The sequence below is a fragment of the Rhinatrema bivittatum genome, chromosome 10 (genome assembly GCF_901001135.1).
Source record: "Rhinatrema bivittatum chromosome 10, aRhiBiv1.1, whole genome shotgun sequence".
NCBI classification, from domain to species: domain Eukaryota; kingdom Metazoa; phylum Chordata; class Amphibia; order Gymnophiona; family Rhinatrematidae; genus Rhinatrema; species Rhinatrema bivittatum.
Window position 1 is genome coordinate 32,218,162 of NC_042624.1, and position 288,358 is coordinate 32,506,519.

The 288,358-nt window shown below is 45.6% G+C and overlaps 1 protein-coding gene across 3 annotated transcripts; it reads left to right on the plus strand.

Moving 5' to 3' along the window:
• The first annotated feature begins 14,029 nt into the window (after positions 1-14,029).
• TLCD4 (TLC domain containing 4) lies at positions 14,030-182,124 on the plus strand. Of its 3 annotated transcripts, XM_029617600.1 has the most exons (8): positions 14,037-14,161; positions 18,577-18,676; positions 43,560-43,726; positions 47,250-47,339; positions 102,094-102,152; positions 102,771-102,865; positions 173,395-173,468; positions 179,927-182,124. In XM_029617600.1, the coding sequence occupies exons 3-8, from the start codon at positions 43,572-43,574 to the stop codon at positions 180,240-180,242; spliced, it is 789 nt and encodes a 262-aa protein (XP_029473460.1). In that variant the 5' UTR covers positions 14,037-14,161; positions 18,577-18,676; positions 43,560-43,571; the 3' UTR covers positions 180,243-182,124. The 3 variants fall into 3 exon arrangements, with proteins under 3 accessions (XP_029473458.1, XP_029473460.1, XP_029473459.1); XM_029617598.1 differs by lacking the exon at positions 18,577-18,676 and having other exon boundaries at positions 14,030-14,161; XM_029617599.1 differs by lacking the exon at positions 18,577-18,676 and having other exon boundaries at positions 14,050-14,161; positions 43,494-43,726.
• Positions 182,125-288,358: the final 106,234 nt, after the last annotated feature.

Below are 288,358 nucleotides of genomic sequence, written 5' to 3' on the forward strand. Positions count from 1 at the left end.
GCAGCCAAATCTATCTGGCAGGCCTAGTGAAAATGCAGGCTACACAGGGAACCTAGAAGGCTGGATGTTTGGGCAATAGCCATGCTAGTACCTATATCTATTTGGCTGATTACAAAGCTGTGTGTGTTGTCACCGTCGCTGCCCGACGTCTCCACTCCGCCCACCTTACCGCATTGGCGACTCCCTCCGGGGTTGATGGAAGGCTGGCTGCCGCGGCGTCTCTCTGTTGACCTCGTCCGGCGTCCCCGGACCGATGCTGCAATCCGCCGTGCTGACCTGATGCCTAGGGGGGCACGCGCGGCACAGCCCCGCCTCAAGAACCAGAACTGGCGCGAACCTCAGCGGCGTCCCCCTGAGATGATGTCATCCGCTTCAGATATTTAAAGGTCTCTGAATTGCTAACAAGTCGAGTTAGCAAGGATAAGGATTCGTTCTATCTACGCTATTCTGCCTCCTCGGACTTACCAGGGGTACCTGCTCCTCGTGGGCCTCGCTCTCTCTTACTTTGTAGGTTGCAGTCTGGAACCGGTACTCGCTCTTCGAGGGCCCTCGTTCCCGGACTTCTTCGGAATTCACTTCTGCCTGGAAGTCATCGCTGCCTATTCGCTCTCTCAGAGCTTTCCCTGGAACCAAGTACTAGCTCCCCGAGGGCCTACTTCATTCCAGCTCCCGGGCTTCTATGAGACATTGTGTGAGTGTTACCATTAGGTTCTCTCCATGAACGCTGCATACCCTGCCTACTCACTATATTTCAGTTTCTCTACAGCTCAGCCTCCAGGGATCGCTGTTCCAGTATCTGAGGGACTACAGACCAACTGGGCATTCCAACTCACTTCTGCCTCCTCTGGTGGTTCAGTATACGGTCTAATAAAAGAACTAGTGTGTGTCTGTCTCCTAACTCTGAGCCTGACCTGTGGTCCCTCTCAGGATCTTCCCCCGGGGGCATGGTCATCTGCCACCGATCCAAGGATCCACCCACAACTCTCCTAAATAATAACAGTGTGGTAAGACATGGGGAGAGGGTGAAGAGTGTGATCTAAGTTGGGGATCTTGTACACTCATCTGCTAAAGATGGATATAAATGAGTAAGATGACAAAATCTGACCCAGATAAAGAGAGATATCTTAAACGTCATGCTGTATGACTGGCAGCTGGGATATATCTTTAACGATGTGGACAGGAATAACTGGGTGGATGGGATGGGTCAGTTGATCTTTTTTTTTTTTTTTTTGCTGTCATTGACTATGTTACTGTATACCTATATCAAAATAACTTGTTTGTTTTCATGTTATCTGTGTGCTCAACACACCAGACAAGGTAAAATCTAGTGGTTAGAAGCAGGGATATTCACATTGGTCCTTTAAGGACTGCAACCATCTCTAGGTTTCTGTGTAATTATGCAAATTATCCTAGGATTTAGACATTCATACAAACGTGGATATTCTATGAACCAGACCAGTTTGTGACTGTACAGAACTGGAAATTAATTGCTTTAGTTACAGCATTGCTTGAGTCATCTGAAGTCCTGAGACAAGAGCTCTGACTCTTTGAGTAACCTTGGGCACATGATTTTTTTTTCCTTGGTGGTCTTTTATTATCCAGATGTGATGAAGTAAAAAAAGGTCAATAACTTTGATCCTGTTTTACCACGTTTTAAAATAATTTTTATAGAGTCTGAATCAAGAAATATATATCCAGCTGAAACTGGATGGATGCAGATATATCTCATGCATATTCATTGGGGATATGCTGAAACCAGACCTGTTAGGTGACCTCCAAGGATATGGTTGGTTGATCCAGACCATTCAGGGACATGCCTGCCTCTGAGATACGCAATTATAAGGTGTGATAGAGATGCCAGCACAGCCTGAAAGCTTCAACTGTGATGCGCTTTGTAAGTAATTTCCGTACCTTGTGGGGGTACTGGGAGAGATTTAAGCAGCATCGCTCGCTCCCACCACAGGCCTTGCAGACTGGGCCATTCCTCCCCAACCCCCGGAATCGCTAAGTCGCTTTCCGAGAGCAGCAGCCGTACAGCACCGCGCCCGCGCCCCCCCCCCCCGAAAGAGCGAGATAATCTCATCCGCAACATCCACCGGAGGCAGACGAGCATCCTCCCCGCTCCTTTGTGTGAGAGCGGCCACAGCTGGCAGGTAAACGTGTCCGCTTCGCAGAACGCTAATACGCCGTTTCTCTCTCCACCGCCTCCCACCCCCAGGCAGCGCCGCTCGTAAGCCTGGGGTGGGAGAGGTAGCCGTTGCGTTGCGTGGGGCGGGGAGCAAGAGCCGCAGTGGAGGCGCGGACACCTTTGGCCTGGGTTTCCGGAGCCGCTAGGTTGGGGGGGAGGGAGCGCTTAGGGCTTTGCAGTCTCCTCGGGGCTCGCGCGCATTCAGTTTACCGGGTGCCAGAAATCCTGCACGGCGCCGGCGCCGACCGGGCGCAAGACCCCCCCTCCCCCCGAGAACGCAACACTCGTCCCACCCCTGGCGCGAGACCCCGCGTTCGCAGCGTCAACTTGGCCTCGGGCGCGACAGCAGCTCGTGCCCACATTCCCAGCGCAATCCCTCTTTAGTCTCCCACGTGCTAATATTTTAGGTTGTTTGTTTTGTTTATTTTTTCTCCCTTAATGATCTCTGCCCCCTCTATCTCTTTCAGTTGCCGCGCGCCGGTGCTGCAGGATAACGTCTCACACGCACACACAACTGCCCTCCCGTCCCTCTCACCTGCAGAGCTGCTGCTGCGATAAAACTAAGAAACAGCCAACGTAACTTCCCGGGGTTACTTGTCGGAATTTGCGGCCCCTCCACCATCCCAAAGGGTGCAGATGCTACCATTGCTAGAGGTAAGTGCAGGGGAAGGGCGCGCTAGGCAGTGCAGGAGGGACCATTTCACAGGATAGCGAGGCACCGCTGTTTCCCGATCCTCAGGTAGCTCTCTGTAGTGAGGTTGTCAGCATTTGGCTGGAATGATTTAGAAAACGTTGCTATCAGGGACTGCTGTCGAAAATACATTTAAGAAAGATAGCCATGTTTATATTCCTATGCTTAGGCAAGTCAGTTTCCAGTGGGCAGTTCTTCCTGTGAAAGCCAAAACGTGAGCTGAGTCAAGATGAATTATACTAACGAAAATTCCTGTCCAAATGAATGAAAAACAGCTTTTTACCTACCTACCTATATATATATCTCAGATGGTCTTTCTTTTCTTCATTTGGATTCTCTCCACCTCTCTCCACATCTGTAGTCAGTCCCCCTTTCTTGTAGAATTGTAGCTATATGGTTCTCTCTCGCCTGTTTTATTTTCTCTTTTTGTCTCTACCTTTGCATAATCCTTTCCTGTCATTACAATTACGGGGTTTTTATCTCTAGACACATGATTGGAGGAAGCCTTTGGAAAATGAGGCCTTAGCTTTTGTTTTATACAGTGTATTTTTTGATGGAAGATGTATTAACATCTAGTGATACCAGTGAGAGTGGTGCCATTGAAAACTGAAGTGGCACAGTACTGTATAGGAAAGAAGGCAGTTCCTGATGAAATGGGAGGTGTACAGGTTATTGGTGCTTGTGCTTCTTAATGTATAAATAGATGTCAATTATAATGCTGCAAATTGTACCAGGTAATAAGGTATTGGTATTTGAGATTCATACACACTGTTATTGGTTGATTTTTTTTTTTTTTGACGAATGATGAGGGTCATTTACTAAGCTCAAAAAGGGTTTTCCTAGAGGAAAAGTCCATAAACCATTATTAGCCAGGTAGATCCGGAAAAGTCACTGCTTATTCTTGTTTATGAGCAAGGATTGGACCTATTCCGGACTGGCCAGAGAAAGGATGCTGGGCTTGATGGATCTCTGGTTTAACCCAGTGTGGCGTTTCTTACGTTCTTAAGCTGTGTTGTCTCCCCTCTAAAAACCCAGTGCAACCCAGGTATTAAAATGAGCCGATTTGCATGCAAATCAGCTAATTGCTAGTGAAAAAAACCCCATGCTTGTAAAACAATACAGCTTGCATCAAAATTTGTAAACTGTGTTATTTTATGGAAAGGTAGTTACACCTCTATAGAGCTCTGGAAGTCTATCAAGACCCCATTTGAGGCAGCCAAAATAGTAAAAACATAAGAAATAAAAATTTAAAGGGTCAGTGCCTCCCACCTAAATCCCTGCCCCCTTGCAGGACCAGATCTCTAAACCCCTGATGACCCCCCCCCCCCCCCCCAATCCATTATCTTAATAGCCCAGGTGGTCTGGTGGAGTCCGGAGCACATCCTAGGATTCTGGGCCTGTCTCTGCCATTTTCAAAGTGGCACCAGTCAGGCACATATAGGCCCTTGTAAGGGTGCCTCAAGAGATAACAGGGGTGTGCATTAGGGCATGAGATCTCAATAGAGCTCCTGGGGTTTTACCTCAACTCGGTGGGGCACTATGCAGACTGCTCGGGCACTTCAAAAAATGGCGGCCCAGGGTTGTGGGACCACCATCGTGTGCTGGTCACTAGGGGCACTTCACCACTGTTATTTTTGTGGGCGGTATTTTACAACCGGAAAAAATCCCATGGGATTTACAAAGCTTTAGTACTAAATACTGATGTTCAGTGAATCATGTGGTTTTTTCATATGGGAAAAATGGTGTGGCTTAGTAAATAGACCCTGGTGTTATGTACCTCTGTCATCTTTGAGGAGTCAGTTGAAAACTTATTTGGGCTAGAGATGGGCCAGGCATTTATAGTCTGATAGAGGGTTTAGTGGCTTGGGATCCAGGTTCTGAGTGCGTCAGCAGAGAGGTTGAGGCCACTCCAGACCAAATGGTTGCTATAACTGTAACATCTGGGCATATTGGGGGTAATCTTGTAGTACTGTGCATAATTTACATCAATTTTCAAAGTAGACATAAGCACACAAGTCCACTTTGAAAATAGTCTCAGCAAAACTACATACACTTAACTACACCTTCTATTTGGGTACATGTAGTTTTGCTGAGAAAATTTACATGCATATTTTTTAAAATCAAGGCATATGAGCTTTAAGACCCAACCCTGCCTAGACTTCACCTACAAGAACACCTCTGCCCCATGTACGTGTGTGCTCATAGGGCCGGATTTTAAAAAGGTTACGCATGCCGGTCCTATTTTAAAAAGGTCCGGCGACGCGCGTTAAGCCCGGGGACGCGTATAAGTCCCGGGGTTTGCAAAAAGGGGCGGGGCGGGGGCAGGGCCCGAGGCTCCAGGCACAGCGGCCATTTGCTGCTATGCTTGGGATCTTTCGCAGGCAATTGGCCGGCGCGTGCAACTTAATTCAGCCCCAGGGCTGAAGTAAGTTTGGAAACAACAAAAAGAAAACAAAAAAGGTAGGGGGAAAAGGGCGGGGTAGGGAAGGGTAGGGAAGGGAAGGTGGGGTGGGGTGGGGGGTAAGGGAAAGGGGGAAGGCAGTGCGGCTCGGCGTGCGCAAGGTGCACAATTGTGCACCCCTTGCGCACGCCGACCCCGGATTTTATAACATGCGCGCGCACATGTAAGTCCGCGCGCAACCTTTTAAAATCTACCCCACAGTCTGTATGTGTGTTTACGTGTGTATCAGCCATGCAGTTTTCTGAAGGACCATTTCAGTGAAAATTTCCTGATTTATGTGCAACCCGAGAAAGATGCAGGCTGCTCCTCTCTTTAAAGTCTATTATGGCTTTTGCTTCATCAAATTTCATAATCCAGTATTGTGGCCAAGATATCTGCAGTAGGCTGAAGGGGGCCTCTGGGCGCTCCCAGGAACCCCTTAAATTATTTATAAAAACAAACAGCATGCCGACTATGGCACCTTGATAAGATGTTTGGTAGCGTATGGCTGGATGTTTCCAGCACCCTTTTCATGATCTGTGTGACTAAACCTCATGACCAGCTACTCTTTGCTTTCTCTTTGTGTTTATAAATACTTATGTGTGCAAGCTTTATCTTTGGCACTGGAGACAATGTGGCAGTAGTTGGGTTTTCTGAGGGAACTGGAAGCCCTATGATTGCCCGCTAAAGCACCCCCCAGCAGCTTGTTCTGCAACCGTTCACCCTGGGAGAGGTTTGGAGGGAGCAGGGGAGGCTGTGGTTGACCTTTGCATTTTCTCATAGCCCAGTTCGCCTCCTGCACTGCAGCTCTGAGTGTAACATTTCCACGGCTGCCTAATTGTTTATTCACATATACTTACAAGTAGAAGAATCTGCAATCACAAAATTCTGTGCTGGTTTTGTTGTCCACCACCCCCTTCCCTTTTATACCTTTTACCTTGCAGTGTGTAGTACAAGACAACACAGAATGGTCAGGATGCAAACTAGAAGTCTTGCAAATGGTAGGACACTGGAGGAAAAAGATTTAGTGGTCATAATGGCTAACAAATAGAAACATTTTCAAAGTTAGATTGGCCACAAGTAAAGTTGCCTGTGCCCTTTGCAGCATTATGAGAAAATAGGACACAGCCCCGTCTTAGCCATTGAACAAGTGACTGGATTTGGGGTGAACTTGCATGAGGTTCTGGGGCAACATGAGGTTTGTGGTCCTGTGCCATGGAGTGTCACTATGGTGGGAGGGGTTAACAAGGAAGGAAAGCTCCTTGGTTTCTTGGAAATGAAGACTCGGAGTGCTGGAGCCACAGCAGAGGTTCTGATTGAGCAGCCTGCAGGTCTATGATATAAAGCAGAGTAAATGGGAGAGGGGTGTCTTTGCCAGGATAAAGATAGAATTATTGTGTTAGACAGGCTTTCTGTGAGGCCATGTGTGGAGTATGGAATGCAGAGTATAAACAAGGCATGAAGGAAAAGTGACTGAACCAAAGGAAAGAGGGGTTATCCTATGAAGAAGGATAAACCTTATTGGGCTTCCTCATTATACAGCACACTGTACAGAGATTCTAGGGGGCCGAACTAGAAATTATTTTCTCTCAAGACTGTAAGAGGAACTTGTGACTTTATTGGTGAGATAGACGTGGACTTATCATCAAAGCATTTTGGCAACATTGTATTTTAAAATTTTCGGATGCAAGAGGTTTTTTTAAGAAGGAATGTTGTACTTGGGGGAACAGATGGCAGGATGTACAAATCCTTTTTGCGGGGGGGGGGGGGATTTCTGAGGGAAGGGCTGCCTTCCCCCCCCCCCCCGCTCAGTCTTATTACGTGTGCTGTAATTTTAGACGAGGGTTTGATATTATGGATCACTGGGGTTTGTTTGTTTTTTTAAACCTCTTAATAGTACTATATAGACTAGGAGTTTCTCATACACATACAGTATTAACTCCCTTCTGATGAGGAATTCTTTCCAGCAGGGTATATAGGGTGGGCAGGTTTCCTGCTTTATTCAGAATAGTCCTATGGGTCTTATTCTTTCTTTTATTTTTTTTTAATGAATTGCCAGTTTAAACAAAAATATCCTGATTAATCCATATATGGAAAAAAAATTCAGTAGAATTACCTCAGCAAGAGCATACAGAGAAGCAGGAAAAAGCAAATTAATTACAGTAGAGCTAACTAAGAAACTATTATAGTAATAAAGTATTGATGGCAGAAAAGGACCAGATGGTCCATCCAGTCTGCCAGGCAAGCTTCTTATGGTAGTAGCTGCTGCTCTGTGCAGGTTACCACTTTGCAGGTTACCACTTTGCAGGGGCAGTTCTATAATGAGGCAGGGTTAGGTGGCTGCTTCAGGTGGCAAAAAATGCCCCTCTTAGAACGCCACTGTGGCGTCCGCCTCACCTTGCCTGCCCCTGCTGCAGCTGCCAACCCAGGCCAGCGGCGGCTGAAGGGAGGAAGGATACCGCCAGAGGCCAGGCTGATGGCATGGAGGAGGGATGCCGACGCCACCGGAGGCCAGGCTGGTGCACGCGGGGGGGGGGGGGGGGGGGGTGGCAGGGCAGAGTGAGAGGGAGCGGGGAGAGTGGGGCGCCATCTCATCCCTCACCTCAGGCGGCAGATTGCCTTGAGCCGCCCCTGCCCCCATGTTTCAATTAAGGGTAGTAACTGCCGCTCCGTGTAGTTAACCCCAAACCTTATGATAAGAGTAGTAATATTTACAATCAATCAAAACCAAGCAACTATCAAACACATAAATTACTGCTAGCAATATTTTTACTGGGTGAGGAGCCTTCTTGATAATTCAGATGATGCTGCTTGACATTCTTTGCTTTTTGACTTGGCTGTAGAAGCCGTCCTGTGCTTTCTTCTTTGTTTGCGCATCAGTACTCCAGACTGTAAAAGGCAGGGCCCATGTTGATTGTTGTCTGGATCCAGTTCCCATTTTTTCTCCCCACCTCCCACCATCAAAGCGGGGAGCGATGCTGTAGTTGCATCAAAAGCATCAAAGCTACTGATTGAAGGAGTAATCCCTATACCTTCTGTTAGGGGTGGTAGCTGCCGCTCCATGCTGGTTATCCCCCATGCACCCTTTTCTTAATTTCCAGCTCTAGCCTTTAGGGATCCACCGTGTTTATCCCATGCCTTTTTGTTTGTTTACTGTTTTCATCTTCACCACCTCTTCTGGAAGGGCATTCCAGGCATCCACTACCCTCTCCATGAAGAAATATTCCTGATATTGGTTTTGAGTCGTTGTCCCCCCCCCCCCCCCCCACCGGAGTTTCATTTCGTGACCCCCTAAATCTACTGTTTCCTTTCTAAAGATTTGACATGTGTGCACCTTTAAAACCTTTCAGGTATCTGAAGGTCTGTATATCTTCCCTCCTCTCTTCTCAAGCTAAATGTTGCAAGTCCATTATTATTATAAGAATCCAAAGAAATAAAGTTTGCGTAGGTCTGAGATCCTTCAATGCAGAAAAAAATAGGCATGTGATAAATAGATAAGAAAAGGGGAGACAAGTAAACAGTCCTCAGTAATTCAAGGGAGACTTAGGCTCAGGAAGAAATATCAGGAGGAGACACGGAGAGAGGCTGAGAAACATCCTGGAACTTATCACTCAAGAACAGGGCCACCTGATCAGGCTGAAAGGAAACATAATAGACATTCTTACACTTCAGTAAGGCACTTGCATGGCGAAATTTAAGAGAAACTTTGCACCCAAGTGAAGAACTCCAGACTGCACCAGTAAAAATTGTCTCCATTTTTTTTGTTGATTTTACTGCATCTGGAGAGACAGTAATCGTCATATCAAGGAAAGGATTTCCTCACGGTATCTAAAGAACTGTTCCGGGGACCCCGTCTCTCTTCAGATCAAGCGGCGAACCTCTCAGCAGAGTTTTTCAGGCTAGGTGTCGGATTCAGGCTTATCAAATGGTAATTTTGGCGCAGGCTCTTCAGCCCCCTTCAACGACTTCTTTTTGAAGGGCTGCAGGTAATAAACTTCTGATGTAGGCAAAAACCACTGGGCTGGAATTAGAAGTATTTCAGTTAAGTGCAGCTTAAACATACCTGATGAGGAGGCAGATCGAACTTGTAGAAAATAAGTTAGCCACAAAGTTGGATATCTGGTAGTGTTCTCCAAACTCTCCAAATTCTTTCATAAGTAAATTTGATCTATAGCCAAAATACACTCCATATTTTGAAATACTGTATTTCATTAAGGATAAAACAGGATTGCAAGGAAACCTGGAATTAAATGTAACACTAAATATGTTGCTTACAAAATTTCTGCTTGAAGTGGGAAACTTAAGTCCAGATAATTGTTTGCCATAATTGATATTCAGCTAAAGGGGTTAGCTAGGAAACAGAGTGCATTGTAGGCAGCATTGTACATGACAGAGGGCAGGTGATCGCTGGGCATTCAGCAGTAGGGTGAAACTGTGCCGAGGCCTTGGCGGCAGGCATGCACTGAGGTCAGATAGGGGAAGACAGTGAGAGCCAAAGGGGCAGATTTTAAAAGCGCTGCGCGCGTAAATCCAGCTGGATTTACGCGCGCAGGAGGGTTATGCGCGCCGAGCCTATTTTGCATAGGTTTGGTGACGCGCGCAAGCCCCGGGGGATCACGTGCTGGCACTCGGCCGGCACACGCAACCTACACCTGCCCAGAGGCAGGCGCAACTTAAATAATAAAGGTTAGGGGGGTTAGGTAGGGAAAGGGAAGGGAAGGTGGAGGGGGCGTAGGAACAGGAAAAGCCAATGGCTCCTCTAGGGCTTGGCGCACGCAAGGTGCACAAATGTGTACCCCGTTGCGTGCGCCAACCCCAGATTTTATAATATGCGTGCGGCTGCGTGCTCATGTTGCAAAATCGGGCATAGATTTGTGCGCGCCGGGTTGCGCGCACAAATCTACGTCTGCGCGTAGGTCTTAAAATCCGGCCCAAAGTGTATTGTAGAGGTAGGGAATGGGGGAAAGCCCTTCTATTCCCATGTGAACACACTCTGTCATCTTCTGCAGCCTTCAGTCCCTTGCTGCGAGAATGAAACCGAATTAAAAGTAGAACACTGCTGAAAAACTACTTGGCAAGCGTCCAATCATCATTTGAGCTTCCTCCTGCCTGGGTTTGAGTCAGAACATCAGTCAATCAATGATTCCATAATTATATGTGAGCTGATGACAGCAGTTTATAACCACCCCTTATCAGAGCACATCTCTTTTTTACCTGGTTCTGTGCTTAGATAAAACTCAATTCAGCGAGGGTCTCTCTTTCAAGGTGATCCAAGACAGTGCGCTTGGTTGAGTGCATGACTTTACCGGCACTTGGATGTGTGTTTTCGATGCGCGTCCAAAACCCCTCATGTAATAAGGGGATTAGCGTGTTCAAAACACGAGTCCAAATAAGCACAAAGCTAATAACGCTTATCACATGTAAATTCATGTTGATGGGACTATTAGCTATTAACCTCCAATGCAAAATTAAAAATGTGCGCCTGATGAGCACATTTTTACTCTCAAATTAACGCCTATCCCGGAGCCGGCGTTAATTCTTGAAGAGCCCCAAAATTTTACAGACAAGCAGAAAATATTGCTTTTCTGTAACTCCAACTTAATATCATGGAGGAACCTAAAAAAGAACAGAAAAAAAACATTTAAAAAAAAGTGTCTCCAGCGGTCAGGTTAGGAAAATGGATGCTCAGTATTATGACTGTCCATTTTCCTAACCTGCACAGCCACAGCTGACAGCCACCTCTCCTGGGTGCCCAAAACTTTCCCTAGTGCTTCCTTTCTACCACGGTAGCCCATTTAAATATTAAATCACGCATGTTAAGAGAGCGGGCACCGATTGAACACCTGTTTAACTTGTGCCAATATTATATCAATGTGTTGGAGCTCGGATCAGGGGTTCCCCCTCATAAGAACATAAGAATTGCCATACTGAGTCAGACCAAGGGTCCATCAAGCCCAGTTTCCTGTTTCCAAGTCACAAGTACCCAAACATTAAATACATCTCAAGCTACTATTGCTTATTAATTAATAGCAGTTTATGGATTTTTCTCTAGGAACTTATTCAAACCTTTTTTAAACCCAGTTACACTAACTGATTTTACCACATCCTCTGGCAATGAATTCCAGAGCTTAACTATGTGCTGAGTGAAAAAGATTTTTCTTTGATTTGTTTTAAATGAGCTGCTTGCTATCTGCATGGATTAACCCCTAGACCTTCTCTTATCTGAGAGAATAAATAACCAATTTACATTAACTTGTTCGAGTCATTTCATGATTTTGTAGAACTCTCCCTCCTCAGTAATCGCCTCTCCTAATTGAACAGCCCTAACTTCTTTAGCCTTACCTCATAGGGTAGCCGTTACACGCCTCAAAGCTCTGATCAAGGAGTGAGACAGGGGTGTCACCTTCAAAAGAATGAGTTCTCCCTTGAAAGTCTAATCAAGGGACACTACCATGGTAAAAATATTCTTTAGAAACCATTTCCAGCTTTTTTGGAAATATATATATTTTTTAAGAAACACAATATTTGTAAACTGACTCTTAGAAATGGATTTTCTTTAGATTTCTATATGATAAATTAAAATCAGCCTTTCAATCAACTGAACTTTCTCACTATTTTATGATGCACAAATCAGACTTCTCAGCAAAGCGGATTACCAGTTATATGTGCTGAAGTGGATCAGCCTCGCACATCTTTAGTTTGCTCTTTCATTCTGCCCTAGCATTTTGTGGTCCACTGGCCTGAATAAATTCCAGCAGATGCCACTGTGGGAGGGAAGGTCATGCAGGCTGACAGTTGTTCCCAGGTGATGGCAGATAGTTGAGTGAGAAATATCTTAGTGCCCTACTGGAGCACAGCATAGCAGCTGGCAGCAGGCCTGGCCTGGGAGGAGCTGCCTCTGCTGTGGTGGCCAGGTGAAGAGCTGCTTCAGTTGCAGTGGGCCCGGGGCTGGAAAGAAGGCTGCCAGATTGAACCATGAGCCAGTCACTGATCCCCCCAAGGAAAGGAGCTGCTACCACCTCTGGCCAGTGCAATGCCAGCGCAGAAATATGACATCAGGGAGCGTGAAGGAGTGCATCACATCTGGGATGCAGCTGTGGGCTCTTGCCTGCAGACTGGAAGAAGATGCATTTTGGGTGATGTGCACAACATGAGGCCGGTGTAGGAGATTGAGGATGGGTGGTGGACTGGGTAAAGGAACTTAGCAGGCTGTATGTTCGACACCACTGGGTTAGATTATCAGGTGAGAGAAAAAGCGATTACAAAAGAAATGATAGTCTTAATCAGTAAAGAATTTCTCACAGGTACAGAATGGGGTAAAGCCCTTTTCTGAATAAGGCCCAAAGGTTAAATATCATGAGGTCCGTTCCCACTACTGTCCAGCCAGCAAAGTAAGCCAGATAAACTTATCTGGCTAACTTTGGCATGATATTCAGAGGTGCAGCCACACCCCTGAATATACCCAACTATCTTAAAGATAGCCGGACAACTTTATCCATCTAACTTTAGGATTGCTCTATGGCACAACCAGAATTTTCCAGATAAGTTATCCAGTTAACTCTGAATATTGGAGTTAGCCGGATAATTTATCCCCTCTACTTAACTCCACCCCGGAACGTCTCTAAGTTGTCCAGTTAAATTTTAGCCTGATGATGAGTTGCTCGGCTAAAATTTATCTGGATAAATGTCAGAAATATTCAGATGTCAGCATTTAGCTGGATAACTTGTGAGTTATCCAAGTAAATGCTCTTGAATATGGACCCACATATGTTACCCTTAAATCTGTTTTATTATATTGAATATATATTCTTTATAGAATTATTAATTGTCCCTCATAAGAATGCATCAAGCATGTGCAGCCCCATCCTGGGAAGCTTACCACATGCTCATAAGTGCCTTTATCCCTTTTAATTCTATTTTCTCCTGCCTTATATTTTGAATACTAACTTATATTAATGCACTTGACTTCCTGTATTATTTAATCCCATTGTCTTTATTCACTGTTTGATCCCTCCCTTACTCCACCTTGCTTTGTCTTATTTCTGCAATCTGCCCCAGTTGACCAGCCCCTCACTCCTCTTCCTCTCTTGTTCTCCCTTTTACTGATTACTTATTGTTCTCTGTAAAGCTAGTTATATTTAATTGTTTGTTCTGTTAAGCTAGTTACCTATTATTGATTGTTCATTGTTCTCTGTAAAGCTTGTTAGCTGCATTTTTGTTTACTGTGAACCGATGAGATGTTCCCAACGTTCATCTGTATATAAAAGCTTCTGATAAATACATAAATGCTGGTGGGGGCATAAAAGAATTTGTCAGTCTTTTAGGGGGTGATATACCTCCGGTTGGTTCTCTTGTCTCTGTCTCTTTCCCCAGAGCCGGGGGGGGGGGGAGAGAGTCAACTTTTAGTGCAAAGGGTGGGGGGGGGGTCTCACTTTTCTCTTTCTCTGTGTTCCCTGGGAGAGGGGTACATGCCCTCACTGTGTGCTATAAGTGCTAAAGAAACATTGGGGGTCCCTGGTTTAATGTCCCAAAGTTTAAAAGTCTTTACTGTTGAAAACACTGGTGAAGCATGGCACAAAAAACTTAATTCTTATCGTCACAGAATTCCTTTTGCATTACAATCTTTCTTCCCTCTTATCTCTGCAGGAGTATCTGGCACCAGGGCAGTGAAATATCCACCCTCCAGGGCATGGAAGAGTGAAGTTCCCAGGTGGAGAGGGGTTTCTTGTGTGGGCAGGAAAACCCCTCCAGAACTGGCGAGAGAGGTTAAGCACGGTCTCTGCAGAGGGGGTGAAGACACCGGATGGGCGTCCTCGGTGATTGCTGATTTCTCTTACTCACGGTTAGCAGCTCTTCTGATATTTCTCTTGTTTCTCACTCCTTGATAGAAGGGATCCCATGAAGCAGGCAGCTCTCCCTGCTCCAAACAGGATGGAAGAGGCAGTCAAAGCCTTCCTCCTGGATCTCAAACTTGTTTTTTTCCCCTTCAACCGAAGCTAACAGCAGAGTTCCTGCTTGCTGGGGGTATGGAAGGGCAGGGCTTCCCTAACCTATGCAGCCCCAGAAACCGGGTCTCTGTTCCCTGTGCCCAGGTGGTGTGCAGGGTCTTGCAAAGATCCTAACGCTAAAAATCGTAAAGCCTGCAAAACAACCCAGAGTGAAAAATCCTGAGCAACCATGAAAATCCTCCCGACCCAGATCGGTCTCCCCAGGCAGGGTTTGCTTGGCTCCTCTGATCGGGCCTGTAAAACTCAACACAAGGAAGCTCCTCCCCATTAGCAAACCATAAGGGACTGCCTCTGGACTTTCTGGAGAGGGCTACTTGAAAAACCTCTCGGGGGGGGGGGGGGAGGGTAGCTATTCCAGACCCCTCAAAGGGAAGGGCTGCATTTGAATGGCAACCTCCCCCATTCACTAATCTATAATTTTACTAAGGGTTCACCCAGGCCTTAATGGTAACAGAAACTGGGTGTCTGTTACACATTAAAACTTTAAAATGGAGTTTATTATGCCTAAAATCTGCCGGGTATGGGGGTCATTCTTCAAACCATCCGTGCTGGGACAGAGATTGTATTTTCAAATCTTTGCACGTATTTTTCAGCAACATTCTACTTCTACAAAAAGCAGGAATAAGCGACCTTGAATACTTTGTACTTGCAGGCAGTTTTCATGGTGAAACAGGTACCAAGTGCACGGGTAAAAAGTACTGGATTCCAGACACAGGCACAGCCGGCAATCCCTGCACCTAGACAGAGGCACTCAAATAGTGCACCTATTGCTGACAATCCGTGCTGGGCACCTAACTTCTTTCACCTGACCAAATACCGCTCCTAGGGCTGCCCACATTTAGAAGGACTCAGTGTAGCCTCTCAGCCTTGTTCACTTTTCCCCGTCTTTGACCTGGTTGCCTAACTCTCTGTACTTGGGAAGCTGCATAACTTTGAAAATTTAGTCCACTGTCTCTCCATGTACACAAAACCTGGCAGAGACGACGTGCTTGTTTGCTTTATAGGCAGCCTAGTTCTGCATCTGGGATGCTTGTGTTCAGCTCTGTGTGTTTTAAGGAATAAATGCCTCTTGACCTGTGTCCTTGCCATCCAGATGAAGTGGAGCAAATATGTTTTCATTTCCTTCCAAGAGCTCTGGTGGTGTGCAGACCTGAAGTATGTAAAGAGATGTTGAAGCTTAAGTATTTTCCCCACTCACCACCCTTTTTGTCCACCTCCCTTATCCAGCACCATAAGTAGTGGGTGGAGGATCATGTGGAGTATCTGCTCTCCATTCCTTTCCTTCTGGAGAAATGAGGAGTCTGTATATGATCCTCCTCCTCTAGTGTCAATGTCTCAGTGAGTTGTGTCTGAGCTCTCACCTCCTCTGATGCATGCTTATAGAAACATAGAAATGACAGCAGAAGAAGACCAAATGGCCCATCCAGTCTGCCCAGCAAGCTTTCACACTTTTTATTTTCCTCATACTTATCTGTTACTCTTGGCCCTTAGTAACCTTTTGGTTCTATTTCCCTTCCATCCCCGCCATTAATGTAGAGAGCAGTGCTGGACCTGCATCTAAGTGAAGTATCTAGCTTAATTGGTTAGGGGTAGTAACGGCCGCAATAAGCAAGCTTCTCCCATGCTTATTTGTTTACCCAGCCTGTGCAATTCAGTTCTTGTTGATTGTTGTCTGGATATAAATCCACTTTTCTTCATCCCCCCCTTGTCATTGAAGCAGAGAGCTACACTGGATATGCATTGAAAGTGAAGTATCAAGCTTAATTGGTTTGGGGTAGTAACCGCCATAACAAGCAAGCTACTCCTCGCTTTTTTGTGAATGCAAATCCTTTTTTTTACATTTCCTCTTGCTGTTGAAGCATAGAGGAATGTTGGGGTCGCATTAACCGTGTGTATATTTATTGAATAAGGATATTATCTCCAGGTAGTAGCTGTCATTCCCGCAAGCCACCCTCTCTTCATTCACATCCTCTAGACTTTATGGATCCACAGTGTTAATCCCACGCCCATTTGAAATCCTTCACAGTTTTAGTCTTCACCACTTCCTCCGGAAGGGCATTCCAGGCATCCACTATTCTCTCCGTGAAGAAATACTTCCTGACATTTGTTCTGAGTCTTCCTCCCGGGAGTTTTAAATCGTGACCTCTGGTTCTGCTGATTTTTTTTTTGCAATGAAAAAGGTTTGTCGTTGACTTTGGATCATTAAAACCTTTCAAGTATCTGAAGGTCTGTATCATATCACCCCTGCTCCTCCTTTCCTCCAGGGTATACATATTTAGATTCTTCAATCTCTCCTCATAAGGCATTCGATGAAGACCATACACCTTTTTGGTCGCCCTTCTCTGTACCGCCTCCATTCTGTCTCTGTCCCTTTGGAGATATGGTCTCCAGAACTGAGCACAGGGGTAATAGAATATTATCCTCAAGGGCCATAATTTCTTATCGTTCTGCCATCATCTCCTAGGGTTATACTCTGACAGCTGAGAGAGCCCACCTCAGCTAGAATAATACATTCAGTTCTCTTCTTGGTGAGGAGTTGAATGATTCCAGGTCAAGGTATAGACAGTGTGGTGGAAGGCTTTTAGATTAGGGTCTCACATTTGGCATGGGTGCCTAAAGATGTTAACATGCAAAAATTGGGTGATGTGGGGAAACTATTGGAAAGTACCGGGGAGCACAGCAAAATTTCTGGCTACCCAAAGAAAGGAATATATCTGGGGCTCACAGCTGTTTATCAGTCTGCAAAGGAAAGCTCATTGCCCCTTTTTGTGCTGTACATGACCAGAAGATGTAATGGCTGTTTAGTTTTTTGGTTATCCAGGCAAGTTCTCTGCGGTTCCCTCTGCGTGTCAGCAAGAGTCACAACTTACCCTGGGGTTTGGGGGTGATGAGAGTTCTGATCTGTCTGTATCACCTAGATCAAGAATTACCTTGTGCAGAGTGTTCAGAACTATTCTGACCCCAGTCTGCAGACGGTAACTGTGACACTGTTACCTAGAAACATAGACATGACGGCAGAAAAGGACCAAATGATCTACCCAGCCTGCCCATGCTGGTATCTGCTGCACTGTGCAGGTTACCCCCGGCTTATCAGTTACCCAGTCTGTAAAAGCCAGGGCCCTTGGATGCTGTTTGAATTAAATTTCCCTTGACTGTTGCCATGAAAGCAGAGAGCAATGGTGGAGCTGCACCAAAAGTATCAGGCTTAGTGATTAAGGGTAGTAAGCGCTGCATCAGCTAGTTACCCCCATGTTTATTTGTTCCCCAAACTGTAAAGGTCGGGGCCCTTGTTGGTTGCTGTCTGAATCTGAGTCCCCCCTTTTCTCACTCACTGCTATTGAAAAGAGAGCAATGATGGAGTTGCATTAACAGTATCAAGGCTTATTTGTTAAGGATAGCAACTGCCTCACCAGCAAGTTACCCTCATGCATTCTTTTCTTTATTTCCAACCTCTAGCCTTTAGGGATACACAGTGTTTATCCCATGCCCCTTTGAAATCTTTCACTGTTTTCATCTTCATCACCTCTTCCGGAAGGGCATTCTAGGCATCCTGTGAAGAAATATTTCCTGACATTGGTTCTGAGCTGTCTTCCCTGGAGTTTCATTTCATGACCCCTAGTTCTAGTGATTTCTTTCCAACGGAAAAGATTTCACTATCGTGCATCATTAAAACCTTTTAGACATCTGAAGGTCTGTTCCAAGCCTATCTGTTCCAAGCCTATCGTTTCCAGAATGATAGGCGCTGGTGGGTGGGGGGGAGGGCTGGGGGAGACTCGGGGCAACTGTAGGAAAGAGCTGGAAAGTTTCAGATGTAGTCACTTAGGAGGTGAGCTGAGCGGTAAAGTTGCCTGGATATTCAGTGGCACTTAGCTGGATAAGGCTGGCGCAGGATGTTCCCACCTAAAGTTACCCAGTTACCTTGAGGACAGTGATTTTCCCGGAGCAGATTTACCTGGCTAAATTTACCTGGGTGATGTTAAATATTGGGGCCACCCGGATACATTTTAGCCATACCCCTGGAATGCCACCTCTCCCCCACCTGTTTTTATCTGTCTTAATTATACCTTGGTGGTGAACTAACCCACAAATGTTATACCTCGGAGCTTGTTCGAGGAACTCGAGGGTCAGCCAGACAAATTCTTTGGACTATCAGCCTCTTCATTTTTAAATGATCAGTTATGGGGTTTTACTAGACTGCTATGTGTAATTTTGAAATATCGCTTGATCCCTTTCTTTCTTTTTAATATAGAGAAGGGGAAAAAATGTTTGACAGTCAGTGCCTGGCTATAGAAGCCTCCTGGAATTCCTAGATGAAAAGAAATATGAACAAGTAGGCAAAACATGCAGAGGTATGACCCGGGGAATGCTTTCCAAAGTAGGTGCGGCTGTGGGGAGGATGGTGGTAGGGGTGTGGGTATATGAGGGGGTTTAGATTATGTGTGGGTGAGGGGTGGGTGTTTGCACTGGGCAGCATTTGAAGAGTTCGAACAGCTTCTAACAGTTTCCCATAGAAAACAATGGGGATATATATATATATATATATATATATATATATATATATATATACACACACACATACATACACACACACACACACACATATATGTATATCTATATGTGTGTGTATATTCTTTTGGATACTCAGTTCTCTGAAAATCCTGACCTGATGTTTCTGATTTTCAAATTCATCCAAGATATTCACGTTTTCTTCCTGTATACTAAATTTGGTGACTTTCTGTCCCTTTTTTGAAGTGTTGTTGTGCCTATAGATGGATGGACAGACATCCCCTTTTCTGTAATTCTTTCCAACATTCCAGATGTTGGAAAGCATCCAAAGAAGCACTGTTATGGCAGTTCCTGTCATGAAGAGCACTGTAACCTACGCAACTACTCTTGAAGGCATGAGATATTCGCCCCCTTCGGCTTGTGAGGTCTAATCTGGGTAATAGGCTGCTATCTAGCACAGGGGTCCTCAAACTACAGTCCGCAGGGTGACTTTTTCTGGCCTCCCAAACTTTCCCTACCTGCAGCTGAATTGGCCAGCAAGAGCAAGGTTTACTCATACAGTGTTGTGGTAAAGCTTGAAATCTGGTGGGATCCCCACCCCCAGCCAACTGAAGAAAAAGTCCTGCACGGTAGTGCAGTGAAGGTTGCAATGCCGGTGGGGGTCCTCAATTCTTGCCAGAAGAAGGAGAAGTCTGGCAAGAGCTGCAGTGCTGGCGGGGATTCCATTCCCTGCCAGCAAAAGAGGAGGCCCCCATGTGCTAAGGGGACAGGAAGGGGGTGTGGGTGGGGAGGGAAGGGAAGTGAGCATGAGAGAGAGGGAGGATGGGAGTGGAGGGAGAGGGGAGGGTAAGTGGAAGAGAATGAAGCCTGAAAGAGGGAATGATGAGGAAGGGAGTGCGAGTGAGGGAGGGGATGGTGGACAGAGTGCAAGTGAAGGAAAGGGGGTGAGGAAAAGAGAAGAGGGATTGAGGAAGGGGAGGGAAATAGAACAAGAATATATGGGGCAGTCAAGTGGGGGAGAATGTGCCAAAAACACCTTCCTGCCCTTCACTCCCACCACTTCCCCAGGCGGTAGATGCTGAGAAAGGGCTGAGGCCAGTGGTAGGTTCCCAAGGGTGTGGCAAGGTTGCCAACTTGCTATGAATATTTTTACTGACCCCCTATCTGCCTCCGCGTCTCCCCACCTTTGCAGCATTTCAAACTGCTGGAAGGGCCAGACTACAAAGGGGGATGCCGTAAACCCCTGCTCCTTCCCTTCCCTCCTATCGCCATTCATCAGAATACCAACGGGGGCGCCCCGGTCTTCTCGGTGACTTGAAATGTCGAATGCAGTCTGTTGCTTAAAAAATGTGGGGACCCCTGATCTAGTGGCTATCCTGTGCAGTTCAGGGAGGACAGCCACCAACCATCACTTAAATCAGGGGTCTGCAAAGATGAAGAGCCATTTTTAAATTTTATCTTCAACCAAAACATTTTGAGAGCCATATCACACACTTGACTATTAATACATCCCCCACACATGTACGTAATAATAATAATAATAAAATGTTTCTTTCACATTCCTCCATTTGTGGTGAGTTACAAAAAACATCAATACCTATGGAGGTTCATTTTCAAAGTCATTTACCAGGGTAAAACACTAAAACACTCTTCTGCATGTAAATGGCTTCTTAGAAAGTTTGCCGACTTGCATGCAGAAAGCATGCATATAATTCAATTTTGTGCATCCCCTTTGAGCACACGTTCTGGGGGGGTGGGGAGCGAGTTTGGATTTATTCACACTTGATTTTAAAAGGTTTAACTTTGTGCAGGGGAGTTTGTGTGCATGCTTTCCGAGATGTTTCAGAATGAAAGTGCGAAAATATTTCACTTTGAAAATGTCTGGGAAGGTTGCGGGTAAAATGTATTCTCACGGGACAAGCAGGATGGTAGTCCTCATATATGGGTGACATCACAGGATGGAGCCCAATCACGGAACACTTTTGTCAAAGTTTCTAGAACTTTGACTGGCCCCTACTGGGCATGCCCAGCATGGCACTAACCTGCAGCCAGCAGGGGTTCCCCTTCAGTCTTCTTTTTTCCGCGCAGCAGTAGCCACGTGGGTTAAGGAGCTCTTAGAGATTCCTGACAGGAATTTTCCTCATGGAATTACTGCAAACTTTCATACCCCACAGGGGTCCCCCTCTCCAATTTTTGCTTCCGCGGTACTCCGGTAAGATTTTTACCCGATTCCCGTCGAGTTTGGCCTTCGAGGCCTACTGGCCGTCGACCTCACCGTGGCTCAATTTTTCAAACGCTATGGCATTAGGGTTCTGTCGGTGCCCTGACTGCGCTCGCACCATGTCCATAACAGACCCCCATAAAGTCTGTGCAAAGTACCTCGGGTGTGAGCATAATGTCCTGACTTGCACCAAATGTGCCTTAATGACACCAAAAGGTCGCAAAGCAAGAATGGAGAAAATGGAACTTCTCTTCCGTTCTCAAACTCCAACGCCGTCTATTGCTTCAACGTTGTCGGAACCGGCGCCATCCACTTTGCTCCAGCATCGGGCACCGGCCGGTGACTGTCCGGCGTCGACGACCTCCTGGCCATCGACTACCTCTACTCCCACTCAGGACCGAGGGGATCATAGAGAGAAGCATCAGCATCGACACCGAAAGCCTCGGACCATCGATGAAGGAAAATCATCGACCTTGCCATCGTCCGAGCCGTCATTGAAGAAACCCCGTCCAGAAAAGGCATAGACCCATTCTGAGACCGGGTCACCAAGACAACCCTCACCCGGATGGGTATTGAGAGCCGCGACTCCGCCTTTAACGGTGGTCCCTCCGGCTACGCCTCTGCCTCCTTCTTCCCTTCCGGAGCCGGGACTGGTTGCTCCAGGTCTCCGTGAAGAGCTGGACCGGATGGTTCAGGATGCCATGGACAAGGCGATGCAAAAGTTCCAGGTTCCTCCGATCCCGGCACCGATTGCGGAACTGAACACCGATCCCATTCCGGCAGCGCTAGCACTGCTGCCCTCTAGAATGGAAGTGCTTATAGCCGCTTTTCCACCGATGGATCCCGGGTCACCGATGGCTCCGGTGCCTTCTCCACTTGCTCTGTCATCGGGAGGAGAAACACCGTTCCATCTTCCTCCCTTGGGAGTCCTGCCGATGCCTCAATCATCGATGCCGGTGCGGCCATCGGCGACGCTGATCCGCCATGGATGCCCTCGATGTCTGTATCGGTGCCCTCAATACCTTCATCGGTGCCTCCAGTAGCTCTCTTGATGCCTTCAGAGCCTAGACCGGGACCTTCTGGAATACCTTCGTCCTGCCCTTTTCAGATTCCTAGAGAGACAGGTGCTGATCCCTATGATACCTGGACCGACGATTCTTCTCCAGACACAGATGATTTACCATCACCACCCTCTCCTACTGAAAGCAGGAAGCGTTCTCCTCCAGAAGACTTATCCTTCATCAGTTTTGTGAAGGAAATGTCTGAGTTGGTTCCCTTCCAATTACAGACTGAGGAAAATGATAGACATCAAATGATGGAGCTGTTACAATTTCTGGATGCTCCCAAAGAAATCACCTCCATCCCTGTCCATCAAGTTCTTTTGGATCTTCTCAAAAAGAATTGGGAACACCCTGGTTCGGTAGGAGCAGTCAACCAGAAAGCAGATACCACATACTTGGTCCAGTCAGCTCTAGGGTTCCAAAAACCTCAACTGGATCACCAATCTGTGGTGGAATCTGCCCAAAAGAGGGCACGACGCTCAAAGCCCCATTCTTCCTTCCCTCCAGGCAAGGAGCAGAAATTCCTGGATGTGATTGGTCGGCGGGTCTTCCAGGGATCAATGTTTATTTCTCAGATCGCATCTTACCAGCTTTATATGACCCAGTACAACAGGGTCCTATTTAAGCAAATACAGGACTTTGCAGAGTCTCTCTCACAGCAATTCCAGGAACAGCTGCAAGCCCTAGTTCAAAGGTTTTGAAGCGGGGAAACATGAAATAAGGTCCTCTTATGACATCTTCAACCCCCGCTTCAAGGGTTTCTGCAGCTTCTATTTCTGCAAGAAGATGGGCCTGGCTTAAGTCTTCGGACTTACGCCCTGAAGTCCAGGACAGATTGTCCGATCTGCCTTGCATCGGAGACAATCTGTTTGGTGAACAGATCCAGCAAACGGTGGCACAACTCAAGGAGCATCATGAGACCCTTCGCCAACTCTCTCTGATGCCTTCTGAATATTCGACCAAACAACCATTTAGGAAGGACTCCAAAAAGTTGTTCTATCGTCCAAAGTAGTCCTATCCACCACCGTCTAGAGCTTGCTCTACGAGGCCTTTCCAAAAGGCCCAGTCCAGACAGCCTCGTAAGCAAAAACCACAAGCAGCTCCTCAGCCAGGCCCTACTTCCGGTTTTTGACTGCTGTATAGAGAGCAGCAGCCAGCTTCCACTGCTGCATGTACCAGTGGGAGGTCGATTGTGTCATTTCAACAACATATGGCTCACAATCACCTCGGACCAGTGGATCCTAGCCATAATCTCTCAAGGGTATTACCTGAACTTTCTCTGATGTTCCCCACCTCAGTTGACGTGGGGAATATCAGACCATTCACAACTCCTGGATCAGGAAGTCTCCCTCCTCCTTCAATCCAGAGCAATCGAACCAATGCCCTATTCCCAACAGGGCCTCTGGTTCTATTCCCAGTACTTTCTAATCCCCAAAAAGTCAAGCGGCGTTCGTCCAATTCTGGACCTGCGTGCCCTCAACAAGTACCTCCAACGAGAAAAGTTCAAGATGGTAACCTTGGGTTCCCTCCTTCCTCTTCTGCAAAGAGAAGACTGGCTCTGCTCTCTAGACCTCCAGGACGCTTACACACATATCGCAATAACTCCGTCTCATCGCAAATTTCTGCAATTCCTGGTAGGCCCACAGCACTATCAATACCGAGTGCTTCCATTCGGCCTGGCATCTGCTCCACGAGTCTTCACCAAGTGCCTCGTAGTAGTAGCAGCATTCCTCAGGACTCAAGGTGACCACGTCTACCCCTATCTCGATGATTGGCTCTTAGGTAGAAAGATTAAATCCAGAACCTCCAGGGTAGCATTCTCTGAAATGCTCCCTGTTCCACGCGCAGGTCACCAGAGGCAGGCAGAGCTCCGGAGTCTCAATGCGTGGATGAGACGATGGTGCAAGGAAGAGGGATTCAGTTTTGTTAGGAACTGGGGAACCTTTTGGGGAAGGGGGAGTCTCTTCCGAAGGGATGGGCTCCACCTTAACCAGGGTGGAACCAGACTGCTGGCGCTAACCTTTAAAAAGGAGATAGAGCAGCTTTTAAACTAGAACAAAGGGGAAAGCCGACAGTCGCTCAGCAGCGCATGGTTCGGAGAGAGGTATCTTTAAAGGATACTAATGATGCTTTAGAATTAGGGCATCCCGACAGTGAGGTTCCAATAATTAGAAAAGTAGTCCAAGTGCCTGTAACTAAAAACTCACCTGAGCTAAAAAATTCTAACTTATCCCTATCAATTAAAAAGCAGAATAAAAATACAAACAAAAAACAAACTTTGAAATGTTTGTATGCTAATGCCAGAAGTCTAAGAAGTAAGATGGGAGAATTAGAATGTATAGCAGTAAATGATGACATAGACTTAATTGGCATCTCAGAGACATGGTGGAAAGAGGATAACCAATGGGACAGTGCTATACCGAGGTACAAATTATATCGCAATGACAGAGAGGAGCAGTCGGGAGGAGGTGTGGCGCTTTATGTCCGGGATGGCATAGAGTCCAACAGGATAAACATCCTGCATGAGACTAAATATAAAATTGAATCTTTATGGGTAGAAATCCCTTGTGTGTCAGGGAAGACTACAGTGATAGGGGTATACTACCGTCCACCTGGTCAAGATGGTGAGATGGACAGTGAAATGCTAAGAGAAATTAGGGAAGCTAACCAAATTGGTAGTGCAGTAATAATGGGAGACTTCAATTACCCCAATATAGACTGGGTAAATGTATCATCGGGTCACGCTAGAGAGATAACGTTCCTGGATGGAATAAATGATAGCTTTATGGAGCAATTGGTTCAGGAACCGACGAGAGAGAGAGCAATTTTAGAACTAATTCTCAGTGGAGCACAGGACTTGGTCAGAGAGGTAACGGTGGTGGGGCCGCTTGGCAATAGTGATCATAATATGATCAAATTTGATTTAATGACTGGAAAAGGAACAGTGTGCCAATCCAAGGCTCTCGTGCTAAACTTTCAAAAGGGAAACTTTGAGAAAATGAGAAAAATTGTTAGAAAAAAACTGAAAGGAGCAGCTACAAAAGTAAAAAATGTCCAAGAGGAGTGGTCATTGTTAAAAAATACCATTCTAGAAGCACAGTCCAGATGTATTCCACACATTAAGAAAGGTGGAAAGAAGGCAAAACGATTACCGGCATGGTTAAAAGGGGAGGTGAAAGAAGCTATTTTAGCCAAAAGATCTTCATTCAAAAATTGGAAGAAGGATCCAACAGAAGAAAATAGGATAAAGCATAAACATTGGCAAGTTAAATGTAAGACATTGATAAGACAGGCTAAGAGAGAATTTGAAAAGAAGTTGGCTGTAGAGGCAAAAACACACAATAAAAACTTTTTTAAATATATCCGAAGCAGAAAGCCTGTGAGGGAGTCAGTTGGACCGTTAGATGATCGAGGGGTTAAAGGGGCACTTAGAGAAGATAAGGCCATCGCGGAAAGATTAAATGATTTCTTTGCTTCGGTGTTTACTGAAGAGGATTTTGGGGAGGTACCCGTAATGGAGAAGGTTTTCATGGGTAATGATTCAGATGGTCTGAATCAAATCACGGTGAACCTAGAAGATGTGGTAGGCCTGATTGACAAACTGAAGAGTAGTAAATCACCTGGACCGGATGGTATACACCCCAGAGTTCTGAAGGAACTAAAAAATGAAATTTCAGACCTATTAGTAAAAATTTGTAACTTATCATTAAAATCATCCATTGTACCTGAAGACTGGAGGATAGCAAATGTAACCCCAATATTTTAAAAGGGCTCCAGGGGCGATCCGGGAAACTACAGACCGGTTAGCCTGACTTCAGTGCCAGGAAAAATAGTGGAAAGTGTTCTAAACATCAAAATCACAGAACATATAGAAAGACATGGTTTAATGGAACAAAGTCAGCATGGCTTTACCCAGGGCAAGTCTTGCCTCACAAATCTGCTTCACTTTTTTGAAGGAGTTAATAAACATGTGGATAAAGGTGAACCGGTAGATATAGTATACTTGGACTTTCAGAAGGCGTTTGACAAAGTTCCTCATGAGAGGCTTTTAGGAAAAGTAAAAAGTCATGGGATAGGTGGTGATGTCCTTTCGTGGATTGCAAACTGGCTAAAAGACAGGAAACAGAGAGTAGGATTAAATGGGCAATTTTCTCAGTGGAAGGGAGTGGACAGTGGAGTGCCTCAGGGATCTGTATTGGGACCCTTACTTTTCAATATATTTATAAATGATCTGGAAAGAAATACGACGAGTGAGATAATCAAATTTGCAGATGACACAAAATTGTTCAGAGTAGTTAAATCACAAGCAGATTGTGATAAATTGCAGGAAGTCCTTGTGAGACTGGAAAATTGGGCATCCAAATGGCAGATGAAATTTAATGTGGATAAGTGGAAGGTGATGCATATAGGGAAAAATAACCCATGCTATAATTACACAATGTTGGGTTCCATATTAGGTGCTACAACCCAAGAAAGAGATCTAGGTGTCATAGTGGATAACACATTGAAATCGTTGGTGCAGTGTGCTGCGGCAGTCAAAAAAGCAAACAGAATGTTGGGAATTATTAGAAAAGGAATGATGAATAAAACGGAAAATGTCATAATGCCTCTGTATCGCTCCATGGTGAGAACGCACCTTGAATACTGTGTACAATTCTGGTCGCCGCATCTAAAAAAAGATATAATTGCGATGGAGAAGGTACAGAGAAGGGCTACCAAGATGATAAAGGGAATGGAACAACTCCCCTATGAGGAAAGACTAAAGAGGTTAGGACTTTTCAGCTTGGAGAAGAGACGACTGAGGGGGGATATGATAGAGGTGTTTAAAATCATGAGAGGTCTAGAACGGGTAGATGTGAATCGGTTATTTACTCTTTCGGATAGTAGAAAGACTAGGGGGCACTCCATGAAGTTAGCATGGGGCACATTTAAAACTAATCGGAGAAAGTTCTTTTTTACTCAACGCACAATTAAACTCTGGAATTTGTTGCCAGAGAATGTGGTTCGTGTAGTTAGTATAGCTGTGTTTAAAAAAGGATTGGATAAGTTCTTGGAGGAGAAGTCCATTACCTGCTATTAAGTTCACTAAGGGGCGGATGTTAAAAGGAGCGCGAATAGCCTACTTTTGTTTGCGCTCCAGGCGCAAACAAAAGTACGCTGGATTTTAGTAGATACGCGCGGAGCCGCGCGTATCTGCTAAAAACCTGGATCGGCGCGCACAAGGCTATGGATTTTGTATAGCCGGCGCGCGCCGAGCCGCGCAGCCTACCCCTGTTCCCTCCAAGGCCGCTCCAAAATCGGAGCGGCCTCGGAGGGAACTTTCCTTTGCCCTTCCCTCACCTTCCCCTCCCTTCCCCTACCTAACCCACCCGCCCGGCCCTGTCTAAACCCCCCCCTTACCTTTGTCGGGGGATTTACGCCTCCCAGAGGGAGGCGTAAATCCCCGCGCGCCAGCGGGCCTCCTGCGCGCCGGGCCGCGACCTGGGGGCGGGTACGGAGGGCGCGGCCACGCCCCCGGGCCGCCCCGGGCCGTAGCCACGCCCCCATACCCGCCCCCAAAACGCTGCAGACACGCCCCCGAAACGCCGCGACGACCGGGCCCGCCCCGACACGCCCCCGACACGCCCCCCTCTGAGAACCCCGGGACTTACGCGAGTCCCGGGGCTCTGCGCGCGCCGGTAGGCCTATGTAAAATAGGCTTCCCGGCGCGCAGGGCCCTGCTCGCCTAAATCCGCCCGGTTTTGGGCGGATTTACGCGAGCAGGGCTCTGAAAATCCGCCCCTTAGAGAATAGCCACTGCCATTAGCAATGGTTACATGGAATAGACTTAGGGGCGGATTTTAAAAGGAGCGCGAATAGCCTACTTTTGTTTGCGCTCCAGGCGCAAACAAAAGTATGCTGGATTTTAGTAGATATGCGCGGAGCCGCGCGTATCTGCTAAAAACCTGGATCGGCGCGCGCAAGGCTATGGATTTTGTATAGCCGGCGCGCGCCAAGCCGCGCAGCCTACCCCCGTTCCCTCCAAGGCCGCTCCGAAATCGGAGCGGCCTCGGAGGGAACTTTCCTTTGCCCTCCCCTCACCTTCCCCTCCCTTCCCCTACCTAACCCACCCGCCCGGCCCTGTCTAAACCCCCCCCTTACCTTTGTCGGGGGATTTACGCCTCCCTCTGGGAGGCGTAAGTCCCCGCGCGTCAGCAGGCCTCCTGCGCGCCGGGACGCGACCTGGGGGCGGGTCCGGAGGGCGCGGCCACGCCCCCGGGCCCGCCCCCGGAACGCTCCCGACACGCCCCGAAAACGCCGCACGGTTCGGGCACGCCCCCGACACGCCCCCGACACGCCCCCTCCGAAAACCCCGGGACTTACGCGAGTCCCGGGGCTCTGCGCGCACCGGTAGGCCTATGTAAAATAGGCTTACCGGCGCGCAGGGCCCTGCTCGCGTAAATCCGCCCGGTTTTGGGCGGATTTAGGCGAGCAGGGCTCTGAAAATCCGCCCCTTAGTTTTTGGGTACTTGCCAGGTTCTTATGGCCTGGATTGGCCACTGTTGGAAACAGGATGCTGGGCTTGATGGACCCTTGGTCTGACCCAGTATGGCATTTTCTTATGTTCTTATTGGTTGATCAGGGCTCCCATTCAGCAAGCTGCTCTGTCGTCCCTACGTCTTACTTTACACACACTGATTTCGCTAGGATTTCTCGTCAATTATGTGAAATCCTGCTTAGTCCCATCTCAAACTTTATCGTTCATAGGGGCAGACTTGGATAGCTTGCAAGCAAAGGCATTTCTGCCTCAACAACGAGCTCTTGCACTCATTTCTCTCGCACACCAGCTACAGTCTCAACATCGCTCAACTGCACGCCATTTCCTCATTTTGCTAGGACACATGGTATCCTCGGTACATGTTACCCCAGTGGCCCGCTTGGCCATGAGAGTCATGCAGTGGACTCTAAGGTCACAATGCACTCAGTCCGTTCAACCACTATCAACCATTGTCCACATTACCAACCCACTTCGCCAGTTTCTAGCTTGGTGGAAAAATCAGATCAATCTCCTCCAAGGTCTGCCCTTCCAGGCCCCAAATCCTCAAATAACTCTTACCACCGATGCTTCCAACCTCGGTTGGGGAGCGCATGTTGCCAATTTGCAAACCCAAGGAGCTTGGTCTCCAGAGGAAGCCAAACACCAAATACATTTCCTGGAGCTACGAGCAATAAGATATGCTCTCAGGGTGTTTTGGGATCGCCTTTCTAACCAGTTCATCCTGATACAGACAGACAACCAGGTGGCTATGTGGTACATCAACAAGCAGGGAGGAACGGGCTCCTACCTACTGTATCAGGAAGCGGCACAGATATGGGCGGAGGCTTTTCCCATTTGATGTACCTCAGGGCCACCTACTTGCTGGGAGTGGACAATGTGTTGGCAGACAAGCTGAGTCGCACCTTTCAGCCGCACAAGTGGTCTCTCAACCCCACAGTAGCGAACTCAATATTCCAACGTTGAGGTTATCCTCAAGTAGACCTCTTTGCGTCACCCCAAAACCGCAAAGTAGAGAACTTTTGCTCTCTCACTCGCAGCCAACACTCACAACCAAGAGACGCATTCTCCCTCTCATGGGCCACCGGTCTCCTATATGCATTCCCTCCACTTACACTTCTCTCGAAGACTCTCGTGAAGTTACGTCAGGACAAGGGAACCATGATCTTCATAGCTCCTCACTGGCCATGCTAAGTGTGGTTTCTGATTCTTCAGGACCTCTCCATTCGCAGGCACATTCCCCTGGGGAAGGATCCGCTTCTGATCACCCAGAACGATGGGTGCCTTCGACACCCCAATCTTCAGGCCTTGTCCCTGACTGCCTGGATGTTGAAAGGCTAATTCTTCAGCCACTCAACTTTTCGGAGCCAGTTTCCCATGCCCTGATTGCTTCGTGGAAGCCTTCCACGAGAAAATCTTATTTTTACAAATGGAACAGGTTTAAGTCATGGTGTTCCTCACTGTCACTTGATCCTTTTACCTGTTCCACCACGAAGTTTCTAGACTATCTCTGGCACTTATCAGAGTCAGGTCTAAAAACCTCTTCCATCAGGATGCATGTCATTGCGGTAGCCGCCTTCCATAAAGGTGTTGGGGATGTACCCATTTCAGTACAACCCCTTGTGACATGCTTTTTGAAGGGCTTGCTCCACCTCAAGCCTCCACTGCACCCTCCGGCCCCTTCTTGGGACCTCAGCCTGGTTTTGGGTCGGCTCATGAAACCATCATTCGAGCCTCTCCGATCCTGTGATCTTCGATATCTCACATGGAAAGTGATTTTTCTTTTGGCAATCACATCCGCTTGCAGAGTTAGTGAGTTACAGGCCCTAGTTACCTATCCGCCTTACACTAAACTTCTGCACGACCGGGTAGTACTCCGCACTCACCCTACGTTTTTGCCTAAGGTAGTATCGGAGTTTCACATTAATCAATCCATTATACTACCAACCTTATTTCCCAGGCCCCATTCAACTCCAGGAGAACAGGCTCTACATACCCTTGACTGTAAACGGGCTCTAGCATTCTATCTAGACCGTACAGCTGCCCACAGGAAAAGTACTCAATTGTTTGTTTCTTTCCATTCCACCAAATTGGAACAGCCTGTGGGTAAGCAGACTCTCTCCTCCTGGTTATCGGACTGCATATCCTTTTGCTATCAGCAAGCAGGCATTCCACTTCAAGACCGTGTTAAAGCACACTCTGTCATGGCCATGGCGACTTCAGTAGCGTGCCTATGTTCGGTTCCGCTTCCTGACATTTGCAGGGCTGCTACCTGAAGTTCTCTCCATACCTTTACAGCCCATTATTGCTTAGACAAAGCTGGAAGACAAGATTCCATCTTCGGCCAGTTTGTCTTGCACAACCTTTTTGCAACTTGACATACCAACACCCTTCCGCCTGCCCGTTAGGGTTCAGGATGCCCTCTACCAAATTCCACCCCAGTTGTTGTGCCGGTTGCACGTCTTGAGTATATTTGGTGCATATCTCGGACATCCTCAGCTAGGTACTCACCCATATGTAAGGACTATCGTCCTGCTTGTCCTGTGAGAAAGCAAATGTTGCTTACCTGTAACAGGTGTTCTCACAGGACAGCAGGATGTTAGTCCTCACGAAACCCGCCTGCCACCCTGTGGTGTTGGATTCGTTACGCTTTATTTTTTGGCACTTCCTGTAGCTTTAAACAAGACTGAAGGGGGATCCCTGCTGGCTGCAGGTTTAGTGCCATGCTGAGCATGCCCAGTAGGTGCCAGTCAAAGTTCTAGAAACTTTGACAAAAGTGTTCCGTGATTGGGCTCCATCCTGTGATGTCACCCATATGTGAGAACTAACATCCTGCTGTCCTGTCATAAAACACCTGTTACAGGTAAGCAACATTTGCTTTCTCAGACTTTTCCGTCCTGGAAAACTACTCTCCATGTGGGCAATTTTCAGTCATTTTTTTGGGTAAAACGGTTTTGCCCGTGAACATGGGCATTTTGAAAATTGCTCGCCCTCTGTGTGTGGATAAAAATCTGCTTGTTGCCCCACAGTGCATTCACCCACATAGTGCAGAGCTATTCCTAGGGACAGTATTAGTCTGGGTTAGGCAACAACACTTAGTCTGGCCTGAAAAAAAAACAATACCCACAGAATAAGTAAATCTCAGTGGGTACTTCATCCGCAGCAATAATCAAAGCAAAACTGCATCCATAGTTTTGTTTTATTGGCATAAACCCAGCTGTGGAGTCAAAACTACCTGTGATAGTTACACCATGATGGGGAGTTTAATGTAGATATATAAATCCTAATAGATATATAACGTATATCAAAGTAAGAGAAGGGGGAATAAAATTCTTTTCACAATAATGTCTGTTCTCGTCTAGGTTTTCACACAGCCCCAGACCTGACCTCTCAGCCCTCTTCTCCGTCCACCACCTCCTGCATAGCCCCAGTACTCTTCACCCGCAGGTCCAGCCCTTACAGCCCCATTCTCAGCACTCTTGCCTGCCCTCCGCTCTAGCCCTTATGATCTCCTCTCCCCCTCTTCTCCCCACTGTCCCTGCTCCTGCACCCATCCTGAGCCAAGATCCCGCAGTTTTCCCCTCCCCGTCCATCACCTCCAGGTAGGATCTGTTGTGCACCCCCTTCCCTGCCTACCCCCCACACCCACACTGGCCCCAGCTGACAGAGCCATTCTTAGGGGCTGATGCAATAATTATGCACCCACTTTCTTAATGCACCATGCAATATTTAAATTAGGGGGTCGCATTTCCTGCACCCAACTGCTGGCATTTTTTTTTTTAAGTTTATTTAATTTTGTTTTTCCTCCTAGATGCACATTTTTTTTTTTGCATCAGGAGTGAATAGCTAATAGCCTCATTCACATGCATTTGCATGTGATAAGCGCTATTAGATTCACGCCACGCTGAATGCGTGTTGTAGAGTCGCTAATCCCCTTATTGCATAAGGGATTAGTTAGCGCCTATATAACATACGTCCAAATGCGAGTTATATAGAGCACTCAGCTAAGCGCATTGCATTGCATTGTATCGGCCTCTTAGTGTTGTTATTAACTCTTCTTCAGATTGGCAGCAGAAATAAGTTTCTTTTCGCGGACAGGCTAGCAGCCGCACCTCCAATTGCTGCTCGGCCTGAAGCAGTTGTTCCTGAATAAACAGGAGCTGCAGGTGGATGCCCGGTGATGTCCCATTAAACTGTGGGAAATTAATGTGGGAAACTGTGGCAATTAATATTTTACAGGAGAGCAGCATCAAAGGTGCAGCTGATGGAATAAGATAATGGGTCTTCTGTTCTGCCAGGGTTGGAAGAGAAGGGGGTAACAAAGAGCCACATGTACGCAGACCTCTGGCTTAAATAGTGTCCATAAATCTCGGGGATGGAATAGAGGCAGAAGAATGTTAAAATCTTGCTAGTCTAGTTTCTGTTCCGCCAGTTTTATTTAAATTTCTGCCGCAGATTGTAGAGCACCTATTGATCCCTGCTCACACTTTCTAAATAAATGCCTTCTGTGCCCCCCAATGCTTAGAAATTTTTATTTATTTAAGTGCATTTTTACCTGCCTGTGTACAAACAGGTGGCTTGTATAAGCAGAGAGACCTACAACCATAATGCATGCTGACTTTTCAAAACCTCAGGGCTCAATAAAACATACGTGCTGTTGGCCACATATTGCATGACACTTATACACTAAAACCCTGCTCGAATAAAATCTCTTCAGATTCTTTCTGAACGATTTAACACTTATCTCAGTTCTTAAATTATCAGGCAATGAGTTCCAAAGAGTTGGACTGACAACAGCAAAATCACAGTCCCTTGACCCACATAACCTGAGATGCTGGAAGGATGGCATCCCTAAAAGATTTCTGCCTTGTGACCGAAGATCCTGGGTTGGAACATAGTCTTAAAAGCTGAACAAATACTTGGGGGTTATCTCATCATAAAGTACCTTAAAAAAAAACCCAAAACAGTACCAGAATTTTATTTCCTAGAGGGAAGCAGGCCAGTATAGTTCAGTTGAAATCTCTGGGGAAATCGGGGCTCTTTATGATGTCACCAGGCATTTTGAAAGCTCCCATGCCATTGGTCAGTAGTCATAATCATATGAAAAGACAGAAACTAGAGCTTAGGAAATGTTCACACATCTCCTTGTTTTAAACTGCGTACCTTGTGAGGCCCTTCAAAAACTTTTGTGCATATTTGCTAGCTAATTTATTCATGATGTTACAAAATTGCTTCTTTTGAGGGTAAGTTTCAAAGCATTGTTTGGTTATGTGTGTAAAGATCAGCATATACTCGTGAAAACGGCATGCACTGTGTGTGTGCTGTTTTGGAAACACCACGAGTACATGCATATTTGTGGTGTCGCCTGTAAATGTTAGCAGGGGAAAAAACTGGCAATTACAAATATTTTCAGAAGCTGAGTAAGGCGCATTCTTCATAAAATCCTGCCTCTGCAGTTAACAGGGTTATTGCACCTACATTTTACAATTACTGCGCATGTAAAATATATGTATGTACTTTTATAAAATGGATAGAGAAAAGTATGCGTTTTCAAATATACCTCCGTATTTTGGGGGCAGAAATATGTGGTATTTTATAAGCTCTGCATCTCCCTCCATGCAGTGTATTAAAAACACAAGCATAAATCTCCATGAGTCTACTTACACATGCATTTGGTGACTTTTATGCAGACTATTGAAAATTGGGCTCTTAATGTTTATCATTTTTAGAGTGGAAGGGTTTATTGATAACTTTCATGAACCCAAAGCAGCTATTCCACACAGTAGTTTTTACTATAATTTTAATTAAAAATATATTTTCTTTCATTTTGAATAGTGCACCTCTCTATAGTTTATAGTTTTACTTTGTTTCTGGAGGAACAGGTGTAGTTTGTAATTCCATGCTTATACACTGTTGGCGTACAGGGACAGAGTCAGTAGGTCCTTTTACAGCAGATCTCAGTAATGTTTGTTAGCCTGGAGGGAACATTAAGTTGAAGAAAATGTCCAGTAAGCCAAAAATGAAGCCTCCTGGCATTTTGATGTTAGGTCTTGCAGTCAGTTGCTGCTGGAGCAGGAGAATCTGCAGTTGCTGATTTAATGTGGACAAGTGCATGGTGCTAAATATAGGGAAAAATAACCCTTGCTGTAGTTATACGGTTAGGTTCTACATTAGGAGTTACCACCCAGAAAAGAGATCTAGGCATCATAGTGGATAATACATTGAAATCGTGAGCTAGGTGTGCTGTGGTGATCAAAAAGCAATCAGGATGTTAGGCATTATTAGGAAGGGAATGGCAAATAAAACGGAGGATGTCATAATGCCTCTGTATTGCTCCATGGTGAGACCACACCTTGAATACTGTGTGCATTTCTGGTCACCGCATCTCAAAAAGGATATAGCTGCACTGGAGAAAGTGCAGAAAAGGGCGACCAAAATAAGGGACATGGAACGACTGCCCTACGAGGAAAGGCTAAAGACATTAAGGCTATTCAGTTTGGAGAAGAGACAACTGAAGGGGGATATGATAGAAGTCTACAAAATTATGAAAGGAGTTGAACAAATAATGTAAATCAGTTATTTATTCTCCCAGCTAATAAAATGACCAAGGAGCACTCCATGAAGTTAGCAAGTGGCTCATTTAAAACAAATCAAAGAAATCACTCAGTGCATTTTTAAGGTCTGGAATTCGCTGCCAGAGGATGTAGTTACAACAGTTAGTGTAATTGGGTTTAAAAAAGGTTTGGATAAGTTCCTAGTGGAAAAATCCATAAACTGCTATTAATTAATAAGGAGTAGTAGCTTGAGATCTATTAATGTTTGGGTACTTGCCAGGTACTTGTGACTTGGGTTGGCCAGTGTTGGAAACAGGATACTGGGCTTGATGGACCCTTGGTGTTGCGGCCCTGGTCGCGGCACTCGCGACTGGGACCTTACCTTGTTCCCCCGGGGTTCGGGGCCGGGAGCCCCACGATAGTCCACCAGGTCTCGGGCCGGGGTTCTGGCGGCAGTTGCGGTGTTTGGGCAGGCTGGCACGGCCTGTTCTGCAGCGGCGTCTCCACGAGGGAGACGCTGCCAGGTCGCTGAAGGCAGCTCCTCCCCTCTTAGGTGCGCGCGCGAGGAAGCTGAATTTAAAGGGCCTTTCCCGCCTTTCGGCGGCCCGGCCCTTTCCCTGACGTCAGACGCCGGCAGATATTTAAGGTCGGCGTCTGCCCCGGATATCCGCTTGGCTCCCTGCTGGTCTCTGTCTTCAGTTCCAGTCCTGGTTCCTGGATTCCTGACTTCAGTTCCTGCTTCAGTTCCAGCCCTGGTTCCTGGACTCCGTAGTCCGGTTCCGTCCTTGTTCCAGTTCAGGTCTTTCCTGCCTGTCCAGGTATTGCTCCTCCGGTCCTGACTTTCGCTTGTTCTTGACGCCTCTTGCTTGCTGCCTGCCTCGACCCCGGATCACCTCTACTGGCATCGTCGTTCGCCTAAGTCCCAGCGGCCCGGGCTCCTACAGGCTCCTCCCTGGGGAGCCTCGGGCTTCCAGGGTGAAGTCGTCTCCTCCGATCTCCTAAGTCCCAGCGACCCGACTCCTACAGGCTTCTCCTGGGGGAGTGTGGGCTTCCAGGGTGAAGATCTTGTACTTCGCTCCGCCCAGTATCCGCCTCCCGGCCTGAACCTCACTCATGGAGACTCACATCCATTCTCTCCGTCAGGCTGGCCCAAGGGTCCACCATAACACTTGGTCTGACCCAGTATGGCATATCTTATGTTCTTATGCCAGAAGTGAGTTGACAAAAAAAACAAACAAACCCCTGGCCCTTGAAAGCAGTGATGTGTAAAGTAGGATTAAATGTACTGGGTATAGAGTTCAGGTGAGCCAATAGGAGAGCAAAAGTCACATAATCTCTGTTTAAATATTTTAACGCACGTGTGGATGTGTTTTCAGAGACAAAAGAACAGAATAAAGATGACAAGAGCAGGTTTAGAAGGATAGGGTAAAGTGTTAAAAACCTGTCTACTTTTGTTTTTTTTCAGTATTTATGTAGTGCCTTAAACCGAGGCGTTTTTATAAAGAATTACTTAAGGAACAAGCTTCTGCCACCAGAGAGTTAAGTAGGTACCTGAAAACAATATTATTTATTATTATTTACTTCTTTTTACTATACCGATACTCAAGACACAGGTCTTATCGTAACGGTTTACCTCAAACCAGGGGGAAAACCAGAGAGAAAGAGAATAAATAAGTTACATAAAACAAGGGTGATGAATTCGGGACAACTTAGAAGGTAAATTTAGATTAGCATAGGAATAGAAACAAAGGAATTTAGTATAAACGAGGAATAAAATTTAGCTTTAACAATCAAATGGTACTAACAATGAATTAAATCACATAGATAACTTAGCGTGCATACTGAGTTGAAATTAAATCTTAGGGGATTTAATAAAACAGTTCAAATAACTTAGTGTGACAGCTGAGTGGAAACCAAACTAAATGGAGAAAGGGGTCCAGGGTGGGGGAAAACTGTGTCTTGTCTGATCAAGGGAAGGCTTGTTCGAAAAGCCAGGTTTTCAGTTTCTTTCTAAAGGTGAGAGTACATTGTTTCTGGCGAAGCTCTGGTGGTAGTGAGTTCCATTGCGAAGCTCCGGCTGTGGAGAATGCACGTTTCCTTATGGAGGGATTTGGTGGGGGGGACGTGAAGGGACCCTTTGTAGACCGTTCTGATCGGTTTCATGGAGGAGTGAAGTCTGAGTGGAATTTTTAGCTGGAGAGTTGATTGATGGTGGATAGTTTTATGTATAATGGTTAGGGACTTAAACAAGATTCTGAAGTTGATGGGGAGCCAATGTAAGTTTTTGAGGATGGGAGTGATATGGTCTCTTTGCCTAGAATTGGTTAGTATCCTCGTGGCGGCGTTTTGGAGCATTTGCAGAGGTTTAGTAGTAGAAGTTGGGAGGCCGAGGAGTAATGAGTTACAGTAGTCGATTTTGGAGAAAAGGATGGCTTGGATGACTGAGCGGTAATCTTGAAAGTGGAGGAGGGGTCTGAGCTGTATTAGCACATGTAGCTTATAGAAGCAATCCTTTGTGGTGGTGTTTATGAATTTTTTAAAGTTCAATCTGTTGTCTAGGATGGCACCTAGATCTCTCACTTGAGTCACTGATGGTATATTGAAGTTGCTGGAGAGGGGGCTGCAGTCATTGGATGAGATGATGAGAAGTTCTGTTTTAGAGATGTTGAGGACTAGATTGAGGCTAGCAAGGAGAAGGTTGATGGAGTGGAGGCAGCTGTTCCAGAAACTGAGAGTTGTTGATATGGGATCTGTTATGGGGATCAAGATCTGCACATCATCGGTGTAAATGAAATGTGTCAAGTTTAGATTTATAAGGAGCTTGCAGAGTGGTAGCAGATATATGTTAAACAGTGTTGGAGAGAGAGATGATCCCTGTGGTACTCCATGAGAGGAGCAGATGGGGTGAGATTCCTTATTGCTTATTCTGACCTTGTAGTATCTATTGCTGAGGAAGGACTTGAACCAATTGAGGGCGGTACCTGAGATGCCAATGTCTGCAAGTCGGTTGATCAGGATGGGATGATTCACAGTATCAAAAGCTGCTGAGATATCGAGTAAGGCCAGAAGGTAAGATTGTCCTTTGTCTAGGCCCATTAAGATGTCGGTGAGAGAGATCAGGAGGGATTCCGTGTTTAGAAATTTACGGAATCCGAACTGGGAAGGATATAGAATCTTGTGCGTGTCTAGGTATTCCAAAAGTTGGTTATTGACCAGTTTTTCCATTAGCTTAGCGATGAATGGTAAGTTGGCGATAGGGCGAAAGTTAGCGGGGTTAGCTGGATCCAGGTTGGGTTTTTTTAGTAGTGGTTTGATTGAGGCGAGTTTCAGGAGGTCGGGGACAGATCCTTGGGAAAGGGAGCAGTTTATAATATCCGTCAGATGTTTGGATATGGTATTAGGGATGGTAAGTAGGAGTTTAGTGGGTATTTGGTCAGAAGGGTGAGATAAGTAAATAATAATCAATAGGAAAGAAAGTGACATGCAGGATTTGTATCCTAGTTTCCTGGCTCCCAGCCCATTACTGCAGCTGTGGGGAGGGGGTCTGCCTGTGACCATGCGAGCTGGAATGGGGAAAGAGACACCGATAACAACCCTTGCCCATGATATCATTTTGTCCAGCAACTGCGCTGCTGCCAGCTCTTAGGGGTCTTAGCCCTTCTACTCCTAGATAGCTCCATTGATTCATTCGTGTAAATGATGTTGTCCTCTTTCTTCGTCTGTGTGCTCTAGTCCCATTCAGACTTAGGTCTCTGCTCAGAAGAGCCAGCTAAGATGTGGCTTCCTCTTGAGAGCTGGCTGGCATGGAACCATTCATTTCCTGCAGGGCTCACTGTCGGGCAGCCTGCAGATGATGAATGTGTACTTACTACAGACTTATCTTTTATTTTTTTTTTCTGAACTTCAATGAAGTATTTTTAAGGGCAGATGAAAGAATATTTGATCCTGAGCATGTCCTGGAATATGAATTCCCCTTTGCTGTTTTTTGAAATATCAGTTGGACAGCAGTTTTTCCTCAGAATTGTTTCTTAATTCATTTATTTTTTATGAACTGCTTTTTTCAGACTTGGACATTATTTTGTGGGGTGTGGGGGTTTTTTTTTTGTGTTTTATTTTTACTCTTTTAAAATTTTGTTCACCAGAGAGTATTTTTTTTTTTTATTGTCCTGGTGAATAGTTTTGAGCAGATGTCAACAACCAGCCCAATTAATTAGCCCCAGGCTGTAGAACTAACATTTAACTGCTTGCTCCTGTTACTGCTCCTGTTACTTTCTAATCGTTGTTATTTAATTGGAGCCAAAGAAAACTTTCTTGCTGATTGTTTCTTTTATAAAGGAGCCTTAGGGGCAGCGACATCCAATCACAAAACATTCATCCATGATTTCTTCCTTTCGCCATCAGGACTGACAGAGAAATAGCTTCCTAGTGCCAGCGGCTGCTTGCAAGGGCAGTAAGCTCCCAATGTCTTCCCAGCTTCACTGGTTTCATGCCATCATGGTTACAAATCTTGCAGTTGAGTAAGAGTTTGACCTTACCCAGTCAGTTAATGTGCCAGCATTATTTATACTGTCATTACAACCTGAGGAAGAGTTTAAATTCCTAAGGAAACCTGCACTCTGTTCCCCCGAGGTATTACCATATCATTTATCAACCACAAAAAAAGCTCCTGTCCTCTAACACAGGCTAAGCAAAAGGCAGACTTATTATGCCATACAGTTGGGTGTTTAAAAGTATTTCCAGTATTTAATTTCATGAGCATCTCTTTAAGCAGCTCTGGGGAGCTAAGACAGGTGCGGCAGGCCATTAAGGCAAGTTCTAGGCTGTGTTTCAGAATTGCTTGTGAGTGTGATCCTGCAGTGCATCTACATACAGGATTTTACATGCACTTCCCATTTTGGTTTACTAAGCCACTGCAACGCGGACCATTGTCTGGGGCAGGCACAATGTGTGCATGCAGCTGATGATGGCTGGGCAGGGGAAGAAGGAAGAGTGTATGGGTGTGTGTGTGTGAACTTCGGGGATGGGGAGGGATAAGATAATGGGAGGGAGACGCAGGGTGCACAGGGAGGGGCAAGGGAGCGACGCTGTGGACCAGCCTGGATTTAAAGTACGGAGGGGAGGGAATCGCCCTTTTTTTGGCTCGGGTTTGCTGATGACAGTTCCTGCCCACCCATCCCAGCAACAGAACAGTTTGGAGCAGAACTAGGTAGTCGCAGCTCAAGCAGGGCGGGGTAGCCAGAAGATAATGAGAAGGGGGAGAAGCAAAGAGCCCACAATGGGAGTCTCTTCCGATCGGCGATGGGGCACGGCTAATTATGTGCATCGGAAACTTTCACACTTCAGCGATTGGGGGAGGGAAAACTAGAAGACAGCAAGTGCCAAGTTGGGGCCCCGGACTTTTATGTAATGGGGACCCCGGCCACAGCATGTCCTATCCAGCATCAACATTTGGGGCTTCAACGAACCGGAGAAAAAGCTTTGAGCAGAGTCTTGTAGCTGATGAACTCAAGAGAACCTGGCCACCCTGCACGTTGATACCCAGGCACAATTTTATTTATTTATTTATTTAACGCTTTTTATATACCGGCATTCGTAGGACACATCATGTCGGTTTACAGGTAACTGAGAAAGGAAATTACAATGAACGATGAAAGAAGGCTAAATAGATAGGGGCGGATTTTCATACGCCGCGAATAGGCCTACTTTTGTTTGCGCTCCAGGCGCAAACAAAAGTACGCTGGATTTTAGTAGATACGCGCGGAACCGCACGTATCTGCTAAAAACCTGGATCGGCGCGCGCAAGGCTATCGATTTTGTATAGCCGGCGCGTGCCGAGCCGCGCAGCCTACCCCCGTTCCCTCCGAGGCGCTCCGAAATCGGAGCGGCCTCGGAGGGAACTTCCTTTTGCCCTCCCCTCACCTTCCCCTCCCTTCCCCTACCTAACCCACCCACCCGGCCCTGTCTAAGCCCCCCCCCTTACCTTTGTCGGGGGATTTACGCCTCCCTCCGGGAGGCGTAAATCCCCGCGCGTCAGCGGGCCTCCTGCGCGCCGGGACGCGACCTGGGGCAGGTCCGGAGGGCGCGGCCACGCCCCCGGGCCCGCCCCTGGAACGCTCCCGACACGCCCCGAAAACGCAGCGCGGTTCGGGCCCGCCCCCGACACGCCCCCTCCGAAAACCCCAGGACTTACGCGAGTCCCGGGGCTCTGCGCGCGCTGGTTGGCCTATGTAAAATAGGCTTACCGGCGCGCAGGGCCCTGCTCGCCTAAATCTGCCCGGTTTTGGGCGGATTTAGGCGAGCAGGGCTCTGAAAATCCGCCCCATAATATATGACAGTGCATAGAAAGAGAGTCAGCGAACAGAAATACAAATTGGTAGAATGTAATGGATTTTGATTATCCATATTAAAATTAGATGTACAAGTGAACTTATATACAATGTTAGGGAGGCGTGTACACTCATAAGCTTAGCATATGAACTATGAACAATATAACTAAATTATGTGCACTACTGTACAATTGAATAAGGGGAGGGGGGCAGAAAGGGAGGGAGCGAAGAGGAAAAAGGGCGGAAGGGGTGGGGAAGAGAGAGGGGGATGAGGGTGGTACATCCTGCTACATCTAACACCTTATAACTCAATGAGTTATAAGGTGTTAGATGTAGCAGGATGTAGCAGGATGTCTGTGTTCTAATCCTGTACATTATTCGATGTAATAGTACCGTTATTGATATGCTGTATAAATGGATGATTGTTGAAAGCTTGTGCTGCGGCCATAATTATCTACATAAAGGTGTTTTTGGTGATGGAATGAGTTCGGTGTCTTTTCTTACGAGTTGAGCAATGGGACAAAAGGCATGTGTGGTTGGGGAGGGAGGAAGCTCGCACCTAGCTGATTGATGTAACCATGTCCTGATTGGTCATCCCATAGTCCCTCACTATTCTAATTGGCCAAACGCCTCTACCTCAGGTGTACGCTACTGGGGAACACAGGTTTTCTTTCTAGAAATCTCTAGCAGCAGGAAAGGATGTTCCATTCATAGGCACTCTTATTTTGTGAGGAGCTTAATCTTTGGTATTGACAAATGCCGGTGGATCTCATTGAGTATGCATAATAACCGCTGTAAGGCTTTGTGAATATTGGAGAAAAAGTGTGTGCGTGTGGACTCATGGTAATGGACACATAAAGGGGTTGAATTAATACAAGTTGAAACGTGAGTAGCAGTGCCATTCATCAAGGCTTCATCCCATAGCAAGGCTGCTTCCAAATTTCAGGCTTGTGCTAATTCAATGAAAACAATAATATGCATGGCATTTGTTGGCCTTTATTTTTAGATGCATACTCCATAGAGAGAAATTTGAATGCTTGAAATCTCAAATAAGTCATTGTTTATTTTTTAACTCTGCCTCTTGAGAAAACAGAGGACCAGAAGGAAGCTGGTTAAAAAAAAAACCCAAAAAACTCCTCTGCTCTTAACAGATGAATAGAGAATTGGATAAGGTTTTTTGAAAAATTTTCTCCTGAAAAAGGAGTACAGTATCCACAGTATCTGTTATTGGTAACTCTAGAAACTACTGTTGGGGAAGCGTTGTGAACTGTGAAATTTTTTTTGTTGCAGTTGAATTTTGGCTAGCTACCAAGTTTTCTACTCATTCCTAGACAACCACCATGGATATTCTGAGTCATTCCCAATTGTCAGCCTTTCACCAGATAAAGGAAAGGGGTTGCCATTTTAGCCCACTTAGATAAGTAGAAATAGCACAACTTGTTTGTTGACGTTTATTTCCTAGAATCTCCCATCTGTGAGTATTCTGAGATTTGTATTAACACAAGCAGTTCATGCCCAGAACATCTAATCCTAGGAATCCACAAGACCAGAGATCCCCCGAATCAGTCTGAAAGGGCCTAAAACTAAACTAGTTTTCAGGATTTCAACACTGAATATGCTTCCATTGCATGCAAATCTCATGCATATTCATTGTGCAAATCCTGAAAACTAGATTGTGCATATGACTGATTAAAAATGTTCCCAGTGGAGCCAGCTGGCTCCAAGTCATCAAGGACAAGCTTCAGTCTTGGTTTAGTCTCATTGATTTTAGGAATTTAAAACCAGAACTAACTCATTTTGTCTGCAATGAGCGGGGGCCATCTGGTAAAGAAATTAGGTTAAGTGCTCAAGCTGAAACCAACAGAGCTGTAACGGTAACCAGCAAATATATTTACTATAGTGAGGCCTGTATTGTGCTGCATGTAACAGAATAACTGCAAACATGTCCAATCTTTCTTTTTAGAAAAAAAAAATAAGGAATGATGAAATTACTGGATTGAAGACAAGTGGCACATTTTTGCTTTTGCAGGTTTTGTGAGCCATGCCTACCTTCGACAAGCTGACTATTGGAATTTCTGTAACCAGTTTTGCCACTTTTCAGTTTTTGTTTCACTTTGTAAGTTCTTGGCTCTCAGAACAACTAACTCCTGGTTTCAACAAACTCGGTGCAAGACAGAAGATAGAATGGAACTCAAGGTAAAGCAGTTTCTGTCCACTTATCCCCACCCCCTGCCCCTCCAGTGAAATCTTGTGCAGTGCAATTAAGTAAATTAACTTCACAGCTCTTATGTAATTAGAATATTGATTTGTGTTTGAGAGAGAGTAGAATTCACAAAATATTGATTATAATTGAGTAAGGAAGGATTTGGCTGCATAATGTTCTGGAGGTGGATGTCCTCAGTTGACCAGAGACTGGCTGAGCCAATGTCTCCTACTTCAGGAAGGGAGTTGCGTGAGCGATGCCTGACTTCATGTTTTTTGTGTGTTTTATAAATGTTTTCTGCCATGTTGTCCTTTTGATAAAATTTTCTGCAGAATGGGGTCTATGGGGTAGATTTTCAAAAAACGCGAATAGGCGTACTTTTGCTGGCGCATCAGGCGCCAGCAAAAGTACGCTGGATTTTAGTAGATACGCACGGAGCCGCGCGTATCCACTAAAATCCTGGATCGGCGCGCGCAAGGCTATGAATTCTGTATAGCCGGCGCGTGCCGAGCCGCGCTGCCTACCCCCATTCCCTCCAAGGCCGCTCCGAAATCGGAGCGGCCTTGGAGGGAATCCTCTAACGCCCTCCCCTCATCTTCCCCTCCCTTCCTCTATCTAACCCACCCGCCCGGCCCTGTCTACACCCCCCCTTACCTTTCTCCGGGGATTTACGCCTCCCGGAGGGAGAAGTAAATCCCCGCGCGCCAGCGGGCCTCCTGCGCGCCGGGCCGCGACCTGGGGGCGGGTACGGAGGGCGCGGCCACGCCCCCGGACCGCCCCGGGCCGTAGCCACGCCCCCGTACCCGCCCCCAAAATGCTGCCGACACGCCCCCGAAACGCCGCGACGACCGGGCCCGCCCCCGACACGCCCCCCTCGGAGAACCCCGGGACTTACGCGAGTCCCGGGGCTCTGCGCGCGCCGGTAGGCCTATGTAAAATAGGCTCACCGGCGCGCAGGGCCCTGCTCACCTAAATCCGCCCGGTTTTGGGCGGATTTAGGCGAGCAGGGCTCTGAAAATCCGCCCCTATGTGTTTATTATGAGGGCAATTTTCTGAATTATTTACCCTGATAAAATGGCCTGACTGAAAACTGCCCCCCTCAGATGTGGGGGGAAAAAAAGAGGCATTTCTTTGGACATGGTGTAGGTCGGGAAGAGGAAAACCAGGGCGAGTACATTCAGTCTCCAAAAGCCTGCTTGGTGTTTTTGCCTTCTTTTCCATATTCCCTTTCCTCTGCCCGCTCACACTAACAGCCGGTATGGAGTGTACAGATATTTTTAGTGGGTGGTTTCTCTTTTGCAAATGCGTAAAGCGCATGCGCATTAAAACCATCCGCATAGTTTGCAGCTTCAATAATTGTCCTGCTATGTTGCACAGTGAGAAGTCCCTGTGACGCACGAAAGCTTTAACAGCAAATATGTTTCCAGAGCTTCTTATTGCCAACAGTAGAAAAAGTCCAGGAACCCAAATGCCGAAATGTTTTTGCTCCCCACCCCCAATCTTCCATGCGCTGATCTTACCTCTCTGATTACCACAGCCTGCGCCACTCTCCCACCTCCTTTGCTTGTCAGTTAGTATGGGATGTAATGTCTTTTTTTTTTTTTTTTTTTTATAAAGGGCTTCAGAGTGACCCAGGAAACTATAGACTGGCTGAGCCTGATGTTGGTGTCGGGCAAAATGGAAGAAGCTATTCTAAAGAACAAAATTCTGACCATCTGCATAGATATAGACTAATGGGACAAGATGGATTTAGTAAAGGGTTAATAAATGTGGACAGTGGCAAGTCAGTTGATCTGGTGTATCTGGATTTTTAGAAGCCATTGCACAAAAAGCCCCTCATGAGAGACAAATCAGGAAATTAAAAAGGCAACATCCTACTGTGAATTGTTAACTAGCTAAAGGATAAGGAACAGAGTAGGAACGAATGGTCATTTCTCTTGATTGGGAAAGGTAAATAGTAGCGTGCCCCAGGGATCTGTACTGGGAGTAGTGCTATTTAATATATTTTTAAATGATCTGGAAAAGGGAGTGATGAGTGAGGTGATCAAATTCGCAGATGAGACAAAATATTATTCAAAGTTGTCAGATCACAAGCTGATTGTGAGGAATTGCAGGGAGGACCTTGCGAGGCTGGGAGATTGGGCATCTAAATGGCAGATGAAATGTAATGTAAACCAGTGTAAAGTGATGCATATAGGGAAGAATAAATTATAGGTATACTATGCTGGGTCCCATATTAGATCCTGGAATCATTGTGGTTGGCAGTGGTCAAAAAATCAAATAGAATGCTAAGTATTGAATATAGTGGAACTAGAAAACATATAGAGAAGGATAACCAAAATGATAAAGGAGAGATGGAATGAGAAGAGATATGATTGAGACCTATAAAATCTTGAGTGGGGTGGAATGGGTAAACAGGGAACAGTTATTTACCATTTTAAATATTAGTAGGACTAGGAGATATGCCATGAAGCTAATAGGTAGCACATTTAAAACAACCTGGAGAAAGTATTTTTTCACTCAGAGCACAATTAAACGTTGGAATTTGTTGACAGAGAATGTGATGAAAGCAGTTTGCATAGTTGGATTTAGAAAGGGTTTAGACAAGTTTCTGGAGGAAAAGTCACTGCTTATCCTTTGTTAGCAGCAAGGAGGTTTGGATCTGTTCTTTGAGATCTTACTGGGTACTTGTGGTCTACATTGGCCCCATGCTGGGCTTAATGGACCTTTGGTCTGATCCAATATGGCATTTTATATCCTTTTTTTTTTTAATGACTCTGTGCCCAAAAATTATTTTTCAGCCATGGCACTTTGATGCTGTCACACTGTTTCTTGAGTCTCCACTGGTTACCTACCTCTCTCTATGTATAACTGAAATCCCTCATACTCACTTGAGGCCCTCCACCTCACCACCCCTCAATGAGGAGGAAGGGGGCACAGATTGGTGGAAAGGAGAGGCATGGGGAGAGGGTGAATAGATCCGATCCTTATTCTATCACTCCTAATTGTGACCTAAATTGCTATGAATACTTCATTTTTTATTGAGATTTTTTTTCATTGAGTCTCTCAGACTTTTTCATACAAACTGAGGCTATAACAAACTACATGATAACATCACCTTCAGAGGCTGTTTTCTAAAATAGCTATTGATTTTGTTTAATGGTTATAATTGAAAACTTGTTTATATTGATATTTTATAGATAAATTTGGCATGTACAAAGATAAAACACTGCATATTTAGCACATTAACAGAATAATTTCAGTAAAAACCTTTGTGCTATGTGTACAGTATATTTGTCCTTTCCAAATAATTTTGCTGTCACATGAATTACCCTCCATATTGTGTAAAATTATCCCATAAGCGATCTTATTAAATGCATGAGGGATAAAATTTATTAAATAGAAATTTTATTGCAGAGCTTTGAATTTATTTGAAGACTGGGTGAAGCACACAAAATGGGATAAATGAATTGGTTAGAATAAATTGCATCTGGCATTAACTTTCTTGTTTTTCAGGATAGTGTCTACTTTCCATGCCTTGTTGGTTGGGTGCTTTTGTTTATACATTTTATGGTACGATGAAGCTGTAAATGCAGACCCCATCTGGTAAGACATGTCTTGTTAAGCATTCTAATTCTGAGAATGTCTCTGTACAGAGACTTCCTGTGTGATGCCTCTGTTTTTCCTTTAGCAATATTACCTTTCATTTTCAAATGGATATTGAATGTCTTCTGCCTGTACTGTAGAAGCAGTCGGATAGGAGAGGTCATCATGTAGAGGGGAGTTCATGGGGTAAATGACTTTTTCTTTATGGATAGTTGAATTTCTGCTTTTGCATATATGTTGTAATTGTTCTTCCTGAAATTGTTTAATTCTTACATTATGCATTTTTGTAAACTGCTCTTTTTGTGACCTTGTTCACATTTGCTGATTACAGTAAACATTTCTTGCACTGCCTCTTGCCAGTGCTGATCATTTTTGGCATGCTGCCTACTATTGCTTTGTAAGACTTTCAGTGGCCATATTCTAGTGGCGTTGCAGTGGCAATGACTTTAGAAAGCTAAGCTCTGGTTCTTCATGTTAATGCCATTATCAGATAATTACTGATCGCTCAGTGAGGTCATGTGTGGATAAGCAGTGCTTGGCTTCATTAACCTTTGTGTATAGACCAAGGTTAAAAAGTGAATTCTAATCAGATGAAAAAATCAATCATATTAGAGAGACATACTCGTGCACTTGATAAGATGACTTTACAAAAGCATATTTTTCTATGTTGGGCATAAATCAGATGTTGCTGTGAGTGAGAGAGGGAAATGTCTGTACTCTGTGATATTTCAAATGGTCCATATTTTCCAAACAGGCGATGGTAAGAACTGAGCTTTAGTTAGTGGATGCAGTCCTCGTCCTCCCCCAGCCCCCCTCCCTCAGTTAGAGCTTGAGCCACCAATAAACCAGGTTTGCTTCCCAAGCTTAGGATTGGTTACTCAGCCTGTGGCCTGTGACTGGGTTGCTGTCGGGAGGGTGGGGGATACACCGTGGACAACTGGCTTTTTGCTGCAGCCCTGTTAAGTCATTAACCGCAGCCTCACTTCTAGTCTCACCAATCAGTTTGCATAGAGGAGGCTAGGAGAAATATCATTTCCTGTTCTCGCATCATTCACCTCCTTGTGACAGCATCAGATATTTCTTTGAGTAGGAGGCAGGTCTTTTAAATCTCCACGTTTTTTACTTTTTCAGATAAATGACTTAGAAGGCAAGTGCTTTATGCCAGATAATATCCAAGATGGAATAATTGGTGGCATATTGTTGATAATGGATGCAACATTAGCATCCAGCACTATTCAGAATTTGGCAGTTTCCAGAAATGCATGGGCTTTCTTATATTTTTTTCAGGAACTTCCCTTTCAATTCATTGAAGCTTGACAACATTGGAATCTGAAATCCTTTCTTTGGAGAACAAGCGCATAAAAGCAGCCAGTTGCAATGTGAGCTTCCCCGCATTATTCTGTCCTTGTGCCTCAGCTTTACCCTGGAACAATTAACTCTAGTGTTGCTGAAGTGGCTCACCATCCATGCCCATTCAGTCTGCTGCTTTTCTGCTGTTACTGCCAAGTAAAGCACTGGTTAGTGAGAAGTGGGTTAGTGTTTTCTCTGATGCCGTTATCCACCATGTAGGCCACACGCTTAATTGCATTGGAAGTGAGCTAGTGACGTGGAGGAGAAATGCTCTTTTAGCTGAAGCTTCCCTCTCTTTATCCCCTGCTCTTTCTCTTTCTCCAAAAAAGTGCTGGCTTTCCCAAAAGTGCTTCTTTTCCTGGAAAGTGCAATGGACTTGCTTATTGCAAAAGATCTCTTTTCTGCTTGGAAAGACTGAAATCTGCCTTTAGATCATGAGTTCAGAAAACAAGACAAATCCATTTACTCTAATAGCTATGGAAACAGTAATCTGTAGTTGAGGGCAATTTTGGGTGCTAAAGTTCTCAGATTCAGCACATACAATGGCAGATGGAAGGAAGTGAACAAACAGATCTAATTGATTTTTTAAAATCAATTAAAGGTCTGATGCATCAAAGGCTTTTTACCTTTGGCACAGAATGGGAGAAAACCTTTTGATGGATCAGGCTTCTAGAAACATACACCAGAAGCACATTTCTACAACAGGCATCACCAAGACTGAAAATGTTCCTTCAGAAGAATTTTTCTTACTTGATATGTATGACTGCCAGATTTAAAGATGTAAAAGCAGCATCTCACTATGATGACCTCAGTAGACTGAAGAGATTTCCAAAGGATGCAGACTGCTAATAGTATAGCAGGATATACACTTAGAGGATAACTTTCAAACAATTATGTGCAGCGGCATATACACACATATAATATTTTATAGCCCACGCCTGTCACATACGCATATATTATAAAATATGCATATTTTTATCGCACAACATATGCGCAAATACAATGCATTGAAATCACGTTTATAAGTGCATTGAACATGCGTACTTTTCCTATCTATTTTAAAAATATACTTACATGTATTTTACATATGAAAGTAAAATGGGACTTACACAAGCAAGTCATGTGTAAATAGGCCAATTTTAAAACACTTGCGTATAAATTAAATTAACCAGTTTACCAGTTTAGTCCACCAGTTTACCCAGGTCACTGAGACCTTCCTAATTCTTTAGCCCGAACCCCCCCCCCCCCAGTTCACCTGGACCTCCCACCCAGTCAGTACTACACAATAATCATGTTTAATATCACGTATGCCAGATAATTAGCAGATGCAAAATTATTTGAGTAGGTTGGCAAATGTACGTGTGTAAGTCTCTTATAAAATAGCAACTTAGCATGCACGTGTTGGCCCCTAGACCTTCCTTTGTTTTCACGCATATATCTACACACATATATGAGCAGTTCTGAAAATTAAAATTTTGTGTGCATGCTTGACATATGTGCATACATGCTTTTATTTACATGCGTACCATAATGAAAATTCACCCCTTAGAAAGGAGAGTACTAAATTGTGAATAAAAGGTGAAATTACCACGTACCTGATAATTTCCTTTCCTCTAAGTAAGGCAGGCCACGCCACACCAAGGAGTTATGCACTCCTACCAGCAGATGGAGACGGAGTAAAGCTGACTTGCTGACCTCGCTAACAAATAGCCCTGCCCTGACATCAGCCTACTAGTATCTCTAGAAAAGCCAAACTGTGGACAAACTGATTATACTTGAACAAGATTATTAACAACCACTCCTCTGCTTCCAGTCAACTGGAAGCAGAGGAGTGGTTGTTAATAACCAGCCCCTAAGATCAGTTGACATCAACTGAACTTAGGGGCTGGTTATTTCACTTACCAGCCCCTCAAAAGAAGCAAAAGAAATTACACACTGCATCATCCACAAATAAAGGACGAACTAAAACCAATTAGGCAGCCCGAGGTGGGTTGTGGATTGGTCGGTCTTCCTTAGAGGAAAGGAAATTATCACCTAAGTTGTAATTTCACCTACTTCTGCACTCAGGCTGGCCAATCCACACCAGTGGGATGTACCAAAGCTACTCCTGAAAAGTGTGGGAGGCTGCGCAAAAGCCATGTCCTCTTGAGCCTTAATGTCCAAGCAGTAATGCTTGGGAAATAATATGTTAGGAGGACCATGTCGCTGCCCGGCAAATCTCGACAGGAGACAACAACTGAATCTCCACATATGAGACTGCCTGAGCTCTAGTGGAATGCGCTCTGAACTGACTAGGTAACTGCACATCTACATCCACATAGGCAGCAGTGATGACCTCTTTAACCCAATGGGCTACTGTTGCCTGTGACTCTGGTTCCCCTTGTTTAACTCCACCTTAGAGCACAAACAGTGGATCAGTCTTCCTTAAAGAGTGAGTAACCTTGAAGAACCACACCAGATGCCACTTAACATCCAAGGCATGTAACAACTGATAATCCTACTCATCTCTTTCCCTGTCCAGAATGGGCAGGGAAATAGACTGATTCAAATGAAACTCCAAAACCACTTTCAATAATAGTCCTAAGCTGTATCGCCCCTGGAGTTATCCGTAGAAATGGCTCACGGCAAGAAAGAGCCTGTAGCTCAGAGATCTGCTATGACGAATAGATCACAGTTTAACCACTAAGACTATTACATAGAATGTCCTTACGTTTTTGGATTGTTTCGGATAATATTACTGATCATTTCCCTGCCCGTCCACCCCATAGTCATAGCCGCGACCGGGGCCGACTGTCATGGCCGTCGGCTGCGGCGGATCGCGGCCATGATCGCGGCCATGACAGCAACTCACCAGAGACATCAGGGGAACCCGGAGGCTCCTGCAAGAGCAGGGAGCCTCCTCCGACGATCTTCTCGCGGCCTTGGCCACTGTCCTGGCCAGCCGCGGAGCCCAGTGGGGCTGCGATGACTCCTCCCCCTTCCTGGCTTCTTAGAGCCGTGCACGCGGCTGAAGAATAGACCTTGCCTTGGTATTGAGGTTCCTGCCTGCATGTGTTCCTGGCTCTTGGTTCTTGGTTCTTCGTCCCGCTCTTCTTCCCCCGCTCCGTGGATTGATTCTTGGCTTCTGACCTCTGGACTGGTGGATATGTCTTCTCCTGGCTTGATCCTGGTACGGCGTTGGACCTTTCTCCTGGCTTGATCCTGGTACGGCGTTGGACCCTTCTCCCAGCTTGACCCCGGTACGGCTCTGGACCCTTCTTCGGCTTTGACCCTGGACTGGACTCGGACCCCGCTGGTATATTGATTCTCGGACCGGCTTTGGACTCTTCTTCGACTCCGTTCTCAGACTGTCACGACCTGCTGGAGGCGCCAGCCGTCTGGAACCCATGACCTGCAGGAGGCGCCTGCATCCAGACCTTCTACAGTCTTCAGAGGAGTCGCCTAAGTCCCAGCGGCCAGACCCCTATGGGCTCCACCTGGGGGGGTCGCGTGCTTCCAGGGTGAAGTCTTCTAGCAAGCCTCTACAGTCCAAGAGGCCTCGCCCTTCGACGGTAGCCATCTACCTCGAAACAAGGGTCCACTAACATAACAGAATACCAAGGCCATGGACCCGGCAGAGGCCTCAGCTCGGCAAGCCATTCCAGGACTGGCCCAGAAGGTCATGGAACAACAACGTATTCTAGAATCCATGGCTTCATCCCTAGAACGACTTAATGCACGCCTGGACTCCATGGCAGCGGCTCAAGCTGCCTCTGCTGCCGTGCCCGCGTTGATGTCAAACCCCCTCGAACTACAATTCCACTACCCATACCTCCATGCTATGCAGGGGATCCTCAGTTGTGTCAAGGATTCATCGACCAGTGCAGCATGCATTTTCAACTCCAAGCCTCTTTGTTCCCAGATGACCTCAGCAAGACTACCTACATCCTGTCACTCTTGGAGGGGAAGGCCCTGGCATGGGCTTCTCCCTATTGGCGACGATCAGACCCAATTCTACAAGATCTTCAAAAGTTTTTGGAACTTTTCCTCGCAGTTTTCGATGACACTGGGAAGCAGGTAGTAGCCGGTTCTAAACTTTTGCAACTTCGACAAGGGAACCGAGCTCTCGCAGATTATACCATTGAGTTCAGAACACTGGCTTCAGAACTTCACTGGGAGGAGAATTGTTTGCGTTCCATATACCTGGAGGGTCTGTTGTCGAAGATCAAGGATGAGATGGCAGCTTGTGAACTACTAAGGTCCTTGGACTCTATTATTGAATTAGTAACTCGGATTGACCGTCTCCTGCAAGAAAGAGCCCGTGAAGGAGCTAACTCCAGAAGAACCACCTCCTGGAACTCCTCTCGTCCAGTACAGACTGTCTCTCAAACTACTCCGGCTTCCGGAGGAAATATAGAAGAACCTATGCAACTGGGGCGTGGTCCTCTTTCCCCAGAAGAACGGCAAAGACGCCGTCGTGCTGGCCTCTGCCTGTACTGTGGAGGAACGGGTCACCTCATAGCCCGTTGCCCGATCCGTCCGGGAAACCTCAAAGCTTAGGCTCCGGCAGGGGAGTAACCCTAGGCATTACCTCTCCAGCTCCCCCACTCACTCTTCGGATCTCTTTGGCACTGAAGGACCTCCAATTCTCTACCATGGCCTTAGTAGACTCCGATGCCGGCGGGAGTTTCATCCTTCAAGATATCGTGGAGAAACTCCATATTCCTCTTCAACTTTGTCCTACGCCGTTGATCATATCCTCTATTCATGGAGATCCTCTACCAGGAAGAATAACCCACCAAACTGTTCCTCTGGCGTGTCACATCGCCCCCAAACATTACGAACAAATTTCGTTTTATGTCATCCAGAAAGCCATACATCCCGTGGTATTGGGTTACAACGGCATAACCCTCAGTTTGATTGGACAACATTGAAGCTTCTGCAATGGGGATCTACCTGTCAAGAAACCTGTCTACGGGAATCCATACCAACCGACAGCTACATCTGCATTGCACGGCTAGAAGGTCTGCCCGCACAGTATAATCAATTTGCAGATGTCTTCTCTAAAAAGGCTGCTGATATCTTGCCTCCGCATCGAGAGTTTGACTGTGCCATTAACCTAGTCCCAGGAGCCTCGCCTCCCCGAGGGAAGGTCTATGCATTATCCGCTTCAGAGACTCAGGTGATGACCAGCTATATTCAGGAAAATCTACAAAAAGGGTTCATTCGACGCTCTACCTCGCCAGCCGGAGCTGGTTTCTTCTTTGTAGGGAAAAAGGATAGAACCCTGAGGCCATGTATTGATTTCCGCGGACTCAATGCCATCACCATAAAGGACCGCTACCCACTACCCTTAATTGCTGAACTTTTTGATCGTTTACAAGGAGCCTGGATATTTTCTAAATTGGATCTCAGAGGAGCCTATAACTTAATCAGGATTCATGAAGGTGACGAATGGAAAACAGCATTTAACACAAGAGATGGTCATTACGAGTATCTCGTTATGCCATTCGGACTGACTAATGCTCCTGCTGTGTTTCAACACTTCATCAATGAAGTATTTCGAGATTTACTTTACGTTTGTGTAGTGGTCTACTTGGACGATATTCTTATTTTTTCTTCCAGTCTTACAACGTCTAAGAGAGAACAGACTGTATGCCAAGATTGAGAAATGCATTTTTGAAAGAGAATCTTTACCCTTCCTGGGGTACATTATTTCGAAACAGGGGTTTCAAATGGATCCCGCCAAGCTGAAATGCATTAAAGAATGGCCCCAGCCTAATGGATTACGCGTGCTTCAACGCTTCATTGGATTTGCGAATTATTATCGAAGTTTTATTCAGAACTTTTCTAAAGTAACAGCTCCTCTCACGACTTTGACGCGTAAGGGAGCTAACATCAAAGCTTGGTCAGTTGAGGCTGAAGAGGCTTTCCAGGCCCTTAAGAACGCCTTCCTACAACAACCATGTCTTCGACATCCCGACCCTAATCGGCCATTTATTGTGGAGGTGGACGCTTCTGCTGAAGGAGTAGGAGCTGTTTTAAGCCAGAATGACATTTCGGGGACCTCCCATCCTTGCTCCTATTTTTCAAAGAAGTTTTCTCCAGCGGAACGTAATTACTCCATCGGGGACAAGGAATTGCTGGCCATAAAACTGGCGTTTGAGGAGAGGCGTCAATGGCTGGAGGGAGCGCAACACCGTATAACGGTATACACGGATCATAAGAATTTGGTATACCTTCAACAGGCTCAACGGCTGAACCTGCGCCAAGCTCGTTGGGCACTCTTTTTTACACGTTTCCATTTTGAACTAAGGTATCGCCCAGCTAGCAAAAATATCAAAGCTGACGCCTTGTCCCGATCATTTTTAACAGAGGACATAGAGGAACCCATTCAGCATATTATAGATCCGGCCTGTATCACCCTAGCTGCTACTTTTACTGTTCCACCTGGTAAAACGGTGGTTCCCAAAAGATTGCGGAATAAAGTATTGGCCTGGGGGCACGATTCACAACTAGCAGGACACCCTGGACGAGCCCGGACTCAGACACTCTTACAGCAATACTATTGGTGGCCTGGAATGTGTAAGGACATAAAAGCTTATGTGGCCTCTTGTCCAACCTGTGCCCAACATAAGATTCCTACAGGGAGAATACAAGGGCTGTTACAACCATTACCAGCACCCTCCAAACCGTGGACACACATTTCCACAGATTTCATCGTGGAACTTCCGCCCTCAGAGGGCAATACTGTTATATGGGTGGTAGTGGACCGGTTTTCAAAAATGGCCCACTTTATTCCCTTACCCTCCCTCCTCAGTTGGCTCCTCAGTTGGCTCAATTATTTATGCGACATATCTTCCGACTTCATGGCCTGCCACAGCACATTGTTTCTGACTGTGGTCCCCAGTTCACAGCACGTTATTGGCGCAATCTCTGTAAAAAATTTCACATTTCTTTGGACTTCACGACTGCGTTTCACCCACAAGCCAATGGACAGGCTGAACGTACAAATCATAACTTAAAACAATTTCTGCGAATATATGTCAATTCTCGCCAAGATGATTGGGCGACTCTTCTTTCTTGGGCTGAATTTTCTCATAATTCTCATGCCTGTACTGCTACGGGGGCTTCGCCTTTTCAGATCATATTTGGACGTCAACCCAGACCACCATTGCCTTTACCGTTACCAGTTCCGTCCCCAGCAGCCCAGCTCACGGCTGCACAATTAAAAAGGCTTTGGATTCATACTCAACAGATGTTGCATAAAGCAGCACTCTCCGCCAAGAAATTTGCCGATCGACATCGTCAACCAGGTCCTCGGTTCCGCCCAGGTGAAAAAGTATGGCTGAGCACCCGACACATCCATCTGAGGGTTCCGTCTATGCGACTGGCTCCCCGTTATATCGGGCCCTTTCCAGTGCTTCGACAGCTAGGGCCCGTGACCTATCAACTTCGTCTGCCAGCAACGTTACGGATCCACAATTCCTTTCACACGTCTCTGTTGAAGCCGTTGGTCCTCACTTGGCCCACTCGCAAGATTCCTGAAGCCTTACCGCCTAGGGCAGAAGATGAGACGATTTATCAGGTGCATGAGGTACTTGATGTCCGTAAACGAGGTCGCACATGGGAGTACTTGCTGTCTTGGGAAGGATTCGGACCAGAAGAGAATTCCTGGGAACCGACAAAGAACATCCTGGATAAAACAATCCTCCAGAACTTTCACAATGAGCATCCAGATAAGCCCAAGCCTTCTAGAGGGAGGCCTAAAGGAGGGGGTACTGTTATGGCCGCCGGTCGCGGCGGATCATGGCCGGGAGCAGCAACTTACCAGAAACATTGGGGGAACCCGGAGGCTCCTGCAGGAGCAGGGAGCCTCCTCCGATGATCTTCTCGTGGCCTTGGCCGCTGTCCTGGCCAGCCGCGGAGCCCAGCGGGGCTGCGATGACTCCTCCCCCTTCCTGGCTTCTTAGAGCCGCACGCGTGGCTGAAGAATAGATTTAAAGGGGCCACAACAGGAAATGTCGTGGCTCCCTTCTGATGCTGCTTCCTCTTCCAGGGGTTTAAAGGCAAGGTCTGCCTCTCAGACCTTGCCTTGGTATTGAGGTTCCTGCCTGCGTGTGTTCCTGGCTCTTGGTTCTTGGTTCTTCGGCCCGCTCTTCTTCCCCTGCTCCGTGGATTGATTCTTGGCTTCTGATCTCTGGACTGGTGGACGTGTCTTCTCCTGGCTTGATCCTGGTACGGCGTTGGACCCTTAAGAACATAAGAACATAAGAAAATGCCATACTGGGTCAGACCAAGGGTCCATCAAGCCCAGCATCCTGTTTCCAACAGTGGCCAATCCAGGCCATAAGAACCTGGCAAGTACTCCTGGCTTGACCTCGGTACGGCTCTGGACCCTTCTTCGGCTTTGACCCTGGACTGGACTCTGACCCCGCTGGTATATTGATTCTCGGACCGGCTTTGGACTCTTCTTCGACTCCGTTCTCAGATTGTCACGACCTGCTGGAGGCGCCAGCCGTCTGGAACCCACGACCTGCAGGAGGCGCCTGCATCCAGACCTTCTACAGTCTTCAGAGGAGTCGCCTAAGTCCCAGCGGCCGGACCCCTATGGGCTCCACCTGGGGGGGTCGCGTGCTTCCAGGGTGAAGTCTTCTAGCAAGCCTCTACAGTCCAAGAGGCCTCGCCCTTCGACGGTAGCCATCTACCTCGAAACAAGGGTCCACTAACATAACAGCTTAAGCACAGATTTATCCTGTTTAAAAAAGTTGATGTCAAATATAACAAATAGTTTACAAAGTTGATATGTAAATTAGGTTTTTTTTGGATATGATTCTGTTAATTGTACGAAGTTGTTGTACTTGTAAACCGGAGTGAAGGCAGCTAGCTATACTTCGGTATAAAAAAAACTCTTGGGAGGACTTGCTGGCTGGAGTGCTCTCGAGGGAGAGAAGGGCTTTGGGGACCGAATCGCTGCATTTTCCTGACTCTGTGTGCGTTACCACCTGCATCGGGTCGAAACCACGCCCCCGGAAGTGACATCAGCGCCGGGTCGAACGCTGGTATAAATTCAGGAACGGTATATCCTGACTTGGAGGACTTACTGGCTGGAGTACTCTCGAAAGAGAGAAAGGCTTTGGGGACCGAATCGCTGCATTTTCCTGACTCTGTGTGCGTTACTACCTGCATCGGGTCGAAACCACGCCCCCGGAAGTGACATCAGCGCCGGGTCGAACGCTGGTATAAATTTAGGATAAGAGCGGCGCGCAGCCGCCGGTGCGCTGCCGAAGCCGCGCGCCAAAGGGGCGCGCCCCTGGGGAAAAATTTTTTTCCTAGAGTTTTGTGACTGCTTCCTACCTTATGGGTAGGAAGAGGAAGCCCAAAGTTTGGTCATCATCCCCGGCGCCAACAGAGGCGAGAGGCCCGATGGATCAGCACGTAAGGCGGGTAAGTCAAACAGCCCGCAATATAATTCCGGATATCTCCTTTTCATCGGGCTCAGATAGCCCGGGCCAACAACTACTATCCCAGTCTTCTTTGCCGAATGTACCTATTGAAGCTCAACTGGAGATGGCTGAAATAAATAATGTAAATGTAGCACCCTCAATGCAGGGAGCTGAGAATTTGGGGAGAATGGTAGATGTGGCAGACCAAATTTGTGTCAGCACATCAACTATAGACCCCCAGACAGTGACTCTAATTGACGTTTGGAAAGCAATCAATGACCTGCAGAAAATAATGACTGGCTTCATGGAACAAACGAATAAAGGAAATGTGGAGATGAAAAATGAATTGCAGATATATGAGAATCGATTAAAACAAGTGGAAGAAATGGGAAAGGCAAATTCTCTACAGATAACATCTTTACAGACTGTAAATGTTTCCTTTATTAAGGATAGTTTAGCACATCTTAGACAGGTGGAGAACCTGGAAAATGAGAATAGGCTCAAAAACCTGAGGTTTTTGAACTTTCCCATGACTAGGCTTCTCTCCGCCACTGAATTGTTGAAAAAATATTTAACTGAAAACTTGTCTATATCAAATATTGATGATCAATCTATATCCAAGATATATTATGTCTTGAGTTCAAGAATTAAAAGGCAGGAAGGAGAGGAAGGTATGGACAGTGTACAGCAAGTGTCCCCTAATTTAACCTCCTTCCTAGAATCATCAGTGGATGATATACCGCAAAGAACCACGTTATTAGTTACTTTCTGCAGAGAGAAAGACAAAATAAATATTCTTCAGAAATTTTTCAGGAATAGGGAACATTTATTTTGTGGTTATAAGGTCCAAGTGTTTCCAGATGTTTCTAGATCCACTCAATACAGGAGGAAGCAATTCCTTGCATTAAAGCCTAGAGTTTTGTCCTTAGGGGCTACATACTTTTTGCGTTTCCCCTGTAAATGCCTTATTGTGTATCAGAAGAACAGATTCATTTTTCAGGAACCGACTCATCTGGAAACATTCTTGGCAGATAAGGAAGCAGGCTGAGAGTAATGTAGTTGTATAAAAATAAAGATTCAGCTAAAGTAATAATTAATTACAATTTCTTTGTTAGATTTACTAATTTTCTTTTTTGGTAGTATCCTCCCAATTTGAGGACTATAATATTGACATATAGTAATTGAATGATGGTGTAAAATTAGTTCCTCATAGAATTGTGGTATATGCAATTGTATTTCTTGATTTTTTGCATTTTTTATAATTTGTAAAAACTCTAATAAACTTTAAATTAAAAAAAAAAAAAAAAAAACTCTTAAATAAATCGCCACCAGAAAAAATGGTTTCAAGGTGAGCAACCACAAGGAGAGATCACATAGCAGGCAAAATGTAGGACCCGCCGAAAAATGCAAAACCAGATTAAGGTCCCAAAGGGGCATCGGTAGACGCAAGGGAGGATGTAGATGTTTGACTTCTTTCAAGAACCTGGGCACATCTGGATGAGAAGACAAGAGTGTACCATTAATCAGCCCCCTATAGCCAGCGAGAGCTGTGATCTTGTACTTCAGGGTGTTTAAGACCAAGCCTTTAACCAAATCTTCTGCAAAATCTCCAATAATAATAAAATTTCTACTTTAAGAGGGTGAGAACCTTGCATCGCACACCAACTCTTGAACACTCTCCAGTCCCTAATATAAGTCAGAGAGGTAGAAAAATTCCTGTTATGCAATGTGCAAATCACCGCTGAAAAATCACGCTTCAGCAACTGAGTCCTTTCAAGGGCCAAACTGTAAGACAAAATGGACCAGATCGTCATGCAGTATTGACCCTGATGCAACAGATCCTTTCTAAGTGGCAGTCTGAGAGGACTGCCCACAGGAGCCGCTGAAGATTGGTATACCATGGCCTCTGGGCCCAATCCGGAGCCACTAGAAGTACGGTCTTGGTCTGATTCACAATCTACTGAATTACCCTGCCGATCATTGGCCAGGGCGGGAAGGCATATAAAATCCCATTCCTTGACCACACCTGGACAAGAGCATCAATTTACATTGCTTTTGGATCCCTTCTGCAACTGTAGAACTGTGGTATCTTTGCATAGTTGGATCATTAAGTCCAGATAGGGCCGACCCCACTGAGCAATTATGAGCTGAAAGTCTTTGTCTGCCTGCTCCCACTCTCCTGGGTCTAAGACCTGTCTGCTGAGAAAGTTGGGCCACACATTGTCCTCTTCAGCAGTGTGAGAGGTGGATATCTCTTGAAGATGTTGCTGTGCCCACACCATGAGCTCATCTATCTCCACTGACACCTGTTGACTTCTGGTTCTACCCTGATGATTTATGTAGGCAATTGTCATACATTGTTTGACATTATTCTTGCCGCTCGATTTTTCTAGACACGCTGCGAACCGTAAGCATGCCAGCCAAACTGCACACATTTCAAATCGATTGATAGTCCACTGCCGTTCCTCGGCATTCCACTTTGCACTTTGCAAGATGAAAATTGACTCTCTTCCACACTCCTGGCCCGAATCAAACCATCGTCCAGATATGGATGGACTAGAATGCTCTTCTTGCACAGAGATGCTGCTACCACCACCATGACCTGGGAGAAGGTCCTGGGTGCAGTAATCATTCTCACAGGACAAGCAGGATGGTAGTCCTCACATATGGGTGACATCATCAGGATGGAGCCCAATCAGTGAACACTTTTGTCAAAGTTTCTAGAACTTTGACTGGCACCTACTAGGCATGCCCAGCATGGCACTAACCCTGCATCCAGCAGTGGTCCCCCTTCAGTCTCTTTTTTTCCACACAGCAGTAGCCACGCAGGTTAAGTAGCTCTAGAGATTCCTGACAGGAATTTTCCTCACGGAACTTCTTTAAAAATTTTCAAAAAATTCTACCCCATGGGGTCCCCGTATCGATATCCATATTCCGCGGTCAAAAGGTAAGACTTTACCCTCGTTTGTGGTCGATTCCTGTCGAGTTTTCCCTTCAGGGCCTACCGGCCATCGACCACACCGCAGCTAAATTTTTGTCGAAGCCATGGCGTTGGGTTTTCGTCGGTGCCCCGATTGTCCTCAGACAATGTCCATCACAGACCCGCATAGAGTGTGTGTATTGTGCTTTAGGTCCCACCATGATACCCTAACTTGCACCAAATGTGCCCAAATGACACCGAAGGGCCGTAAGGCCCGCTTAGAGAAGATGGAGTTTCTTTTTCATTCAAAACCCCCGACTCCATTGACTGCTTCGACTTCGTCTGAGCCGGTGCCATTGACCTCTCGCCAGCAGCGGGACACTGGTGCTGCCTGACCGGCATCGACTACTCCAAAGGTGTCGACTTCTTTCTCATCGCCTCAGGAAAAGGACCGAGGAGAACATCGTGAAAAGCGTCGACACCGGCATTGGAAGGCTCAGTCCGCTGATCCAGGCAAGCCCTCGGCATCGGCGTCAACAGAGCCACAAAGAAATCCCGTCCAGAGAAGGCCCCATCCTCCTCTGTGACCGGGTCACCAAAGCATTCCCCACCTTCATCGGTGCAGGGAGCCGCGACTCCACTTTTACCGGTGGACCCTCCGGCTATGCCTCTATTGCCTCCTACTCCGGAGCTGGGGTTACATGCCCCAGGCTTCCACGAGGAATTGGATCGGATGATCCAAGAGGCCATTGGTAAGGCACTTCAGGCACTGATACCCATACTGCCAACTGGAATCTTGCCACCGACTCACCCGTCGATGTCGCCGGTTCCATTGGTGCCTTTACTGCCATCGGTACCCCATCGATGCTGTCGGTGCCGCCATCGGTGCTGCCGTCGAGGCCTCCTCCGGTACTATCGATGCCTAGGCCTGATCCTTCAGGATTAACACCATTTTCTTCCCTCTGGTGATCCTATAGGATCTGGGGATCAACCTTACAATCCTTGGACCGATGACTCTTCCCAGGATTCTAATTATTTGCCTTCAGAGCCCTCTCCCCCTGAGGAAAGATGACGCTCTCCTCCAGAGGATCTCTCCTTTATTAATTTCATAAAGGAAATGTATGAAACGATTCCATTTCAGCTTCAGACAGAAGAGTGCTCCAGTTTCTTGATGCCCCAAAGGAAATCATGTCTATTCCTATTTATGAAATCCTAATTGACCTGCTGAAAAGAAATTGAGAGCACCCAGGCTTGGTACCATCTGTCATATGAAAGACAGATGCCACCCACCTTGTCCAGACAGCCCCTGCTTTCAAAGAACACAGCTGGATCACCATTCTGTGGTTGTGGAGTCAGCCCAGAAAAAGGCACGACACTCTAAACCTCATTCCTCCATACCTCCAGGGAAAGAACAGAGGTCTCTGGATGCTTTTGGTAGGCGTGTCTTCCATGGCTCAATGCTCATTTCTCGCATTGCTTCCTACCAGTTATACATGACCCAGTATAACAGGGACCTGTTCAAGAAAGAGATTGAATCCCTCTACCAAAGAGATTGAATCCCTTCTAAAAAATCAGAAACCATCCAGCCATCCGGCTGATAACATCCCATCAAGACTCCTGCTTCTCATCCCAAACGCGATCTCAGGACCTCTGACCAGTATCATAAACAGCCTCCTAACCCTTGGAAGCTACCCAGACAGTCTAAAAACCGCCTCACTCAAGCCCCTCCTCAAGAAACACAACTTAGACCCTAATGTACTAGCTAATTTCAGACCCATCTCAAACCTCCCTTTTGTTGCCAAACTAACGGAGAAACTGGTAAACACCCAGCTTTCTGAATACCTAGAAGACCATAAGATCCTATACCCTTCACAATATGGTTTCCGAAAATCACGCAACACGGAAACCCTCCTCATCTCACTCACAGACCATATTATTATGGGGTTAGACAAAGGACACTCCTTTCTATTAGTCCTGTTAGACATCTCAGCGGCATTTGACACCGTCAACCATTCCATATTGCTGGATCGCCTAACAGATATCGGCATCTCCGGATCTGCCCACAACTGGTTCAAGTCCTTCCTCAGCAATAGGACTTTTAAAGTCAAAATCAACAATAAAGAGTCACCCCTAACAAAATCAACTCTTGGTGTACCACAAGGATCCTCCTTATCTCCAACCCTCTTTAACATATACCTCCTCCCCCTCTGCCAACTGTTAACAGACCTCAACCTTATTCATTATCTGTACGCAGACGACGTACAGATCCTAATCCCCATAACAGAATCCATCTCAAAAGCGCTCACCCATTGGAATAAATGCCTTCTATCCATCACTAATCTACTCAACAGCTTAAACCTGGTACTCAACGCCTCTAAGACAGAGCTTCTCCACATCTCCTCAAATGAAAACAATATCTCCCCTCCATCACCACACAATTCTCTCATTACCTGTAAGCAGGTTAGAGACCTTGGGGTAATTCTAGACAATTGTCTAAATCTAAAGAAAACGGTCAATACTACCTCTAAAGACTGCTACTACAGATCCTAAAACGTCTTAAACCACTCTTATTCTTCCATGACTTCAGGACAGTCCTCCAAGCGCTTCTGTTCGCCAAAATAGACTACTGCAGTGCCCTCTTCCTAGGCCTCCCCAAATCCACTACCAAACCACTGCAGATGATACAAAATGCGGCAGTGAGATTGCTGACCAGTACCAGCCGCGGCGAACACATCTCACCCATCCTCAGGAACCTACATTGGTTACCAGTGAACTTCAGAATTCTATACAAATCAATCACCATAATTCACAAAACCATCCATCACCAACTTCAACTCGACCTGGAAATCCCACTCAAACTCCATTCCTCTAACAGACCAACTAGAGATATTCACAAAGGCACTCTGAAATATCCCCCCACTAAAGCCTCACGCCTCTCTATGACCAAAGACAGAGCTTTTTCGATAGCGGGCCCATCTATCTGGAATAGCATCCCTTCAAATCTCAGACTGGAGCCATGCCTTTTAACCTTCAGAAAAAGACTTAAAACCTGGCTCTTTCACCAAGCCTTCGCCGATCCACCAGACAATCACTAGTTGTCCTTCACTCTGACCCGGTCTGGCATGTATTCTCACGAACATTGGACTCCGACACTTCCAGGCTAAAGCACCTTTTAAGCTTTTAACCCGTACGCTCCATGGTGACACTTTATATTTATTTCCTGCCTTATCTTCTTTCCAGCTTGTTGCAAGCTTCCAAGTTCTCTTTCCCTGTTGATTGTAACTTTGACTTATTCCTGCCCATTGTTATCTTTCGTTTACTTGAATTGTTACTTCAGTTATACCATTGTTAAATGTAAACCGATCCGATATGGTTATTTACTATGAAGGTCGGTATAAAAAACTGTTAAATAAATACATAAATAAAAGAAGATCCAAGATTTCTCTGAATCTTTACCAGAACAATTCCAGGATCCACTCAATGCTCTGGCTCAAAAAGGCCTAGATGCTGGCAAGCACGAGGTCTGCGCTGCCTATGATATCTTTGACACTGCCTCCAGAGTGTCTGCAGCAGGAATTAGTGCAAGAAGGTGGGCCTGGCTGAAGTACTCAGACCTACGACCAGAAGTGCAAGACTGGTTAGCAGACCTACCCTGCGCTGGAGATAATCTCTTCGGGGACAAAATCCAGGAAACAGTGGCACAGCTAAAAGACCGCCATGAAACACTGCGCCAGCTTTCCTCAGTACCCTCTGATTTCCCGACCACTTCTAAGAGGACTTTCCGAAGGGACTCTAAGTGACCGTCTTTCATGCCACGGAGATATTATCCTCCTGCCGCTCGAGGTCGTCCTTCCAGGCCTTACCAGAAGGGTCAGACCAGGCAAGCCCGACCTCAGAAGACCCAGCCAGCCCCTCAACCGGGCCCAGCTGCTGGATTTTGACTCCTCGCTGGAGAGCATAAGCCAACCTCCTTTACTGTCCGTACCAGTCGGCGGTCGACTGTGCCATTTCACCAACATATGGCACATGATCACTTCAGACCAGTGGGTACTTGCTTTACTGACCCAAGGCTACCACCTCAACTTCCTATCGGTACCTGCAGACTCCCCATCTCTGCCGATGTGGGGTTCATCCGACCACTCCTCTTTTCTGGAAGAGGAGGTATCAACCCTCCTGAAATCCCGGGCAATAGAACCAGTGCCCCTCTCGCAGCAAGGGCAGGGGTTCTATTCCAGGTATTTCCTCATCCCAAAAAAGTCAGGCGGCATTCGTCCAATATTGGACCTGCGTGCCTTAAACAAATATCTACAAAGGGAGAAGTTCAGGATGGTGACCTTGGCTTCTCTACTGCCTCTTCTACAAAGAGGAGATTGGCTTTGCTCTCTAGATCTTCAGGATGCGTATACACACATCTCGATTACTCCATTCCACCGAAAATTCCTTCGGTTCCTAGTCGGCCCCAGGCACTTTCAGTACTGGGTACTGCCGTTCAGCCTATCATCCGCTCCTCGAGTCTTCACCAAGTGCCTCGTAGTCGTAGCGGCCTACCTGAGATGTCAGGGCGTCCATGTCTACCCTTATCTCAATGATTAGCTGATAAGGGCTCCGACTCAGACGGATGCATTAGCCTCCTTACATCTCACTATCCATACGTTTCTGTCTCTCGGGTTCCTGATCAACTACCATAAGTCCAGCCTAGTTCCATCTCAAACCCTATCCTACATAGGAGCTGACCTGGACACCATGCAGGCAAGAGCATTCCTCCCTCCGGACCGAGCTCGTACTCTTATATCCCTCGCACAATGCCTTCAGAATCGGCATTATTCGACAGCTCATCATTTTCTCATTTTGCTAGGTTACATGGTGTCCGCTGTACATGTCATTCCAATGACATGGCTCGCCATGAGAGTCATGCAGTGGACTCTAAAGTCACACTGGACTCAGGCTTACCAGCCAATGTCCAGCATTGTCCATGTTACCAAGCAGCTCCGCCTGTTGCTGGCCTGGTGGATGTAGCTCTCCAACCTCCTTCAGGTTCCAGAGCCTCAAACTGTTCTAACGACAGATGCCTCCAATCTAGGTTGGGGTGCTCATGTCAACAACTTACAGACTCAGGGACCCTGGTCTCCAGTGGAAGTCAAACATCAGATAAATTTTTTGGAACTTCGAGCGATCAAATATGCCCTCAGAGTCTTTTAGGATTGCCTCTCAAACAAGACCCTCCTGATTCAAACTGACAACCAGGTAGCGATGTGGTACATCAACAAGCAAGGAGGAATGGGCTCCTACCTTCTGTGTCAGGAAGCTGCACAGATATGGGCGTGGGCTCTTTCCCACTCGATGTACCTCAGAGCGACCTACTTGGGTATGGACAATGTTCTGGCAGACAGGTTGAGTCGGACCATCCATCCGCACGAATGGTCTCTCAACCCTGCGGTAGCGGACACAATCTTCCAACGTTGGGGGTATCCACACATAGACCTCTTTGCGACCATCCACAACCGCAAAGTAGAGAACTTCTGCTCCCTCACTCGCAGCTGCCACTCACAGCCGAGGGACGCTTTCGCCCTCTCGTGGTCCAGTGGTCTTCTCTATGCGTAACCCCCACTTCCACTCATATCAAAGACTCTCGTGAAGTTACGAAGGGACAAGGGCTTAATTATTCTGATAGTCCCTCACTGGCCACGCCAAGTCTGGTTCCCAATTCCCGAGGATCTATCAGTTCGCCAGCTCATCCCTCTAGGGAAAGATCCACTTCTGATAACTCAGAACAACGGGTGCCTGCACCACCCCAATCTCCAGGCCTTGTTGCTGATGGCCTGGATGTTGAAAAGGTTAATAATTCAACCCCTTAACCTTTCAGAGTCAGTATCCCGAGTCCTGGTAGCTTCACAAAAGCCTTCCACGAGACGCTGTTATCGTTCCAAGTGGGAAAAGGTTTACGGTCTGGTGCACGTCTGTGTCCATAGACCCCTTCACTTGTTTCACTGCAAAGTTTCTGGACTATCTCTGGCATCTGTCAGAATCAGGTCTGAAAACTTCCTCTATAAGAGTGCATGTCAGTGCGGTAGCCGCCTTCCACAACGGAATAGGAGATGTCTCTATTTCAACACAGACTTAGTCACACGCTTCATGAGAGGTTAGCTCCACCTGAAACCTCCATTGCGCCCTCCGGCTCCCGCTTGTGACCTTAACGTGGTCTTAGGGTGGCTCATGAAACCTCCGTTTGAGCCTCTCCACTCCTGTGAGCTCCGCTATCTCACCTGGAAAGTAATTTTTCTTCTCACTATAACATCCGCTCGTAGAGTTAGTAAGTTACAGGCATTAGTCACCTACCCGCCTTACACTAAAATTCTACATGACAGAGTGGTCCTCCATACGCACCCTAAGTTTTTACCAAAGGTAGTGTCGGAATTTCATCTTAATGAATCCATCATCTTATCTACTTTCTTCCCAAGGCCCCATTCAAACCCAGGAGAAAAGGCTCTACGTTCCCTGGACTGCAAACGTGCCCTAGCCTTTTATCTAGGGCGCACGTCAGCCCACAGAAAGTCCACTCAATTATTTGTTTCTTTCGATAACATCAAATTGGGAAATCCAGTGGGAAAACAGACCCTTTCCTCCTGGTTGGCAGACTGTATCTGCTTTTGCTACCAGGAAGCAGGCATTCCCCTACAAGACCGTGTGAAAACACACTCTGTTAGGGCCGTGGCAACCTCAGTAGATATTTGTAAGGCTGCGACCTGGAGCTCTTGTCATACCTTCGCAGCTCATTATTGCTCGGATAAGGCCTGCCGGCTAGATTCCGTTTTTGGCCAGTCTGTTCTATGCAACTTATTCTCAGCTTAACTACCCAACATCATACCAACAACCTGTTCAGGGTTTCCAGGATGCCTTCCAACCCAAATTCACCCCTGTTGTTGTGCCTGTTGCACGTCATTTGGTGCATTGCTCGGGCATCCTCAGCTCGCTGCTCACCCATATGTGAGGACTACCATCCTGCTTGTCCTGTGAGAAAGCAGAGTTGCTTACCTGTAACAGGTGTTCTCACAGGACAGCAGGATGTTCGTCCTCATGAAACCCGCCCACCACCCCGCGGAGTTCCCGCGGAGTTGGGTTCGCTTACGATTTGTTATTTTATTTTTCACATGTACTTTTTGCTATACACGAGACTGAAGGGGGACCCCCTGCTGGATGCAGGGTTAGTGCCATGCTGGGCATGCCCAGTAGGTGCCAGTCAAAGCTCTAGAAACTTTGACAAAAGTGTTCCATGATTGGGCTCCATCCTGATGATGTCACCCATATGAGAGGACTAACATCCTTTTGTCCTATGAGAATACCTGTTACAGGTAAGCAACTCTGCTTTCCGAAGGGTAGGTCCTGAAACTGATTATGCTCTAGAAGGGCAAAACGAAGGAAACGTTGATATTCTCATAGAATGGGGATATGCAAATAGATCTCTGTCAGATCGAGAGACAAAGAAATTCCCCTTTCTATACTGCCATAATTATATAGCGCAATTCCATCCTGAATTGTCACATGCAAATGACATGCTCAAATCTAGGCTGTGGCTTTTCATGCGCATGTGCGTGCCTAAGTTAAGACACCGCCGCACTGTGAGTACTCGTGCACGCGCCTGAGTACACGGGGGTGGGGGTGGGGGGGGGAAACGCCCGCAATGGCCTACCATGTGGTTGACTGAACAAGTCTGCAATGCAAGGCCTAGCGAAAGCTGCTCAACCAGTCAACCTGTGCCACCTCCACTCATCATTAACTCCTCAGAGAAGTGAGAGGGGAAAGGTAGGAAACACTGAGTGAGAGAAAAACCTGGTAAGGAAAAGATGAGTACCTATCACTTTTCTCATATCTTTTTTTTTTTTTTTTTTTCACTTGAGCTCAGCCCTTCCCTGGCTGAGAGTACAATCAGGTCACCAGCTATGGGAGTAAAGGACAGCTTAGTTGGAACTGGGCCTCCATTAGGCTATGGGGCCATGAGCCTCCCTTTACACCCATCTGTGGAGGTCCCCCCCCCATTTTATATTCCCCCTATCAATTTGCTTAGTCCAGTCATTGCAGCAATAATCCATGGTCAGGAGCTATGCACCAGGGCTCCCCTTGGAACCCTTGCCTCTGTGGACCTGAAATATAGCCACTAGGTGTCACCAGTGGATGCCTGAGACTCCCTACCCTCAGGGGCCTTTGCAGCATCCCAGGCTTGCCTGGGCACCTGGCTGGGAGTTGAAGCCAGATCCTTCATGCACAGCACTGACCCTGAACCACTGGGTTGGCCAGTACTATTGGACTATAATGTTCACAGTACACAGTATTATGATTATTTGTAATGTAAAGGAAAATATGTTTTCTTAATTTTGTGGTGTCTCTGTTGTCCATGTGATAGACCTGAGAATATCCTAAGAACAGCGACAGGGAATCATGCACATATACAGCAAAACTTTTATTATAAATTTTACAAATTTCAAATATCAATTTTCTAAAAGTATTAATACATATTTATATATACCATTAAACCCTGAAATGTGCTCCAAAACACCTTTATATCTATTAATTTATATTAGCAATGGCATAAAAACAACACTCAACTGTGTTTCAAAACTCACATCAATCATATCTCATACAAAAATCATACATCCCGTAACATACATCCACACCAATTAAAATCGCAGTAATTAAATACTTATCAATGAGCTGGCATACATTTTACACTCTGAAATTGTGCAACAGAAGTATTTTTTAATTCTCACACAACAAATGTACAATTTTTTCTGAAAAAATATTACAGGTAAATACTAGGCTTTGACCCCAACAAGGGCCCCTGTTTCACTGGGATTCAACTTCTTTCAGGGGATTTTTCTTTTTTGAAACTTTTTATTTAACAGAGCAACATGAAATAAACAAGAATATTAGTATGCTCACCAAATTACAAAGACTAGTAGTCAGAATCATTACAAACATTCCTACCCCCCCCCCCAACCACCAAGGAAACGAGAAAAAAAACCAAGACACCATTAACCATGACAACCCTTCTGAATCATTTTTTAAGATAATCCCCAAATTGTTTCCAAATAGGATCATATTTATCTGGTTTGTTTCTCAGAGAATACGTAATCTTTTCAATACTCGCAGTCTCAATCATTTGGGAATAACACTGAGACATACTGGGAGCACCCTTCCACATCAACGCGATTGTATGTTTGGCTGCATGCACAAAATGATTAATAAGAATTTTATCCATAGCCGGAACTGTTTCTGTGGTATCTTTCCAGTTTCACAACAACTCCACACAAATAGTCATGGAGAAAGAAATATTACACATTAATCGTACTTCCCACTAAATGACCTGCCAGAAAGATAGCACGTGAGGACAAGACCGCCAAACATACAAATATGTGCCATTCATCCCACAGCCGCACCAACACAATGGAGAGGCAGATCTGGAGAAGGCAGAAAAAAACATAGGGTATCTATATACTTGATGTAGTTTAACTATTGTCTACATTTTTTGCACAAATCGATATGGCATGTGCTTCCTGTCATATCTCGTCCCGGTCTGTCATCTTATGCGAGTTGTAAATCATCATTCCATTGCTTTATCACAGAAGAAATTCTGTCCGGAATATCATCCATATCAGTGTTAGAGGTGTAAATGCGAGAAATTGCCCTTCCCTCAATACAAATACACAGGAACATCTTAGAAACCTTTTAACAGATGTCTGATGTTTGAAAACAATGGCTTAAGAAATTGCCATGCTAGGTCAGACCAAGGGGCGGGCCATCAAGCCCAGCATCCTGTTTCCAACAGAGGCCAAAACCAGGCCACAAGAACCTGGCAATTACCCAAACTCTAAGAAGATCCCATGCTACTGATGCAGTTAATAGCAGTGGCTATTCCCTAAGTAAAATTGATTAATAGCCATTAATGGACTTCTCCTCCAAGAACTTATCCAAACCTTTTTTGAACCCAGCTACACTAACTGCACTAACCACATCCTCTGGCAACAAATTCCAGAGCTTTATTGTGCGTTGAGTGAAAAAGAATTTTCTCCGATTAGTCTTAAATGTGCTACTTGCTAACTTCATGGAGTGCCCCCTAGTCCTTCTATTATTCGAAAGTGTAAATAACCAAGTCAGATCTACTCGTTCAAGACCTCTCATGATCTTAAAGACCTCTATCATATCCCCCCTCAGCCGTCTCTTCTCCAAGCTGAACAGCCATAACCTCTTCAGCCTTTCCTCATAGGGGAGCTGTTCCATCCCCTTTATCATTTTGGTTGCCCTTCTCTGTACCTTCTCCATTGCAACTATATCTTTTTTGAGATGCGGCGACCAGAACTGTACACAGTATTCAAGGTGTGGTCTCACCATGGAGCGATACAGAGGCATTATGACATTTTCCGTTCTATTAACCATTCCCTTCCTAATAATTCTTAACATTCTATTTGCTTTTTTGACTGCTGCAGCACACTGAGCCAACGATTTTAAAGTATTATCCACTATGATGCCTAGATCTTTTTCCTGGGTGGTAGCTCCCAATATGGAACCTAACATTGTGTAACTACAGCAAGGGTTATTTTTCCCTATATGCAACACCTTGCACTTGTCCACATTAAATTTCATCTGCCATTTGGATGCCCAATCTTCCAGTCTTGCAAGGTCCTCCTGTAATGTATCACAGTCTGCTTGTGATTTAACTACTCTGAATAATTTTGTATCATCCACAAATTTGATAACCTCACTCATTGTATTCCTTTCCAGATCATTTATATATATATTGAAAAGCACCGGTCCAAGTATAGATCCCTGAGGCACTCCACTGTTTACCCTTTTCCACTGAGAAAATTGACCATTTAATCCTACTCTCTGTTTCCTGTCTTTTAACCAGTTTGTAATCCACGAAAGGACATCTCCTCCTATCCCATGACTTTTTAGTTTTTGTGAAGCCTCTCATGAGGGACTTTGTCAAACGCCTTCTGAAAATCCAAATACATTATATATACCGGTTCATCTTTATCCACATGTTTATTAACCCCTTCAAAAAAATGAAGCATATTTGTTAGGCAAGACTTCCCTTGGGTAAATCCATGTTGACTGTGTCCCATTAAATCATGTCTTTCTATATGCTCTATGATTTTGATCTTGAGAATAGTTTCCACTATTTTTCCCGGCACTGAAGTCAGGCTCACTGGTCTATAGTTACCTGGATCGCCCCTGGAGCCTTTTTTAAATATTGAGGTTACATTGGCCACCCTCCAGTCTTCAGGTACAATGGATGATTTTAATGATAAGTTACAAATTTTAACTAATAGATCAGAAATTTCATTTTTTAGTTCCTTCAGAACCCTAGGATGCATACCATCCGGTCCAGGTGATTTGCTACTCTTTAGTTTGTCAATCTGGCCTACTATATCTTCCAGGTTCACAGTGATTTTATTCAGTTTGTCTGACTCATCACCCCTGAAAACCATCTCCGGAACTGGTATCTCCCTAACATCCTCATTAGTAAACACGGAGGCAAAGAATTCACTTAGTCTTTCTGCAATGGCCTTATCTTCCCTAAGAGCCCCTTTAACCCTTCTGTCATCTAATGGTCCAACCGACTCCCTCACAGGTTTCTTACTTTGGATATATTTTAAAAAGTTTTTATTATGAGTTTTTGCCTCTATGGCCAACTTCATTTCAAATTCTCTCTTCGCCTGTCTTATTAATGTTTTACACTTACCTTGACAATGCTTATGCTTTATCCTATTTTCTTCAGATGGATCCTTCTTCCAATTTTTGAAGGATGTTTTTTTTAGCTAAAATAGCCTCTTTCACCTCACCTTTTAACCATGACGGTAATCGTTTTGCCTTCCTTCCACCTTTCTTAATGTGCGGAATACATGCTTCAACGGCAGGGGAGAAAGTCTGATACTTCACTTTCAACGCATAGCCAGCATAGCTCTCTGCTTCAACGGCAGGGGAGAAAGTCTGTTACTTCACTTTCAACGCATAGCCAGCATAGCTCTCTGCTTCAATGGCAGGGGCAATGTAGAAAAGAGGATCTATATATAGACAACAACCAACAAGGACTGAATTACATAGTCGAGTAAACAAAAGCATGGGTGTAGCTTGCTTTTTGAGGCGGTTACTACCCCTAACTAAGCTACATATTCAATTAGATGCAGTTCCAACACTGCTCTCTACATTAATGGTGGGGTGGAAGGGAAATAGAACTACATAAGAACATAAGAAAATGCCATACTGGGTCAGACCAAGGGTCCATCAAGCCCAGCATCCTGTTTCCAACAGTGGCCTATCCAGGCCAAAAGAACCTGGCAAGTACCCAAAAACTAAGTCTATTCCATGTTACCATAGCTAATGGCAGTGGCTATTCTCTAAGTGAACTTAATAGCAGGTACTAAGAGCCAAGCCAAGCCAATAGCAGGTACTAATAGCAGGTACTAAAAGGTACTACGAGCCAAGCGTAACAAGTAAGAGGAAAAATTTTAAAAAAAAGAGTGCATAGCTTGCTGGGCAGACTGGATGGGCCGTTTGGTCTTCTTCTGCCGTCATTTCTATGTTTCTATGTGGACTGCGCCTCTAGGATTGTATTTTTAAACAATGTCCAAGCCTGTTGAACACTTTTAACCTTTCCAGCTGCACCTTTCAGGTTTTTTCTGACTATTTTCTTCATTTTATCAAAGTTTCTCTTTTTAAAATTTAGTGTTAGAGCTGCAGATTTACTTATTGTCCCCCTTCCAGTTATTAGTTTAAATTTGATCATGTTATGATCACTGTTGCCAAGTGGCCCCACCACCGTTACTTCTCTCACCAAATCTTGCATTCCACTAAGAATTAAATCTAAAATAGCTCCCTCTCTTGTTGGTTCCTGAACCAATTGCTCCATGAAGCAATCATTTATTAAATCCAGGAACTTTGTCTCTAGCAAGTCCTGATGTTACATTTACCCAGTCAATATTGGGGTAATTGAAATCTCCCATTATTATTGCACTGCCAAATTGGTTTGCTTCCCTGATTTCTCGTAGCATTTCATCATCTGTCTGACCATTTTGTCCAGGTGGGCGGTAGTATACTCCTATCACTATACTCTTACCCAACACACATGGGATTTCTACCCATATAGATTCTACTGAGCATTTACTCTCTTGTATGATCTTTATCCTGTTGGACTCTATACCCTCCCGGACATAAAGTGCCACACCCCCACCAAGTTGATCCTCCCTATCATTGTGATATAATTTGTACCCTGATATAGCACTATCCCATTGGTTATCCTCCTTCCACCAAGTCTCTGTGATGCCAATTATGTCAATCTCATCATTTGCTGCTATACACTCTAACTCTCCCATCTTACTTCTTAGACTTCTGGCATTGGCATACAGACATTTCAAAGTGTGGTTTTTGCTTGTTTTAACAACCTGCTTTTCAGTTGTTTGGGATAATTCGGAAATCATTAGCTTTGGTGATTTTTTACATATAGGCATATGAACTATGTTTGCTTTTATTGGAACCTCTCTGTTGTGATGCCCTAACTCTCCTGTTTCATTAGTATCCTTCAAGGATACATTTCTCCGAACCATGCACTGCTGAGTGACTGTCGACTTTCCCCCTTGTTCTAGTTTAAAAGCTGCTCTATCTCCTTTTTGAAAGTTAGTGCCAGCAGCTTGGTTCCACTCTGGTTAAGGTGGAGCCCATCCTTTCGGAAAAGTCTCCCCTTTCCCCAAATGTTTCCCCAGTTCCTTACAAAGCTGAATCCCTCTTCCCTGCACCATCGTCTCATCCACGCATTGAAACTCTGGAGCTCTGTCTGCCTCTGGGGACCTGCACATGGAACAGGAAGCATTTCAGAGAATGCCACTCTGGAGGTTCTGGATTTCAGCTTCCTACCTAAAATCCTAAATTTGGCTTCCAGAGCCTCTCTCCCACATTTTCCTATGTCGTTGGTGCCCACATGTACCATGACAGCCGGCTCCTCCCCAGCAATGTCTATAATCCTATCTAGGTGACGCGTGAGGTCTGCCACCTTCGCACCAGGCAGGCAAGTTACCAGGCGGTTCTCACGTCCACCAGCCACCCTGCTAGCTACATGTCTAATAATCGAATCACCAACTATGATGGCCAGCCTAACCCTTCCCTCCTGGGCAGTAGCCCTGGGAGATTTGTCCTCAGTGCGAGAGGACAATACATCACCTGGAGAGCAGGTCCTTGCTACAGGATCACGTCCTGCTACACCAGGGTGATGTTCTCCTACTGGCAGACCTTTCTGATCCAAGGCAGCTCTGGGGCTGCCAGAATGGATTTGGGACTTGGCTACTATGTCCCTGAAGGTCTCATCAATGTACCTCTCTGTCTCCCTCAGCTCCTCCAAGTCTGCTACTCTAGCCTCCAGAGATCGGACTTGTTCCCTGAGAGCCAGGAGCTCTTTGCACTGAGTGCACACATACAATTTCTCACTGGCGGGTAAAAAATCATACATGTGACACTCAATGCAAAAGACTGGAAAGCCCCCTCTTGCTGCTGGACTGCTGCCTTCATCTTAGTTTTATTGAGTTCCTAGTTAAGTTTAGGATACTAAGGAAGTTGGAATGAGAGTACTTTAAATTTTCAGATGAATTTAATAATTAATCAGCTAGTGTCCTACAAGGGGATGATTAAACTTTCAATAAGCGTTGGTACAATATTATGTTTTAGATAATACCCTGATTGATTTTTAATGAGAAAGTGTCTTGTGCCTAAAAATCAGGGGTTGAGTGGATGGGAAAGACAGACACTAGAATTAACTATCTCTAGCTTGCTTATTACCTCAGACACACACAAACTCTAAAGAATATATCCCTTAATTTCACCTTTCACCAAACTTTTACAAGCCCCAAAATTTCTGAAAACTATACTTACCAATCCTCTTAAACCACGGTTAAATTAATCTTCAGTCAATGGAAGGATTTGAGATTCGTGTGCCTAACGGCGCGCGCTTCCGGTCCTCCTCTACTGCAAACCGTGCGGGGCCTCTGGAAGCTGGGGCTGTGAAAGTCAATCCCTGGATCACTTGTGGTGACCTCTGGACTCCTCTCCCGGGGGATGCTGGGAGCAGTATGCAGATGAGCCTTCCGGTCCTTTCGGTCCTCCTCTACTGCAAACCGTGCGGGGCCTTTGTTATCTCGCCCTAGCTTGATGGTTCCTTGTTATAGAGTCCATCAAGCTAGGGTGAGAGAACATAGTAGAAATGTCATCTTTGTGAGATTTTCCTCACTCCAAATGAAGTCAAATCTTCACCAAGGTGTACTGTGCTGTTCGTACGCCTCACTCTGCATGATAAAATGGCCCCTAAACCACCACCAACACCTCATCTCGAACTATTAGATGCCCCTCCTATAGGCATATAAATACTTGACTACTATGAAAGCCTTATAGATAGTCAGTCTCTCTCATTCTCTCTGAAATAGGAAGTATCGCAGGGTGTGAAAAGTTTACCACACCACGTGATAATACCTATGCAAAGCACTATACTACTGTGTGATGTGGTAATTCTAAAATTACCCTAAACATTCCTCTTTTTCTTGTCGCGGGTGTTATCATGTGTTGTTGTATTTTGATGAATCTAGGGCTTAAATAGCAGATTTTTGCAGCTCAGTGCACACTGAAAGGATTAACACAGGCATCTAAGAAAGCTGAGATATCTTCCACAGCCTAACTGTGCAGAAAAGTTCCCAATTTAGAGTGTTTTCACTCTGTGCTCTAATATAGGGGCTTATTTACTAAGCATTTTTCCTATAGACACAGAATGGGAGAATGGGAGAAAACCTTTGATGAATAGGGCCCATAACTGCTAACATTCCTGCAAAGCATATAAACGTTTTGAAGATCATGTTTCGTAATGAAGAGAAACTGGGGATCAAAATAAGCCAGAGCAGTGTTTCTCTCCAACTAAATTTGAGTGGCACTAACAATCCAAATAATGCATGAGGGCCTGACAAGCCACACACAGTGAAATCACTTTGAAAGTAGCATTGCTGGAATAACACATCAGTTAGAAGCCATTGTTTCAAACATCAGATACCTGTTGAAAGTTTTCTAAGATGTTCCTGTATATGCCGTTGAAAATATTAATTTACAGAAGATAATTTGTTGAACATCCTCACAGTATTTGTGTCGTAAAAAATTCCCTTGAAGAAGCTAATTCCAACGAAACAGGGGCCTTTGTTGAAGTCAAAAACTAATTTTCCTAGCGTGTAGACAGATGAACTCAGGACCAGTGGGTTTATGCTCCCCTGCCAGCAGATGGAGCAAGCCAACGTCACAGTATATATAACCCTGCAGTGACCCTAGCCTGCCAGTATTCTCCGTCTCCAGCAGATGGTGGATGTGCATCTCCCTATGGGGATTAGAGATGTGCATTCGTCTGGGATGAATTAGACAATCTGAACAAAATTGTCTAATTCGTCCCGTTTCGGCAACCCCGAAAAACGAAGCTAATTTCCCCGTCAGCTCGCACTAACCCGAAAATCAGGGCAGCCGAAATAAAAAAAAAAAAAAAGGCCCGAACCGCAGGAAACCGAAATTTCCCAAGGCAGGCCAATAACAAAGTCCAAAAACCGAAAGGTTTGGCCGAATCACATCTCTAATGGGGATTGCTTTGAGCTTTTTGAAAGGAGAAATTTGAAATTCTAAATTCAGGAAAAGAAAGTCCCACTCTCCTGCGGTGATATCTAAAGATCCCTCCCCCCAGTTGAGAATTCCTGAGGTGATTTTCATGGTCCCTCAGAGGTGTGCTTTGGTCTGGTAGCTGCTAGTTCAGCTGAAAGGCCATGGGTGTAGGAGGCCAATCACGGCATTGACCGTAGATTCCTTCTCCTCCCACAGCCGGAGACCATCTCTGTACTCAGCTGGTAAGCGCTGAGCTCAGGTAAGGTTAAAAATATATTTTTTTATCTGAATTGGAAACAGAGGTTTCAGGACTTCCTCCAGTCTCTGTTCTTGGCGCACCATGCTGATGTTCATTCCCGCTCCCGATGGGTTTGGGGAACTGGGCAGCCCGGCGGGTTGAGCAGTTCCCAGTAGGCTAGGCCCCACACTTATTTATTTTATTTTTATTTTTTATTTTATTTTATTTAGATTTATATTCCACTTTTCACACTTTTTTCAGCGCTTCAAAGTGGATTACATTCAGGTACTGTCTTTTTTTTTAGGTTTTTTTCTTGCACATTGCATGGTAGGCCACGGCGGCCATGTTCATGCACTCTTTTGTGTGTTCTGCTGCCCTCTATAGGTTGTTGGTGTGCGCAGTGGGTTGGCTATGCGCATGCGTTGTGCGCAACCTTTTCTATGGGCTTAACTTGGTGCACAGGTTGTGCATGCCCCTTGCATGCTTTCTTCTAGGTGCTTATTTTTTTAGGTGCATTTCATTTTTGAGCGTGAGCTGTTCCAACGCATGTATACTGCAGTGATGGCGCTAGTAAGCAAGAAGCCTAAGCGTCTTCTTATTTGTATTGTCTATCATATTAGGGCTTCTCAGCCTGACCTGGCTTCTAACCTGTGTCAGCGCTGCTCAGACACTCAAGGAGAGTTGTCTTCCTTGGATTTTGCTAAGCCTGGTTCTTCCCATTCTGTTGATGGGTTGGTCATGGCCTTGACTGGGGGGGGTCGCCTGATCTTGGCTTTCCCTTGACGGGCTCCTCCACTGGCGAGAGCATTTATATGGGACCAATTCCAGTTCCTTCTGGGCTTGGTCTGGACTCCGCTGCTTTTTCTTGGGTGGAATTTTTTCAAGGCTTACAAGCCTTTCTTCAGGTGCAGTCCTCCGCTTTCCCCATTTCTTTCCAGTTGGACCCTCAGCCGGTGGTCCCTCCCTCTTTCAGTCCTATGCTTAAGTGCTGGGTATCGTCCCGGCTCCCTGCGGGTGTTCTCGACAGGAATCCAGATGGCACTGATGATGAGGTTGAGCCTGATTCCTTGGACGTTGGGGAAATTCCTCCAGGGCTGGAACGTATCTAACCGTGTTGCAGTTCTTTCATAGAGATGAACTGCCAGCTCTGATTTCCCAGACCTTGAAACAACTGGGTAATCCTGGTTCGGATGCTATGTCAGAGCCAAGGAAGAATCCCATTTTGGTTTCCTTACGTAAAGCCTCTTGTTTTTTCCCTGTGATGGATGCCATTCAGGAATTCATTGATCTGGAATGGGATGACCCAGAGGCAAATTTTTAGAGGTGGTCGGACATTGGAAGGCCTGTACCCCTTGATCTGGCTGTGAGAGAGCATTTGCATTTTCCCAAAGTGAATGCTGTTACGACTGTCGCTGCCCGACGTCTCCACTCCGCCCACCTTACCTTTTTTGCTACTCCTCCCGTGGTTGATGGACGTCTGGCTGCCGTGGTGTCTGTTGCCGTCCTCTCCAGCGTCCCCGGTCAGGCTTGGGTGCTGCATCCTGCCATGTTGTCCAGGTACCATAGGGCGTGCGCGCCGCGTGGCCCTGCTTCTTCTTCTCTCTTTGGCGCAAACCTCAGGGGCGCCCCCCTTGATGACGTCACGCATCCCGGATACAAAAGCCTACACTTTTTGCTAGCTAATCGAGTTAGCAAGGGATCTCCTTATGGATGGGATTCACTCTCCGTACCTAGCTAACTCTGCCACTCCTACTTTTGGACTTTATCCTAACGGGGTACCCGCTCCTCGGGGTCTCTCTCATTTCTTTCAGGACGCTATCAGGAACCGGTACTCGCTCCTTGAGGGCCCATGTTCCCTGACTCGCTGCCTGAACTTATCGCTTCTGCTTGGAAGAAACTGCTGCCTACATCATCAGGGAGTTACCAACTTTATTTCCTCAGAGCTGTTCCCTGGAACCAGGTAATCGCTGCTCGAGAGCCTGCCTCTATTCCAGCTTCTGTGTCACCTTCTGGGAGAAACCGCTGTGAGAGTAAATTTACCAACGAGGCTCTATACCAGAACTCTGTGTATGCTCCACTGTACTCACTATCTCAGTTTTCTCCACTACAGCACAGTCATAGAGGGAATCGCTGTTCCAGTATCATGAGGAACCCTAGCCCAGCCGGGCTTCATCTCTACTCACTACTGCCACCTCTGGTGGCTTCTCAAATCTGTCTAATAAAACATGTGTTGTGTGTCCCAAAGCTGAGCCTGACCTGTGGCCCCTTACGGGACTTCCCCCCGTGGGCGTGGTCAGCTGCCAATAGTGTCCAAGGGTCCACCCAAAACCTTACAAACAATAACAGATGCTCTGGTATGTGCCATGTCTAAGCGGACAACTATCCCCATAGAGGGAGGTGCAGCCTTGAAAAATGTACAGGATAGAAGAATTGAGGTTGCTTCTATATTGCTCCATGGTGAGACCGCACCTTGAATTCTGTGTACAATTCTGGTCGCAACATCTCAAAAAAGATATAGTTGCGATGGAGAAGGTATAGAGAAGGGCAACCAAAATGATAAAGGGGATGGAACAGCTCCCCTATGAGGAAAGGCTGAAGAGGTTAGGGCTGTTCAGCTTGGAGAAGAGACGGCTGAGTGGGGATATGATAGAGGTCTTTAAAATCATGAGAGGTCTTGAACGAGTAGATGTGAATCGGTTATTTACACTTTTGAATAATAGAAGGACTAGGGGGCATTCCATGAAGTTAGCAAGTAGCACATTTAAGACTAATTGGAGAAAATTCTTTTTCACTCAATGCACAACTAAGCTCTGGAATTTGTTGCCAGAGGATGTGGTTAGTGCAATTAGTGTAGCTGGGTTCAAAAAAGGTTTGGATAAGTTCTTGGAGGAGAAGCCCATTAACTGCTATTAATCATGTTTACTGAGGAAATAGCCACTGCTATTAATTGCATCAGTAGCATGGTGTTGTGCGAGTAACAGTGGGCCCTTGAGCTGGCCTGATGGAGAGAGAGGATGATGGGAGAAGGAGTCTCCGTGGAGAGAACACAGGCTGGGAGGCGGGTGCTGGTTGAGCGAGCAGGAGCTCTTTGCCCTGGAAGCCCGGATCCCCCCGGGAGGAGTCCTTGAGGATCCGAGCCACTGGGACTTAGGTGATCGAAGAAGATGACTTCACCCTGGAAGTCTGAGGCTCCCCCGGGAGGAGCCCGGACAGCTGGGACTTAGGCGAGCAGCAATCTGAAGAGATGGTCCGAGGTCAAGGCAGGCGGCTGGCGAGCAGAGTTGGAGACATGCGGAAGTCAGCACCGGAGAAGCAAGCCGGAATGAGCGGGAAGGTCCGGAACTGGAACCAAGGCAGGAACTGGAGCAGGAGGAGAAGAACTGGAACTGAGATGGAGGTCTGAACCTGGAACTGGAACTGAAGACGAAGGTCCGAACCTGGAACTGGAACTGAAGACAGGATCCCAAGAGAACACAGACAACGTCCACAGCACACAGCAACAGGAAAGCAGGTAACCTTGTTGCAAGGCACCGATTGAGGGCAGACGCCGGCCTTAAATATCTGACGTCACAAAAGGGGCGTCCGGCGGGAAAAGTCCTTTAAATTGCGTCCCCTCGTGTGCGCGTGCCTAGGATGGGAGGGGCCATGTTCAGAGACTCGGCAGCGTCTCCCTCGTGGTACTGAAATGTCCATTATTTAAACTCACCAACACATCTAAAAAAGGGACTTGATTGAAAGACCGTTGTTTGGTAAACTGAAGATTAGGGTCTTGCGAGTTAAGCCACTCAAAAAACGATGACAATTTATCTTCAGTGCTTTTCCATACAAACAGTATATCATCAATATACCGCACCCAGATGACGATCTCTCGCCACCATTCAGACTCATAAACGATATTATTTTCAAAGTGAGACACATAAATGTTAGCGGTGGTAGGAGCTAAGGGAGAACCCATTGGAATGCCATGTATTTGAGCATACAGTTGATCATTGTACATGAAATAATTGTTATATAACACAACCTCCAAAAGCTGCAAAATAACTGAGTTAGGAATTCTTTGATGAGATAACCTTTGTGTTAAACATTGTTGAATGACTTGAAAAGCTTGTAATTGAGGAATATTAGTGTATAATGCACTAATATCCATGGTTACCAATATATATTGTGTGTGGTCATCCAAAACTGTGTTTTGTAATTTTTGTAGCAGATGGATAGTGTCTTTGATGTATGAAGCTGTAGATGTAGCATAAGATTGTAGAAGTTTGTCCAACAGTATCGCAGGGGCTTCCAATACCGAATCATTGAGAGAAACAATCGGACGTATGGGCGGATTCTTGAGATCTTTGTGAATTTTTGGGAGGGAGTATATTACAGGTAGCCGAGGATGTTCAGCAATCAAGAATTTTTTCTCCTTTACAGTGAAACATGTAGACCTGTCAACAATACCCTGTAATGATTTTAATAATGCAGGAGTGGGATCAATCATCAACGTTTTATAATATATGGGATTGTTTAGATGTTGATACATGACATGGTCATAAGCTGTTCTGTCTTGTAAGACTACCCCTCCCCCTTTGTCCGCTGGCTTAATAATTAAATCAGAATTTTGAGCGAGCGACTGTAAAGCAGATCTCAACGGAGCGGAGAGATTGTATTGCCAGCGATGTTCTTGATTCTCATAGTTAATCATATCGCATAAAACCAACTGTTCGAAGGTCTTAACATGAGAGTCAATAGCTCCTGGTGGATTCCAAGTTGAACGTGGATAAACAATCGACATATCTTGTGCACTTTGATGTTCAATTTGAGAAAAAAACAATTTTAAATTCAATTTACGAATGAAGCATTGAAACATGATGCGAGCCTCAAATGGAGAGTGTTTAGTAGTGGGCACGAACGATAAACCGTGATCGAGTACAGATATTTGTTCAACAGATAATGCAGTGGAGGATAAATTAACAACAGCTGATGTTATTTGTGTCTTGTTCGGGTGTTGATCCCTGACTGTGGCGGAGCTTCTGCAGTGTTGTCTTGACGTGAGCGTCCTTTTGAGTCGCGTAGGTGCTTTGCTGCGAGCTGGCAAAAAAATCTGACTGTGCTTGTGATTTTGACGCCGGAGCGGAGCTCTCTGCCTCATCTGAACTGCTAGAATTCTCATCAGATGAGAAATTGAATCTAACACGTCTGTGTTCAGCTTTATTGCCCAGCCAATTATATACTCGGACTAATCAATAATCTGTTTGGTCTCGACGAAATTTACTAATTTTCGTCTCTTTGATGTTCTCCCTAAATTTTTCTAGAGTAGCCTGATGTTCTTGCAATTTCTCCTCAAATTGCTCAGGAACTGAATCTTGTTTCAAATGGTCTATTTGTTCTTGAATAGGACCCGCCATCTCTTCAGTAAATTTTTTGAATTGACCAACTATTAATAGCATCAGATCGAGGGCACATTTGTTAAGAATAGCCGTCCACGTCTGCATAAACAATTTATCATCAGTGAACAATAAAGGTTCCTTTTGAACCCGTAATCCACGAGGGATTAACTGGTGTTTTATATACTCCACAAGGGTCGTGCCATGCAATTCAGCACGAATGCTCTTCTTACTCAAACGGATATATTCGTCCCATGATGTGTTAATAATTTGTTTATCATTTATGAGTCTGAATGGTGGCGAGAGATCGTCATCTGGGTGCGGTATATTGATGATATACTGTTTGTATGGAAAAGCACTGAAGATAAATTGTCATCGTTTTTTGAGTGGCTTAACTCGCAAGACCCTAATCTTCAGTTTACCAAACAACAGTCTTTCAATCAAGTCCCTTTTTTAGATGTGTTGGTGAGTTTAAATAATGGACATTTCAGTACCACCGTGTACCGCAAACCCACTGATAAAAACAACCTTTTAAAATTTCACAGTCACCATCCACCATCCTTTAAGCGTGGCCTACCTGTCAGTCAATTCTTTAGAATTAAACGAATTTGTTCTGACCAGAATCAATTTGAAACACAATTTCAAATTTTATGTGAAAGATTTTTAGAACGGGGCTATCCAAAGTCTGTTGTTAAACGGGCATATAAACGGGCTAAATATTCGGATAGATCGTGTTGCTAACTTATAAGCCCACCAAACAAGATCCTGCACTTGTTTGTGTACTTAATCAATCGGTTGCTACTTCTGCCATAGCTTCCTCAATCCGCCTACATTGGCCTGTTTTAGCCTTACATGAGGCTTTTAAAGATCCTCCGCTAATTGTTACAACACGGGGCCGTAACATCCGTGATATGTTGATTCATGCGGTTACTTGTGGGCGTAGTGACAAATCGAGCGGTAGCCATCATCAGTGCGGCCATTGTGCTCATTGTCAACACAGCATTGATGGAGAAATATGGATTGAACCTGTGACAGAATACAAAGTTGTCCGAAAATCACATACCACGTGCGATTCAGACCATGTCGTTTATGCTATCTTATGTACCTGTCCCAAGGTATATATTGGCAGAACTACTAGGAAAATCAGAATTTGTCTGAATGAGCACAAATCTAAATTAAACACCGAGACTTTGACAGCCCCCATTGTTTCACATTGTGTCCAGCAAAGCCACGCTTTTACAGATTTAAAATGGAAGATTTTGGATCAAGTGTTGACATCTCCCCGAGGGGGTGATCGGATTAGACTCTTAAATAAGTGGGAGGCCTTTTGGATTTTTACGTTGAAATCACAAGCTCCGTCTGGCTTGAATGAATCATTGGATTGGAATTCTATATTATAGTCTGCATCGATTCGAGAGCGTCTCTTTCGATTTGTTGCTTTGACGTTACGTCACGTTCTTAGAGCTTGTTTGGGATTGGTTACGCAGGTATTCTACTATCAAGTTTAAAAAACGGTGCATCCGGTAACTGAAGCGTTGTCAGATCCAGATAGAGTCTAAGGACTCACGCTTGAGACCTAGCAGGCAACGGCTCAACATTCACCGACGAGACATCCAAGGAGGACGACATCCCTGATGAAAGGTCCTTGAATGGACCTGAAACGTGGCTACGTCAGTCACCCATCAGACCATAAGATAAGTCGGGTTGTTGAATGAGCTTAGCCATTAAGCCTTCAGAAAAAATCTTCCATGCCTATCTAGGTTGTTTTACAAGCGCTTCAAACATCCATCTATACCCTTTTGTTGGGATCATCACAAGCTTGCCGGACTTGTTCACATTATAAATCATTATTGTTGGAGTGATTTGATTCACCACTATTAACAAGATATTTTTATACATGTCACAAAAAAGTTTTTGAAAAATTGTCACTTGGTGTCATCACACGTTTGTTTCAACACTGGATGGAGGAGGTTCGTTTATGATTATAACCACAATCATATCACCCTGGTGGGGATTTATGATAATTATATATGAAATGTTCCTCTCTTTCCAAAAAAATTTTTTTTTTTTTTTTATAACATATATCAGTTAACAATTGTTTGAATCATTCTACTCATTTCGAGATTTGGAATTCATATATTCATGTGATAAATTGATCACGAAGAAACAATATCCAAGCATCGGAGCTGCAAGGAAGATGGGGCAATGAAGAAGCACTATGGGCCAACCTAAAAAAAGATGGGACATCCATTTTTATTGGAGTGGTTTACAGGCCTCCAAACCAAAAGGAAGAGCTGGACAGAGATCTGGTTGAAGACATCCAAAGATGGGAAAGAAGGGAGAAGTGGTAATCGTTGGAGACTTTAATATGCCAGATGTAGACTGGAGAATCCCATCTGCAGAATCTAATAATAGTAGAGAAATAGTGGATGCCCTGCAAGTAGCTTTGTTCAAACAAATGGTTATGGAACCCACGAGAGAAGGAGCAATACTTGACTTAGTGCTCACTAATGGAGATAACATCTCTGATGTCCAGGTGGGCGCCCACCTCAGCACCAGTGATCACCAAACGGTATGGTTTAATATCACAAAAAAGATACGGAAAAGAAGCACAAAAACCCGAGTTCTGCAGTTCAAAAACACAAACTTTGATGAAATGGGGAAGTACCTGGAGGAAGAACTAAAAGGCTGGGAGAATGTGAGAGATATGGATCAACAGTAGACCAATCTAAAAGGAGCAATTGCCAAGTCAACTAATCTATATGTTAGAAAAGTAAAGAAACCTACAAAGAGACAAGGACAAGATGGAAGCGGTACAGAGAAGGGCGACCAGGAAGGTGGAGGGTCTTCATCGGATGACATACGAGGAGAGATTGAAGAATCTAAGTATGTACTCCCTGGAGGAAAGGAGGAGCAGGGGTGATATGATTCAGACTTTCAGATACTTGAAAAACTTTAATGATCCAAAGACAACGACAAACCTTTTCCGTCAGAAAAAAATCAGCAGAACCAGAGGTCACGAGCTGAGGCTCCAGGGAGGAAGACTAAGAACCAATGTCAGGAAGTATTTCTTCACGGAAAGGGTGGTGGATGCCTGGAATGCCCTTCCGGAGGAAGTGGTGAAGTCTAAAACTGTGAACGACTTCAAAGGGTTGTGGGATAAACACTGTGGATCCATCAAGTCTAGAGGGCGTGAATAAAGAGGAGGCATTCAAACACTGCACGGAGCGGCAGTAGCCACAGAGGCATTCACGGAGCGGGATGCCAGTGGCCAGTAGTTGGTGTTCCACCTTCACGGAGCGGAAGGATGGAGGGCTGCTATCTCCAAAAAAAACAAAAAAATAAAAACAGGGGTGGGTAAGAGTATGGGGTAAGGGTGTGGCCTGCTTGTTACAGCGGTTGCTACCCCTAATTGAGCTGGATGTTCACTTGGATGCAGATATGGCGCTGCTCTCTAAATTGGTGGTGGGGTGGAGGGGAATTAGGGCTGGAGGGTACTGGAAGCCAATAGTAACAGGTGGGAGAGGAAAAAAGGGGAAAAAAATGGATAAAGTGCGTAGCTTGCTGGGCAGACTAGATGGGCCGTTTGGTCTTCTTCTGCCGTCATTTCTATGTTTCTATGACACTGATCCCACATGCTCAGCAATTCGGAATGGCCCACAATATCTTGGAGCCAATCTTCGGGATGAAAGTCGAAGCTGAATGTTTCTGGTGCTGAGCCAGACTCGGTCTCCAGGGAGGAAGATGGGTGCTGGTTGGCGATGCCGGACTGCCCATCTCTTCGTGGCTTTGGCTGCTCTGGCAAGTTTACGTTGAATGGATGTCCACAGAGAACGTAGCTGTTGAGCCGAGAGTTGAACTGCTGGCAAGGCGGTAGGCAGCGACAGGGGCAGTGGTGGTTTTAACTGTTTACCAAAAACAGTTAAAAAGGGTGAACTCCCTGGGACCGAATGGGTATGATTGTTGTACGAGAACTCGGCCCATGGTAGTAACCTCACCCAATTATCTTGTCTCTCATTGGCGAAAGAACGGAGAAAGATTTTCAGGGAACAATTGGTGCATTCTGTTTGTCCATTGCTCTGGGGGTGAAAAGCAGTAGACAGATTGAGTTGCACATTGAACTTCCTGCACAACGCCCTCCAGTAACGGGCGGTGAACTGGGGTCCCCAATCAGAAACGATGTCTTGTGGAAGACCGTGGATTCTGAAGATGTGTTGCGCGAACAGTTGAGCCAACTCAGGTGCAGATGGTAATTTAGGAAGCGGGATGAAGTGGGCCATTTTGGAGAACCGGTCTACGGTCACCCAGATGACCGTGTTCCCCTCCGAGGCCGGAAGGTCCACCGCAAAGTCGGTGGCGATATGGGTCCAAGGCTCCACCGTTATGGGCAATGGCTGAAGTAGGCCCCAGGGCTTCCCAACTCGCGGCTTCTATGTTGTGCAGGTGGGGCAAGAGTCAACAAATGTATGGACGTCCCGTCTGTCGGCCACCAGTAGAATCGATTTATCAAGTCAAGAGTTCTTTTGCGACCCGCGTGTCCCCCTGTGAGAGAGTCGTGGGCCCAGACCAAAACTCCTCTCGTGGGCATCGAGGAACCACCATCCTCCCTTGAGAGCTGACAGAGGTGCTGGATAGATTGATTCTTGCAGGATCTAGAATATACTGTGGTTGATCCCCATTCTCATCCAGGTCTGCGGTGCGGGATAGTGCGTCTGCTCGCAGGTTCTTGGAGGCAGGCCAGTAGCGCAGCACAAAGTTGAAACGATTGAAGAACAGGGACCAACGAGCCTGCCTAGGATTTAAGCGCTGAGCTTGGCATTAGAACTCCAGATTCTTATGATCCGTGTATACAGTAATAGGGTGGACGGCTCCCTCTAGCCATTGTCTCCACTTCTCGAAAGCAAGCTTGATGGCCAGGAGTTCTTTGTCACCAATGCTGTAATTGCTTCCGGCTGCAGAGAATTTCCTAGAGAAGTATGAACACGGCAGTAGCTTCCCGGAGCTAGTGCTTTGACTAAGTACTGGCCCGACAGCAACATTGGATGCGTCCACCTCTACTACAAATGGGCGAAGAGGGTCAGGGTGACGAAGGCAAATATTTTGTAGGAAGGCTTCCTTGAGTGTCTCAAATGCCTGGCAGGCTGATTCCGGCCAATCTGCAGCGTCGGCTCCCCTCCGGGTGAGGGCGGTGAGCAGAGCCACCTTGCGGGATTAGTGTGGAATAAAATGTCTATAAAAATTTGCAAAGCCGAGGAAGCGTTGTAAGGCTTTTAGCCCTCTCGGGCGCGTCCAATCCCTGATTGCGGCTACCTTCTCGGGGTCCATCTGAAATCCGGTGGCGGACACTATGTAACCCAAAAAAGGGAGAGAATCTTTTTCAAAGTAGCACTTCTCTAGCTTTGGGTACAAGCAGTTGTCTCTGAGGATTTGTAAAATCTGTCATACATGCTGATGATGGGATGAGAGATCACATGAGTAGATTAAGACGTCGTCCAAATATACGATGACGGAGGTATGCAATAAGTCGCGTAGTATCTCGTTCATGAGATGTTGGAATACTGCCGGGGCATTGCACACTCCAAAGGGCATAACGAGGTACTCATAGTGCCCATCCCGGGTATTAAAGGCAGTCTTCCACTCGTCACCTGGGCGGATACAGACTAGGTTATAGGCACCTCGTAAGTCCAATTTTGTGAAGATCTTGGCTCCTTGCAATCTATCCAGGAGTTCCGGAATCAGCGGAAGCGGGTAGCAATCCCGTTTCGTAATTGCATTGAGACCCCGATAATCAATGCATGGCCTTAAGGATCCATCCTTCTTACCCACGAAAAAGAAACCTGCCCCTGCAGGTGACTTGGACGGACGGATGAATCCTCTTGCCAGATTCTCTGCAATATACTTGGACATGAAGACTCAGGTAATGATAGCGGGTATACTCTCCCATGAGGTGGAGTTGTCCCGAGTAGAAGATCAATGGCGCAGTCGAATGGGCGATGCTGGGGTAAGATCTCTGGAGAAAACATCAGCAAACTCTGCATATGGCGCAGGAGGAACCACTGTAGTGTGTAGAAGGGGCAGGCCTGGTGCCCTTGGAACCAGGCCTGCCCTGTAACGTCTCCCACTGAATAACAGGAGAATGCTTTTGTAACCATGGCAACCCTAGCACCACGGGGTGGACGGCCTTCTCCAGGACCAAGAAGGCAATCTCTTCCTAATGGATCGCCCCGGTGCGTAAGGTTATAGGTTCCGTGGAAGCGGAGATACTCCCTGGAAGGAGTGTTCCCCGAATTGATGTAATCCGCAGCAGAACCTCCCGGGGAACCGTGGGAATCTGCAGCTGGTGTACCAGATCCTCCAGAATGAAGTTACCTCCTGCCCTTGAATCCAGGAAGGAGAGAGTCTCAAAAGACCCGCCAGGGTGTTCCAAGGAGACTGGTACGGTACATTGAGGAGCAGCATTGGCACAACCTAGGAGTAGCTCCTCATGACCTCCTAGGCTCTGACGTTTTCCAAGCGCTCTTTACAGCGAGCCAAAAAGTGGCCCTTCTGGCCGCAATAGAGGCATAAGCCCAGGGTTCGACGGCGTTGCCTCTCCTCCGCTGAGAGTGGCGTACGTCCCAACTGCATGGGCTCTTCGGTGGCTACCTCTTGACGTGCGGCCCCTGGAGCAGGGACCGAGGCTAACAGTCTGGCGAATGCAGGAGCCAGTGGCACGGTACGCTGCACCGGTCAGCCCTCCTTAGCCCTCTGCTGGATATGACGGTTGATTCGCCCCGCTAAATCTATGAGAGCGTAATATCTTCTGGGATGTCGCGGGCGGCCAGTTAAGAATCCTTGATGCGCCCTGCCAGCCCTTCCAGGAACACTCCTCGAAGGCTATCGTCCCGCCATCCTACTTCGAGGGCTAGAGTGCGAAAGTCCATGGCGTAGTCGGCCAGAGAGCGGGACCCTTGGCGTAGTTGTAGCAACTCGGAGGTGGCCGTGGTCAGACGGCCCGGCTCATCGAAGGTCTGTTTAAAACTGGAGATGAACTGCAGCAAGTTGTTTAGCAGAGGGTCGTTTTGCTCCCAGAGCGGAGAGGCCCAAATTAAAGCCTTCCCATCCAACAAGGACAGGATATAAACCACTTTTACAGAGTCCGTCGGGAACTGACTGGGCAACAGAGAGAACCTGATGAAACATTGGTTCAGAAACCCGCGGCAGGTCTTGGCCTCCCCGGAGTAGCATGATGGTGTGGGTAATTGAGTGGGTGGGCGATTGTTCACCACAGGAGCAGGCGGCGGAGCTTGAGGCGGATCCAGAGGCGTGGCATCCAGGCGATTGGCAAGACGCTCCACTGTAGCTGCAAGCACATCCAAGCAGTGCTTTTGCTGTTGTATCCGTTGGGCCATTCCGGGAATGGCTTGAAGACCAGCCTGATCCACCGGGTCCATGGCCTTGCAACAGTGGACCCTTGAGCCGGCCTGACGGAGAGAGAGGATGATGGGAGAAGGAGTCTCCGTGGAGAGAACACAGCCCGGAAAGGCGGATGCTGGCTGAACGAGCAGGAGCTCTTCGCCCTGGAAGCCCGGATCCCCCCGGGAGGAGCCCTTGAGGATCCAAGCCGCTGGGACTTAGGTGATCGAAGAAGATGACTTCACCCTGGAAGTCCAAGGCTCCCCCGGGAGGAGCCCATAGGAGCCCGGACCGCTGGGACTTAGACGAGCAGCAATCTGAAGAGACGGTCCGAGATCAAGGCAGGCGGCTGGCAAGCAGAGTCGGAGACAGGCGGAAGTCAGCACCGGAGAAGCAAGCCGGAATGAGCGGGAAGGTCCGGAACTGGAACCAAGGCAGGAACTGGAGCAGGAGGAGAAGAACTGGAACTGAGATGGAGGTCCGAACCTGGAACTGGAACTGAAGACGAAGTCCCGAACCTGGAACTGGAACTGAAGACGAAGGTCCGAACCTGGAACTGGAACTGAAGACAGGATCCCAAGAGAACACAGACAACGTCCGCAGCACACAGCAACAGGAAAGCAGGTAACCTTGTTGCAAGGCACCGATTGAGGGCAGACACTGGCCTTAAATATCTGCCGGCGTCTGACGTTATGAAAGGGGCGGCCCGCGGTTCTGCGGGAAAAGTCCTTTAAATTGCCTCCCCTCGCGCGTGCCTAGGAGAGGAGGGACCAGGGAGATGCCACCGAACAGGCCACGCAGGCCCGCCCGGACGCGGCGCACCGGCTGGCGGACCCCGGACCCGGAGCCCCGGAAGACGAGGTAAGGTCCCGGTTGCCAGCGCTGCGTCCGGGACTGCAACACATGGGATCTTCTTGGTGTTTGGGTAATTGCCAGGTTCTTGTGGCCTGGTTTGGCCTCTGTTGGAAACGGGATGCTGAGCTTGATGGACCCTTGGTCTGACCCAGCATAGCAATTTCTTATGTTCTTAGGTTATTCTTAAGCAAGCCTTTGAGGCAGTGGTGATGAATTTACAGATTGCCTCCTGTTGTGCCCTAGTGGTGAGATCTTGTCTGCTTCTCTCTCAGGAGGTTGATGAGTCTGGGGGAGCCTAAGAAGGAGGTGAGAGGCCCAAGTGTACCTGCACTCAGCGTGGTTCCCCCGGAACATCTTTGTTTGGACCACCAAATTAGCCTGAGAGACCTGGCTAACCGGAGGACGGGGAAAGAGGGCGGAGCCGAGTGACGTGAGTAGCGGAAGGGCGGCCCTTGCCCTATAAGAAGGTAGGCGGCGCCCCGCCTAAGCCGCGCGCTCCGGCTTAGGCCGGCGAAGGCTGGGAGGCTGCCCACTACGCTCGCTTGGTTCCTGCTCACGTTTCCTTAAGGATTATTGAGATTTTATAGAAGTTGAAGGAAGTCGCAGCTTGTTTCGGTCAAGATTTCTATCTGACTGTTTTTCCTCATGCCGCATACAAAACGGAAGGGCAAAGTAAGGCAGGAAGCCTCAACCCTTGCCAGACCGAGCCCTAAACAAACAACGCTGATGACTTTCTATCCACCAACGGAGGTATCGACCCCGGAGAATCCCGCTACAGATGGGGAAGGTGAGCAAACTTCCTTTCTGTTGGGAGATGTGACTCTTAGTCCCAGGGCCCCAATTACACCTACACCACCTGTGAGTGCTACCATTGCCACTGTAACAGGCTTGGCAGAGGAATGTACATCGTTTCTCCAGTCAAGCCCGATTGAGGAGAGCAGTGACATTAAGGATGCGCATGAAAGGGGAAGAAGAGGAGGAATTCCCCAGGTCCAGGAGGTGTCTTCAGTCAGAGAAAATGTGTTTGGACCCGACCGAAGTATTGAAACACCTGGTCTTAGTGCCTCTCCCCCTTTAGAGTCTGCCTCTAACCCAAAACAGTTTAATTCTCAAGCACTGCTATTTACACCAATGCCAGATAAAGGAATTGTGACATTAGAAATGTTATGGCAAGCGATGTCTATACTTCAGAATAATATAATGAAATTAAATGTGAATATCAAAGATATGCAAGAAGTCCTGCTGAATATAAATCCTATTGTTATAAATTATGGGGTGACTCTGAAAAAAGTTGAGGATGAGATAAACACTATTAAGAAAGTTCAATCTACCATAATTCAAGGGGAAATGTTAGTTTTTTATTTATTTTATTTATTTATTTAAGGTTTTTATATACCGGCAATCATGAGCACATATCTTGCTGGTTTACATGAAACGGGAGTGCATTAAATACATCAACTAGAACTGTGGTGATCGAAGGAGCAGTTACAAATAACAAGGGTAGCAGAACTTGGATAAGAAGGAAGAGATAGGAAAGAATAAACAGTTGAACGGTATACAAATAAATTAAATGCTATGTAAAAATGGCATGATTAATGGCTGAATATTTGAAGTCCTTGGTTTGTATCTATGACGTGATATTAGATTGTGTCTGGGAAAGCTTGCTTGAATAACCAAGTCTTAAGTCCTTTCCTGAAAGTTAAGAGGCAAGGTTCCAGTCTGAGATCTGTGGGAATGGAATTCCACAGAGAAGGGCCAGCAGTGGAGGTGGCACGATCTCTTAGAGTGATGTGTTTGGTCATTTTCGCAGGGGGAACTTTGAGGGCGCCTCGGTAGGCATTTCTGGTAGGTCTTGTCGAGTTGTATACTTGGAGGGGGATTTGTAGATCGAGGGAGATGCGTTGATGAATAGTTTTGAAGATGACAGAAATGGCTTTGTACATGATACGGAAGTGGACGGGTAGCCAATGTAACTCTTTCAGAATGGGGGATATGTGGTCTCTCTTTCTTGCGCCTGTTAGTAATCGAGCTGCTGAATTTTGAACCATCTGTAGTGGTTTGGAGTAGGAAGAGGGCAGACCTAGCAATAGGGAATTGCAGTAGTCTAATTTTGCAAAAATGACTGCTTGGATGATCGTTCTGAAGTCTTGGGCATGGAAAAGAGGTCTTATCCTCTTCAGAACCTGAAGTTTATAGAAGCAGTCTTTGGTTGTTTTGTTGATATGGGCCTTGAAGTTTAGCCGGTTGTCTATTATCACTCCTAAGTCTCGAACTTGTGTGGTAGGTAGGTTGGTGGGAAGAGTAGTGTTGGAGATGTTGGTTTCCGGAGAAATGAGAAGGATTTCTGTCTTAGAAGAGTTTAAGATGAGGTGTAGGTTGTTTAGTAGTTGTTTGATTTTCAGGTGGCATGATTCCCAGTAGTCAAGTGTTTCAGAATATGTATCTTTGATGGGGATGATGATTTGGATATCGTCTGCATAAAGGAAGTACTTTAGATTGAGGTTGGTGAGAAGTTGGCAGAGAGGAAGAAGATAGATATTAAATAGGGTCGGAGATAATGAAGAACCTTGAGGGACTCCTATGACAGAGTCAAATCTAGAGGATTCCTTGTTTTGGATTTTAATTTTGTAACCTCTGTTATTGAGAGAGGTTTTGAACCAGGATAGGACGGTGCCGCTGATTCCTATAGACGAGAGTTGGTTTAGGAGGATGGCGTGGTTGACCGTGTCGAACGCTGCTGAGAGGTCTAACAAGATCAATAGGAATGAGTTTCCTTTGTCAAGGCCCATTAAGATATAATCTGTCAACGAGGAGAGGAGGGATTCTGTGCCTCGATTTTTTCTGAAGCCGTGTTGTGGGGTGAAGAGAAGATTGTTGTCTTCGATGAAATCTGAGAGTTGAGAGTTCACTAGTTTTTCCATGATCTTGGCGATGAATGGGAGGTTAGCTATGGGGCGGAAGTTGTTGGGTTCCTTCGGGTCAAGGTTAGGTTTCTTTAAGAGCGGTGAGATTGAGGCCATTTTGAGGTCATCAGGGCAGATTCCTTGGGCTAGAGAGCAGTTGATGATATTTGTCAAAGATGTGGCTATTGTGTCTGGAATAGATAGAAGTAATTCTGAGATATTCTAACCTGAGAATGGTAAATTTACCTGAGAATGGTAAATTTTCCAAAATGCAAGATGATATCATTGAAAGAACAATTGAAAAATTATTTTGTTGAAATTTTACAAATCTCCCCAGATAATTTACCTATGGTTGCAAATGTTTATTTCATTAATAAAGATCAGGGTAAGGTATCTTCCCCAGAAATACAGGAAACATCTTTAAATGTAACCGAATTAATTGAGACGTCATATAGTTCCCAGGTAGAGAAAAGAGGGACTCTCTTAGTGAAATTTGCTCTAGCAATAGATAGAGATAAAGTGTTAAAATTGTTTATGTTAAACAGAGCCATTCCATACCTAGGACAAAAAATATAGGTTTACCCTGACGTTTCCAAAGAAACACAGCAGAGACGGAAAAAGTTTATAACGTTAGCCAATTTGGCAAGAACATATGGTATTAATATAATTATTAGATTTCCCATGTAAATGTGTCAATCATAGAGAAGGTAAAAGATTTATTATGACCCAGAACATCTAGAAAAATTTTTGGAAGAGTGTAAGAAACAGAAGGAGTGTAGTAGCACTTGATGTTATCTTGAAGTCCAGGTAATTGGTTAAATAGAAGAATTTATGGGGGCCTGACCTGCGAGGAAGGAGGGAGCCGACCTAGCCTGCCCGGCACAGTGGAGCGGTGAGGAGTGGAGATCGCCTGCACCTGCGGGACTCCTGCCCCCTGACGTCATCGGCCGGAGACCGCAAGCTGAAAAGCCCGCGGGACAGAGTGGAGTTCGGGGCCTGACCTGCGAGGAAGGAGGGAGCCGACCTAGCCTGCCCGGCACAGTGGAGCGGTGAGGAGTGGAGATCACCTGCACCTGCGGGACTCCTGCCCCCTGACGTCATCGGCCGGAGCTGAAAAGCCCGTGAGACAGCGGTGCACCGTAGCCGCCGGCGCAGCGTCTAAGCCGCGCACGTCCAAGGGGCATGCGCGACTTAGATCGACTTGGATCGGCTGGGATTGCTTTTGAGAATTATTAGGTTTTATGGGGCGTAAAAGGAAGGCGAAATTCGTCACCTCGTCTCCAGCCTCACATGGAGTAGGACCGATGGATGCCCACGTACGTAGGATTTCGCCACAAAGGGACTGCATTAGAGACTCTTATGAGGTCTCGCTGAGTCCCGGCACAGGCCCAACACCTCTACAACCCCCACCCGGAACATCAGGAGGAGAAACCAATTTACAAGATCAAGCAAGAGTAAGTGATTTGGATAATTTTTCTCAATCGCTGAATGTTGCAGAAACCTCCCAGTCTGAATTAGACAGACAGGGTATGGGTGAGGATTCTCCAGTATTTAACATTGAAAGTGCAAGGTTAGATACCGTTGACACAAACAATGTGACGTTGGGGGATATATGGAGGATGATGATCAAATTGGACTCTAACATGCAAAAGATGAATGTATCTTTAGGTGCAACTGTAAATCGTAATAAGATCTTAATACAAGAACAGGGGAAGAAGTTAAATGGAATTGAAACAACTATGTCTAATTTATCTATAGAAGTAGATAATGTTAAAAAAATGGAAGATTTACACACGGTAGATAATGTTATATTGCATGCAAACATGGAGAATTTGGAAAATTTTATGAGAATAAAAAATCTCCGTATTGTGAACTTCCCTATCACCAGATTATTGTCACCTTTAGAAATGTTTTCGAAATATGTAAGAGAAATTTTAGTATGTGAAGAGGTTCCAGCTATTTCGAAAATTTATTATTTCCCACGCCAATTAGATACTGCACCAGGGAAAGAGGTAGAAGACTCCCCAGGTGTATCTACCTTCTTGGAGGAATCAATAGATTTAATAACCAAGAGAACAACCCTGTTCGTTTCTTTTGCCTTAGAGAGAGATAAGGAGATGATTATGGAAAAATTCTTTAAAAATAAAGACATACTGTTTTGTGGACAGAAGGTTTTTATTTTTCCTGATGTCTCCAAACCAACACAGGTTAGGAGAAGGAAGTTTTTAGCCCTAAAAAATGCAGCATTGGAACTGGGGGCTACTTTCTTTTTAAAGTACCCCAGTAAATGCTGCATTAATTATCAGGGGAAAAAATTTATTTTTTCACAACCTTCACATTTGGAGAATTTTTTGACAGATAAAACTCAAGCAAAGGTAGAGAACAAAGTATCACCAACGTTGAGCCAATAATAATAATTAGTGCTCCTGCTTCCTTGATAAATTGTTATTTGAAAATGTAAGATGTATCTTTAACAGGCCTCCAAGTTATAAGGCTTGAATATAGCAGAATCTTTTATATTTGAAATTGTTTCTTTTGTTTTCTGCTGTTATATTCAATTTACTTGATTTATGTATGTATAATGTAAGAATTGCTGTTAAGCTTTTTTGAAAATCCAATAAAGAAAGAATTATAAAAAAAAAAAATAGAAGAATTTATATATTACTCCGTTTTCTGTAAGTTATGTTAATATTATGATACTCTATTGCTCAATTTAAGCTCCCCAATTTGTTTTGTAACAGGAGTTAGGGGAATGTATTGTTTGATTATTTTATGTATTGAAGATTGAAGTAACCCTGTTTCCTAAAGAATATTCAATTGTAATTGAATATATGTAATAATTGCATTTTATTTGTATTGTGCAAAAATCATAAATAAAGAATTAAAAAAAAAAAAAAAGGAGGTTGATGAGTCTGGAGGGAAGTCCAGAGAGGCTATGGAGCCTGCTGCCACCTTTTTAGCAGATGCAGACTGTGATTTGGTGCGGACCTCGGCCAGAGGAGTGACTTCAGTGATAGCGGCCAGGTGTCAACTCTGGTTGCGAAATTAGCTGACACAGCTTCCAAAGCCAATCTTACCAATATGCTCTTTAAATGCTTGCTCTTGTTTGGGAGCGAGTTGGAGAAACTGGCCAGTAAATGGGGCGAGTCTCTGGTGCCTCGGTTGCTGGAGAATAAGAAACAGTTACAGCGCCCCTTTGGTATGAGGGGTCATTTCTGGGGTTCCAGGCATTTTTGTCCCTACAGAGGGATGACTTTTCAGCAGACTCAGCCTTTCGGTAGGTCTCAGTCCTTTCGCTCCAGCAGCCCAAGAGAGGAGCGTGCTCGGGTGGTGGACCTTCCCAAGCTTCCCAATGAAGGTTTGCCGACCCACCTTCTGGAACAGGAAATAGGGGGACATCTCTCTCTCTTATATTGGAGTTGGGTCGAGATCTTGTCGGATCAGTGGGTCCTGGAGGTGGTAGGCGAAGGATATGCACTCAAATTTCACAATATTCCTTGGGACATGTTCATGGTTTCTCCTTGCCACTCCCCACAGAAGAAGCAGGCAGTGGAGTTCACACTTCAAAGGCTGGAGCTGGTTGTAGTTCTGGTGCCACGTCTCAAGAAAGTGTGGGGTGATATTCCATTTATTTTGCTGTGCCCAAGAAGGGGGGCTCCTTTTATCCCATCTTAGATCTCAAGATGGTCAACCATCACTTGAAGATGACTCTTTTTCGAATGGAAACATTATGCTCTGTAATAATAGCGGTGCAGTTGGGGGAATTTCTGACCTCCTTGGATCTGTCAGAAGCTTACCTGAATATTCCCATCCTATTTGAACTCCAACACTTTCTAAGCTTTGTGGTGTTGGGGTGCCATTGTCAGTTTTGGGTGCTGCCTTTTGGTCTAGCCACCACTCTCAGAACATTTTCCAAGATTATGGTGGTGGTAGCGGCAGCCTTGCGAAAAGAAAGAATCCTGGTGCACGCATATTTGGACGACTGGCTGATTCGAGCTGAGTCTCAGGAAGATAGCTGCCTGGTGAGACACAGGGTGATCTCTTTATTGCAGGATCTTGGTTGGGAGGTGAACCTGACCAAGAGCAATCTTCAACCATCCCAATCATTGGAGTATCTGGGGGTCCAGTTTGACACGAGACAGGACAGTTGTTCTGATCCAGGGATTGATGTCTCAAGTGCGTCGATGGATGAACACCATATGCCTGACTGTGCTGTCTTACCTACAGGTACTCTGTTAGATGGCAGCTACCCTGGAAGTGGTGCAGTGGACAAGGGGGCATATGCATCCTCTTCAGCATTCTCTGCTATCTCGTGGGAACCTGCAGCCTCAGGATTATGCGGTTCGGCTCCACTTGCCAATGGAAATCTGCTCCCACCTCCAGTGGTGGTTGCAGGAGGATCAGATGAAAAAAGGGAGTATCCTTGTCCTCCCTGGCCTGATCGGTACTCATGACAGATGTGAGTCTCCATGGTTGGGGGCCTCACTGTCTGGAGTTAATTGTCCAGGGGTGCTGGAATGCTGAAGAGTCCCACTGGAACATCAGTCACCTGGAGGCCCGGGGGGTACAGCTAGCATGCTTGCAGTTCAGCCACAGGCTGTGGAATCAAGCAGTTTGTGTGGTGTTGGACGATGGTGGTCTATATCAATTGCCAGGGAGGAACCAAGAGCCAGCAAGTGTCGCAGGAAATAGACCAGCTGATGGAATGGGCGGAAGGTTATCTACAGATGATCTCGGCCTCTCACATTGCAGGAAAAGACCATAAGAGTGAGCTTACTCAGCAGGGAGAGTCTGGACCCAGGAGAGTGGGTGTTGTCCTCTGAGGTATTTCAGCTGATTGTGGATCATTGGGGCCTTCTGTTCCTAGACCTGCTGGTGTCTTCTCGAAATGGGAAGGTTCCTCACTTCTACAGTTGCAGGAGAGATCCGTAGTCCCTGGGAATAGAAGCTCTCATACAAGTCTGGCTGGAAGACAGATTGCCTTATGCCTTTCCTCTGTGGCCTTTGCTGGGCAGGATAATTCGCAAGATCGAAGGCCACAGGGGGCTAGTACTCCGTGATATGCGGATTTGCGATGACTCCTGGTGGAGGTCCCCCTTCATCTACCGCCGCACATGGATCTGCTTCAGCAGGGACCGGATCTTCAGGAGGATCAGACTCAATTCTATATTACGGTTTGGCCTTTGAGACGGTTCGCCCTTTAAAGTGTGGTTATTCCTCTAAGGTGATTACCACTTTACTCTGTGCTTGCAAGTTCTCTACTTCCTTGACTTATGTGTGGGTTTGGAGAATTTTTGAAGCCTGGTGTGAGGAGCGGGGTGTTCTTCCTCGTTCAGTTAAGATCCCTCTCATTCTGGATTTTTTTTGCAGGATGGATTGAATAAAGGTTTGGTCCTTAATTCCTTGAAGATGCAGGTTGCAGCTCTTGCCTGTTTCAGAGACCTAGTGAATGTGTTTCCTTGTCTCATCTTGATGTGGTCTGTTTTTTGAAGGAGTGAAGCACCTTAGGCCTCCCTTGAGGTTACTGGTTCCATTATGGAGTCTTAATTTGGTGCTGGACTTTTTGGCGGGCCCTACATTTCGACTACTGCGTAGCCTTTTCTTACGGTTGTTGACTTAGAAGACTGTGTTCCTGTTGGCTATATGTTCAGCACGTCAGATGTCTAAATTGCAGGCCTTGTCTGACTCCGTAGGCATTACAGCTGCATACTGTTCCATCCTTGCCCAAGGTAGTCTTGGACTTTCATTTAAATCAGTCCATCTCCTTGCCATCCCTGGATATGGTCAGAGATGCGGAGGAATTTCGCCTTTTGCGCTCCTTGGATGTTAAGCATCTTGTCGTGTGGTATCTGGAGGTCTCTTGAGTCTTTTTGAAAGACGGATCGTCTGTTTGTTCTCCATGGCAGGAGTAAGCAGGGCGCTCCAGCTTCACTTGCTATCATAGCTCATTGGATTAAGGGGGTGGTCACAGCCACATATGTGGATGCTGGAAAGCCATTGCCTACTCAGTGTTAGGGCTTATTCCACTAGGGCTCATGCAGTGTCATGGGCAGAGGTTAGTCTGTAATCTCCCGTTGATATCTGCTGAGCTGTGACGTGGTCCTCCTTACACACTGTTTCTAAGTTTTATTGTCTGGATGTGCAGGCCCAGGAGGATGCAGCCATTTCACGTGTGGTGTTGACTGGACTACGGGCAGCCTCCCATCCTGTTGGGGAGTAGTTTTGGTACATCCTACTGGTCCTGAGTCCATCTGTCTACACGCTAGGAAATGGAGAAATTACCTAATAATTTTGTTTTCCTCAATGTAGACAGATGGGACTCAGCTTCCCACCCTCAGCTGCCACATGAGTGTGTCAATACTGTGGGGCTCTGGGTCCCAAGGGATTATTGGTAAGTGTTTATCTAGTCCCTAGCTTTGGGGTACCTAGAATCTTATGTGAGTTCAGTGGTTATGGTTGGTTGAGTTCAGTTTTGGTTATCTGTTTTTAATCAAGTTTTTTGCTAGTCTGTCCATAGTTGCTTTTGAAGAAAATATTGGCAGGTTGCTGTGATGTCAGTTTCTCTGTCTTCATCTGTTAGCAGGGGAACATAAACCCACTAGTCCTGAGTCTGTCTCTCTACACTAAGGAAAATGAAATTATTAGGTAAGTAATTTCTCCAATTTACCTGTAGTGGTTTTTAGAGAAAATTGTACATTTATTGTGATAATTTAAAAAGACTGCTGTTACACAATTTCAGAGAGTAAAACTGAGGTTAAAGACTTAAATTTCCCTGCAATATCCTTAGCAAAAATTGTTTATTTGTTGCGTGAGGATTCAGAAATTCTTCTGTTGTACAATTTTAGAGTTTAAAATTTGTCAGCTCATTGCTAACTATTTAATTACTGTAATTTTAATTGGTGGGATGTATGTTATGGGATGTATTTCCATAATTATATGCCTTTCCATAATTGTTCACCTCAGCCATCTTCTTATCTGCATCATGAGTACACTAACCAATTTTAGGACTTCATAGTTCTCTCCTACTCATAGTCCTCCCCTACTCAATTTTCCCTGTTCTTCACCCATGTTATACAGACCAAATTTCTCTGTTTTGCTTCACCCAACATTATGTATCCCATAATTTGTTATCCCAGATTATTTCCCTGTTCATTGTTTTGTTACCCAGGTTATCCAAGTTATTTCTACCCTGTTCATTGTAAAACAAGACTCTGTCTCTGTTAATGTCGCTAGTTGTAATGTAAACTGAAGTGATAATTAATCTTGTTAATTGAACCTCTGTATATAAAAGTTATAAATAAATAAATAAATAATTTAAATAAATGGGTATAAAGGTGTTTGGGACACATTTCAGAATTTAGTGGTATATGTAAGTATGTATTAGTACTCTTATAAAATTGATATTTGAAATTTGTAACATTTGTAAAAAAATGTTTTGCTGTATATGTGCATAATTCCCTGTTGCTATTCTTAGGATTGTATCGTTAGGGAGTATTCTTCAGTACCTTCTTGATCCATTTAGATTTGAGAATATTACACCCTGGACAGTATTTGCTTTTTTATAGCATGATTTTATGCCAGTAATTAAACCCTTTTTTTTTTAAATCATGAATTCCTTTCTGTATATATTGCAGGGGCGATCCTTTTTGGGTGAAAATTAATGTGGCCATAACCTCCGGCTACCTTATTTCAGGTAATTACGCATTGCAGATTTCTAATGTGTACAAATTAGAGTCCATACCAAAGAATAGTGATGTGCAAATAGCATGAACATGAAAAAGAAAGCAAAAAAAAAAATCTTTTCCTGATTTCATTGTCTTCTGTAGTTTTTATCCCTCCATCCATGTTTCCTCTCTTTCTCTCCAGGGATTCTTTTCATTTCTGAGAAACCTATCTTCCATTTTCCATCTAGCCTCTTCAGTAGCTCTTACAGTGCTTCTCCAGCTGCACCCCTGCTGCCATCCTGCCTCACAAGCCTTCAGGAGTCTGTGATAAAAAGGAAAGCTGCCCTTGTAGGTGTCGGCACCCCTGTCTGCTCCTGGCTTGCACTTTTTGGAAAGGGAAGCCATTTTGAAAAGTCACATGTCCCGAATGAGATGGAGGGTAGAAAGATCACCGACAATAAAGACAGCAACATTTGTAGAAAATAATTCATTTGAAATACATTCTTAGCTCAGGTAATCATAAAAAGCCCCAGTATTTTGCTCAGCTTCTAGCTGTTATGTAGATTAGAGTGCATTAGTGTAGCTTGGTCAGAAAATGTTAGTCTTGATTAACCTATTTTGTAATCAAATTGCTTTTTCTCTTGCAGATTTGCTGCTTATTATTTGCTATTGGAAGGCGATTGGCGATAAATATTTTGTAACACACCATGTGGCAGCCCTGTATGCTTACTACTATGTACTGGTGAGTGCCATGTTTGCAGTAGTGCAGCAAGCAGACAAGATGAGAAACAGTGACCAAGGGTGAAAATTATGACTCTGAACTGATGGCAGACAAGAGTATGTTTTCCTGGCAGGGTTTATGATCAGAAATCCTCCTGGCTTTGTATTTGGGTTTGAATCAGGAGCTAGATGTTCCTTGAAGTCACAGTACTTACTACTTTTATTATAATAACTTAAAAGGACACTCTCTTTTCTCAAGTAAGGATTCTGAAGTTAACCATAATTTCCAGGTTTTAGCACATACAGATTTTATTTCTCTGTGTTAGGTTTCACAAAGTGTTCTTCTCATTAAGTTAGTCATGCTGCCCTAGTTGGGGATTTGCCCCCCTGACTTGCTTCCAGCCAGGGTGATATTTATGTATTTATTTTAGATTCCACTTTTTGGTCCTTCAAAGCGGATTATGCTTGTATATTGTAAGCAATTCTCTGTCCCCAGAGGGCTTACCTGAGGCAACAGAGGGTAAAGTGGCATATCCCAGGGTGTGCATACCACAGTCAGATCCTTTATTTATGCAGTGCACTGAGGTGGGAGGAGGGACCTGAGAAAAACAGACTGATTGTGAACGTCTGTATCTAAGAAGTGGATAGGGTCACTCTAAATTCCATTCAAATAACAGAACAACAATCTGGAAGCTGGCACTGAAACACATTTCATAGTGAGCGAGGCCCCTCAAATCTCTGAGGCCTGTTATCTGATTTCCAGGCTGAACGCTAGACTGTCCCAGGTGTGCTGCATGTATTACTTCTCATCTCACTGAAAACAAGACCCTGGCCTTTCTCTTTGCCTCCTAAAGACAATAACTCACTTATAGCACACACGCCTGCTTCCCCATTGATAGCCCCACTGTGGCTCGGAATTGAAAGTTGCAGTCCTAGCAGAATGTGGCACCTTCTTTAAACAGTAATCAATAACATTTATTTTATTTTTTTATTTTTTTATATACCGGTGTTCGATTTTACACATCACATCGGTTTACATTCAAACACAAAATGCAGGAAATAAGTTTCCTTTGTCAAATACATTGAACATTTATAGTAAGGAAATTAACAAGGGATAAAACTAAAACCTTGAAATGGTTAACAAAAGAAAGGAACATTAATGGAAGTTAAAATGAAAAGCTGGCACTGCGGGTTGCACGAAGGGGTGCAGAAAGGGGAGTGCCCCTTTGTCGCGCCCCTTCGGCATGCAACGCACGGCGCGCGACGCCTGCTGGAAAGGCGCCATTTACCGGCTCGACGCTGGCTGGGATGACGTCAGGAGGGGAGAGTCTCCTGGTCAGTGTCCCTCTCTCACCGTTCTCTTCTCATTTTTTTAAAAATGATTTTTCTTATTTTTTTGGTCTTTTTCTCTTCAGTGTGCGTTGGTGATTTATCTGGGATCCCTTAAGGGAAAGGTGTGCAGCCCTGAAACTGGTGCATGGCTGCAGATTTCAAGGCCAACATAAGTAATGTGAGACTTTCTGATCCCTCATCTGGGGGTGGCAGTTTGTTCATTCCTTCTTTCCTCCTGTTCCTCTGGACTTCTGCCTCAATCAGAAACAACCCATATTGGGGCTAAGGCACCCTGAGCCTTCATTCATAGCTATCTGTGGTTTCCCCCAGGGGCATAGGGTGACTTCTGAAGTTGGTGGTGCATAGGAAAAATTGCTGCTGCCATGTGCCCTCCTGCATTACTCTGTGAGCACTACTTTCTTTGATGCAAAAAGCCTATCAAATTTATGCTCACAGCAACCCAATTCTTAGAGAGAATATTAACTAATCCCTTAAAATAATCACCTAATCTACTAATAGTAGTTACAATAAAATATGTGAATGAAAAAATATTTTCTGCAAGTACATGCAAAACCGCTTTCTGTATGCAAGTGAAATTAATAAAGAGCAAACTTTTGTTTAAAATAGAAATGAGGGAGAGAGGACCATAATCCTGTAAAAGCCAATGATAAGTATCATAATTTTCACAGCAACAATTAAAGTTAAACAAGAACTGGAGCTTTACAATACCAACAGATCCTCAGCTAATACAGAATAGAAACGTGCCAACAAAAACTGAACTGGAAACCACAAGCCCAACTGTGTTATGCAGTGAAACAGTGGAAAAACAGAAACATCAAAACATCAAGCAATAAAATTGGAAATATTTTAATGTATTTATTTATTTATTTGTGGATTTTTATATACCGTCGTTCGGGTTTGCCATCACAACGGTTTGCAAAAGTGTTCACAGGTTAACATATCAATGTGTTCATATTCAACGAAACAATATACAATTACAGATTTAAGTTAGATATTACAATATGTTCCATGGGGGTATATAGTAATGTTATGGTTGGGATGGTTGTCGAGATTTCTAGAGTTGTGTGAGTCAGAAAGTGTAAAGTTTGCTTGTAGTATTTAATGTGTCCTTGTCTCATTTGGTTTGATGGTTGTGGAACCAGATGTATGGTTTTCATTGAGTATCTGAGTAGGCTTTGGTGAATAGCCATGTTTTTTTAGGTCCTTCTTGAAAGTTTTTAGGTTGGGTTGTGTTCTTATTTTGATTGGCAGGGAGTTCCATAGCTTAGGGCTTCCAATGGATAGGGCTCTTTCTCGAGTTGTGGTGAGTCGCGTGGTTCGAGTGGGAGGAATTTTTAGGAGGCCTTTGTTTGTCGAGCGAAGGGCTCGTTTTGGGGCGTGTAGTTCGATCGTTTTAGATAACCAGCTGGTTTGCAGTCCTATGATTGTTTTGTGAAGTATTGTTAGTATTTTGTAGTCTATTCGATATTTAATTGGGAGCCAGTGCAGCGCCATGAGGGATGGGGTGATATGGTCATGTTTTTTTTGTTCCTGTTAGTATTCTAGCGGCTGCGTTCTGTAGGATTTGTAGTGGACGGATTGTGGGGAGGGGTAGGCTGAATAGTAAGGAGTTGCAGTAGTCGAGGTTGGAGAAAATGAGTAGTTATAGAACTGTTCTGAAGTTGTTTTGAGAATGGAATGGTTTGAGTCGTCTTAGGGTTAGTAGTTTGTGGTATCCTTCTTTTAGTTTGTTAGTGATGTGGATCTTGAAGGATAGCTCGCTGTTGATGTTGATTCCCAGGTTTCTTGCATGTGTGACTGGCGAAATTGAAGATTTTGGGTTCTCCATTTTGAGTGGTGTTGACGTAGTGTTGTTTTTCCTGTGTAGGATATAAAACATCATTCATATTAAAACCATGTTTTGTAACGGATTGTGATACGGTATACCACATATAATGAGCACTTGGATGTGATTATTATGTAGTCTTGTACAAAAACCAATAAAACTTATAAATTAAAAAAAAAAAAAGATTAAATGTCAAAACAGCTGATGAACATTCAATTTAAAAAGCTTGCATAAATGTGTTCTAATATTTCCCAAATACCAATAAAATATTTCAAAACCTCTGAATAAAAATTCAATAATTAAAAAATGTTATAAATTTACCAAAACAGCAATGAAATATTTCAAGACATCTGTTGAATAAAACATCCAATAATGAATGTTCTAATATGGAAAAAAAAACATTTAAAAACAATAGAAATATCAAGTTACATCCAATAATTAAAACTAATAAGGATTTTTAAAAAATCTTTCCATACCTGAGATCTTTTGATTTCAAATCACTCTGAGATTATCGCACAGTAGAGGAGGTAGGGCCGCACAAACTATCTTCTCTCTCTCCCTCCCTCACTCACACACACATATTAACACATTCATTCTTTCCAACACTCCCTCTCTCATATACTTGCCAATGTTTTCACACACAGGCTATCTCTTCCTCACACATACACTGTGTGTGTGTGTGTATGTATGTGCACGTGCCTGTGACAGCCTATTTATGACACACAGGCTCTCATAGGCATGATCTCACACACAGGCTCTCACAGACACAGAATATACACATACAGTCTCTAAACACTGACCCACACACAGCCTCTCATACAGACATATACACACACACTGACAGGCTCTCACATATACCATGTCTCATACAGACACATACATACATACACAGGCAAACACACATGCACACAAGATCTCACAAACTTATACACATACCCACAAGCTCTTACACAGACATAAACACACAAACATACCTGGCCTCCTCTCTGCCATGACCCCGCTGGCCTCCTCTTCATTTCGGGCCATGATGGGATAAGGTCAGCCATGGCTCCGGCAGGCTTCCTGCACTGGGAGGTGGGCGAGTTATGCGCGCCCTCAGGAAAAGCTGTGCACAAGCACACATGTGCAGCTTAGAGGGAGCAGTAGACGTGGTAGTCAGCAGTACTGTTGTTCTTGGGGGGAGAGCCAGGGAAGAAGCGATAGCTTCCCAACTTTGGTGGTGCATACCAAAGTTTTTGGTGCCCTATGGACGCTATGCCCATGGTTTCTCTTGCGTGTGCTGGCCGTGGCAGGCCCGTGGCCAGGCTCTCTTACCCTCTTTTGCTTGCTCCACAGTCTGGCTTCACTTCCCTTGCGGCCATGGGCCGCCACCTACGACCTCTGGCCACCCCTGGTGCTCCTGTCTCCGCAACGGAAGTCCGTGCTCTGCGGGAAGACACTGCCGTCCTGTGCCGCTCCCCTTCCTAGGCGCGCGCGCATCTCCTCTTCCTTTAAAGGGGCCGTGGCGGGAAACTAACCCGCGGCCCCGGATGATGACATCACTGGGTCCTGTTATATAAGGCCGGGCCCAGCTACAGTTAGTTGCCTCTTGCAACAGGTCTCCACGCTGGTCGTGTATTTTGTTGCTTCCTCTGCTGATTCCTTCATGTTCCTGGTTCCTGTCCAGTCCATGTTCCTGTTCCTAGTTCCAGTGTTTTCCCTTATTCCTGTGTTCCTGCATTACTCTACTTGTTCTACAGATTGACTCCTGGACCCAACCTCTGCTTTGCCTGACCACGCCATTGATCATCTCCTGGACCCGACCTCTGCTTTGACTGACATGCTACTGATCATCTCCTGGATCCGACCTGCTTTGGCTGACCACGCTACTGATCTTTCCCTGGACTCGACCATTGCCTTGCCTTACCACTCTACCTTGCCTGCTGCCTGCCCTGACTCCAGCCTGTTCGACGCTCATTCTGGACTTGGTCTCTCAGGCTTCAGCCTGTTATTACTCGGGCTCCCTCTGTCTGCCTCTCGTTCCATTGGGCGCCCGGGTCTCTGGGACTCCGCCTTGTCCAGATCAGATCTTCTGCTCTTACCACTGCTGGCCTCTGGCTGACCTCCTCCTCGTCCATCAGAAGACCTCGGACGGAGGCCCACCTAACTCCAGCCGGCCCCGGTACCCAAGGGCTCAACCTGCGGGGAGCGAGGGCTGGTATTGGCGAAGCACTAGCCGGCCTCCGTCAGTCAGCTAGCTCCGCCTACCGACGGTGAGGACCCGTAGGGATTGCCCTGTGGATAGCGTCAACCCTACCTCGGCTCAAGGGTCCACTTCCTGCACAACAGTTTCTCTGCTTTTTTCCCTGCTACTTTTGTTGCAGCAGCACCTCTCTGGCTGAGAGGCTTGGCTTTTCCCTCTGGAACCCAGTACAAGTGTGCCTTTCAGCTGGCAAGTAGACGTTGCCAGGGCTGGATTAATATGACGTTCCCATAGGCAATGAGGGAGGGGAAAGAAGGAGGTGCTTGCTCCACCCCTTCTCCCTGTGGGAGGGAAAGATTCTCTTTACCAATTTCTTCCTTCATAAGGTCTCCCACTTGCACCTGCCCCCAATTCACCTCCTCTCCAAATGGCAGTGCTGGTCTTCTGTAGTGGCACCAGCAATCATTCAACATTATAAAAAAAAATTCAGTGTGGGGCTTCCTGCAGCCCTGGTGTAGCCACAGGCCCTGCAACACTCAGCCCCTGGCAAGATTTCCAAAGTAAGAGGAAGCCTGTGTGAGAGGAAGCAGTGAGGCGCCGCAAGACCTGTCAGCACATGAAGATTGCAAGAAGCTGGATTATTTAAATGTTGTGATTCACTTCTGTTGTTGCCTTGTTGCTGGCACCACTACAGAAGACAAATGGCACCACGGTGACTGGCTCTAGTTAAGACATGGCAGCAGTGGCGGCAACACTCCGGTGCCTATAAAATTTTGGCACTGGAGGTAGTTGCCTATGTTAACCTGTGTCTAATTCTGGGCCTGGGTATTGCTGTTGTGTGATGACTGGGATGTCCTCCGCTGAAATCTGTCAACATTGCCTGCAGCATCCTCAGCCCTTGGTCAACCTGAGTTTCAGAAGCTGGACTTTAGAATTAAACCCATTTCCCCTACACAGCATGGATGCTGCTGAGCCATCAGGCTGATTTTTTAAAAAATGATGTCATTATTTTCTTCTTCAGGATCAAAGGATGTGAACAGATGAGAAACTTGACGGTGAGATAGTGGCCTCTTCAAGTAATAGGCTAGGGCTCTCTTACTGCCCGGGGAGCGTGGAGACCATCCTCCTTTACGTGCATAGGGCCTTGGGAAGAATGCCAGTAGCACAATTGATTGGTTGATATGGAATGCAGATACCACTGTCAGAAGGAAAGAAGGGGGAGGACGTGGAACTGCAAATAATCCTGGATTATATGTTACCACGTCTTACTTATTGTACCTCACTTTGGCTGAATTTCTTACTCAAAAAGGCAGGTAATAAATTCAAATAATATATCATGCATAGCAGTGATGTACAGTGTTAAGATCCATAATAAAACTTCAAAGTTTCCACTCTCTGAGAACTCTTTGGTCAGTTACAACATTTTACATTTACATTTATTGAGATTAATAAACTGCCTAACACTTAAAAAGGTCTAGGTGGTGAACAAAATAACATACATAAGTTAAATCAATATGAAAACAAAACAACATATAGTGAAAATGGCCAGAGCCCTTCTAGCAACACACTATAATTATATCACCTCCATTCAGAAATGAACAAGATCCACAGAGGCACAGAACTCTTGGGAACTCATTTGATTCTGGGGTAGACCAAACCGGAAATAAAGCCTTTACTATGGCACTGCTACCCCTTAATCCATTTTTGGTCCCCGCTGAGAATATAGGACAGAATCCTTCAGGATCTCCAATTTAGTAGGGCACTTGCACTGTCTTACATAAGAACATGCCATACTGGGTCAGACCAAGGGTCCATCAAGCCCAGCATCCTGTTTCCAACAGTGGCCAATCCAGGCCATAAGAACCTGGCAAGTACCCCAAAATCTAAGTCTATTCCATGTTACAGTTGCTGGTAATAGCGGTGGTTATTATCTAAGTCAACTTAATTAATAGCAGGTAATGGACTTCTCCTCCAAGAACTTATCCAATTCTTTTTTAAACACCGCTATACTAACTGCACTAACCACATCTTCTGGCAACAAATTCCAGAGTTTAATTGTGCGTTGAGTGAAAAAGAACTTTCTCCGATTAGTTTTAAATGTACCACATGCTAACTTCATGGAGTGTCCCCTAGTCTTTCTATTATCCGAAAAAGTAAAAAACCGATTCACATTTACCCATTCTAGACCTCTCATGATTTTAAACACCTCTATCATATCCCCCCTCAGCCGTCTCTTCTCCAAGCTGAAAAGTCCTAACCTCTTTAGTCTTTCCTCACAGGGGAGCTGTTCCATTCCCCTTATCATTTTGGTAGCCCTTCTCTGTACCTTCTCCATCGCAATTATATCTTTTTTGAGATGCGGCGACCAGAATTGTAGACAGTATTCAAGGTGCGGTCTCACCATGGAGCGATACAGAGGCATTATGACATTTTCCGTTTTATTCACCATTCCCTTTCTAATAATTCCCAACATTCTGTTAGCTTTTTTGACTGCCGCAGCACACTGAACCGACTATTTCAATGTGTTATCCACTATGACGCCTAGAACTCTTTCTTGGGTAGTAGCACCTAATATGGAACCTAACATTGTGTAACTATAGCAAGGGTTATTTTTCTCTATATGCATCACCTTGCACTTATCCACATTAAATTTCATCTGCCATTTTGATGCCCAATTTTCCAGCCTCACAAGGTCTTCCTGCAATTTATCACAATCTGCACTTGATTTAACTACTCTGAACAGTTTTGTATCAACCGCAAATTTGATTACCTCACTTGTCGTATTTCTTTCCAGATCATTTATAAATATATTGAAAAGTAAGGGTCCCAATACAGATCCCTGAGGCACTCCACTGGCCACTCCTTTCCACTGAGAAAATTGTCCATTTAATCCTACTCTCTGTTTCCTGTCTTTTAGCCAGTTTGTAATCCACGAAAGGACATTGCCATTGCCACCTATCCCATGACTTTTTATTTTTCCTCGAAGCCTCTCATGAGGAACTTTATCAAATGCCTTCTGAAAATCCAAGTACATTACATCTACTGGTTCACCTTTATCCACATGTTTATTAACTCCTTCAAAAAAGTGAAGCAGATTTGAGAGGCAAGACTTGCCTTGGGTAAAGCCATGCTGACTTTGTTCCATTAAACCATGTCTTTCTATATGTTCTGTGATTTTGATGTTTAGAACACTTTCCACAATTTTTTCCTGGCACTGAAGTCAGGCTAACCGGTCTGTAGTTTCCCGGATCGCCCCTGGAGCCCTTTTTAAATATGGGGGTTACATTAGCTATCCTCCAGGCTTCAAGTACAATGGATGGTTTTAATGATAGGTTACACATTTTTACTAATAGGTCTGAAATTTCATTTTTTAGTTCCTTCAGAACTCTGGGGTGTATAACATCCGGTCCAGGTGATTTACTACTCTTAAGTTTGTCAATCAGGTCTACCACATCTTCTAGGTTCACCGTGATTTGGTTCAGTCCATCTGAATCATTACCGATGAAAACCTTCTCCAGTACGGGTACCTCCCCAAAATCCTCTTCAGTAAACACCGAAGCAAAGAAATCATTTAATCTTTCCGGGATGGCCTTATCTTCTCTAAGTGCCCCTTTAACCCCTCGATCATCTAACGGTCCAACTGACTCCCTCACAGGCTTTCTGCTTCGGTTATATTTAAAAAGGTTTTTACTGTGAGTTTTTGCCTCTACGGCCAACTTCTTTTCAAATTCTCTCTTAGCCTGTCTTATCAATGTCTTACATTTAACTTGCCAACGTTTATGCATTATCCTATTTTCTTCTGTTGGATCCTTCTTCCAATTTTTGAATGAAGATCTTTTGGCTAAAATAGCTTCTTTCACCTCCCCTTTTAACCATGCCGGTAATCGTTTTGCCTTCTTTCCACCTTTCTTAATGTGTGGAATACATCTGGATTGTGCTTCTAGAATGGTATTTTTTTAACAATGACCATGCCTCTTGCACACTTTTTACTTTTGTAGCTGTTCCTTTCAGTTTTTTTCTTGCAATGGCATACTTCACGAGTCTTATTTTTCTTTCTACAGCAGAAAAGCATAAATACAGACCTGTTGAGTTAAATATCAAATTTTCTGTTTATATGAAATTCTATAGCAGGGGCAGATTGCAAAGAATATCGGTTCGGGGGATTTTTTTCAAAACCGACCCATAGGGTATCTGTCTGATGCCCTTGTGCACTTTCCCTGTAGCATGTGTTTCAACAGTTCCCAAAAGCATGCTTAATTGACCCTTCAGTGGTACATCATGTTAGCTGGAGCCTGGAAGAATTGAGCCAAAACAACTGCAACATAAATTTCATATTTTTCCTAAATAAGTAGTAGAGCACACCCTAGACCAGGGGTGAGCAAACAGAGCTGTGGGCCCTTTTCTGCCTATGCAATTGGTTGTCCTCTGCCCCCAAGTTTGGTTATATCTCTCATATATACATGTATATATGAGAGATATAACCAAACATATATATATATATATATATGAGAGATGTAACCAAACTTAAATATGTATGTGAAAATATCTAGGGAGGAGCACTAATGTATAGAAGAGCTATTATTAAATAATATTTATTCAGATACCAAGACAAAGAACATAAGAACATGCCATACTGGGTCAGACCAAAGGTCCATCAAGCCCAGTATCCTGTTTCCAACAGTGGCCAATCCAGGCCGTAAGAACCTGGCAAGTACCCAAAAACTAAGTCTATTCCATGTCATTGTTGCTAGTAATAGCACTGGCTATTTTCTAAGTCAACTTAATAGCAGGTAATGGACTTCTCCAAGATCTTATCCAATCCTTTTTTAAACACAGCTACACTAACTGCACTAACCACATCATCTGGCAACAAATTCCAGAGTTTAATTGTGCATTGAGTGAAAAAGAATTTTCTCCAATTAGTTTTAAATGTGCCACATGCTAACTTCATGGAGTGCCCCCTAGTCTTTCTATTATCCGAAAGAGTAAATATCTGATTCACATTAACCCATTCTAGACCTCTCATGATTTTAAACACCTCTATCATATCCCCCCTCAGCCATCCCTTCTCCAAGCTGAAAAGTCCTAACCTCTTTAGTCTTTCCTCATAGGGGAGCTGTTCCATTCCTTTTATCATTTTGGTCGCCCTTCTCTGTACCTTCTCCATCACAACTATATCTTTTTTGAGATGCGGCGACCAGAATTGTAGACAGTATTCAAGGTACGGTCTCGCCATGGAGCATTACAGAGGCATTATGACATTTTCCGTCTTATTCACCATTCCCTTTCTAATAATTCCCAACATTGTTTGCTTTTTTGACTGCCGCAGCACACTGAACCGATGATTTCAATGTGTTATCCACTATGACGCCTAGATCCCTTTCTTGGGTGGTAGCTCCTAATATGGAACCTAACGTTGTGTAACTACAGCATGGGTTATTTTTCCCTATATTCATCACCTTGCACTTATCCACATTAAATTTCATCTGCCATTTGGATGCCCAGTTTTCCAGTCTCAGAAGGTCTTCCTGCAATTTATCACAATCTGCTTGTGATTTAACTACTCTGAACAATTTTGTATTATCTGCAAATCTGATTACCTCACTTGTCGTATTTCTTTCCAGATCATTTATAAATATTTTGAAAAGCACGGGTCCCAATACAGAGCCCTGAGACACTTCACTGCCCACTCACTTCCACTGAGAAAATTGTCCATTTAATCCTACTCTCTTGTTATTATTTGTGATAATTGTGGGTGGATCCTTGGGCCGGTGGCAGATGACCACGCCCACGGGGGAAGATCCCGAGAGGGGCCACCGGTCAGGCTCAGAGTTGGGAGACAGACACACACTAGATCCTTTATTAAACTGTAGAGTGAACCACCAGAGGTGGCAGTAGTGAGCTGGAAGAACCCGGCTGGGCTGTAGTCCCTCAGGCACTGGAACAGCAATCCCAGGATGGCTGAGCTGTAGAGAAACTGAATATAGTGAGTAGGCAGAGTATGCAGAGTTCAGGAACAGAACCTTGATGGTAACACTCACACAATAGTCTTTTGAAGCAGCCCAGAGGCTGGAATGAAGTAGGCCCTAGAGGAGCGAGTACCTGGTTCCAGGGAAAGCTCTGAGAGAGAGATGGTAACTCACTGTTGTTGTAGGCAGTGGTGACTTCCTGGCAGAAGTAGTATTCGGTAGCAGGTCCGGGAACGTGGGCCCTCGAGGAGCGAATACCGGTTCTAGACTGTGACCTGAAAAGCAAGAGAGAGAGTGAGGCCCCCGAGGAGCAGGTACCCCTGGGTAAAGTCCAAGGAGGCAGAGTAGCAAGGTATGCAGAGAGCGAATCCCATCCGCAGTGATACCTGGAGGAAGCCCTTGCTAATTCGAATAGCTAGCAAAACAAAGGACCTTAAGTATCCAGTGCCTATTTCATTTATTACTACTCTATGATACTGAGTTCAAACGTTTCTTGTAACTATACTATTCTTTGTTCAACTTGTACTTTGTTCTATTGTTATATATAAAGCCCCTTCCCTTTTTTGGGCATCTCACTATTTTATGTAAACCAGAGTGATTTGTATTTCATACAAGAACCTCGGTATATAAAAATTAAAATAAATAAATAAAATAAATAAATATCCGGTGAGGATGACGTCATCTCAGGGGGATGCCCCTGAGGTTCACGCCATAGCTGGTACTTGAGTCGGGGCCGCGCCACACACGCGCCCTTAGGCTTCAGGAGAACATGGCGGAAGGTAGTGTCTAGCCGGTCCGGGGACGCTGGAAGAGGTCGGCAAGATGACGCCGCAGCAGCCAAACTTCCATCAACCAAAGAGGGAGTCCCAAAAGAGGTAAGGTGGGCGGAGTGGAGATGTCGGGCAGCGACGGTCGCAACATCTCTGTTTTCTGTCTTTTAGCCAATTTGTAATCCATGAAAGGACATCGCCACCTATCCCATGACTTTTTACTTTTCCTAGAAGCCTCTCATGAGGAACTTTGTCAAACGCCTTCTGAAAATCCAAATATACTACATCTACTGGTTCACCTTTATCTACATGTTTATTAACTCCTTCAAATAAGTGAAGCAGATTTGTGAGGCAAGACTTGCCTTGGGTAAAGCCATGCTGACTGTTCCATTAAACAAGGTTTTTCTATATGTTCTGTGATTTTGATATTTAGAACACTTTCCACTATTTTTCCTGGCACTGAAGTCAGGCTAACTGGTCTGTAGTTTCCGGATCGCTCCTAGAGCCCTTTTTAAATATTGGGGTGACATTAGCCACCTTCCAGTCTTCAGGTACAATGGATGATTTTAATGATAGGTTACAAATTTTTACTAATAGGTCTGAAATTTCAGTTCCTTCAGAACCCTGGGGTTTATACCATCCGGTCCAGGTGATTTATTACTCTTCAGTTTCTCAATCATCTTCTAGGTTTACCGTAATTTGGTTCAGTCCATCCGAATCATTACCCATGAAAATCTTCTCTGATATGGGTATCTCTCCAACATCCTCTTCAGTAAACACTGAAGCAAAAAAATCATTTAATTTTTCCGCAATGACCTTATCTTCTCTAATTGTCCCTTTAACCCCTCGATCATCTAACGGTCCAACTGACTCCCTCGCGGGCTTTCTGCTTCGGATATATTTTAAAACATTTTTACTGTGAGTTTTTGCCTCTATGGCCAACTTCTATTCAAATTCTCTCTTAGCCTGTCTTATCAATGTCTTACATTTAATTTGCCAACGTTTATGCATTATCCTATTTTCTTCTGTTGGATCCTTCTTCCAGTTTTTGAATGAAGATCTTTTGGCTAAAATAGCTTCTTTCACCTCCCCTTTTAACCATGCCGGTTATCGTTTTGCCTTCTTTCCACCTTTCTTAATGTTTGGAATACATCTGTACTGTGCTTCTAGGATGGTATTTTTTAACAATGACCACGCCTCTTGCACACTTTTTACCTTTTGTAGCTGCTTCATTCAGTTTGTTTCTAACTATTTTTCTCATTTTATCAAACTTTCCCTTTTGAAAGTTTAGAACGAGAGCCATGGATTTGCTTACTGTCCCCCTTCCAGGCATTAATTCAAATTTGTTCATATTATGATCACTATTGCCAAGTGGCCCCACCACCGTTACCTCGCTCACCAAATCCTGTGCTCCATTGAGAATTAGATCTAAAATTGCTCCCTCTCTTGTCGGTTGCTGAAATAATTGTTCCATAAAGCTGTCATTTATTCCATCCAGGAACTTTATATCTCTAGTATGTCCCGATGATACATTTACCCAGTCAATATTGGGCTAATTGAAATCTCCCATTTTTACTGCACTACCAATTTGGTTAGCTTCCCTATCCTCTGTTAGCATTTCACTGTCCGTCTCACCATCTTGACCAGGTGGACTGTAGTATACTCCTATCACTATAGTCTTCCCCGACACACAAGGGATTTCTATCCATAAAGATTCGATTGTGCATTTAGTCTCATGCAGGATGTTTCTCTTGTTGGACTTTATCCCATCCCGGACATACAGCGCCACACTGCCTCCCTCCTCTCTGTCATTGCGATATAATTTGTACCCCGGTATAGCACTGTCCCATTGGTTGTCCTCCTTCCACCATGTCTCTGAGATGCCAATTAAGTCTATGTCATCATTCACTGCTATACATTCTAATTCTCCCATCTTACTTCTTAGACTTCTGGCATTAGCATACAAACATTTCAAAGTTTGTTTTTGTTTGTATTTTCATTCTGCTTTTTAATTGATGGGGATAAGTTAGAATTTTTTAGCTCAGGTGAGTTTTTAGTTACAGGCACTTGGACTACTTTTCTTATTATTGGAACCTCACTGTTGGGATGCCCTAATTCTAATGCATCATTAGTATCCTTTGAAGATACCTCCCTCCGAACCATGCACTGCTGAGTAACTGTCTGCTTTCCCCTTTGTTCTAGTTTAAAAGCTGCTGTATCTCCTTTTTAAAGGTTAGCGCCAGCAGTCTGTTTCCACCCTGGTTAAGGTGGAGCCCATCCCTTCAGAAGAGACTCCCCCCTTCCCCAAAAGGTTCCCCAGTTCCTTACAAAACTGAATCCTCTTCCTTGCACCATCGTCTCATCCACGCAGTGAGACTCCGTAGCTCTGCCTGCCTCTGGTGACCTGCGCATGGAACAGGGAGCATTTCAGAGAATGCTACCCTGAAGGTTCTGGTTTAAGCTTTCTACATAAGAGCCTAAATTTGGCTTCCAGAATCTCCCTCCCACATTTTCCTATGTTGTTGGTGCCCACACATACCACGACAGCCGGCTCATCCCCAGGACTGTCTAAAATCCTATCTAGGTGACGCTTGAGGTCCGCCACCTTCGCACCAGGTAGGCATGTTACCAGGTGATCCTCACACCCATCAGCCACCCAGCTGTCTGCAATCCTAATAATTGAATCACCAACTATGACGGCCGACCTAACCCTTCCCTCTTGGGAAAGGACAATGCACCACCTGGACAGCAGGTCCTTGCTACAGGATCCTTTCCTGCTGCACCAGGTTGATGCTCTTCGATCATGAGACCTTCTTCCTCCAAGGCAGCACCAGGGCTGCCAGTCTGACATTGGGACTTGGCTACTATGTCCCTGAAGATCTCATCTATATACCTCTCTGTCTGCCTCAGCTCCTCCAGGTCTGCCACGCTAGTCTCCAGAGATCGGACTCGTTCTCGGAGAGATAGGAGCTCTTTGTATCGCATGCACATGTACAATTTCTCACCGGAGGGTAAAAAAATCATACATGTGACACTCTATGCAAAAGACTGGGAAGCTCCCCTCTTGCTGCTGGACTGCTGCCTTCATCTCAAATTTGTTCAGTTCCTACTTATGTTTTAGGTTGCTATGGGAGTAGGAATGTGTCTAATTAATGTCCTTTAAATGTATTATATGTCTGGTAGTGGCGTACACGGGAATGATCAAACTTTCAATAAGGTGTTTTTGGTTTTGTTTTTAAAGTGGCACCTGCCTATAAATTAAAGGATGAGCTAGGGGTGGGTGGGCGAGGGGTGGATATTTAGAAAGCCCCTGGTTCTCTGAATCTCATCTATCACAAAAACTCTTAAATACTGGAAAAACTGCCTCCAAGAGATCAACGGACTCCTCGCAAACCTAAATCTGATTCTAAACTCACACCCGAAAACAGCAAACCTAAATCTGATTCTAAACTCACACCCGAAAACAGCAACTCCCCACAAACTGCTCCAGTGAACACCATTGTTACACAAGCAAGAGACCTAGGAGTAGTAATGGACAAACACTTGAATCTAAAAACATTTATCAACAATACAACCAAGAACTGCTTCTACAAGCTGCAGGTAATTAAAAGAATGAAACCACTCCTACACTTTCAGGACTTCAGAACAGTCCTACAATCCGTAATATTCTCTAAAATAGAGTTGCAATAATCTATCTTTCTAGGCCTCCCGTCCTCTTCCATTAAACCACTTCAGATGCTCCAGAATGCGGCAGCCAGAATCCTGACAAACTCCAGAAGATGAGACCACATCTCTCCTATTCTAATAAATCTACACTGGCTGCCAATACACTACAGAATCCTACACAAGTCCTTCACCATCATCCATAAATCCATCCTCTGCCTAGCCCCTCTCAACCTCCAAATCCCCCTCAGACTACACACATCATCCAGACCCATCAGAGAAGCCTACAAAGGATCACTGACTGTTCTCCCAATTAAATCTACACACCATATTACACTCAGAGACCGGGCCTTCTCTACAGCGGGCCCCGCTCTTTGGAATACCTTACCACCTGATCTCAGACTTGAACCTTGCCTATTAACATTCAGAAAAAGGCTTAAGACTTGGCTATTTAAACAAGCCTTTCCCGAGACTAATATCCAAGGAGAGATCCTACGGCAATCAAGCCCCCCAGAGTCTAATATCCATTAAGAGACCTTACTGCACAATGTAAATAATATCCATAAAGAGACATTACTGCACAATGTAAATAATCTACCTCTGTAAAGATTTATATTTATTCTTGACTATTCTTCTCTTCTTCCTCCCCCAGTTTCAACAACCTTGTTATATTTTAACTTTTTGCTTCCTCCGCACTGGTTAAAAATAGAACAAAGTTATTGCACCCCCCTGTTATTTGTAAACCGGCATGATATGATTGTATCATGAATGCTGGTATAGAAAAGCTTTAAATAAATAAATAAATAAATCTCTCCCGAGAAACGAACTGGAGCAGCCAGCGGTACAGTAGTCTTTAAAGTTACTTCAGGTAACTGACCTTCATTACTGGAAGTAGCGCCTTGAGTCTTCTGTGCGTGCAGCTGATGGAACGCTGGAGTGACCAGCTGTCCACAATACATACACAGATCATGCCTCTTTCGAGTCTTCTCTCTTTAGAAGTCAAATGACTGCGACCAAGTTGCATCGGTCCATCTCCACTGGCAGCAGGATTTACTGGAACCATCTGAGGTGCAGGTTTAGCACTAGCCTCCTTCTGACCTGGTCCTCTATCAGGCCGGAGTTCTTTCACCTTATCACGAAGCTGGTGGTCGATTCTAGTAGCCAAAGCCACTAGTTCATCCAGCGAGTCAGGTATTTCACGAGCGGCCAGCTCGTCTTTCAAGCGAGTATCCAGGCCTCTGAAGAAGAGAGTTTTCAGGCATTTTGGGTCCCAGCAGAGTTCTGTAGCAAGAGTTTTGAACTCTATCACAAAAACAGCCAGTGGTCGGTTGCCTTGCTTCAGGTCCACCAGAGCAGAACCGGCAACGGTCACTCGGCAGGATCGCCAAAAACAGATTTAAATAAGTCCACAAATCCGTCAATATCCTGCAAAATAGGATCCTTGCGTTCCCACAGTGTTGAGGCCCAAGACAAGGCCCTTCCATCAAGATAAGATAGAATGTAAGTAGTCTTGGCAAAAGCTGTGGGGAACTGAGAAGGCTGTAATGTGAAATGCATGCAGCACTGGTTTAGAAAGTTTTAGGTTGCTATGGGAGTAGGAATGTGTCTAATTAATGTTCTTTAAATGTATTAGTGAATTCACTATATGTCTGGTAGTGGCCTACAGGGGAATGATCAAACTCTCAATAAGGTGTTTTTTGTTTTGGTTTTTTGTGAAAGTGGCACCTGCCTATAAATTAAAGGATGAGCAAGGGGTGGGAGAGTTAGGAAATACAAACAGTCTAACTTCAATTAGTCAGCCAGAATAACTCATTGCTCTCTTGATTAACAAATGTTGATACCTAATCAAACCAAATCACACTACCTTAACACCTTTCCAAAGTGAGTGCTGAACTTTTCAACCTTTTTACTTAGGTATACACTGCTCCTAACTTATTTCTAGCTTCTGGCTACTTCTTTTTTTTTTTTTTTTAATATACAAACACACTAACTACTGCTTATTACCTGCCTTACAGTCCGATACAGTACAGTACTGTTAACCCACATTTGGACGCGCGTTTTCGACGCGCTACCTTTACCTCTTATTCAGTAAGGGGTAATAGCGCGTCGAAAACGCGCGTCCAACCCCCCAGAAACTAATAGCGCCCGCAACATGCAAATGCATGTTGATGGCCCTATTAGTCATTCCCGCGCGATACAGAAAATAAAATGTGCAGCCAAGCCGCACATTTTACTTTCAGAAATTAGCGCCTACCCAAAGGTAGGCGCTAATTTCTGCTGGCACCGGGAAAGTGCACAGAAAAGCAGTAAAAACTGCTTTTCTGTGCACCCTCCGACTTAATATCATAGCGATATTAAGTCGGAGGTCCCAAAAGTTAAAAATAGTAAAAAAAAAAAAATTTTAAATGGGCCTGCGGCTCACTGGTTGAAAAACGGACGCTCAATTTCGCCGGCGTCTGGTTTCTTAACCCATGGCTGTCAGCGGGTTTGAGAACCGACGCAGGCAAAATTGAGCGTCGGCTGTCAAACCCGCTGACAGCCGCTGCTCCTGTCCAAAAAGAGGTGCTAGGGATGCGCTAGTGTCCCTAGTGCCTCTTTTTACCGTGGGCCCTAATTTGCATAGGCCACCCTCCTGAATCGTGTGCCCAGGAGAGTGGCCTGTGCGCGCGCCGGGAGAGCAGGCGCTCGCCCGCTCTCCTGCGACTTTTTCTGTATCTGCCTGTTACTGACTGACTATTTAAAAATACAATCAGTTTAACTTCAGTTTATTCCCTGCCTTACTGACTATTAAAAGCACAAACACACTAAATAATATTCCCAAATAGTTAACTTCGTCCCAATACTTTTAAAAAAGAAAATTTTCAAGCAAAAACATACTGATTCCTTTCAGCCACCAGCAAGGTGATCCTCTCCTCTCAGTGCTCCCACTTTCGTTTTGCCTTGTAATGACTATATCAGGAGGAAGAGCATACCTCACAATAATGACCCATTTAAACTAAAAATAAACATCATACAAGATGTATATGTACCTGTACATTTATGACTTTATCACTACTTGTTCTGTACACAGATCTATTTACATTGCTTCAGAGAAAAGCAGCATACCATGGAGTCCTATCTTCATACCAATGACTGCTTTGACAAAAATGTCATAAACTTAAAAAAAATTATAATTTCAAATTTTAAAAATGAACAGATTCAAGTTGGGATCAAACTCACAAACCTGTGAGCTATAGATCAAAGTCTCATATTAATGGGTAACAAAAAAACATTGCTTAAAGAGCAATTCCACCCGCACAGAGTTTACCTGAGCCTTCCTTCAGGAAACCAGAACAAGACCGAATGTCATAGGGTGTATCCGGGTATTTAATTATCCCTTGAAACAGCTGATGAGGAAAGACCCGCTTCTTTCCAAAGGGAGGCTACATCACACGTGCCAGCACAAAGCCAAAATGCGAATGGTGAGTTATAAAAATGCTTACTATTCAGTCATATTGTTCTCGACAATGAAGTTGTAATGAAACATTTCCACCTCTCAGCTATCTGAGCTGTTGTATAATAAAAAATGTTAGATTTTCCACATCATGAGAAAATTCCTGCCTGTGCTTAACATATGCAATTTTTGTGCTGTATTATATGTATTTTGATGGACAGCTTAGTTTAACATATACAGTTTACGACATGGGCAATGAATGGCAAAAATTACTTGCGAGGTGTTGCAATCAAAATGCCCCTTATGTGAATAGTTGATGGATAAATTGGATGTCGAAAAACACTAGTTTCCATAACATCGTTACATACAACACAGTGATTACATGTGAATTGTTCATTGCTACCCAAGCTGTCTGAGATGTTGAGATGCGGTACAGTAGATACGAATTTATCTCGCAAGTTACAGCCTCGTGTATGTGCAAAAAAAGTGGTCTGTTTTGAAAACATTGTGGAGCGTTAAAATATGCCAGTTCTTTGAAACAATTCTTTGGATCGAGTCTGATTGGTTAGAATAAGGTATGACACAGACTGGACGTTCCAGAGTTGGTCGTGATTGTGTCTTCATCAAAAGGTCTCTGTTGCAAAAAGGCCACGTTTATAGGCTTGTTTTATGGCCATAGGCGGATATGCTGTTGCCAAAAACATATTGTACATGTAGTGTACTTGTTTCTTATATTCCTTTATGGAGGCACACAGAAATTGCCCAACAAGTATATTTATTCTTAAATTGCAGAGATGACAGCTGTCAAAATGTAACAAAGTATTACTGTTTGTTTCCTTTGTGAAGATAGTAGTGGCTAATCTTTCTTCATACTTATAAACTAACAGATCCAACATTTTTTTGTTAAAGCAGTCGTTAGTATGAAGATAGAACTCCATGGCATGTTGGTTTTATCTGAAACAATATAAGTAGCTCTGTGTACAGAACAAGTTATGATAATCCTGTTAAAGTAATAGATGCATAGATATACTGTACATATATCTTGTGGTATGTTTATTTTGTTTGAATGGATCTGTTGTAACTGTGGACCCTTGGACAGAGGCAGGATTGACACTACCGTCGGCAGGTGGATCCATTCGAGGCAGAGACCTGTCAGTACCTTCATCTATACCAGCCCTCGTTCCCCTTGGGTTGAGCCTTTGGGTGCTGAGGCTGGCAGGACTTAGGTGGGGTCTCTGCTGTTGGCAGAAGACCCCCACCTAAGTCCTAAGACCATTTGGTTTGCTAGGGTCATCGGTCATAGGCAGTAGCCAGGCAGCAGTCAGGCACGTGCAAGATCCAGGCAAGGGTCCTCATCCATATCTGAGGTCCAGGCAATGGTCACACCAGATAGCAGTCCAAGAGAGGAAGAAAGGGATGGATGGGGAGGAAGTGACGTCACCCCTCATGCGAGCAGCTTGAATCTGCTGCTCTGTGTGCACCGCGGGCTTCAGCGACTAAAACAGCGCGGTTTTTCTTTAGAATTAGAGCCCTAGCACTCCCAAGGGGTCCTGAAGCTCGGGGCATGGCCGCAAAATGCAAAGTTAGTGACCTGCGGAAATTTTCATACTCCCGGGATAGCGGCGATGTCGGCGGCGAAAAATTCAAAATAGCGCCGGAGGACCCACTCTCGGAGAGCGAGGAGGGAGCGCCCGATTTACCAGCCACCACGAGTGAATTTCCATTGCGAGCAGAATTAAGAGGTTGGTTTACCGAATTGAGACAGGACATCAAAAATTACAAGGCAGAAATTACTAGTCTGCTGGCCGAAATGAGAGAGGAGGCTGCTGAATTGGGCAGAAGGGTGGATGAGGCTGAGATCCGGCTAGATACTCAAGGGGAAGGCTGGACTCAGATGCAAACATGCCATCAGGATCTGAGAGCCACTTGCCAAGCATTAGATGATAAGTTAGAAGACTTGGAAAACCGCAGCCAGAGAAGCAATCTCCAGATAAGAGGAGTGCCAGAAACAGAGGACTACGGGGACTGTTTTGCTGTGGATGAAAAAATCGCTAATTGCCTTTTGGAAACTGAAGAAAATCTGACAGAGGCAGCCATGCCTAATATTCTTATTGACAGGGCACATAGAACACCGGGTCCCACCGGGTCCCAGAATTGCTAACAGACCCAGGGACATAGTGGTGTGCTTCCACTCCTTTGCTTTTAAAGAAAAGCTCTACAACATTTCCAGGCGTCAGCGCACATGGCATTGGGAGGGCCATGACATTGCCATCTTTGCGGATTTATCCTCGGCCACCTTAAAAAAGCGCCAGGACTTTCGCTGCGTTACAGCCAAACTTATTGAGGCCAACATCCGATTATAGGTGGCTTTTCCCAGGAGGTTTGTCTTTCATGATCCAGGGAACTACACACAGAGCTAAGACGGTACTAGAAGCCTGCGCGATCTTGAAGGAGGCGGGCATTAATGTTGATGTTCCCTCTGCTACGAAGGTAGCCGGCTCTTCTTTGGCTAACATCGCGACTACAATCAACTCCCAACCTCGCTGGCAGCGGGACCCTAAGGGATGAAGAAGGCTGCAGAGGAATCCTGAGAATGATCATTCGACTGAAACCCTGGAGTGACTGAGTCTTCAGCTTGAATAAGCTCTGAGCATTTTCTTTTGCTTTGGAGCAGAAAAACTGGCGGTTACTACAAGTTTACATTTTCACCCGTTTCAGGTGCCATGAGGAGCGACGAGAGACTTCCTCCATGCTTACTTGGAGCACAGGGTTTGTGCTTCTGGGTCTCAAGGGAGGGGAGGGAGGGGGGAAGAGAATGGGATTTTTGTTTGCTGAAATGAAGGTGATATTTTTAGCTTTCCAAAGAGGTTGGCTCATGGGTGGTGGCCCAGTAGATAGTAGCAGCAGAAAGGAGGTGGGGTTTTCTTTAAATGGTTACCCTTAAATTTTATTCTCTCAATGCTAAAGTGCTTAATAGCCCAGGCAAGCGTCGTTTACTGTTTAAGGAATTAGATCGCATGAAGGCAGACGTGGTCTTTCTCCAAGAAACCCATTTAAGGAAACGTTACCTGGGTCTAATGAAACATCCTAAATATCCCTATCAATACTGGGCAGCCGCTACTCCCTCTTCAAAGTATTCGGGTTTGGAATTTAACTGCACAAAGATATCCACTTCGAATTTAAGGACCTTACCACAGACCTCTTGGGTAGAATAGTTATATTGAAATTCTCATTGGGGGGCAGAAATCTTTTCTTTTATCTCTGTCTATGGGCCTACTGCTCACAAGTCTGATTTCTTTAGGTCACTGAATTATACTTTGGCATCTAAAATAGAAGGATCTCTTATAATAGGCGGGGATTTTAATCTAACTCTAGGTCCCGGCAAGGACACCTCCACAGGGGCTAGTTCGGACCCTAAGGTGGCTCGACAGGCACTTAAACGTCTGATGACCGATATGGGGATTTTGGATATATGGCGCACACGACTCCCCAAATCCAGGAATTACACTTTTTATTCTATCCCACATGGCAGTTATTCGAGGATTGATATGTTCATGGGCAGTAGAAGCTTATTACCTCGGGTGATGGAAGTAGATATTGATGCCATTGTATGGTCTGATCATGCCCCCATTTGGTTTACTTTACAACTTCAGGATTATGATAGCGGGGTGCGATATTGGAAATTGAATGATTCCCTTCTCAATGATCAGGGTTTTCTCTCTCAAATAGAACAAGATATTCAGGATTATCTATTGATTTAATGATACTGGAGAGGTAACTGCTGGGACGGTCTGGGAATGTTTAAAAGCGGTTCTAAGGGGTAAATTCATAGCACGAGCCTCCTATGTTAAACGTCAAAGGGAAACTGAGCGGGTGCGCTTGGTGCACCAGTTAACTGCATTAGAGAAAATCCATAAAATGGATCCGACACGTAGGTGCTCTTTTGCGTCCATTGAGGCTGTACGCACGAAGATAGCTTCTCTTGATGCTGCTGCTATCGCGTATCAGCTGGAACGGATACAGCAAAAATATTTCGAAGGAGGTAATAAAGCAGGGAAACTACTGGCTCACAAATTGAAGCGTAGACAGGACCAGGCTGCTATTGTTAAAATCAAAAGCAAAGAGGGAACCATGCTATCCGATGGTAAGGCGATCAGGTGGCGTTTTCAGCAATTTTTTGCCGAGTTATATTCCGCTAATGAGCAGATAACTCAGCAGGTCATAGAGGCATATTTGGAAAAATCCGACCTGAAAGCCCTAGAGCCCTCCCAGCAGTTTATCCTAGATAAGGATATCTCTGAACTGGAAATAAGGAAGGTTATTCAAGACCTAAAACCGGGGAAATCGCCAGGTTTAGATGGCTATACGGGGAGATTTTACAAACAGTTTGCCCTCCTGCTTGCCCCTATTTTGGCTAAATTTTTTAAGTCATTGAAGGAAGGACAACCGCTTTCTTCATCAGCCAATACGGCCAGCATAACGATCTTGGCTAAACCAGGTAGGGATCCCACAGTGTGTGGGTCCTATAGACCGATTTCCCTTATCAATATTGATTTGAAGATCTTAGCCAAAATACTAGCGAATCGGCTAAATGGGTTTTTGACCCAAATCATCCACCCGGATCAGGCAGGCTTTATTCCGGGTAGGCAGGCCAGCGATAATGTGCACAAAATCCTGGATATGATCTGGTGGGTAAAACAACATAGGATACCAGCAGTGGCTCTCTCGGTTGATGCCGAGAAAGCCTTTGATGTGGTTCACTGGCCTTATTTATTTGCCTTATTGCAACGCTTGAATTTCGGGGCAAATTTCCTTCAATGGCTTCATCAGCTATATCAGGACCCTTTATTTATTTATCTATGTATTTATTTATTTATTTATTTATTTATTTAAATGGTTTTATATACCAACAACCGTTTACACATCGTGTCGGTTTACATGTAACTTACAACCAACGTATATATAGGCATTGCCTTTACATAGAACAGTAAACAGTAAAAAGCAGTAACAGAGCAACAACTAGATAAATTAGAAATGGGGGATTCAACTGGGAGTGACAAAGGAGGGGGCAGGGAAGGGGAACACAATGACACACAGGGGAAAGGTTATGCATAGGATAGAGCGAAAATATTTGTTAAATACAGGTTATATACATGGTTATATAACCCTGTATACAATACCCATGGAAATGAGGTTATATACATGGTTATATAAAATTCTTTATATACAAAGTAAAGTGCGGAGAGGAGGGCTAGAGGGGGGCAAGTGTTAGAAATGGATCCTGAAGGGGGAGGGTTAGTAATTGATGATGAAAGGGGGTAGCATGTATAAAGGTTAATGGGAGATACTAGTCCAATTTTCGGATACAGCGGGGCACCAGACAGGGATGTCCTCTGTCACCACGGCTATTTGCTATTTTTCTTGAACCTTTAGCCAACAAAATTCAGAGTAATCCAGAGATACATGGGGTTCAGGTGGGTGCTTTTTCAACAAAATTATCACTCTTTGCGGACGATATTTTGCTTTTGGTCACTGAGCCAGAGCGATCCCTTTTGCTGGTGTCCCAAACTCTTGAGGAATTTGGCAAAGTCTCCGGATTTTGCACAAATTGGGAGAAATCGGAGATCCTTAATATGAATGTCTCTGCTGATATGGAAAAGTCCATGAGGGAGAAATTTAGATTTCGCTGGGCACAAACTCATCTTAAATACCTAGGAGTTTATATTAGTGCTACTCAAGAGCTGACCCAACTCAATTATGATAAATTATGGGCCCAGATTACTAGAGATTTAGAGGAGTGGAATCGTTATAGGATCTCCTGGTTTGGGCGAGAATCAGCCGTAAAAATGTCGATTCTGCCCAAATTCCTTTACTTATTTCAAACGCTTCCACTAGCCATCCCTAAGCAAAGCCTTCTTACATGGCAGAAATGCCTGTTATCCTATATTTTGGGGGGGGGGGGGGTGGAAGACCTAGAATTGCTCGCAAGGTTCTCTACAGATCCAAAATGCAGGGGGGATTGGGCATACCTAATTTAGAGCGATATTATCTGGCAGCCAGATTTAAGACGGTGGAATGGCATAGGAGTTCACTACAGAAGCCATGGATAGTGTTTAGCCAACAATTGTTGGCTTCTGTCCCGTTATCTAGCCTTCTATGGCAACCCAAAAAGACTTGGATTATCCAGCCCCGAGATATCTTACCACCCTCTATGTTACTACCTCTGCAGCTGTGGGAATCCAAGAAATCATGGCTGGTGGGAGCTCAAGAATTTTACCACAGCACATATTTGTATGCCAACTCCTTATTCACTCCGGGGTTTGAGAGTCATGCTTTTCTGGGTTGGGCTAGGAAGGGCATTCTTTACTGGGGACAGATTTGGGGAGCACAGAATTTGTTACGCTTTATGGAGTTACAACAGAAATATGACCTTGTGCATTCTGATTTGTACTTGTATTAACAGCGCCGTTATTTTGCACAGTCTCACCATCTTCAGCTGCATTTTGCACAAGGGAAATCAGATTTTGAGCTCTTATGTTTGAATACACATCAATCGTCTAAATTACTTTCGAACGTTTATGCATTTCTGGGTAAAGAGAGTTATCAGAAACCCACCTATGTACAGGCATGGGAAGTGGATTTACACAGAACCTTCTCCCAGGGTACTTGGGAAGAGCTTTTCTCTAACACGGGTAGGGGTCTCATAGCCTCACATATAATTGAAAATTCTTGGAAAATGGTACTGCGGTGGTATTACTCTCCAGAGCGATTACATCTCATGTCCCCTTTGATTTCTAAACAGTGCTGGAGGGGCTGTCCGACCATTGACAGTTTTTTTCACATGTGGTGGGAATGTAAAGTGCTGTGCCCATTATGGTCCCAGTTGGAAGCCTGGTTGACTCAGTTATATCGCATCCCTATTTGTATTCTCCCTCAACAAGCCTTGTTGGGCTTTCCTTTATCTCAGGGGAAGGAACAGTCTAATGCTATGGCTAATTTTATTTTCTCGGCCACCAGGATTGAAATAGCACAGCGATGGAAATCCCCTCAGATTCCCTCTTTAGCGGAAGTACAAAGCAAAGTGGAGCAAATTTACAGGCTTGCGGAAATCACAGCTCACCTCTGGCACACAGTGGGAGGTTTTAGGAGCACCTGGCGTACATATTATGTGTGGCAGAAGGGTCTGGGTAGTTCTGTTACTGCATAAATGCTGGCTATGTGGTAGGATGGAAGATGTTTGATGCTTCTTTAAATCCTTTATACACAACCTACTCAGGAGTCCCCGAATACTATAAACTGATATCTGTTTTAGTATACTTTATGATTATGATAAAGGAGGTTAAATATCACCTATATTCTATCAGTTAGGGGAGAGGGGGAGGAGGGAGGGAGGGGGGACCAAGTTTTCTATCTCTGTACTGAATTTCTTATGGTTGTTTATTAATTGTATATATCAAAGACACAGTACTAACACCAGATTACTGAAGCTTGATCATGCTTTTATTGCTTTATTTCAGAATCTTTATTAAGGTGTTATTCGATGTAAACCAAGTACATATCATTTTGTAGAATTATTACGCAGAATTGTATTTTGTATTGTTGCAAAATTGAGCAATAAAACATTTAAATTTAAAAAAAAAAAGAAAGGGATGCTTGGGCAGGGCAGGCAAGGAGAAGAACAAGTGAGTAATGAGAATGGACTGGAACGGAGACAGAAGACAACCCGAAGACAACAGGACAAAGACCAAGGTAACTGGACCAGGACTGAAGACAAGACTGGAACAAAGACAGGAACTCTGGCAGCAACTACTCAGGAGTAGTGGGACATGTTGTTGAGACAGTGAGGGAAAGACATCAAGGGCCTTTTATAGGCCAGAGAGTCTGATATTATCAGGAGGTGCCGCAGGGCTTTTCCTGCTTCAGGCCCTTTAAATGCAGGGAGGTCGGGTGCATGCACGCCTAAGGAGAAGCATGGCTCGGTGGCATTGGCAGCGTCCTGCTGTGAGAAGCAGTAGTGTCTCTTCATCGCATCTGAGCGCAGTGACTCACCGCAAGGAGGGCTGGAGGCACAAGGCCACATCGGGAGCCAGCTGGAGCGGCCCAGCTGGGAAGGTGAATGTGGCGGTCCATGGGAGCAACCCAAGGACCGCCAAGTATAACGAGCATCATTGTGAGGTATCGTCTTCCTCCTGATGATGCTATTACCAGGTGAAACAAAAGTCTTAGTATCTGAATAAATATTACTTAATAGCTCTTGTATACTTTTATAGAACATAACATTAGTGTTTCTCTCTAGGTATTTTCACAAGTGTGTATCTGAACATTTGAATTGAGATAAATGCCTACAGTTCTTGAATGTCTTGAATTCCTGGTCTAGTATTAGTCTCTTGCCAGCCAGTCAGCTCTTGAATCAGTTGCCAAGTAGTGTGACAACTACACTGCCAGCCAGTGTCAGATAATACGCACAGGGCCGTATTTTAAAAAGGTTACGCGCGCCGGGCCTATTTTCAAAAGGCCCGGCGACGCGCATAAAGCCCCAGGACATGTGTAAGTCCCGGGGCTTTACTAAAGGGAAGGGGTGGGGTCAGAGGCTCCAGGCACAGCGGCCATTTGCTGAAGTAAGTTTGGAAATAGAATCGGAAAAAAGGAAAAGGTAGAGGGGAAAGGGTGGGGGAGATAAGGGAAGGTGGGGGGTAAAGGAACGGGGGAAGGCAGTGCGGCTTGGCGCACACAAGGTGCACAATTGTGCACCCCCTTGCACATGCCGACCCCTGATTTTATAACTTGCGCATGCCTGCGCGTGCAAGTTATAAAATCGGGTGTACATGTGCACGTGCCAGGTAGCGCGCGCACCCCTTTAAAATCTACCCCATAGTGTCTTAGGTACAAATACCCACTAACATTTTCAAACAACCATTTTGTCTGTGTCTGAGAAGATGTGTGTGGGTGTATCTTTCTATATCAGAAAGAAAGACATACACACACTCTCTCTCTGGCTCACATATTCCGTCATCATGCTGCTGCTTATGTGCTCACAGTGAGTGCCTCTGCTCCATTACTGCTGCATCATTATGTAAAAAGGTTTTGCTTGCTGCAAGCCCTTCCCTAGCCTACAGCAGCCCTTTCCCATTCCCACCTCCACCTCTTCTTGACTCTCCCACTCCAGGAGATTCATTGGTTCTATAGACAGCTGACCTTTTCTGAGGAGAACCCAGCAGACAGAAGCCTCCCCAACACTTCTTTTTGGCTCAGCCCATCCCTTTCTGTGACTGTAGCTTGCCTACACTTGTCCATGCTCACACTACCACTTCCGTGCATTCCCATTGATTCTATGCTACAGAGTCTGCTGCTTTTATGGTTCTCCAGGCTCTGCACTGCCTACCTGCTCTAGGGGAAGGGAGACCAGATGTGATCCATGCTATTCCTCCAGACCTTAAAAAGAAAAATGAAGCCCTGATCAAGACTAGGGAGAGCTACAGGACCCAAAGCAGCACACTTCCAGAATCCTGCTTTCTCACATGGAGCCAGTGCAGCCACAACTGGTGCAACGGTATTAGGCGCCAAGGTGAACCTTGAAGCCCCTTCCTTCCCACACTCAAATAATTATGCATTTATAACAGTTTTTATATTAATAAGGACATTCAAAGTACAATCGTATGAGATAAAAATATCACTTTCAGCATATATATTATATTTACAAGCACTGCTGTGGTGCTAACCAAAAAACCCTACAAAAAAAAAAAATAAATGAAGACACTTGGATCTCATGTTGCATTAAGCCTATTGTTAACATGTTAGGTGTGGGCTCGGCTCTCAAAAATCATTGGGAAAACTGAATTCTAATTAGAACTAAAATACAGTAAACCTCCCATACCAGAACAATACTAACAGCCAGCATTTAAACAATGACAACTCTACCTATGAAAAGGCAACACTACAAATATTACACCAAGCCCTAAACACCAACACATCTCCCACTTTGAAAATAGAACACGCTAAGCTGCATTGTAGCTTAGCGTGTAGAAACTACATGCTAGCAGAATACTTCACCTCGGTCACACATGCAGAACTGAGATCGAACGTCACCAAATACAGAATAAAGAGATCATAGAGTATAAATAGAAATGTGCAGACAAAAACTGAATTGGAAACCACAACAAGCCAGTTCCTGTATGCAATGCAACAGTGGTAAAAGAGAAATAGCATTTCTCTTAAAATATCAAAAATGGAAAGAGGAAATGATGTCGTCATCTGGGATGGGAGCTTGAATTGATTGCTCTGCCCAGGTGCTAATTATTGTGCTCAAATAAAGCAAATTCAGCAAATTTTAATTGACGCTTAGCACATTTTGGTGAATGGGTCAACCTGGTAATGATGGCAACTTGAAAAATGGCTGATTCAAAGCGATTTTTCAATGTGAGCAGCATGTCGGAAAAGCACACGAGTAAGTCGCAGGCCATGTGGGAACAGGCCTCCTTTGATTCTGAGCCTGATAGCGTTACGGAGGTGAAAGACAGTTCGGCAGATCAAGCAGTCACACAGGTTGGTTCCACGATCTCAGAAAAGACTTACTAGCTGTTTAAAAAAAAAATTTGTATTTAATGTCTGAACTGAAGGGAGAGATGTCTGAGCTGGGTAATTGCGTCGAAGAAGTGGAACAGAAACAAGAAGAGCAGGAGCTTCAAATAATGAAGGTAATGAACTCTACATCATCTATATTTGAACATCAAGCCAAGATCATTGATAAGATTGAAGATCTGGAAAATAGATCTAGGAGGAATAACATTCAGATCAGAGACCTACCCGAGGGAGCTCAGTTTGAAGATGTGGTTGCTGTGACGCAGTGCATTTGCTCCACTCTCTTACGGGGCAATAGTGCAGAGATGGAAGAGCTTCCAGTGATTCATATTGAGCAGGTGTACTGGGCATTGGGCTCTCAAAAGGGAAACCTCTCCTGGGATATTGTGGCCTGTCTGAAAGACTTTCCGGTGAAAGAGCGAATTATGGGTCTGGTCAGGGCCCAGGGAACTGTGCTATGGGAGGGTCATAAATTGTCCTTGTATAATGATTTGGTCCCAGTGACTATGTGCTGTTGAGGGGAAATGAGAGAAAATATATGGTATAATTGGATTTTTCCCTTTGGTTTAAGCTTCACATTCAATGGAGTTACCTACAAGATCAAGTCAAGGGAAGAAGTGCTGCAAGCCTTACAACAGGCAGAGTTGGATGGATATTACAGATATTCAGCCAGGGGAACTGAAGAAGAAACCTGGAATTTCCTTGGTGGCTAGATAGGCTTTTACACGATGGAAAAGTTTCCACAGGAAAGCAGGCATCCAAATCCTGAGTGTTATCCTTCAGTTTGGCTTATTAGTTCGAATCAGTATGCTGCTGCTGATTAAAAAGTGCTCCTTTTTGTTGCTGTATAATATTGGGGCATAACTAGGTGAACATACTGCAGCCTTGGCTGTTCGAGGCTACCTTGTTAAAATTTGCATTGTTATTGCTGGATTTGAACATGTTTTTGCTGTCTTGGGTTTTTTTTTTTCATCTCTTATATTTATTTATTTTTATATACTGACATTCGATCTGAGATATCACATCGGTTTACATTCAGGTACTGTAGGTAAAGATATATATGGGTAATTCTATTCTGCATCTGGGGGATGGGGTCATTCCTCCACAGGGAACTTGTCATTGAACAGATATGAGTTGGAGGAATATGGGAGTTAGAATTGGGGGGGGATGTTGGGGTTGGGTGGGGGGGGGGGTGGAGGTTTGGAAGGAGAGTATGGTTGTATTACAGTGAGAGGAATAAGGTCACCAAAGGGCTAAAGAGAGGGAGAGAGGTACCTAACTAACTAATGGCTTCCAATAAGAAAATGTATCTATAAACATCCGGGGACTGAATACACCTTCTTAGTGACAATTATTATTTAAGGAATTGGTCCAACAAAAGGCAGATATCACCTTTATTCAGGAGACACATATGAAGAAAAAAGATGAGACTTTACTGAGGCATAAGAATTATTTGCAGGTCCTACTAGCTTCTGTGTGTGATAATAAAAATAGCAGAGGAGTGGGAATTCTATTACATAAATCTTTGACCATCCGAACTAAGGAGGTAAGTGAGATAAAGAGGGCAGATTTATATTTCTTAATACTAATATTGAAGGTCTAGATATTACATTGGTAAACATATATGCCCCCAATCAGGAACCGGGTCTTTTCTTTGAATCTTTACTAGAACATCTTGTGTGGTTTGCAAATAACAGTGTTGTTGGGTGGTGACTTTAATTTGATTATTTGGCCTTCTAGCGATAACTCAAAAATATCTGGAGATTTTCAGATAGCCCATAGGAAGAAGCCACACCACCTTTTTGAGACATTTGGCCTAGTGGACAGTTGGAGATTTAAGTTCCCCTCTACTAAAGACTATACTTTTTATTCCATACTAAATGATTCTTATTCTCGTTTAGACACTTTATTCTGCTCTGCGGCATTGGTGGGGAACATTGTGCAAGCGGGTATAGATATGCTCGGACCATGCACCTATTTGGGCTCAGTTCCTAAATTTTAGTCCTTTCTAGCCGAGGAAATCCTGGAGGTTAAATGACTCCTTGTTAAAGGTTGAAACGTTTTTGTCAAAAAATTGAAACAGAGATACCGGATTATTATGCCTTTAATCACAATGGGGCAGTTACGGAGGCTATCCTCTGGGTCAGATTAAAATGTGTGTTGTGGGAAAAGCTCTTTAAGTGGGCTTCCTAGATTAAGAAACAGAGAGCAAAAGACAATGGATCTGAGGGAGTCTGTTGCCACACTGGAAAAACAACATAAGAAAAAGGGCTCTCCTAAGATATGGATTAAATTAGAAAAAAACAGGGAACCAATTGAAAACAATGCTTAATCAGATCGACTACCAACTATGAACAGATAAATAAGGCCCTTAGGCTTTTGGCGCTGAAATTGAAAGAACGAGTGGCATGGTCTCAAATCTCGGTGATAAAAAAACAGAGGGGCATTTAGAATAGGACCCTAGTCAAATTATACAAAGATTTCAGGTATTCTATATGAATTTATATCAAAAAGATGGAATGATTAAAAACGAGAATATAGATGCTTATTTGTCGGATGTACAATTACCAACTTGGAACAACAAGAAATGTTAATAAAAAGATCACGCTGGGTGAGATCACAACAGTTATCAAAGGGCTAAAATTGGACAAAGCACCAGGTCTTGATAGGTATACAGCACGCTTTTATAAGCGTTTCTCCCATCTATTAGTAGAATCATTCTGTAATTTATATAACCATCTTTTGCTGGCTGGCGAGTTATCACTATCGATGAATTTGGCGAACATTACGATTACCCTTGCCCAGGGAAGGGATATATAGTCATATAGACCGATATCATTACTTTAACATTGTTGTTAAGATATTGGCTGACAGGCTGGCCAGACTGATGCTGGGGCTAGTACATACTGACCAATCGGGGTTCATAGTAGGAAGAAACACCTCGGATAATATTAGACGGGTCCTAAATTTGACTTGGGTAGCGAAGGATATTAATCAAGAAGCTTTACTGCTATCAAATGATGCCAGAAAGGCTTTTGATAGGGTCCACTGGCAATTTATGTATAGAATTCTAGAAAAGTTTGGATTGGGAACACTATTTAAAACTTGGATATGGAAATTATATGCTTCCCCCCAGGCCAATATTAAAATAAATGGAGGGTTATCAGAGCCCTTCCCTTTGGAGAGGGGAATGATACAGGGTGCTCACTACCTCCGTTCCTATTCACGCTAGTCATGGAACCCTTAGCAGAAAAGATCAGAAGAAATGTAAATGTTACAGGGATTCACCTAGGCAACGTGGATTACAAAATTTCAATGTTTGCGGGGGTCTTGGAATTTAGGGTGAATATGTCTAAATCAGAAATTCTGAATATATCAGTCCCTTAAGAGTTGGAGATTCGGTTAAAGGATAGCTTTCCTTTTAAATGGGCACCTAAATATGTTCAATACTTAGAGTAAAAATTGTTCAAGACCATTCTCAATTGACTAGCATGAACTATTCCCATTTGACCACAGAACTGACAAAAGATTTACATAAGTAGGGAAAGGGCTGTATATCCTGGTTGGGAAGGGTAGCTGCTTTAAAAATGAACACTTTGGAGGAATGCTTTTCATAGGCTGTTGCAGATGGAAAATTTGGCATCCAGGACAACACTGCTGCATCCTCGCAAATTCCTGAAGATTTGGACTATTTACATACAAACTCTACCCCACCGAATAAGGAGTTTGATCCTAAATGATTAATGGCGCAGTGTTCTCGACAAGTTAGACACATTGTTTTATGGGACGACCGAGCATCCTTTACAAGTACTGGTTTGTTTTTGGATGCCCAGAAGCTTATATATGGTTTAACGACACAAATCCACATGAGGGAGGAGAAGGGATAGGGGAGGAAAGGATGGGGGAGGGAAAGGTGGCAACTGTAAATGAGCTTATTTTCTAATAGCTAACTTGTGTTCCTGGGAGGTATAAGTGTCCCTGCCTCCCGGGTAGTGTGTTTTGTTCATGCTCAATAAAAACGGTTTAACCATAAAAATGAACACTTTACAGAGGCTATATTATCTTTTTCAGGTGCTCCTGGTGGATCATCCGGGGGGTGGGGGTGGGGGACTTTAAAAAGATTCAGAGCAATTTCTTAAAATTTGTTTGGCAACAGAAGTCTCCCAGGACTGCTAGAGACACTATGTTCATACCGAAGGGATGTGGAGGATTGGGAGTCCGTGTATTGCATGGTATTATAAGGCGGTGCAAATCTGTGCTATACTGGAGTGGCATAAAAAATTGGGGAGAAAACGGGGGGTAGACATTGAGGGCATTTGATAAGAGGGATGCCAATTCAAGCCTTACCTTGGCTAAGTAGGCATCATGGGAGTCCTTGGCTATTGGAAAGCCATACATTAAGTGGACTTTGGAGATGTGGGATATGGTTAACTTTTCTTTAACTTTGTGGGGGAAATTTTCTCCGTTAACACACATAAGGTATAATGCAGATTTCCCAGCTGGAATGGAGGGTACTAGATTTCAAGTGTGGAAAATGAGGGGACTCACTTGTATAGGGCAGCTTTTAGACCCACAAGGTTGGATATCTTTCTAGGATTTAAGCAATAAATTTGATTTAACAGCGGGTAATCAATTTGCCTATTTACAATTAGGATTATATGTGCATTGGGCCTTGGGATCAAGCTGGAAAGCTAGAGGTTCATCTATCTTTGAGAAATACTGCTTTAAGGGATTGCCACTTAAGGGGTTTATTACCAACATTTATAGGAAACTGGGAAACTCACCGGAGGGAATAATTAAACATGAAAGGGATTGGCAAAGGGATTTGGGCATCGGGCTAGATGATGAGGATTGGGGAATTACTAGGTGGCATGTTAGGAAAACATCTATTGCAGCTTCTCTTGCGGAAAACTCATTTAAAGTTTATCTACGGTGGTAGTACACTCCAGTCAGACTAAAAGCCATGTTTCCAAATCTGACTGATTTGTACTGGAGGTAATATGGGAATCAAGGCACGATGGGTCATATTTGGTGGTCTTGCCTGGCATTACCACCTATTGGGATATGGTGCATTTGCTTATTAAGGACATTACACAATTTTCTCTAGACAGTGATCCTTTGGTTTTGTCATTTGCTCCAGTGGAGGGATTGTCTAAGCGTTTGGACAGTCTGATATCACAAATATTCGGGCCGATACAGTAAATCCCGCGGGAGAGCTGGCGCTCTGAGGCGAGCGCCCAGGCCACTCTCCGGGGCGCACAGTCAAGTATTTAAATGACGGCCAACGGTAAAAAGAGGCGCTAGGGACACTAGCGCGTCCCTAGCGCCTCCTTTTTGACAGGAGCGGCGGCTGTCAGAGGGTTTGACAGCCGACGCTCAATTTTTCTGGCTTTGGTTCTCGAGCCCGCTGACACCCATGGGTTCGGAAAACGGACGCCGGCATAATTGAGCGTCCGTCTTTCGACCTGCGGGCCTCGGGCACATTTAAAAATTTTTTTTAATTTTTTAATATTTTTTATTTTTGAGGCCTCCGACTTCATATCGCTATGATATTAAGTCAGCAGGTGTACATAAAAGCAGTTTTTTCTGCTTTTCTGTACACTTGCCCGGTGCCGGCAGAAATTAACGCCTGCCAAAAGGCAGGCGTTAATTTCTGAAAGCAAGATGTGCGGCTTGGCTGCACATTTTACTTTCTGTATCGCGCAGGAATAAATAATAGGGCCATCAACATGCATTTGCATTTTTACCCCTTACTGTATAAGGGGTAAAAATAGCGCATTGAAAACGTGCGGCCAAACGCGGGCTAACAGTGCGCTCCGGTGGTACTGTATCGGCCTGATTGTTGGCAGCACACTGTGAAATCGCTGCTCATTGGAAAATTAAAAACCTTCCTAGTAAATTCTCGAATTATAAACATCTTCTATACATCTACTGGATGAAAAGGCTAATGGAGATTAAACACAACACTATCAGCCCAATTTTAAAAGCTGTACACATGCGTTTACAGGGAGATACACGCATGGCCAGGCAGTCTGTGCACCGCGGGCGTTTTCAGAGGCCTGCGACCACGCACGTATCTCCTGGTACGTGCTGAAGAACCGACTAACCAAAAAGGGGTGGGGTGGGGCGTGGGTGGGCTGGGACAGCGCCATTAGGCACTGGCCTGTGCAACCTACTTCTGCTCCGAAGAGCAGGTACGTATTGAAACAAAAAAAAAAATTAGTTAGGGTTTTAGGTGTCAGGGAGAATAGGGGAAAAGGAGGCAGGTTACTAGGAATTTTAGGAAGTTCCCTCCCAGTTCATAGAAACATAGAAGTGACGGCAGAAGAAGGCCAACGGCCCATCCAGTCTGCCCAGCAAGCTACGCAGTTTATCCATTTTTCCCCCCCCCTTTTTTCTCCCTCCCACCCGTCTCTATTGGCTTCCAGCACCCTCCGGCCCCAATTCCCTTCCACCCCTCCACCAATGCAGAGAGCAGCGCCATCCTAGTGAACATCCAGCTCAATCAGGGGTAGCAACCGCCGCAACCAGCAGGCCACACCCCTGCCCCTTACCCACGCCTGTTTTGTTTGCTTGTTTGTTTGTTTTTGTTTGTTTTTTGAGATGGCAGCCCTCCATCCTTCCGCTCCGTGAAGGTGGAACACCAACTACTGGCCACTGGCATCCCGCTCCGTGAATGCCTCAGTGGCTACTGCCGCTCCGTGCAGTGTTTTGCTGCCTGAAGGTGGAACACCAACTACTGGCCACTGGCATCCCGCTCCGTGAATGCCTCAGTGGCTACTGCCGCTCCGTGCAGTGTTTGCTGCCTCCTCTCTATTTATTCCCACTAGACTTGATGGATCCACAGTGTTTATCCCATGCCCCTTTGAAGTCCTTCACAGTTTTAGACTTCACCACTTCCTCCGGAAGGGCATTCCAGGCATCCACCACCCTTTCCGTGAAGAAATACTTCCTGACATTGGTTCTTAGTCTTCCTCCCTGGAGCCTCAGCTCGTGACCTCTGGTTCTGCTGATTTTTTTTCCTACGGAAAAGGTTTGTCGTTGTCTTTGGATCATTAAAGTTTTTCAAGTATCTGAAAGTCTGAATCATATCACCCCTGCTCCTCCTTTCCTCCAGGGTGTACATATTTAGATTCTTCAATCTCTCCTCGTACGTCATCCGATGAAGATCCTCCACCTTCCTGGTCGCCCTTCTCTGTACCGCTTCCATCTTGTCTTTGTCTCTTTGTAGATACGGTCTCCAGAACTGAACACAGTACTCCAGGTGAGGCCTCACCAAGGACCTGTACAAGGGGATAATCACTTCCCTTTTCTTACTCCTTTCGCTCCTTTACTGGGGAAAGGCCCTATCACGTCGCCACTTGCTTCTTAGAAAATGTAAACCCCCCCCCTTATGCGCGCACTGATATAAAATTGGGTGCATATGTGCGCGTGGATAGCGGATTTTATAACATCCACGCATGTTATAAAATTGGCGCATCCATGTAAATGCACCAGGAACCACGCGCACTTGGATGCCCACTAGCAGGTTTTAAAATTGACCTTTATTAGAAGATCTGAAAATGTTTGGCATGATTTCCAAGCCTGTAGTACCCCTGAAGCAGCCTCAGTTGTGAGGCAAAACTTGGGCCCTTGGGATGATATTGAAAGAAGAATTAACATTTGGAGGTTTATAATGAAAGAAGTGAATGAGTTCAAAATTGTACATCGGTGGATCAAAGCTGAACTACCGGTATAACACTACCGGTATAACACTACCGGTATAACACTACACGGTATAACACTACCGGTATAACACGAGCTTAGAAGCAAAGAAAACCAATGGCGAAAAAACCCAACTAAAACATCCCTTCTCAACTACAAATCATGTCTCAACACATACAGAACCGAAATCAACAAAACCAAGAAAGAATTCTTTTCCAAAAAAATACACCACTTCTCATTTGATTCTAGAGCACTCTTCGCCTATGTTTCAGCCCTCACTAAACCACCTGGACCGTGCATCCCAGACGACCAAGCTCTCACAAAAGCCGAGGAGCTGGCCAACTACTTTGACAACAAAATTACCACTCTCGTTGCCCCTCTCAAAGGGACACCCCCGCACACTAACGTCACCAGCTTCCATAGCTCTCAAGCATCTACAGCATCCGCTCTTCAACCCAACACTCACACACCAGAGCTCACATCCCTCGAACCCACGTCCACCATGGAAATAGCAAACATTCTTAAGAAGATAAAACCATCTTCTCACCCCTTGGACCATATCCCATCAAACCTCCTGAGCTCCATCCCTGACATCGTAGCCAAGCCACTCACAGATATCATTAACTGCTCTCTCGCCCAAGGCCAAGTTCCCAATCAACTCAAGTCTGCAAGGCTCAAACCTCTCCTCAAAAAACCCAACCTTCCCACAACAGATCCTGCTAACTACAGACCTATTGCAAACCTTCCTATGTTAGCCAAAATTATGGAGAAAGTGGTTAACCGACAACTTTCGGAATTCCTCGATGACAACAATATCCTCACCAATAACCAATTTGGATTCCGGAAGAATAAGAACACCGAATCACTATTAACTACTCTAGCTGACACCATCATCTTCAATCTTGAAAAAGGCCATCCTTGCCTTCTCGCACTCCTGGATCTCTCAGCGGCGTTCGACACCGTGAATCACACTAGCTTACTACAACGACTCACAGATATCGGCATCACAGGAGCAGCATTCAACTGGTTTAAATCCTTCCTAGAGAACAGAACATACAGAGTCAAAATAAATAACAAGGAATCCCATCCCATCCAAGCCAATATGGGAGTACCACAGGGATCCTCACTCTCCCCCACCCTCTTCAACATTTATCTTCTCCCACTCTGTCACTTACTCTCCAACCTCAAGCTTACCCATTTCCTTTACGCGGATGACATTCAAATTATCATCCCCATAACCGACACCTTACACAAGACCATGGCCTTCTGGAATAAATGCCTCTCATCCATCAACGAGCTGTTAAGCAGCCTCAACCTGGTTCTGAACACCAACAAAACAGAAATCCTGATAATAGCACCGGAAAAACATACCTCACAGACCTCAAGCAACTCTCCAGACACCTCAGGATACACCACCTCACCACAAGTCAGAGATCTGGGTGTGATATTAGACGACAGATTCAACCTCAATAAATTCGTCAACAACACCACCAAAGAATGCTTTTTTAAATTACAAGTTTTAAAGAAACTAAAACCACTTCTACGTTACAGAGACTTCCGCACAGTACTCCAAGCCATCATTCTCCCAAAACTAGACTATTGCAACTCACTTCTGCTGGGACTTCCTGCCTGCTCTACCAAACCCCTCCAGATGGTGCTGAATGCCACAGCAAGAATTCTCACCAACGCCAAAAAAAGAGACCACATCACCCCGATCCTCCAGCACCTTCACTGGCTCCCCATTAAATACAGGATACAGTTCAAAAGCAGCATGATGATGCATAAGGTCCTTCATAACATATCCCCACTCAACTTAACCTTCAAGCTGCAACTACATACTTCGGACAAGCCGACTAGAAGTGCATACCAAAACAGAATGATTACTCAGCCCGCAAAATCCTCACTGAGAAAACGCGCGCTATCAACCGCGGGCCCGTCCCTCTGGAACTCCCTACCACCAGACCTCCGCCTGGAGCCGTGCCACACCACTTTTAAGGCGAAATTAAAAACTTGGCTCTTCCTGCAAGCATTCCCAGAGAGCTAAGAACTAACTGATATAACAACCCATAATTACCCTGATCCATTGGTTCTAATGTATTTTTTTCTCTGCACTACTTAGCTAAGACTAAATTACCTTACTTATATGTTTAAAGTTTGAAACTAGTTAGTTGGTTTGCTTATTCTTCTCATATCAAGTTCTGATTTGTTCCAATGATTTGTTCCAATGAAAAAAAAAATAAATTTATTCCATGTAAACTGCCACACGGCAGTAGTTATTACCGTTTAACTGTGAACCGGAGTGATATGTATTGTATACAGGAACTCCCGGTATATAAATCCATAAATAAATAAATAAATAAATAAAATATATTGATACCATCTTGTTATTTTGAAACTATTCATTATGTATTGAACCATTGTGATGTACCTTGAGAGTGGAGAGAAAATACAATAGTTTTTCTGTTTTTTATGGTGATTGTATGTGTGGTTTGAGTGTATTTGAGTATATATTTATTTATTTTTCTATACCGATATTCGATTCGAAATATCACACCGGATATGATTGGAATGTGTGGTTTTAATTTACATTTTAAAGATGTGTGAATGTAGTGTGTGATTTTTTTTGACACTTGTTGATACACACAAAAAAATGAATGGTAATATATGTTAATGTTTCTTGTAAAATAAGATTAAATTATATTGTAAGAAATTCTGTATCGAAGTTTTTGTATGATGATATGATATAAAATAAAACTTTTTTTTCTGAAGAATATTTAAATGTATTTGTTTTGACATTTGCTTCTATCTTATTTTGCTGTATTTGTTGCGGCTCGAAGCTGCTGGAAAGGATAGTGGACCCTTGGGCCGACCTACCGAGGGTGACAGGGTAGGCCGGGAGGCAGAGACGCAGCCTGGTAAGACTTCACCCGGAGCCGGGGACCCCCCGGGAGGAGCCCGTAGGGACCCGGGTCCTTGGGACTTAGGCGCTGTTAAGGAATGTCTAGAAAGACTGATGCGGAGAGAAGGCCGGAGGCCTATCAGCAGCAAAGGAAAAGCGGGCCGAAGGGCTGGGCCAGCAGGGACACCGGAACCAGGGCAGGCAGAGTGAGCTAGAGTTCGTGATACCCGGGTAGGCTTGGGAGCCGGCTGAGCTGAGCAGAAGGTCGGGTGGAGGCAGGGCAGACCGGAGGCTGCAGCGGAGTCAGAAGCAAACCGGAGTCTGAAGCATGCAGCAGGCTGTAGCGGAGTCAGAAGCAAACCGGAGTCAGAGGCAGGCAGCAGGCTGTAGCGGAGTCAGAAGCAAACCAGAGTCAGAGGCAGGCAGCAGGTTGAAGCGAAGTCAGAAGCAAACCGGAGTCAGAGGCAGGCAGCGGGCTGAAGCGAAGTCAGAAGCAAACCGGAGTCAAAGGCAGGCAGGCAGCGGGTTGGTCAACAGGAACGCAACTGGAAGCAACTAAGAAGTTGGGAACCTCGTTGCAAGGCGTTTAGGGAACGTCTGAACGCCGGTTATATCGGGAACCGGGCGTGACATCAGCCGCGAGGGCAGGGCTGGGCGCACAAGAAGGACGTCCTTGCGCGCGCGAGACCGGAGAGGAGCAGGCCCGCAATGGCGACCACCACATGGAAGGAGAGAGACCACCGGGGCCCGGACCGGGCGGAATCCGGCGACTACGGGAGCGGAGGTAGGCGGGCCTGAGCCCAATCAGGAGAGGGGCGGTCGGGACTGCAACAGTACCCCCCCCCCTTTACGGCCCCTCTTGAGAGGACCGGGCTTCTCCGGGTGGTCACGGTGGAACTGTTGCAAAAGGGATTTGTCCAGGATGTTACGGCTGGGCTCCCAAGTGTTGTCCTCGTCACCACAACCCTCCCAGGCGAGAAGATATTCCCATCTTCGGTTGTAGAAACGAACATCTAGTACCTCGCGTACCTGATAAGTGGGATCATCATCGATGGAAGTGGGCGAAGGATCCGGAGGTTTTCGGTGATAGCGGGAAAGAACTACGGGCTTTAGCAGGGATACATGAAAAACATTGTGGATTCGAAGAGAGGACGGCAATCTCAGCCGGTACGAGACCAGGCCCACTCTCTCAGCGATCCGGAATGGCCCGCAGAACTTGGGAGCAAATCTCCTCGAGGGAAGGCGGAGATGAACGTTTTTCGTACTGAGCCAAACCCGGTCTCCTGGCTGATAAATGGGAGCCGGGCATCGGTGGCGATCAGCCATTCGTTTGGCTGAGGAAGCTGAGAGAGTCAATTTGTTTTGGGTCTTCTGCCAAAGGGTCTGCAATTGTTGGGCCGTCAACTGGGCGGCCGGGGAGGCACTGGGCGTAGAAATGGGAAGTGGAGGTCTCAGCTGTTTCCCATATACCAGCTGGAAGGGCGAGAGTCCGGTGGCGGCATGAACCTGGTTGTTGTAGGCAAACTCGGCCCAGGGCAGAAGCTCAGACCAGTTGTCCTGCCTTTCATTGATGAAGGCTCGCAGGTAGGTTTTCAGGGACCGATTCATCCTCTCGGACTGCCCATTACTCTGAGGGTGAAAAGCAGTAGAGAAGCTGAGCTGCACCTTGAAGCATTTGCAGAGAGCCCTCCAGTAGCGTGCGACGAACTGCGGCCCACGGTCGGAAACTATGTCTTGACGAAGTCCGTGCAGCGGGAATATATGCTGGGCGAAGAGGAGTGCCAGTTCGGGTGCAGAAGGTAACTTAGGCAGTGGAACAAAGTGCACCATTTTGGAAAAACTGTCAACGGTGACCCAGATAACCGTCTGACTGCGAGACAGCGGCAGGTCAACCATAAAGTCTGTAGCAAGATGGGTCCAGGGTTCTGTGGGGACTGGTAGAGGCTGTAGAAGACCATACGGAGGTCCAGGATTGGGCTTTTGTCGAGCACAGGTGGGACAAGAGCTTACGTAGGTGCGAACATCTTGTCGGATGTTGGGCCACCAGTAGTATCGATTGAGGAGTTCCAATGTTCTCTCTCGTCCGGCGTGCCCTCCAGTGAGGGAGTTGTGGGCCCAGCGCAGGGTCTTTAGACGGTCTCGTCGGGGAACCACGGTCCTATCCTGGGAGAGAAACATCAGGGCGGATAGACGGACCTTGCTAGGGTCCAGAATGTACTGTGGAGGCTCCCGGTCCTCCTCGGACATGGAGGTCCGTGAGAGAGCATCAGCTCGAAGATTCTTGGCTGCAGGATGGTATTGTAGGGTAAAATCAAAATGGCTAAAGAACATGGCCCATCGGGCTTGGCGGGGGTTTAACCGTTGGGCCTGGGACAAAAACTCTAAGTTCTTGTGGTCAGTGTACATGGTGGCAGTATATCTTGCTCCCTCGAGCCATTGCCTCCATTCCTCGAAGGCGAGTTTAATCGCTAGCAGTTCTTTGTCGCCAATGGAGTAATTTGCCTTGGCAGGGAAGAACGTCCTGGAGAAGTACGAGCAAGGCAATAACCGTCCAGAAGCGGAGTGTTGGCTGAGGACCGCCCCACGGCCACGCTGGAGGCATCGACCTCGACGATGAAGGGTCGTGCTGGGTCCGGATGGCGAAGGCAGGTGTCTGCCAGGAATGCCTCCTTCAAGTCAGCGAAGGCTTCGACCGCAGCGTCGGACCAGTTCTTGGCGTCGGCTCCCTTGCGGGTCATGGCAGTAAGGGGAGCGACCCGATGTGAGTATCGCGGAATAAAATGTCTATAAAAATTAGCGAATCCCAGAAATCTCTGGAGAGCCTTGAGGCCCCGGGGTTGAGGCCATTTGGTTATGGCCGAGACTTTCTCGGGGTCCATCCGGAAGCCCGTGGAGGAAATGATGTACCCCAGAAAGGGCAAGGACTCTGCTTCAAAGACACACTTTTCTAGCTTGGCATAGAGATGATTGTCCCGGAGAGCCTGCAGAACCTGTGTGACATGGTGGCGGTGAGTCTCCAGGTCCCTGGAAAAGATAAGTACATCATCCAGATAGACAATGACGTGAGAGTGCAGCATCTCACGTAAGACCTCGTTCATGAGGTTCTGGAAGACAGTCGGGGCGTTGCAAAGTCCAAAGGGCATTACTAAGTACTCGTAATGCCCGTCCCTGGTATTAAAGGCCGTCTTCCATTCATCCCCTGGGCGGATATGGACGAGGTTATAGGCCCCTCGGAGGTCTAGCTTCGTGAAGACGCGTGCTCCCTGGAGGCGATCCAAAAGTTCAGGGATCAGTGGAAGCAGGTAACGATCCCGCTTGGTGATGGCATTCAAGCCTCGATAGTCTATACAGGGACGGAGTGAGCCGTCCTTCTTGGCCACAAAGAAGAAGCCGGCTCCAGCGGGTGAACGAGAGGGGCGAATGAAGCCCTTGGCAAGGTTCTCAGTCACGTACTGAGACATGGCAGCAGTCTCTGGCAAGGACAAAGGATTCACCCGTCCACGGGGAGGTGTGGTACCCAGTAGCAAGTCTATCGGGCAATCAAAAGGCCGGTGCTGAGGGAGAATCTCAGCCATCTCCTTGGAGAAAACGTCGGTGAACGCCTGATAAGGCTCTGGCAAGAGAAGAGCATAGATGCAAGGACTTCGGTGGATGTGGAAGCTGTAGACAATGAGCGAAACAGAAGGGACTCCATTGGGTTAGCTGAAAGGTATCCCTTTGAATAACGGGCGAATGCCGTTGTAACCATGGAAGTCCAAGGACCAGAGGGTGTACGGCCCGTTCCAAAACCAGGAGGGAGATTTCCTCTGAATGGAACAGCCCGGTCTGGAGTTCCCCACCGGGGTATTTGAGAGTCACTGGTAAGGTGCATTGAGGAGCTGAGCCCCCAAAGCCTAGGAGTAGCTCCTCGGTGTAACCTAGGCACGGTCGTTTCCCGGACGCTCCGGACAGTTGGCGAGGAAGTGCCCCTTGCCTCCGCAGTAGAGGCAGAGACCCTGCAAGCGGCGTCTCTTCCTTTCCTCGGGGGTTAGTGGAGATCTGCCCAGCTGCATGGGCTCTCCAAAGTTGGCAGAAGCAGGCGGTACCTTGGGTCCTGGGATTCTGGCGGCGGTTGAGGACAGTGGTGGTGTTCTACGGTAGGAGCGGGTTTCCTTATCCCGCTGCTGTAGGCGGCGATCCACCCTGCCGGCGATGTCAATTAAGTCATTTAAGTCCTCCGGGAGATCTCGGCCTGCTAACTCATCCTTGATGCGGCTGGCAAGACCTTCCAGGAAGATCCCCCTCAGGCAATCATCCCGCCAGCCAACTTCCATGGCTAGTGTGCGAAAGTCTATAGTATAATCCGCCACCGAGCGTGTCCCTTGCCTGAGATGCAAGAGTTCCAAGGCAGCGGTGGTCTGGCGTGCAGGATCGTCGAAAGCGAGGCGAAAGTTGAGAACGAATTCTTGAAGATTCTGTAACAAGGGATCCTGGCGCTCCCACATGGGAGAAGCCCAGTCGAGTGCTTTACCATCCAGTAGAGAAAATATGTACGCCACTTTAACTGCGTCAGAGGGGAATTGCGCAGGCAGGAGAGTGAAGCGCACGTAGCATTGATTCAAGAAGCCACGGTATGTCTTGATATCCCCGGCTTAGCGGGTCGGTGCAGGACTGGGTACTGAAGTAGGAGAAGGAGCTGGGGGCGGGTCTGGAGGAGCGGCCTCCAAACGACTGACCAGCTGTTCCACGGTGGCAGCAAGAGTGTCGATACAGTGCTGTTGCTGCTGGAGACGTTGTGCCATCCTCGGGATGGCCTGTAGGCTTGGGGCCTCTGCCGAGTCCTTGGCCTTGCTGCTGGAAAGGATAGTGGACCCTTGGGCCGACCTACCGAGGGTGACAGGGTAGGCCGGGAGGCAGAGACGCAGCCTGGTAAGACTTCACCCGGAGCCGGGGACCCCCCGGGAGGAGCCCGTAGGGACCCGGGCCCTTGGTACTTAGGCGCTGTTAAGGAATGTCCAGAAAGACTGATGCGGAGAGAAGGCCGGAGGCCTATCAGCAGCAAAGGAAGAGCGGGCCGAAGGGCTGGGCCAGCAGGGACACCGGAACCAGGGCAGGCAGAGTGAGCTAGAGTTCGTGATACCCGGGTAGACTTGGGAGCCGGCTGAGCTGAGCAGAAGGTCGGGTGGAAGCAGGGCAGACCGGAGGCTGCAGCGGAGTCAGAAGCAAACCGGAGTCAGAGGCAGGCAGTAGGCTGTAGCGGAGTCAGAAGCAAACCGGAGTCAGAGGCAGGCAGCGGGCTGAAGCGAAGTCAGAAGCAAACTGGAGTCAGAGGCAGGCAGCGGGCTGTAGGGGAGTCAGAAGCAAACCAGAGTCAGAGGCAGGCAGCGGGCTGAAGCGAAGTCAGAAGCAAACCAGAGTCAGAGGCAGGCAGCGGGCTGAAGCGAAGTCAGAAGCAAACCGGAGTCAAAGGCAGGCAGGCAGCGGGTTGGTCAACAGGAACGCAACTGGAAGCAACTAAGAAGTTGGGAACCTCATTGCAAGGCGTTTAGGGAACGTCTGAACGCCGGTTATATCGGGAGCCGGGCGTGACGTCAGCCGCGAGGGCGGGGCTGGGCTTCCGGGAGCTGGGCGCACAAGAAGGACGTCCGCGCGCGAGAAACCAGAGAGGAGCAGGCCCGCAATGGTGACCGCCACGTGGAAGGAGAGAGACCACCGGGGCCTGGACCGGGCGGAATCCGGCGACTACGGGAGCGGAGGTAGGTGGGCCTGAGCCCAATCAGGAGAGGGGCGGTCAGGACCGCAACAGTATTGTTATGTGGAAGTGATTTTGTTTGAAACTGCCATATTTCTTATTTGGACATTGCTTTAGACATTTCCCCTTCTTTCTGCTTTGCCTCTTGGGGAAAAGAAAAAAATACATCACACGTTAACTGATTATGCTAATCACTTTGGATCCTTATCTAGAAACGATTCATGCACTTATGGCTTTCTAATACTGCTATGAAGTAGCGGTACTGGCTTCTCTAGCTCTCCGGCTATTTTCCAGTCTGGGAACTCCATGTGGCTCTTTTCTCTTTACTCTTCACAACTTCATCGCAGTTTGACTTCCATGGAACTCTGCTTACTTTCTCCTCTTCTGTTATCTCTCTCCCAATTGGAGGACAAGCTTGTTCTAAACATTCAGTTTCTGTTCCCGATTGGATAAAAGCTTTCGTCAAACTCTGTATGCTGATTGGCTTTCACAATGTCTTGTTTTCTAATTTCTTTCGGACCGATATAGTAAAAATCGCAGGAGAGCAGGCGCGCACAGGACACTCTCCTGTGCACGTGATACAATAAATTAAATTATTTAAATTAGGGCCGGCGGTAAAAAGAGGCGCTAGGGACACTAGTGCGTCCCTAGCGCCTCTTTTTGGACAGGAGCAGTGGCTGTCAGCGGGTTTGATAGCCGACGCTCAATTTTGCCGGCGACAGCCATGGGTTTGGAAACCGGACGCCGGCAAAATTGAGCGTCCGGTTTTCAAGCCGTGGGCCTATTTTTTTTTTTTTTTTACTTTTTTTAACTTTCATGACCTCCGACTTAATATCGCCATGATATTAGGTCGGAGGGTGCACAGAAAAGCAGTTTTTACTGCTTTTCTGTGCACTTTCCCAGTGCCCGGAGAAATTAACGCCTACCTTTGGGTAGGCGCTAATTTCTGAAAGTAAAATGTGCAGCTTGGCTGCACATTTTGCTTTCTGAATCGCGCGGGAATACCTAATAGGGCCATCAACATGCATTTGCATGTTACGGGCGCTATTAGGTTCGGGGGGGTTGGACGCGCGTTTTCTTACTGAATAAGGGGTAAAGCTAGCGGGTCGAAAACGCACGTCCAATCGCGGGTTAACAGTGCGCTCCGGTGGAGCGCACTGTACTGTATCGGCCTGTTTATTGGCAAGGCTTTTCTCTTACAGTTTACAGCTGTCTCCTTGAAAGTGGCTGTAAATAGGAACATGCTGATATTTCAAAGTCTAGTGCCCTTTGGTTCCTTAAAGCCAAAGTGAAAACAAATGTTTTAAGGTAGGGACTACATGAATGTAAACTGCTACCTGTTCACAGTAACGAAAAAATTATTGTGCCCCCTCCTCTTAACCTTCAGCTTTGAGCATTATCATTTTTTCTGTCACTATTCCTTCAGTAATGGTCAATATTTGCCACTGTTGCTTACATAAACAGTCCCTTTTTGCTGTGTGAGAGATCATTAACATTAGTAATGATGTATATTTGTTTGCATAGTGTATGCCAACACTGTAGAAAGTCCTCCATCCATTCGTGGTTTATTTCATGAAGTATGTCTGATTATCATTCTTGCATAGCAGAGTTATGAGTCAGTGCTTTAATCCTTTACAGTGAGCAAAATAAAACCAGCTTAGCCCCAAAGAAATAAATAAATTCTTAAGATCCCCTGATTTATGTTGGCTTCCAAGCTGTATTATTTAATAGCACTTACCAGAAGTGCCTGAAAAATTGTTATAGAAATATTACTCACTGCTCTTCACCCTTGGTCACTCTTACAGCTCATTGCCTTGACAAATGTGATGCCTCTGCATGGAATGCTGAATGTTTGCATTCACTTTGAAGGCCCTTTGGAATGGAGATGGCCTATTTCCTTCTGCTTGTGCCTTGCTGGTGTGGATGGGAATGTGATGCCTGAAAAAAATGTTTCACTACATGCTGATTTCTCTTTCAAAGTACAACAGAGTTTATTGGGTGGCATCCTATAACAATATGTATATATAGTGAAAAGTATATGCAGTATTAGATGTTTTATACTTCCTTTTACTGGAATATTTCTCCCTAAGGATTATAGAGTTTTATTTTTTATCTGTAATGAGGAATAAATGTGTGGTCTTGTTTTTCTGTCTTAAACTAAACTCAAGATATAAAGTTTTAGGTAAGGAAGAAAGGGAGGAAGAGTGGTGCTATATATAAAAAATAACATTAAAACAACTTTAGGGCATATGAGGCAAGGAGGAGGCACTGTGGGTTAATATGGAAAGAGGGAATATGTCCCCTGACATGCGTAAGTAATAAAACATCTTCCTAAGAGACGAGAATGGGCTCCTGTTCCTGAATAGCAGGCTTATTTGAGGTAAGCGGCACAAGAATATATTGGGTCTGGTGTTTCTAAACATAAACCTTCTATCACATTTAAAACTAATCGGAGAAAGTTCTTTTTCACTCAACGCACAATTAAACTCTGGAATTTGTTGCCAGGGGATGTGGTTAGTGCAGTTGATGTAGCTGGGTTTGAAGGAGGATTGGACAAGTTCTTGGAGGAGAAGTCCATTACCTGCTATTAATTAAGTTGACTTAGAATATAGCCACTGCTATTACTAGTATCAGTAGCATGGGATAGACTTATATTTTGGATACTTGCCAGGTTCTTATGGCCTGGCTTGGCCACTGTTGGAAACAGGATGCTGGGCTTGATGGACCCTTGGTCTGACCCAGTATGGCATGTTCTTGTCCATTTATATTGGTGTCATATACAGATCTTTGAATGCAGGAGAAGTGGATAAAGATTTAGTGGAAGACATTCACAAAATTGCTACGAAAGGAGAGAAGCTATTGCTAGATGATTTTAATCTGCTGGATGTTGTTTGAATCATCTCGAGTGCAGGGAGATCCTGGTTCATATGCAGGAAGACATATTCCAGCAATTGGTAACAGAACCAATACGTGAGAAGGCAGTTCTGGACCTGGTGCTTACAAATATGAAGAATATTTTCGATGATATGGGGATCACCTGGGATCCAGGGATCAGTAGCTAGTGTGGATCAGTAATAGAACACAGGCAGTGGTGATTCATTTAAAGGCAAAGGCCCTGAACTTCAAGAAAACCAACTTTTAAGATGGGGGAAGTACTTCATAGAGTTATTAACTTGATAAGATAAACTAGGTAAAGAGGAATAGCAGTGGGTAAGACTTGGGGTCCCTGGTGAGCAAGCTTAAAAAATGGCTGCTTGAAAGATGAGTTCCATGAGGACTTTCTAGAAAATACTTCCCCACCATCTATTTTCTACTTATTTTTATATTGGATACTTCTTGCAAGCATGCAAGGATGTCTTCTAACAAAGCAAGTAAGAATGAAATGTCATTTGTGATAAACTGTGGAGTTAAACAATGTAGACCTGACCCCCGTCCCCATCTCCAATTAAGATGGCATCTGTTAAAATAAAGTGTGGAAATCTCTAATGCAATACTTATGGAGGAACTGCAGTTGCTGAAAGAAATAATTAAATAAATCATAGTGCTGTGACTAATATTCAAGAAGAAATGGTCAATATTAAAGAACAAATTTGCAGTTTTCCAAAATATCTAACTGAACTAGAACAGCGTTGTTCTGACCTGGAAGATAGGATGACGCTATTGCAACTAAAAGTTAAACTGAACTCAATTTTGGAGAGAAGCTTGGAGGACTTCAGTAATTCATTTTGAGCTTTTATATACTGTACACACAACGAATGCTGACCGGAAAAGTATACAACCACATTTCAAATCATTCAGGAGAGACAATTTGAGAGTGCTGGGAGTTTCTGAAGGAAATAACCCAATTCAGTTTATGGCGTGTCTGTTACCTACTATTATAGACATTAAATTTGCTAAGGAATTTGATATGAGGAGGGGGATACAGCGTGCATTTGCACAAACTGGTTTCTTCTACGTTTCCAAGACCCATCATTCTTTGACTTCTACATTACCTACAGGTTCTGGGTATTATAAATAAACCTAAAGTGTGAGCTCCTGCTCAGTGTGAAGGGAAAAATTAATGATTTTCACCTGACCTCAAACAAGCGACAGTGCAGAGGAGGACACAATTTCTAGCACTGTGAGAGCATCTGAAGGCACAGAGAGCTATGGATTGTGCTACCCTTCAAGGATGTGTGTAACTTAGAATTTTGATGACCCAAAGGATCTACAAGCATTTATAAATGAAAATTCAGAGTCCTTCATGAAAGTGAAATGAATGCCAGTCAACAGTCGCTGTGCCAATCTGTCTGGTCTGGCTTGAAATTTTGCGCAATCTCAAGTGCAGGAGAAGAAATGAAAATGGACTATATGCTAAGCAGAATAGCAGTGGGCAAAACTGAAAAGAGATACTTTGAAGGCAAAAAAACCTTTTTTGTTAGGAAGGCAAATAAAATCATCGCTTTGATTTAATGTTCAGAAAAGCAATTTATCAAATGTAATAAATTAAACTAAATACACTAAAGGTAAATAGAAGAAGAGGCCACTGTGGTTTTCTAAAGAAATGGTTGAAAAGGTAAGGGAAGAAAGATTAGTATTCATCAATTACAAAAGACTGCAGAAAGGAAGACAGGCAAAAATGTCTGGAGAAGCTGAGAAAAACTGGGAAGTAGGAAAGTGAAGGTGCATATGGAAGAAGACATTTTTTTTAAATTTTTTTTTAGATCTATTAGTGCCAGGAGGAAGTGCAAAAATGGAGTTGTAGGACTCAAAAGGTGAAGGGAGGGAATATGTAGAGATTGACAAGGAAAAAGTGGAATTGCTTAACAAATATTTCTGTTCAGTGTTCATTGAGGAAAGGTTTGGAATGGGATTATAGATAATTGCTACAAACAGAAATGAAAGTGAGGTAGACCTCAATCAAATTTCAAAAGGCTGTTCGTGAGGAGCTAGGAAAACTGAAAGTAGATAAAGAAATGTGGCTGAATGAGACATATCCAAAGGTATTAAGGGAATTTAGAGAAGTTCTGATAGCTCTGCTGTCCAACCCTTCAATGCGTTTTTAGAATCAGGAGTTGTTCCAAAGAAGTGGAGACAAGCAGACATGGTTCCTCTTCATAAAAGTGGAAGTAAGGAGGAGTCTGACAACTACAGACTGATTAGCCTGAACTTGGTGGTGAGAAAATGAATGGAATTACTGCTAAAACAGGGGTTATTTCTGGTTCTGGAATACAGAGGATTACAGGATCTGAAGCAGTATAAATTTAATCAATGGGTAACCAGAGAGCTGGATGAGGGGAGAGTGCTAAATAAGGTATTTCAGCAAGGCCTTTGATATACTGTTCCACATAGGCGTATAAGCAAACTGAGCACCTTAGGTATGGACCCTAAAGTGACTGACTGGGTTAGAAAATGTTTGAGTGGGAAGCGACACTCCGAGGAAAGGGGGGTTACCAGTGGCGTGCTGCAGGGATCGATCCTCTCTCTGGTTCTTTTCAATATTTATGCCAGTGATATTGTGCCAAGGACTGTTGGGAAAGGTTCGCCTTTTTTGGGGATGATGCCAAAATCTGTAACAGAGTAGACACCTTGGAAGGTGTAGGAAACTTGAGGAGGGATCTAGTGACATTTGAAGAATGATATAAAGTTTGGCTGCTAAAATTTAATGCTAACAAAATGCAGGGTTATGCGTTTGCGTTACAAAATCTCAAGGGAATGGTCAATTATAGGGGTGAAGTTTTTTCTTTACGCAAAACAAGACTGGGTTCTGGGGGGGGGGGGGGGGGGGGGTGATCATCCCTGGCCAAATAGGTAGACAAGGTGATGGAAAAAGCTAGAAGGATGCCTGAGTACATAGGGAGAGGAATAGCAATTGAGAAAAAGGAGGTGATGATGCCTTTGTATTGTTTCTGGTGAGACCTCATTTGGAGTACTGTATACAATTCAGGTGACTACACCTTCATAAGGATATAAACTGAATAGAGTGTGTCCAGAGGGTGGCTAGTAAAATGGTGAAAGGTCTTCATTATAAAGCATATGGTGGACAGACTTAAACTTCTAAACACATATGTCCTGGAGGAAAGGAGGGAAAGGGGCGATATGATTGATATATTTAAATACCTCCAAAGAATAAATTCACAGGATGGGGGCCTCTTTCAGTAGAAAGGAGGCTCTGGAATAATTTAAAGAAATATTTCTTACAGAAAGGGTAGTGCACACATGAAACGGCCTCCCTGTTGGAGTTGATGAAAACAAGGACTGTGTTGGAATTCAAGAAACTTGGGAGAAGCAAAGAGGATCTCTTAGTGATAGGAAGGGACGATAAAGATGAGCAGGAAATGTAGATGGGCAGACTGATGGGCCATATGGTCGTTATCTTCCGTCAGGTTCTCTGTTTCTGTGTTAATCTTAAGTCCCTTACTGTGCACTGTTTTGTTAGGTCTTTTTCCTTGTAGGTTATGGGCTCAGGACAGTCCTTAGTTGTTTAATTTATGGATTTTGCACTTAAAGCATTTGATATGACATAATGTGTTTTCATTGTCGAGCAGGATTAGTGCAGACAAACCTTTTTGTGATGATTCTGATAGTGCAGAGACTTATTACAGATGTATTGGGTTATACACATGATTGGATAAACCTGTTTTTTTTAGATTTTTTTTAGATTTAGTTTCTCGTCTTTTCCAAATCTGAGCTTAAGGCAAGTTACAATTCAGGTACTTTATTATTTCACATTGAACAGTCTTTGATTGGAACTAGCAGAATATGTTTTTATAATAAAATAAATAATTTATTTCTCTGCTTATGAAGGCTTGCAGGCTAACCCCTAGCTTCATCAAAATGCTATAATTTTCACATGGATAGAGCCACTTTATACGGCCTTCGTAGTAGTCAACTATTTATATCACTATAGGAGGGCTAGCTAGTAACTGAAGGTGAGGTTTTGGTGGTGGTGTAGAGTTTTGGGGCCAGTTTTACATGCAGAGTGAGACATACGAACAGCACAGTACACTTCAGTGAAGATTTGATGTCATTTGGAGTGAGGAAAGTCACACAAAGATGAGATTTCTACAATGTTCTCTCCTTCCGCCCCCCCCCCCACCTTCCCCTCCCTTCCCCTATCTAACCCACCCTCCAGCTCTAACTAATTCCCCCCCATCAAGGATCTAGGCGTTACCATGGATAATATGTTGAAATAATATGTTAATCAGAACAGCAGTGAGTCAATCAGGACAACTAACTGTAGTGTAAATCTCCAAAGGGATTGTTTTGCCCTAATTTACCTTAGAAGCACATTATATATTGCAAGGGAAGAGCTCAGTAACCCACAATCCAGTGGGAGCACTGAGAGGAGAGGATCACCTTGCTGGTGGCTGAAAGGAATCAAGTATATTTTTGATTGGGACATTGTCTTTTTTTTAAAAGTATTGGAGCAAAGTTAACTATTTGGGAATATTATTTAGTGTGTTTGTGCTTTTAATAGTAAGGCAGCGAATAAACAGAAGTTAGACTGTTTGTATTTTTAAATAGTCAGTAAGGCAGCTAGTAAGCAGTAGTTAGTGTTTGTATATTAAAAAGAAAAAGGTAGCCAGAAGCTAGAATAGCTAGGAGCAGTGTATACCTAAGTAAAAAGGTTGAAAAGTTCAGTTCAGTTACTCACCTTGGAAAGGTGAGTAACTGAACTGATTAGGTACCAACATTTGTTAATCAAGAGAGTAGTGAGTCACTCTGGCTGACTAACTGAAGTTAGACTGTATTTCCCAACCCTTCCACTCCTCACCCACCTACCCCTAGCTCATCCTTTAATTTATAGGCAGGTGCCACTTAAAAAACAAAAACAAAACCTTATTGAGAATTTGATCATACTAGACATATAGGGGTAGATTTTAAAAGGTGTGCGCGGGAGTAGATTTGTTTGCACAACCCGACGTGAACAAATTTACTCCCGATTTTATAACATGCGCGCGCTGCCGTGCGCATATTACAAAATACAGGGTCGGCGCGCGCAAGACTGTGCAAAACCAGCAGCCTGTGCGCACCGAGCCGTGCAACCATCCTCCGTACCCTCCGAGGCCCCTCGGAAATCGGAGCAGCCTCGGAGGGAACTTTCCTTCCGGCCCCCCCCCCCACCTTCCCCTATCTAACCCATCCCCCAGCCCTAACTAATTTCCCCCACCTTTATTTTACGCCATGCCCCCAGAACACCTCTGGGCCGGAACCGCGGCCCCGCCCCCGGAATGCCCCCCTGATGATGCGCCGCCGCGACACGCCCCGGGACTTATGCACGACCCGGGGCTTGCGCGCGCTGCCGAGCCTATGCAAGATAGGCTCGGCACGCGCAGGGGGGTGGAAGGGGCAGCTTTTCGGGGGTTACGTGCGTAACCCTTTGAAAATCTGCCCCATAGTGAATTCACTAAAAAAAACTTACAGATGAAACTACTTCCATTCAACATCCACCCACCACTGGAAATCACACTATTTGACTCACCTTTACTACAGATCTGTCTGGTATACTGTCCCCCCAATTCACTGGATCAGAACTGCTCATCATTAATAGAATTATTGTCCAAACTAACTATCAACAAACCCATCATCATCTTAGGAGACTTTAACATACACTTTGACACAATCCCCCACTCCCCCACATGCAACACAATAACCGAAGCACTATCAACCCTAGGACTAAGCCAAATCATTAAAGGCCCAACGCACAAAGCAGGTCATACACTAGACCTCGTCTTCATCAATACTGACATATGGGCTAGTTACCCCACAAATATCACTAATATCCCATGGTTGGACCACTCTCTAATCAACGCCAATCTGACTTCCAACCGTAAACTTACAACAGAAAAAAGCCCACCTAGATCCTTCTCCTACTGGCCACCCTTCAACATAGAGTCACTTCAAGATAATCTAAAAACAGAACTAATAAACTTAGGCCTATCTAACGCAGAAAATACCACCTCATCCTGGCTCAACATCACAAAAATAATGGCAGACAAGATAAACCCCATGATAAAGAAAACAATAAAAAATCCAAAACACCAGAACCAATGGTACAATGAAAACATCAGATCAGCCAAACACAAACTCCGAAAAAAAGAAAAAACCTGGAGGAACACCAAAACAACCACGCTACTGAACGCATACCTATCACACTTAGCATACTACAAAAAACTTATCCACAACGCAAAAAAAGACTTCTACTCAAAAAGTAAACAAATTCCAACACAACCCAAAAATGTTCTTCAATATCGTACATGGCCTAACCAAATCCTCCAATGACCAAACATAACCAACCTCCAAGCTCTCAAGCAAAGACTTTGGTTTTTTCGTTAAAGAAGTCTGCAAAAACCTCATAAGCAACAACCTCAACACCAACACGCAAGACCCAAAAATACAAATCAATCAAACAACAAACTGGCCCAACTTTGATTCAGCATCATCACTGGAAATCCAAAATATCCAAAAAATGAATCCAGCTAAACATCCTATCGATAGCATACCCATACAGATGATCAAAGCCATCGAGCCATCAATAACTAAAACATTAACTGACATCGTGTACCTATCCCTCACAGAAGGAAACTACCCCGACTGCCTAAAATCAGCAATTATCAAACCCATACTGAAAAAGAACAACCTGGATCCAGAAAACCCATTAAACTACCGACTCATATCAAACCTACCATTCATTGCCAAAATCATTGAAATAATCGTCCACTCCCAACTAAGTGACCACCTGGAAAGGAACAATACCCTACTTCCCATGCAATTCGGATTCAGGAAACAACTAAACACTGAATCACTACTCCTATCATTAAACGGCACCATGCTCAAAGGATTTGACAAAGGCCACAGCTACCTTCTAGTCCTACTGGACCTATCAGACCTTTGACACTGAAAACCATTCAATTTTGATTGAACCTCTATCCAAAATCGGTGTAAAAGAAAAAATCCTACAGTGGTTCACATCCTGTCTATCACAAAGGACCTACCAGGTGTCAATCAACGACACCCTCTCAAAGAAAATAAACCTTGATACTGGAGTTCCCCAAGGCTCCGCACTATCGGCGACTCTATTCAACATTTATCTTCTCCAGATATGCCACTTCCTCTCAAACCTTAAACTGACTCACTTCATATATGCTGATGACATCCAAATACTTATCCCAATACACAACTCTCTGGAAGACACCTACAAAAAACAGCCAACTACCTCACCAAAATAAAGCAATTACTAACCAGCATGAGACTTATCCTAAACATTGATAAGACAGAAATAATCATGCTGGATAGAAAGAATAATCCTACGCACATACCACCACTCAACATATCGAATCAAAAGTCAGCAATCTCCCCTGTCACCCATGCCCGCAACTTAGGAGTAATAATTGACAAGGAACTATCATTCAAGAACCACATCTCCGCAAAAATCAAAGACGGATATCACAAACTCCTAACCTTACGACTCCTAAAACCTTTCCTTTCCCCCAACGACTTCAGAACAGTCCTCAAACTACTCATCTTCTCCAATCTGGATTACTGCAACTCCCTGCTTTTCAACTTACCCCTCACCACCATCCAACCGCTCCAAATCCTTCAAAATACAGCCACCAGAATACTCACAGGAACGAAAAAATATGATCATATTACTCCGACTCTCGTATCACTACACTGGCTCCCAATAAAATACAGGATAGACTATAAAATACTATCCATAATACACAAAATAATATATGAAAAACAAACAAATTGGCTAAGTGCATCCATAAAACTACACTCACCAAACCGAAATCTCCGTTCAGCTAACAAAGGTTTATTAAAAATTCCACCTGCTCGTCACAAACTTACCTCAACTCGGAAGACAGCCATATCCCTAGGAAGCCCCGAACTATGGAACTCCCTCCCAACCGAACTGAGAACACAACAAAATTTAAAAACCTTCAAAAAAAGAACTAAAAACTTGGATGTGCACCAAAGCCTACCAAAACACTCTTCCCTCCTTATCGACCCATATAAACATGCAGACCCAATCCAAAACACGTAATTTAACCTGTACAACTTACAACCAAGCTATGTTTATAATGAATAAGATAAATATGTTAACAAGCGCATGAGATTTTGAATACTCTGTTAAACATCGAAACTTTGTAAACCGTTGTGATGGCGAAACCGAATGACGGAATATAAAACTCGATAGATAGATAAATAATACATTTAAAGGACATTAATTAGACACATTCCTACTCCCATAGCAACCTAAAACTTAAGTAGGAACCGAACAAATTTGAGATGAAGGCAGCAGTCCAGCAGCAAGAGGGGGGCTTTCCAGTCTTTTGCATAGAGTGTCACATGAATGATTTTTTACCCACAGGTGAGAAATTGTACATGTGCATGCGATGCAAAGAGCTCCTGGCTCTCAGAGAATAAGTCAGATCTCTGGAGGCTAGAGTGGCAGACCTGGTGGAGCTGAGGCAGACAGAGAGGTATATAGATGAGACCTTCAGGGACATAGTAGCCAAGTCCCAACTTCAGACTGGCAGCCCTGGTGCTGCCTTGGAGGAAGAAGGTCTCATGATTGGAGAGTATCAACCTGGTGCACCAGGAATGGATCCTGTAGCAAGGATCTGCGCTCCAGGTGATGCATTGCCCTTTCGCACTGAGGAGGCCTACTGCCCAGGAGGGAAGGGTTAGGTTGGCCGTCATAGTTGGTGATTCGATTATTAGGAATCTAGACAGCTGGGTGGCTGGCGGGCCTGAGGATCGCCTGGTAACATGCCTACCTGGTGAGAAGATGGCGGACCTCAGGCATCACCTAGATAGGATTTTAGACAGTGCTGGCGATGGAGCCAGCTGTCGTGGTACATGTGACGAAAAACAAAATAGGAAAACGTGGGCGGGAGGTTCTGGAAGCCAAATTTAGGCTCTTAGGTAGAAAGCTTAAATCCAGACCTCCAGGTTAGCATTCTCTGAAATGCTCCCTGTTCCACGCGCAGGTCACCAGAGGCAGGCAGAGCTCTGGAGTCTCAATGCATGGATGAGACGATGGTGCAAGGAAGAGGGATTCAGTTTTGTTAGGAACTGGGGAACCTTTTGGGGAAGGGGGAGTCTCTTCCGAAGGGATGGGCTCCACCTTAACCAGGGTGGATCAGACTGCTGGCGCTAACCTTTAAAAAGGAGATAGAGCAGCTTTTAAACTAGAACAAACGAGAAAGCAGACAGTCGCTCAGCAGCGCATGGATCGGAGAGAGGTACCTTCAAAGGATACTAATGATGCATTAGAATTAGGGCATCCCGACAGTGAGGTTCCAATAATAAGAAAAGTAGTCCAAGTGCCTGTAACTAAAAACTCACCTGAGCTAAAAAAAATTCTAACTTATCCCTATCAATCAAAAAGCAGAATGAAAATACAAACAAAAAACAAACTTTGAAATGTTTGTATGCTAATGCCAGAAGTCTAAGAAGTAAGATGGGAGAATTAGAATGTATAGCAGTGAATGATGACATAGACTTAATTGCATCTCAGAGACATGGTGGAAGGAGGACAACCAATGGGACAGTGCTATAATGGGGTACAAATTATATCGCAATGACAGAGAGCAGCAGCCGGGAGGCGGTGTGGCGCTTTATGTCCGGGATGGCATAGAGTCCAACAGGATAAACATCCTGCATGAGACTAAATGCACAATTGAATCTTTATGGGTAGAAATCCCTTGTGTGTCAGGGAAGACTATAGGATAGGAGTATACTACCGTCCACCTGATCAAGATGGTGAGACTGACAGTGAAATGCTAAGAAATTAGGGAAGCTAACCAACTTGGTAGTGCGGTAATAATGGGAGACTTCAATTATCCCAATATCGACTGGGTAAATGTATCATCAGTACATGCTAGATATATAAAGTTCCTGGATGGAATAAATGACATTGTTATGGAGCAATTGGTTCAGGAGCCGACAAAAGAGGGAGCAATTTTAGATCTAATTCTCAGTGGAGCACAGGATTTGGTGAGAGAGGTAACTGTGGTGGGGCGGCTTGGCAATAGTGATCATAATATGATCAAATTTGAATTAATGACTGAAGGGGGACAGTAAGCAAATCCACGGTTCTCGTGCTAAACTTTCAAAAGGGAACCTTTGATAAAATGAGAAAAATTGGTAGAAAAAAACTGAAAGGAGCAGCTACAAAGGTAAGAAGTGTACAAGAGGCGTGGTCATTGTTAAAAAAATACCATCCTAGATGTTACAATCCTGGAAGTGGACCTTTAGTCGGAGGAAAGGTTACGGCTACCTAGGAGAGAGTAAACCCACTTAGGTCCCTACCGTCAGAAGGCAAGGCCGGGAACTGCAGAAGGTTGGACCAGTACTTCGCCACTGGAAAGCCGCGGTCCCCCAGGAGGAGCCCGTAGGGTCCCGGGCCACTTGGACTTAGGAGAATAGCTGAAGACTGAATATAGGTCTGGATGCAGGCGCCTCCTGCGTGTCGTGGGATCCAGACAGCTGGCGCCTCCAGCAGGTCGTGAGTCAGTCCAGGAGTGGAGGCCGAAGAATGGTCAGAAGCTGGTCCTGTGGTCCAAGTCAGGCGAAGGGTCGGAAGCTGGTCCAAAGGGAATGAATGCCAGGAGAAGGGTCAGAAGCCAGTCCAAGGGCAATGCCAGGAGAAGGGTCAGAAGCCGGTCCAGGGAGTCAATCCAGGAGAATCAGTCCAACCAGAGAGGAGAAGCAGAAGCAGTAATGGAGTACAGGAACAAGGCCAAACAGTGGAATCAGGAACTCAGGAAACAACCAGACTAGAAGCCTCAATACCAAGGCAAGGTCTGAAGAGCAGACCTTGCCTTAAATACAGGAACTCAATGAGGAGTCCCCAGGAGGAGCCATGACAACTTCCTGTCGTGGCTCTTTTAAATTTACTCTTCAGCCGCATGCGTGGCTCTATGCAACTCTGGAGGGGGAGGAGTCACCCCGGCCGGGAAGAGGCCATGCATCCAGGCCTCAGCAGTGGCAACGGCTGCAAAGGGATTGCCATGGGAGGCTGTCCGCTCCTGCAGGAGTCCCAGAAGTGCCCCGATGCCGCGGGTGAGCAGTCGGCCCTGGGCACGGACTGCCGCAGCCAGCGGCCATGACAGTGGGGGCCCTGGAGGCGGTCCGACACCGCGGACAGGAGGCCGGCCCCGGTTGCAGACCGCCGCAGCCGGCAGCCATAACAGTACCCCATCCTTTAGGCCTCCTCCTAGAAGGCTTGGGTTTTCCTGGATGTTCAGTGTGAAAGTTCTTGATAAGGGTCTTATCCAGGATGTTCTTAGCAGGCTCCCAGGAATTTTCCTCAGGTCTGAATCACTCCCAAGCTAGGAGATATTCCCATTTGTTGCCTCGTTTCCAGACATCAAGCACCTCCCATACCTGATATATAGTCTTCTCCTCTGCCTTGTGCTGTGGCGCTTCAGGAACTTTCCAAGTAGGCCAAGTGAGGACCAAAGGCTTCAGAAGAAATGCGTGGAATGAATTATGGATTCTTAATGTGGCCGGCAGACGAAGTTGAGAAGTCACAGGACCTAGTTGTCGTAGCCCCAGAAAAGGCCCAATGTAACGAGGAGCTAATCGCATGGAAGGGACTCTCAAACGGATGTGCCTGGTGCTTAGCCATACCTTTTCTCCTGAACGAAACCGGGGAGCTGGTTGTCGATGCTTGTCGGCAAATATCTTTGCGGTGTGAGCTGCTTTATGTAGCATCTGTTGGGTATGAGTCCAGAGCTGTTTCAGCTGTGCAGCAGTTAGCTGGGCTGCTGACGATGGAACTGGCAATGGCAAGGGCGGCCTGGGTTGTCGTCCAAAAGCAATCTGAAATGGTGAGACCCCCGTTGAGGTACAGGCATGCGAATTATGGGAGAATTCAGCCCAAGAGAGAAGTTCCGCCCAGTCGTCCTGACAGGAGTTGACATACAACCATAAAAATTGTTTTAGTGTAGAACGCAGTCATAAAGTCCAGGGAAATGCAAAATTTCTTGCAGAGATTGAGCCAGTATCGCGCCTTGAACTGAGGACCACTATCAGACGCGATGTGCTGTGGTAAACCGTGGAGGCGGAAGATATGAAGCATGAACAGTTGAGCCAAACGAGGAGCTGACGGGAGGGAGGGTAGCGGGATGAAGTGAGCCATTTTCGAAAAAAGATCCACTACTTCCCATATTACTGTGTTGCCCTCTGACAACGGAAGATCCACAATGAAGTCTGTGGAGATATGTGTCCAAGGCTTCGAGGGTGCAGGCAATGGTTGTAAAAGTCCCCAAGTTTTTCTGGTGGGAAACTTATGTTGAGCACAGGTTATTTATTTATTTATTTAGCACTTTTATATACCGATATTCAAGTAACAAAGTTACCAATCACTTCGGTTTACATTCCAACAATAACCATGACAAGAGAATGCCTTACATTGAATCAACCAGGTTGAGCAGGAATCAACATATGCTCGTATATCCTTATGCATTTCAGGCCACCAATAATATTGTTGGAGAAGTGTCTGAGTCCGGGCTCGTCCAGGATGCCCGGCTAGCTGAGAATCGTACCTCCAGGCCAGTACTTTGTTACGCAATCTTTTAGGCACCACTGTTTTACCAGGTGCGACAGTGAATGTCGCAGAGAGGGTGATGCAAGCCGGATCTATAATATGTTGAATAGGCTTCTCTTTGTCTTCAGCAGAGAATGATCGGTATAAGGCATCTGCCTTAATGTTCTTGTTAGCTGGTCGATATCGAAGTTCAAAGTTAAAACGTGTGAAAAAGAGCACCCAACAAGCTTGGCGCGGGTTCAGGCGTTGAGCTTGCTGTAGGTACACCAAGTTCTTATGGTCCCTGTATACTGTTATACGATGTTGAGCTCCCTCCAGCCACTGCTGCCACTCCTCAAACGCAAGCTTTATGGCAAGAAGATCTTTGTCACTGATAGAGTAATTACGTTCTGCCAATGAAAATTTTTTAGAAAAATAGGAGCAAGGATGAGAGGTTCCTGATGTGTCATTCTGGCTTAAAACAGCTCCTACTCCTTCAGCAGAAGCATCCACCTCTACTATAAATGGACGTCTGGGATCTGGATGCCGAAGGCAAGTTTTTTGGAGAAAGGAGTTTTTGAGCGCCTGAAAAGCTTCTTCAACCTCAATAGGCCAGGCCTTGAAGTTTGCCCCTTTACGAGTAAGGGTAGTGAAAGGTGCAGCCAGATTAGAAAAATTCTTAATAAAACTTCGATAGCTAGCGAATCCAAGGAAGCGCTGAAGTGCACGTAATCCGTTAGGCTGGGGCCATTCTTGGATACATTTCAATTTTGAGGGGTCCATCTGGAAACCTTGTTTTGAGATAATGTACCCCAGAAAGGTTAGTGATTCCTGTTCAAAGATGCATTTTTCGATCTTCGCTTATAGACTGTTCTCTCTTAGGCATTGTAACACCTGAATAAGTGTTGCCGATGTGTCTGTAAATCGGAAGAAAAAATCAGACTGTCATCTAGGTAGACTACTACACAAACATAGAGCAGATTTCGGAATATCTCATTAATGAGGTGCTGAAATACTGCAGGATCGTTGGTCAATCCGAAAGGCATGATAAGATATTCATAATGGCCATCTCTGGTGTTAAAAGCCGTCTTCCACTCATCACCTTCCCGAATCCTGATTAGCTTATACGCTCCTTGAAGATCCAATTTAGAGAACACCCTGGCTCCCTGTAGGTGGTCAAAGAGTTCAGCTATAAGCGGTAATAGGTATCTGTCCTTAATGGTGATAGCATTTAGCCCACGGAAATCAATACATGGACGCAAAGTCCCATCTTTTTTTCCAACAAAGAAGAAGCCAGCCCCAGCTGGAGATTTGGATTGTCTAATAAATCCCTTCTGTAGATTGTCCTGGATATATTCAGACATAGCACTGGTCTCCAAGGCGGATAACGGATAGACCCTACCATGAGGCGGGGTAGCTCCAGGATCTAGATTAATGGTGCAATCAAATTCTCGGTGCGGAGGCAATGTATCCACAGCGTTTTTCGAGAAGGCATCAGCGAACTGACTGTACTGGGAAGGCAAACCCTCAAGATGTGTGGTGCAGATGTAACTACATGAGAGATCTGATCCTTTAATGCAGGTCTCCTGGCATGCTGGACCCCAATGAATAAGTTTTAAAGACGTCCAGTCAAACTGTGGATTGTGATGTTGCAATCAAGGAATACCAAGAACGACTGGGTGAATGGCTTTCTGAATGACGTAGAAGGTGATATGTTCAGTATGATTCGGCGCAATGTGGCAATCCAGTGGGACCGTGTGATGAGTTATTCTCCCCGGCAGGGGATCTCCGTGGATAGAGGATAGAATCAACGGCCTTGGGCATGGACGAGTAGGGATACGCAGTTGTTCTACCACATCTTTCAGGATGAAACTTCCTCTTGGCCTGGAATCTACTAGAGCCAGCGTAGAGAATTTGTGGTCTCCGAGAAGCAGAGTGACCTGAGTGTGAGTGGGGGAGCCAGTGAATTGATGCCTAGGGTTACTCTCCCAATAGAGCCTAGGCTTGGGAGTTTCCCGGACGCATTGGACAACAAGCAATGAGATGGCCCGATCCTCCACAATATAGACAGAGGCCTGCCTTATGGTGCCTTTGCCGTTCCTCCGGAGAGAGAGGACCACGTCCCAACTGCATCGGTTCTTCGAAAGTCCCTTCTGTGGTGGAAGCAGTTCGAGAGACCAGAAAAAAGGACGAGAAGAAGTAGGACCTGCCGTGCGTCTTCTTGTGCTCAGTCCTTCACGAGCCCTCTCCTGTATATGGCGATCAATCCTGGTTACTAATTCAATAAGAGAGCCCAAAGAACGGGGCAGCTCGTGGGCTGCCATTTCATCCTTAATTCTAGATGACAATCCCTCCAAAAATATGGTCCGGAGACAGCTCTCCTCCCAATGGAGTTCTGATGCAAGAGTTCTGAATTCAATAGTGTAATCCACCAGCAGACGACCTCCTTGGCGAAGTTGCAGAAGGTTGGAACCAGCGACTACTTGTTTTCCTGGATTGTCAAATACTGTTTGGAACAATTCCAAGAATTTAGGAAGATTTTGCAGAACTGGGTCTGACCGTCTTCAGAAGGGAGAAGCCCAAGCCAGGGCCTTACCCTCTAACAAGGATAAGATATATGTAGTCTTGGTAAGATCATCTGGAAAAAGGGAAACTTGTAGATGGAAGTGCATGCTGCATTGATCAAGGAATCCCTGGCACAAGCGAGGTTCACCAGAATAACGTGGAGGAATTGGTAATGGAATGGTTGGACGAGTATTCCCCTGCATCACTGATGATAGTGGTAATGGTGGAGGAGCTGCCTGAGCCGCAGCTACCGAATCGAGACGGGTGTTGAGTCGATCCAAGGAGGGCGCCATGGATTCTAATACCCGTTGTTGCTCCATAATCTTTTGGGCCAGTCCAGGAATGGCCTGCAGAGCTGAGGCCTCTGGCGGGTTCATGGCCTTGGTATTCTGTTACGATCCTGGAAGTGGACCCTTAGTCTGAGGAAGGGTTAGCACTACCTAGGAGAGAGTAAACCCTCTTAGGTCTCTACCGTCGGAAGGCAAGGCCGGGAACAGCAGAAGTTGGACCAGTACTTCACCACTGGAAGCCCGCGGTCCCCCCAGGAGGAGCCTGTAGGGACCCAGGCCACTTGGACTTAAGAGAATCACTGAAGACTGAAGATACGTCTGGATGCAGGCGCCTCCTGCGGGTCGTGGGATCCAGACAGCTGACGCCTCCAGCAGGTCGTGAGTCAGTCCAGGAGTTGAGTCAGTCCAGTCAGTGAGTCAGTCCAGGAGTTGAGGCCAAAGAATGGTCAGAAGCTGGTCCTGAACCAAATCACGATGAACCCAGAAGATGTGGTAGGCTTGATTGACAAACTGAAGAGTAGTACCGGTAAATCACCTGGACTGGATGTTATACACCCCAGAGTTCTGAAGGAACTAAAAAATGAAATTTCAGACCTATTAGTAAAACTTTGTAACCTATCATTAAAATCATCCATTGTCCCTGAAGACTGGAGGATAGCTAATGTAACCCCAATATTTAAAAAGGGCTCCAAGGGCGATTCCGGGAAACTACAGACCGGTTAGCCTGACTTCAGTGCCAGGAAAAATAGTGGAAAGTGTTCTAAACATCAAAATCACAGAACATATAGAAAGACATGGTTTAATGGAATAATGTGGATAAGTGCAAGGTGATGCATATAGGGAAAAATAACCCATGCTATAATTACACAATGTTGGGTTCCATATTAGGTGCTACAACTCAAGAAAGAGATCTAGGTGTCATAGTGGATAACACATTGAAATTGTCGGTACAGTGTGCTGCGGCAGTCAAAAAAGCAAACAGAATGTTGGGAATTATTAGAAAGGGAATGGTGAATAAAACGGAAAATGTCATAATGCCTCTGTATCGCTCCATGGTGAGACCGCACCTTGAATACTGTGTACAATTCTGGTCGCCGCATCTCAAAAAAGATATAATTGCGATGGAGAAGGTACAGAGAAGGGCTACCAAAATAAGGGGAATGGAACAACTCTCCTATGAGGAAAGACTAAAGAGGTTAGGACTTTTCAGCTTGGAGAAGAGACGACTGAGAGGGGATATGATAGAGGTGTTTAAAATCATGAGAGGTCTAGTAGGGGTAGATGTGAATCGGTTATTTACTCTTTCGGATAGTAGAAAGACTAGGGGGCACTCCATGAAGTTAGCATGGGGCACATTTAAAACTAATCGGAGAAAGTTCTTTTTTACTCAACGCACAATTAGACTCTGAAATTTGTTGCCGGAAGATGTGGTTAGTGCAGTTAATACAGCTGTGTTTAAAAAAGGATTGGATCAGTTCTTGGAGGAGAAGTCCATTACCTGCTATTAAGTTCACTTAGGGGTAGATTTTCAAAAAGCGCGATTTGGCGTACTTTTGTTGGCGCATCAGGCGAGCGCATCAGGCGAGCGCATCAGGCGAGCGCCGAGCCGCGCAGCCTACCTCCGTTCCCTCCGAGGCCGCTCCGAAATCGGAGCGGCCTCGGAGGGAACTTTCTTTTGCCCTCCCGTCACCTTCCCCTCCCTTCCCCTACCTAACCCACCCCCCCCGGCCCTGTCTAAACCCCCCCTTACCTTTGTCGGGGGATTTACGCCTCCCGGAGGGAGACATAAATTTCCACGCGCCAGCAGGCCGCTAGCGCGCCGGGACGCGACCTGGGGGCAGGTCCGGAGGGCGTAGCCACGTCCCCGGACCGCCCCGGGCCGTAACCACGCCCCCGGACCCGCCCCCGAAACGCTACGTCCCGCCCCGAAAACGCCGCGCAGATCGGGCCCGCCCCCCCAACACGCCCCCCTCGGAAAACCCTGGGACTTACGCGAGTCCCGGGGCTCTGCGCGCGCCGTTAGGCCTATGTAAAATAGGCGCACCGGCGCGCAGGGCCCTGCTCGCGTAAATCCGCCTGGATTTACGCGAGTAGGGCTCTTAAAATCCGCCCCTTAGAGAATAGCCACTGCCATTAGCAGTGGTAACATGGAATAGACTTAGTTTTTGGGTACTTGCCAGGTTCTTATGGCCTGGATTGGCCACTGTTGGAAACGGGATGCTGGGCTTGATGGACCCTTGGTCTGACCCAGTATGGCATTTTCTTATGTTCTTATGTTCTTAAAGTCAGCATGGCTTTACCCAAGGCAAATCTTGCCTCACAAATCTGCTTCACTTTTTTGAAGGAGTTAATAAACATGTGGATAAAGGTGAACTGGTAGATGTAGTGTACTTGGATTTTCAGAAGGCGTTTGACAAAGTTCCTCATGAGAGGCTTCTAGGAATAGTAAAAAGTCATGGGATAGGTGGCGATGTCCTTTCGTGGATTACAAACTGGCTAAAAGACAGGAAACAGAGAGTAGGATTAAATGGACAATTTTCTCAGTGGAAGGGAGTGGGCAGTGGAGTGCCTCAGGGATCTGTATTGGGACCCTTTTCAATATATTTATAAATGATCTGGAAAGAAATACGACAAATGAGGTAATCAAATTTTCAGATGATACAAAATTGTTCAGAGTAGTTAAATCACAAGCAGATTGTGTTAAATTGCAGGAAGACATTGTGAGACTGAAAAATTGGGCATCGAAATGGCAGATGAAATTTAATGTGGATAAGTGCAAGGTGATGCATATAGGGAAAAATAACCATGCAATAGTTACACAATGTTAGGTTCCATATTAGATGCTACCACCCAAGAAAGAGATCTAGGCGTCATAGTAGATAACACATTGAAATCATCGGTTCAGTGTGCAGTAGCAGTCAAAAAAGCAAACAGAATGTTGGGAATTATTAGAAAGGGAATGGTGAATAAAACGGAAAATGTCATAATGCTTCTGTATTACTCCATGGTGAGACCGCACCTTGAATACTGTGTATAATCCTGGTTGCCGCATCTCAAAAAAGATATAACTGCAAAGGAGAAGGTACAGAGAAGCTCGACCAAAATGATAAGGAGAATGGAACAGCTCCCCTATGAGGAAAGACTAAAGAGTTTAGGACTTTTCAGCTTGGAGAAGAGACGGCTGAGGGGGGATATGATAGAGATGTTTAAAATCATGAGAGGTCTAGAACAAGTAAATTTACTCATTCAGATAATAAAAAGACTAGGGAGCACTCTATGAAGTTAGCATGTGGCACATTTAAAACTAATCGGAGAAAATTCTTTTTCACTCAACGCACAATTAAACTCTGGAATTTGTTGCCAGAGGATGTGGTTAGTGCAGTTAGTATAGCTGTGTTTGAAAAAGGATTGGAGAAGTTCTTGGAGAAGTCCATTACCTGCTATTAATTAAGTTGACTTAGAAAATAGCCACTGCTATTACTAGCAACAGTAACATGGAATAGACTTAGTTTTCAGGTACTTGCCAAGTTCTTATGGCTTGGATTGGCCACTGTTGGAAACTGGATGCGGGGCTTGATGGACCCTTGGTCTATCCCAGTATGGCATATTCTTATGTTCTTATGTTTTTAGTTGTATTTATTTAGTTAGTTATTTATTTAAAAGCTTTTATATACCACTATTTGGATACAACCATCATAGCGGTTTACGTTCCCATCTCTGAATAATACCTTGCAGAAGGTGGTGCACCGTCTTACAGAAATAAGGTGCTGGCTATGGTAAAATAAATTGGCATTAAATTTAAAGAAAACTGAAATAATATCCATGATTTGGATGGTTTTGAGGTGGATGTGGGGGCAGGGGGAAAGAGAGCAAAGGAAGGCAGAAGGGGAAATCATGTAAGAGGGAATCCTGGGGGGTGGGAGGGGAGAGAGTGTGGAGAAGGAAGTGGAATCTTTGGGGACTGAGGAGAAGAGACAAGGGGAAATGGAGAACTGGGAAGGTGGTGAGACAGCCACTGAGGGAGATACAGATAGGAAGCATTCCTGCTGGTGGGAGGGGGCGTAGGGAGTGAGTGAGATCCAGGAGAGACATGATTATGCTAGTTGGGAACAGAGAGAAATTCATGTGCTGGAGTTTCAGAGCCAGGGCCCTTGCTCTATGGGAGCTGCAGACTGGAGGGGTTGTGCTCTTGGAGTATTGGATCTCTCTTCATATCTTCTGGGGATATGCGCAGTTTTCTCAGTCAAGTATGGGCACAAAGCACATTTTCTGGGAGGTGAGGAGGGGAGGGTTGTGCCCCCCTCCCCCACACAGAGCAGCACCCAGTCTAAAACTGGCCCTGAGTACATCAGCACTGTATCAGCACTGCAGACACTTAGAGGCCTGATTCACTAAGGGTTTTTTTTACCCTGTGTCTGTGGGAAACTCCTGGATGAATCGGGTCTCTAGTGCTGCACGTGTACATTATATGCTAATAAGACTGAAAAAGTGCTGTATGGCCACAGTTCTGTTGCTTCTATTCTGACCAAGTGAATGTCTTATTATTCCCACTTCCAGGATGGAAAACATTTCCACTGATGACATCGGCTTTGTCCACCAATCACCATTCTGTAATATCCGAGGCATCTCGTTATTCTCTTCTGCTAAATAAAATTTACATTTTAAGCTGCGGTGGGCTGCTAGAATATCAGAGCTAGGGCTTCCAAGGGACCTGGTTTTGGGGAAGAGACTTTAGGCTAGTCTCATAGGCTAGTCTCAGCATTTTGATGCTCTGTCTCGATACCTTCATGGTACATGTCGCGTTTGATTTCTGATGGAAGGTTGGGGGGGGGGGGGGGGGAGGGGGACTTCAAATACATAGTGCATTGGGATTAAGTTCAAAAACCAGGAAGGGTTAAAAATCTCCCTTTTGAAGGTTGGATCCTGAGTCAGTTGACACCTCTGGAATGTCCCACGAGTCCTGTACTTCTAACATGTCCTTGTAAGTTCCTGTGTATATGCTTATATGTTAAGACTGTTAGCTATGCATCCATTTACTCTCGGTGCACTTAAGTTGTTTTTTGTTTGTTTCCTTACAATAATTCTCCAAACTCCATTTTGAAATGCAAAGAAGAAATTGTCAGCTAATGAAACAAAAGATCAGTCTAAGTCCTGTCTTGTCTGTAGCTGGTATAATTGATTTAAACCGTGCACTTTCTGTTGCTCAGTAAAAATGTGGACTTACCAGTATGTAGGCGTACTAGCATATGAACTGTTTCTTGCTGTCATTTTGTTTCTCAGGTTTTAATGCCTCATGGGAGCCATAAGTATTTCTTTAAGGGGTTTTATTTCCAGATAAGACCTTGACAGTACATTTCAAATCCGTGGTGTTAGTTTTTCCCATAAGTTAAATCTTAACATTACTGTATACATGTAAGCAGAAAATGACTGTCATTCCTTGCTGGCTTTGCTAATGGTTTGCAGTTGCACCATAGGGTTTCAGCCAGATTTACTCAAAAGGTCATTCCCATTTTATGTATGTAGAGAAGAGCCCTATGTAAATCCATTACTGAAAGAGCAAGCCTTCTGAAACTTGGTTCCTGGGACCCCAGCCAGCTCTAGTTTCAGGATATCCACAATAAATACACATGATGTAGATTGGGATTCATCTGGACGACTGACTAGGCTAATCTGCATATTGTAGTTATCTTGAACATTACATCTGGTTAAGGGTCTGAAAGACCGAATTTGGGAAGCCCTAAAACACTGGACTAGCCTTGATGCAAGGCTGAAGAAACAGGGCCAGGAGAGACCTTGTGATCCTTGCTTCTTTAGGTCTGTACAGAACAGCTCTGATCAGCAAGTGGTGTGCTTGCTGCCAGGAGGAAGGAAGTGGAAAAAGAATTACATCACTCCTTTCAATAATGGACGCAAACACTGAAATCTTGATATGTAGGCACCGGGAAACATTAGCAAAGTGAATTTTTTGTGTAGCTGATTGGTTATGTGCATATTTTTATTAATGTAGGTTTCTGATGAAATGTTTCTATCCTTGGTTTTCTTTTAAACATTCATATTGCTTTTCAGGGTGAAGGACTATTGCCATATTTTGGTAATTTCCGTCTTCTTGCAGAGTTCTCTACGCCATTTGTGAATCAGCGGTAGGTATATAAGAAGGGGACTTTTATTGATGTGCAAACTTGCTGTTCATCATTTAAATATGAGGAGAAAGATGAAATGGATATATTTTGCTCCTCCTTAGTCTTCAAGGTTAAATACAGAAGAAAGGAGAACGGAGTTTTGTTTGGTTGGCATACAACTTGTGAACTACTCATGGTTATGAACTCACAAATTGTTTTTGTGGTACAATGATCACAACCCCTGAGTAAATAGGATCCTGAGTGACCAAAATGGCTCCGTTAATAATTTGGTACAATATATGGCAATAGAATGGGGAGTGCAGTTTTTCTACCCAGGTGAAAGGGCAGTCTGAAAATTGCCTACCCTTGGTGCAGCTAAGAGTGTGCGCATTCTTCCACAATACTTACAAGTAAATTTAAAAAAGAGCGCATGAACAAAAATACGCTCAATTTTATATCGTGCGTGCAAGTACATGCGCACCATTTAAAATATCCCTACTGCGCATATGTATTGGAGCCTTTACGTGTATATTCACAAGTGAAGAGAGAGAGAGAGCCTCTTTTACAGAGACAATCTGACAGTCTATATATCTCCCACTGTAAGAGGGTCACTTTTAATACAGGGTGGGTTTTGGGGGGGGCAGTGTTACAAGGCTGTACAGACCCTTGCACCCTAGGCAGACCAATGAACACCCCCCCCCCAAAACCCACTCTGAGTTGAATGTGCCCCTCTCACAGTGGGAGATATATAGAGTGTCAGATTGTCTCTTTAAAAGAGGCTCAATCCCTCTGGCCCAAAATTTCCAGATTTGCGCCTCATCAGGACCAATTGTAAAGTTATGCAGGTAACATTGTCAGACTTGCAATATTTGGGTGTTACCCATGTACATCTTATTCTTGACGCGCTTCCCAGCTTCTTAAAATTCAAACACGGCCCATATAGGTGTTTTTGCATGAGCAACACTTTTAAAATCTACCTGAAAGACTTTTAACCCCCCCACCCAACCCCCGTAGAGAGGAGGCATTCCTGGAAGCATGGTTAGATCATGGGAGAAAAAGGTACACACACAGATTACATTTTCAAAGCTGTGTGCATAATCTTTCTTGAAAATTCTACACCCCCCCCCCCCCCACACACACACACACACAAAAACAGACACAAGCATCTGCAGATAACTTGTACTCGTGGCAATTTTCAAAGGGAACGCTTGTGTGCGTTCAAGGGGTTAACATTCAGACTGCACGTGTATGCGGGCGATTTGAATGTTATCCCCTTGATCGCTTTTGAACTGTGTGCATTAAATGCACTGTGTGCATTTATGCTTTTGAACTGTGTGCATTAAATGCACTGTGTGCATTAAACATAGAACCTCTAGTTCTATGTTTAATGCACGACTTGTTAAATGTAAACCGACTTGATGCAACCTCTGGTCGTGAAAGCCGGTATAGAAAATAATAAAATAAATAAATAAATAAATAAATAGTATCTGAGTGCAGTGAGCAGAAGGTAAGGCTTACAGATGTTCTATAGGATTAAAGAAAAGAGGTCAATATTGAGTAATGGGGAGTCTGCCTAAATTAGCTGAATAAACTTCTCCAACTAACTTATACTGGATATTCAGCAGTACGGGACACTGCTGAATATCCAAAATTAGCTGAATAACTCAAATTTAGCTGGATAAGCTTATCCTGCTAACTAAGACTGCTGTGAGGCAAACCTAAAGTTTACTAGATATCAACCTTATCTGGTTAACTTTGCTCCCCCCTGGACCATCTCTGGACCGCCCTCAATTTATCTGGCCTAGTTGTTAGCTGGATAACTTGGGGGTGGTCAAACAGATGGGAAATTCAAAACCCCAGGGTTTCTCCAGCTAAGTGCCAACTGGACTATAACATGATGGGCCATTATATAAATTATCTTGAGATCATCCAGGAAGGGAGGAGTTAAAAGAAGTTGGGTGGAAGTAAAACAAATCCTTTTTAGGTAGATGTTATTCCCTTGCTAATTTAAATAAAGGAATCTAAGGGCCAGATTGATTCAGCTTTTTTTTGCATAGTCAGAGAATGGGAATAAATGCCTTAGTAAATAGAGAAATTATAAAGCACAAGCAAAGGATTAAAAATGTGTATTTAAACCTAGATTTATAAGTGAGGTTAGGAATGTAGAACAAATAAAATCTAGTATGAGGGCTTGAGGTTTTTCATTTGGAAAGCTTAGTATGTTTGCCCTGTCAGTTTTCTTCAATGCACTGAAATAAGGCCCAACTCAGTACATTTCTTGACTAGCTTTTAGGAGTTTAGACCCTCAGGGCCAAATAGAATGAGCAACAGATGGCATGGCCAGAAATTACAAGTGAATCATGAAATACAATACAGTGTGGTGTGAAGAGGAAAGGGGAAAAGACATAGCATAGGTGTATGTTATAAAGGAGAAGGACAGATTTATCAAATGTTTGCTATAGTGCAAATATTGCTTTAGTTTTGCTCTGGAACTTTTCCTTATCTGGAGCACTTTTGCCCAGGAGCAAACATGTGATATAACTGCACCATAGAGTATTAACAAATGCTGTGTTTGGTCTTACCCATGTAACTCATAAAAATAATTTAAATAATAATAGGTAAATTTCCTTTCAAACAGTGGAGCATTGCATATACACGCAGTTTATGCATCCCCGGATTTAGAGATGCAGTGACAGATTGTGATGCTGGCTTTAGTGTCAGTGCTGGGACCCAGAGCTGAGCGTGCCAGAGATACACGGTTAGAGCCACTGTTCAGTCTCTGACTTGAATAGGCTATCTCTGCTGCCTGAGTTTGGAGTTTAGGACCACTGGGCAAACCCCTTTTTCTGGTCTGGGTTGTAAAGCCACAGGGATGAAGACTTGATGATCACAACCAAGCAGCCAGTTATCTCCAAAGGGAGTGAATCTCTTCATGAAAACGCCAGACATTTCATAATCAAAATCTTGTAATTCATTTACAGAGATGGCACCATTATCTGCAGAGACTGGCCTCATGTGTTTCAGAGTCACATGACTCTGGCTTCCTCAGTGGCCTCGCCTGCTTAGTAATATGGCAGCTGATGGCATTGGCCCATCCAGCCTGTCCAGTTACAACAGTGAATTTTGGGGGTTGCTTTTGGCCCAATAGTTTCCTCCTGTTCCTCTGGGCTTTCAGCTAAATTGGAGCCAGCCTTTACAGGGCTACAGCACATTGGGCAGTTATTCTCAACTGCCCAGGTATTTTCCTTTATCCTTTACTGCTCCCCCCATAAACACACTCAACTTTACCCAGCCATCACGGTGACACTCTGCCCAGGACCTCAAGCTATAGTTCCCTCCAGAGCCTAGCTAATGTGGACTCTGAATCTGGCCATAGATTTCACCATTGAGAGATGGCAGAAATTACCGTATCTCCTCTCAGCATGTTACCTTTTTCACCTGAATAAATGTTGCATTTTTTGAAATTTAGTGCTTTTTTTTTTTTTTTTTTAAAGAGCAGCTGTGCCAGATTATTCAACTCTTGCAGTGGCTTTGGCTTAGTGTCAACACCTTTGCTTATAGTGTGCTACATTATTACAGACCACCTGATCCATTCAGGAAAATGTAATTAGCCTATGGATTGTACATTATTTCACAGCAGCCATTAACGATTTATAGTTTTCAACTTGCAACTGTTATGGCATCCATAGGTCTCTCCTTGCTCACTACTAATACCACTACAACCAGGCTTTCAGAGCTCTGAACTGCATAGCTTGTCTTTAGCACTCCTGCAAGCAGTAATATTCCAAAAGAGCCTAATAGAAGTATGAGAAACACTTCCCATTTAATGAACATCCCTGTGATTGTGTTCAGGAAACATTTTTGTCTGTGAATCTAGGCTGCTGGAGATATAGTACATCCCTTCAGAGAAGGGCCTTTGGGCAAGAGGATTGTGGGGCAAAACGAAACAGACTGTGTCTTCTTAGGACCTATGTAAGTTAACAGACACATCTGAATAGGCAGGTCCTTTTATAGCAGGACTTTCTAACTTAGATTTTAGATTTTATTTATTTGGTATCTCATTATTCCAATACAGATCAAAACTGTGTTCAATAGAATCAAAATTATATTTAAAAAATTAAAAATACAAAATAAAACAGCAATACGCTCAAAAAATGACCTAAAACCAAGCATATCCTCTATAAAGCATCTATAATATGGTGGCTCCAATAAATCTGCTAAAAAACTTGAAACCAATTCTTTTTTAAACAGCCAGTAGAAGCTGCTGCTAGAAATTTAGCATTTGTAGCTGCTTTTTAATTCTTTTTTCTGTCTTTAGGATGTGGCTGCCCCTTTCTCCAGCACAATGCTGTGAGAAAGTACCCCAGCCATTAAGGGGTAAATTTTAAAAGGGCCACGCGGGCATGCATGTGCATGCACATTGATGCGCCAATTTTATAACATGCGCACATCACCGATTTTATATTGGCGCCCGCACTTGCTCGTGAGTTCCCACTCACATGCGCAAGGTTTTTTTTTTTTTTTTTTTTTTATTTATTTATGCAGTTTAAAAAGATTTTGACAGCAAATAAACATGTCAATTACAAGGCAATTTATGTATATAATTGATCAAATTGATCAGTACGCAAGACAAACAATTTAAAGGAAAATTCTTTATACATTGCCAGTTATAAGGAAAAGGAAGGCCCCAATTCAATTAGTCTGGAACATAAGTAAGCAAAATTACTTAAGGAATAGGTGCATTTAAATGCAATTACAAATATATAAACCAATGACCAACCTGGTGAAAGTTCATTTTTTAACTCTTGAGTCTATAAATTTTTTGAGTTCCAATGGTTCTAAAAATACGTATCGCTCATTTAGATGTTTAACGATACATTTACAGGGGAAATAAACTGTCATCTGGGCTCCCAGTTGCTTAACATCTGGACCCATCTGAAGAAAGTTTTTCCTCCTTATCTATGTATTTTTTTTGTAATGTCTGGGTACATCCAAATTTTCCCGTTAAGATTTATTTATTTATTTATTTATTTAAGGATTTTTTATATACCGGGGTCCGTAAGAAACATCACCTCAGTTTACATTCAAACATTAATTCAGCAAAGAGCTTTACAATATAACATAATAACTGTATGAATATAAGACTAATTATAACTTTGTAAAAAAAAAAAAAAATTAATATAAGAGTGTCTGTAGAAATATTCCGAAAGGTATATAATAGAACTCAGTTTATTGATAGAAGGCTTTTTTGAATAGCCAGGTTTTTAAGTTTTGTTTAAATTTTTTGTGGCAAAGTTCCTGGCGTAGTTCAGAGGGCATAGTATTCCATATTGTGGATCCAGCAATGATGAAAGAACGTTCTTTTGTAGTCGAAAGTTTGGTCAAATTAGGCGCAGGGATCTTCAGTTTCGCAAGATGTTGGAATCTGGTAGGTCGGATTGATGTTTTGAATTGTAATTGATCATTGAACCATTGCATTTCTCTGTTGTGAACGGCTTTATGTATAAGAGTCATGGATTTATATACTATCCTTGAAGCCACAGGTAGCCAGTGCAATGACTGAAGTGCTGGAGTTATGTGCTCATGGCGTCTCGTGTCAGTGATGATGCGGGCAGCTGCATTTTGTAACATTTGCAAAGGCTGGATTGTTGTTTTAGGTAGACCTAATAGCAATGCAAAGATATAGCTTTTCCCGGTTTCTTAGGAATAATTTTAACACATTATCCCTATCTTCTATCTTTTGAAACTTCACACATAAGGTACCTCTTGACTCAATTTGATTTTTCATTGATTCTTCAATAAAGTCTGTAAGATTTACTAAAGGATGGGTCTGATTTAACACATCACAGTTTTTCTTGTTTTTTTTGAAACAATAAGTTCCGCGTGCTGGCTGGCTGCCGGCATGCGTTTCACCAAGAGAGGCCCCGCCCCTTTTAAAAAATCAGGCTTTTCCACGCATACCAGGAGATACACACATGGCTGGGCCATTTTGAAAATGCGCTCGGCCCGGCCACGTGCATATCTTCCGATATTTGCACACGCCGGGGATTTAAAATTCCTCTGTTAGGGAGCAATTTTCATACTGTCCTCTTTGGGGTAAAGTGCAGGGGTCCTTTTTTACCCACCATTTTCAAAAAGAAAAGTATGCACGAGCTTCCTGTTGGAGACTTGCCACACGTGTGCCTGCTGTTCGTGCAGGTAGATTTTGTAAGGAAAACGGTGTGCATAGACTTGGAAAAATGCAGTCTTATGCATGTTATATTCCGATCTCAGCCAAAACATGCCCCGGGATTGCCTCCCCTAAATACGGCTAAAAGAAAGCGTGTTGTAGTGCCTCGTGCATACTCTTGGCCGTATTGAGGGCAATTTTCAGACAGGCAGTTTGTGTGGGTAAATCACTGGAGAGTGGGGATTATATAACACCTCTAGCCGTAAAGTGATATAATGTTTATGTTTTTGTAAACCTTGCTGTTTTGTAGATGGTTCTTTGAAACACTGGGATATCCAAAGACTTCTGCAGCTAACCTGCTGAATGGTGTCATGATGACCATCATGTTCTTCCTGGTGAGGATAGCGGTCATCCCTATTTATTATGCACGCATAGTTTTCGCCTTTGGAACAGAGGCATTTCACAGACTTGGGCTTGGCCCCCAGTGTGCCTGGATCATCTCCAGCATTTTGTTGGATATCATGAACTTGATATGGATGCAGAAGATTGCAAAGGGATGCTACAAAGTCCTTCATCTCTGTATCACGCAAACAGCTAAAACTCAAGAGAACGGAAAACTCGAGTAGAAGTTGTACATGTTGAAACAGTCTTAATATTCACATTTGGTTCTGGAGAAAACCAGAGTCTCACTTAAGACTACATGTGAAACACAACTTCTTTACAGAAATGTTTCAGTACATGCACGTTTTTTTGCCACAACTCCTTTTATGCAGTTCAGTTAGTACCTCTTGACTTCACCCTTCTTTACCATTCTATCAGCATTCCCATAGCATCCTCAATTGTACATCCACCTTTCCCGGTGCATGGAAAGAATTGATATCTACCAGTGTTTGGGTGAATGGGCCACACAATTTATAAAAAAAAACAAACAAAAAACAGCTTGTCAGGAGCAACATGCTTATCGGCTGGTCTTCCAGTAGAACGATTCAAAATGCTTACACTCAGGCTTTGTAATTTGCAATTTTTAATGCCTATGAATGCCCAGAATAAGAGAGAGATCTCTGTGGACTTCTCAAGATTCTGCTGATATGATGGGGCCTGTCATAATTGTATACATACCTTTAGTCATGGCTATCCTTGATTCTAATAAGCAAAGTGTGATTTTCATTTTTAAATTTGTGACTTTTGCCAGTCTTCGCAAGAACAGCAAAGTTACCGGGTCATTCATCAAACCGCAATGTGTCAGTCTCGCTTACATTAGGGCCTTATCGCACATGATAAGGCCCTACCTCATGCGATACCAGCCACATCACAGTGGTACAATGCAAATTAGGAAAGGGGAGGCGAGGTTGGCAGGGTATGGGCAGAGTTATGTCCCAGCAGCGCTGCGGGCGATAACATTTTCTACATTATCGCTGGCAGCACTGTGGGAAATAACTACACCTTTTCCTGTGGCACTATGGGTGAGAAACTGTGCGGCCTGGCTGCAACTGCGGCAGGTGAAAACACACCGCTGCAATGCGGCCAGCTGCATAATTTCACCCCCTCCCCCGACCCTTTTTTTCGTGTGGCTCATCAATCTGCTATAAATATAGCAGAGTGATGAATCTAGGCCTTTGTTTATATTCTTCAAGGTCTTTGGCAGCTGTTCTGTTGCCTTGTATGAGAATGTCCCAGTCACTGAGATTTTACAAAGCATATGGTCTTACTTTGGGAGTGTGGGAGATTTTGGGTGCTTCATGGAGCTTAATTACCTTTTCAGTGAGTGAAGCTGTTACAGATCTGTGTTATGTAGGCTGGTAATGATGGTTTTGACATCTGATTAATACAGCATATGAAAAAAAAAAGAGTTCATGCTTAAGGCTACCTTTTATTTATTAACATTTAGTTCATGCCTTTTCACTGGTAGCTCAAGGCAAGTTATGTTGCAGGTACTGTAGGTATTTCTCTATCCCCAGAAGGCTTACAATCTTAAGAGGGTGAAGTGACACCCAAGGTTGCAAGGAGCCAGGAGTGAGATTTGAACCCGGGCTTCCTCAGATCTCAGCCTGCTGCTCTAACCACTGGGCTCCTCCTTATGAAGACTATTGTGTCCATCTTATTAAATGTGTTATAAATAACCATATGCTGTTTGGAGAAACTTACTTAGGGATTGTGATATAACCAGACACATAAGAGTATTTCATACCATGTCCTCTCCTGCCTCCCCCTAGAATCTTTCAGCAGTTAGAATTTTTTTAAAGTTAAAAACCATTGTCTGTTTTCTGCCTTCTTGCGTCAGATAGGCTAGGTAAAGTGCTTGAAGGATGACACAGGAAAAGACTACCTCAAAGCCTGTCTATTTTAGAATGCTCGGATTAGAAAATTAACCTTTGTAATATGATCTGTATCCTTTTTATATAAAATGTCTCATGATTCTCATTGGGTGTGCTTAGGAAACGTTGTTTTACAAACATCTTCAGCATGGAAGAACTATGAAATAAAACAGAAAGATTCATCCTCTTCAAATACAGAAGTGAAATTATTCTTAAACCCCTGATCGCGCTGTGCAAGTATCTCTCAATATTGTTATAAATCTGATCACAGGAGCATGGAAGGATGTAACTTGGTTTTTCAGCACTTGACACTGTTTTCTAGCTCCCTTCTTCAGACTGTGATCTCTTGTGAGGATTCTTAGGGTGGTGCAAGGAAACTGGATTATGTAGCCACTCTCCTGCATCCTCTCAGCAGGGGGAGGGGGGAGGAGGGGGGAGTTGAGACCTGACCAACTTGTCTCAGCCCATGGTCCATTCCAAACAGGGGGAAAGCTTTACTTCACCCTTAAGGATTTGACTGTCACTAACTCCTCCAAGAACTCGTTCTTATTAATTTAATTTGTAAAATGTATCTTCTGCCTGTTCACCGTTATGCCTCAGGCAGGAGGTAGTATTCCAATAAAATAAACTTTGTCACATCTGAAGAACTTGAACTTTTAGTAATCTAATACGAAATGCATATCTTCTGAGGGCCACATTCACAAGAACACTCTATCAGGAACCCCTTTAGATTGTCTGCCTCAGGCTCTCCTAGTGAATGACTATGGGACTCTCCTTGTACCTGCTATCCAATGCTATGCTCTGAATACACTCATGAAATCTCTGTGTTGGACAAGGTCACCTTTATCTCTGCCGTGATTGTACCGGAAAGGCACTCTTCCTTTTGTCAGGTTGGAAGCCCCCACTGTACAAGCCATGCTGGGAATGATGTCTCAGTGCTGGTTTATTCTTAGATAAGGCAATGATATAAACTTTCTTAGCATTCAGACAGGTTAATCCACACCAGTGGGTAATGCACCTCTACCAGCAGATGAAGACGGAGCAAAGCTGACGTCACAGTATACATACCCCTGCATTGACATCAGCCTGCCAATATTCTCCGTCTCCAGCAGATGGGGAACGTATGTCTCTCTACTGGGGATTGTTTAAAAAAGAAATTCTAGAAATTTGGAGAAAAGATGAAGGAAATTAATTCGCTGTGACTCTTGTGGTGATACCTTAGGGTCCCTCTTTCAGTCAAGTTTTTTTGAGGTGATATCTGCGGATCCCTTCCTAAGAAGAGTGCCTTGGTCCAGTAGCTGGTTTTATGGTGTAGACTTTGCTGTAGAGTGACAAATTGCAGAGAGGCTAGCGGGTGCAGGAAGCCGAGTACAGCAGTGAAGGCCTTTGACCTCTCCCTCTGCAGCCAGAAACTGACTCTGTACTTGGCAGGGTCAGGCTGAGCTCAGATAAAGAGTATATATATACACATATATATTTTTAAAAAAAATGAAGAGTTAATTTTAGGGATTCCATCCCCCTGGTCTCCGAACTCAACACGTCGATCCGATATCCTTTCCCATCTCCGGCAGGCAGACCAGGGAAGCTTGGGGAGTTGTGACAGTTTGGGCGGGTTCAGAAGCCTTTTTAGCTAGGGCACATTCTCAGGTTTTGCTTAGATGTTGCTTGGTAGGCTGCGATGGCATTCGCGTATTTTTCTGCGTACCAGGCTGCCACGAATCAGTGTCTTGATGTCTGTTCGTGCTTGCGCACCCGGTGTGCACTCGGCTGGGCGCCTATATTTTGGGCATCAGTAGTATATGCTTATTGGACAGAGCTTGTTTTTGGGCTTCCTGTCCAGACGGCCGTGCAGTTATCAGATGCTTTTGGGAACGTACTGATAGTGGGCCTTTATCCATGGTGTTGGTAGCAAAGAAGCCTAAGTGCCTTACCCTTTGTGCTGCTTGCCATATTCGAGCATCACAGCCTGGCGTTCTCTCTAGCTTGTATCAGTGCTGCTCAGAGACTCGGGGAGAGTTGTCTCCAACTGATTTTTTAAATTTATTTAGATTTATATTCCGCTTTTTGCACTTTTTTTTTCAGCACTTCAAAGCTGATTACATTCAGGTACTGGAGGTATTTTCTTATCTCCAGAGGGCTTTTGGTAAGCCCGGTCCTTCCCAACATGATGCGGAAGTGGGACAGGAGGGGGAACTATCAGAGATTTTGCCTTATTTTGGGGCTCCCCTAACTGGTTCGTTCGTCAGTGGAGGAAAGTAGCTCAGTGGACACAGGACCAATGCCCCCCTGGTTTTGGAATGGATCCTTCTATCTTTTCTTGGGTGGAATTTTTTCAAGGGCTGCAGTCCTTTCTTCAGTCGACAGCCCCAGCCAGACCTAACAGTCCAGGATTGCAGGTTGCGGATTCCAGCATGCCTGGTGCCACGGGTAAGCATCAGAGAATATCTAGACCTGCTGTGGGTCGCAGTGATAGGGACCCAGGTGGTACAGATAATAGGGGTGTGCATTCGTTTCCTATGTATTTGTAATCCGCAACGTATAGGGCCATATTTGTTGTATTCGTATTGCGATTCCCCACAAATACAACGAATCTTCGCCGAATTATTCGGCCGTCTAAAGGAGCCAATTTAAACAAACCCCCCCACCCTCCTGACCCTCCCAAGATTTACCAAAACTCCCTGGTTGTCCAGCGGGGGGTCCGGGACCCATCTCCTGCACTCGGGCCGTCGGCTGCCAGTAATCAAAATGGCGCCGATAGCCTTTGCCCTCACTATGTCACAGGGGCTACCGGTGCCATTGGTCAGCCCCTGTCACATGGTAGGAGCACAAGATGGCACCATCCACTGCTCCTACCATGTGACAGGGGCTGACCAATGGCACCGGTAGCCCCCGTGACATAGAAGGTCAAAGGCTATCGGCACCATTTTGAATACCGACAGCTGAGGGTGTGAGTGCAGGAAATGGCTCCCGGACCACCAGGGAGTTTTGGTAAGTCTTGGGGGGGGTCAGGAGGGTGAGGTGTTGTACTTAATTCAATTTTAGCCGGGAAACGAATAAGAATTAACACATGTACGTATCGAGGGCCCCCCTTGCTGAATGCAACATATCTGTCCCCCGACAAATACGAATCCCAAATGCAATGTATGGCATCCCTCTGCACATCCCTAACAGATAATGAAGCTGATCCTTACTCTCTGGAGGTTGGGGAAATTCCTCCGGGAATGGAGCTGTATAGAACAATATTGTGTTTCTTTCATAAAGATGATTTACTGGCTCTGATTTCCCAGACTTTGAAGATGCTGGGAGTGCCGGGTGCTGATTCCATGTCTGAGCCAAAGAAAAATCCCATTTTAATTTCTTTGTGTAAAGCATCATGTTTCTTCCCCATTATGGATGCTATTCAAGAATTGATTGAACTTGAATGGGGCGCCCCAGAAGCTAATTTTAAAGAGGGCTGAGCCTTGAAAGCATTGTACCCCCGGATCCGGCTGTGAGAGAGCAGTTGCACTTTCCGAAAGTGGATGTGCTGGGGAGTGCCATCACCAAGCAGATGGCTATCTCTGTAGAAGGTGGAGCGACATTGAAGGATGCACAAGTTAGGAGAACTGAGGTTATCCTTAAGCAGACCTTTGAGGCGTGGCAATGAATTTGCAGATAGCCTGGTGGCTCGCACTTGTTTGCTTCTATCTCAGGAAGTCGATGAATCTGGTTTGAATTCCAGGGCAGTGATGGAACCAGCAGCCGCCTTTTTGGCAAACGCGGGCTGCAATCTGGTCTGCACTTCTGCCAGAAGGGTGCCTTTGGTGATAGCAGCCAGAAATCAGCTATGGCTGAGGAATTGGTCGGCGATACAATTTCAAAGTCAAATTGGTAATTTGGTTGTTCCTTAGGTGTTATCCATCAGATAAATTTATCAAAATGAGGACTATCCAATGTAACCATTGTGGAGCATTTATTGTCAGGGAAGTCATCTGGAAACTTAGGGCTTGCCCTAAATGCTCAGAACTGTCTTCCTTGAAAAAAGAGCTGGCTGAAGATAATGCTGAATTGGAAGCAATAAAGAAAGTTTCACCCACTTTATATAATTCAGGAGTTAATCCCACATTACCACATAAAAACCAAAAGTCAAAACAAAAGGGGTTTACAGTGGGCTCAGGCAGGATAAGACCTGTGACCCACAGACACCCATTCTTGACAGCTGTGCAGCCCACAAGATTACTCTCTCACTCACATAGAGCATTAAGGAACTCAAAAGACAGAATTACAGTGGGCTCTGGTAGAATCAGACCTGTGATGCAGAGACACACACTGTATCAAGTTACAAAAGTGCAAAAAGGCTTCTCTGTATTAGCTATTGAAGATGATCTTGTGAAAGAGATTGACGTAATATCCGAAAAGAGAGAAGAAACCCAATGCATACAGAAATGTCACCCCCAAAATACAAATAAAAATGTAAAGGAAAAGGGTGAAGAGGATAAGAAAATTAAATTAAATAAGACACTAAAGCAATCCGAAAAAAGCTGTAACCAGAATGAGAAAAGCTGGAAAGCTATGAGCACAAATGCTCGTAGTTTAGTCAATAAAATCCCAGATCTGCAAGCCCTAATGATAGAGGCAGACTTGGACATTGTCGCTGTCACGGAGACATGGTTCATGGAATCTCATGATTGGGAAATGGCAATACCAGGCTATAACTTATTAAGGAAGGACAGAGAGGACAGGAAAGGGGGAGGAGTGGCTCTTTATGTCAGAAACAATATCCAAGCATCTGAGCTGCAAGGAAGATGGGGCAAAGAAGCTCTATGGGCTGACCTAAAAAAAGATGATGGGGCTTCCGTTTCTATTGGAGTGATTTACAGGCCTCCAAATCAAATAGATGAGCTTGACAAAGCTCTAGTTGAAGACATACAAAAGATGGGAAAGAAGGGAGAAGTGGTGATTGTTGGAGATTTTAATATGCCGGATGTAGACTGGAGAATCCCTTCTGCAAAATCTAACAGTAGTAGAGAGATAGTGGATGCCCTACAATGAGGCTCTGTTCAAACAAATGGTAATGGAACCCACGAGAGAAGGAGCTATACTCGACTTAGTTCTCACTAATGGAGATAACGTCTCTAATGTCCAGGTAGGTGCCCACCTCAGCACCAGTGATCATCATACAGTATGGTTTCATATCACAAATAGGATACGGAGAAGTAGCACGAAGACTCGAGTTTTGCAGTTCAAAAACATGGACTTTGATGAAATGGGGAAGTACCTGGAGGAAGAACTAGAAGGCTGGGAGAACGAGAGAGATGTGGAACAACAGTGGACCAAACTAAAAGGAGCAATCACCAAGGCAACTAATATATATGTTAGAAAAGTAAAGAAAAGCAAGAGAAAAATAAGACCTATCTGGTTCTCAAAGGAGGTGGCTGACAAAATAAAAGCTAAAAGAACAGCGTTCAAGAAATATAAAGAATCCCAAAGAGAAGAACACAAGGAAGAATAGTGGAACAGAGGGAGACAAAGAAAGCAATCAAGAAAGCGAAAATTCAAGCGGAAGAAAGGATTGCCAAAGAGGTAAAGCAAGGTGACAAAACATTTTTCAGATACATCAGTGAAAGGAGAAAAGTCCAAAGTGGAATATTGAAATTGAAAGGTGAAAAGGATCAATGGGTGGAGACAGATAAAGAAATGGCAGAATTATTAAACAAATACTTCAGTTCGGTGTTCACTAAAGAAGACCCTGGAGAAGGACCGTCGCTAGTTAACAAGAAAATAGAGGGGAATGGAGTAGATGTAACTCCAGATGAAGCTCCAGGGAGGAAGACTCAGAACTAATGTCAGGAAGTATTTCTTCACGGAGAGGGTGGTGGATGCCTGGAATGCCCTTCCGGAGGAAGTGGTGAAGACCAGAACTGTGAAGGACTTCAAAGGGGCATGGGATAAACACTGTGGATCCATAAAGTCTAGAGGACATGGCTCACGGGAATGACGGCTGCTACCATACACACCATACCATACACATACACACGATTAATGCGACTCCAACATTGCTCCAAGCTTCAACGGCAAGAGGAAATGTGGAAAAAGATTTGCATTCACAAAAGCGGGGAGTAGCTTGCTTGTTACGGCGGTTACTACCCCAAACCAAATAAGCTTGATACTTCACTTTCAATGCATAACCAGCATAGCTCTCTGCTACAACGGCAGGGGAGGAAGTCTGATACTACGTGCATATCCAGCATAGCTCTCTGCTTCTACGGCAGGGGAGGAAGTCTGATACTACGTGCATATCCAGCATAGCTCTCTGCTTCTACGGCAGGGGAGGAAGTCTGATACTACGTGCATATCCAGCATAGCTCTCTGCTTCTACGGCAGGGGAGGAACGCTGATACTTCGTGCAAATCCAGCATAGCTCTCTGCTTCAACGGCAGGGGGAATGAAGAAAAGTGGATCTATATACAGACAACAACCAACAGGGACTGAGTTGCATAGTCTGGGTAGACAAATGGGCATGGGTGTAGCTTGCTTATTGCGGTTGTTACTACCCCTAACTAATTTAAGCTATATATTACACTTAGATGCATCTCCAACACTGCTCCTTGCATTAATGGAAGGGGTGGAAGGGAAATAGAACCAAAGGGTTACTAAGAGCCAAGAGTAACATATAAGTATGAGAAGAAAAAAAAAGTGCGAAGCTTGCTGGGCAGACTGGATGGACCGTTTGGTCTTCTTCTGCCGTCATTTCTATGTTTCTATATATGTTTCTATAATCTTATGAAATTGCCCTTTAAAGGGTCACTCTTGTTTGGAAGTGAGTTGGAAAAATGTCCAATAAGTGGGGTGTCCAATTTCCTTTGTTACCAGAGGACAAGAAGCAGGTGCCGTGCTCTTTTGGCGTGAGAGGTCTTGCTAGGGGTTTCAAACGCTTTCAATCCTACAGAGGAGTGGAGTCTCAGAGGGCTTGACCTTTGGGTAGGTTTCAGTCCTTTCATCCCAGACAGCCCAGATGGAGTGCAAGCTCGAGTGGTGGTGCCCCTGAACCTCTCAATGAAGGTGTGCCGACCACCCCTGAGAACAGGAAATAGGGGGGTTGCCTCTCATTTTTTGTATCAGATGTGGATCAAGATCATATTAGACCAGCGAGTTCTGGAAGTGATGAGAGATGACTATACTCTGGAGTTTCTCAGCTTTCCTCAGGATGTTTTCATGGTGTCTCCCTGCACCTCTTCGCAGAAGAGGTAGGCAGTGGAGTGTACATTGTCAAGACTCCTCAGCATGAGCATAAAATATTGCCATGCTGGGTCAGACCAAGGGTCCATCAAGCCCAGCATCCTGTTTCCAACAGAGGCCAAACCAGGCCACAAGAACCTGGACATTACCCAAACACCAGAAGATTCCATGCTACTAATGCAATTAATAGCAGTGGCTATTCCCTAAGTAAAGTTGATTAATAGCAGTTATTGGACTTCTCCTCCAAGAATTTATCCAAAGCTTTTTTGAACCCAGCTACACTAACTGCACTAACCACATCCTCTGGCAACAAATTCCAGAGCTTAATTGTGCATTGAGTGAAAAAGAATTTTCTCAATTAGTCTTAAATGTGCTACTTGCTAACTTCATGGAGTGCCCCCTAGTCCTTCTATTATCCGAAAGTGTAAATAACCGATTCACATCTACTCGCTCAAGACCTCTCATGATCTTAAAGACCTCTATCATATCCCCCCTCAGCCGTCTCTTCTCCAAGCTGAACAGCCCTAACTTCTTCAGCCTTTCCTCAAAGGGGAGCTGTTCCATCCCCTTTATCATTTTGGTTGCCCTTCTCTGTACCTTCTCCATTGCAACTATATCTTTTTTGAGATGCGGCGACCAGAATTGTACACAGTATTCAAGGTGCAGTCTTACCATGGAGTGATTCAGAGGCATTATGACATTTTCTGTTTTGTTCACCATTCCCTTTCTAATAATTCTCAACATTCTGCTTGCTTTTTTGACTGCCGCAGCACACTGAACCGATGATTTCAATGTGTTATCCACTATGACGCCTAGATCTTTTTCTTGGGTGGTAGCATCTAATATGGCACCTAACATTGTATAACTATAGCATGGGTTATTTTTCCCTATATGCATCACCTTGCACTTATCCACATTAAATTTCATCTGACATTTCGATGCCCAATTTTCCAGTCTCGCAAGGTCTTCCTGCAATTTATCACAATCCGCTTGTGATTTAACTACTCTGAACAATTTTCTATCATCTGCAAATCTGATTACCTCACTCGTCATATTTCTTTCCAGATCATTTATAAATATATTGAAAAGTAAGGATCCCAATACAGATCCCTGAGGTACTCCACTGCCCACTCCCTTCCACTGAGAAAATTATCCATTTAATCCTTATCTCTGTTTCCTGTCTTTTAGCCAGTTTGCAATCCACAAAAGGACATTGCCACCTATCCCATGACTTTTTATTTTTCCTAGAAGTCTCTCATGAGGAACTTTGTCAAACGCCTTCTGAAAATCCAAGTATATTACATCTACCGGTTCACCTTTATCCACTTGTTTATTAACTCCTTCAAAAAGGTGAAGCAGATTTGTGAGGCAAGAATTGCCTTTGGTAAAGCCATGCTGACTTTGTTCCATATGTTCTGTGATTTTGATATTTAGAACATTTTCCATTATTTTTCCTGGCACTGAAGTCAGGCTAACCAGTCTGTAGTTTCCCGGATTGCCCCTGGAGCCCTTTTTAAATATTGGGATTACATTAGCTATCCTCCAGTCTTCAGGTAAAATGGATGATTTTAATGATAGGTTACAGATTTTTACTAATAGGTCTGAAATTTCATTTTTTAGTTCCTTCAGAACTCTGGGGTGTATACCATCCGGTCCAGGTGATTTACTACTCTTCAGTTTGTCAATCAGGCCTACCGCATCTTCTAGGTTCACTGTGATTTGGTTCAGGCCATCTGAATCATTACCCATGAAAAACTTCTCCAGTAGGGGTACTTCCCCAACATCCTCTTCAGTAAACACCGAAGCAAATAAATCATTTAATCTTTCCGGGATGGCCTTATCTTCTCTAAGTACCCCTTTAACCCCTCGATCATCTAACAGTCCAACTGATTCCCTCACAGGCTTTCTGCTTCGGATATATTTTAAAAAGTTTTTACTGTGAGTTTTTGCCTCTACGGCCAACTTCTTTTCAAATTCTCTCTTAGCCTGTCTTATCAATGTCTTACATTTAACTTGCCAATGCTTATGCATTATCCTATTTTCTTCTTTTGGATCCTTCTTCCAATTTTTGAATGAAGATCTTTTGGCTAAAAGAGCTTCTTTCACCTCCCCTTTTAACCATCCCGGTAATCATTTTGCCTTTTTTCCACCTTTTTTAATGTGTGGAATACATCTGGACTGTGCTTCTAGGATGGTATTTTTTAACAATGACCACACCTCTTGCACACTTTTTACCTTTGTAGCTGCTCCTTTCAATTTTTTTCTAATAATTTTTCTCATTTTATCCCTGATTTCTCTTAGCATTTCATCATCTGTCTGACCATTTTGTCCAGGTGGACGGTAGTATATTCCTATCACTATACTCCTAGCAAAAACGCATGGGATTTCTATCCATATAGATTCTACTGAGCATTTAGTCTCATGTATGATCTTTATCCTGTTAGACTCTATACCCTCCCGGACATAAAGTGCCACACCCCCACCAAGTTGATCCTCCCTATCATTGCAATATAATTTGTACCATGATATAGCACTGTCCCATTGGTTATCCTCCTTCCACCAAGTCTCTGTGATGCCAGTTATGTCAATCTCATCCTTTGCTGCTATACACTCTAACTCTCCCATCTTACTTCTTAGACTTCTGGCATTGGCATATAGACATTTCAAAGTGTGTTTTTTGTTTGTATTAATAACCTACTTTTCAGTTGTTAGGGATAATTTGGAAATCATTAGCATCAGCAATTTTTTACATATAGGCACATGGACTATGTTTTCTTTTATTGGAACCTCTGCAGGCTGTTGTCCCAAGGCTCGTGTCACAAGAAATACAGGCCAATATTCCATTTATTTTGTTGTGCCCAAGAAAGAGTTTCTTTCACCTGAATTTCAAGAGAGTTAACTGTCATTTGCAGGTGACTTGTTTCCGCATGGAAACTTTATGCTTGGTGATAATGGCAGTACAGTTGGGGAAGTTTCTTACGTCTCTGGATTTGTCAGAGGCATACCTACATCCGTTGATGCATCCAGCTGGAGCATCAACGGTTTCTGTGTTTCACTGTTTAGGGGTGACATTATCAGTTTCGAGTGATATCCTTCGGTTTGGCCAGCACTCCCAGAACCTTCTGCAAGGTCATGATGGTGGTAGCGGCAGTGTTGACAGAATGGCATTCTGGTTCACCCATACGTAGACGATTGGCTAATTTGGGCCAAGAGCATGAAAAAGAGTCTTCATGCCTCATGCAAGGTGATCTCCTTGCTATAGGAAATAGATTAGGTAAATAACTTGGCCAGGAGCAATCTGCAGCCATCCCAATTACTGGAGTATCTTGGTGTTCATTTTTGACTCAAAGCAAGGCAGTGTGCTCTTGCTGGAGATCTGCATTCAGGAACTGATGGCGCAGGTGTGACTATTGACAGAAACAGTACACCCAATGGTGTGGTCTTATCTACAATTGCATGTGTTGATGGTGGTTCCATGAGCAAGGGCGCATATGTGTCCTCTTCAGTACATGCTGTTTGCTCGTTGGAGTTCACAGTCTCAGGACTACTCGATATGGTTTCACTTACTGGTGGAGATCACCATCCAATTACAATGGTGGTTGCTAGCAGATCATCTAAGGAAGGGCGTTTCCCTAGAACTTACAATGGATGCAGACCTCCAGGGTTGGGGGGCTCACTGTTAGGCATTGACAGCGCAGGGGTGATGCAGTACAGAAAAGTCTTTCTGGAGCAACAATCAGCTGGAAGCTCGTGTTGTTCGGTTGGCATACGTGTGATTTGTCGACCACTTGCAGGGTCGAGCAGTCTGAAAAATGTGAGACAGTGCAATGACAGTGGCTTACATCAATTGCCAGGGAGAAACCAAGAGTCAGCATGTGTCACGGGAAATAGCCCAACTCATGGAATGGGCAGAAGTACATCTTCAGGAGATCCCAGTCTCACACATTGCAGGAAAAGACAATGTAAGAACAGCCTTTCTCAGCAGACAGAGTCTGGCTCCAGGAGAATGGGAATTGTCAAACTAAGCATTCCAGCTCATAGTGGCCCACAGGGGACTCCTGTTTCTAAACTTGCTGGCAACATCATACAATGCGAAGCTTCCTTGCTTCTTCAGTCGCAGGAGAGATCTGAAGTCCTTGGGCATCGATGCTTTCATGCAGGAGTGGCCAGAAGGCAAGCTTCTATATGCCTTTCCCCCATGGCCCATGTTGGGTAGAATGATTTGGAGAACTGAGTCACACTGGGATGGGGCTTCTGGTGGCACCAGATTGGCCCAGGAGGCTGTGGTATGCAGATCTGTGAAGAGTCCTGGTGGACTCTCCTCTCTGATTACCAGTCCACAGGGATCTGCTATGGCACGGGCCTATTCTTCATGAAGATCCAACTCTACTTTGTCTTACGGTATGGCCTTTGAGAGGGCTCGGTTGCTGAAGTGTGGATACACCACGTCTGTGATTGCACTTTGCTTCGAGTGTGAAACGTCTCCAATTCCTTAGCCTATGTTCGAGTTTGGCGAGTGTTTGAGGCTTGGTGTGAGGAACAAGGGGTTAAAATCCCACTCATTTTGGATTTTTTGCAGAATGGGTTGACTAAGAAGTTGGCCCTTAATTCCTTGAAGGTACAGGTGGCAGCTCTTGCCTGTATCTGAGGTCAGATGAATGGTGAACCCTTGTTGGCTCATCCGGATGTGGCCCGATTCTTTAAAAGGGTGAAGCATCTTTGTCCTCCTTTGCTGTTACCGGTGCCCTTGTGGAGTCTTGATCTGGTTTGGATTTTTTTGGCTGGTCCTACCATTTGACCATGCATAGCCTCTCCTTAAGGTTACTTACTTTGGTGTTCCTTGTGGCAATTTGTTCTGCGCGTAGAGTTTCCAAACTGCCGGGAACATTTTCTGCGAGTGACTCCAGGGGTGATACAGCTGTGAACTGTTCTGTCTTTTTTGCAAAAGGTGGTCTCAGATTTTCACTTGAATCAATCAATTTCCCTGCCTACTGTGGACAGGGAGAGAGATGTGGATGAATATGCCTGTTATGGACATTGGATGTCAAGAGGCATATCATGAGGTATTTAGAGGTTTCTAAACCTCTAAGGAAGATGAATCAGCTGTTTATACTCCATGGGGTGGAAGTAAACAGGGTGAGCCAGCTGCATGGGGTATGATAGCTTGCTGGTTTAAGGAGGTAATCACTTCATGTATGTGGATGCTGAGCAGCTGTTGCCTAGTCAGGTGAGGGTTCATTCCACTAGAGCTCAGGCAATGTCATGGGCAGTGTTTAGATTGTTGTCCCCCGTCAAGATATGCTGAGCTGTGACTTGGTGCTCCTTACACACCTTTTCCAGGCATTACTGCCTGGATGTGCAGGCTCGGGAGGATGCAGCGTTAGTGCATGCGGTGTTGATCAGACTGCGGGCAGCCTCCCACCCTGTTCGGGAGTAGCTTTGTTACATCCCACTGGTGTGCATTAATTTGTCTGAATGCTAAGAAAGGAGAAATTACTACTTACTTGAAAATTTCCTTTTCTTTAATGAGGACAGGTTAATCCTCCTTCCCATCCTTGGCTGCTGGATGGTGGTGATATTGACTTCCTGAGTGGCTGCGTTTCCAGGAATTACTGTTAAGTATCAGATCCACTCCCTAGATTAGTGATATTAAACTCTTTGTTTGAGCTCAGTGTTTTCCTGTTAACTGAGTGCTTAAATGGTTGTCTGTTAATAGTTATGTTTATGTATCGTTTACTTGCCCACAGCTGGCTTTTGCAGAGAATACTAGCGGACTGATGTCACTGCAGGTGTATATATAAATATATATATATATATATTTATATATATATTTATATATATATAATTTATATATTTATATTTATATATATTTATATATATATATATATAATATATATTTATATTTATATATATTTATATAAATTTATATATATTTATATAAATTTATATATATATAATTTATATATTTATATTTATATATATATATATATATATATCCCTCTATTTCTAGTTTTCTTTGTTTTATATTTCTTCTAGATATGCCTTTTCCCCTCCCGCTCCCCAGCCCCCCTTTCCCACTCCCCCCTATCCTCCCTCCCTCCCTATGACCTTCCTTCCCCCCTTTTGTTATTGCTCCATTTTGGTCCATTTCGTATTCTGATTCTTGTTTCTGCTATCAATGTTATATTATTATTTTGTTATTTTGTTATATTGTTTTATATTGTTTTATTGTATTTCCCGCCTGAGTTCTTTGTAAACCAGCATGATGTGTTTCACGAATGTCGGTAAATAAAAGTTAATAAATAAATAAATATATATATATATATATATATATTTATATTTATATATATATATATACTGTGATGTCAACTTTGCTCCATCTCCATCTGCTTGCAGAGGTGCATAATCCACTGGTGTGGATTAACCTGTCCTCATTAAAGAAAAGGAAATTATGAGATAAGTAGTAATTTCTCTATTCCCTGATTTATGATGCACTGCAAGTACAAATCAATAAGTAACTTCAACCAAGGTTGCAAATACGCACAGACAGGGCAAAGTATAAGTCCACTTATCCAGTCCAGATCAGTTTCCATGATAATTCGTCTTCATGGACAAACACAGTCAATACTTGAGACCCAACTTCTGCTTATGGGCTTAACACAGAGCTTTAATACGTTCACATCATATACCATCAACGTACACAGGGAGAAGCACTTACAAGTCTTCCACTAAGATCTCACATTAGCACTTGGCTTCCTAGCCATTTAAATGCTGGCAACACCTTCTTGGTGTCTCAACATGCTTTTTGAATTCCCACAGGACCAGTCTGTATCCTCAAGGGTAGCGCTACACACCAAGCTAATCTAAGCCTGGATTCATTAGATCTAATCTGTGGCATTGCATATTGCATACCAGCCCTGAATCAAGCAAACCCTAGTTCAAGGCCATTTGTAATACTTCATGCCCTAAGACTGTTCTCCATTTAGAACAATACCTGGGTGGCACTTGGATGCATTGAAAGGAAAAGTTCACAGCTATCTATGGACTGCTAAGTGGTTTTGCCTGGACTACTGAAAAACACCAAACTCTGCTGAGCATGGTAACAGGATTCTATTCTGGCAAGAGCAGTAATCCTATCGATAAGAGCCATCATCTAAAAAGTGGGAAACTTTTACACATCACTCACAGACTGTTTCAGGGATAACATACAAGCCCCTTCATCAGGGCAAGTGACTACACTTAGGACATTGTCCGTGTCTCTCCTTCAGTCCTTCTGCAAGGGAGAGAGAAAAATTGTTCCCTCGCCTTATGTTTAACTCCTAACCTCACACTCTTCCAGAACATTTTGGGAATGATCCGTTTTAGCAGCCTCTTGGGGGGGGGGGGGGTGCATTAGAAAATGGGTTATACCATCTGTCTACGCGCTGCAATATGCCCTTTGTAAAAAGAGATACATTGTTTGGTAAGGAGATCAATGGGTCCTTACAATTATATAAAACCAATTATAGGCAGCTTATAAAGGGGGCCCCTAATTTGGTGCATTTAACATCACCAGACCAGTTGCTGTTATCAGTTTGTCCTTTCTGAAAGCAGCGGTGGATGGAATAATTCAGTAGTGGCCCCACACTGTCACTCATTTATACGGTATTTGTAAGGGTATCTTTTTATTCCTATAGAAACATTTGCTATATTTTATAGATAGCAAGTGTTAGAAAGTTTGCAGGACAGGCTGTTTATAACAATGGAGAAATTAATACTTAACTGATATTTTCCTTTCCTCTAAGGAAAGCTGGCCAAGCCGTGCCAGTGGGTTATTAACTCCTACCAGCAGATGGAGATGGAGATGGAGTAAAGCTGACTCACTGACATAACTGACATATAGCCCTGCCCCGGCATCAGCCTGCCAATATCTCTAGAAAAACTAAACTGTGGACAAACTGATTATACTTGAACATGACTTAACAGTCAACCACTTATGCTTCCAACCAACTAGGAAGCACTGAGCTCAGCAAAAAGGTTAACATAAACTAATCTTAGGGGCTGGTTATTTCACTTTCCAGTCCTTCAAACAAATTAACAGAATCAACCCGCTGCATCATCCACAAATAAAGGATGAACTAAAAGAAAGAAGGCAGCCCAGGGTGGGTTGTGGATTGGCCTGCCTTTCTTAGGGGAAAGGAAATTATCAGCTAAGTAGTAATTTCGCCTTCCTCTGCACTCGGTTTGGCCAATCCACACCAATGGGATGTACCAAAGCTACTCCCAAAAAGGGCTGGAGGCTGCCCGGTACCATCAACACCGCACATGTGAAAGCTGTATCCTCCTGAGCCCTAACATCCAAATGTTAATGCTTGGAGAAAGTGTGTAAGGAGAACCACATTGCTGCTCAGCAAATCATGAAAGAAAACAACAACCAAAGCTCAGCCGACAAAACCACCTGAGCTCTAGTGGAATGCACCCTGACTTGTCTAGGTAATAGGACATATGCATCCACATAGGTGGCCATGATGAATTCTTTCACCCAACAGGCTGTAGTCACCCATGTCACTGGTTCTCTTTGTTTTCCTCCACCACGGAGCACATACAGTCGATCAGACTTCCTGAAAGACCGAGTAATCTTCAAGTACTGCACCAGATGCTGCTTGACATCCAAGGCATGTAACAGATGATAATCATGCTCATCTCTAGCCCTGTCCAGCGTGGGCAGGGAAATAGACCCTCAAAGTCATTCGTAGAAATGGGTCATGGCAAGAAAGAGCTTGCAGCATGGAGACTCATCAAGCCGAACAGATTGCTACCAGAAAAACTGTTTTCAAGATGAACAGCCGCAAAGAGAGACCACGCAGTGGCCGAAATATAGGACCCACCAAAAAATACAAGACTAGATTAAGGTCTCCAAGAAGCACCGGTAGCCGCAAGGGAAGAAGGAGATGCTTAACTCCCTTCAAAAACCTGGACCCATTTGGATGGGAAGACATGGGTCCACCATTGACCTGCCCCCTATAACAAGCAAGAGCTGCCACCTGCACTTTCAGCGTGTTTAAGGCCAAGCCATTAACCAAACCTACTTGCAAAAATTCCATTATTTATTTATTTATTTAACATATTTCTATTCCAGACTTCATGAATGGGATTCATATCAGGCCGGTTTACATGGAACTAGGGGATAAACCAGAGTAACCAAACAAGAAGGCCGAAACAAGCAAAGTTACATATAACAAGGGGATTGAACTTGGGAGCTATAGTAGCTAGGAAGTAAACAGAGAGGAATAATTACATATAAATCAATATCAATCAATCAATATCAGTGGAATTTCAAATTTAAGAGGGCGAAAACCTCACACCAGCTCTCGAACATTCTCCAAACTCTAACATAATCTAAAGAGGAAGAAAATTTCCTGGCCTGGAACAAAGCGGAAATCCCTGCAGAAGAATAACCACACTTCAGCAACTGAACCCTCTCAAGGGACAAACCTTAAGACAAAAACGACCTGGATCATCATGCAGTACGGGCCCCTGATGTTGCGGTCCGGTTCGTCAAGCTCGCATCCCGGCCCTTTCCTCGAGGGTCTTTTCCAGCTGAGAACAAAGCGGAGTCGGGTCCTGGGCGTCCTGGGCCATTGCTGGCCTGCCTCTAGGCACACGCGCGCGGCTGCCCCGTGCTTTTCTAGGCAGTTTCCCGCCCGAGGGTGGCTCCGCCTCTGGTCTGACGTCAGACACCGCGGCCTATTTAGGATCACCGCAGACACCTGATCAGCACCTTGCAACAGGGTTCCCTCGGTCCCCCGTTGCCTCGAGCCCCGGAGTCTACTAGCGTTCTAGCTACTCCGTTCCTGCCTGCCTGCCTGTCGTTCTGGTACTTGTCTTGCTCTCTGGTACAGGTTCCTGCCTATCTACAGCCCAAGCCGGGTCCCTGCCTGTCTACAGCCCAAGCCAGGTTCCTGCCCGCCTCGTCCAAGCCTGGTACTCGCCTGCTTCCACTCCATTGACCGTCGTACCTATCCTAGGTCCAGCTCCGAGCCTCGCCTAAGTCCCAGCAGTCAGGCCCCTACGGGCTCCTCCCGGGGGGGCTCCAACTTCCAGGGTGAAACCTAAGTCTCAGCGGCTGGACTCCCAAGGGCTCCTCCCAGGGGAGTACCAGCTTCCAGAGTGAAACCATCTCCATCTGTCCGCCAGAGGTCTGCCTCCAGGCCTGTTCAATCGAGACCAGTGAAGTCCTTCCCAAGTATCCTGTAGGCCGGCCCAAGGGTCCACTAGTCCATTGATCACAACATCTGATGCAATAGATCCTTCTTGAGTAGTATTCGGAGGGGACTATCCACCAGTAGCCTCTAAAGATCGGCATACCACAGCCTCCAGGGCCAATCCAGATTCACTAGAAGTACAGTTTTGGTCTCACTCACAATCTTCTGAATGACCATGCCTATCATTGGCAATGGTGGGAAGGCATATAATAGAGATGTGAATCGTTTTCCATATCGTCTTAACAATAGAAATCGTGTGGCAGGAGAAGAAAATCGTGTTTGGCACGATTATTTCGTTGAAAAATCGTTAAAAATCGTTTTTTCCGATTAGTGCGCACTAACTCGAGTTAGTGCGCACTAACTCAAAATGATACAAATAGACACTTTCCAGGTCACTGAAGGTCAGTTAGGAATGAATATGTGTTCCTATTGGCTGGCAGCCCTCTTATCTATTGATGTTACCAAGGTTACCACTGAGGTGATGGTTGGGGGGATGGGAAATGGAACTGGAAACTCATGAACACCAACAGAAAATGAAACAAAGTGTTCACACTTCCCAGGTCAGTAAAGGTCACTTAGGAATGAATATGTATTCCTATTGGCTGGCTGTGCTCTTATCTATTGATGTTACCAAGGTTACCACTGAGGTAATGGTTGGGGGGATGTGAAATGGAAACAGTTGGAAGCTTGACATGTGATGATCAGCACTCACGTGACTAGAACTTCTTTGTTTATTATTTTTGTTAGCAGACACGTGCATGTTGAATTTGCCAATCACTGTGCATTTTAGAAAGGTGGTCCTGGCTGGAACTGTACACAGTTCAAATATATGTAATTGATTGTTGGTAAGTGTATTTTTTAAGTAGCCACACTGGCACAAGTATGTTTACTTTTCCTCCTACTTAACTCACTAGCTCAGCTTTGTAAGAAGGGCTTCTCTGCTTGAGTGAGGGTCAGGCAGCTCCCCCCTGTCTGTGAAGCCAGCCTCTCACTAGTAATGCAGGGAGGGAGCTGTCTCAGACTTCACCATCCTCCCCCCCCCCCTTCACCCACACACCATTCACTAGCTGGGACATGGGGGAAGTCAGGAGTGAGGGTCAGGCAGCTCCCCCCTGTCTGTGAAGCCAGCCTCTCACTAGTAATGCAGGGAGGGAGCTGTCTCAGACTTCACCATCCTCCCCCCCCCCCCCCCCTCACCCACACACCATTCACTAGCTGGGACATGGGGGAAGTCAGGAGTGAGGGTCAGGCAGCTCCCCCCTGTCTGTTGTCTGTGAAGCCAGCCTCTCACTAGTAATGCAGGGAGGGAGCTGTCTCAGACTTCACCATCCTCCTCCCCCCCCCCCCCTCACCCACACACCATTCACTAGCTGGGACATGGGGGAAGTCAGGAGTGAGGGTCAGGCAGCTCCCCCCTGTCTGTGAAGCCAGCCTCTCACTAGTAATGCAGGGAGGGAGCTGACTCAGACTTCACCATCCGCCCCCCCCCCCCTCACCCACACACCATTCACTAGCTGGGACATGGGGGAAGTCAGGAGTGAGGGTCAGGCAGCTCTTCCCTGTCTGTGAAGCCAGCCTCTCACTAGTAATGCAGGGAGGGAGCTGTCTCAGACTTCACCATCCTCCTCCCCCCCCCCCCCCGCCTCACCCACACACCATTCACTAGCTGGGACATGGGGGAAGTCAGGAGTGAGGGTCAGGCAGCTCCCCCCTGTCTGTGAAGCCAGCCTCTCACTAGTAATGCAGGGAGGGAGCTGTCTCAGACTTCACCATCCTCCCCCCCCCCCTCACCCACACACCATTCACTAGCTGGGACATGGGGGAAGTCAGGAGTGGGGGTCAGGCAGCTCCCCCCTGTCTGTGAAGCCAGCCTCTCACTAGTAATGCAGGGAGGGAGCTGTCTCAGACTTCACCATCCTCCCCCCCCTCACCCACACACCATTCACTAGCTGGGACATGGGGGAAGTCAGGAGTGAGGGTCAGGCAGCTCCCCCCTGTCTGTGAAGCCAGCCTCTCACTAGTAATGCAGGGAGGGAGCTGTCTCAGACTTCACCATCCTCCCCCCCCCCCCCCCTCACCCACACACCATTCACTAGCTGGGACATGGGGGAAGTCAGGAGTGAGGGTCAGGCAGCTCCCCCCTGTCTGTGAAGCCAGCCTCTCACTAGTAATACAGGGAGGGAGCTGTCTCAGACTTCACCATCCTCCCCCCCCCCTCACCCACACACCATTCACTAGCTGGGACATGGGGGAAGTCAGGAGTGAGGGTCAGGCAGCTCCCCCCTGTCTGTGAAGCCAGCCTCTCACTAGTAATGCAGGGAGGGAGCTGTCTCAGACTTCACCATCCTCCCCCCCCCCCCCTCACCCACACACCATTCACTAGCTGGGACATGGGGGAAGTCAGGAGTGAGGGTCAGGCAGCTCCCCCCTGTCTGTGAAGCCAGCCTCTCACTAGTAATGCAGGGAGGGAGCTGTCTCAGACTGGTATCAGGGTTAGGGCACTGTGTGCAGGAAGATCACAACACTCCTGGTATTAATAGGGATAGGGCACTGTAAGAGATGACTGTAGTAGACTGAATAAAGATCTGATGTTTCTGCTCTCCTCACACCAAACAAAAACAACACACAAGCAGAGAAGCCCTTCTTACAAAGCTGAGCTAGTGAGTTAAGTAGGAGGAAAAGTAAACATACTTGTGCCAGTGTGGCTACTTAAAAAATACACTTACCAACAATCAATTACATATATTTGAACTGTGTACAGTTCCAGCCAGGACCACCTTTCTAAAATGCACAGTGATTGGCAAATTCAACATGCACTAGCATTTCAGGTGCCTGCTAACAAAAATAATAAACAAACAAGTTCTAGTCACGTGAGTGCTTATCATTACATTACTTTTTTTGTCAAGCTTCCAACTGTTTCCATTTCACATCCCCCCAACCATTACCTCAGTGTTAGCCTTGGTAACATCAATAGATAAGAGCACAGCCAGCCAATAGGAATACATACATACATATTCATTCCTAAGTGACCTTTACTGACCTGGGAAGTGTGAACACTTTGTTTCATTTTCTGTTGGTGTTCGTTAGTTTCCAGTTCCGTTTCCCATCCCCCCAACCATCACCTCAGTGGTAACCTTGGTAACATCAATAGATAAGAGGGCAGCCAGCCAATAGGAACACATATTCATTCCTAACTGACCTTCAGTGACCTGGAAAGTGTTTATTTGTATCATTTTCAGTTAGTGCGCACTAAATCGAGTTAGTGCGCACTAACGGGGAGTTAGTGCGCACTAACTCCCGTTAGTGCGCACTAACACGATTTAACGATTTTTAACGATAAATCGTTAGAATTTCTATTGTATCGTGTTCTATAACGATTTAAGACGATATTAACATTATCGGACGATAATTTTAATCGTTGAAAAACGATTCACATCCCTAGCATATAACATCCCACTCCGCAGCCAAACCCAAACGAGAGCATCGATACCCAGTCCCTTGGGATCCCTTCTGTGTTAGTCATTTTTGTTACTTTTGCTAAGGATTTACTGTATTTTTCGCTCCATAAGACACACTTTCCCCCCCCCCCCAAAGTGTGTGTGTGTGGGGGGGGGGGGGGGATGTCTGTGCGTCTTATGGAGCGAATATTAAAAAAAAACAAAAACCCCCCTAACTACAACCCCCACCCTCCTGACCCCCCCCCCCCCCCCGGCCAGGACTTGCCAAAAGTCCCTGGTGGTCCAGCGGGGGGTCCGGGAGTGATCTCCTGCACTCGGGCCGTCGGCTGCCAGTATTTAAAATGGCGCCGATAGCCTTTGCCCTTACTATGTCACGGGGCTACCGGTGCCATTGGTTGGCCCCTGTCACATGGTAGGAGCAATGGACGGCTGGCGCCATCTTGTTATTATCAACCATTCTCACAGGACAAGCAGGATGGTAGTCCTCACATATGGGTGACATCATCAGGATGGAGCCCAATCATGGAATACTTTTGTCAAAGTTTCTAGAACTTTGACTGGCACCTACTGGGCATGCCCAGGATGGCACTAACCCTGCAACCAGCAAGGGTTCCCCTTCAGTCTTGTTGAAAAGCTATAGTAAGTGCCAAAAAATAAAATAAGAAAACGTAACGAACCCAACACCGCAGGGTGGCGGGCGGGTTTCTTGAGGACTAACATCCTGCTGTCCTGTGAGAACACCTGTTACAGGTAAGCAACTCTGCTTTCTCACAGGACAAGCAGGATGGTAGTCCTCACATATGGGTGACATCATCAGGATGGAGCCCAATCATGGAATACTTTTGTCAAAGTTTCTAGAACTTTGACTGGCACCTACTGGGCATGCCCAGCATAGCACCAACCCTGCATCCAGCAGGGGTCCCCCTTCAGTCTTCTTTTTTCCACGCAGCAGTAGCCACGCTGGTTAAGGAGCTCTTCAGAGATTCCTGACAGGAATTTTTCCTCATGGAACTTTGCTAAAAAATTTCAAAAATTTCTACCCCTCAGGGGTCCCCTTTCCGATATCTTTACTCCGCGGTCGAATGGTAAGTTTTTTACCCATCTGCGGTCGATTCCCGTCGAGTTTTCCCCTCGCGGCCTACCGGCCATCGACCACACCACGCCTAAATTTTGTCGAGGCCATGGCGTTGGGTTTCCGTCCTTGCCCCGACTGCACTCGAACAATGTCCATCACTGACCCTCACTCGGTCTGTGTGATATGCTTGGGGTCCGGCCATGATGTCCTTACTTGCACCAAATGTGCCCAAATGACACCAAAGGGTAGCAAGGCTCGGCTCGATAAGATGGGACTTCTCTTTCGGCCAAAAACCCGGACTCTATCGATAGCTTCGAAGTCATCTGAACCAGGTCCAGCGTCTGGCTTTTGACTCCTTCCTAGAGAGCAGTACCTAGCTTCCACTTCCGACTATTCCTGTCAGGGGCCGATTGTGCTACTTCTCCACCGTGTGGCACACAGTCACCAAAGACCAGTGGGTACTGGCAATAATAACTCAAGGTTACCATCTCAACTTTCTCTCGGTTCCACCGGATTCCCCACCTCGGCTGACGTGGGGAAAGTCCAACCACTCACCATTTCTGGAGCAGGAGATCTCCCTCCTCCTCCAATCATGTGCAATAGAACCGGTGCCCCTCTCCCAACAGGGGCAGGGGTTCTATTCCAGTTATTTCATGATACCAAAAAAGTCAGGTGGGGTGCGCCCAATACTGGATCTTCGCACCCTTAACAAATACCTACAAAGAGAAAAGTTCAAGATGGTGACCTTGGGTTCTCTACTTCCCCTTCTTCAAAGGGAAGACTGGCTCTGCTCTCTAGACCTACAGGACGCTTTCACCACATTTCAATTACTCCATCACATCACAAATTCCTGCGATTCCTAGAAGGCCCAAAACACTTCCAATATCTAGTGTTTCCATTCGGCCTAGCATCTGCCCCACGAGTCTTCACCAAGTGCCTCGTAGTGGTAGCTGCCTATCTCAGGAGTCAAAGTGTCCACGTCTACCTCTATCTCGACGATTGCTTGATCAGGGCTCCCACTCAGCAAACTGTTCTGACGTCCCTACGTCTCACTTTGCATACCCTGACCTCCCTAGGGTTTCTCATAAGCTATCCAAAATCCAGGCTAGTTCCTTCCCAAACCCTATTCTTCATAGCGGCAGACTTAGACACTCTGAAAGCAAAAGCCTTCCTACCTCAGGATCGAGTTCTCACTCTCGCTTCTCTGGCCCATCGACTACAGTCTCGAAACCACTCAACTGCACATCATTTCCTCATATTGCTGGGTCATATGGCCTCCACAGTGCATGTCCCTCCCATGGCTCGCCTTGCCATGAGGGCAATGCAGTGGACTCTAAGATCGCAGTGGACTCAGCCTTCTCAGTCAATGTCCTCCACGGTCCACATCACCAAACAGCTCCGATTGTCGCTAGCTTGGTGGATAATCCAATCCAATTTGGTACAAGGCCTGCCGTTTCAGGTTCCAGAACCTCAAATAACCTTGACAACAGATGCCTCCAACCTCAGCTGGGGTGCACATGTTGCAAACCTACAAACTCAGGGCATTTGGTCTCCAGAGGAAGCCAAACACCAAATAAATTTCCTGGAGCTTTGTGCAATCAGATATGCTCTCAGGGCTTTTCAGGATCACCTTTCCAACCAGGTCATCCTGATTCAAACAAACAACCAGGTGGCCATGTGGTACATCAACAAGCAAGGGGGAATGGACTCCTACATCCTGTGTCATGAAGCTGCACAGATATAGGCGGAAGCCCTTTCCCACTCGATGTATCTTAGGGCCACCTACTTTCCGGGAGTGGACAATGTGTTGGCAGACAAGCTGAGTCACACTTTTCAACCGCACGAGTGGTCCCTCAACCCTACTGTAGCGGACTCTCTATTCCGGCATTGGGGTTACCCTCATATAGACCTCTTTGCGTCGATCCACAACCGCAAAGTAAGAAACTGCTGCTCCCTCATTCGCAGCCAACACTTTCAGCCAAGAGACGCTTTCTCCCTCTCATGGACCAGCAGTCTCCTTTATGCATACCCTCCACTTCCACTCATTTCAAAGACTCTCATGAAGTTACGAAAGGACAAGGGACTAATGATTCTCATAGCTCTTAATTGGCCACACCAGGTCTGGTTTCCAATTCTCCATGACCTGTCTGTACACCGGCACATTCCTCTGGGGAAGGATCCGCTTCTGTTCACTCAGAACGACGGCTGCCTTCGCCACCCCAACCTCCAGGCCCTGTCTCTGACAGCCTGGATGTTGAAAGGCTAATACTCCAACCTCTTAACCTTTCCGAGCCGGTTTCCTGTGTCCTAATAGCTTCACGAAAGCCTTCCACAAGACAGTCTTATCGTTACAAATGGAACAGGTTTACGGTATGGTGTATTTCCATGTCCCTCGATCCCTTCACTTGTTCCACACCAAAGTTTTTGGACTATCTCTGGCACCTGTCAGAGTCAGGCCTCAAAACTTCTTCTATCAGGGTACATGTTAGTGCGGTAGCTGCCTTCCATAAAGGTGTTAGGGATGTACCCATTTCAGTACAACCCCTTGTAACACGCTTTTTGAAGGGCTTGCTTCACCTTAAACCTCCACTGCGCCCTCCAGCCCCTTCTTGGGACCTCAACTTGGTTTTGGGTCAGCTCATGAAACCTCCATTTGAGCCTCTCCAATCCTGTGTTCTCCGTTATCTCACCTGGAAAGTGATTTTTCTTTTGGCGATCACATCCGCTCACAGAGTTAGTGAATTACAGGCCTTAGTCATCTATCTGCCTTACACTAAACTTCTGCATGATAGGGTAGTGCTCTGCACTCACCCTAAGTTTCTGCCTAAGGTAGTATCGGAGTTTCATATTAATCAATCCATTATACTATCCCCCTTCTTTCCCAGGCCCCATTCAAATCCGGGAGAACGGGCTCTGCATACCCTTGACTGTAAATGTGCTCTAGCATTTAATCTAGACTGTACAGCTGCCCACAGAAAATCCACTCAATTGTTTGTTTCCTTCGATCCCATCAAATTAGGCAAACCTGTGGGTAAGCAGACTCTCTCCTCCTGGTTAGCGGACTGTATTTCCTTTTGTTACCAACAGGCAGGCATTCCGCTTCAAGACCGTGTCAAGGCACACTCTATCAGGGCCATGGCAACTTCAGTAGTGCACCTACGCTCTGTGCCACTTGCTGACATCTGTAAGGCTGCGACCTGGAGTTCTTTCCACACCTTTGCAGCCCATTATTGTTTAGACAAGGCTGGCAGACAAGATTCCATCTTCGGCAAGTCTGTGCTACGCAACTTGTTTGTGAACTGAAGTACCAACATCCTTTCTCCAACCCGGTAGGGTTCAGGATGCCCTCTACCAAATTCCACCCCAGTTGTGATGCCTGTTGCACGTCTTTGGATACATTTGGTGCGTTGCTCGGGCATCCTCAGCTCGGTACTCACCCATATGTGAGGACTACCATCCTGCTTGTCCTGTGAGAAAGCAGAGTTGCTTACCTGTAACAGGTGTTCTCACAGGACAGCAGGATGTTAGTCCTCACGAAACCCGCCCGCCTCCCCGCGGTGTTGGGTTCGCTACGTTTTCTTATTTTCATTTTTGCATGTACTTTTACTATAAGACGAGACTGAAGGGAGACCCCTGCTGGATGCAGGGTTGGTGCTATGCTGGGCATGCCCAGTAGGTGCCTGTCAACGTTCTAGGAACTTTGAGAACAGTATTCTGTGATTGGGCTCCATCCTGATGATGTCACCCATATGTGAGGATTAACATCCTGCTGTCCTGTGAGAACACCTGTTACAGGTAAGCAACTCTGCTTTACTTCTTCTATATGATCTCATTTTATTTGTTCTATCCTCCTATTGCTCAAATAAACTTACATTATTACCTAGAACCCTGATGTGCTGAATCAAAGTATGTGTGTGGCTCTTTGTGTTGGGGATAAGCTCCTGGATTCAAGTCCCCAGGTATAATCCCAGTAATCCCCATGTCAGAGCCCCTGGGCAGGATACCAGTGTGCACGGTCTGTGACTGAAGAACCGTTGTACCTTCGCATTGTTGGAGCTCGCAGAAAATCCAGGTACGGGTGACCCCAGGGCATCGCTGAGTTGAAAGACCTCATCTGCCAACTACCACTCTCCTGGGTCCAATAACTGCCCGTTGAGGAAGTCTGCCCTTCCATAGTCCTTCCCGGCAATGTGGGAGGTGGATATTTCCTGGAGCTGTTGTTCTGCCCACACCATGAGCACATTTATCTCCACCGACACCTGTTGCTTCTGGTTCCGCCTTGATGATTGATGTAGGCCACTGTTATGGCATTGTCTGACATTATCCATACTGCTCAAGCTTCCAGCTGCTTGGCGAACTGCAAGCATGCCAGTCAAACTGCACATTCTAATAATTTATTGATGGTCCACTGCTGCTTCTCGGCATTCCACCAACCTTGCACCACCAACTCTTAACAGTGAGGTCCCCAACCCAGAAAGTTTGCATCTGTCGTGAGCACTAACAGTCCAGTGTCTCCAAGGAAACCCCCTTCCTGAGATGATCTGCTTGTAGCTTCCACTGCAACTGGATGCTAAACTCTAATGGCAAGTGGAGTCTTACTGTGTACCCTTGTGACTGTGGATTCCACTGAAAGAACAACATGGGCTGAAGGGGCTGCATATATGTCTTTGCCCAGGGGACTATGTCCAATGTGGATGCCACCATCTGCTGGAGATGGAGAATCCTAGTGGGCTGATGGGCAAGGCTATATGTCAGTAACTTCTGCAAGTCAGGTTTTCTCCATTTCTGTCTGCTGGTAGGAGTGCGTAACCCACCATTGTGGATTGGCCTGCCTGCATGCGGAGGAAATCTGTTTATTTCCTAGCGTGTAGCAGATGGACTCAAAACAAGTGGGTATAGTGTGCTCGTGCTAGCAGTTGGAGACGGATCTGACGTCAGCACGGGAAGTGCAGCAGGAAGTGCAGCACGCAGGAAGTGCAGCAATTCAGTAATTTCCATCTCCAAAGCAGTTTGGAGCTACCTCACGCTCGCTGAGCGTTTTTCCAAATTCTAACGACTAAATTCATAAGAAGAAAACTACTTGAAGACGAGTCCCGCAGTCCTGCGGTGATACCATTTGGTCCCTCCCCCAGTTGAGTTTCCCGAGGCGATTTCCTTGGTCCCCTCAGAGGTAAGAGCCTCGGTCCGGTGGCCGACTCGCAGCAGGGACATAGCCCCCGAGCGCGACGAGTTCGGGCGCGGCCTAGAGGCAGCGGGTGCACTTCCTCGAGCGCGGCGGTGACGGTACTTACCCTCTCCCCCCGCAGCCGGAGACCGCCCGGGTCGCAGCCGGGAAGCGCCGAAGACAAGGTAAGGCATACATCTTTACTTGTTGGTCTCCGAGGAAGCGAGGATTAGCAGAGTCTGCCTACGTGGCAACCCGCCAAGGGGGTCGCCATTTTGCCTGCCTGCTCGCCTTCTGCCCTGGTTCGTCAGCCGTGCAATAGGCGCATGTTGCTGCGCGCACGTTGATAGGCGCAGGTTGCAACGCGCGTGTTGCTAGGCGCCCGTTGCTAAGCGCCCGTTGATAGGCGCCCGTTGCTAACCGCACGTTGATAGGCGTCTGTTGCTAAGCGCACGTTGATAGGCGCACGTGGATAAGCGCAGATTGGTAGGCGCACATCCTTCGCGCATATTACAAAGCGCAGACTCCAGCTGAGTTCACAGACGAGATGGAGCGTAAGGGAGCCCATGCATCAGCGGAGCCGGTACCTCCAGAATCAGGCATAAGCCTCTGCTCTGCATGCAACCTCAGAGCCACTCAGAGCGAGGAAGCAGACTCCCTATCTGCCCAATGTGAAGAGGCCCTGGGAGTTCCAGGCCAGGACCGGTTGCAGCCCAGCGAACTTGCCAGTTCCTCAGGGAACACCCCGGACCTAGCAGGCAGCGGTGAGCTGCCAGGGAACCCGAGAGACCTGGTGCCCCTAAGGTCAGATCCGGCTTCGCTCTCCTGGGTGGAATTATTCAAGGGGATTCATGCCTTTGTCACAATGCAGTCTGCTCCACGAACGGGTCCAAACGTACCGAATGACCCAGCCCCTGGACCCTCAAGGCCTAGGCACGGCCACTCGCCACCCGAAAGCCCCACTTATGGGGATTCAGATTGCTCTGAGGAAGATGACGAGCCCCCCGAGGAGGGAGAACTTCCCTCGGGGATTGAACCATATCGGACCATGAGGCATTTCTTTCTAAAAGAGGATCTCCCAGGCCTGATCTCACAATGCCTGTCGGAACTGGCTCTCCCGGGCCATGACACCCCAGGGGAACCTAGAATGAACCCCCTGTTAGAGGGCCTGCACCAAACGACTCACCATTTTCCTCTCCTACGAGCAGCACAGCAGCTAATCGATCTGGAATGGAATGCGCCAGAGGCCTCATTCAAAGGGGGTTGGGCCTTGGCTGGCATCTACCCCTTAGACCCGGCAACCAAGGAGATGCTGGCGTGCCCCCAGGTAGATGCCATAGTTAGCGCAATTGTGAAGCGCACCACCATTCCGGTGGAAGGGGGGACAGCCCTCAAGGATACACATGACCGGCGCATGGACGCCATTCTGAAACACGCCTTTGAGTTGGCAGCCATGTCCCTACGAATTGCGACCTGCTGCACCGTGGTGACGCGTTCCTGTTTATCACAGGCTAGGAACAACACCCTGGGAGAAGAGATGGAATCAGCTCTCTCGTTCCTCACTGACGCAGCCTCCGACCTCGTCCGTACGGCAGCCAAGGGAGTGTCATCCTCAGTGGCAGCCAGGAGACAGCTCTGGCTACGTAATTGGTCGGCCTCCTCCAAGACACGTCTCACGAGAATGCCCTTTAAGGGATCCCTCCTGTTCGGCAGCGACTTCGAGAAACTGGCCAATAAATGGGGCGCCTCTCCATTACCCCGTCTACCAGAAGACAGGTCAAGGAGGAGCCAGCGCCCTTTTCCTAGACCATCCAGAGGTAGAAACTCTCAGCGCTTCAACCCTTACAGGACTCGCTACCAAGCACCTCGTTCGCAGGCCAGGAACCAGTCCTTTCGGACTAAGCACAACAAGAGGGGAACTGGCTCGGGTTCGGGTCCCGGCCGTACCCCACTATGACAATAAGCCGACCCATCCGGGGGTAGCCGCCATAGGGGGCAGGCTAACCCTCTTCTACCGCAGGTGGGTCGAGATTACCTCGGACCAGTGGGTCCTCGCCATCATCCGAGAAGGGTATTACCTGGACTTTCTTCAGCTCCCGCCGGACAAGTTTGTGGAATCTCCTTGTTCACCCCTCAAGAGGATGGCACTAGAAGTTACCTTGCAGAGGCTCCTGTCCCTAAAAGCCATAATCCCAGTGCCTGCAGGGGAGATAAATTCTGGGCATTATTCCATTTATTTCATAGTGCCCAAGAAGGAGGGCACTTTCAGGCCCGTCGTGGACCTCAAGTCAGTCAACCGGCACCTACAGGTCCCCAGCTTTCGCATGGAAACTCTGCGGTCTGTCAAAAATTCAGTACAGCCAGGGGAGTTCCTCACATCCCTAGATCTGTCGGAAGCCTACTTGCATATCCCAATCCATCGGGATCACCAGCACTATTTATGCTTCAAAGTCCTGAACCAACACTTCCAGTTCCGAGCTTTACCCTTCGGGTTAGCCACCGCACCACGGACCTTTACCAAGGTCATAATAGTAGTGGCGGCGTCACTCAGGAAGGAAGGAATCCTCGTCCATCCCTACCTGGACGATTGGCTGATCAGGGCAAAGTCACTGGAGGAGAGCCACCAGGCAACCAACAGAGTTATAGCTCTTCTGGAAAGCCTAGTTTCCTACAGCCTTCTCAGTCGCTGGAATACCTAGGAGTCCGATTCGACACCCAGGAAGACAAGGTCAGTCTGACCTCCAAGAGGAGATCAAAGCTCCGGAATCGTCTGCTGGCCCTGCTGAGCGCCACCCGGCCCACAGCTTGGGATTACCTACAGGTCCTCGGCCTTATGGCATCCACTCTGGAGGTGATACCATGGGCGCGGGCTCATATGAGACCATTACAATGCACCCTCCTATCTCGGTGGAGCCCCCGATCACAGAACTACACCGAACACCTACCTCTACCAGCCAGAATGAGGAATCAACTAATGTGGTGGTTGCAGCCCGGCCACATGAGCCGGGGGTCAAGAATGTCCTCCCCAACCTGGACCCTGCTCACGACAGATGCCAGCCTGAACGGATGGGGAGCACACTGCGAAGAACTCACCGCCCAAGGGCAGTGGAACAGAGAAGAGTCGGGGTGGAACATAAACCGACTAGAGGCACGGGCAGTCAGGCTAGCATGGATGCGATTTGCCCACAGACTTCGAAACAGAGCGGTCAGAGTGATGTCGGACAACGCCACCACAGTGGCATACATCAACCGACAGGGCGGAACCAGAAGCCGACAGGTATCCCTAGAAATAGCCCCCCTGATGACTTGGGCGGAAGCAAATCTCCAGGACATCTCCGCCGTCCACATCGCCGGGAAGGAGAACGCCACGGCAGACTTCCTCACCAGAGAAAGCCTAAACCCGGGGGAATGGCAGCTGTCGCCCACAGCTTTCCAGATGATTGTGGATCAGTGGGGGACGCCGGGCATGGACCTACTAGCGGACAGGTCCAACGCTCAAGTACCCAGGTATTTCAGCCGCAGGCGGGATCCTCTATCCCAGGGGATCGATGCCCTGGGGATCGATGCCCTGGTACAGCCATGGCCTCAGGGGATCCTGCTATATGCTTTTCCTCCATGGCCCCTGCTGGGCACCATTATACACAAGATTCAGCGGCACAGAGGACTAGTTCTTCTAGTGGCCCCGGACCGGCCAAGAAGACCCTGGTACGCAGACATGAGAAGACTACTGGCAGGGAATCCACTGCCACTGCCTCCACACAGGGACCTGCTGCGGCAAGGTCCCATCCTCCACGAGGATCCAGCTCAATTCTCTCTTACAGTCTGGCCATTGAGAGGGCTAGACTGAAGAAAAGAGGATACTCGGAGCCAGTAATAGATACACTCCTCCAAGCACGCAAGTTCTCCACATCACTAACATATATAAGGATCTGGAGAGTATTTGAAGCCTGGTGTGAATCTCAAGGCACCAATCCACATGCCGCTAAACTCCCTATCATTTTGGATTTCCTGCAGGATGGACTTCAGAAGGGTCTGTCCCTCAATTCCATCAAGGTTCAGGTGGCAGCGCTATCCTGCTACGGTCCCCGAAGGGACGGCAACAGCATTGCCACACACCCAGACGTTTCACGTTTCCTGAAAGGAGTCAAACACATTCACCCGCCACTGAAGTGGCCAGTGCCCTTGTGGAACCTCAACCTAGTTTTGGAATTCCTAGCGGGACCTGCCTTCAGACCCCTTCGAGGCCTGTCCCTCCGTTTGTTGACCTTGAAGACTGTGTTCCTGCTGGCCGTATGCTCAGCACGCCGCATCTCAGAGCTACAGGCGCTGTCCTGCCGTGATCCGTTTCTCCGAATCACTCCAGAGGCTATCCATCTTCGCATGGTTCCTTCCTTCTTACCCAAAGTAGTTTCACACTTCCACCTCAACCAAACCATATCCTTGCCCACCACGGAAGGTTTGAAGAAGTCGGAAGAAGGTCGAATACTGCGCCATCTCGACATCGGCAGGCTACTGTCCAGATACCTGGAAATGACAGAAGCAGTACGAAAGGCGGATAACCTGTTCGTCCTTCACAGCGGGAAGAGCCAAGGGGAAGCGGCCTCACGGGCAACTATCACCCGCTGGATCAAAGAAGTTAAAGGCACCCTACGTGGAGGCGGGAAAACCACCACCTCTACGGGTCAAGGCTCACTCTACCAGAGCGCAAGCGGCCTCTTGGGCAGAAACTAGGATGCTGTCGCCTGCAGAGATATGTAGAGCGGCAACGTGGTCCTCCATCCATACCTTCTCCAGATTCTACCATCTGGACGTCCAGGCCAGGGAGGACACAGCATTTGCGAGGGCAATCCTGAACAGACCTCGGGCAGCCTCCCACCCAGTCCGGGAGTAGCTTTTGTACATCCCACTTGTTTTGAGTCCATCTGCTACACGCTAGGAAATGTAGAGATTACTTACCTGATAATCTCGTTTTCCTTAGTGTATGCAGATGGACTCAGCATCCCGCCCGGCTGCCGGCATACATGGGGATTCACCGACTCACGGTAAGCCATGTTTCTTATAATAGGCCATCCACCCTGTCTGGTATCGACGCCTTCTGGTTGAGAACACTGGCGGTCTCCAGCTACTATCAATCGGTCAGGGTAATCCTGTTCATTTAATCGATCGGTCAGCTACACATATATCCATATAGCTTTTCCAAGGAAGATTACTGAATTGCTGCACTTCCTGTGGGGGTATATGTACCCGTGCTGACGTCAGATCCGTCTCCAACTGCTAGCACGAGCACACTATACCCACTTGTTTTGAGTCCATCTGGATACACTAAGGAAAACGAGATTATCAGGTAAGTAATCTCTACATTGTATAGGTTACACAACACCTGATTAAGTCAGGTTATTTACTCTTTCGGATAATAGAAGGCCTAAGGAGCACTCCATGAAGTTAGCATATAGCACATTTAAAACTAATTTGAGAAACTTCTTTTTCACTCAACGCACAATTAAACTCTGGAATTTGTTGCCAGGGGATGTGATTAGTGCAGTTAGTATAGCTGGGTTTAAAAAAGTTTGGAGAAGTTCTTGGAGAGTCCATTACCTGCTATTAATCAAGTTGACTTAGAAAATAACCACTGCTATTACTGGCATCAGTAGCATGGGATAGACTTAGTGTTTGGATGCTTGCCAGGTACTTGTAGCCTGGATTGGCCACTCTTAGAAACAAGATGCTGGGCTTGATGGACCCTTGGTCTGACCCAGTATGGCATGTTCTTTTGTTCAGGTAGTCAGATTGTTATTTAACCAACTTCTTTTATTTGAGCTTCAGCTTGCTTTTTTTTTTTTTTGTAGACTTGAGTCATACTCAACTGTCAGTTTGAGAGGCCTTTTAGGCATGATTAAGAAAGTTAGGTGGAGGAAGTGACGTCACCGAGCTGATGGCAGTGTGAAGCCCGAGCTCCTCTCCTCGTTTTTGCACAAAACCTCATAACATCGCGAATCCCCCGCTCCAAACTGCCTCAAAACGCGGCGATTGAGCTCAGGCACATTAAACACATGTCGATCCGCAAAAAAATCATAGACCTTAAGCAGTTCTCGTTTGATTCCGCACTGAAAAAATTTAGAGTAGGTCTCGAGAATCGCAAGGTGACAGCGCAACGGCCCGAGTCTCCAGGGGGGGCAGGAGCAAGCTGACTCTCCGGCCTCATCGATTGACCCGGCATTGTCAAAAGAAGATTTCCAGCACTGGTTCAGTGAGATAAAGGAAGGTATGGGCACCCTCAGAGCAGAACTGCAGACACTAGCAGCAGATATGCTGCTTTACTTCTTCTATATGATGTCATTTTATTTGTTCTATCCTCCTATTGCTCAAATAAACTTACATTATTACCTAGAACCCTGATGTACTGAATCAAAGTATGTGTGTGGCTCTTTGTGTTGGGGATAAGCTCCTGGATTCAAGCCCCCAAGTATAATCCCAGTAATTGTGTATGTTTATATGAGATTAGCCCCCCATGTCAGAGCCCCTGGGCAGGATACCAGTGTGGGGGCCCAGATGGATGTGTTAGAAAACCAGATGGGAAAACAGGAGCAGAGTGTGACTGAGACACAGCAGGAGCTTAAAACCCTGCAGAAGACGGTGGATGAACAACAAACATGGCTGGAGGACCTGGAAAACCAGTCCAGAAGGGGGAATCTTAGGTTTAGGGGGGTCCCTGAAGGTGAGCCCTACACAGACTGTGAAAAAGTTATTGTGGATATTTGCAGCCTCCTTCTCCATGATCAACAATCTGATTCAGATGAAGCCCCACCGCAGATACTTTTGGACAGAGCGCACAGGGCGCTGGCAAAGCCTAAAGGCAATGTACCAAGGGACATAGTAGTATGTTTTCATAAATACAAGATTAAGTAACAGATCATGCGCCAGACCAGAAAGCGGCCAGACTTCCAATGGCATGGAAAGAAAATAGAGATAAGCATGGGTGTAGCTTGCTTATTGCGGCGGTTACTACCCCTAACTAACTAAGCTAGATATTTCACTTAGATGCAGTTCCAACACTGCTCTCTACATTAATGGTGGGGGTGGAAGGGAAATAGAACCAAAAGGTTACTAAGAGCCAATAGTAACAGATAAGTTTCGCGAGGTGCTGCAGATACTCTGTGCCAATAATTATAAGTATAGATCGCTTTTCCCCTTTGGACTGTTGATTACTATACAGGGGGTGTCTACAAAACATCAGGCGGTAGAAGATGCAGTGTCCCTGCTGAGTGCAGCTGGTCTGATGACTACTCCGGAAGGGATAAATAAGCAAACTCGCCATCAAGCTATGACGGATAAAGCTCAACGGTGGCAACGAGTACAGCATGGCGGCAAAAGGCTACGCAGACACTCAGGGGAACCCTCTGGTTTGAGCACCATCAATGACTGAGAACTGCAGCCCAGTTTGACCTATTCGTAATATCTATAGGGTACAGTTATATCATCCCTGATACAACTACTAAGAGTTATGGCAGTAGACCTATAGTTGTTGGAGTTATGTTGTTGAAATTGAGGGAGGCAACATACATATTTTCTGATATAGCTTAAGGTAATTATTTGGTTATGAGGGTAACTAAATCATAACCAGAAAGGTAATGTTAAATTGAGGGGGGGGGACGGGGACGAGTGACACGCTTGTGATTAGTTTATGGGAGGTGAAATCAGTCCTCATATCCAGCAAAGGACACAAGGGATTTGGGAAGGGAGGGTGGGGAAGGGACAGAGGGAGACCTACAAATCTTGGCCAAAAGAGCAGGGCACGCTAGAATGCATATCCAGGAATGTTTCTATGTCTCGCAGAGTATGCTTCATTAGCTGGGTGCCACTTCAGGGAAGGTGCAAGAGTTGTAATACTGGCGGACTATGGTTAATTAAAGGGTGGCATGGCTATAGTACTATTATATCACTCAGATATAATCACTTATTATAAAAGAAAATGCTTACTCCAGGATATTAGTAGAGCAAAGGTTGATATATTATTATGTCAAGAAACCCACTTGAAAAAGAAATATGAGAAACTTATGGCATCCCCACAATACCCGATGCAATACTTCGCGGCAGCAACAAAAAATAATAAGTATGGGGGAGTAGGTGTGCTATTCACTAAAGATGTGATCATAGATGTGGTCTCTTTGATTAGGGATATAGAGGACCATTCTATTATTATTAAGTTTAAAATGGGTTCTGCAATATATACATTAGTTAATGTGTATATGCCTAATCAAGGGCAGGGGACATTTATCCAAAAAGTATCTAACGCTCTCCAGCAATGGGCAGAGAGATATATCATCATGGGAGGAGACTTCAATCTTACCAGGTATCCCTTTCTAGATTCCAGTAGTGGCAGGGGAGGATATGGTAGCTCACACAGAAAGAGCTTCAAGCGGTTGATGCGGGAATGGCACCTGACAGATGCCTGGTGGCTCTTTCATCCAGGTGACAAATTATACCTTTTACTCTAAGGTACACCAATCTTACTCCCGGATTGATTATCTTTTAGTAGATAAAGCCTTAATTAATAATATACAGGTTATGGGGATGGAGCTGTTTACATGGTCAGACCACGCAGCTGTATGGATAAAGCTTAGGGGCTTGAGAGATCCCACGGGGGAACGGTATTGGAAGCTTAACGAAAGCCTCCTTGATGATACAGTATTCTGTATCATCAAGGATTAGAGACAGATATAGAACACTATTTAAGGAAAATAATACGGATGAAGTCTCAGCCATTGTAGTTTGGAAGTGCCTGCGCTACAGGAGGTATCTCACCTTTCCTCTGGAGGCCGCTCCGAAGCCAGGGCCTCGCCTGCATACTATCCAGGATTTGCTCCAAGGCCTGGGAGGCCTAGCTGTTCTTGAGGCCTGCCTGTGGCTTGCTTGTGTTTGCTTGGACTTCCTGGTTTCTGCCACGCCCTTCTCCATAGGGGCTGGCCCACGGCTCTCCACCTCAGTTATAGGGCCAGCGAGGGGCGGTCCAGGTGAACTCCTCCCATTGAGTCGCCTGCATGCAGCAGTATAAAAGGACTTTCACTTCAGTTCCTGTTTGCCTTTGGATTGAGTCTCACAGTTGTCTATGCGTCTTCCTTGATCCAGGTCCTCTGTGGTTGTCTTTGCTTTCATGGCTCCCTGTCCTGTGTCTCTGCCTGTTTCCTTGATGTTGGTTCCAGATGTTGCCTTGATGTTTGTTCCTGATCCAGTTCCTGATGTTCCTGCTTGCTTTAGGCTGTCAGGAGTGCAGCAACCTGTCTTAGATTGCCAGGAGTGCAGTAACCCACCGCTTCCTCTTCCCTGTGCTCGTCCCGCTCCTGTGGCTGTAGGACAGGGTGGTCTGTGGCCAGTCCAGCTGTGCTGGCTGTGTAGGGCGCCCTGAGAGACAGTGCCGATGTCTTTGCTTCAGCCCTCATCTGTGATGTCTTTGCTTCAGCCCTCGTCTGTGATGTCTTCAGTGATCTAAGGACTCTGTCTGCCCTCGTCCTCTGTCCGGCCTGCTGCCCAATGCCGTTACCCAGCGGCAGGTCCGAAAGGGCTTGGAACAGTCGGAGGACCGTTCATCAATCAACATTGCATTGTTGGTTGCCATGGGCGTGCAGGTCCAGCTGAGGGTCAGACTCTGTTCCTTATTCCTGCTTCAGTACCTGCCTGGCTTTCCATGCTTGCATCGGCTCACCTCCCACGGTGTGGCTTGGGGCTCCTCCCTGAGTTTTGCCGTGGCCCAAGGGCTCACTCCACCTGCTCTAGAGTCGACCGCGCTCCTCGCGCCTGCAACAGAACCCGAGGCCTCCAAACCCTCTGTTCTTCAGCAGCGCGGAGGATGCACTCGTAACAGAATTCGAAGGCCCTCAAGCCTTCGGCCCGTAACACACTGATAGGGAATCAACTAGATAATTTGAGGGCTGAATTGAAGGAATTATCACATAAGGATATAGCATTCCAATTAGATAAAGTCAAGCAAACATATTTCGAAGGGGGCAATAAAGCAGGCCGTCTACTAGCCAGGAAACTTAAAGCACGGGCTGTACAAAACCAAATCTTAAAAATTCAGCGTGCTACTGGGGAAATTCTGTCAGCTAATGATAGTATTAGAGCAAGATTTACACAATTCTACCAACAGCTATACTCTAAACGGGAGGACATCACTGCTTCCGAGATAGACAAGTATTTAGAGGAAGTAGATCTCCCCCAACTTGACACTCTCCAAAAATCTCGTCTGAATCAGGAAATCACTATAGTGGAGATAACAGGCAGCCATTAAGGGCCTGAAAATGGGTAAGTCACCAGGGATTGATGGATTCTCACCCGGTTTTTATAGGCGATTTAGCAAGACACTTGCTGCACCACTACATTCAGCTTTCAATCATTTACTGAGCGGTGGACAGTTCACTGCAGCAGCTAATAGAGCGGGAATCACCATTTTAGCTAAGCCTGGGAGGGATGGGACGATCTGTGGGTCTTATAGGCCCATTTCCCTAATCAATTTGGACTTAAAAATACTAGCCAAAATTCTGGCCACACGATTGGGTTCTATTGCATCCTACTTGATACATGCAGATCAAACGGGCTTTATCCCAGGTCGGTTAGCAGCAGATAATGTTACGAGCACGCGCGGGCGCGGTCGTCTCGAGCTGGTGGTGAGCCCTTGGGCCACGGCGAAAGCTAGGGAGGAGCCCCAGCCACACCGTGGGAGGTGAGCTGGGCAGGCATGGTGAGCCAGGCGGGTACAGAAGCAGGCACAGAGTCTGACCCTCAGCCGGACCTGCATGCCCATGGCAACCAACACTGGAAGTTGATTGAAGAACGGTCCTCCGACTGTTCCCGGCCCTTTCGGACCTGCTGCTGGGAACGGCAAATGGCAGCAGGCCGGACAGAGGCGAGGGCAGACAGAGTCCTTTACACTGAAGACGTCAGACGGGGGCTGAAGCAGACATCCAAGACAGGCTGAAGCAAGACATTGGAGACATCAGGGCAAGGCTGAAGCGAGACATTGTAGAAGAGGGCAGGAAAGGTCCAGGCGAGCAGGAACTCCGATGCTGGGATACTGACATCCGAAGCCCCTTCGGCTGGCAGGAACAGAAGCTCAAGAGCCCGGGGGACGAATCCCTCCTGTTGGCCACTCCAGGGCCCAACAGGACAGAAGGCTCAGGAACCAGACGAAGACACAGGGCAGAACAACCGGAACTGGAACAGGAACAGGATCAGGCAGCTTCAGGAACAGACATCAAAGCAAGGTCAGGAACAGACATCCGGACAGAGACAGGACAAGGAGCCATCAATACATGGAGGACCTGGATCGGCAAGGTTACAGGCGACTGTAATGCTCAATCCGAAGGCCAGTTGCAAATGACAAGAAAGTCCTTAAATACTGGAGGTTGTAGGCAACTCCCTGGGAGGAGTTTGCCAGGACCGCCCCTCGCTGGTCCTATAAATAAGGTGGAGAGCTGCGGGCCGGCCCCTAGGAGAAGGGCGTCGCCAAACAGGAAGTCCAAACGCTGGCATGCAAACCACAGGCACAGCTAGGCCTCTCAGGCCCTGGAGCAAGTCCCGGATGGCACACAGGCCCTGGAGCTGTGTCTGCTAGGCCTCCCAGGCCCTGGAACTGTGTCTGCTAGGCCTCCAGTCCTGTAGTACTGTCTCTCTTGGGCCTCCAGCCCTGTAGTGCTGTCTCTCTTGGGCCTCCAGCCCTGTGACTTTGAGTCTCCTGGGCCTCCAGCCCTGCTGCTACTCCTGAGCCCTGCTGCTGCTGCTGCCTGCTGGTTCCAGCTACTGCTGCTTCCTGCTTCCAGCCTCCTGCTTGCTTTTTCGGCCACGTGTGTCCTAGTGGCCTCTTGTTTTGTCGCCCCTCCTACCTTCCCTTCCTTTGTCCCATGCTGGTAGTCTCCGGCGCCCTCGCAAGGGGGCGCTGGGGTGCAATGGATTCTCCTTCCCTTTCTTTAGTTGTCTGTTTCTCCCTGTTTCTTTAAGGGGCGGGGCGGCCTTTGGCCGCCCCCGCCTCCTCCCCACCCACAATAGATGGCATGCAAGCCACAGGCACAGCTAGGCCTCTCAGGCCCTGGAGCAAGTCCCGGGTGGAACACAGGCGAGGCCCTGGCTTCGGAGCGGCCTCCGGGAGGAAGGTAAGATACCTCCTGTAGCGCAGCAACAGGGGGGATCACAACAGATAATGTCCGCAGGGTGGTGAACTTGATATGGCAAACTCAGAATACTGCAACGCCTATGGTATTATTAACTGTAGACGCAGAGAAAGCATTTGACATGGTGCACTGGGATTACTTTTTTGCAGTATTGCGCAAAGTCGGGTTGGGAGGCCACTTTTCCACCTGGATATGCAAACTTTATACCATGCCAAGTGCGTGCATTAAGGTAAATGGGGGCTATACCCAGCCCTTTGAAATTGCACGTGGCACCAGACAAGGATGCCCTTTATCTCCACTATTGTTTGCGCTCTACTTAGAGCCTCTGGCTACTAGAATACGATCTACCCCAGAAATTCAGGGAATGAAAGTGGGACTTCAGGAGTACAAGCCTTCTATGTTCGCCGACGATATCCTATTCACAATCGCCCAGCCTGAGGGCTCGTTACCCTGGTTAGTAACTGAATTCCAGCAATTTAGTGGTATATTGGGATATCAATTAAATGTAGATAAATCCGAAATCTTAAATGTGATGCTCTCTGCAGACCATTTCCACAGACTGAATCGGCAGCTCCAATTCAAACTTGTCCACTCAACTTTAAAATATTTGGGAGTAAGAATAGGCCCAGATCTAGCCAAACTCTATCAGTATAATTACGGTGGTATATGGGGGAAAATCCTATCGGATTTACAGATTTGGGATAGACTTGATATTTCCTGGCTTGGTAAAGTGGCCACTGTCAAAATGAACATTTTACCTAGACTGGGATATCTTTTTCAGACTCTCTCCCAATTGAGGTACCGGCAGTGGCTATTCGGGGGTGGCAAAGGAAGCTTTTTCAGTTTATTTGGAAGAGGAGACCCCCGCGAGTAAAGAGACAGATATTATACTTACCTAAGAATCGGGGAGGCTTAGGGGTACCATGTCTTCAGTGGTACCACATGTCTTCATGTGGCTTCTCAATTGAGACCCCTGTTAGATTGGCATTGCTCGAGCATAGATAAGCGGTGGGTTCAGCTAGAAACAGACCTTGTACCGGGTGTACCACTGGCTGCACTTGCGTGGCTACCCAGAAAAAATAGAAGATTGCCAGGGATATGTCCTCCGACCATAGCCCAAACCTTGCAAATTTGGGACACCTGGAAAACTCACTTAACAGATAACCGTTGTACCTATATGCGTACTCCTATTTTCCTTAACCCAGCCTTTGAGCCCGGTATGGCACGACCTCTGGCTAAGAGCTGGGAGAAGCAGGGGTTTACACAATTAGAGTATGTCTGGAGCCAGGAGCATATGCAGGATTTTCAGAAAGTAAAGCAGATATTTAATTTGCCGAGTACAAATCAATATTTTTACAGCCAATTGCAGCATTATATTTTACATACCAATGTGCACCTAGATCTCCAGAAAGGTAAAACTTTATTTGAGGGCTTTTGCGACAAAGCTGGGTCACTCACTAAGATAATATCTCAGATATACTCTCTTTTAAATGGAGAACTGGTAAATAAGTCATCACATATAAGGGGGTGGGAGAAGGACTTGGGGATAATCTTGAGTGTTCAGCAATGGGCAGAATCCTTCTTAGAAATCAATAGATGTTCCATCGCTTCTTCAATTGTAGAACATGGACATAAAATGTTATATCGATGGTATCTTACTCCATCGAAACTTCATAGCTTTTATCCTCAGGTTTCTGCTCAGTGTTGGAGGAGATGTGGTGAAATTGGAACTTATCTGCATATATGGTGGACATGTACTAAAGTGTTGCAATTCTGGGATAGTCTGATAGAGTTGCTATCGGATGTAGTGGGATCACTACATTAAGGATCCAGTGCTGTTCCTGCTGCATACCAACTTGAACCCGCAGAATAACAAAGAGGAATATTTTATACAACAAGCAATAATTGCAGCGAGAATGGAATTGGCTGGTTGTTGGAAACAAGATAAGATACCAACCATGGCGGCAGTGTTGCGATGGCTCGATACTGTATGTTACTTAAACAAACTCACTGATACTAGACAGAAACAAATGGTTAAATTTGACCTTAGATGGCAATGCTGGCTCGCTTGGAGGGGCATGTAATACAAACTACAGGACGGCTATGCATTCCAGGAGACCGGAATTATGTCCTTGCCAAGGGAGAGATGGATGGCAGCACAGATTTGTAGGAAGGGGGGATGGGAAGGGGAGGGGACACTAGAAATTAAATGCAGACAAATACGAATGAGGTTTGTTTTTGAAGGTTTATTGTTATATGATTCAAGACCATAAGGCAGTACAAATACTCTGCCTATTGTTGAGTTATTATTATTGCTACATCTTCTTCTTACATATTCTTACATTATTACATATTCTACAAGCTTATCTTTGTGTATATCTGGTTAACTGTATGTCTCATATAGTGGCTTCTAGGACATTTGAGAATCTACGACAAGATGGAAGAACGACTCGGCACAAATGCACTACTATAATGGTTACCAGTATAATCCTAGCTATTGTTATGTTAGGCATTGTCTATATACTGGTTCATGTACATGGTATTATTGTGTAACCATTGACTTTATTGTATAATCTTGTTACCTCAAAAATATAAATAAAAAAAAGAAAGTTAGGTGGAGGTCAGGGAAGGAAACTGATAGAAAACTTTGCCTGGTTCTTAATGCTGTAGCTGGCATAGCGAATAAGATTTCAGTTGCAAATCAGTGAGTATAATTCATACAATTCATTTTAACAAAGTTAGTTTGCCTGAAGTCTAGGACCTTCAACTTTGAATGAATCATCACCTCCTGCGCTGTAATACTGAACCACACCATCTGAGGATTACTGGATCCCAGATGCTCCTCCACTATGACATCAGAAACATTGTCTCCATTAGTATGCACCAGGTCCAGTATTGGGCTCTCCGTTGTGGGTTGATGGAACAGTTTTCCCTTCAGAGAATCCAGGATCTCCCTGCTCCTAGAAGACATCGCAGATGGGATATCCCAGTTAGCATCCAGCATTTTGAATTCATCTAGTGATAGCATCTCTCTTTTTATGGTCATTTTGTGAATATCATCCATTAAATTTCTATCCATTTCTTCCATCTATAATGAAGGGCTGTATATTATTACACCAATATAAACAATGTTCCATTTGCTTTTTTCAGATTAATTCACAATGCATCTTCTTTATCTCATAAACCTGCAATTCTGTTGCTTTAATATCATTTTTTATATATAGCACCACACCTCCTCCTTTTCTTCCTATTCTGTTTTTCCAGAATAACTATAATCACAGTTATGGTTTTCTATATAGTACTGCCTTTAGAACTGGCATTCTGTTTTCCTTACTAATGGCATTAGTGTACATAGCTTTCCAGATGTTGCTGTTTTTTACCCATTTCTACAGAAGTATTTATCCTGCTGGCTACAGATACACTCTAGGTTTTCTTTAACCTTTGTCTGGATTACCAAGTAGAGTTAGTTTTCAAACAGTTAGAAGAAGCTTAGGCTCACTGAATTTCTGATTTTTCTTTTGATCTACCCAGTTATGTAAGTACGGTTAATACTAAAGAATGCTTCCTATTGGTGGCGCAACAAGAGCAGGGCGGGGATGCAGAGCTCCCACTCCTTCCTTGCCACTGCCACTTTCTCTCACCTTATTCTAAAGGTAGGAGAAGCAGCTGGGGCTGGTCCTAGTCCCGGCAGCAGTCAGTGGGCATGGGTCTCTTCAATCAGGAAGCCTGTGCATGAGGAGGGAGGCTTAGGCCTCAAGACTCGCCAACTGCTACCGCTGCCAGGGCCAGAATTGACTTCCCAGTAGCTTCCCCTTAAGCAAGAACATAAGAACATGCCATACTGGGTCAGATCAAGGGTCTATCAAGCCCAGCATCCTGTTCCAATCCAGGCCATAAGAACCTGGCAAGAACCCCAAAACTAAGTCTATTCCATGTTACCGTTGTTAGTAATAGCAGTGGCTAATTTCTAAGTCAACTTAATTAATCAAGAGTTACATGGTGAGGGAAGGCGGCAGCAGCTGTTAGGGAGGTGAGCTTTAAAGGGCTGGTGAGGGGTGGAGAAAGTTTGAAAGCCTACCAGGGTGTTGAGTGAGCAAGAGTAAGCCTGCAGGCAAAAAAATAGTTATACCACTGCTTTTTATTGAAAGTTTAGGATATTTACAATGGAAGCTAGAATGCATGATATTTAAAGTGGAAAACAAAAATTAAAACTGATTGGCCCCAGGTAGTGGCAGTTCTGTGTAATGCTGTGCAAGAGACCTGCCTTTTGTTGTTTGGTGGCGGGGGCTGGGGTTGCTGCCTTCACAGCTCTCAGGGGAGGGAGTCCCAGCCATTGTATAACAGCGACACCTGGAGGCCTAAAGGAGGAGGAAGATGCTGAGCAATAAAAAAAAAAAACCTATAGGATTGATAGATTGTGCAAAGTGTAATACATTAACAAAAAATTACTTTCTAATGAACTTATACTGAGTAGTACCCTCAGATAGCCTTTCAGTGAGGAAACACATGGTATCTATGCATTTTTCTATTTGGTATATAATTTCCTAATAAAGCTGCTTTTTTTGTAACCTTAACATTTTATTGAAGGACTAGATGCCCCAAAGGAATGGTCACAGCATTGCAGAGCCTTTCACCTCTAAGTTACCATTTCAGATCCAGTTCAGGTCAATAGGGACTTAAAATGGTGGTCCGTGTAAAATTATTTATTTATTGAAATATTTATCTGCCTCCAACACAGATGTGCTAGGCGAAAATGGTCTTCGTCTAGTTCCAGGGGTTATAGCCCCTGCCAGCTTCCAGCGAGTTTTGCTAGACGCCTTATGACTGACATGTGAGAAGGACACAAGGAAGGGGAACATTATATTGTTATCTCTTTAAAGCATTTCCTCTCCAGCCCTGAGGCCGGTAATGCTTAAATATTAACACTACAGCTGTTTAAAAGAAGGTTGATCCTTTCCTCAGCACTGTGGAGTGATGGTGTAATAAGTGCATGTTTACTTGCAGGAGTGCTGTATTTTTGTGCAGTAGGGTGGGTACATGCTGGAAAATGAAGAATGATATTTTTTTTTATAGGCTAGCTTTTGAAAAGATTGGTATTGCGCCTACTGCTCTTGCAGTGATCTTCACCAAAAGAAAGAGAGGACCACTGTTTGTGCACACTGTACTCTTTCTTTGAGCAGGCTCCTAGACTGTTACTTAGGAGAGAGAAATGAACAAAGCTTCTGCATCAGAAAGAACTTAGCTAGTACATCATCCACAGCTCCAGGTGATTGGGAGGCCTTCCAGAAATGTGAAACAGTTAAAACAGGTGAAGCCTAGACAAAGCAGAATGAGCTCTGAAATGTGGGGATCCAGATAGCTGCTGAATGGTAATACAGTAAACTTAATGCGAGTGGAGTAAAGGCTAGGCTTTTCACTAAGTGCTGCCCAATTGTTTGACTATTCAGCTAGGGTGAGCTGACTGGAAATACTGGGTGCTGGCTGGTTGGAAGTGGTCAACCAATTTGTTCATTTATTTTGGGTGAACTGCTCTGAAAGAAAAGGGTCTGGGAACTTCTGTCTGTTCCTGAATCCCCCTATCTCTCTCCTTCCCCCTATTGAGTTCCATCAGTTTTCTTTTTAATTTATTTCACTGCCAGGTCATCTACTTATGGAGGCATTGTATAAATCTCAATGGAGTAGAGTCATACGATCTGCATAACTGTGCACTGACTGTGGATCTCAGCGATGGTCCCTGGAAGTTGCTGCATCAGCCATTTAGGTTGGTCACCTTGCCTACGGCTGCCAAATATCATCAAGATGCACAGTCAATATGTACTAGTACAAATGGTACCAAAAGGCAGCCATGTGATTTTACTTTGCTTGCACCTTTGTTTAGAAACATGATGGCAGAAAAAGACATTATGGCCCATCCACTCTACCCATCTGTTATGGCCCCGGGGCGGCCCAGTCCGGCCGCAAGAACGCAGTCGCTTCAGCCTCCTAGGCCCGAGGAGTGGCCCTCCGCGGCGTCCTCCCTGCGAGGGAGACGCCAACGCCAATCCACGGCTTGCCATGCCCCCTAGGCGCGCGCGCACGCTGGGGCTGCAGATTTAAAGGGGCCATCGTGGGAATCATGGACAGCTCCTCTGCCGACGTCAGATGCTGCCAGGCTATTTAAACCCGGCAGCTGCAGCAATACCTCGCCTTGCAATGAGGTTCCTCAGCTTCTGAGTGCTAGTTGCCGCTGTATCCTGGGATTGCTTCTGTTTCCTGACCCGGCTTGTTTCCTGACTCATCTCCTGCTTCCGCCCCTTGGTATTGGTATCAACCTCTGGCTTCCGACCCAGCTCTGTCCACAACCCCATCTTCTGCTTCATCCCTGGCTTTGGTTTAGACCTCTGACTCCTGGCTTTCCACCCGGCTTCGCTCCTGGACTCCGACTTCGGCTTCTTCCTCACCTCAGGTATCCGGTACTTGCTGGCCCAGAGGATTCTCCTAAGTCCCAGCAGTCCGGGCTCTTACGGACTCCTCCCGGGGGAGTCGCGGGCTTCCGAGGGTGAAGACTCTCCAGTTACCCAGGCCCAGCCTTCGTCCATCTCTTCGTCCGCTGTCTGGATCCTTGGTCGCATAGGGTCCCACCTAAGTCCAAGAGGTCCGGATCCCTACGGGCTCCTCTTGGGGGGACCTCGAACTTCCAATGGTGAAGCCTCATCTGAGTCTCCTCCGTGCCGCCTTCCAGCTGGGATGCTCACTGTGGTCTTCCATAGCATACCATCCACCGTCCCAACCAGTCCAAGGGTCCACAACCATAACACCATCCACCCAATTAATTTAGCATTATAATTCTCATCACTTCCTTAGAGATCCCCTGTATTTATCCCATGGTTTTTTTAAATCGGATATTATATTTGTCTCCACCACATCCACCAGGAGGTTATTCCACACATTCACCACCTTTCCATGCAAAAGGCATTTTAACGGTTTCAGAGAATTGATGGCAGCTATAGAGAAGTAATTTAAGCCATGAACATGAGGTTCCTTGTGTGGTTTAGAAGCTTCATAAGAAAAGTGAAAACAATACATCCTGATAAAAGGCTCTCAGCTTCAGCCAGTAGTTTATTTTACTTTGTCCATCTGAAAATCCAAAGTCCAGGCATCACAAAGTTAATATTAAAATTAGAAAGTTATTTATGCAATGGAAATATTTCTTCCTGAAAAAAATGCTGAACTCTGACTGTATATCCTGGTCCCACTTATCTTTAGTTTATCCGCCTTGAACTTTTGCACCTATTACAAACTGTTTCTATTAAATTCAAATTCAAATTGTGTAGACCCTTAAGGGAAGATGATATCCTAAATCTGGACAGCTGGTCGTTAAGCAGCAAACACAACAGAAACAAGAAGGGCATTGTGGTCTTGTCACCTGGGTCTTAACTTTCAAATCCTATGTTGATTGCTCTTAATTGTTTAACAATTTTTTTACGAAGATGTAAAATATAATTTAAAAAATGTTCAAGAGGAAAGCTGTAGCAGGGTTGCTTTTGAAAATATGTATTTTTGTAAGCTACAATGGTTTCAAAATGACTTAAGTCATGCAAGTTTTATTTTAAAATCCATTTTTAATATAGTCTGAAATTTGAAAGTTGGTGTTTTTAGATAATTAACTGTGATTTTAATACATACTGTTGCAGACACATTCCAAAACATATATTTACATATCATTTCCATTTACCTTCTAACAGCTCTTTACGAGATCATTTTTTAACTTAGTAAGTTAAGATTTCTATTTGCAAGTACACTAGCTCTATCCAAAGTTATGACCAGATTGCTAATTACATAAACATGCTCTTGCATGTGTATCTTTCTCAGTTTTGGTTGAATATGCATATGTAAAGTCTTTTCAAATCTCATTGGTAATCTGAGGGTAGCTGTGCATTTTGAATGCATCCACAGTTTGTATAAGTTATGTAATTTTTATTTTTTCCATACAATATATGCAATAATGTCCATAAGCAATAAGCTGCATGTTGTACGTACAGTAAAAGTACTTCCGAATAAAAAAAAAAGGGAATGTAAATTTATTTTGGGAACATTACCAGATGTTGGCCAACAGTAGTAAAACAAAAAATGAGCTTCATCGAATGAGACATTCTTCAGGCTCTGCTTATCAAGAGTATCCGACTCTTACTCTGTAATACCACATAATATGCATCAGTTGCCATAGTGACATTGTAATTGTTGTCCAATGAGGCTCTATTGGCTCATCCAGTTTGTCCATTGTCCCCTGCTTATTATTTCACTGCAGATCTGGTTATCACCCTTCTTTTCCCTTATCACTGCTCTCTGTATCTGTCCTATATACTCACATTTGAACTCTCTTACAATTTTGGTTTTTACTAGGCATCGTCACCCTTTCAGTATTTTATTTATTTATTTAAAAGTTTTTATATACCGCACAATAAGGCATATGTATACCCATCTAGGTGGTTTACAAAAGTACAAACATAATTTATGACAAAAAGAAAAAGAGCAAAATTCAGTTAAAATTAAAATACATACATTAAAAATTTAGTTCTTCTAATGATATGTTCACAATGATATATAACTGCAGTTATGTTTTATGAGCATTATTAAACAGATAAATTGTCAGTGTTTTATTAAACTCTTTGTGATTTGCTGTCAATCGGATTTGTTCGGGAAGAGAGTTCCATAAAGTCGTACCTGCTACTGAGAAGGCCCTTTTCCGTATTAAAGCTAAGCTTACTATTCTAACTGAAGGAATTTCTAACATATATTTGTCCATAGAGCAGAGTTGTCTTGGCGGGTTATATATTCGCTGTAGGGAACAGAGCCATACCGAGTTAGAGTTATAGAGGAGGTTATGAATAATGGACAGGATTTTGTATGTGATGCGATGAGTTATGGGGAGCCAGTGAAGCTGTTGTAGGATAGATGTTATATGTTCTTTTCGTGGTATATTGAATATTGGACCGGATGGTATACACCTCAGAGTTCTGAAGGAACTAAAAAATGAAATTTCAGACCTATTAGTAAAAATTTGTAACTTATCATTAAAATCATCCATTGTACCTGAAGACTGGAGGATAGCAAATGTAACCCCAATATTTAAAAAGGGCTCCAGGGGCGATCCGGGAAACTACAGACCGGTTAGCCTGACTTCAGTGCCAGGAAAAATAGTGGAAAGTGTTCTAAACATCAAAATCACAGAACATATAGAAAGACATGGTTTAATGGAACAAAGTCAGCATGGCTTTACCCAGGGCAAGTCTTGCCTCACAAATCTGCTTCACTTTTTTGAAGGAGTTAATAAACATGTGGATAAAGGTGAACCGGTAGAAATAGTATACTTGGATTTTCAGAAGGCGTTTGACAAAGTTCCTCATGAGAGGCTTCTAGCAAAAGTAAAAAGTCATGGGATAGGTGGCGATGTCCTTTCGTGGATTGCAAACTGGCTAAAAGACAGGAAACAGAGAGTAGGATTAAATGGACAATTTTCTCAGTGGAAGGGAGTGGACAGTGGAGTGCCTTAGGGATCTATATTGGGACCCTTACTTTTCAATATATTTATAAATGATCTGGAAAGAAATACGACGAGTGAGATAATCAAATTTGCAGATGACACAAAATTGTTCAGAGTAGTTAAATCATAAGCAGATTGTGATAAATTGCAGGAAGACCTTGTGAGACTGGAAAATTGGGCATCCAAATGGCAGATGAAATTAATGTGGATAAGTGCAAGGTGATGCATATAGGGAAAAATAACCCATGCTATAATTACACAATGTTGGGTTCCATATTAGGTGCTACAACTCAAGAAAGAGATCTAGGTGTCATAGTGGATAACACATTGAAATCGTCGGTTCAGTGTGCTGCGGCAGTCAAAAAAGCAAACAGAATGTTGGGAATTATTAGAAAGGGAATGGTGAATAAAACAGAAAATGTCATAATGCCTCTGTATCGCTCCATGGTGAGACCACACCTTGAATACTTTGTACAATTCTGGTCGCCGCATCTCAAAAAAAGATATAATTGCGATGGAGAAGGTACAGAGAAGGGCTACCAAAATGATAAGGGGAATGGAACAACTCCCCTATGAGGAAAGACTAAAGAGGTTAGGACTTTTCAGCTTGGAGAAGAGACGACTGAGGGGGGATATGATAGAGGTGTTTAAAATCATGAGAGGTCTAGAATGGCTAGATGTGAATCGGTTATTTACTCTTTCAGATAGTAGAAAGACAAGGGGGCACTCCATGAAGTTAGCATGGGGCACATTTAAAACTAATCGGAGAAAGTTCTTTTTTACTCAACGCACAATTAAACTCTGGAATTTGTTGCCAGAGGATGTGGTTAGTGCAGTTAGTATAGCTGTGTTTAAAAAAGGATTGGATAAGTTCTTGGAGGAGAAGTCCATTACCTGCTATTAAGTTCACCTAGAGAATAGCCACTGCAATTAGCAATGGTAACATGGAATAGACTTAGTTTTTGGGTACTTGCCAGGTTCTTGTGGCCTGGATTGGCCACTGTTGGAAGCAGGATGCTGGGCTTGATGGACCCTTGGTCTGACCCAGTATGGCATTTTCTTATGTTCTTATGTTCTTAACATTCTCGCTGTTGTATTTTGAACTAGTTGTAGGGGATGTATCTGTATATATAATGCACTTAGCCCTCCGGAGGATGTCTGTCTGTTGACAATTGGTGGAGTGTGTATGTGCACCCCACTATCTGCTGAGGAATGGAGGTGGTGTAGACATGTATTTTCTGAGCTACATTCCATAGCTTGGAACTTGTATGGGTACTCGCCAAGCTAGGCACATAGCTCAGAGTCTACTGCATAAGTTCCAAGTTGTGCGCACAGGTCTATGCATATAAATTCAAAGTTATGCACATCCGCATGCGTACACATAGATAAGTCCCAACATATTTGCATATGCCCCACTGTGAAACCAGTGGACAGCAGTGCTACCAGCCAGGGCCACAAGAAACCAGAGAACTGTGGGAACAGTTGGAGCCTCAATGATGGGCAGCTTGGAAAAGAGAGCCATGAAACTGGAGAAAAGCAGACAGATAACTAGGAAGAGGAATATAGCTGTTGCGATCCCTCCTGTTGCTGCGCTACAGGAGGTATCTTACCTTCCTCCCGGAGGCCGCTTCGAAGCCAGGGCCTCTCCTGTGCACCATCCGGGACTTGCTCCAGGGCCTGGGAGGCCTAGCTGTTCCTGAGGCCTGCCTGTGGCTTGCATACCTGCGTTTGGACTTCCTGTTGGCGACGCCCTTCTCCTAGGGGCCGGCCCACAGCTCTCTACCCCACTTATAGGGCCAGCGAGGGGCGGTCCTGGCAAACTCCTCCTAGGGAGTGGCCTACAACCTCCAGTATATAAGGACTTTCTTGTCACTTGCAATTTGCCTTCGGATTGAGTGCTACAGTTGCCTGTACCTCTTCCTCGATCCAGGTCCTCCATGGTCTACCTTGTTTTGATGGCTCCTTGTCTTACCTTGATGTCCGCTACCTGATGTTACTGATGTCTGCCTTGATGTGTTACCTCATGTCTGATCCTGTGCCTATTCCAGTTCCTGCTTTTCCTTGATGTCCTGCCTTGAGCTGCCTGGAGTGCAGCGTTCCTGCCTTGTGCTGCCTGGAGTGCAGCGTTCCTGCCTTGACTGCCTGGAGTGCAGTATTCTTCCGCCTTGTCTTCCTGGAGCTCTCCCGCTCTCAGCGTGGTCCGCGACCAGCCTTCCTGGGCTGAGTAGGGCGTGTATGGGACGGGGTGGTCCGCGACTCAGTCCCGTGGGTGGGCTGAGTAGAGCGCCCTCAGGGACAGTGCCCATGTCTCCTTCCAGCCCTCATCTTCGATGTCTGCACTAGCCTTTGTCTACGATGTCTGCACCTGCCTTGTCTACGGTGTCTGCACCTACCGTGTCTACGATGTCTTCAGTGTAAAGGTCTCTGTCTGCCCTCGCCTCTGTCCGGCCTGCCGCCCATTGCCGTACCCAGCGGCAGGTCCGAAAGGGCCGGGAACAGTCGGAGGACCGTTCATCAATCAACTTCCCAGTGTTGGTTGCCATGGGCGTGCAGGTCCGGCTGAGGGTCAGACTCCACTCCTTACTCCCTGCTTTTGTACCCGCCTGGCTCACCATGTCTGCCCAGCTCACCTCCCACGGTGTGGCTTGGGGCTCCTCCTTGAGTCCTGCCGTGGCCCAAGGGCTCACCACCCGCTTGAGACGACCGCGCTCTGCGCGCGCTCATAACAATAGCAAGATTCCATCAGAGTGGGGTGAGAGCAGGGTGGCAAATTTCTGGAATGGAGTTGATGGGAGAGGAGACAGAGCATGCTGGCATTGTAGTGTACTGGGGTTGGGCTTGGGAGGAGGGAAGTGAATAGGGTTCCCTAAACAATTTTACTAGATATCAGCTCGTATAGAAATATTTCCTCACATTTCAGGTGAACTTCCCTCCTTCCAACTTTTTATCATGAACCCTTGTCCTTGAACACAATTGTTGAAAATTATAACTCTTTGAACCTTATTATGTCATATTGTCCTTTCCTGTCTTTCTTCCAGAAGTACACTGAGTTCCTTAAAAAAGGATTGTTGTTGCAGGCAATGTACCATTTTGAAGTCCTCTCTCTGAATTGCTTCTATCCTTTCCTTGCCTTTACAAAATTATGGCCTTCAAAGTTGAACACAATACTCACGGTGGGTCTACATCAATAACTTATACAAGGGCAATATAATTTCACTTTTTGTGCTAGTGATACATCTCCTTATCTACCTAAGTATATTATTAGATTCCCCTGTTGCTTTGTAACACAGAAGGGTGACCTTCAGGTCATGAAAGAAGATTACGCCTAGGTTCCTTTCCTGCTTGGAAATTGCTAATTGTCTTCCTAGTTGATAAATGGTGAATGGGTTTTTGTGCCCCAAATGCATGATTTTACATCTTGCATTGAAGCAGAACTTCTAGTCCTCAGTTAAAATTTAATGTTAGGATGGCAAGCTCTACTTGTCTCCATAAAACCTATCCTGTGCCCCCACCATTATTACATCATGGATGGCCACTCAGAATCCCACACGCCTCGGGTGGCATGTGTCTGCCAGTTACCCATTGACCACCAGTTGTTGGACAGGAGGCATGTGGCCTCTGTATTAGTAAGAGAAACTGATGCCGTCAGAGATCCAACTGGGGCAGTAAACATTTTTCTGCTCCACTTGTGGCTGCAAAGTGGATAAGAAAACTTGGTTGAGGTGGGAGCTGTTCTTCCATCTCTGCCCATTGGGCCCTGGCAAGCAGAAAGCACCAGCAACAAAAGGGAACTTAATGAAGAGGGTATGTTCCCAGGATTAATCATGAAGCAGCCCTAGGAATCAGAAATGTGTGCTCTTGCCTTGTCCAGGGCTGCCTACCTCCTGCTATGTGTTTGCCATGGTCAGAGAAGGAGGGGAACCTAAAATGGAGAAGAAAGGGACATGGAACCTGAAAGAGGTAAAGGAGAAGAACATGAAAAGGGAGGAAGAAGTTGGAGGGAGTGATGATGAAAAGAAGCAGGTGGAGAGAGAAAGGTAAAGGGGATGTGGAGAGGAAGGTGGATGGAAAAGATGGAAACAAATGAAATAGAAGGTGAAGGAAGATGAAGACAGGTGCAGAATGAGATGAAGAGGAGAATATGATGGATAGAAGAGAGGTGATGAATTTAATGGAGGGAAAAAAGAAAAAAGACTATCTGGTCATGTATATAAGAAATTGCTGGTTATATTTATATATTTATTATTATATACTGACATTCAATCTGAGATATCACATTGGTTTACATTTAGGTGCTGTAGGTATTTCTCTATCCCCAGAGGGCTTACAATCTAAGGCCTGGATTTATCAAAATGCTAATAGACAGTTTATTAAAATAATTACATATGTGAAGAGCTAAGTTAGCAGAAATTGCAATAACATTTTGCGATAAGTGCCAGACCTGTTGTATTTCCTGTATATGACCACTGGGGGACCATGTTTAGAGAGAGAGAGAGGCTAGCCATAATGTTCTCTCCCTAGATAGGTATTTGTATCCCTATGGGAGGCCCACCTAGTAACTCAAGGTGAGGTTTAGGTATTAGTGTAGGGGGTTAGGGGCCACTTTGACATTCAACATGAGATGTACGAACAGAACAGTGGTCTCTTGTGAAGATTTGATGACCTTCGGAGTGAGGAAACTTACTGCAGGATGATATTTGTGCAAGGTTCTCTCAACCTAGCTTGATGGACTCTCTACCTGGGTAACATCAAGCTAGGTGGATGCTTGCTCCTTCCCTTCCCCACCCTCGTTCAAAAGACTCCTGTATGTTTTTTCTAATATTGCGCCCCACACTTGGAGTGAGGGTTAAAGTGGGTATGGGGTTTTTTAAGTATTTAATTGTCTTGTTTAGCCAGTAGTATGTGTGAGAGAGGCTATGACTGGCTATGCACCTGCTTGTTTATGAAGGAGAGAAGGACATTGACTGTGCCTGGATATGTGTTTATATTTTTGTAGATTTGAGATAGAAATGTGTGAGTGTGTGTGAGATAGAAACGTTGAATGGGTGTATGAGACAGTGAGAATGTGACTGACTGCATAAGATTGAGCGTCTTTTTACATAAAGCTGAGTTCATATTCTGAGGAACAGGGCCAGCGCTTCCATTAGATGACTTAGGTGCGTCAGCCCTTAGAGGGAGGAAAATCACCAGTGCAAGCCTCTGGCCATTGGCCAAAGACACTGGGGAGTGCAGCTGAGTGGGGCCGGGAGCACGTCCCATCCTGCCACAGCTGAAAATGAGTGAAAGGCCTGGGTGGAGCTGAGAGTGGAGCACATTCCACTCGCAGCCCGACTGAAGAGGCCCGGAAGGGCTGCAAGCAGATATGAATAGTAGATGATTTTTTTTATCTTTGTTAGTTTTAATCATTGGGTGTTATTTGATGTGTGCTGTTTTTCAGTATGTTTTTGGAGCTTGGAACATTGTTTTTTTATTTTTATGAGTTTTTAATTATTGGATGTCATTCTATTTGTCAGCTATTTTGAATATTCTTTTTAATAGTATGGTTTTACTATTATTGATGTTTATATTGCTTGATTTTGTTGATATTTTATGAAGAATGGCAATGTATCTGTTTTTCCATTATTGCACAGTCTAGAGATGTGGTTTCCAGTTCAGTTTTTGTCTGCAAATTTTTTATTTTTACTATATGGAGGTATATATAAGAGAGATTTTATTGATGTGTTATTTTATTATGATGTTTTTGTTATTTATGGTATTATTCATGCTGCAAATCACTTTTGGTTTGAACTTTTGGTTTCTTCATGGAAAGAGTGGTGAATGCCTGGAATGCACTTCCAGAGGCAGTGGTGAAGAGAAAAACAGTGAAGGAATTCAAAGGGGCATGTAATAAACACTGTGGATCCCTAAAGGCTAGAGGTTGGAATTAAAGAAAAAAAGTGCATGGGGGTAACTGAGGGTAACTTGCTGGTGAGGCAGTTGCTACCCTTAACAAATAACAGTATCAAGGCTTAATGCAACTCCATCATTGCTCTCTGTTTCAACAGCAGTGGGAAAATGGGAATTGGATTCAGACAACAACCGAAGGCCCCGACTTTTACAGACTGGGGAATAAATAAACTTACGGGTAACTTGCTGAGGTGGCTTTTACTACCCTTATTCATTAAGCCTGATACGTCTGATGTGGCTCCATCATTGCTTTCTGCTTCCATGGCACGGGTTAGGGAAAATTGGATTGGGGCATCTGAGGGCCCTGACTTTTGACTTTTATGGTCTGGGAAACTGATAAGTATGCAGGTAACCTGCACAGTGCAGCAGATACTGGCATAAGCTTGCTGAGCAGAGTGGATGGATTATTTGGTCCTTTTCTGCCATCATTTCTATGTTTGTATAAGGAAGGCAGCATATAAATTTAACATAATGTATCATGCATCTTCATTAGGACTTACCTGAACATTGGAGACATTATCTCCGATAGTGAGGACTAGGTTGAATATAGCTCCCTCACTTGTGAGTTCCATTACCATTTGAGCAGAGCCCCTTGAAGACTATCCACTATCTCTCTACTTCTTGTAGATTCTGCAGAAAGGATTATCCAGTCTACATCTGGCAGATTAAAATCTCCAACAAGCAACACTTCTCCCGTCTGCACGAATTTTGCACCTTTTCCATTGGAAAGGAAACAGTAAAACTAGGGGTCAGGAAATGAAACTCCAGGGGGGGTCGACTCAGAACCAACATCAGGAAATATTTCTTCACAGAAAGGGTGGTGGATGCCTGGAATGCCCTTCTAGAAGGGATGAGGAGGACAAAACAGTAAACAAATGAAAAAAGGCATGGGATAAACAATGTGGATTTCTAAAGGCTAGAGTATGGAAATGAAGAAAAGGGTGCCTGGGGTAAACTGCTCGGTGGCTGTTTGACAGATGCCCCTCTGGGAAGAGTGTCTCCAAACTGTCTGAAGCAGGAATGAAGAACCATTCACACCTCTAATCTGCACCTACTTGTTTATATATTAACTCATTGACATGCGCCTCATGCACGGCCTGTGACTAACCCGGGGCAAGGCAGGGCTGTCACTGCGTTTTCTCCTTCCATGTCGGGCTCTCCCTCACCACTGCTTGGGTGCACTGGCATGCCAACACATCCATAGTGCACCAGTGACGACGTACCATGCTTCCTCTTTGCTTGCTCCTTCCCTTCCCTCCTGTATGTTTTTTCTAATATTGCGCCCCATACTTGGAGTGAGGGTTAAAGTGGGTATGGGGTATTTTAGGTATTGAATTGTCTTGTTTAGCCAGTAGCGGATGTTAGATAGATTTCACATCTTCATGTATGCATTCAGCTTTGTTTGACAGACAATATACAATTGTCAGATAGCAGGTAATTTGTTATTGTTTATTGTCACAGCAAGGGCGGGTACCTGAGCTGATGGCAAGCTCCGATGGGAGGTGTAAATATTACATCACAGTCAGGTCGATACTCTAAGGCCGCGGTAGAAAGAGTGCGGCATTGCCAGGCGCACCCTCGTTCCCCGCATGCACAGTTCTCTTCACCTAGCGCTCGATACTCTCTTCTAATTGCATGCAAATGCATGCCATGGCTGCGAAGCCTTAGGCAAGCGTTAGGCCCGCGCAACCCATTTTACTGTATAGAGCGCCTATACAGTATCCTGGGTTCGCGGGCCTAACGCTTCACGGCCGCGCTGGTATCTGTCATTTCAAATGACATTTGAAATGACAGGTACCAGGAAGTGGACAGTTATGTTCCCCGATGCTCGGCAAACTTTCCCCCAGCCCCCGCTCACCTGCCCTGGCCCCGTCCGGTCTCCGGTGCAGCCCCAGTCTGTCTCCTCCTCCCGAGGCAACAAAAAATGAAAAAGTAGCAAGGCTCGGGCCTGCTACGATAGTCCCTTCTCCCTTCTCCTCTCCTCCCGATTTTGGTGCTCAAGGCGGCCGGGTGGGCGTGCATTCATCCAGGCAGAGGGAGCCGGCGGCGAAAGCGGCCTCCGGCTCCCTCTGCCTGGATGAATGCACGGCCCCCGCCGGCAGTGAATGAATGCCCGTGCGATTTCGGCGCTCAAGGCATGAGCGCCAAAATTGCACGGGCATTCATTCACTGCCGGCGGAGGCCGTGTATTCATCCAGGCAGAGGGAGCCAGCGGCGAAAGCGGCCTCCGGCTCCCTCTGCCTGGATGAATGCACGGCCCCCGCCGGCAGTGAATGAATGCCCGTGCGATTTCGGCGCTCATGCCTTGAGCGCCGAAATCGCACGGGCATTCATTCATGCATCAAATTCCTTATAGGAAAACCTCTTTCTAACAAATAAGTTGATCTCCAGCCTTTTTTTTTTTTTTTTTTTTTAAATCAGAAAAAGACCACTGAACCCTAGTCATAATGAAAATAACTTTGGCTCCTGAATGGGCAACCGATTAGACTGGGATAAACAGAAACAATGCCCGTGCGATTTCGGCGCTCATGGCATGAGCGCCGAAATCGCACGGGCATTCATTTACTGCCGGCGGGGGCCGTGCATTCATCCAGGCAGAGGGAGCCGGAGGCCGCTTTCGCCGCCGGCTCCCTCTGCCTGGATGAATGCACGCCCACCCGGCCACCTTGAGCACTGAAATCGGGAGAAGGGAGAAGGGAGAAGGGACTACCGTAGCAGGCCCGAGCCTTGCTACTTTTTCGGTTTTTGGTTTTTTTTTGCTTCGGGAGGAGGGGACAGGACTGGGGCTGCACCGGAGACCGGACGGGGCCTTGAGCTCCGAAATCGCCCCCATTTTTTACACTTTATTCCCGTTTTAATTTTCTAACACCACACTAACACCAAGTAGAGGGTGGCGGTAAACTAACAGGTTAAGGACGCGGCAAAATAGCGGGTTACAAAGGAGATAATCTGAGCGCGCGTCACAGTATCGGAGGGGAATAGCTAATTCCTTCATTATACAGCTAATTCGTTCATTTACATATCATATACATGCTGCGTGCGGAAAGGGTTATGCGTCTGTTTTAAGAAGCACTAAGGACGCATGAAACTGGAGACTGGATCGCCTTACACGTCCGAATTGTGCGCTCCCAGCTCGTTACAGACGGGAAATCCTCAACCGCACGTTACAGTATCGACCTGAGTATCGGGCCAGCTGTCAGCTGCCAAGGAAACGCCTCTATGGCAGAATTGGAGGGCGTGGTTATGCCTGGACAGGTGGCCCCCTTGGTTGGCACCAAGGCGAGGGGCCAGTGGGTGAAGATCTCTGCCTTGCTTGCTTGTCATGTCGGGTGGTGAATGACTTGGGAGCACAGCCCTGGTGACCTTGACATTGGCTCGGGTACGTGTTTTCTATTGTTCTGTTTCTTGTTATGCTAATAAAGCTGCGGCCTTTACAGCTAATTATTTGCGGGGATTTTGCATACTGTAGTGTTTTATAATTGGATGTAAGAACGTGTGGAGGGGAGGTGATCAGGATGGGAAGGGCGTGTTGGTCCCTGGTCCCAGAGTTAAATGCATATCACGACCCTTAAAACAGTAGGGAGAAAAAGCACCTGGGTTGGCAACCATCCAGAGGAGGAACAACCCTCTTCAGCTTGCTGAATCCCTCCCTGCACTAGGGCTGAGAAGCCTGAGGCAGAATGAAAGAGCCCAGCAGAACTGAACCCTCGCTTCCCTGGCATCAGTTTGGCAGAAGGGCTGAACTTGCTCTATTGCTCTCAAGTGACAGAGTGAATCCCCTTTTGGCTAGGCACACTTCAAGAGACAAGCAGAGAGCAGCAACAACCAAAGTGTGAGACCCAGCAGCAGAGATTCATTGGGATCAACCTGTCGCTGGAATCCGCAGCAGTGATGAGAAAAGAGGTTCTACTTCCTTCTCTTTCTCCTCCCCTTAATCCAGTCTTATAGCAAATGTTGACAGGTAGGAAAAAGTCGATAAACTTCCTAAAAAAAAAAAAAAAATTCCATACATACTCTGTTCACATGACTAAATTATACCAAATAAAACCTCAGCAGCCTATAGGGGATCGCAGAGGGACTTTTAAATTCCTTTCCCCTCTGGCGCCGCGCCTGTGATCTCGGTGCCGCCACCATCACTGCTTTAACTTTTTCTACTGCCGCTCACAGGAGGGAGGCCTGCGCGATCGGCGCCCAGACCCGTCGGGGTAAGGCCTTTTTATATTCCCTTCCCCCCGGCGAGCCTGTTCGCGATCGCCCAGACAGCGAAACTTACCAGCTTTCCATCGCACGGCCGAAAAACACGCCCCTCAACCTCAGCAGCCTATAGGGGATCGCAGAGGGACTTTTAAATTCCTTTACCCTCTGGCGTCGCGCGCCAGCGTCGCGCGCCGAAGGTGCGCGACAAAGGGGCCTGCCCCTTTGTTCGCCCCTTCGTGCGACCATCATGCACAGGATTTTTCCGAAGCAACTTCCTCATATGACACCACTGTTTCCTGATCTGTTTCACACCTTATAACAACTAACCCGAGGTAACAAATTTTCCAAATTCTTTCTTCTGACAATAACGTTAAAGGATAGTCTATCAGTCAAACCCACTCTGTTCTGCTAACAAATCTTTCAACCTTCTCATCAAAGTTTTTAACCTACTTTACCCAACATGACCAACACCTATTAGCCTTGTCTTAAGACTCCTCCTAACCCTCAAACAAAATTTACACAGTTACTAACACCTTACTAAATATCACACACTACACTTTTTAGTAAGACTCTACTTCCCCTGTAGACTAAGCTCTACCTAAGCTCTACCTGATACCATCATGGACCATCCCAACTTCCATAAAAAATCAAGAAAAAATCACCTAATAAATATTCCTCTCCTCAAACAAGCCAAAAACCTTTTATACCTCACATTCTTCTTGATAAATGCTCAATCTCTAACAAAAAAACTAATGATCATATCGGACTTACTAAACACAAAGAACCCTGACTTCTTTGCAATTACTGAATCATGGCTCAAAGAAACTGACACAGTACTCACTAATCAACTATCTAATAACGATTACGACATTTTCTCCATTCCACGAAAATCCCGCAGAGGCGGTGGACTTCTTCTCATTATAAAAAAAAAGTTTAATATGAAACTGATCCCTCATAATATTTCTCCAAAACTTGAAATTGCGTTACTTGAATCTGACTTCCTCCAAATATGCCTGATATACTGCCCTCCCAAACTTCTAGACAACGAAATTTCCAACTTGATTGAATTTCTAATAACCAACATCAACGATAAAAAACCTTCCATAATACTTGGAGACTTCAACCTCCACACCAATACTTCACCTAGATCCCAAACGTATCAAACACTTCTTGACATTCTTTCCAGCTTCAACATGAACCAAATTATTAACAACCCCACTCACAAAGCTGGAAACACTCTAGATCTAATTTTCACAAACCAATACTTATATAATCCCACAACTTCTATTAAACCTGTTCCTTGGTCTGATCACTTTCTGATCAAATGCAATGCCCAAATAAATTCTCAAAATATGTTTGATTTTAACACGCCATTATCCTTCATCTACAGACCCCCATTCCAACTCAACCCGCTCAAGCAAGAATTAGGAAAACAACTCACAAATCTAGACTTATCCAACATCCATAATGCTACCAAATCCTGGTATAATATTACAAAACAAACTGCAAATAACATAAACCCAGAGAAGAAAAAAATTCTAAAACATAAGAGAGCATTATTCAATCCCTGGTTCAACTCTGAACTCGCTAATTTGAAATCCAATCTTAGAAAACTGGAAAAAGAATGGCGCAACTCCAAATGCCTAACAACCCTTCAACGATATCGCTCGAAACTCGCCGAATACAAGAAAAAAATACAAAACACCAAACGAGAATACTACAGTTTGAAGATCAAAAATGCTACAAATAAATCAAATTCCCTCTTCAACATTGTAAAAAACCTAATAGAAAGCAACAAAATTGACAAACCAACCTCCAACACTATTAATCTTAGTCAAGACCTAGCTATACACTTTAAAAATAAAATCGACAAAATCACAGTATCTTTTAAAAACTCTCCGTTGCTTAACGCACCCCTCTATACTTCAACAATATCCACCTGGTCGAATTTCGAACCAATTTCTAACATCAAGTTAGAAAAATTACTTCTAAAAATTAACCCAGCTAGACATGAGCTTGATACCATTCCCACCCGAATACTAAAGGAAATTTCTCACATCATCTCTCCTACGCTAGCTGCAATTGTAAACAAATCACTTGAAGAGGGCTGTCTTCCAGAAAACTTGAAATCTGCGATCATTACTCCTATCCCTAAGAAAAAAAATCTAGACCCCAAAGACCTGAATAATTATCGACCAATCTCCAACCTCCCTTTACTCGCCAAGTTGACGGAGAAAGCTGTACTGCTTCAACTAAATGAACACCTGGAAAACAACAACATTCTCCACCCCGCACAACATGGCTTCAGGAAGAACCGCAGCACTGAAACCCTTCTAATAAACTTAACTAACAAATTAACAAGAAGCTTTGACAACAAACTGAATCACCTTTTAATTATGCTTGATCTATCTGCTGCCTTTGATACAGTAGATCACAGTATCCTAATATCAAACCTCGCCAACATTGGCCTTACTGGAAGTACCCTCGATTGGTTCTCTTCATTTCTAAATAACAGGTCTTTCAAAGTTACCTTCAATAACTCTTCATCAGATCCCTTCCCCCTCGAAACAGGAGTTCCGCAAGGATCCGCACTATCTGCCACCCTCTTCAATATTTACCTTCTGCCACTATGTCAATTCATTTCTAAACTTGGAATCACCTTCTTCCTCTATGCCGACGATATCCAATTACTAATCCCTATAACAGCCACCATCGAAGAAGCCATAAGCCTCACAGTAAACCACCTTAAATCAATCAAAAGTTTTCTAAACCAACTAAAACTTAGCCTAAATATGAACAAAACCGAATGGATACTTATAAAAAGAAACATATCAGCTCAATCCTCCCTAATACCCTGCATTCAAATTGACAACTCCTTCATTCAAATGAAGAATCTAAGCTTTAAAAACTGTATAGCCATAAAAACGAAAGAAGGTTTTTACAAACTACAAATTCTAAAACACCTCAAACCCCTTCTTTACCCGAATGACTTCAGAACGATTCTACAATCCCTTATTTTCTCCAGTCTAGATTATTGCAACGCAATCTTGCTAGGGCTTCCGCAATCCACGCTAAGACCACTGCAATTACTGCAGAATGCAGCTGCACGAATTCTCTCTGGCAAAAGGAAGTTTGATCATATCTCTCCTACATTAAAAAACCTTCACTGGCTACCAATCTCACAAAGGATTAAATACAAGACTTTAACTTTACTACATAATGAAATCTACAAAGACTCATCTCTAAACAATATGATTGCAATTCTCAAATCTCCACGTTCCTCAAGGTCCTCTGAAAAATTACAACTAGTTATTCCCCCACTGTCATCTGCAAAATTATCCACTACTAGAAATAGAGCGTTCTCAATAGCAGGACCCATAGAATGGAACTCTATTCCAAATCACCTAAGCTCCATCAGTGATTCCAAATCCTTCAAAAAAGAATTAAAAACATGGTTGTTTAGACAATCATTCACTGACTGATTCGAATAATCTCACTCCTCATCTTGAACTTCAATACCTCTGTAATAAACTTATTTCTCATAATTAAGTTGTAAATGTAATATCATATGTAAATTGTATACTACTAAATTGTTACTCTCTGAGTTGTTCTCACATTTCTATGTACTTACTTTCAAGTTTAATCGCTGTTACATGTATGAATTTGTTACAATGTAAACCGGGGTGAAGGCTTTCGGCTATACTTCGGTATATAAAAGAATTTAAATAAATACAATAAATAAATATTGAACAAAATGAATATTATAAAACCTAGAGCCTGTGAAGGAACATGCTTGAGACCCCCCCCCCCCCCCCCCCCAACAGTGTAAAGGACTGGTCCTAGCCATCTCTGGTCCTGTTCCACTTTAAGACAGACCATTATAGGTTACTGGGTGGCTCACAGAACAGGATATAACGTAGTCTCAGAGGGGAGCAGGGGGAGGCCTGGGAACTCCAGGAGAAGCCAGCTCCTTCCCATAGAAATGTGAGTAAAGAAGGGAAGCAGCCTTGAGAATAAGAATGCTTAAATGCTTTTGATTATGAATGCTTGAAATGCATAATATTTGAAGCACTGTAAATAAAAGCACTAAGAAAACCTGGATTGCTCATGTGCTGTGTCACATATGGTGTCAGTAGTGGGATTTTCTGCACTAAAAAAGGTACAGTCAGAAGTCCATGCCTCCAGAAAAAAAATGAAGTTTTTGCTTTAAATGTTGTACAGAGCACTGCTCAAGGGAAGGAAGAGAGAGAGAGAGAGAGAAAAGAGAAAAAAATGTTTTTCTCCACTGTTTGGGAATTTGTGTTACCAAAGAGGACACAGAACTTGACTTGTGAAAGGGAAGCACAGAGAGAGAGAGAAAACACAAAAGAAAAATGTTGTGGGCCTGGCTTTAAAGGTGGTTTAAAGGTAAATGGTTACAGGTGCAGTCTAAAAGTTGGATGTGGAACAGGCCAGCCAGTAGCACTGCCTGTCTAGAAGGGGAGAGGGAGTCAGTAAGAGCTGGACAAGCAGGGATTTTTGTTTAGTCTCCCTATCAGAGAAAAAAAAATAATAAAGTTGTATGTGTTTGAATAGCGTGTGACCCTTGAAAGAAAAGTTCTGCTTGCCAGAGTGTCTTCTGAGAGAAGAGAGAGAATTGGAACTGCAACAGGGGGTGGCCCTTGTAAGAAAGTTTTACTGCTAGAGTGCTACCTTGAAGAAAAGGGAAAAACTTTGTCCCTGTGAATAAAGGCAGAGCTGCCAAGAAAGCCTCTACAGGGTCCATGGAAGATATGGATACTTGGTGGCCAAATCTGGGAGAGAGGCAACTGCAGCAGCAAGCCTAGCAGAAGCAAGTGCAAGGACTGACCCAGACCCTGAAAGAAGGGCAGCAACTGTTACAAGAGCTTCTGCAAGAACCGCAATTCCAGAAGTAGATAAAACCCTCTGAGGAAGTGGAGAGGCTTGAGGAATTAATACAGCCAGGAAAGCCAGCCACAGTACAGGGCCAAGGACGCTGGTGGTGGAGCCTTGCTGACTCAGTGTACAGCAGCAGCAGCCAAGAAAGGATTATTAGGGAAAGAAATGGAGAATAAAACAGAGAACATCATCATGCCTCTGTATCGCTCCATGGTGCGACCTCATCTTGAGTATTGTGTGCAGTTCTGGTCACCACATCTCAAAGATATAACAGCATTAGAAAAAGTACAGAGATGGGCGACCAAGATGATAAAGGGGATGGAACAATTCTCCTATGAAGAAAGGCTAAAGAGGTTAGGACTCTTCAGCTTGGAGAAGAGATGGCTGAGGGGGAGATATGATAGAGGTCTTTAAAATAATGAGTGGAAAGGAACAAGTAAATGTCAATCAGTTGTTTACTCTTTTGAGAAGTTCAAAAGACCAGGGGACACACAATGAAGTTATTAGGTAATACATTAAAAACTAAAAAGACAAAATATTTTTTTACTCAGTGCTTAATTAAGCTCTGGGATTTCAGCATGAGTTTGGTTCTAATACAGGGTCATAGAGAAAATGCACGTTCCAACCCCTAACAAGACATGAGCAAATACAATTGAAAGCCCCTCCCCCCTCCCAATTGGTGTAGGGGACACACTGAGTCCTGGGGCTCTCTAGCCCCAGTCCTTTCAACCCCGGGGCATGGATTCTTTCGAAGTGGGGGAGGCTTAACCTGCTGGACCCAAGGCATGTAGGGGAATGGGAACCCATTTTCAGTCTTTTTCTACTCACTGTTCATTGGCTCAAAGGGATGGTACCTTCCAACAGGATAAAAATAGGCAGGACACTGGAGGCTGATGTTCAAATAAAATTTACTGTAACAAAAAATAACTGCACAGTCCATTCAAAAGATAATGTTTAGGAATCTTCAATAACCCCCCCCCCCTCCCCCACAAATGTTGACAGTGCCAGATGTCACTTCGTTTCTGAACCAGTAATCCCTATGTGGTAAGGACTTTTGAAAGACGCACATTCCTGGGTGACAAAGTGGGTTCCTGGCAAAAAAAAGCCAGTTCTCGATCTCTCTGACAGTCCCCAAATTCTGGACCTTGAATGGCAAAGTTCCAAAATGTCCCAAATTAGCAAGGAAACTGTTTCTCTCAATAAACATCTTTTCTCCAGTCAGATGCAGAAGCCACCTCACTTCAGCTGGGTGTAGGGCAAGCAACGCGTCCAAGCTCTCTTTCCCTCAGGCAGGGGTGTTTTTAAGCTCTCCCAAAGATTTTGGTTAGCAAACAACCTTGGAATTCCAATTGTGTGTGTGCTGACTTTCATATTTGTTTCTTCTAATGATGTCTTGTTGACCCCAGTGTTGATATAATAGAGGGTCAGGAGACAGTGATCCTAATCCTCTTCACTTCCCCTATGTGTGGATGGACCATTAAAGTGTAAGACAGGGTAGAGGATTATTTTTAATGGAACTTCTTATTTGCAGCTATTTCCACCAATTTTCCAAGAAGCAATTGCAATAATTTTCTCAAAAAGCAATTTTAAAAAGGAGTTACCTGCTTATCCGGCGAATCCGGTCGGAGCCGGTCAGAGCCGCGCGCCTAAGGGGCGCGCGGCTTCGGCAGCGCGCCGTCGGCTGCTACGCGCCGTTAAGGAACTAATTTACATGAAATGTCAAGCCCCTCCTGTAGACGTTGCAGCTGCTGGTTGGCTGTTCTGGATACCGTCGGGGCAGGCTCACGTCTACCCCCGGAAGTCCCGTTATAGTCCGGTAATGCCGATGAAATCTTTAATTCAGGTGGAAAGCCACAGGAATATAAAGAAACCTTTGTACAAAGTCAGCAGGTAATGTCTCCTCGCCTCTACCCTCCGATAAAGAGAAGTGCTTTAGATTATAAGTAAGCATAGCCCCTGACCGCCTGGAACAGAGTTTGTCTTGAGATATTTATGCCGCACACCAAACGTAAGGCCAAAATCAGGCCAATATCAAGTACACCAATAGCGAACTCTGCTCAAAGGGCTGTGACGGATTGGCTTAATTCCCCACAAAATACCCCTGTTGAGGGGGCCGCTATGGGGACGGATATGGAGCATATTACATCCCCATTGGCCGAGGACATCTCTTTAAGTCCAGGGGCTCCGCGGACGCCTATACCACCTGGCAGAGAAGGGATAATATCCCTTAATCTGCCAATAATCCCCCAAGTAGAAACTGGGAGTATGGAAGAAAGTGAAGTTATAACCGAAGATGAGGTGGAAACCTTAAATGTAAAAGTAGCAACCTCCACAAATACAGATAAAAAATCAGAACAAGATCATACAACTGGAAAAAGCTCAAAGGAAAAAAAGGAAGTTGCAGCCGAGAAGAAAATACTACATGAAATGACTGTGAGACCTACAAATATAACCCTAGAAACTTTATGGACTTTTTTGTCTAAATTGGACTCTTCTATTAACAACTTAACACAGGCAGTGAATGAAACCAATTCTGTTGTGAAGAGTAATGTAGAGGTAATGGTAATACAACAGAAAGATATGAAAGATATGGAAAAAAGGGTATCACAAATAGAAAAAATCCAAGTACATCAAATAAAAGGGGAGACTGAAATGTTGAGGAAGATAGAGAATATAGAAAACTATTCACGAATATTGAACTTGAGGATCATAAATTTCCCAATCACTAGTAAAATAAGTCCTATTGAACTTTTTAGATCCTATGTCTTACAAATCCTACAGATACCGGAGACACTTATGCCAACAATAGTCAAAGCCTTTTATATTAATATAAATACTGGTACCGTAGTAAAAGAAAAAATGCAAGAGGAAAAACAAACTAAAAAATCTGAAGAGAAAGTTAAGAATGCTGAGTTATCATTAGATTTATCAGAATTCTTAGAAAAATCCCAGGATGAATTAGTAATTGAAAAGAGAGGTAATATGTTAATTACAGTGGCCTTTATTTCAGACAAAGAAAACATATTAAGATATTTCTTCCGGAATAGATTGAAAACTTTCTACGGTTATAAAATCTGGATTTATCCGGATATAGTTAAGTCAACGCAACTTAGGAGGAAAAGATTCCTCGCTCTGAGACAATCTGTAATTGAGAGGGGAGGGCAGTTTTTGCTTCGGTACCCTTGCAAATGTATAGTTAAAATGAAAGGACAGATTTATCACTATACTGATCCAGATCATCTCAGTTCACTTGTGGGATTAGATAAGTCGGGAGAGAAATAGAAAGATAAGGGAATTAGCTTACCTTTTCATATTAGTTAAAAAGGCTTTTCATTTGAAGTATGCTCCATAATACGCACTTTCTCTTTATTTTCTTGCAATAGATTACAGATAATGGAAGAAATACAATGTACTTTGTAATGATCTGTATTGACATTTTCTTTTCCTTTTCTGTATTTTTACAAATACAATAGTTATATCTATGTATTGTATTTAAAAATCAATAAATAAAGAATTTAAAAAAAAAAAAAAAGTGTAAGACAGAGCTGTCAATGCCTAAGGAAATCCTGAGTGAGTAAAAGACACAGAAGAAATAATGCTGATGCCGTGATGATGACAAGGGCACCATTGGTATGTGCACAACACATAATGTGGGTTCTGAAGGAGACCTGACAGGTCTGTGAACTGAGGCCCTGAATAATTCTAATGTTGGTCCAGTTTTTTGCACCGCTGCTACGGCAACTCAGATTTGTACAGCTGGGAAAAGGGAAGGCAGCAGACACCACACTGAAGGTTATGAAGAACAAAGAGAGGCTGGCAACCCCAGGGAAGTTTTTTTTAGAGTTTTGGGATACAAGAATCCATGAAACCTTTTAAAGAAGATGACAAATTTGTGATTTCAGTTTTGTTTTCTGTTGTTTTTTTTTTTCCTCATGGCCAATTACTGTCATAGAATATGCTCCTGAACACAAACACTAACTTTCAAAGGAATACTCCTTTTTTTTTACTCAGGCTATTTAAAATGACATTTGTAGTTAAGAAATAGAAATGTACATCAAAAGGAAATCAATACCTTTGTGTAAAACATTAATTCTTAGTTAATACAAGAAAGGAGGAGTGACACAGATAGCTGTGGTTGGTTCTTTAAGTGGTTCTAAGGGAATTTCTTATATACTCCCTCACATACCCTCCCCCTCAGCTCTGCTTTGTCAGGCCAGGTGTCCAGCAGATCCCGGGCTACTTCCTGGCTCCACTTCATAGAAGAACGATCTCTGGGTGGGTTGCCCTGATTTCCTGTGTGTTGGCGCCACAGGGCTGCAAACTTGGGACAATCGTGTCCCAGAACAACAGGAGGTAGGGAAGGACTCCCGATTCCATAATGGCTTGACCTGCCGGGGTCATCAGCAGTACCTGACTAGTTGGGGGCTCCTGTTTGTCCCCATGTACACAGGTAACAGTCTCTTTTCTGTTGTGATTGATATGCTCTTTTTGGAGCAGAACCTGAATCCACCAAATCTTGGGTGGGAACGTTGTCCAGTTCCATCTGAATCATGAATCCTTAGTAGGCTGGTGAGGAATATCCACTAAGCTAAGATTCTGCAGTTTTGCAAACATGTTCACCCACTCTTGTTCCCATGTTTAGCTCTTGTGTTGTTCCTCCCACTTAAGTTCACACTCCATGTCGTCTAACCATGGAAACTCTTCGATGATATGTAAGAAAGTAAAGACAGCGGTGGTGAACAGCACATTCAAGTAGTTTGGAGGCAAAAGGGAGAAGGGAGATGGAACAATAGTTGGCAGGAAAGGTAGGATCCAGTGAGGGCTTTTTAAGAAGTGGTATCATTACAGCATGTTTGAAGGCAGCAGGAACAGTGGCAGTGAAGAGTGATAGTCTGAGGATGTGACAGATAGAAGGGATGACTGCAGTAGAGATGGAGCTGAGGAATTGGGTGAGGACAGGATCAGTAGAACAAATAGTGAGTTTGGAGGAAGAGAGAAGAGCAGTTTCCTCCACTTTAACTTCAGGAAAGGAGGAGAGAGTGGTGGAGGCTAGGGGAAGGGTAGAGGAAAAATGCGGGGGAGAGACAGATAAAGGTGAAATAGTTGAGAACTCAAGACTAATTTTGAGAATCTTGTCCTGGAAGTAGTCATTCATAATCTGGGAAGAGATAGAAGGGGAGGAGGGAGGTGAGTGAAGTTTGAGGAGGGAATTGAGAGTGGCATCTGCTAGTAGGGGACATAACCCACAGGTTTGGACAGTCTCATCTCATAAGTCTTTCAAAGTAGACCCCACACCATTTTGGTCATCTTTCTTTGGTCTGCTTCCATCCTGTCTCTATCCTTTGTGAGATATGATCTCCAGAACTGAACACAGTACTCCAGATGAGGCCTCACCAAAGACATGTACAAGGTTTTATTACTTCCGTTTTTGCTGCCCACTATTTAGCCCACCATCCTTCTGGCCTTAGCCACTTCCTTATCACACTGCTTCACTACCTTCAGATCATCAGACACTATCACCCCGAGGTCTCTCTCCCAATCCATGATCATCAATCTCTCGCTCACCATCATGTACTGCTCATTTGGATTTCTGCACCCTAATTGCATACCTCTTCACTTCTTGGCATTGTGTTAGGGGAAAAACAAAGTGTTGCTGCTGGCCTTGGATCATATCTCTCTAATTTGGGGCTGGTGGCTTATGCACAGAACATAAGAACATAAGAACATAAGAAAATGCCATACTGGGTCAGACCAAGGGTCCATCAAGCCCAGCATCCTGTTTCCAACATTGGCCAATCCAGGCCACAAGAACCTGGCAATTACCCAAAAACTAAGTCTATTCCATGTAACCATTGCTAATGGCAGTGGCTATTCTCTAAGTGAACTTAATAGCAGGTAATGGACTTCTCCGCCAAGAACTTATCCAATCCTTTTTTAAACACAGCTATACTAACTGCACGAACCACATTCTCTGGCAACAAATTCCAGAGTTTAATTGTGCGTTGAGTAAAAAAGAACTTTCTCCGATTAGTTTTAAATGTGCCCCATGCTAACTTCATGGAGTGCCCCCTAGTCTTTCTACTATCCGAAAGAGTAAATAACCGATTCACATCTACCCGTTCTAGACCTCTCATGATTTTAAACACCTCTATCATATCCCCCTCAGTCGTCTCTTCTCCAAGCTGAAAAGTCCTAACCTCTTTAGTCTTTCCTCATAGGGGAGTTGTTCCATTCCCTTTATCATTTTGGTAGCCCTTCTCTTTTTTGAGATGCGGCGACCAGAATTGTACACAGTATTCAAGGTGCGGTCTCACCATGGAGCGATACAGAGGCATTATGACATTTTCCGTGTTATTCATCATTCCTTTTCTAATAATTCCCAACATTCTGTTTGCTTTTTTGACTGCCGCAGCACACTGCACCGACGATTTCAATGTGTTGTCCACTATGACACCTAGATCTCTTTCTTGGGTTGTAGCACCTAATATGGAACCCAACATTGTGTAATTATAGCATGGGTTATTTTTCCCTATATGCATCACCTTGCACTTATCCACATTAAATTTCATCTGCCATTTGGATGCCCAATTTTCCAGTCTCACAAGGTCTTCCTGCAATTTATCACAATCTGCTTGTGATTTAACTACTCTGAACAATTTTGTGTCATCTGCAAATTTGATTATCTCACTCGTCGTATTTCTTTCCAGATCATTTATAAATATATTGAACAGTAAGGGTCCCAATACAGATCCCTGAGGCACTCCACTGTCCACTCCCTTCCACTGAGAAAATTGCCCATTTAATCCTACTCTCTGTTTCCTGTCTTTTAGCCAGTTTGCAATCCACGAAAGGACATCGCCACCTAGCCCATGACTTTTTACTTTTCCTAGAAGCCTCTCATGAGGAACTTTGTCAAACGCCTTCTGAAAATCCAAGTATACTATATCTACCGGTTCACCTTTATCCACATGTTTATTAACTCCTTCAAAAAAGTGAAGCAGATTTGTGAGGCAAGACTTGCCCTGGGTAAAGCCATGCTGACTTTGTTCCATTAAACCATGTCTTTCTATATGTTCTGTGATTTTGATGTTTAGAACACTTTCCACTATTTTTCCTGGCACTGAAGTCAGGCTAACCGGTCTGTAGTTTCCCGGATCGCCCCTGGAGCCCTTTTTAAATATTGGGGTTACATTTGCTATCCTCCAGTCTTCAGGTACAATGGATGATTTTAATGATAAGTTACAAATTTTTACTAATAGGTCTGAAATTTCATTTTTTAGTTCCTTCAGAACTCTGGGGTGTATACCATCCGGTCCAGGTGATTTACTACTCTTCAGTTTGTCAATCAGGCCTACCACATCTTCTAGGTTCACCGTGATTTGATTCAGTCCATCTGAATCATTACCCATGAAAACCTTCTCCATTACGGGTACCTCCCCAACATCCTCTTCAGTAAACACCGAAGCAAAGAAATCATTTAATCTTTCCGCGATGGCCTTATCTTCTCTAAGTGCCCCTTTAACCCCTCGATCATCTAACGGTCCAACTGACTCCCTCACAGGCTTTCTGCTTCGGATATATTTAAAAAAGTTTTTACTGTGAGTTTTTGCCTCTACGGCCAACTTCTTTTCAAATTCTCTCTTAGCCTGTCTTATCAATGTCTTACATTTAACTTGCCAATGTTTATGCTTTATCCTATTTTCTTCTGTTGGATCCTTCTTCCAATTTTTGAATGAAGATCTTTTGGCTAAAATAGCTTCTTTCACCTCCCCTTTTAACCATGCCGGTAATCGTTTTGCCTTCTTTCCACCTTTCTTAATGTGTGGAATACATCTGGACTGTGCTTCTAGAATGGTATTTTTTAACAATGACCACGCCTCTTGGACATTTTTTACTTTTGTAGCTGCTCCTTTCAGTTTTTTTCTAACAATTTTTCTCATTTTATCAAAGTTTCCCTTTTGAAAGTTTAGCGCGAGAGCCTTGGATTTGCACACTGTTCCTTTTCCAGTCATTAAATCAAATTTGATCATATTATGATCACTATTGCCAAGCGGCCCCACCACCGTTACCTCTCTCACCAAGTCCTGTGCTCCACTGAGAATTAGATCTAAAATTGCTCCCTCTCTCGTAGGTTCCTGAACCAATTGTTCCATAAAGCTATCATTTATTCCATCCAGGAACGTTATCTCTCTAGCCTGACCCGATGATACATTTACCCAGTCTATATTGGGGTAATTGAAGTCTTATCCAATCATCAACAGAAGCACAACTTGCACATAAGCAAGTACTCAAGAACACTGGTGCAAGTAAATCAGTATATTTTCCATCCAATTATAAATCAGTTTTATTATTGTAAATGTTCCAATATCCTTACTGTGGCAACTCCATGCAAAGTAACAGTCACGAGTTACAGGTCCCCCGACACGGTCCCGTGTTTCGCGGTGGCTGCATCGGGAGGGACCGGATGACATTCAAAATCTGGAATATAACATGAGTAATCAAACATGGAAAAAAGGCTGGCTGCAGGAAAACGGGTTACAGTGAGTAATCACATACCTTGTAGACAATCATCAGGAGCGCGGGCATCCTCTGCATTTGGCAAACATTTAAAGGGCAAAAAAGGCGCGAAAGCAAGCTCTCGCGAGATGCTGAGAGTAACAAAAGGACACCTGTAATCGGGTTAACAAATTAACAAAAACTGAGAAAACAGTACCGGTAAATATTCACATGTTTTATAAAACGGGCATCAGCGGAGGTGCTCTCAGCATTAAAAATTTTAAACAAGCAGAAGGACACAGAAGAACCGCGCTCCCAAGATGCTATAATTGACAGGCAGACACCTATAGAACAACAACAGAGATACTAGTAAAACTGATACCACTCGATATCTTTGTTGAGACCATGGGGGGAAACTGAGTTAAGGGTGAAGATCCAGCGCTGCTCTCTCCGACCTAGCTTGCCTGGAAAATCTCCACCTCGTAAGGGGGGCGAGACCACCTCTAATACAAGGAAGGAGAGGTCAGCGATGGAGTGTCCAGCCTGGATCCAATGCATGACAAGGGGTTCGTCAGTTCTGGATGATCTGATGTTGGAGCAGTGCTCAATTATACGTGTCTTGATCATCCGTGAAGTTTTTCCCACGTAAATAAGCGAGCAGGGACAATAAATCACATAAACAACACCTCTGGTGCAGCAATTTGATTGGGAGTATAATTTGAACTCACGTCCAGACCCCGGGTGTTTAAATACTGTCAGTGACTCTGTGTGACTGCACATCGTGCAGCGGCCACAGGGGTTATGACCACCAATGGTGCGTGAGTGGTGTTGCATGGGTGATGAGGATGCATGGACAAGACGATCTCTCAAATTTGTGGCTCTTTTGAAAGTAAAGCGAGGGGGACCATGCATGAGGTCAGTGAGAGATAAGGCCGACCAATGCCGTTTGATCATGTTCACAATGGATCTCCCGACAGTGGAGAAGGGGAGAATGCAGTTATGGGAGATATCATCTGACTGTGTGGAGGGACTGAAAAGCCAGTCTCGGTGTGTGTACAAGGCCCGTTTAAAGGCCTTTTTTACAATCCGGGCTGGATATCCCCTTTCGACAAACCGGGTAAACAAGCCGTCTGCTTGGGAAAGAAATTCCATCCGTGAGGAGCAAAGGCGCCGAAGCCTTAGGAATTGCCCCGTCGGTATGTTGTCCCGGAGTGCCCGGGGGTGACAACTATTGTAAGCAAGCAGCGTATTTCGATCAGTGTTCTTGCGAAATAGGGTAGTGTCAAAACGTTCCCCATTCCAGGAAATCGAAATGTCCAAAAAGGATATCTTAGAGGGGTGCATGCAGTGATTGAATTGAATATGGGAGTTAATTGAATTCACTGATGCCTCACTTCTGCCGTCGGTCTTCTCTGCCTCACGGTACTCTTCAATTGCGGCGTCTTTTTTAGACTCGGGTCAGCAGCCGCACCAGCCGAAGCAGGACTCTCGACAACTTCGCCAGCGAGCTGCCCCGCCTTTGCAGAACAACCTTCAGAATCGTTCATCTCGGCCCCCCCGGACCCAGGCGGATCTCTGGCAATAAAGGAAGAAACTGTGTTCAACCTCTCTTCACGCCAGCTATCCGCGGCTGAACGACACGTCCTTTATCGGGGACTTTCATTTGTTCCCACCCACAAAGGGGACCCTTTTGATCTTCAGGTGCACCTACACCGATTTTTTCGTATACTCAAGCTAAAACTATTTTTTGAAGACTCTCCACCATCGTATGATTCATCTGTGGTGCACACTAAGTCTAAATGGTCTCCCCCTGGGGTGGGTGATGTCACCCTGGGTGCCTTTGAGCGCCTTGTATGCAGAGATGCCGCCATGATCTGCTCACAACCCCAGTATATCCGGCATAACCTCCCCAAAAACGAGGCTGCTGCCCTCAGAAATCTTTCCAATGACACTACCATTGTCATTAAGCCAGCTGATAAGGGGGGTGGTATTGTAATCCAAGACAGATTAGACTATGAAGCGGAGGTGTTGAGACAACTTGGGGACACTTCGTTTTACATTCCCCTTCCATCAGACCCCACGGAATCCCTATTTCAGGATATTAAATCCGTTGTTCAATCAGCCCTTGATTCCCACATGATCACCAATAAGGAAGCCAAATTTTTGATTTCCTCCTATCCGGTTATGCCTTTGTTTTATACCCTCCCCAAGATACATAAGTCTTTGACACACCCCCCGGGTCGCCCCATTGTGTCCGGCATTGGATCCTTGCTTGAACCACTGTCCCAATTTGTGGACGTTTTTTTGAAACCTTTGGTACCTCGTATCAGATCTTATGTCCGGGACTCCTCCCACTTTATGACATTATTATCAGAAATTGAAGTTTCTCAGCCCATCTTTTTGATTACATTGGATGTGGTTTCACTTTATTCAAACATTCCTCAAAGTGACGCCCTCACTGTTATTGAAAAAGTGCTCAATACACGTCCACCACACAGGGTCACCACGTCGTTTTTGGTACACCTTGCGGAAATTGCACTGACTAAAAATTTTTTTCGTTTCCAAGATGTGATATACCAACAGATCAAGGGGACAGCCATGGGCGCTACCATGGCGCCCAGTTTGGCGTGCCTATACATGGATGATTATGAAACCGCTTATATCTACTCGTCTAGCTGGTCTCAATTCATCCATGTCTGGCTTCGCTACATAGACGACATTTTTATTATCTGGACAGGTTCTAACATACAATTTCTCATGTTCTTGGATTGGGTGAATTCAATTAACTCCCATATTCAATTCAATCACTGCATGCACCCCTCTAAGATATCCTTTTTGGACATTTCGATTTCCTGGAATGGGGAACGTTTTGACACTACCCTATTTCGCAAGAACACTGATCGAAATACGCTGCTTGCTTACAATAGTTGTCACCCCCGGGCACTCCGGGACAACATACCGACGGGGCAATTCCTAAGGCTTCGGCGCCTTTGCTCCTCACGGATGGAATTTCTTTCCCAAGCAGACGGCTTGTTTACCCGGTTTGTCGAAAGGGGATATCCAGCCCGGATTGTAAAAAAGGCCTTTAAACGGGCCTTGTACACACACCGAGACTGGCTTTTCAGTCCCTCCACACAGTCAGATGATATCTCCCATAACTGCATTCTCCCCTTCTCCACTGTCGGGAGATCCATTGTGAACATGATCAAACGGCATTGGTCGGCCTTATCTCTCACTGACCTCATGCATGGTCCCCCTCGCTTTACTTTCAAAAGAGCCACAAATTTGAGAGATCGTCTTGTCCATGCATCCTCATCACCCATGCAACACCACTCACGCACCATTGGTGGTCATAACCCCTGTGGCCGCTGCACGATGTGCAGTCACACAGAGTCACTGACAGTATTTAAACACCCGGGGTCTGGACGTGAGTTCAAATTATACTCCCAATCAAATTGCTGCACCAGAGGTGTTGTTTATGTGATTTATTGTCCCTGCTCGCTTATTTACGTGGGAAAAACTTCACGGATGATCAAGACACGTATAATTGAGCACTGCTCCAACATCAGATCATCCAGAACTGACGAACCCCTTGTCATGCATTGGATCCAGGCTGGACACTCCATCGCTGACCTCTCCTTCCTTGTATTAGAGGTGGTCTCGCCCCCCTTACGAGGTGGAGATTTTCCAGGCAAGCTAGGTCGGAGAGAGCAGCGCTGGATCTTCACCCTTAACTCAGTTTCCCCCCATGGTCTCAACAAAGATATCGAGTGGTATCAGTTTTACTAGTATCTCTGTTGTTGTTCTATAGGTGTCTGCCTGTCAATTATAGCATCTTGGGAGCGCGGTTCTTCTGTGTCCTTCTGCTTGTTTAAAATTTTTAATGCTGAGAGCGCCTCCGCTGATGCCCGTTTTATAAAACATGTGAATATTTACCGGTACTGTTTTCTCAGTTTTTGTTAATTTGTTAACCCGATTACAGGTGTCCTTTTGTTACTCTCAGCATCTCGCGAGAGCTTGCTTTCGCGCCTTTTTTGCCCTTTAAATGTTTGCCAAATGCAGAGGATGCCCGCGCTCCTGATGATTGTCTACAAGGTATGTGATTACTCACTGTAACCCGTTTTCCTGCAGCCAGCCTTTTTTCCATGTTTGATTACTCATGTTATATTCCAGATTTTGAATGTCATCCGGTCCCTCCCGATGCAGCCACCGCGAAACACGGGACCGTGTCGGGGGACCTGTAACTCGTGACTGTTACTTTGCATGGAGTTGCCACAGTAAGGATATTGGAACATTTACAATAATAAAACAGTGATTTATAATTGGATGGAAAATATACTGATTTACTTGCACCAGTGTTCTTGGGTAATTGAAGTCTCCCATTATTACTGCACTACCAATTTGGTTAGCTTCCCTAATTTCTCTTAGCATTTCACTGTCCATCTCACCATCTTGACCAGGTGGACGGTAGTATACCCCTATCACTGTAGTCTTCCCTGACACACAAGGGATTTCTACCCATAAAGATTCAATTTTGTATTTAGTCTCATGCAGGATGTTTATCCTGTTGGACTCTATGCCATCCCGGACATAAAGCGCCACACCTCCTCCCGACTGCTCCTCTCTGTCATTGCGATATAATTTGTACCCCGGTATAGCACTGTCCCATTGGTTATCCTCTTTCCACCATGTCTCTGAGATGCCAATTAAGTCTATGTCATCATTTACTGCTATACATTCTAATTCTCCCATCTTACTTCTTAGACTTCTGGCATTTGCATACAAACATTTCAAAGTTTGTTTTTTGTTTGTATTTTTATTCTGCTTTTTAATTGAAAGGGATAAGTTAGAATTTTTTAGGTTCGGTGGGTTTTTAGTTACAGGCACTTGGACTACTTTTCTAATTATTGGAACCTCACTGTTGGGATGCCCTAATTCTAATGCATCATTAGTATCCTTTAAAGATACCTCTCTCCGAACCATGCGCTGCTGAGCGACTGTCGGCTTTCCCCTTTGTTCTAGTTTAAAAGCTGCTCTATCTCCTTTTTAAAGGTTAGCGCCAGCAGTCTGGTTCCACCCTGGTTAAGGTGGAGCCCATCCCTTCGAAAGAGACTCCCCCTTCCCCAAAAGGTTCCCCAGTTCCTAACAAAACTGAATCCCTCTTCCTTACACTATCGTCTCATCCACGCATTGAGACTCCGGAGCTCTGCCTGCCTCTGGTGACCTGCGCGTGGAACAGGGAGCATTTCAGAGAATGCTACCCTGGAGGTTCTGGATTTAATCTTTCTACCTAAAAGCCTAAATTTGGCTTCCAGAACCTCCCTCCCACATTTTCCTATGTCGTTGGTGCCCACGTGTACCACGACATCCGGCTCCTCCCCAGCACTGTCTAAAATCCTATCTAGGTGACGCGTGAGGTCCGCCACCTTCGCACCAGGTAGGCATGTTACCAGGCGATCCTCACGCCCACCAGCCACCCAGCTATCTACATTCCTAATAATCGAATCACCAACTATGACGGCCGACCTAACCCTTCCCTCCTGGGCAGTAGGCCTTGGGGAGATATCCTCAGTGCGAAAGGACAATGCATCACCTAGAGAGCAGGTCCTTGCTACAGGATCCTTTCCTGCTACACCTGGTTGGTGCTCTCCCATTATGAGACCTTCTTCCTCCAAGGCAGCACCAGGGCTGCCAGTCTGAAGTTGGGACTTGACTACTATGTCCCTGAAGGTCTTATCTATATACCTCTCTGTCTGCCTCAGCTCCTCCAGGTCTGCCACTCTAGCCTCCAGAGATCAGACTCGTTCTCTGAGAGCCAGGAGCTCTTTGCATCACATGCAAATGTACAACTTCTCACCGGTGGGTAAAAAATCATACATGTGACACTCGATGCAAAAGACTGGGAAGCCCCCCTCTTGCTGCTGGACTGCTGCCTTCATCTCAATTTTGATCAGTTCCTAGTTAAGTTTTAGGTTATTATGGGAGTAGGAATGTGTCTAACTTCCTTTAAATGTATTAGTGAATTCACTATGTGTCTGGTAGTGGCCTACCGGGGTCTGATCGAATTCCCAATAAAGTTTTTGTTGATGTTTTTTTTTTTGTTTTTTTTTGTGGAAGTGGCACCTGCCTATAAATTAAGGGATGAGCTAGGGTTGGGAAATACAAACAGTCTAACTTCAGTTAGTCAGCCTGAGTGACTCACTGCTCCCTTGATTAGCAAATGTTGGCCCCTATTCAAACCCAATCACACTACCTCAACACCTTTCCAAGGTGAGTAACTGAGCTGAACTATTCAACTTTTTTACTTTGGTATATACTGCTCCTAGCTTATTTCTAGCTTCTGGCTACTTTTTTGTGGGGGGGGTTTTTGTGGGGTTTTTTTTTTCAATACAATGCACTCAGTTAGTATTAAAAACAAACAGTCAGCTCTTTAAAAGTCTGGAGAACACTCAGTTCTGCAGACTTTTAAAAATAAACACACTATCTACTGCTACCTTATTGACTGACTAAAAATACAAACAGTCTTGTGCTCCATCAGTAGAAGACTTGTCTCCATTTGTGTTTGTGTGCTGTCTATGAAGGGAATTTACTGTGAACTGACTTAGATTGAATATGTGGACTGCATTTAAACTTGCACCAAACCACAAGTTACTTGCTAAGTTTATTTGTAGTGCATAAGACAAGAAATGTTATTTTGTTATACCAGTATGAGTATGCTACAGGGGCTGCCAACCTGACACATTGAATCTTAGCTCAAAACCTTCAGCCATTCTTTGGGCTTTCTTAGATCACTTCTTATTCTCTCTAATCCTTCAGGGGTGTTAACTCTGTTGCAGATCTTAGTGTAATCTTCCAAAAGACAAACCTTTTGCACTGGTTATTGCCTGTGAGTTGTCCCAGAAATGAGCAGCCTAATCCCAGAAAAGTAAACTTCAGGCCACTGAAGGTAGATGGACTTCTGCCTAGGCGAGCCACCTAACCTATGGGTTGAGCCCTCTTGTGCTGGTGGCCGGTGAGGCATGAAAACTAGTGGAAGCCCCCAATATGGACAGGGAACAAGAGGCCGTAAACAGGTAAGGAGCAGGAATGAACCAGAAATCCAGGAACCCAGGAAGGAGAACCAACAGCATCGCTGAATTTATAAGCTAAAGATAATGAAGTCTTCTGGATACAGGAGTGGAACCAGAGTATGAGGACGAGAAGGTAGGACCAAGCTCTAGCAACTGACTGCTGAGACTGCCTCAGTATCTATTGTGATGAAGTGCAGGCTATCTTAAGGCAGGAAAGCCCAGGCCGGATCACTACTGGGAGAGCCCGGAGCAGAGTTAGACAGCAAAAGATGCCTGGGAGCTGGGGAAAGACTACAACTCCCAGATTCTTAGAGGCACAGCTGAACCAATGGAAAAGAGAGGATGCTGATTATGCCGCTGAGCAGAGCACCCGTGGCTCACACACACCAGAACCAATGATTGTGGAGCAGGAAGGCATTCCAGAAAGGCTTGACTGACTTGAAACGCTGAGCTCCTCAGAGGAAGAGGAGAAGATGGAGACAGAAGTCCCAGCAGAGGAAGCCGCTGACTTTGAAATGGAAACAGAGTGAGTGGCACTGCTTAAAGGGGATTTTGGGATGTTTTTGACTTTTGTTTTGCTGCTCTGTGTTTTTCTGTTGTTAAGGACTGGGAAGACCGTGACCTGCTGCACAACAGAGGGGAATTGGGGCATATTGTGCAACTCCCAAGCAGGGAGGTTTTGGCTGGCTGCAAAGCCAAGCGAGATTCTTTTTGTCCTGGCGAACTGGGAGTTTTTGTGACCCACCTATGGTCTTCGGTGGGGAACTGTAAAAGGAACTGTTTGGAGATAAATAGTATTTGTTTTGTGTTTGATTTGCTGGGAGCCTGGCTGGACTTGTGCCTACAAGTCCTTGGCCTCTAATGCAGGCCCTGTAAAGGCCTGGAGGCCCACATCGGGGTCTGGGAATTATAACGCTGCTGAGTCCTGCAGAGGAGATCCACTTGGAGGGAGTGGATCAGTGAACAGGAGCAGCGCTGGACCTCCTACTGTGAGTGGCGCATCATCGTCATTTGTGACACTATACAGGAAAGAAGATGCTGAGAGGGGCATGGAGGAAGGAACACAGAGCTGGAAGGACTAGACAGACGTTTTAAGTGGCTCTTAGTGCCACCTGCAGGCTGGAGGAGCACTCGGCAACGGATCCTTACACCTTTCCTTCTAACCCCTCTGCAATATCATTTACAAAGAGGTTGAACAGAACAGGTCCCAGAATAGACCTTTGATGCTCCACTTATCACCATTCTCTCTTCAGAATAGGTTCCATTTACCATTACACAATGTCTGTCAGTCAACCAATTTTTAATCCATTCTACCACTTTGGGATCCAATCCCAGGATTCTTATTCATGAGCTCCAATGTGGGACCGTATTAAAGCTTTGCTGAAATCCAAGTAAATCACATTGAGTGTTCTTCTTTGATCTAGTCACCCAATCAAAAAAATCTATCTGGTTCATTTGACATGACCTTTCTTTGGTAAAACCATGTTGCCTTGGATCTTGCAACTCACTGGATTGTAGATAGTTTGCTATCCTTTCCTTCAGCAGAGTCTCGATTAATTTTCCCAAGCTAACTGGTTTGTAGTTTCCAGCCTCCTCTCTGCTACCATTTTTGTGACACTTCTCCAATCTTGCAGCACCACTTCCGTCTTCAAGGATCTATTGAAAGGTCCGTCAGCAGACCTGCTAGCACCTCTCTTAGCTCCTTTAGTATCCTTGCATGTTTTTCATCCAGCCCTATGCCCTTGTTTACTTTCAGTTTTACTAGTGCCACCCAAATACTTTCCTCTGTAAATGGGGTGGTATCTACCTCACACCTATCTGTACTCTTGCCAACCAGTCAAGGTCCTTCTCTGTTGTGTGTGCTGGCTGCGGCAGGCCCGCGGCCAGGTCCTCTTACCCCCGGTTGCCTGCTCCAGTGCCTGGTTCTGCTGCTCTTGCAGCCGGTGGCCGCCGCCTCTGACCCTGGGCTGCTTCTCTTGCTCCCAGCTCCGCAGCAGATGTCTCTGCTATGCAGCGGGCCTCCCCGTGCGGTCCACGGAGAGACTCCGCCATCTCATGCCATGCCCCTCCCTAGGCGTGCTTGTGCATCAGCTGATTTTTTTAAAGATGCTGTTGTAGCAAGCTTACCCGTGGCCCCAGATGATGATGTCACTGGGTCCCGGTATATAAGGCCGGGCCCAGCCAGTGCTTTCTTGCCTTGGCAACAGGTCTCCATGCTGGTTGTGTCCTTAATTGCTAGTTCCTGTGATTCCTTTGTGTTCTTGACTTGTCCTTATTCCTCTTCCTGATCCTGGTACCCGTTCCTGCTCCTTGCTTGTTCCTACTGACTTCCTGGTTTTGACCACTGCTTCGCCTGACCACGATACTGCTTGTCTCCTGTGTTCTGACTTGAGAGGTGGACCCTTGGTCCGGCGAGAAATGAAGTCCTCTTGTCGGTGGGCGAGGCCAATCACGAAGGACACCGGAGGTACTTGAAGAAGATCTGGATGCAGGTGCCTCCTGCAGGTCGTTTTAGTCCAGATAGCTGGCGCCTCCAGCAGGTCGAGAGAACAGGGGTTAGCACCTCCGGCGGGTCGTGGAAACAGAAGCTGGCGCCTCCAGCAGGTCGTGGAAACCGAAGAAGTAACAGAAGTCAGTCCAGAGAACAAGAGCCGGCACACTCCGCAGCCAGTCCAAGGATCAAGAGCCAGTATACCCCGCAGCCAGTCCGAGGATCAAGAGCCAGTATACCCCGCAGCCAGTCCGAGGGTCAGGAGCCAGAAGAATCTGCAGCCAGTCCAGGGGTCGAGAATCAGAGAGAGTCCACAGCCAATCCAAGAGTCAGAAGCCAAACAGGAATGACAGCCAGTCCAGGGATCCAAACGAAGAAGCAAACCAGGAACCAGAGCAAACACCACTAGAGCCACGAAGCCAAGGCAAGGTCTGAAGGCTCAGACCTTGCCTTAAATAGTGGACCGAAGATGGAGTCAAACAGGAAGGAACCCCCTACATCCTGTAGGGGTTCCTTTAAGGCCAGAGACAATCCGCCCGCGCGGCCCTAGCAGAAATCAGGGGGCATGGCTAATAGTGCCGGAGAGACGCTGCGGCCATCTTGTGGCAGCAGCACTGCCGCTGAGGCGGCTGCCGATGCCGGCCCCAAGCGTCGGAGTCGGCCCTGCCGCGCGGGTGAGTGACCGACCCCCGGTCGTGGTCTGCCGCAGCCGGCGGTCATAACAGTACCCCCTCCTTTAGGCCTCCCCCTAGAAGCCTTGGGCTTCCCAGGGTGACTGATGTGGAAATTCATGGTAGCAGGCTCCCATGAATTCTCTTCTGGACCGAATCCCTCCCAGGCCAGAAGATACTCCCACTTACGACCACGCTTGCGAATATCAAGAACCTCTCGAACTTGATAAGTATCGTCTTCCGCCCTTACTGAAGAAGACACAGGAACCTTCCGGGAGGGCCAGTTGAGGACCAATGGCTTCAAGAGAGAAACATGAAATGCGTTGTGAATGCGTAGAGTAGCCGGGTGGCGTAATCGATAAGTCACTGGCCCCAATTGCTTGATTACCGGGAAGGGACCGATGTACCGAGGAGCCAGGCGCATCGAAGGAACCCGTAGATGGATATATCTGGTACTGAGCCAGACCTTATCTCCAGGGCGAAAACATGGTGCAGGTCTCCGATGTCGGTCAGCGAATTTCTTAGCGGTCCGAGCCGCTTTCTGTAACATTTGTTGCATACGAGTCCAAAGTCTTTGAAAGTGGATGGCGGTGAGCTGGGCTGCCGGAGAGGAGACAGGCAGAGGTAGCGGTACTGGTGGAGCCGGTTGATGACCGAAGACGATTTGAAATGGAGAGGATCCAGTGGACGTACAGGAATGGAAATTGTGGGAAAATTCTGCCCAAGGCAGCAAAGCCGCCCAATCGTCTTGTCGGGAGTTGACGTAGGAGCGCAGGGATTGTTTCAGAGCTCGATTTGTTCTCTCTGCCTGCCCATTGGCCTGGGGGTGGAAAGCCGTGGTGAAGTCCAACGCAATCTGAAACTTGGTACAGAGACCTCGCCAATATCGAGCCGTAAATTGGGACCCACAGTCGGACATGATGTGCTGGGGTATTCCATGGAGACGAAAAATATATGCCATGAAGAGCTGTGCCAATTGGGGAGTGGAGGGAAGGGTGGGCAATGGTGTAAAATGGGCCATTTTAGAGAATCTATCAACTACCACCCATATTACCGTATGTCCTTCAGAAGCTGGGAGGTCTACAATAAAATCAGTGGAGATGTGAGTCCATGGTCTTGTGGGTGTAGGAAGTGGTTGCAACTGCCCCCAAGGTTTCCCAGTAGGATTCTTGTGCTGCGCACAAACAGGGCAGGAGTCAACATACGCTTGAATGTCCTTGCGCATCCCTGGCCACCAAAAGTGTTGTTGAAGTAGATCCTGAGTACGTCTGCGACCCGGATGCCCCGCCAACTGAGAGTCATGTCCCCACTTTAGAACTTTATTACGGAGCCTCTTGGGTACCACGGTATTACCAACGGGAACCGTGAAGGTTGCTGAAAGAATGACACGGGCAGGGTCAATTGTTACAAAACCAGGCTGTGCCCCGGTTCCCCCGCCTACCTCGAGGCCGGCCCGGCCCGGTAGAGGAGCTCCTCGACCCCCGGAGCCGGAATCGCAGCCTGCTGCGGCTCCTGCACAGCGTCGGAGACGCTGCTGACTCCTGTCGCTGGCCCCGCCCCCTAGACGCATGCGCACGGGGGGCTAAGTTCTTAAAGGGGCCAGCGAAGGAAATGACAAGAAGTGCCTGGGATGACGTCAGATGCCTCAGGGTATTAGTACCCTGCACCTACACCTCTCCAGTGCCTTGCAACAAGGTTCCTGGTCTTGGTTTGTTGTTGCTGCGTTCCTGGTTTGTTCTTCGTCCCGCTTCTGCCTTCCCTCCACTGATTCTTCTGGACTCCGATCCTTGGACTGGCTTTGGACCGCGCTCAGGCTTTGACCCTTGGACTGGCTTTGGATCGCTCTCTGGCTTCGACTCGTGGACTGGCTTTGGACCGCTCTCTGGATACCGACCCCTGGACTGGCTTTGGACTGCTCTCCGGATACCGATCCCTGGACTGGCTGCGAACCGCTCTTGGACTCCGACTCCTGGACCAACTTCTGGATTACCTACGACCTGCTGGAGGCGCCAGCCGTCCGGAACCACGACCTGCAGGAGGCGCCTGCATCCGGACCATCTTCTACCTTCAGGAAGTCGCCTAAGTCCCAGCGGCCGTGTCCCTATGGGCCCCTCCTGGGGGGACTTCGGCTTCCAGGGTGAATCTCCAAAAGTCCCAGCGGCTGGACTCCTAAGGGCTCTTCCCGGGGGAGTGCCGGTCTCCAGGGTGAAGAGTCTTCTATCACCTAGGTCCAACTTTGTCAATCCTTCCAGTGGGTACTTAGTCCTTGGTCACATAGGACTTCACCATAGTCCAGTGTGTCAGCTTGCCCCGAGCCTCCTAACCGCTTCCTGGTTGGGACAATCGCTGTGGATCTCTACAGCACACCATCCACTGTTCCAACTGGCCCAAGGGTCCACGAACATAACAGTTTGCAAGGCCATGGACCCGGCGGACCTTGCGGGCCTGAAGGCCATTCCGGCATTGCCCAGAGGCTGCAACAACAGCAAGCATGCCTCGACACTCTGACGGCCACGGTACAAGCCTTAGCCGACCCCTGGAGCTGGGGTCTCTGCTACCGCTTCTGCCCCAATCCAGATGCCAGTACCTACACGATTCTCAGGAGACACGAAGCTTTGCCGAGGTTTCTTCAACCAGTGCTATATCCGGTTCGACCTCTCCCGCTTCAGTTCCCAACTGATCGGGTCAAGACCAGCTTTATTATTTCCCTTCTGGAGGGGAGATCCTTGGCCTGGGCTTCCAACCTTTTGGAGCGCCAGGATCCTTGTTTAAATAACCTGGTACACTTCATTTCTGCTTTTAGGCAAGTCTTTGATGAGGCCGCCCGTAAACTCACCGCTGCATCTGAATTGCTACAGCTACGGCAGGGCAACCGGCCCTTAGCCGACCATGCCATGGACTTTCAGACCCTTGCTGCCGAATTAAATTGGGGAAGTGACAGTTTACACAGTATCTTCTTGGAAAGTCTCTCCTCGAGATTACAAGATGAGTTGGCGGCCCGAGATCTTCCCGACGATCTGAACGAATTGATTGAATTGGCAGGTCGAATGGACCGCCGCATACAGCGTCGTTTTCGGGAGAGGAGAGCACCCCATAGAACTGATGCAGCTGGACCCGCTTCCATACACCGTGGAAATTCACCTCCAGCTTCTTCAAGGTCCCAAGATGTCGAACCCATGCAGGTGGGCCGAGGGCCGCTCTCCCAAGAGGAAAGAAGAAGACGTCGCTCGCTGGGTCTGTGTCTGTACTGCAGTGGAAGAGGCCACTTCCTTGCCCGTTGCAGCGAACGTCCGGGAAACGCTTGGACCTAGGGACTGTGGGGGAGCTAACCCTAGGTCATGCCGCCACCGACTCCCCATGCTTTGTTCCAGTAACGCTGCTACTACCGGATGGAGAGTTCGAGACTCAAGCCTTAATTGACTCAGGGGCCGGGGAGAGTTTCAACCTCCAGGAGCTTGTGCAACAACTCCAGATTGGGGTACAACCCCAAGAACCTCCGCTTCGGATCTCTTCTATCCAGGGAAAACTTCTTCCAGGTACCATCGCCACACGTACCTCACCCCTCGTATTATGTACGGGCGTCCTGCATCTGGAGGAGATTTCCTTCCTCGTCTTAGAGAAGTCCATGCATTCGATCATCCTGGGGTTGCCCTGGCTTAGGAAGCATTCTCCAGTCATTGCTTGGGATTCTCTCCAGTTGGCGTCCTGGGGTCATACCTGTTTTAGTACCTGTCTGACGGACCTACCTCATGCTCCGGTGGCACTACTGACTACTTCTCTGGCGTTACCTCCCCAGTACCGGGAGTTCCATGACGTTTTTTCCAAAGAGAGAGCTGAAATTCTTCCAGAACATCGCCCATTTGACTGCGCTATCAACCTCTTGCCTGGTGCCACTCCACCGCGAGGCCAGGTTTATCCATTATCCCTTCCGGAGACTCAAGCCATGTCCACTTACATCCGGGAGAATCTGGAGCGAGGATTCATTCGGCCATCTAAGTCCCCGGCAGGGGCAGGCTTCTTTTTTGTAGTAAAGAAGGATGGGTCGCTCCACCCCTGCATCGACTACCGCAGCCTGAACAGCATCACTCGGAGAGATCGGTACCCTCTGCCTCTGATACTGGAGCTCCTGGACAGATTACAGGGGGCCAAAATGTTTACTAAATTGGACCTGCTGGGAGCTTATAACCTGGTGAGAATTCGTCCCGGCGATGAATGGAAGACCGCTTTCAATACGAGGGACGGCCATTATGAATACCTGGTTATGCCATTTGGGCTCTGTAACGCCCCGGCGGTCTTTCAAAACCTCATGAATGAGGTTCTTAGAGACATGTTACACTCTTCGGTCATCGTCTACCTTGATGATGTCCTTATTTACTCCAAGAACCTAGAGACGCACCGTCAACATGTTCGACAGGTACTGCTAAAGCTTCGAGAGAACAAACTCTACGCTAAATTAGAGAAATGTGTTTTTGAGCAAGAGTCGTTACCTTTCTTAGGATATATTGTGTCATCCACCGGCTTTCTGATGGACCCCGAGAAGGTTGCTGCAATCAAGACCTGGCCACAACCGCAGGGGGTGAAAGCACTCCGTTTCCTGGGTTCGCCAACTTTTACCGGCAATTTATACCGCAATACTCCCAGAGGGTGGCTCCTCTAACTGCTCTCACCAAGAAGGGGGCTGATGCCAGGAACTGGCCGACCGCGGCCATACAGGCCTTTCATGACTTGAAAGAGGCGTTTCTCCAGGACACCTGCCTGCGCCACCCTGACGTTGGGTCAGTTCATCATAGAGGTGGATGCTTTGGATACAGCTGTGGGGGCAGTTCTAAGCCAGTTATCTGCCAAAGGTAAAGTTTTGCCCTGTTCTTTCTACTCTCGTAAATTTTCTCCAGCTGAGAGGAACTACGGCATTGGAGATAAAGAGCTACTGGCGATTAAGCTGGCTTTCGATGAGTGGCGTCAGTGGCTGGAGGGAGCGCTGCATTCGGTTATCGTTTACACAGATCACAAAAATCTCGAGTACTTGTGTCGGGCTCAGCGCCTCAATCCGCGGCAGGCAAGATGGGCTTTCTTTTTCAGTCGCTTCAATTTTTCCCTTCGATACTGACCAGCAGCGAAGAACATACGAGCGGACGCGCTCTCTCGGACATCAGAACTCGAAGACGCAGATAACCCGCCTCAATTCATCCTGGATTCAGCCAAGGTCTTGTTAGCAGCTTCTGAGGTGACTCCAGCGGGTAAGACAGTGGTTCCCACACGTTCTTGAAAGAAGGTCTTAGCCTGGGCTCACGATTCTCTGACTGCCGGACATCCAGGAATCACCCGGACTCTGGAACTCCTGACCGAATTCTATTGGTGGCCCCGTGTGAAGGAGGACGTACGACAGTATGTCCAGTCGTGTTTTCCATGGACGCCCCTGGGGGCTTTTGCAGCCACTGCCCACTCCTACGGAGCCTTGGACTCACCTCTCCACCGACTTCATTGTGGATTTGCCTGTTTCTGACGAGAAGATGGTGATCTGGGTCACGGTCGACCGCTTTTCTAAGATGGCTCACTTCGTGCCTCTTGCCAAGCTACCCTCGGCACCGGAACTGGCCAACCTCTTCATACATCATGTATTTCGTTTACATGGTCTACCATTGCATATTTCCTCCGACCGTGGGCCGCAGTTTACGGCTAAGTACTGGAGATCCCTGTGCAGGAAATTTGGGGTGCGCCTAGACCTTACTACAGCCTTCCACCCACAGGCCAATGGCCAGGTCGAACGGACCAACCGGACACTGAAGGCCTTTCTTTGAGCATTTGTTGGGGATCTGCAAGATGACTGGGTCACCCTTTTACCCTGGGCTGAATTTTCCTACAATCGTCATAAGCATTCTGCTACCGACCAATCTCCGTTTCAGCTCGTTTATGGGAAAACTCCTAGGCCTCCTTTGCCTTTGCCTCTATCAGTCACCTCTCCGGCGGCCCAGCTTACCGCCCAGCAGCTGCACTCCTTGTGGACTTCCACTCAGGAGAAGCTCCGACTTGCCTCGGCTAAAGCGAAAAAATATGCCGACCGCCGAAGACGGCCGGCTCCGATCTTCCTCCCAGGAAGTAAAGTTTGGTTAAGTACCAAGAACCTTCGCCTACGGATCCCGTCTATGCAATTAGCTCCCAAGTATGAGGCCCATTCACGTACTTGGAACAGGTAGGGGCAGTATCCTTCCGTCTATGTTTACCTTCCACTTTGCGGATAAATAACGTATTTCAAGTATCCCTGCTTAAACCGCTGGTGCTCTCCTCCTTCCATGACACACTTCCCGTGCCTACTAACACCGAAGCTGAAGCAGATGGCATTTATACTGTAAAGGAGGGTTTGGACGTCCGATTTCATCACCGCCGGTGGGAGTACCTCCTCTCATGGGAAGGATATGGTCCTGAGGAAAACTCCTGGGAGCCAGCTTCCAATATTTTGGATAAGAACCTTCTTCATCAGTTCCACATTGACCATCCGGGGAGACCCAAGCCTCCAGGGAGGGGGCGTAAGGGAGGGGGTATTGTTACAAAACCGGACCGTACCCCGGTTCCCCCGCCTACCTCGAGGCTGGCCCGGCCCGGTAGAGGAGCTCCTCGACCCCCGGAGCCGGAATCGCAGCCTGCCGCGGCTCCTGCACAGCGTCGGAGACGCTGCCGACTCCCGTCGCTGGCCCTGCCCCCTAGACGCGCGCGCGCGCGGGGGGGGCTAAGCTCTTAAAGGGGTCAGCGCGGGAAATGACAGGAAGTGCCTGGGATGACGTCAGATGCCTCAGGGTATTAGTACCCTGCACCTACACCTCTCCAGTGCCTTGCAACAAGGTTCCTGGTCTTGGTTTGTTGTTGCTGCATTCCTGGTTTGTTCTTCGTCCTGCTTCTGCCTTCCCTCCACTGTTTGATTCTTCTGGACTCCGACCCTTGGACTGGCTTTGGACCGCGCGCAGGCTTCGACCCTTGGACTGGCTTTGGCTCGCTCTCTGGCTTCAACTCATGGACTGGCTTTGTACCGCTCTCTGGATACCGACCCCTGGACTGGCTTTGGACCGCTCTCCGGATACCGATCCCTGGACTGGCTGCGAACTGCTCTTGGACTCCGACTCCTGGACCGACTTCTGGATTACCTATGACCTGCTGGAGGCACCAGCCGTCCGGAACCATGACCTGCAGGAGGCGCCTGCATCCAGACCATCTTCTACCTTCAGGAAGTCGCCTAAGTCCCAGAGGCCGTGTCCCTACGGGCCCCTCCTGGGGGGACTTCGGCTTCCAGGGTGAATCTCCAAAAGTCCCAGCGGCTGGACTCCTAAGGGCTCCTCCCAGGGGAGTGCCGGTCTCCAGGGTGAAGAGTCTTCTATCACCTAGGTCCAACATTGTCCATCCTTCCAGTGGGTACTTAATCCTTGGTCGCATAGGACTTCACCATAGTCCAGTGTGTCAGCTTGCCCCGAGCCTCCGAACCGCCTCCTGGTTGGGACAATCGCTGTGGATCTCTACAGCAAACCATCCACTGTTCCAACTGGCCCAAGGGTCCATGGACCTAACATCAATGATGTACTGTAAAGGTTCTTCTATGTCTTCGGAGATAAATGATTGTGATAATGCGTCAGCCTTGATATTCTTGCTTGCTGGTCGGTATCTTAACTCAAAGTCAAAACTTGTAAAAAATAATGCCCAACGAGCTTGTCGCGGATTCAGGCGAAGGGCTTGTTGTAGATATGTCAGATTTTTATGGTCCGTAAAGACTGTTATCCGATGTTGAGCTCCCTCTAACCACTGCCGCCATTCTTCAAATGCAAGTTTGATGGCTAGCAGTTCTTTATCGCCAATGGCATAATTGTGTTCCGCAGGTGAAAATTTCTTTGAAAAATAGGAGCAAGGATGGAATTTCCCGCCAGCATCATTCTGACTTAACACTGCTCCAACCCCCTCCGTAGAAGCGTCTACCTCTACCGTGAACGGACGTCTTGGATCTGGATGGCGGAGACAGGGTTGCCGCAGAAAAGCATCCTTGAGAGTCTGGAATGCTTCAATCGCTTCTACCGGCCAGGTTTTGATGTTGACCCCCTTACGTGTAAGTGCAGATAACAGTGCAGTCAGTTTAGAAAAATTCTTGATGAAGTGACGATAATAATTAGCGAAACCCAAAAAACGTTGAAGAGCTCGTAGCGGATTGGGTTGGGGCCATTCCTTTATACACTTTACTTTGGTCGGATCCATTTCGAAGCCTTGACTTGAAACAATATATCCTAGAAAGGGTAAGGATTCTGCTTCGAAAATGCATTTCTCCAGTTTGGCATATAGTTGATGTTCCCTTAAATGTTGTAGAACTTGTGTCACATGTAGGTCCCTGGAGAAAATCAAAATGTCATCGAGATAAACAATCACTTGCGTCACTGTAAGTCCCTGGAGAAAATCAAAATGTCATCGAGATAAACAATCACAAAGATATATAATAAGTCTCTCGAAAAATCTCATTAATGAAATGTTGAAAAACAGCAGGGGCATTAGTTAACCCGAAAGGCATAACTAGATATTCATAGTGTCCATCTCTGGTGTTGAATGCTGTTTTCCACTCGTCTCCCTCCCGGATCCGAACTAGATTGTATGCCCCCCCCCCCCCCGCAGGTCCAATTTGGAGAATATTTGAGCTCCTTGCAGCGCACTGCAACACCGATCGCAGGTCCCCGGAGCAGATAGGCGCTGGGAGAGAGGCCCGTGCAGCCGGCGCTTGAGCCCATCGGGGTAAGGCCTTTAAATCTCACCCTACCTCCGTGGGCCCCTGCTCCGGCCACGGGGAAGCGTATCACCTACCTCCTCCTCCGGATTCTTCTTTAATATCGCAGCGATCCGGCTGCTTCGCCGCTCTCCGCCCACCGCCGCAGGAAGCCACAAGAAGGGCCCTCCCGCACGAAAGACGGACCGACGCCGCCCTAGTCGCGCTGGTGACCTCAGCACCACGCGACCGCGCCAAATTTAAAGAGCCGGCTCGACTTCTGCCGCCCTCTTTGCAGCGGATCTTCCTCAACCAATCCCGGAGAAGGACACGAGATTTTAATCCCGGACATCCGAGGCGCCGCGCGCCGAGCGTCGCGCGCCGAAGGAGCGCAACAAAGGGGCCCGCCCCTTTGTGCGCCCCTTCGTGCAGCCCCTGAGAGCCACGGAACCCTCGACCACTAATTGGAAGCCGGCTGAACTCCTGCTAAAATCCACCAAGACTTCCAAGCGTACCAGAACCAGGTCCGTCTACACATTCAAGGTCAGCCATCTAACGCTCAAACGCGCTCTCGCTCTCCCTCTCAAACAACAATTCAGGACGACATATACAGAGGCAAACAGCTGTACCTGTGAAACACACTGACAACTCTGCAGGACCCCAGCAGCCTCTCAACAACGCTAGACAAAAACAATCAAACCTCACAAACGACTACACACTCCAACAACCCCCAGGACTCCAGCATCCACCCAACAACTCCACTCTAACAAACACAGCATCCTCTATAACAACACCCACAATTAAAATGGACCTAGCCTCTAAAATGCATCCAACATTTGCAATCCCAATCATACCTCACTATTTCTCACAGAAAAGAAATCCATCCAGACAAGCAAACCTTCGCAACCTTAAAACACTCACACCAATCCTAATAGCTCCGATAACCCAACTACTAGGCCTCTCCCTATTCACCCTATCGCTATTCAATGCGCAATCTATAACCAAAAAATCACCAATCCTCAACGACTACCTCACTGACGATAAACCAGATATTTGCGCAATAACTGAAACATGGCTGAAACCCTCAGATACTGCAATATTAAACCAACTACCAACGCTAACCTACGACATCTTCTCCCTGCCTAGACTGAAAAAGAGGGGAGGAGGAATCCTACTTGCAACTAAAAAAGACCTCAAATTCTCACAACATCCGATCCACTCCGATACTAAACTTGAAATTGGATTCTTCACATCACACCAACTTCAAATCCTTCTCATCTATGCCCCCCCAGGACTCTTAGAAGCTGACGTCTCACCCATCATTGAAATAACCACAACCTTCCCAAACCTGGACGCCCCAGCAATAATACTAGGAGATTTCAATCTACACATGGATAACCCAGCTCTCTCAACTAGCTGCCAAACTCTCCTACTAGCATTCTCAGCGATGGGCTTTACCCAAATAGTCAAAAACCCGACACATAAAGCAGGACATACGTTGGACCTGATCTTTATCAACAAAGGCATAAAATCGTCTTCCACACCAAAAAATATGAAGGTACCCTGGTCAGATCACTTCCTGATTTCTACCTCATTCGCAATGGAAAAATCTATTGCCCCTCATTCACCTAATTACAGGAAATCTTGCCACCCTGACGACCTCACCAATCAAATGAACAAACACCTTCCCGCTATAGTTCTCACCGATCCCAATACTGCCTTACGATCCTGGAATACCATCATAGAAGCTATAGCCAACAAGCTCTGCCCGCTAACAACAAAAAAATCCCACCCAGACGCCTCCAAAAAACAGCCATGGTTCACCGACGACCTTAGAAGGTTAAAACACAATTTAAGACAAAAGGAATCTAATTGGCGGAAAACTCCTACTGCTAGCACTCTCTCAGCATACAAACTCACGCTACAACAATACAAGGCCTGCACCTCCAAATCAAAAGAGACTTTTTTGCCTCCAAAATCCACAACTTAGTCTTTGACGCGAAAGCTCTATTCTCCTATGTTTCCTCCCTCACCCAAGTACCCTCACCAGAATGCCCTAGTAATCAAGCTCAAGCTAAAGCAGATGAACTCGCTATCTTCTTTAAAAACAAAATCACAAATCTTCTTACTCAACTTCCCTCCAATATCACCCCCCTAACTCCAGCTCTAATGCCTCACATTAAAAACATTCATCTAGAAATGTTTGATCCTACTTCCTCATCCGAAATCCAAACCATCCTTAGAAGAATGAAACCATCTTCGCACCCAGCGGACCATATTCCCTCAAAACTTCTCCTTTCAATACCAGACACCATCTCCAAAACATTAGCGGACATCATCAACTGCTCGCTTTCCCAAGGTTCCTTCCCAGAAGACCTCAAACAAGCCTCACTCAAACCACTTTTAAAAAAACCCAACCTGGACCTAAAAGACCCCAACAACTACCGTCCAATAGCTAATCTTCCTATCATAGCTAAGATTATGGAAAGGCTTGTGAACTCCCAACTATCGGACTTCATCGAAGACAACAATATTCTATCCGCCTCCCAACATGGATTCTGCAAAAAACGGGGCACAGAATCCTTACTTACTTCCCTAACAGACCTCCTCATTTTAGGCACAGACAAAGGTCAATCCTTTCTATTGATCCTTCTGGACCTTTCAGCAGCTTTCGATACCGTAAATCACGCCATCCTCATCAACCAGCTAGCTGCGATAGGAATCTCTGGTTTAGCGCTCTCCTGGTTCAAATCGTTTCTAACTAACAGAGGCTACAAGGTAAAAATCCAAAATAAAGAATCATCACGCCACGACTCAACCATCGGAGTCCCACAAGGTTCCTCTTTATCCCCTACACTCTTTAATATTTACCTCCTACCACTCTGCCGACTCCTTAACAACCTCAATTTAATACACTTTCTCTATGCAGACGACATCCAGATCCTGATCCCCATCAAAGAATCATACTCAAAAACCCTTGATTACTGGGAATCCTGTCACCAAGAAATCAAAAGCCTTCTCAACAGCCTAAATCTGATACTAAACTCCGCCAAAACTGAAGTATTACTCATAACTCCGGATAACAATCTCACAGCCTCTCTGCCAACCAACCTACAAACCACTCATGTGAGAGATCTTGGTGTGCTAATCGACAATAAACTGAACTTCAAAGCCCACATCAATAAAACCACCAAAGACTGCTTCTATAAACGGCAAGTGTTAAAAAGGATAAGACCACTATTCCATGCCAAAGACTTCAGAACCATCCTCCAAGCCCTCATTTTCTCCAAACTGGACTACTGCAGCTCCACTTTACTTGGCCTCCCCTCCTCATACACAAAACCGCTCCAAATGGTCCAAAACGCAGCAGCCCGCCTACTGACAAACACTAGGAAAAGAGACCATATCTCCCCAGTGCTACAAGACCTCCACTGGTTACCAATTCATTTCAGAGTCATTTATAAATCCATCACCTTGATATACAAAATCATTCACCTACATACCATAATCGACCTACAAATTCCTCCCCGTTTACACAAATCCACAAGACCGACCAGGGAAGCCTACAGAGGATGCCTCGTTGTTCCACCCACGAAAACCACCAATCACTGTACCTTAAGAGACCGAGCCCTTTCCACAGCAGGCCCACCGTTATGGAACTCCATCCCTCCAGATCTCAGAAACGAACCATGCCTCCTAACCTTTAGGAAAAGACTCAAGACATGGCTTTTCAGACAAGCCTTCCCGAACTCCACCTAACATGCACCATTAATAAATTCTCTGCTAAGATGCTGTATATTTGAGACACCATATTTATATTGTACACCTGTATATAATTAACCTTCTCTATCTCTCTCTATTTCTTACAATCCCAGTTCATTAGCCCTTGTTAATTGTAACTGCCTCTCTTCATCACGTTATTTTGTTTTTGGTTGTATTATTCGCACCCCTGTTTTCTGTAAACCGACATGATGTGAACAAGTTCATGAATGCCGGTATAAAAAAACCTTAAATAAATAAAATAAATAAATAAATGATAGAACAGTTCAGCAATAAGCGGTAGGGGGTAACGATCCTTGATGGTGATAGCGTTAAGATCACGAAAGTCAATACAAGGACGTAAAGTCCCATTTTTCTTTTCTACAAAAAAGAAACCAGCCCCCGCAGGAGAGTTGGATTGGCGGATAAACCCCTTCTGTAGGTTGTCATGGATGTATTCAGTCATTGCCCGTGTCTCCATGGCAGATAAAGGATAAACTCTGCCGCGCGGAGGAGTGGATCCTGGAACCAGTTGAATAGCGCAGTCGAATTCTCGATGCGGGGGTAGAATATCCGCGGCCTCTTTGGAAAAAACGTCTGTGAATTGTGCGAATTGCGGGGGTAGCTTCTGTAGTACCGAAGTGCAGATGAGGCTAGAATCAGGAGTAGATCTCCGTAAGCAAGTCCCATGGCATCTGGGTCCCCATTGGGTAAGTTTCAAAGATGTCCAGTCGAATTGTGGATTGTGGCGTTGAAGCCAGGGAATCCAGAGTACCACTGGGTGGATGGCTTTGCTGAGGACGTAGAATGTGATCTGTTCGGTATGGTCGGGTGCAATGTGGCAGGTTATAGGTACTGTGTGATGTGTGATTCTCCCAGGTAAAGGTTCCCCATGGATGGAAGAGATGATCAACGGTGTGGAGCAGAGTTGAGTGGGGATCCGGAGCTGATCCACTAGTTCCTGTAATATGAATTCTCCCCCCACACCAGAGTCTATTAAAGCCAATGTGTTAAATACATGTCCACTGATGTCCAGAGTGGCTTGTACCGTGAGTGGGGGAGATGGGGAGGCGAGACCTAGAGTGACTCCCCCTGAGCACCCTAGGCTTTGGAGTTTCCCGACCGAATAGGGCATGTGGCAATACGATGGCCAGCTCCCCCACAGTAAAGACAAAGGCCCGCCTTGCGCTGTCTCAGACATTCCTCAGGTGTTAGAGGTCCGTGGCCCAATTGCATGGGTTTGGCCACAGGTCCCTCGGAAACGGAGGCTTCTCTTGATGTAGTAGAAGTGAAAGGTGGAATGTAAGGGGTAGCTGGGCGTCTCCGTGATCCTAGTGTTTCCCGGGCCCTTTCTTGTAGCCGTCGGTCGATCCTGGTAGCTAGTTCAATTACTGTATTTAAGGAGGATGGAAGTTCACGAGTGGCTAGCTCGTCCTTGATTCTGGCAGATAGTCCTTCTAGATAAATAGATTGTAGAACAGAATCTTCCCAATGGAGTTCCATTGCCAAAGTCCGAAATTCGATGTTGTAATCTGAAATAGATCGACCTCCTTGTCAAAGATGCAACAGATCCGTACTGGCAGCAGCTTGCTTCCCTGGTTCCTCAAAGGCAATTCGGAACAGTTCAAGAAATCATGGTAAATCCTGTAGTACTGGATCTGAGCGCTGCCAGAGCGGAGAGGCCCAGGTCAGAGCCTTACCTTCAAGCAATGAGAGAATATAGGTGGTTTTTGTTATATCATCCGGAAACAGAGTTTGTTGAAGGCGAAAGTGCATGCTGCACTGATCCAGGAACCCCAAGCATAGACGAGGATCCCCGCCATATCGGGGTGGCGTGGGTAGAGGAAGAACAGGCGGGTGGTAGCTTTGAGTAACGGGCAGAGCTGGTACTGGCGGAGGAATGGGAGCCGGAGGACTAGAATGCATTGTGACTACAGCGTCCAGCCGAGCGTTGAGTCGTTCTATTGAGGCAGCCATGGATTCTAACATGCTCTGTTGCTCCATGATCCTCTGAGCCAAACCAGGAACTGCTCTTAGGGCGGAGGCCTCGGCCGGGTCCATGGCCTTGGCTTACTGTTCTGACTTGAGAGGTGGACCCTTGGTCCGGCGAGAAATGAAGTCCTCTCGTCGGTGGGCGAGGCCAATCACGAAGGACACCGGAGGTACTTGAAGAAGATCTGGATGCAGGCGCCTCCTGCAGGTCGTTTTAGTCCAGATAGCTGGTGCCTCCAGCAGGTCGAGAGAACAGGGGTTAGCACCTCCGGCGGGTCGTGGAAACAGAAGCTGGCGCCTCCAGCAGGTCATGGAAACCGAAGAAGTAACAGAAGTCAGTCCAGAGAACAAGAGCCAGCACACTCCGCAGCCAGTCTAAGGATCAATAGCCAGTATACCCCGCAGCCAGTCCAAGGGTCGGGAGCCAGAAGAATCCGCAGCCAGTCCAGGGGTCAGGAGCCAGAAGAATTCGCAGCCAGTCCAGGGGTCGAGAGCCAGAAGAATCTGTAGCCAGTCCAGGGGTCGAGAATCAGAGAGAGTCCGCAGCCAATCCAAGAGTCAGAAGCCAAACAGGAATGACAGCCAGTCCAGGGATCCAAACGAAGAAGCAAACCAGGAACCAGAGCAAACACCACTAGAGCCACGAAGCCAAGGCAAGGTCTGAAGGCTCAGACCTTGCCTTAAATAGTGGACCGAAGATGGAGTCAAACAGGAAGGAACCCCCTACATCCTGTAGGGGTTCCTTTAAGGCCAGAGACAATCCACCCGCGCGACCCTAGCAGAAATCAGGGGGCGTGGCTAATAGTGCCGGAGAGACGCCACGGACATCTTGTGGCAGCAGCACTGCCGCTGAGGCGGCTGCTGATGCCGGCCCCAAGCGTCGGAGTTGGCCCTGCCGCGCGGGTGAGTGACCGACCCCCGGTTGCGGTCTGCTGCGGCCTTCGGTCATAACATCCTGGTATTGATCTCTGCTTCGCCTGACTACGTTTCTGCCCGTCTCCTGGTTTGACCTTTGCCTTGCCTGATCTTTCTCCTGCTGACTTCTGGTATTGACCCATGCTTGCCTTGCCACTCTTCCTTGCCTGCCGCCTGCCCTGACTTCAGCCTGTTCTACGACACTCCACTTGTCTTCATTCAGGACTTGGCCTTCCAGGCTTTGGCCTGTTTTTACTCAGGCACCCTCTGTCTGCCTCCTGTTCCCATTGGCGCCCGGGTCTCCGGGACTCCCCCTTGTCCAGATCGGACCACCTATTCCAACCACTCCAGGAGGGAGGGGGTGCTAGCATGGCCATTTGTCTAGGGCCTACAATGTTCAAGTGCAGTTAGTATAGCTGGGTTCAAAAAAGTTTTGGATAAGTTCTTGGAGGAGAAGTCCATTAACTGCTATTAATCAAGTTTACTTAGGGAATAGCCACTGCTATTAATTGCATCAGTAGCATGGGATCTTCTTGGTGTTTGGGTAATTGCCAGGTTCTTGTGATCTGGTTTAGCCTCTGTTGGAAACAGGATGCTGGGCTTGATGGACCCTTGGTCTGACCCAGTGTTGCGCTCCACTGACTGGGAGCGCTAGGGGTGCAGATGTGTGCCCCTTGTGGTAAGACGGACCTCTAGGGTTGAAGTTGACCAAGCCCCTGCCGACCTGCATGCCTGGATGAGGCCAACCACGCAAGGTTGGTCTCTGAGTGGTCCTCCGACTACTCCCAGCCCTTCCGGACCTGCTGCAGGGAGCAGCACAGGCGGCAGGCCGGACAAGAGATGAGGGCGGACAAGGGCTGAAGCTTGAAGGCTGAGAAGAAAGCTTCACAGACAAGGGCTGATGCGAAAACATCACAGACGAGGCGAGAAGCTGGGAAGGTAGACATTGGCACTGTCTCTCAGGGCGCCCTACACAGCCCACCTTCACGGGCGGACCCACTGGGCTGGTCGCGGACCACCCTGTCTCACTGCACGCCCTACACAGCTTAAAGAGACTGGTCATGGACCACGCAGAGAGCGGGACAAGCGCAGGAAAGGAGTCCAGCTGGCAGAGACTCCAATGACCGGAAACAGGAACTGGACGGAACAGATTTACCCTTGGGGTGGCCATCTGGAGGACTCGGGGAGCTGGAACATAGCAGGAACAGACATCAGGAAGATCAGGAACATAAGGACCTCTAGCCATCAAGGACATCAGGCCTTCAGGAACATCCGGAGGGCAGAGACGGAAGACGTCGGGAACATCAGGACATCAGAGACTGGAATCAGGAACAGCAGAGACAAAACAAAGAGGAATCCCTTGGAATACTTGAATACCCAGCAAGAGCAGGAATGTGGAGACCAAAAGGCAGGAGAAGCTCCTCAGACGACTGGCTCAGGCTCATTGCAAAGGCAAAGCTGACTGGAAGTTGAAGTCCTTTTATAGGGCTGCAGACAGGCGACTCCCTGGGAGGAGTTTGGATGGGCCACACCTAGCTGGCCCTATAACTGAGGAGAAGTGCTGCGGGCCGGCCCCTAGGGAAAAGGGCGTGGCCCAAACCAGGAAGTCCATGCAGACCCAAGCAAGCCTCAGGCATCGAAGGCTTCCCAGGCCCTGGAGCAAATCCTGGACAGTTCGTAGGCAAGACCACGGCTTAGGAGTGGCCTCCAGGAAAGAGGTAAGAAGCCTTCCGTAGCACCGCTACAGGGGGATTCATAACATCCAGATTGGCAATTTCTTATGTTCTTATGTTTTGTTGGGCAAAATTTTAAAAAAAGCTAAATATATCTATTTCTAACATGTATAAATAAAAATTTCATTTGTAATTGAAGAATTTGCTAACAAAAAAGCTCGTAAAGCCTTCTTAAATAAATAAAAATTATTTGGGAAATTTAGAAAACAATTTCTCTTATTAAGTATCACATCAGAACCTTACATAGGGGCCTACTTTTCTTAGCTGGCACAGGCCTAATTCCTGTTCTCTCCGGCCCTGATTCCAACTACCGCTGCTGGCCTTTGGCTGATCTCCTCGTCGTCCTTCGTCGTCCCTCAGGAGACCTTGGACGGAGGCCCACCTAAGCCCAGCCAGCCCCAGTATCCAAGGGCTCAACCTGCAGGAAATGAGGGCTGGTACTGGCGAAGCATCAGCCGGCCTCCGTCAGTCAGCCAGCTCTGCCTGCCAACGGTGGGGACCCGTAGGGTTTGCCCTGCGGATCGCATCAACCCCACCTCGGCCCAAGGGTCCACCTCCTGTGCAACATTCTCCATGGTCTTCTTTAGTAGGGATGTGCATTCGTTTCATCCGTTTCATCCGTTTCCTATGCAAGCATGTAATATGAAACATATGAAACATATGAAACGAATGCACATTTGATTGACATGTAATGGGAAATGTATGAAACGAATTAAACGAATGAAACAAATGCACATCCCTATTCTTTAGTGCACACCAAACTGAAGTATTTGTTTAATATTTCTGCTATTTCTTCACACATTGTTTCTTGTCTCTTTTCAATCTTACAGTACCATCATTAGCCTTCCTCCTATCTTCGATATATGTGAAGATTTTATTGTCACTTCACTTTGCCTCTTTGGCAATCTTTTCTTCCACTTCAGCTTTTGCTCTCCTAATTTCTTTCTTTATCTCTTTCAGCTTCACCAAATAGTCTTCCCTGTGTTCCTATTTTTTGAGTTTCTTTGCACTTTTTGAATGTTGATCCTTTTGTCTTTATTTTTTCAGTCATCTGTTTGGTGAACCATATCAGTTTCCTTTTCCTCTTACTTTTATTCCATAAAGATTAGTTGCCTTTACATAACTTCTTTTAATTTGGCCTGCTGTTGTTCCATTTAACTCATCTCCTCCCAGCTTTCTAGTTCCTCCTCAAGATACATCCCAATTTTACTAAAATATGTATTTTTGAAATCCAGAACTTTGATCTTTGTGTGTCTTCTCTCTGTCTTGGCTGCTATGCTGTCCAATGATCACTGATGCTCAGGTGGGCACCTACTTGGACATTTCATTTGTGAGTACCGCGTCCAGTATCGTTCCTCCCTTCATGGGTTCCATCACCATCACCATTTTCTGAGCAGAGTCCCTTGAAGGGCATCTACAATCTCTTGACTTCTTACAGATTCTGCAGCAGGGATATGCCAATCCACATCTGGTAAATTAAAATGTCCAATAAGCAATACCTCTCCCTTTCTTGCCACCTTTTGGATGTCTTCAGCCAGATCTCTAGCCAATTCTTCTGAGTCAGAAGCATGTAGACCACACCAGTTTAAATGGAAGTGCCATCATATATTTCTAAGACACCCATGGCACAAAGTTCTTCATGAGAGGCTTCTAGAAAAAGTAAAATGTCATGAGATAGGTGGCGATGTCCTTTCGTGGATTGCAAACTGGCTAAAAGACAGGAAACAATTTTCTCAGTGGAAGGGAGTGGGCAGTGGAGTGCCTCAGGGATCTGTATTGGGACCCTTACTTTTCAATATATTTATAAATGATCTGGAAAGAAATACGAGTGAGATAATCAAATTTTCAGATGATACAAAATTGTTCAGAGTAGTTAAATCATAAGCAGATTGTGATAAATTGCAGGAAGATCTTGTGAGACTGGAAAATTGGGCATCAAAATGGCAGATGAAATTTAATGTGGATAAGTGCAAGGTGATGCATATAGGGAAAAATAACCCATGCTATAGTTACACAATGTTAGGTTCCATATTAGGTGCTACAACCCAAGAAAGAGATCTAGGCATCATAGTGGATAACACATTGAAATCGTCGGTTCAGTGTGCTGCGGCAGTCAAAAAAGCAAACAGAATGTTGGGTAGGGGTGTGCATTCATTTTCACTGTATTGGTGATCCACAACGTATATTGCACTATTCGTAGTATTCGTGGGGAAGCGAAACGTATTGTGATTCCCCACGAATACACGAATCTTCGACGAATTATACAGCCACCTAAATAAAAATTTAAACAAAACCCCCACCCTCCTGAACCCCCCCAAGATTTACCAAAACTCCCTGGTGGTCCAGCGGGGGGTCCGGGAGCCATCCCCTGCACTCACACCCTCGGTGCCGGTTTCATCATGGCGCCGATAGCTTTTGTCACAGGGGCTACTGGTGCCATTGGTCAGCCCCTGTCACATGGCCATCAGAGCCATCTTGTGCTCCTACCATGTGACAGGGGCTGATCAATGGCACCGGTAGCCCCTGTGACATATTATGGGCAAAGGCTATCGGCGCCATTTTGAGTACTGGCATCGGACGTCCGGAGTGCAGGAGGTCGCTCCAGGACCCCCGTTGGACCCCCAGGGACTTTTGGCCAGCTTGGGGGGGGGCTTTCTGACCCCCACAAGACTTGCCAAAAGTCCAGCGGGGGTCCGGGAGCGACCTCCTGCACGCCGGCCGTCCGATGCCAGTACTCAAAATGGTGCCGATCGCCTTTGCCCTCACCATGTCACAAGGGCCGACCGTCGGTACCTGTGACATAGTAAGGGCAAAGGCTATCGGCACCATTTTGAGTACTGGCATCGGACAGCCGGCGTGCAGGAGGTCGCTCCCGGACCCCCGCTGGACTTTTGGCAAGTCTTGTGGGGGTCAGGAGGCCCCTCCCCAAGCTGGCCAAAAGTCCCTGGGGGTCCAACAGGGGTCCCGGAGCGACCTCCTGCACTCCGGCCGTCCGATGCCAGTACTCAAAATGGCGCTGATAGCCTTTGCCCTTACTATGTCACAGGGGCTACTCTTGCCATTGATCAGCCCCTGTCACATGGTAGGAGCACAAGATGGCGCCGATGACCAATGACACCGGTAGCCCCTGTGACAAAGGCTATCGGCGCCATGATGAAACCGGCACCGAGGGTGTGAGAGTGCAGGGGATGGTTCCTGGACTCCCCGCTGGACCACCAGGGAGTTTTGGTAAGTCTTGGGGGGGTCAGGAGGGTGGGGGGTTGTAGTTAATTTTAATTTTAGCTGGGACACGAATAGAAATCGCCGTATTAACGCATCGGGGTGCCATACGGCCGAATGCAACGTATCTGCTCCCCGACGAATCCGAATCACGAATGCAACGTATGGCGTCCCTCTGCACATCCCTAATGTTGGGAATTATTAGAAAGGGAATGGTGAATAAAACGGAAAATGCCTCTGTATCGCTCCATGGTGAGACTGCACCTTGAATACTGTGTACAATTCTGGTCGCCGCATCTCAAAAAAGATATAATTGCGATGGAGAAGGTACAGAGAAGGGCTACCAAAATGATAAGGGGAATGGAACAGCTCCCCTATGAGGAAAGACTAAAGAGGTTAGGACTTTTCAGCTTGGAGAAGAGACGGCTGAGGGGGGATATGATAGAGGTGTTTAAAATCATGAGCGGTCTAGAACAGGTAGATGTGAATCGGTTATTTACTCTTTCGGATAATAGAAAGACTAGGGGGCACTCCATGAAGTTAGCATGGGGCACATTTAAAACTAATCGGAGAAAGTTCTTTTTTACTCAATGCACAATTAAACTCTGGAATTTGTTGCCAGAGGATGTGGTTAGTGCAGTTAGTATAGCTGTGTTTAAAAAAGGATTGGATAAGTTCTTGGAGGAGAGGTCCATTGCCTGCTATTAATTAAGTTGACTTAGAAAATAACCACTGCTGTTACTAGCACTGGTAACATGGAATAGACTTAGTTTTTGGGTAATAGCCAGGTTCTTATGGCCTGGATTTGCCACTGTTGGAAACAGGATGCTGGGCTTGATGGACCCTTGGTCTGACCGAGTATGGCATGTTCTTATGTTCTTATTTATTTAGATTCTTTTATTTAGATTCTTTTATATACCGAAGTATATAGAAACATAGAAACATAGAAATGACGGCAGAAGAAGACCAAATAGCCCATCCAGTCTTCCCAGCAAGCTTCACACATTTTTTCTCTCATACTTATCTGTTTCTCTTAGCTCTTGGTTCTATTTCCCTTCCACCCCACCTTTAATGTAGAGAGCAGTGATGGAGCTGCATCCAAGTGAAATATCTAGCTTGATTAGTTAGGGGGTAGTAGCCGCCGCAATAAGCAAGCTACACCCATGCTTATTTGTTTTACCCAGACTATGTTATACAGCCCTTATCGGTTGTTTTTCTTCTCCCCTGCCAATAAGCAAGCTTCTCCCCTGCCAATAAGCAAGCTATACCCATGCTTATTTGTTTTACCCAGACTATGTTATACAGCCCTTATTGGTTGTTTTTCTTCTCCCCTGCCGTTGAAGCAGGGAGCTATGCTGGATATGCGTGAAGTATCAGTTTTCTTTTTTTCTCCCCTGCCGTTGAAGCAGAGAGCTATGCTGGATATGCGTGAAGTATCAGTCTTCTCCCATGCTGTTGAAGCAGAGAGCCATGCTGGATATGCATCGAAAGTGAAGTATCAGGCACATTTGGTTTGGGGTAGTAACCGCCGTAACAAGCCAGCTACTCCCCGCTTTGTGAGTGCGAACCCTCTTTTCTTCTCCCCTGCCGTTGTAGCAGAGAGCTCTGCTGGATGTGTGAAGTATCAGTTTTTCTTCTCCCCTGCCGTTGAAGCAGAGAACTATGCTGTATGGGGGTAATTTTCAAAGGAGTTACGCATGTAAATGTGACATACTATCGTAGCAATTTTCAAAAGCTATTTACTCGAGTAAAGTGCACTTACTTGAGTAAATCCTATGGACAATTCAATGGCATATATTGTAGCAATTTTGAAAAGCCCACTTACTTGAGTAAAGTGTATTTACTCGAGCAAAAACCAGTTTTGCTCGAGTAAATGCTTTTGAAAATCTGGCCCTATATGCATTGAAAGTGAAGTATCAGGCTTATTTGATTTGGGGTAGTAACCGCCGAAACAAGCCAGCTACTCCCCTCTTTGTGAGTGTGAATTCTTTTTTCCACATTTCCTCTTGCTGTTGAAGCTTAGAGCGATGTTGGAGTCACAGTAAGCATGTGTATGTTTATTTAATAAGGGTATTGTCTCCATTTTTTGTAACATATTAAACATTAGTATCATAAATAACATCTCGGCTAAAGCAGAGTAATATATAATAATAAACATAATTAAAGAAAGTATCTTATAGTTGAGTTTTCTGAAGTATAATGAGCTGTATTAGTTAAAGTGGAAGTAAAAATCATATTAGTATTGTGGAGGGGTGAGAGAACAAATTATAAGAGAACGGGCTGGGTGAGTGAAAGGAAGAGGAGGTTCAAGGTAAGAATGTGAAGAAGATAAATAGGGGTGGAAAAAGAGGAGGGAATAATTTAAGTGGATTGGAAGGATGGAGAAGAGAAGAGGGTTAGGTTTCTTACATGGGTGAGATTCAAAGAGCTGAGAGTGGATATAGAGTTCAGATTGTGAATGCTTGTCTAAATAGCCAAGTTTTAAGTTCTTTTTTGAAGGATTTGGTATCCCTTATTGAGCTTAAATATGTTGGTAAAGAGTTCCATTCTTTTGGACCGGCTATAGAGAAAGCTCGATTCCTGGTGGTAGATAGTCTCGCATCTGAGAGGGGGGGAATGATTAGCTGTAATTTGTTTGAGATTCTTGTTGATCGTGGTGGTTTGTGAAGTTTAATCATGCAATCAAGGGGAGCGTTGTTCTCTTTGTATATTTCATTATGAAGAATAGATAATGTCTTGTATTTGATTCTTTGGGTGATAGGTAGCCAATGTAGATTCATCAGGGTTGGTGAAATGTGATCAAATTTCTTCTTGCCAGTGAGATGCTGCAGCATTTTGCAGTAATTGTAGGGGTTTTAGTGTGGATTTTGGGAGTCCAATGAATATTGCGTTGGAGTAATCCAGGCATGAGAAGATGAGTGATTGAAGCACAGTTCTAAAATCATGAGGATATAGTAAAGGTTTGAGATGTTTGAGTATGTGGAGTTTGTGGAAACCTTCTCTCGTTTTTGTGGCTATGCATGTTTTGAGGTTCAGTTCATTGTCTATCCAAATACCTAGGTCTCTTACTGAGTTCTTCAGTTGGATATTGATGTTGTCAATTGTGATGTGGGGAATTTGCGCTAGTTGTTCTGGATTGTTTCTTTTTATAAGGATACATTCCGTCTTGTTCATGTTTAGGCGTAATTTTAGTTGGTTCAAAAATTTTTTGATTGAGATGAGGTGTTTTTTTGTGAGGCAGATTGCATCTTCAGTGGTAGAGGTTATTGGGATTAAAAGTTGAATATCATCGGCGTATAAAAAGAAAGTGATACCTAGGTTAGAAATGAAATTGCAGAGGGGTAGAAGGTAAATATTGAAAAGGGTGGCTGAGAGGGCAGATCCTTGAGGAACCCCTGTTTTTAGGGGGCATGGGTCAGATGAGATGTTATTGAAGGTAACTTTGAAAAACCTGTCATTTAGAAAGGAGGT

Coding starts and splice junctions, on each gene's coding strand:
- TLCD4 (XM_029617598.1), top strand. CDS start 43,572: ATGCCTACCTTCGACAAGCTGACTATTGGAATTTCTGTAACCAGTTTT. Junction 43,727..47,249: donor AAGATAGAATGGAACTCAAG/GTAAAGCAGTTT, acceptor CTTGTTTTTCAG/GATAGTGTCTACTTTCCATG. Junction 47,340..102,093: donor GTAAATGCAGACCCCATCTG/GTAAGACATGTC, acceptor TATATATTGCAG/GGGCGATCCTTTTTGGGTGA.